We start from the raw sequence: 250,701 nt of genomic DNA, 5'->3' as shown, positions 1-250,701 counted from the left end.
TGAAATGTCTTCTGTCTCAATTTCTTCCTCTCTTTTCTTCCAACTCTGCCCACTTTTTGTCCTCATGATCTTTTCTCCACTATTATAACAATTAGCTTGATAAAACCAGTCATCTTCAGCTTATGCATCTGTGGGTTGGCTGCAGGTCAGAAATCTGGGCTGGGCTTGACTTATCTTAACACTATTCACTCATTCATCTGTGTAACAAGTTAGAGCCCAGCTCCAGGCTGTGTTTGGATGGAGAAACTTAGCTGAGGCTCTCATCCTGGGATGAGTGACCTAGCTCCACCATGTCTATATAATGTTAATAACAAAAGCACAAGAGTAGAAGAAACACACAAGGCCTCTTGAGGCTCAGGCCAAGAACAAGCACACCCTTACTTCCTATTTATTGTATTGGCCAAATCAAGTCATATGGTGGATTCTAGAGCCAAAGTGAGAGACTATTTGTAAAGTTACGTGGTAAAGGGCAGGGATATAGGGGGAGGTAGAAAATTGGAACCAATAATGCAACTGGTCTGTATTACATGCAAGAAGAAAGTGCCCAAATTATAAATATACAGCTTGGTTGATTTGCACAAACTGAACACCCTCTTGCAAGCTGCACCTAGGTCAAGATACAGATTATCAGCCTATCAGGATCTGTGCTCCTGCCTCCTTACATCCTCCTTCCAGGAAAAAAAAAGCAAAAAAAAAAAAAAACACCACTACCCTGACTTCTAACACCATAAGTTAATTTTTTCTGCTTTTGAATTTCAGGTAAGTGGAATCATACAGTACTTACTCTTTTTAATCAATGTGGTAACATATGCAGACACAGAAATGACTATCATGAAGGAAAAGGTTTATATCGACAGATCCCTACAAACAGAAGACACAGCACACCACTCAAGACCACATGGAGAAGCACCAGTGTTAGGAGGCAGCCGGAGTGAGGGGTCAAGGTGGGCAAGAGCCTTTACTGTAGTTTCTGCAGGAAAGAGTGGGCATGACAAGGTAATCAGGCTTAGGATTAGCTCGTTTGAATACTTTTAGCAGGCTCTGGGGTAGAGCGGCTGTCTTTACTTTTCTGTTACCTGGACCTGGCTGATTAGGGCAGGAGAATAGTGGCCCAGGGTGTAGAGTCCTGATAAAGGAAGTGGTTGGGGAACGTATGAGCCCTGAATTAGTTGGTTTGCATAAGAAAGATGTGTTAGAGTCATTTATAATCTCCAGGAAACAGCTAGCTGGGAGATCCCAGAAGGCCATGGTTTAGTAGTAGAAATGATCTACAGAGTATTAGAATTAGGTAGAATAAAAGCTATCTTCTTAACAAAACATAAAATCAATCCCCCAAAGGATCAAGATGACTCACAAGTAACCTAACACAGTCCAACACTGTTTAAAGGAAGTCAATTAAATCCAGACAAGTAAGAATATAGCCTTCACAATATCCAGCATTCCTAAAATTACTAGGCATGTTACATCAACTTTTGACAACAACTACTAGAGTTGAGCCAAACTTCAAAAGTTAAGGACATGGTCCTCCATAACACTGTCCTTACTTCAGACATCAGCTGCAAGTTCAAGGTTACGTAAGCTACCTATACTTCTAAACAGCTGGCTACCATATTTAGGAATCCCCACTAACCCTTCAAGCTTGATAATTCACTAAAAAAAAATTAAAGAACTCTGGAAAGCACTATACTTACAACTACAGTTTTATTATAGCAAAAATATCCAAACAGAACTAGCCAAAAGAAGAGATGTATAGTACTATGGGAGGTGGAGCAAGATGGTGGAATAGAAGGCTCCACTGATTGTTCCCCCAACAAGGACACCAATTTAACAACTATCTATGCAAGCAAAGCTCCTTCACAAGAACCAAAACTCAGGTGAGCACTTGCAGTACCTGCTTTTAACTTTGTGTTGCTGAAAAAGGCACTGAAAAGATTGCAGAAGGAGTCTTGAACCACTGAAGCCACCTCTCCATCACACCCTGGCAGCTGTGGTGTGGTGCAAAGAGCATTTTCGTGCACTGGGTGAGGGAGAACACATCAATTGTGAGGCATTAAACTCAGCGTTGTCCTGTTACAGCAAAAAGGAAAGCCAAAGTTCAGCTGATGCCCACACATAAAGGGAGCATTCAAACCATTCCCAGCCAAAGGGGAATCACTAATTCCAGCAGTCAGAATTTCAGTTCCCACAAACCTCACCACTGAGGGCTGAAGTGCTCTGGATCTCTGACTAAACCTGAAAGGCAGTTTAGGCCAAAAGAACTGCAATTCTTAGACAAGTCCTAGTACTGAACTAGGGCCAGAGACAGTGGACTGAGGGGTGCAAAATATACTGAGACATCAGCTGGGGCAGCCAAGGGAGTGCTGGCATCACCCCTCCCCAATCCCAGGCTGCACAACTCACAACTCTAAAAGAGACCCCTTCCTGCTGCTTGAGAAGAGGAGAGGAAAGAGTTGAGGAGGACTCTGCCTTGCATCTTGGATACCAGCTCAGCCACAACAGATATGGCACCAGTCAGAATAATGAGGTCCCTGTTCCAGGCCCTAGCTTCCAGGTGACATTCCTAGAAACACCCTGGGCCAGAAGGGAACCCACTGCTTTGAAGGGAAAGACCCAGTCATGGCAGCATTCATCACCTGCTAGCTGAAAAGCCCTTTGGCTCTGAATAACCAGCAGTGATACCCAGATACTACATCAAGGGCCTTGGGTGAGCCTCTGAGACTAGCTGGTTTCAGGTACTGGCTCAGCCACAGGGAGGTAAAGCACCAAGCAAGCTCTTGGGGGCCCTTGATTCCAAGAGTTGACTCTTCAACAGCATTTCTAGACCTTTCCTGGGCCACAGGGAAGCCCATTGCCCCAAAGAGTGAGTCCCAGGCCAGGCAGCAGTCACCACAAGCTGACTTAATAGCCTTTCTGCCTTAAATGAATACCTGTGATAATCCAGCAGTACTTCTTGTGGGCTGTGGAGTGAGGCTCCTCTGCCTTTGGACAGGGGAGGAAAGAGTGGGAAAGACTGTGTTTTGTGGTTTGAGTGCCAGCTCAGTGTTTTTGTTTATTCATTTTATTATTATTTATTATTCTTATTATTTCAATAGGTTTTTGGGGAACAGGTGGTGTTTGGTTACACGGATAAGTTCTTCAGTGGTGATTTCTGAGATTTTGGTGCCCATCACCCAAGCGGTGTACACCGTACCCAATGTGTAGTCTTTTATCCCTTACTCCCCTCCCACACTTTCCCCCGAGTCCCCCCAGCTCCATTTTAATGCAATAGAATGCCAGGTAGACTTCAAAGGTTTTTTACTCTAGTCCCTGACTCCTAGACAACATCTCTGGACCCACCTGGGGCTTGGGGGAACTTGCCACCCTGAAGGGAAGGGCACAGACCTGCATGGCTTTTCGACCTGTTTATTGTAGAGCCCCAAGGCCTTGAGCAAACATAGGCAGTGGCCAGGGAGTGGTTACAGCAGGGAAGACCCAGTGTTGTGCTGGCTTCAAGTCTGGCTGAGCACAGTCATAGTGGTGGTGTCCTCAGGGGTGCTGGTTTCACTCCACTCCTAGCTTCAGGTGTCTCAGAACTGACAGAGGGACTCTGTTTGGGAGAAAGTAAGGAAAGAAAATAAGAGTATCTGCCTGGTAATCCAGAGAATTATCCTGGATCTTGTCCAAGACCATCAAAGCAGTACATCTATGAAACTGCAAGAACCATAGCATTACTGGGATTGTGGTACCCTCTAAAGCAGATACAGCATAGATCAAAATACTCCGGTCTTTTCAAATATCTGAAAATTCATCCCAAGGAGGACAGGAACAAAAAAACACAGACAGTGAAGACTACAATAAATCCTAACACCAAAGAACATTTACAAGTATCAAGATAATCCAGGAAAACATGACTTCACCAAATGAACTAAGTAAGGCACCATGGACCAATCCTGGAGAAACAAGACATAGGACCATTCAGACAGAGAATTCAAAACGGCTGCTTTGAGAAATCTCAAAGAAATTAAAGATAACACATAGGAGAAATTCAGAATTCTATCAGATAAATTTAACAAAGAGATTAAAATACTTTAAAAGAATCAAACAGAAACTCCATCAAAAAGTGGATGAAGGATATGAAAAGATACTTCTCAAAAGAAGACATTTATGCGGCCAACAAACATATGAAAAAAAGCTCATCATCACTGATCATTAGAGAAATGCAAATCAAAACCACAATAAGATACCATCTCATTGGTATCTCATCACCGTTAGAATGCTGATCATTAAAAAGTCAGGAAACAACAGATGCTGGCAAAGCTGTGGAGAAATAGGAATGCTTTTACATTGTTGGTGGGAGTGTAAATTAGTTCAACCATTGTGGAAGACAGTGTGGTGATTCCTCAAGGATCTAGAACCAGAAATACCATTTGATCCAGCAATCCCATTACTGAGTATGTACCCAAAGGATCATAATTCATTCTACTATAAAGACACATGCACACATGTTTATGGCAGCACTATTTACAATAGCAAAGTCATGGAACCCGAATGCCCATCAATGATAGACTGGATAAGGAAAATGTGGCACATATACACAATGGAATACTATGCAGCCATAAAAAAATGAGTTCATGTCCTTTGCAGGGACATGGATGAAGCTGTAAGCCATCATTCTCAGCAAACAAACACAGGAACAGAAAATCAAACACCCCATGTTCTCACTCATAAGTGGCAGTTGAACAATGAGAACACATGGATACAGGGAGGGGAACATTATACACCAGGACCTGTCAAGGGGTTGGGGGCAAGGGGAGGGAGAGCATTAGGACAAATACCAAATGCATGTGGGGCTTAAAACCTAGATGACGGGTTGAAGGTGCAGCAAACTACCATGGCACATGTATACCTATGTAACAAACCTGTATGTTCTGCACATGTATCCCAGAACTTAAAGTAGAATTTTTAAAAATTTTAAAAAGAATCAAACAGAAATTCTGGAGCTAAAAATGCAATTGGCATATTGAAGAATGCATCAGAATCTTTTCATAGCAGAATTGATCAAGCAGAAGAATTAGTGAGCTTGAAGACAAGCTATTTGAAAATATACAGTCAGAGGAGACAAAAGAAAAAAGAATCAAAAAGAATGAAGCATGCCTACAGGATCTAGAAAATAGCTTCAAAAGGGCAAATCTAAGAGTTATTGGTCTAAAGAGGACATAGAGAAAGAGAGAGGGGTGGAAAGTTTATTCAAAGGGATAATAACAGAAAACTTCTCAAACCTAGAGAAACATATCAATATTCAAGTACAAGAAGGTTATAGAACATTAAGCAGATTCAACCCAAAAGAGACTACCTCAAGGCATTTAATAATTAAACTCCCAAAGATCAAGGATAAAGAAAGAATCCTAAAACAAACAAGAGAAAAGAAACAAATAACGTACAATGGGGCTCCAATACATCTGGCAGCAGTTCTCACAGTAGAAACCTTACCTTACAGGCAAGGAGAGAATGGCATGATATATTTAAAATGCTGAAGGAAAAATCTTTTACCTTAGAATAATATATCTAGTGAAAATATTATGCAAACATGGAAGAGAGAAATAAAGACTTTCCAAAATAAAAGCTGAGGAATTTCATCAACACCAGACCTGTCCTACAAGAAATGCTAAAGGGAATACTTCAATCAAAAAGAAAAGGACATTAATGAGCAGTAAGTAATCACTTATTAAGTAATAATAAGTAATATGAAGATACAAAACAAACTCGTAATAGTAAGTACACAGAAAAACACTAAATATTATAACACTAACTGTAGTGTGTACACTATTCTTGTCCTAAATAGAAAGACAAAACAACAAACCAATAAAAAATCATAACTATATCACAAAATTGGAAAATGGTGGATAGCAGACAGAACTAACATGAAGCTCCTGCTTGGAATGGACAGAACAGTATGTGGAGACTCACACTGTGAGCTTTTACTGCAAGAACTACCATGGGAACATACCAGGAAAACTGAAAGAATTCACAGACCCTTTGAAAGAAGCAGTTTTACTGTTGCAAACTCTATGAGACAGCCAAAAAACTGTGAGTTCCCAAAGTGTGAGCAGGGAAAAGTTTGCCTCTGAACACATCCCCACTGGGGAACCTGAAAATCCAGATCACAGGAGAAGGATTTAACCTTACCCAGAGCTGAAACAGATTTAGGATGCCAAGCAAAACATAAAAGTAGAAGAAGCAATGGGAAGAGCCCTGTAGACACTTCCACTGAACTGCCCATGTCAAGAGAGCTTGTACAGTGCATGGATAGCTGCCAGCCCCCGGGCCCTCATCCACCACCTCATCCAGTGGAGCTCATTCCCAGCTGTTGGGATAACGAATTTACATGAGCTGATAATGTAGACATGAATTCAGTCAGTGGCCAGGAGCGCAGAAGTTAATAAATACCTCTCTAGTGAGGGCAGGAAGGTGTGCTCTCCCAGGTCCTCCTTCTCCCCTCTGCCCGGATGCCCCCGGGAACTCCACAGACACCTTGGCACCTGCCCTGGTCTCAGCCAGAGAACACCTCCATTGGGGAAAGACTCTCATCTGCCTCTCTAGGGAGGGCTGGAGGCCTTGTGCCGAGGCCTGGGGGAGCCCAGGGAAACCATTCCTGGCCTCATCTCACAGAGATTCTTCAGGAAGGGAGGGCAGCCAGTAGAACTGGGGAGGCGCCACAGGGTGAAGGAAGTTCCTAGCTGATCTTTGTTATAATTTTGGCTGAGTACGAATTTTCCTGTGCAGAATCGGGGTGGGGGGCAAATGGGAAGTGCACATACAATTGCAGAAGCTGCAGCTGAAGGGAAGGGCAGGCAGGGAAGGGAGGCCTGAGAGCCCTGCTTGCTTTCTCAGTGGGAAGGATTGTAGCCTGGGGAAAGATCTCAGCCCTGCTCAAAGACTGCCTGGATATAAACTCAGTGCTGTTGGAGGGGCATGGCGGGAGTAAGAGTGGCCTTGCTGGCTGCATGAGAGCTGAGTGAGGCCCATCACTGCCTGTTTTCCCCTGCTTCCCTGGTGACACATATAATGTAGTAGAGGCACCCATAATCCCCCTAGGAACATAACACCATTGGCTTAAGAACCACCTCTCTGTCCTCCACAGTGGCTGCAGCAAGCGCTGCCCAAGGAGCATCAGACCTGCCCAATCCTGCGCCCCCACCCCACGCCCCCTGCACTCAATGGTTTTTCTCTACCCACCCTGGCAGCTGAAAACAAAAGACATAAACTCTTGGGAGCTCTATGGCCCTGCTCATCACCTGAGAAACCCGAGTACTAATCCTGGCCAACACAGGGCAAGATTATATCCTCCATGAGCATGGAATGTTCTTCCATTTGTTTGTATCCTCTTTTATTTCACTGAGCAGTGGTTTGCAGTTCTCCTTGAAGAGGTCCTTCACGTCCCTTGTAAGTGGGATTCCTAGGTATTTTATTCTCTTTGAAGTAATTGTGAATGGGAGTTCACTCATGATGGGTAGGAAGAATCAATATCATGAAAATGGCCATAGTGCCCAAGGTAATTTATAGATTCAATGCCATCCCCATCAAGCTACCAATGACTTTCTTCACAGAACTGGAAAAAACTACTTTAAAGTTCATATGGAACCAAAAAAGAGCCCACATTGCCAAGTCAATCCTAAGCCAAAAGAACAAAGCTGGAGGCATCACGCTACCTGACTTCAAACTATACTACAAGGCTACAGTAACCAAAACAGCATGGTACTGGTACCAAAACATACTTATAGACCAATGGAACAGAACAGAGCCGTCAGAAATAATGCCGCATATATATAACCATCTGATCTTTGACATACCTGACAAAAACAGGAAATGGGGAAAGGATTCCCTATTTAATAAATGGTGCTGGTGCTGGCAAAACTGGCTAGCCATATGTTGAAAGCTGAAACTGGATCCCTTCCTTACACTTTATACAAAAATCAATTCAAGATGGATTAAAGACTTAAATGTTAGACCTAAAACCATAAAAACCCTGGAAGAAAACCTAGGCAATACCATTCAGGACATAGGCATGGGCAAGGACTTCATGTCTAAAACACCAAAAGCAATGGCAACAAAAGCCAAAATTGACAAATGGGATCTAATTAAACTAAAGGGCTTCTGCACAGCAAAAGAAACTACCATCAGAGTGAACAGGCAACATACAGAATGGGAGAACATTTTTGCAATCTATTCATCTGACAAAGGGCTAATATCCAGAATCTACAATGGACTCCAACAAATTTACAAGAGAAAAACAAATAACCCCATCAAAAAGTGGGCAAAGGACATGAACAGACATTTCTCAAAAGAAGACATTTATGCAGCCAAAAGACACATGAAAAAATGCTCATCATCACTGGCCATCAGAGAAATGCAAATCAAAACCACAATAAGATACCATCTCACGCCAGTTAAAATGGCGATCATTAAAAAGTCAGGAAAAAACAGGTGCTGGAGAGGATGTGGAGAAATAGGAACACTTTTACACTGTTGGTGGGACTGTAAACTAGTTCAACCATTGTGGAAGTCAGTGTGGTGATTCCTCAGGGATCTTGAACTAGAAATACCATTTGACCCAGCAATCCCATTACTGGGTATACACCCAAAGGATTACAAATCATGCTGCTATAAAGACACATGCACACGTATGTTTATTGCATCACTATTCACAATAGCGAAGACTTGGAACCAAGCCAAATGTGCAACAATGATAGACTGGATCAAGAAAATGCGGCACATATACACCATGGAATACTACGCAGCCATAAAAAATGATGAGTTCATGTCCTTTGTAGGGACATGGATGAAGCTGGAAACCATCTTTCTCAGCAAACTATCGCAAGGACAAAAAACCAAACACCACATGTTCTCACTCATAGGTGGGAATTGAACAATGAGAACACATGGGCACAGGAAGGGGAACATCACACACTGCAGCCTGTTGTGGGGTGGGGGGAGGGGGTAGGGATAGCATTAGGAGATATACCTAATGTTAAATGACGAGTTAATGGGTGCAGCACACCAACATGGCACATGTGTACATATGTAACAAACCTGCACATTGTGCACACGTACCCTAAAACTTAAAGTATAATTTTAAAAAAAAACAAAAATAAAAACAGCCCAAAAAAAAAAAAAGAATATAAAAACACAGGAGTTTCAGCAATTAAAAAAAAAAAAAGATTATATCCCCCTTCTACTACCGCAGCTGGTGGTCTTTTGAAAGTGCCACCTCCTGGCTGGAGGCCATCCAACTCAAGCCATTACAGCAACCCATAACAGAACAAACCTGATCCTAGGAAGGAGAAAACAACAGCTAATTCCACCACCTACAACACCCTGGCTAACCGGAAGTCCTGAGTCTGTCCATGTGACAACTTCACTGCTAGCATAACCAGCATTTGAGAAAACGAGTGCACTAAACAAAACTAATACCAAGGACTCCCACAGAGTCCACTTCACTCCCCTGACACCTCCACCAGAGCAGACACTGGCATTCACAGCTGAGAGACCTGAAGCTGGATCACATCACAGGACTCTTTGTAGACATTCTTCAGCACCAGCCCAGAGCCCAGTAGTCCCACTGGGTGGCTAGACCCAGAAAGGCAATAGCAATCACTCCAGTCCAGCTCTAAAGAGGCCCCATCCCTGGGGGATAGGGTAGAGCACCACATCAAGGGATCATCTGTGGGACAAAATAATCTGAACAGCAGGCCTTGACTTCCAGATCTTCCCACTGACATAGTCTACTTAAATCAGAAGGAACCAGAGATGACAAAACAAGATTCCATAACACCCCCAAAAGATCACACTAGCTGTCCAGCAATGGACCCAAACCAAGAATAAATCTTTGAATTACCAGATAAAGAATTTAGAATGTTAATCATCAAGCTACTCTAGGAGGCACCAGAGAAAAGTGAAAACCAATTTAATGCAGCCATAAAAAATGATGAGTTCATGTCCTTTGTAGGGACATGGATGAAATTGGAAACCATCATTCTCAGTAAACTATCGCAAGGACAAAAAACCAAACACTGCATGTTCTCACTCATAGATGGGAATTGAACAATGAGAACACATGGACACAGGAAGGGGAACATCACACTCTGGGGACTGTTGTGGGGTCAGGGGAGAGGGGAGGGATAGCATTGGGAGATATACCTAATGCTAAATGACGAGTTAATGGGTGCAGCACACCAGCATGGCACATGTATACATATGTAACTAACCTGCACATTGTGCACATGTACCCCAAAACTTAAAGTATAATAATAAAAAAAAGAAATTTTCAAAAAAATACAAAATATGGATGAAAAATTCTTCAGAGAAATATATATCATAAAGAAAAGACAATCACAACTTCTTGAAATAAAAGACACACTTAAAGACAGGCAAAATACACTGGAAAGGTTCAACAATAGACTCAAACAAGTGGAAAAAAGAACTTCAGAGCTCGAAGACAAGGCTTTTGAATTAACCCAATCTGACAAAAACAAAGAAAGAAAGAACTGAAACAATTAACAAAACCTCCAAGAAATTTTAGATTTGTTAAACAACCAAACATAAGAATAATTGGTGTTCTTTGTTCTCGAGGAAGAAGAGAAATCTAAAAGTTTGGAAAATTTATTTGAGGGAGCAATTGAGGAAAACTTCCCTAATCTTCCTAGAGATCTAGACATCCAAATACAAGAAGTTCAAAGAACACCCAGGAAATTCATCGCAAAAAGATAATCACCAAGGAACATAGCCACCAGGTTATCTAAAGTCAAGATGAAGGAAAGAATCTTAACTGTGAGGCAAAATCATCAAGTAGTCTATAAAGAAAAACCTGTCAGATTAACAGCAGATTGATAAGCAGAAACTCTGCAAGCCAGAAGGGATTGGGGTCCTATCTTTAGCCTCCTTAAACAAAATAACTATCAGCCAAGAATTTTGAATCCAGTGAAACTAATCTTCACAAATGAAGGAGAGATAAAGTCTTTTCCAAACAAATGCTGAGAGAATTTGCCACTACCAAGCCAGCACAGCACTAAAGGAAATGCTAAAAGAAATTCTAAATATTGAAACAAAAACTCAAAATACACAAAAATAGAACCTCCTTAAAGCATAAATCTCACAGGGCCTATAAAATCATGACACAATGAAAAATAAAAAAGATATTCAGGCAACAACTAGCATGATGAACACAACAGTACCTCATATATCAAAACTAACGTTGAAGGCAAAGTGGTCTAAATGTTCCACTTAAAAAGTACAGAATGACAGAATGCATAAAATTCCACCAACCAAGTATCTGCTGTCTTTAAGAGACTCACCATACACATAAAGACTCACATAAACTTAAAGTAAAAGTGAGGGAAAAGACATTCCATGCAAATGGAAACCAAAAGCGAGCAGGATTAGCTATTCTTATATCAGACAAAACAGACTTTAAAACAATAACAGTTTAAAAAGACAAAGAAGGATGTTATATAATGACAAAAAGATTACTCCAACAGGAAAATATAACAATTCTAATTATATATGCACCTAACACTGGAGTTCCCAAATTTATAAAACAATTACTACCAGACCTAAGAAATGAAATAGATAGCAACAGAGTAATAGTGGGGAACTTCAATAGAATACTCCACTGACAGCATTAGACAAGTCATCAAGACAGAAAGTCAACAAAAAAACAGTGGACTTAAACTATACCCTATAACAAATGGACTTAACAGGTATTTACAAACATTCTACCCAACCAATGCAGAATATACATTCTTTTCATCAGAACATGGAATATTCTCCAAGATAGATCATATGAGAGGCCACAAAACAAGTCTCAATAAATTTAAGACAATTGAAATTATAGCAAGTACTCTGTCATACCGCAGTAGAATAAAATTGGAAATTAACTCCAAAAAGGAATGCTCAAAACTATACAAATACATGGAAATTCAATAATCTGCTCCTGAACAATTTTTGAGTCAATAATGAAATCAAAACGGAAATTTTTTAAATTCCTTGATCTGAAAGATAATAGTGACACAACCTATCGAAACCTCTGGGATACAGCAAAAGCAGTACTAAGAGGAAAGTTCATAGCATTAAATGCTTACATCAAAAAGTCTGAAAGACCACAAATAGACAACCTAAGCTCACACCTCAAAAAGCTACAGAAAATAGAAAAAACAAAACCCAAACCCAGCAGAAGAAAATAAAAATATCAGTGCAAAACTAAATAAAACTGAAACAAAAAATCAATACAAAAGAGAAATGAAACAAAAAGTTGATTCTTTGAAAAGATAAACAAAATTGATAGACCATTAGTGAAATTAACCGAGAAAAGAAGAGAGAAGATCCAAGCAAGCTCAATTAGAAATGAAATGGCAGATATCACAATGGACACCACAGAAATACAAAAGATCATTCAAGGCTACTATGAACACTTTTATGTGCATAAACTAAAAAACCTAAGGGGATGGATAAATTTCTGGCAATATACAACCCTCCCAGATTAAACCAGAAAGAAATAGAAACTCTGAACAGACAAATAACAAGTACTGAGATTGAAACAGTGAGAAAAAATTGCCAAGGAACAAAAAAATCCAGGACCAGATGGATTCACATGTGAATTCTGTCAGCATTCAAAGAAGAACTGGTGCCAATCTTACTGAAACTATTCCAAAAGGAAGAGAAAGAGAGAGTCCTCCCTACATCATTTTATGAAACCAGTATTACCCTATCACCAAGACCAGGAAAGGACATAACAAATAAAGAAAACTACAAACTAATATTCCTGGTGAGCATAGATGCAAAAATCTTCAACAAAATACTAGCCAACAGAATCCAACAGCATATCAAAAAGATGATCCACCATAATCAAGTGGGTTTCATAGCTGGGACGCAGGGTTGGCTTAATATATGCAAGTCAATAAATGTGATGCACCACATAAACAAATTTATAAACAAAAATCATATTATCATCTCAAGAGAGGCAGAAAAAGCATTTGACAAAACCCAGCATCCCTTTATCATTAAAACCCTCAGCAAAATCAGCATAGAAGAGAGATACCTTAAGGTAATAAAAGCCATACATGAAAACCCAGAGCCAACAATATACTGATTGAGGAAGAGTTGAAAGCATTCTCCTGCAAGGTGTGGTGCTCACGCCTGTAATCTCAGCAGTTTGGGAGGCCAAGGAGTTTGAGACCAGCGTGACCAATAGAGTGAAACCCCGTCTCTACTAAATTTACAAAAATTAGCTGAGCATGGTGGTGGGCAGCTGTAGTCCCAGCCACTTGAGAGGCTGAGACAGGAGAATCACTTGAACCCTGGAGGTGGATGTTGCAGTGAGCCAAGATCATGCCACTGCACTCCAGCCTGGGTGACAGAGCAAGACTCCACCAAAAAAAAAAAAAAAAAAAAAAAAAAAAAGCATTCCCCCTGCAGACTGGAAAAGGACAAAGATGCCCACTTTTACCACTTCTATTTAACATAGTACTGGAAGTCTTAGCCAGAGCAATCAAACAAGAGAAAGAAATAAAGGGTAACCAAACTGGCAAAGAGGAAGTCAAACTGTCACTGTTTGCTGATGATATAATCACATACCTAGAAAACCCTAAAGACTCATCCAAAAAGCTCCTAGAACTGGTAAATGAACTCAGCAAAGTTTCAGGATACAAAATTAATGTCCACAAATCAGTAGCTCTGCTATACATCATCAGAGACCAAGCTGAGAATCAAATTAAGAACATAACCCCTTTCAGAATAGCTGCAAAAAATAAAATAAAATACATAGAAATATACTGAACCAAGGACGTGAAAGACCTCTACAAGGAAAGCTATGAAATACTGCTGAAAGGAATCATAGGTGACACAAATGAATGGAAACATAGCTCAAGCTCATGGATGGGTAGAATCAATATTGTGAAAGTGACCACCCTGCCAAAAGCAATCTACAAATTCAATGAAATTCCCATCAAAATACCACCATCATTTTTCACAGAATTTTTAAAAAATACTAAAATTAATATGGAACCAAAAAAGGGCCCACTCAACCAAAGCAAGACTAAACCAAAAGAACAAGTCTGGAGGCATCACATTACACAACTTCAAACTATACTACAGTCATGGTACTGATTTAAAAACAGACACATAGACCAATGGAACAAAATAGATAACTCAGAAATAAAGCCAAATACTTATAGCCAACTGATCTTTGACAAAGCAAACAGAAACAAAGTGGAGAAAGAACACCCTACTCAACAAATGGTGCTGGGATAATTGGCAAACCACATGCAGAAGAATGAAACTAGATCTGCATCTCTCACCTAATGCAAATTCAACTGAAGATGGATCAAAAACTTAATTCAAAGATCAGAAACCATAAAAATTCTAGAAGATAAAATAAAAAAAAAACTCCTCTAGACATTGCCTTAGTCAAAGAGTTCATGAGTAAAAATCCAAAAACAAAGATAAATATATGGGACTTAAACTAAAAAGCTTCTGCATAGCAAAAGAAACAATCAGCAGAGTAAACAGGCAATGCAAAGAGTGGGAGAAAATCTTCACAATCTATACATCCAACAAAGGACTGATATCCAGAAACTACAAGGAAATCAAACAAATCAACAAGAAAAAAACAATCTCATCAAAAAGTGGGCTAAGGACATGATTAGACAATTTTCAAAAGAAAATATACAAATGGCCAAGAAACATATTAAAAAATGCTCAACATCACTAATGATCAGGGAAATGCAAATCAAAACCACAATGCAATACCACCTTACTCCAGCAAGATTGGCCATAATTTAAAAATCAAAAAATAATAGATGTTGGTGTGGATGTGGTGTAAAGGGAACACTTGTACACTGCTGGTGGGAATGTAAACTAGTATAACCACTGTGGAAAGCAGTATGGAGATTCCTTAAAGAACTAAAAGTAGAACTACCATTTGACCCAGCACTCCCACTACTGGGTGTCTACCCAGAGGAAAAGAAATTATTATGGCAAAAAGATACTTGCACACACATTTATAGCAGCACAATTCATAATTGCAAAAATATGAAACCAACCTAAATGCCCATCAAGCAATGAATGGATAAAGAAAATGTGGTATATATACCATGGAATACTACTCCTCAATAAAAATGAATAAAATAATGGCATTCACAGCAACCTGGATGTAGTTGGATACCATTATTTAAATGAAGTAACTCAGGAATGAAAAACCAAGCATTGTATGTTCTCACTTATAAGTAGGAGCTAAGCTATAAGAATGCAAAGGCATAAGAATGATATAATGGGCTCTGGGGACTCAGTAGGAAAGGTGCAAGGGGGGTGAGAAATAAAAGACTACACAATGGGTGCAGTGTACCCTGCTTGGATGATGAGTGCATCAAAATCTCAGAAATCACCATTAAAGAACTTATCCATGTAATGAAACACCACCTGTTTTCCCAAAACTATAGAAATAATAATAATAACTACAACAACTTTTCAAGACATAGTACAATAAGATAAAAACAAAAAAAAAGAAGGGGGAAAAATAACACAAGAGTTTCTATTAGTTTTATTTTTTTGCTTTCTTGTTTGTTTTTTAATGCAAATAATGTTGTTATCCGCTTAATATAATGGGTTATCTGGTAGTATTTGCAAGCCTCATGGTAACCTCACACCAAAAAACTTACAATAGATAAAAAAAAAATAAAAAACAAGAAACTAAATCATATCACCAGAGAAAATGATCCTTACTAAAGGAAGACAGGAAGGAAAGAAAGAAGGAAGAGAACACAAAACAAACAGGAAACAAATAAAAATATGGCAGATGTAAGTCCTTACTTATCAAGAATAACATTGAATATAAATTGAGTAAATTCTGCAATCAAAAGACATAAAGTAGCTGAATGGATGAAAAAACAAGATCCACTGATATGCTGCATACAAGAAACACACTTCACCTATACAGACACAAATACATTGAAAATAAATGAATGGAAAAAGATATTCCATGCCAATGGAAACCAAAAAAGAGCAGAAGTGCTATACTTATATCAGACAAAGATTTCAAGGCAAAAATTATAAGAGACAAAGATGGTCATTATATAATGATAAAGGGGTCAATTCAACAAGAGGATGTAACAATTGTAAATATACATGCACCCAACACTGGAACATCCAGATACATAAAGAAAATACTAGAGCAAAAGTGAGAGAGGTCCCAGAACAATAATAGCTGGAGACTTTAGCACCCCACTTTCAGCATTGAACATATCTCCCAGACAGAAAATCAACCAAGAAATGTCAGACTTAATCTACACTACAGACCAAAAGAATCTAATACATGTTTATGGAACATATTATCCAATGGCTACAGAATATACTTTATTTTCCTCAGCACATGGATTATTCTCAAAATGGGCCATATGTTAGGTCACAAAACAAGCTTTAAAACCTTCAAAAAATGAAATAATATCAAGCATTTTCTCTGACCACAATGTAATAAAACTAGAAATCAGTAATAAGAGGAATTTTGGAAACTATACAAATACGTGGAAATTAAACAACATGCTTCTGAATGAACAGTGGGCCAATGAAAAATTAAGAAGGAAGTTGAAACATTTCTTTAAGCAAATGATAATGAAAATATAAAATACTGAAACCTATGGGATACAGCAAAAGCAGTGTATTAAGAGGAAAGTTTATAGCTATAAGTGCCTACATCAAAACAGAGGAAAAACTTCAAATGAACAAACTAGAAAAGCAAGATCAAACCAAACCCAAAATTAGTATGAGAAAATAAATAATAAATATCAGAGCTGAAATAAATGAAATGAAGAAAACAATGTAAAAGATTTTTTTCTTTTTTAATTTTAAGTTCTGAGGTACATGAGCAGGTTTGTTACGTAGGTAAACTCTTATCCTGGGGGTTTGTTGTACGGATATTTAATCACCCGGGTATTAAGCCTACTACCCATTAGTTATTTTTCCTGATCCTCTCCTTCTTCCCACCCTACACCTCAGGTAGGCCCCAGTGTCTATTGTTCCCCTCTATGTGTTCATGTGTTCTCATCACTTAGCTCCCACTGATAAGTGAGAACATACAGTATTTGGTTTTCTGTTCCTGCATTAGTTTGCTAAGTATAGTGGCCTCCAGCTCCACCCATGTTCTTGCACAGGATATGATCTTTTTCCTTTTTATGGCTACACAGTATCACATGGTATATATGTGCCACATTTTTTTATCCAGTCTGCCATTTGTGGGCATTTAAGTTAATTCCATGTTTTTTCTATTGTAAATACTGCTGCAATAAACACATGAGTGACACGTCTTTATGATAGAATGATTTACATTCCTTTAGTAATACACCTAGTAGTAATGAAATTGTCAGGTCAAATGGTATTTTGGTTTCACCTCTTTGAGGAATCACTACACACTGCTTTCCACAAGCATTGAACTAATTTACATTCCCATCATCATTGTAAAAGTGTTCTGTTTTCTCTGCAACATAACCAGCATCTGTTATTTTTTGACTTTTTAGTCATAGCAATTCTGACTGGTGTGAGATGGTATCTCGTTTTGATTTGTATTTCCCTAATGATTGTGGATGTTGAGCTTTTTTTCATATGCTTGTTGGCCACATGTACCACCAAACTTTTAAAGAACAACTAATACCAGTCCTACTCAAATAGTTCTGAAAAATAGAGACTAGAATACTTCCAAATGCATTCTATGAGGCCAGTGTTACCCTGATAGCAAAACCAGACAAATATGAATCAAAAAAAGAAATCTACAAGCCAATATCTCTAATGAATATTGATGCAAAAATTCTCAACAAAACACTAACAAGCCAAATTCAACAATACTTTAAAAAGAGCATTCATTATGACCAAGTGGGATTTCTTCCAGGGATGCAAGGATGGCTAAACATATGCAGTGTGATACATTATATCTACAGAATGAAGGACAAAAATGATATGATCATTTCAATTCATGCTAAAAAGGCATTTGATAAAACTCAATATCACAACTAAAAGAACTAGAGAACCAAGGGGAAGCAAACCCCAAAGCTAGCAGAAGATAAGAAATAACCAAGATCAGACCTGAACTGAAGGAGACAGAGACATGAAAAATCCTTCAAAAAATCAACCAATCTAGAAGCTGGCTTTTTGAAAACATAATAAAATAAATAGGTCACTAGCTAACCTAATAAAGAAAAGAGAGAAGATTCAAAGGAACACAATCAAAAATGATGAGGGGGATATCTCCTACCCCACAGAAATAAAAACAACCATCAGAGAATACTATAAACATCTCTATGCAATAAACTAGAAAATCTAGAAGAAAAGGAAAAAGTCATGGACACATACACCCTCCCAAGACTGAACCAGAAGAAATTGAATCCCTGAATAGACCAAAAATGAGTTCTGAAACTGAAGCAGTAGTAAATAGCCTACCAACTAAAAAATGCCCAGGCCAGACAGATTCACAGCTTAATTCTACCAGAGGTACAAGGAAGACCTGGTACCATTTCTACTGAAATTGTTCCAAAAAATTGAAAAAGAGGGACTCCTCCCTGACCCATTCTATGAGGCCAACATCATTCTGATACCAAAACCTGGCAGAGATACAACAAAAAAACTTCAGGCCAATATCCCTGCTGAGCACTGATGCAAAACTCCTCAATAAAATACTGGTAAACTGAATCCAGCAGCACATCCAAAAGCTTATCCACCATAGTCAAGTAGGCTTCATCCCCAGTTGCAAGGTGAGTTCAACATATGCAAATCAATCAATGTGATTCATCACATAAACAGAATGAAAGACAAAAAACACAATTATTTCAATTGATGCAGAAAGGGCCTTCAATAAAATTCAACATCCTTCATGTTAAAAAACTCTCAGTAAACTAGGTATTGAAGGAACATACCTCAAAATAATAGGAGCCATATATGACAAATCCACAGCCAATATCATACAGAATCAGCAAAAGCTGGAAGCATTCCCCTTGAAAAGCAACACAAGAAAAGGATGTCCTCTCTCACCACTCCTATTCAACATAGTATTGGAAGTTCTGGCCAGGGCAATCGGGCAAGAAAAAGAAATAAAGTGTATTCAAATAGGAAGAGAGGAACTCACTCACTTAAACTTTGTTTGCAGATGACATGATTCTATATTTAGAAAACCCCATTGTCTCAGCCCAAAAGCTTCTTAAGCTGATAGCAACTTCAGCAAAGTTTCAGGACACAAAAATCAATGTGCAAAAATCACTAGCATTCCTATACACCAACAACAGGCAAGCAGAGAGTCAAATCATGAATGAACTCCCGTTCACAATTGCCACAAAAAGAATAAAATGCCTAGAAATACTGCTAACAAAGGAAGTGAAGGATCAAGGAGAATTACCAACCACTGCTCAAAGAAATAAGAGAGGACACAAACAAATGGAAAAGCATTCCACGCTCATGGATAGGAAGAATCAATATTGCGAAAATGGTCATACTGCCCAAAGTAATTTATACATTCAATGCTATTCCCATTAAACTACTATTGCCATTCTTCACAGAATTAGAAAAAACTATTTAAAAATTCATATGGAACCAAAAAAGAGCCTGAATAGCCAAGATAATTCTAAGCAAAAAGAACAAAGCTGGCGATATCATGCTACCCAACTTCAAACTATACTACAAGGCTACAGTAACCCAAACAACACAGTACTGGTGGAAGAACAGATACATGGAACAACCGAACAGAATAGAGAACCCAGAAATAAGACCTCACACCTACAATCATCTGAACTTTGACAAACCTGACCAAAAAAAGAAAAACAGCAATGGGAATAGGATTTCCCATTTAGTAAATGGTGCTGGAAGAACTGGCTAGCCATATGCAAAGAATTGATACTGGACCCCTTCCTTACATCTGATACAAAAATTAACTCAAGATGGATTAAAGACTTAAATGTAAAACACCAAAGTATAAAAACCCTAGAAAAAAACCTAGGAAATACCATTCAGGACATAGGTATGGGCAAACATTTCATGGTGAAGATGTCAAAACTAATTGCAACAAAAGCAAACATTGACAAATGTTATCTAATTAAACTAAAGAGTTTTTGCACAGCAAAAGAAACTATCATCAAAGTAAACAGACAACCTAGAGAATGGGAGAAAATTTTTTCAATCTATCCATCTGACAAAGGTCTAATATTCAGCATCTACAATGAACTTAAGCAAATTTACAAAAAATTAAAAGTGGGCAAAGGACATGAACAGACATTTCTCAAAAGAAGACATACATGCTGTCAACACACATGTGGGAAAAAAAGCTTAATATCACTGATCATTAGAGAAATGCAAATAAAAACCACAGTGAGGTACCATCTCATGCCAGTCAGAATGGCTGTTATTAAGAAGTCAAAAAACAACAGAGGCTCAGGAGAAAAAGAAATGCTTTTACACTGTTGGTGGGAATGTAAATTAGTTCAACCATTGTGGAAGACAGTGTAGTAATTCCTCAAAGACCTAGAGGCAAAAATACCATTTGACCCAGTAATTCCATTACTGTATATATATCCAAAAGAATATAAATCATTCTTTTACAAAGATACATGCATGTGTATGTACATTGCAGCACTATTCACAATAGCAAAGACATGGAATCAACCTAAATACTCATCATTTATAGATTGGATAAAGAAAATGTGGTACATATACACCATGGAATACTATGCAGCCATAAAAAGGAATGAGACCATGTCGCATGCAAGGACATGAATGGAGCTGGAAACCATTATCCTCAGCAAACTAACACAGGAACAGAAAAACAAATACCACATGCTCTCACTTACATGTGGGAACTGAATGATAAGAACACATGGACACACTGGAGGAAACAACATACACTGAGGCCTGTCAAAGGGTGTGCGGTGGAAAGAGAGAGCATCAGGAAGAATAGCTAATGGATTCTGGGCTTAATACCTAGGTGATGGGATGATCTGTGCAGCAAACCACCATGACACACATTTATCTATGTAAAAAACCTGCACATCCTATACATATATCCCTGAACTTAAAATAAAATTGGAAATTTTTAAAAAGTCAATGTTTCTTCATAATAAAATTGCTCAAAAACTGGGTATAGAAGGAACATACCTCAACATAACAAAAGCTATATATGACAGACTCACAGCTAGTATCACACTGAATGGGGAAAAACTGAAGTCTTTCCTCTAAGATCTGGAACATGACTAGGGTGCCCACTTTCACCACTGTTCTTCAACATAGTAATGGAATTTCTAGCTAGAACAAATGGATGGACAAGAGAAAGAAATACAGGGCCTCCAAATTGAAAAGGAAGAAGTCATATTATTTTTGCTTGCAGATGATATGTTCTCATATTTAGAAAAATTAAAAACTCCACACAAAAAATATTAGATCTGATAAACAAATTCAGTTAAGTTGCAGAATACAAAATCAACATACAAAATTCAGTAACATTTCTATATCCCAACAGTGAACAATCTGGAAAAGAAACAAAAAATGTAATCCCATTTATGACAGCCATGCATAAAATTAAACATTTAGGAACTAACTTAACCAAAGAAGTGAAAGATCTCTACAATAACCACAAAACATTGATGAAAGAAGTTGAAGAACGCTCCAAAAAATGGAAAGATATTCCATGTTCAGGGATTAGAAGAATTGATATTGTTAAAATGCCCATACTACCCAAAGCAACCTACAGATTCAATGCAATTCGTGTCAAAATACCAATGACATTCTTCACAGAAATAAAAAAAAAAATCCTAAAGTGTATATGGATTCACAGAAGACCCAGAATAGCCAAAGCTATCCTAAGCAAAAAGAACAAAACTGAGGAATCACATTATCTGACTAAAAATTATACTACAGAGGTATAGTAACCAAAACAGCATGGTACTGCCATAAAAAGACACAGAGAACAATGGAATGGAATAGAGAACCTAGAAACAAATCCCACACACCTACAGTGAACTGATTTTCAACACAAGTGCCAAGAACATACTCTAGGGAAAATACAGTCTTTCAATAAATGGTGTTGGGAGAACTGAATATCAATAGGCAGAAGAATAAAACTAGATCCCTATCTCTCACCTTGTACAAAAATCAAATAAAAACAAAGACTTAATTCTAAGACCTCAAACAATAAAACTACTACAAGAAGACATTGGGGAAACTCTCTAGGACATTGGTCTAGGGAAAGATTTCTTGGGTACTACACACAAGCACAGGAAACCAAAGTAAAAATGGACAAATGGGATCACAAATTAAAAATCATCTTCACAGTAAAGGAAACAAACAGCAGAGTGAAGAGACAACCCACAGAATGGAAGAAAATATTTGCAAAGTGTTCATCTGACAAGGTATTCACTACCAGAATATATAAGGAGCTCAAACAACTCTGTAGGAAAAAAAACCTAATAACTCAATTAAAAATGGGCAAAACATCTGAATAGACACTTCTCAAAATAAAACATACAAATGGCAAACTGGCCTATGAAAAGGTGCTCAACGTCATTAATCATTAGGGTAATACAAATGAAAACTACAATGAGATATCATCTCATCACAGTTAAAATGGCTTATATCCAAAAGACAGGCAATAACAAATGCTGGTAAGGATATGGAGAAAAGGGAATATTTGTACACTGTTTGTGGAATTGAAAATTAATATAACCACTATGGCGAGTAGTTTGGAGGATCAAAAAAAAAAAAACTAAAAATTGAGCTACTATATGATCCAGCAATCCCACTGCTGGGTACATACCCAAAAGAAAGGAAATCTTTATATCAAAGAGATATCTGCACTCTCATGTTTGTTGTAGCACTGTTCATAATATCCAAGAATTGGAAGCAACCGAAATGTCCATTAATAGATGAATTAATAAAGAAAATGTGGGACATATACACAATGAAGTACTATTCAGCCATTAAAAAGTGAGATCTTGTCATTTGCAACAAGATGGATGGAACTGGAGGTTATTATGTTAAGTAAAATAAGTCAGACACAGAAAGACATACATCACATGTTCTCACTTATTTCTGAGATCTAAAAATCAAAACAATTGAACTCATGGAGATAAACAGTAGAAGGATGGTTACCAGAGGCTGGGAAGGGTAGTGGGTGGTGGAAAGGAGATAGGTTAATGGGTACAAAATGTAGAAAGAATGAGTAAGACCTACTAATTGATAGCACAACAGGATGGCTATAGTCAATAACAATTTAATTGTACACTTTGAAATAACTAAAAGCATAATTGGATTGTTTGTAACACAAGGCATAAATGCTTGAGGGTATGGACACCCCATTTGCCATGATATGATTATTATGCATTGCATGCCTATATCAAAACATTGTACCACTTAAATATATACACCTATCATGTACCCACAAAAATTAAAAATAGAAAGGAAGAGAGGTAGAGAGTGAAGTCTGGGGGAGTCTCAAACATGAAACTTCCTTGTTCTTTCCCCATGCAGTCAGTATGCACTACCTTCCCAGCATCTGAGTGTGACAATATGCAGTATATTGGCAACCAGGAAAGCTCACTCGAGCTTCAGTGTCTAGCATTTTTAGTAAGGTTTTATTATGTAGGGATGACAGACTGAATCATTACCCATGTGATTGAACTCAGTTTCTAGCCACTTTCCCTTTGCAAAAGTCAGGCTGATACTATGTTGCTCAAAGCCCCACCCCTCTAATCATCTCCATTCTGAGTCACATCATTGGCATAAACAATCAGCCCATATTAGCTTGCTAAGGCTGCTGTAACAAACTGTCACAAATTGGGTCAATTAAACAATAGAAATTTATTTTCTAACAGTTCTGGAGGCTAGAGGTCTGAGATCAATGTGTCAAAAGCAATGGTTCCTCTGAGGGTTGTGACGGATAATCTTTCACATGCTTTCAATTCATGAATATCTCAACAGAGAAATGAGAAATCACAGCAGAGATGGAAAAATAATTTTTAAGATGGAAATTCTAGAACCAAAATAATTTTTTGAAATAAAAAATTATGAATTAGACATAACAGTTGAATAAGGAAGAAGAGAAGTGATAATTTAAAGATATGTCATTAGAAAAAGTTGGAAAAAAACAGCATCAGTTATCTTATAGATGAAATCCAACAGTCAAATGTATATGTAACTGTAATTACTAAAAGGAGAAGAAACACCAATTAAAAAGTATGCAAGGAAATAATGACTGAAATATTTCCAAATTTGATAAAAGGCAAAAGTTTACAGATTCAAGGTTCTCAATAAGCAACAAAGAGAAAAACACAAAGAAGCCCACACTGAAGCACGTTATATTTAAATATAGAAGGGTGAAGACAAAGAGGAAACCTTAAAGTCAGTAATAGAAAAACAGCATATTGTCTACAGAAGCAGCATTCTGATCAACAGCTGATTTCTCATCATAAAACCTATAGATGAGAAGGAAGTGGAACAACATTCTTAAAATACTGAAAAAAAAAAAGCTCAGCATTTTACCTATATCCAGCAAAAATATCATTCAGTAATGAAGGCAAAATAAGGACTTTTTCAGATAAACAAAATATAAGAGGATTCATAGTTACACTCAGTAAATGTTAAAGTTCTTCTGGCTAAAAGGAAAAGAATCCTGATGAAAGTGTGTCCTCAGCAAAAATTGCAGAGCATCAGAAATTGACATCTGCATAAATGCAAAAACAAACAAAATACATTTTTTTATTTTCGTCTTAAAATTATGTAATCCATATGTTAGGAACTGAATGTTTGTATCCTCCAAAATTCATACACTGAAATTCTCACCCCACCCCAGTGTGATAGTATTAGGAAGTGGAGATTTGGGGAGGTAATTATTAGCTCATGAGGGTGGAGCCCTCATGAATAGCATTAGTGCCCTTGTAAGAAGACAATGATCTCTCTTTCTCAGCTATGTAACGGTACAATGAGAAGACAGCCATCTACAGAAAGATACGCCCTCACCAGACACTGAACCTGTTGGCACCTTGACCTTTGGATTCCCAGACTCCAAAATTGCAAGTAATATATGTTTGCTGTTTAAGCTGACCAGCCTATAGTATTCCATTATAGCAGCCCAAACTGACTAAGACATCATATAACTGTTTATAATTTTATTATAACATTGTCTTATAAAATTTATAACATATGTTGGTGTACCACATATGCAATTATATCATAAGAGATAGATGAATTTACTAAGTGGTAAGATTTCTATTTTTTATGTGCAGTAGTGCATTGTAATTATATACTGTGAAAGTTATGAATGTATATTGAAATCTCTAAAGCACCCCTATAAAATGAAATTATAAACAATAACTAAAATTCAACAGGAAAATTAAGATAAAATCTAAAAAATAATAGAATAATACAAAACGGGGGCAGGAAAGGAAAACCAAAACACAGAAGTAAATGGTTGGAACTGTTGGAAAGAAAGACATAACCTATGTATTTTCAGATGGCATGATTATGATCTTGTTTATAAGATACTGAAAATAAAAATTAGAAATAATATATAAATTCAATAAGGTTACAAAATACAGGATTAATATATAAAATCAGTTGTATTCCTATACATTAGAAAAGAAAACCTGAAATGAAATTACAAAAACCATCCATTTACAATAGCACCAAACAGAACAAAATACTTAGATATAAATTTAACAAAAGGAGTGCAAGACTTATACACTAAAAACTACAAAACATTGTTGAAAGAAATTAAAGAAAACTTAAATAAGTGAAAAGATATCCCATGTCCACGGATTGGAAGACTTACTATTGTTAGAAATCATACTGCCCGCTATGGACTAAATTATGTTCTACCAAAATTTATATGTGGAAGTTTTAACCTGCAATGTGACTATATGTGGAAATACAGTCTTTAGGAGGTAATTAAGGTTAAGTAAGATCATAAGAGTAGAGCCCAAATCCAATAGGACTGTGGCCTTAGTTTTCTAAGAGAGAGAGAGGGAGATCTTTTTCTCTACCACATAAGAACACAATAAGAAGATCACCATCTGCAACCCAAGAGGAAAGCCCTCACCAGACATTGAGTCCACTGACACCTTCATCTTGGATTTCCACTCTCTAGAATGTGAAAAATAAATTCCTGTTTTTTAAGCCACACAGTCTATGATATTTGGTTACAGCAGCCTGAGCAAACTAAGATACTTTCAAACTGATCTACAGATTCAATTCAATCCCTGTCAGAATCACAGCTGACTTTTTTCAGAAACAGGAAAGTTGATATAGCATAGACAAAATAATCTTTAAAAAGAAAAAAAAACTGAAGGACTCACATTACCCAATTATAAAACTTAGTACAAAATAACAATAATAAAGATAGTGTGGTACTAACATAAAAATAGATACATTTATCAATGGAATAGAATTAGGAGTCCAAAAGTCAATGTATACATCTATGGTCAACTGATTTTCAACAAGGTTGTCAAGATCATTCGATGGGGAAAGAATAGTCTTTTTAACAAATGATGTTGGTACAACTAGATAGCTAGATGCAGAAAGTAAAATAAAATAGGACCTTTATTTCACCCCACATGCAAAAATTAACTCAAAGTGGATCAAACACATTGTGTAAAAGTCAAAACTATAAAACTCTTAGAAGAATACATAGGTGTAAATCTTTATGATTTTAAATTAGGCAGTGGTTTCTTAGGTAGGACCAAAGCCTTCATTCAGAAAAAAACTTTCATTCTGAAAACACTACCATCAGGAAAGTGAAAAGATGGCCCACAAAATGGGAGAAATATTTACAAGTTATATCATTGATAAGGACCTAGTATCTAGGATATGTATTTTTTAATTCAAGTTCAATAATGAAGAGATAAATAGCCCAATTTTAAAGATGGCAAAAAAAGAAATGGATGAATTCCTAGAAACCTGCAACCTGCCAAGACTGAATCAGGAAGAAATAGAAATCTAAACGGACCAATAACAAATAAAGAGACTAAATCAATAATAAAAATGTTCCCATCAAAGAAAAACACAGGACCCCAAAGCCTTCACTGTTAATTTCTGCTAAACATTTCAAGAAGAACTAATACCAATGTTTCTCAAATGCTTCCTAAAAATTGAAGAGGAGGGAATATTTTCAAATTTATTTTATGTGGTCAGCATTATCCTGATACCAAAGCCAGATAAGGATACTACAAGAAAGAAAACTACAGGCCAATATACTGATGAACACAGATTCAAAAATTCTCAACAACCAAAAAAAAGCTAGCAAACTAAATTCATCAGGACATTACAAACATCATTTACCATTATCAAGCATAATTTATCCCAGGGATGCAGAGATGCTTCAACATATATAAATCAATAAATGTGATATGATATTAACAAAGTAGAAAAAGAATTTGATAAAAATTCAACAACTGTTTACATTTTTAAAACTCTCAAAAAATAGGTAGAGAAGAATGTACCTCAACATAATACAAGTCATGTATGACAAGCCCACAGCTATCATACTCAATGCTGAAAGGTTAAAAGCTTTTCTTCTAAGATCAAGAACAATACAAAGATGCCCACGCTTGCCACTGCTAATTAACATAGTACTGGAAGTCCTAGCCAAAACAATTAGAAAAGAAAAAGAAATAAAAAGCATTCACACAGAAAAAGAAAAGGTAAAATTATCTTTTTTTGCTGATGACATGACCTTTTATGAAGAAAACTCTAAAGATTCCCCCAAAAACCTATAAGAACTGATAAACAAATTCAATAAAGTTTCAGATTACAAAATCAACATACAAAAGTCAGTAGTTGCCATGCATGGTGGCTCATGCCTGTAATCCCAGCACTTTGGGAGGCCAAGGAGGGTGAATCACCTGAGGTCAGGAGTTTGAGACCAGCCTGACCAACATGGTGAAACCCCATCTCTACTAAATAATACAAAAATTAGCCAGGCCTGGTGGCAAGCACCTGTAATCCCAGCTACTCAGGAGGTTGAGGCAGGAGAATCACTTGAACCCAGGAGGCAGAGTTTGCAGTGAGCCAAGATTGCACCATTGCACTCTAGCCTAGGTGACAGAGCAAGACTCCATCTAAAAAAAATAATAATAATTTAAAAAAAATAAAGTCAGTAGTCAGAATCAACTTCTAGACATACACCTTCAGATGATTTTAGCCCCCAGCCTTTAAGACACCCAGATGACATCAAAGGGAACACAAGCAAGCTATCCATAGTGAGTCCTACCAAAATTATAGATTCATGAGTAAAATAAATGTTGTCATTATTTTAAGCCAAAAAATTTGGGATAGTTTGTTATGCAACTGTAGTAACTGCAGCACTGTCAAAATAAAAAACAATTCTGAAACTCAAGACACCATTATGAAATTGAATTGATAATCCACAGATTAGAAACAAATACTTACAATACAAATATCTTACAAAGGATATGTATCCATCATACATAAAGAATGCTTACAAATTAAAATTTTGAAAACCATTAGCCCTATAAAAATAGGCAAAAGACTTAAAAAGATAACTCACAAAATAAGAGATACAAAACACCAATTAAGTATGAAAAGTGCTCAACATAATCCTGAAAGTGCAAATTAAAAACATAATTTCACACCTACTAGCAGGATTAAAATGATAATGCCAAATGAAGATAATATGCAGTAAAACCCTCATATATTGCTGGCTGGGTGGAAGTACAAAATGGTACAACCACTTTGGAGAACTGTTTGGCTATTTTTTACACAGTTAAATAGACATCTACCCTAAGACCCAGAAATTTCACTACTTATTTACACAAGAAAAATGAAAGCATGTTTCCAAAAAAAGATTTGTAAGTGAATGTTCATAACATTTTTATTCATAATAGTAAAAAACTGGAAACTACTCAACTATCTGAATATAGGAGAATAGAAAAACAAGTTGGGGCATACCCGTACAATGAAATACAACTTAACAGTATATATTAAGGATAAACTGGCTGAGTGTGGTGGCTCATTCCTGTAATCCCAGCACTTTGGGAGGCCAAGGCAGGTGGATCACTTGAGGCCAGAAGTTTTAGACCAGCCGGGCCAATATGGTGAAACTCTGACTCTACTAAAAATAAAAAATAAAATAGCCAGGTATGGTGGAACCTGCCTGCAGTCCCAGTTACATGGGAGGCTGAGGCATGAGAATCACTTGGACCTAGGAGGCAGAGTCTGCAGTGAGTTGAGATCATGCCACTGCATTCCAGCCTGGGTGACAGAGCAAGACTGCATCTCAAAATTAAAAAAAAAAAAAGAGAAAGAAAAAAGAATAAACTATTGAGTCATGCAACAACAACAACAAAAATGTCAGTAGTGTTTCTATACACTAACAGTGAACTATCCAAAGAATTTTTTAAATCTCAATTACAATAGCATCAAAAAATAAATAACATACTTAGGACTAAATTTAGCCATAGAGCTGAAAGATTTGTATACTTAAAATGATAAAACATTGATGAAAGAAATTGAAGATAGAAGTAAAAAGAAATATAGTCCATGTTCATGGATTGGAAGAATTAATATTGTTAAAATGTCTACACTAACCAAAGTAATCTGCATATTTAATGCAATTTGTATTGGAATTCCATGTCATTTTTCACAGAAATGGAAAAAACAATCCTAAAATTTATACGGAGTTACAAAAGACTGTAAACGCCCAAAGCAATCTTGAGCAAAAAGAACAATGCTGGAAGGATCACACTGACAGATTTCAAAATATATTACAAACCTACTGTAATCAAAACAGCATGCTATTGGAATTTTAAAAAGGCATTTTGACCGAGGGAACAGGATAGAAAGCCCAGATATAAACTTAAATATTTGCAGTTAATTGATTTTCAACAAAGGTGCCAAGAACACACCATAGGGAAAGAACAGTCTCTTCAATAAATGGTGTAGAGAAACTGGATATCCACATGCAGAAGAATGAAATTGGACCCTTATTTCATACCATATACAAAAATTAACTTAAAATGAATAAGAGACTGAAACATAAGGCTTAAAACTGTAAAGCTACTGAAAGAAAACAGAAGGGTAAAACTTCATGACATTGAGCTGGTTAATGACTTCTTGGATAGGACTCCAAAAGTACATGAAACAGAAGCAAAAATATACAAACGGGATTGTATCAAACTAAAAAGCTTCTGCACAACAAAGGAAACAACAGAATAAAGAGACAACCCACAGATTGGGAGAAAATATTTACAAACCATACATTTGATAAAGAACCAATATAAAAAAACACACAAGAATCTCAAACAACTCAATAGATAAAAAAGCAAAACCCAACTAAAAAATGAGCAAAGAGTCTGAACAGACATTGCTCAAAAGAAGAGATATGAATAGCCGACAGATATATGAAAAATGCTCAATATCATTAGTCATCAGGGAAATGCAAATTAAAACCACAATGAGATATCACCTCACATCTTTTAGAATGGTTATTACTCAAAAAGACAAATGATAACAAATGTTGAAAAGAATGTGGAGAAAATAAAACCCTTGTGCACTGTTGGTGAGAATGTAAATTATTATAGGCATTTTGGAACGTAGTATGGAAGTTCTTCAAAAAACTAAAAATGGAATATGCATATGATCCAGCAATTCCATTTCTGGGTATGTACCTGAATTAGTCTGTTCTCACTCTGCTAATAGAGACATACCCAAGACTGGGTAATCTATAAAGAAAAAGAGGCTTAATGGACTCACAGTTCCACATGGCTGGGGAGTCCTCACAATCACAGTGGAGGGCAAAGGGGAAGCAAGACACGTCTTGCATGGTGGCAGGCAGGAGGGAGCATGTGCAGGGGAACTCTCATTTATAAAACCATCAGATCTCATGACACTTATTCACTACCACAAGAAAAGTATAGGGGAAACCACTCCCATGATTCACTAATCTTCACCTGGCCCCACCCTTGACATGTGGGGATGATTACAATTCAAGATAAGATTTGGGTGGGAACACAGCAAACCATATTATTCTGCACCTGTCCCCTCTCAAATCTCATGTCCTCAGGTTTTGAAACTAATAATGCCTTCCCAACAGTTCCTCAAAGTAATAATTCATTTCAGCATTAACTCAAAAGTCCACAGTCCAAAGTCTTATCTGAGACATGGCAAGTCCCTTCAGCCTATGAGCCTGCAAAATCAAAAGCAAGTTAGTTACTTCCTAGATACAGTAGGGACATAAGCATTGGATAAATACACTCATTCCAAATGGAAGAAATTATCCAAAACACAGGGACTGCAGGTCCCACATGAGTCCAAAGTCCAGTGGGGCAATCAAATCTTAAAGCTGCAAAATTATCTCCTTTGCCTCCATATCTCACATCTAGGTCATGCTGATGCAAGTGGTGGGCTCCTGTGGCCTTGGGCAGCTCTGCCCCTGTGGCTTTGCAGGGTACAGCTCCTCTCCTGGCTGCTTTCACGGGCTGGCATTGAGTGTCTGTGGTTTTTCCAGGTACACAGGCAATCTGTCAGTGGATCTACCATTCTGGGGTCCGTAGGACAGTGGCCTCTTCTCACAGCTCCACTAGGCAGTGCCCCAGTCAGGACTCTTGTGTGGGGGCTTCAACCCCATGTTTCCCTTCCACACTGCCCTAGCAGAGATTCTCCATGAGAGCTCTGTCACTGCAGAAAACTTCTGCCTGGATATCCAGGCATTTCCATACATCCTCTGAAATCTAGGCGGAAGTTCCAAAACTTTAATTCTTGACTTCTGTGCACCTGCACACCTAGTACCACGTAAGCCAATGATATGGTTTGGCAGTGTCCTCATCCCAATCTTATCTTTAATTGTAGCTCCCATAATTCCCATGTGTTGTGAGAGGGACCCAGTGGGAGAAAATTGAATCATGGGGGCAGTTTCCCTCATACTGTTTGCATAGTAGTGAATAAGTCTCATAAGGTCTGATGGTTTTATAAAGGGAAACCCCCTTCACTTGGTTCCCATTCTCTCTTGCCTGCCACCATGTAAGACATGCCTTTCATCTTCTGCCATGATTGTAAGGCCTCCCCAGCCACGTGGAACTGTGAGTCTATTAAATTTCTTTTTAAAAAATAATAATAAATTACCCAGTCTCAGGTATGTCTTTATCAGTAGCATGAGAAAAGACTAATACATTAAATTGGTAATGGTAGAGTGGGGTGCTGCTGTTAAGATACCCAAAAATGTGGAAGTGACTTTAGAACTGGGTAACAGAGGTTGGAGCAGGTTGGAGGGCTAAGAAGAAGACAGGAAGGTGTGGGAAAGTTTGAAACTTCCTAGAGACTTGTTGAATGGCTTTGACCAAAATGCTGATAGTGATATAGATAATAAGGCCCAGGCTGAGGCAGTCTCAGATGGAGATGAGGAGCTAGTTGGGAACTGGAGTAAAGGTGACTCTTGCTATGTTTTAGCAAAGAGACTGGTGGCATTTTCCCCCTGCCCTGGAGATCTGTGGAACTTTGAACTTGAGGGAGATTATTTAGGGTATCTGGCAGGAGAAATTTCTGAGCAGCAAAGCATTCAAGACATGACTTGGTGCTGTTAAAAGCATTCAGTTTTAAAACGGGAAACAGCATAAAATTTTGGAAAATTTCCAGCCTGGCAATGTGATAGAAAAGAAAAACCCCATTTTCTGAGGAGAAATTCAAGCCAGCTGCAGAAATTTGCATAAGTAATGAGGAGCCAAATGTTAATCCCCAAGACAATGGGGAAAATGTCTCCAAGGCATGTCAAAGGTCTTCATGGCAGCTTGTCCAATCAGAGGCCCAAAGGCCTAGGAGGAAAAAATGGTTTCATGGGCCAGACCCAGGGCCACCCTGCTGTGTGCAGCCTAGGGACTTGGTGTCCTGCATCCCAACTGCTCTAGCCATGGCTAATAGGGGTCAAGATACAGCTCAGGCCATGGTTTCAGAAGGTTCAAGTACCAAGCCTTGGCAGCTTCCATGTGTTGTTGAGCCTGCCAGTGCACAGAAATCAATAATTTAGGTTTGGGAACATGCACCTAAATCTCAGAGGATGCATGGAAATGCCTGGATGTCCAGGCAGAAGTTTGCTACAGGGGTGAGCACAGAAGTCAAGAATTTAGGTTTGGGAACCTGCACCTAGATCTCAGAGGATGCAGGGAAATGCCTGGATGTCCAGGCAGAAGTTTGCTATAGGGGTGGGACCCTCATGGAGAACCTCCACTAGGGCAGTGTGGAAAGGGAATGTAGGGTTGAAGCCCATACACAGAGTCCCAACTGGGGCACTGCCTAGTGGTGCTGTGAGAAGAGGGCCACCATCCTCCAGATCCCAAATGGTAGATCTACTGACAGCTTGCAGCGTGCACCTGGAAAAGCAATAGACACTCAATGCCAGCCCATGAAAGCAGCCAGGAGGAGAGGTGTACCCTGCAAAGCCACAGGCACAGAGCTACCCAAGGCCATAGGTGCCCACCTCTTACATCAGCATGACCTGGATATGAGACATGGAGCCAAAGAAGATCATTTCAGAGCTTTAAGATATGACTGCCCCACTGAATTTTAGACTTCCATGGGGCCTGTAGCCCCCTTTGTTTTGCCCAATTTCTCCCATTTGGAATGGCTGTATTTACCCAATGCCTGTACCCCCACTGTATCTAGGAAGTAACTAATTTCCTTTTGATTTTACAGGCTCATAGAGGTGAAAGGGACTTGCCTTGCTTCAGATGAGACTTTGGACTGTGGACTTTGAGTTAATGCTGAAATGAGTTAAGACTTTGGGGGGCTGTTGGGAAGGCATGATTGGTTTTGAAATGTGAGGACATGAGATTTAGGAGGTGCCAGATACAAAATAAATATGGTTTGGTTGTGTCCTCACCCAAATCTTATCTTTAACTGTAGCTCCCATAATTCCTATGTGTTGTGGGAGGAACCTGGTGGGAGATAATTGAATCATGCGAGCAGTTCCTTCATACTGTTCTTGTGGTAGTGAATAAGTCTTATGAGATCGGATGATGGTTTTATAAGGGGAAGCTCCTTTCCTTGGTTCTCATTCTGTCTTGCCTGCCACTATGTAAGGCATGCTTTTCACCTTCCACCATGATTATGAGGCTTCCCCAGCCACGAGGAACTGTAAGTCCATTAAACCTTTTTCTTTATAAATTACCCAGTCTCGGGTATGTCTTTATCAGCAGCATGAAAACAGACTAATACAGCCACCAAGGCTTGGGACTTGTAACATCTGAAAGCCTGAGCTGTACGTTGACCCCTTATAGCCATAGCTGGTGCAACTGGGACACAGGGCATCAGGTCCTGATGCAGCACACAGGAGGGGGCCCCTGGGTCCAGCCCTGGAAACCATTTTTTCCTCCTAGATCTCTGGGCTGGTGATGGGAGGAGCTGCCACAAAAGTCTCTGACATGCCCTGGAGATATTTTCCCCATTGTCTTGGAGATTAACATTTGGCTCCTCATTACTCATGCAAATTTCTGCAGCAGGCTTGAATTTCTCCCCAGAAAACAAGGCTTTCTTTTCTATTGCATCATCAGGCTGCAAATTTTCCAAACTTTCCTGCTCTGCTTCCTCTTGAATGCTTCACTGCTTAGAAATTTATTCCCTGGGATGCCCTAAATCATCTCTCTCAAGATCAAAGTTCCACAGATCTCTAGGACAGGGGCAAAAGGCCACCAGTCTCTTTGCTAAAACCTAACAAGCATCAACTTTATTCCAGTTCCCAAAACAAGCTCCTCATCTCCATCTGAGACCACCTTGGCCTGGGCCTTATTGTCCATATCACTATCAGCATTTTTGACAAAAACATTCAACAAGTCTCTAGGAAGTTCCAAACTTTCCCACATTTTCCTGTCTTCTTTTGAGCCCTCCAAACTATTTCAATCTCTGCCTGTCACCCAGTTTCAAAGTCACTTCCATACTTGTTGAGTATCTTAACAGCAGCACCCTACTCTACTGGTACCAATGTACTGTATTAGTCTGTTCTCATGGTACTGATAAAGACATACCTGAAACTGGGTATTCTATAAAGGAAAGAGGATTAATTGACTCACAGTTTTACATGACTGGGGAGGCCTCACAATCGTGACAGAAGGAGAATGAGGAACAGAGTAAGGTGTTACATGGCAGCAGGCAAGAGAGCTTGTGCAGAGGAACTCCCATTTATAAAACTATGAGATCTTGTGAGACTTATTCACTACCACAAGAACAGCATGGGGGAAACTGTCCCCATGATTCAATTATCTCCACCTGGCCTTGCCCTTGACACAAGAGGATTAATACAATTCAAGGTGAGATTTGGGTGGGAACACAGCCAAACCATATCAGTATCCAAAGGAAATAAAACTGATATGTTGAAGAGGTATCTGCACTCCCATTTTCAGCATTATTCATAATAGCCAATATATGGAATCAACTTAAGTTTCCACCAACACATGAACGGACAAAGAAAATATGTTATATATACACAATGGAATACTAAACAGCTTCTAAAAAGAAAGAAATTCTATCATTTACAACAACATGGATGGTACAAGAAGACATTATTTTAAGTAAAATAAGCCAGACACAGAAAGACATATACTACATGATCTTACACATATGTGGAATCTAAAAAAATCAATCTCATAAAAACAGAGAGTAGAAGGGTGGTTACCTGAGGCTAAGGGTAAGAGGGAGAAAGCAAGAAAGGGAAGATGTTGTTCAAAGGATACAAAGTTTTAGTTAGATTCGAAAAATAAGTTTCAGTAATATATTAAACTGCATAGTGACCACAGTTAGTAATAATGTGTGGTATATTTCAAAATTGCTTACCTAGATTTTTAATGTTCTCACCAAAAAAAGCAATAAATATGTGAGTTCCTGGATACATTAATTACCTTAATTGAACATTTCTGTAATGTACACATAGATCAAAACATCACACTGTACCTGATAAATCTACATAATTATTAGTGAATTAATAATTTTCCCTCCAAAATTTTAAGTGTGCAAAGAATCTGAATAAACATTTTTCCAAAGCATATATACAAATGGCCAATAAATACATGAAAAGATGCCCACCATCATTAGTCACTAAGGGAATGCAAATCGAAATCACATTTAGAAACCACTTAACACTTCTCAGGATGGCTATAATCAAAAAGACAGACAATAACAAATGTTAACAAGGATATAGGGAAATTAGAACTCTCATACATTGTTAGTGGGGATGTAAAATGGTGTAGCCACTTTGGGAAACAATTTGGCAGTTCCTCAAAAAGTTTAGAGTTACCACATGACCGAGTAATTCTATTTCTAAGTATGTACCACATTTTCTTTATCCAGTCTATCATTGATGGGCATTTAGGTTGATTCCATATCTTTGCTATTGTGAAGAGTGCTGTAATGAACATACACATGCATGTGTCTTTATAACAGAATGATTTATATTCCTTTAGGTATATATCCAGTAATGGGATTTCTGGATCAAATGGTGTTTGTGTCTTTAGGTCTTTGAAGAATTGCCACACTGTCTTCAACAATGACTGAACTAATTTACACTCCCACCAACAGTGTAAAATCACTTTCTTTTCTCCACAACCGCACCAGCATCTGTTTTTTTTTTGTGACTTTTTAGTAATAGCCATTCAGACTGGTGTGAGGTGATATCTCATTATGGTTTTGATTTACATTTCTCTAATGATCAGTGATGAACTTTTTTTCATATGATTGTTGGCCATATGTATGTCTTTTTTTGAAAAGTATCTGTCCATGTCCTTTGTCCACTTTTTTATGGGGTTGTTTGTTTGTTTCTTATAAATTTGTTTAAGTTCCTTATACATGCTGGATATTAGACCTTTGTCAGATGTATAGTTTGCAAAATATTTCTCCCGTTCTTCGGGTTATCTGTTTATTCTGTTGAGAGTTTCTTTTGCTGTGCAGAAGCTCTTTAGTTTAATTAGATCTCATTTGTCAATTTTTGCTCTTGTTACAATTGCTTTTGGCATCTTTGTCATGAAATCTTTGTCAGTGCCTATGTCCCGAATGGTATCGCTTATGTTGTCTTCCAGGTTTTTATAGTTTTGGGTTTTTCATTTAAGTCTTTAATCCATCTTGAGATGCAGAAAAGGCTTTTGATAAAATTCAACATCCCTTCATGTTAAAAACTCTCAGTAAACTATATATTGAAGGAACATACCTCAAAAGAATAAGAGCCATCTATTACAAACCCACAGAGAACATCACACTGAAATGAGCAAAAGCTGGAAGCATTTACCTTGAAAACTAGCACAAGACAAGGATGCCCTCGCTCACCATTCCTATTCAGCATAGTATTGGAATTTCTGGCCAGGGCAATGAGGCAAGAGAGAAATAAAGTGCATTCAAATAGGAAGAGAGGAAGCCAAACTATCTTTGTTTGCAGATGACATTATTCTATATGTAGAAAACCCCATCATCTCAGCACAAAAGCTTCTTAACCTGATAAGCAACTTCAGCAAAGTCTCAGGATACTAAATCAATGTACAAAAATCGCTAGTACTTCTTTTTTTTAATGTGACTTGCTTTATTGCGATATTTGCTTCATTGTGGTGGTCTGGAATTGAACCCACAATATCTCCAAGGTGCCTACATTAGTATACCTACATTAGTAATACCTACTTTAGTGTATACTTAGTATAATTGGCCTTTGTATTAATATGCAAATAGTATTGACACTTAAATGCTCCGAAAAGGTCTCTGTAGAGAACTCTTTGAGAACTGCCATCTAGAGGAAAGGATGGGCTGCGTATCCACCAGATAATTTTACATGCATATTTTATATATTTTATATATATTTATTTATTTCTATAAAACTGCATGTGAATCCACGATGGTCTCAAAATATAAAATTTAATTTAAAAGATCCATTATATTTGCTATCTGACCCTTAAAAATTATATATATATAAAATTATATTTTATGTAAATATAATTAATATATAAATTAAATATATAATATATATAATTTTTAAGGGTCAGATAGCAAATAATGGATTTTTAAAATTAAATTTTATATTTTGAGACCATCACAGATTCATATGCATTTTAAAAAAATAATAGGAAGAGATCCTGTGCATTCTTTGCCTGGTTTCCTTCAATAGTAACATCTTCCAAAACTACAGTACAATAGCACAACCAGATTATTGACATTGATACAATCAAGATACAGAATAATGTCATCACCACAAAGGTTCCTTATTTTGCCCTCTCATAGTCACACTCACTTTACTCCTTTCCATTGCTCCTCATCTCCCATCTCTGACACCTAGAAATTATTAATCTGTTTCTATTTGTAAATGTTGTCGTTTCAGTAAGATTATCTGAATGGAATCATATGGTATGTAACCATTTGGGATTTTCAATCAGCATAATTCCTTGAGGATTCATCCATGTAGTATAAATATTTTGTTCATATTTATTGCTGAGTAGTATTCTATTACATGAATATTGCGCAGTTTGTTTATTAATTCACCCTTTGAAAGGCATTTCAGTCAGGTTTTGGTTATTACAAGTAAGCTGCTATGAAGATTAATGTATAGCTTTTTGTGTGAATGTAAGTTGTCAGTTCTCTGGGATATATGCAGGTTTTTGTTTTGTTTTGTTTTGCTTTGTTTTGTTTAAAGACATGGTCTCACTCTGTCACCCAGACTAGAGTGCAGTGGCATGATCATAGCTCACTGTAACCTTGAATTCCTGGGCTCAAGCCATCTGCCTGCCTCAGCCTCTGATCTGGAGTAGCTAGAACTACAGGTATATACCACCACCCCTGGCTAATTTTTAAAAAATTATTTTTTGTAGAGATGAGATCTTGCTATGTTGGCCAAGCTGGTCTCAAACTCATGGCCTCAAGTAATTCTCCCACCCCCGCCTCCCAAAGACTTGGAAGTACAGGCATGAGCCACTCTGCCCTGCCAGGTTTGTAATTTTTTATTTTAATTTTTTTCTTGAACTTTTAAGTCAGGAGTACATGTACAGGACGTGCATGTTTGTTACCTAAGTAAGCAAGTGCCATGGTGGTTTGCTGCTCAGATTATCCCATCACCTAGGTATTACACCCAGCACCCATTAGCTATTCTTCCTGATGCTCTCCTTCCCTCCACTCCAACCTCTGACAGGCCCCAGTGTATGTTGTTTTCCCCCATGTGTCCATGTGTTCTCATCATTCAGCTCCCACTTATAAGTGAGAACATGCAGTATTTGGTATTCTGCTTCTGTGTTAGTTTGCTGAGGATAATGGCTTCCAGCTCCATCCATGTCCCTACACAGGACCTGATCTCATTCCTTTTTCTAGCCGCATAGTATTCCATATTGTATATATGTTCCACATTTTCTTTATTCAATCTATAATTGATGGGCATTTAGGTTGATTCCATGCCTTTTCTATTATAAATAGTGCTTCAAAAAGTTGTTGAGATACTTGAAGAACTGGTAGTCAGTTGGCAAGAGCTCAGGGGAATATGACGGAAGAGGTAAAAATTTGTAGCCCAATTCATTCAACTTTTGAAGCATTGTTTGTGCAATGTGCAGTCGGGCATCGTCGTGGAGAAGAATTGGGCCCTTCCTATTGACCAATACTGGCTGCAGGCATTGCAGTTTTTAGTGCATCTCATCGATTTGCTGAGCATACTTCTCAAATGTAATGGTTTTACTGGGATTCAGAAAGCTGTAGTAGATCAGACCAGCAGCAAACCACCATATAGTGACCATGAACTTTTTTTGGTATAAGTTTGGCTTTGGGAAGTGCTGTGGCACTTCTTCTCAGTCCAACCACTGAGCTGGTCATCACCGGTTGTTGAATAAAATCCACTTTTCATCACACATCACAAGTTGATTGAGAATGATTCCTTGTAGCATAGAATAAGAGAAGATGATGCTTCAAAATGATATTTTTTATTTTCACTCAGCTCCTGAGGCATCCACTTATCAAGCTTTTTCACCTGCTTCAAATGCCAAATGAGTTCTTCAGCAACTTCTCATGTAGTTGTAAGAGGATCAACTTCAATGATTGCTCTCAATTGGTCGTTGTCAACTTCTGATTGCCGGCCACTGTGCTTCTCATCTTCAAAGCTCTCGTCTCCTTTGCAAAAATTCTTGAACCACCACTTCACTGTACACTCATTAGTCATTCCTGGGCCGAAGGTGCTGTTGATGTTGCAAATTGTCTCTAATGCTTTACAACCCATTTTGAACTCGAATAAGAAAATCGCTAGAATTTTCTTTTTGTCTAACATTTCCATACTCTAAGATAAATATAAAATAAACAACAAGTAAGAAGTCATTTGCAAAAAAACATAAAGCAAGAAATGTGCATTAAAATGATATATAACATAACCACATTTACTTAGGAATGTATTCCAATATCAAATGCAAATTTCAACAATGCAAAAACCTCAATTAGGTTTCCACCATCTCAGCCTCAGCCCAGTTCTGTGCCCTTGCTGGAGAGGTGTTGCGGTCATTTGGAGGAGAAGAGGCACTCTGGCTTTTTGAGTTTTAGTGTTCTGGCATCGATTATTTCTCATCTTTGTGGGTTTATCTACCTTTGATTTTTGAGAGTGTTGACCTTTGAATCAGGATTTTCTGGAGTCTCAAATGTTGAATAGGAGTGGTGAGTGAGGGCCTCCTTGTCTTGCGCCACTTTTCAAGGGGAATGCTTTCAAGATTTGCCCATTCAGTATAATGTTGGCTGTGGGTTTGTCATATATGGCTTTTATTATTTAGAGGTATGTTCCTTCAATATCTAGTTTAGAAAGAGTTTTTAACATGAAGCAATGTTGAATTTTATTGAAGCCCTTTTCTGCATCAATTGAGATAATCATGTGGTTTTTGCCTTTAGTTCTGTTTACGTGATAAATAACATTGATTAATTTGCATATGTTGAACCAACCTTACATCCCAGGGATGAAGCCAACTTGAACGTGTTGGATAAGCTTCATGATGTGCTGCTAGATTTGGTTTGCCAGTATTTTATTGAGGATTTTTGCATCAACATTCATTAAGGATATTGGCCTGAAATTTTCTTTTTTTGTTGCTGTTTTTGTTTTTAATTTTTTATTTTAATTTTTGTGGGCACATAATAGGTGTACATATATTTATGGGGTACATGAGATGCTTTGATACAGGCATGGAATGCATAATCACATCACATAAAACAGGGGTATCCAACATGTCATTTATCCCTTGTGTTACAAACAATCCAATTATTCTCTTTTAGTTACTTTAAAATGTACAGTTAAATTATTGTTGACTACACTCACCCTATTGTGCTAGCAAATACTAGGTTTTACTCATCCTTTCTGTTTTTTTAACTTCTTTTTTTAATTAATTATTATTTTTTTAATTCTACTTTAAGTTCTAGGGTACATGTGCACAACATGCAGATTTGTTACATATGTATACATGTGCCATGCTGGTGTGCTGCACTCATTAACTCATTATTTACATTAGGTATTTCTCTTGATGCTATCCTTCCCCTCTCCCCCCACCCCAAACAGGCTCTGTGATGTTCCCCACCCTGTGTCTAAGTGTTCTCATTGTTCAATTCCCACCTATGAGTGAGAACATGCGGTGTTTGGTTTTCTGTCCTTGCGATAGTTTGCTGAGAATGATGGTTTCCAGCCTCATCCATGTCCCTACAAAGGACATGAGCTCATCCTTTTTCATGGCCACATAGTATTCCATGGTGTATAGGTGTCACATTTTCTTATACAGTCTATCATTGATGGACTTTTGGGCTGGTTCCAAGTCTTTGCTATTGTGAATAGTGCCACAATAAATATGCGTGTGCATGTGTGTCTTTACAGTAGCATGATTTATAATTCTTTGGGTATATATCCAGTAATGGAATTGTTGGGTCAATTGGTATTTCTAGTTCTAGATCCTTGAGGAATCTCCACACTGTCTTCTACAATGGTTGAACTAGTTTACACTCCCACCAACAGAGTAAAAGTGTTCCTATTTCGGCACATCCTCTCCAGCACTTGTTGTTTTCTGACTTTTTAATGATCGCCATTCTAACTGGTGTGAGATGGTATCTCACTGTGGTTTTGATTTGCATTTCTCTGATGACCAGTGATGATGAGCATTTTTTCATATGTCTGTTGGCTGTACAAATGTCTTCTTTTGAGAAGTGTCTGCTCATATCCTTTGCCCACTTTTTGATGGGATTGTTTGATTTTTTCTTGTAAATTTGTTTAAGTTCTTTGTAGATTCTGGATATTAACCCTTTGTCAGATAGGTATATTGCAAAAATTTTGTCCCATTCTGTAGGTTGCCTGTCCACTCTGATGGTAGTTTCTTTTGCTGTGCAGAAGTTCTTTAGTTTAATTAGATCCCATTTGTCTATTTTGGCTTTTGTTGCCATTGCTTTTGGTGTTTTAGTCACGAAGTACTAAATGGTATTGCCTGAATGGTATTGCCTAGGTTTTCTTCCAGGGTTTTTATGGTTTTAGGTCTAACATTTAAGTCTTTAATCCATCTTGAATTAATTTTTGTATAAAGTGTAAGGAAGGGACACAGTTTCAGCTTTCTACATATGGCTAGCCAGTTTTCCCAGTGACATTTATTAAACAGGGAATCCTTTCCCCATTTCTTGTTTTTGTTAGGTTTGTCAAAGATCAGATGGTTGTAGATGTGTGGTGTTATTTCTGAGGCCTCTGTTCTGTTCCATTGCTCTATATCTCTGTTTTGGTATCAGTACAATGCTGTTTTAGTTACTGTAGCCTTGCAGTATAATTTGAAATCAGGTAGTGTGATGCCTCCAGCTTTGTTATTTTTGCTTAGGATTGTCTTGGCTATGTAGGCTCTTTTCTGGTTCCATACGAACTTTAGTTTTTTCCAATTCTATGAAGAAAGTCATTGGTAGCTTGATGGGGATGGCATTGAATCTATACATTACCTTGGGCACTATGGCCATTTTCACCATATTGATTCTTCCTATCCATGAGCATGGAATGTTCTTCCATTTGTTTGTGTCCTCTTTTATTTCGTTGAGCAGTGGTTTGTAGTTCTCCTTGAAGAGGTTCTTCACATCCCTTGTAAGTTGGATTCCTAGGTATTTTATTCTCTTTGAAGCAGTTGTGAATGAGAGTTCACTCATGATTTGGCTCTTTGTCTGTTATTGGTGTATAAGAATGCTTGTGATTTTACACATTGATTTTGTATCCTGAGACTTTGTTGAAGTTGCTTATCAGCTTAAGGAGATTTTGGGCTGAGATGATGGGATTTTCTAAATATGCAATCATGTCATCTGCAAACAGGGACAACTTGACTTCCTGTCTTCCTAATTGGATACCCTTTATTTCTTTCTCCTACCTGATTGCCCTGGCCAGAACTTCCAATACTATGTTGAATGGGAGTGGTGAGAGAGGACGGCCCTGTCTTGTGCCGGTTTTCAAAGGAATGCTTCCAGTTTTTGCCCATTCAGTATGATATTGGCTGTGGGTTTGTCATAAATAGCTCTTATTATTTTGAGATACATCCCATGAGCACCTAGATTATTGAGAGTTTTTAGCATGAAGGCTGTTGAATTTTGTTGAAGGCCTTTTCTGCATCTATTGAGATAATCATGTGGTTTTTGCCTTTGGTTCTGTTTATATGATGGATTACATTTATTGATTTGAGTATGTTGAACCAGCCTTGCATCCCAGGGATGAAGCCAACTTGATCGTGGTGGGTAAGCTTTTTGATGTGCTGCTGGATTCAGTTTGCCAGTATTATATTGAGGATTTTTGCATCAATGTTCATCAGGGATATTGGTCTAAAATTCTATTTTTTTGTCGTGTTTCTGCTAGGCTTTGGTATCAGGATGATGCTTGCCTCATAAAATGAGTTAGGGAGGATTCCCTCTCTTTCTATTGATTGGAATAGTTTCAGAAGGAATGGTACCAGCTCCTCTTTGTACCTCTGGTAGAATTTGGCTGTGAATCTGTCTGGTCCTTGACTTTTTTTGGTTGGTAGGCTATTAATTGTTGCCTCAATTTCAGAACCTGTTATTGGTCTATTCAGGGATTCAACTTCTTCCTGGTTTAGTCTTGGGTGGGTGTATGTGTCCAGGAATGTATCCATTTCTTCTAGATTTTCTAGTTTATTTGCATATAAGTATTTATAGTATTATCTCATGGTAGTTTGTATTTCTTTGGGATCAGTGGTGATATCCTCTTTATGTACCCATTTCTTCTAGGTTTTCTAGCTTGTGTGCATAGTGCTGTTTATAATAGAGTCTGAGGGTGTTTTGTATTTCTGTAGGTTCAGTGGCAATGTCCCCTTTGTTGTTTCTGATTGCATTTAATTGCATCTTCTTTTCTTTATTATTCTAGCTAGTGGTCTATCTTATTAATTCTTTCATAGAACAGCTCCTGTATTCACTGTTCTTTTGTATGGGTGTGTGTGTGTGTGTGTGTGTGTGTGTGTGTGTGTGTGTGTGTCTTAATTTCCTTCAGTTCAGCTCTGATTTTGGTTATTTCTTGTCTTCTGCTAGCTTTCAGGTTAATTTCCCTTGTTTCTCTAGTTCCTCTAGTTGTGATGTTGGTTTGTTAAATCGAGATCTTTCTAAACTTTTGATGTGGATACTTAGTAGGTAAACTTCCCTCTTAACATGCTTTGGCTGTTTCCCAGAGCTTCTGGTATGTTTATCCTTTTTCTCTCATTCATTTCAAAGAATTTCTTGAATCCTTCCTTAATTTCATTATTTACCTAGAAGTCATTCAGAAGCATGTTGTTTGATTCCCACTTAATTGTATGGTTTTGAGTGATTTTCTTAGCATTGATTTTTATTTTTTTGGCACTGTAATCCAAAGAATATGGTAAGTATGATTTTTTCGTTGTTTTTTTAATTTGCAGAGGATGGTTTTATGCCAAATTATGTAGTCAATTTTATAGTGTGTGTCATGTGCAGATGAGAAGAATGTATATTCTGTTGTTTGGGAGTGGAGAGTTCTGTATATGTCTATTAGTTGCATTTGGTCAAGTGTTGAATTTGGGTCCAAACATCTTTGTTAGTTTTCTGCCTCAATGATTTATCTAATACTGTCAGTGGGGTGTTAAAATCTTTCACTATTATTGTGGGATGTCTAAATCTTTTTGAGGGTCTCTAAAAATTTGCTTTATGAATCTGGATGCTCCTGTGTGGGGTGCATATATAGTTAGGATAGGTAGGTCTTCTTGTTGAATCAAGCCCTTTACCATTACATAATGCTCTTGTCTTTTTTTTAATCTCTGCTATTTTAAAGTCTGTTTCTTCTGAAATTAGAACAGCAACCCCTGCTTTTCTCTGTTTTCCATTTGCTTGGTCGATTTTTCTTCATCCCTCTACTTTGAGCCTATGGGTGTTATTTCATGTACGATGGGCCTCTCGAAGACAGCGTACCACTGGGTTTTGCATCTTTATCCAACTTGCCAACTCTGTGTCTATTAATTGGGGCATTTGGCCTGTTTGCATTCAAGGTTAGTATTGATATGTGTGGATTCAATCCTGTCATCATATTGTTAGCTGGTTATTATGCAGACTTCTTTGTGTTGTTGCTTTATAGTGTCACTGGTCTATGTATTTAAGTGTGCTTATGTAGTGATTGGTAATGGTCTTTTCTTTGCATATTTAGCACTCCCTTCAGGACCTCTTATAAGGCAGGTGTGTTAAATTCCCTTTGTATTTGCTTATCTGAAAAGGATTTTATTACTCCTTTACTTATGAAGCTTAGTTTGGCTGGATATGACATTCTTGGTTGAAAATAGGCTCCCAATCTCTTCTGGCTTGTAGGGTTTCTGCTGACAGGTCTACTGTTAGTGTTATGGGGTTCCCTTTGTATGTGATCTTCCCCTTTTCTCTGGCTGCCTTTAACATTCTTTCTTTCATTTTGACCTTGGAGAATCCGATGACTGTGTGTCTTGGGGTTGGCCTTCTTATGTAGTATTTCACAGGTTTTCTCTGTATTTCCTTAATTTTAGTGTTATATTATGTTCTTAAATGTATGATTTTTTTCTCAGTTTCAAATCAAATTAAAAACTTATTGGTGAACCTTGTTTAAACTAGGGTGGTGCTTGGCCAGTACAGGAAAACACTGCCCCCAGTGCTGGTCTAGAAAACACTGAATAATCAGCACTAACCATCTACCCATGGAGAAGGTTTGTCCTAATTGAGCAAAACACTAGTCACTGGGTTCCACAGTTCTCTTCCATGACCCATGGCTTCTAATAGAGCTATAACACTCACTGTATGGCCCAAGATTTCATTCCTTGGAATCCATGAGGCCAAGAACCCCAGGTCAGAGAACAAGAGGCTTGCCGCCATCTTGGAAGCGGCCCACGACCATCTTGGGAGCTCTAAGAACAAGGACCACCCAGTAACATTTTGGCGACCATGAAGGGACCTCCAAAGCAGTGAGTAATATTGGACCACTTTTGCTTGCTATTCTGTCCTATCCTTCCTTAGAATTGGAGGAAAATACTGGGCACCCGTCAGCCAGTTAAAAATGATTAGCATGGCCACCAGACTTAAGACTCAGGTGTGAGGCTGTCTGGGAAACGGCTTTCTAGCAATCCCCAACCCTTCTGGGTTGGGAGTGTTGGTCTGCCTAGAACCAGCTTCCACTTTCAATTTTCCTGGGGAAGTCAAGGGCTGACTAGAGGCAGAAAGCTGTCATCCCAAACTCCCGGCTTTAGCTGGTTGAGATCATGGTGCAGCCAGAAGTCTCTACTCAACAGTTGCCCATGCGTGCACCCCTACCTTTCTGTCTGACCCTTACCTCTTGGGTTCCGACCATGACTTTCTTGAAAATGTAGCCCCAAAATTCTACTTACCTCTGAATCTACTTCCTCTGATCCCTGCCTCCTAGGTACCAATGGTTCAGACTTTCATTTCCTCTCCCAAGTATTAGAGCAAGTTGTATTTCCAAAGTGATCTAAGGAAGCTCTACACTGTGTCCTTAGGCATCTAGGCTATGAACCCAGAGAGTCCTGTCCCTGATGTCCCTCTCAATTTAGGCATACAGCCCTCAATATGGGCAGTTATGTGGGACCCATTCCCCACCACCCTTGCCAGGGCCCCAAGTTTGCAAATGGCTAGGAGGATTGCTCTCCCATTTGTAAGATGCTCTCCTCCCCCGATTTCTACCCAGCTTACCCCTCTGCAATACAATCTCCAAGCCTTGGCTCCTTGGCCAGGGCCTTAGAACTGATAACCCAGTACTTTAACAACTGGAACTGGGTCTATGAAAACGTAATAGATTAGGATGAAAGCAAATTGAGTAAGTCAAGGAGGGAAGATACAGAGAGAGAGAGAGAGAGAGAAAAGAGAGAAAAGAGAGGGAGAGAGAGAAAAAGAGAGATAGAAGTAGTAAAGAAAAAACAGTGTGCCTTATTCCTTTAAAAGCCAGGGTAAATTTAAAACCTATAACTGATCATTCAAAGTCTTCTCTATGACCCTATAACACTCCAATACTACCTTGTTGTCAGTGTAAACAAGGGCATAGCCTGAAAACACTGAGACCACTGACAACCAGTAGCCTTCCTATCAAAAATCCTTAACCCAGGAACCCACGGATGGCCCAAATGCATTCAATCTGTAGCGGCAACTGCTTCACTAACAGAAGAAAGTAGAAAAATAACTTTTAGAGGAAACCTCACTGTGAGCACATCTCAACAATTCAGAATTATTCTAAGTCAAAAAAGCAAAAAAGTAGCTTACTAACTCAAAAATCTTAAAATATGGGGCTATTCTGTTAGAAAAAGGTGATTTAACATTAACCACTGAAAATTCCCTTAACCCAGCAGATTTCCTAACAGGGGATTTAAATCTTAATTACCATACAAAGGTCCGACCAGACCTAGAAGGAACTCCCTTCAGAACAGAAGGATAGATGGCTCCTCTCAGGTGATTGAGTAAAAAACACAATGGGTGTTCAGTGATTGATAGGGAGACTCTTTTGGAAGCAGTTAGGATAATTGCCTAATAATTGGTCTGCTCAAACGTGCAAGCTGTTTACACTCAGCCAAGTCTTAAAGTACTTACAGAATCAAAAAGACTTTATCCCAATCCTGACTCAAAAGGTTACCTATACCTTCTCTGAAATGAATTTGCATAAGAACAGTTGTTTATGGGAGTGCATCTTGATGGGGCGTCTGGGCTGTTATGAAATACTCAGGAACCTAGCCCAGCTCTAGAACTCATCTCTGAGCACAAAGGCAATGTTGGGCAGGCTAGTAAAGGACCACTAGAATCCAGCAGCCCAGACCCCTTTCTTTGTGGTCAAGAAAGGTGGGAAAACAGGTGCAGGACTGCTACATCAGTGAGCATAACTAATCTGATAAGCAGAGGTCCATGGGTGTTTACGCACCCGGGAAAAGAATAAGCATTAGGACCTTAGAGGACACTCTACGACTAATGCTTATTGGAAAATGACTAGGGGTACTGGCATCCCCTATGTTTTTTTTCAGATGGGAAACGTTCCCCCACAAGGCAAAAACACCCCTAAGATGTATTCTGGAGAATTCGGCCCAGCCAGAGTGTATGTACCTTTTTCCCTGTCAGACTTGAAGCAAATTAAAATAGACCTAGGTAAATTCTCAGATAACCCTGATGGCTATATTGATGTTTCACAAGGGTTTAGACAGTCCTTTGATCTGACATGGAGAGATATAATGTTACTGCTAGATCAGACACTAACCCCAAATGAAAGAAGTGCTGCCATAACTGCAGCCAGAGAGTTTGGCGATCTCTGTTATCTCAGTCAGGTCAATGATAGGATGACAACAGAGGAAAGAGAACAACTCCCCACAGGCCAGCAGGCAGTTCCCAGTGTAGACCGTCATTGGGACACAGAATCAGAACAAGGAGATTGGTGCTGCAGACATTTACTGACTTGCGTGGTAGAAGGACTAAGGAAAACTAGGAAGAAGCCTATAAATTATTCAATGATGTCCACTATAACATAGGGAAAAGAAGAAAATCCTACTGCCTTTCTGGAGAGACTAAGGGAGGCATTGAGGAAATATACCTCTCTCTCACCTGACTCTATTGAAGGCCAATTAATCTTAAAGGATAAGTTTATCACTCAGTCAGCTGCAGACATTAAAAAAAAAAAAACTTCAAAAGTCCACCTTAGGTCCAGAGCAAAACTTAGAAACCCTATTGAACTTGGCAACCTTGGTTTTTTATAATAGAGATCAGGAGAAACAGGCAGAATGGGACAAACGAGATAAGAAAAAGGCCACTGCTTGAGTCATGGCCCTCAGGCAAGTGGACTTTGGTGGCTCTGGAACACGGAAAGCCTGGGCAAATTGAATGCCTAATAGGGATTGCTTCCAGTGCAGTCTACAAGGACACTTTAAAAAAGATTGTCCAAATAGAAATAAGCCTCCCCCTGTCCATGCCCCTTATGTCAAGGGAATCACTGGAAGGCCCACTGCCCCAGGGGATGAAGGTCCTCTGAGTCAGAAGCCACTAACCAGATGATCCAGCAGCAGGACTGAGGGTGCACGGGGCAAGTGCCAGCCCATGCCATCACCCTCACAGAGCCCTGGGTATGCTTGAGCATTGGGGGCCAGAAGGTTAACTGTCTCCTGGACACTGGCACAGCCTTCTCAGTCTTATTCTCCTGTCCTGGACAACTGTCCTCCAGGTCTGTCACTATCTGAGGGGTCCTAGGACAGGCAGTCACTAGATACTTCTCCCAGCCACAAAGTTGTGACTGAGGAACTTTACTCTTTTCACATGCCTTTCTAATTATACCTGAAAACCCCACTCCTCTGTTAGGCAGAGACATCCTAGGAAAAGCAGGGGCCATTATACACTAGATTAGGAGAAGGAAAAAGGGTAAATATATATACAGGCTCTAAGCATGCTTACCTAGTCCTCCATGCCCACACAGCAATATGGAGAGAAAAGGAATTCCTAACTTCCGAGGGAACACCTATCAAACATCAGGAAGCCATCAGGAGATTATTATTGGCTGTACATGCCACCTAAAGAGGTGGCAGTCTTACACTGCCGGGGTCAGGAGAAAGGAAAGGAAAGAATAGAAGGGAACAGCCAAGCAGATATTGAAGCCAAAAGAGCCACAAGGTGGGACCCTCCATTAGAAATGCTTATAGAAGGACCCCTAATATGGGGTAATCCCCTCCGAGAAACCAAGCCCCAGTACTCAACAGGATAAATAGAATGGGGAGCCTCATGAAGACACAGTTTCCTCCCCTCAGGATGGCTAGCCACTGAAGAAGGAAAAATACTTTTGCCTGCAGCTAACCAATGGAAATTACTTAAAACCCTTCACCAAACCTTTCACTTAGGCATTGATAGCACCCATCAGATGGACAAATTATTATTTACTGGACCAGGTCTTTTCAAAACTATCAAGCAGATAGTCAGGGCCTGTGAAGTGTGCCAAAGAAATAATCCCCTGCACTGCAGGCCATTTCAATCCCTGTATCTTTAACCTCCTTGTTAAGTTTGTCTCTTCCAGAATCAAAGCTGTGAACTATAAATCATTCTTCAAATGGAGCCACAGATGCAGTCCATGACTAAGATCTACCATGGTCCCCTGGACCGGCCTGCTATTCCATACTCCGATGTTGATGACATCGAAGGCACCCCTCCCGAGGAAATCTCAACTGCACAACCCCTACTATGCCCCAATTCAGCAGGAAGCAGTTAGAGCAGTCATCAGCCAACCTCCCAAACAGCACTTGGGTTTTCCTGTTGAGAGGGGGGACTGCAAGACAGGATTAGCTGGATTTCCTAGGTTGACTAAGAATCCCTAAGCCTAGCTGGGAAGGTAACCACATCCACCTTTAAACACAGGGCTTGCAACTTAGCTCACACCTGACCAATCAGGTAGTCAAGAGAGCTCACTAAAATGCTAATTAGGAACCTGCACATTGTGCACATGTACCCTAGAACTTAAAGTATAATAAAAAAATTTTTTTAAATGCTAATTAGGCAAAAACAGGATGTAAAGAAATAGCCAATCATCTATCGCTTGAGAGCACAGGGGGATATAATGCTTGAGAGCACAATGATTGGGATATAAACCCAGGCATTCAAGCCAGCAACAGCAACCCCCTTAGGGTCCCCTCCCATTTTATGGGAGCTCTGTTTTCATTCTATTAAATCTTGCAACTGCAAAAAAAATTTAATGGAAGTGCTAGGAATAAAACGCATGATAAAAGAGATGAACAATTGTTTTGACAGACTTTTTAACAGACTGGACAGTTTTAAGAAAAGAATCACTGAACTTGAAGACAGGTCAAAAGAAGTTACACTGAAACACAAAGAAAGAAAAAAGGTTTAAAAAAAGGTAGAGAGGCAAAATAGAGCATCTAAAGCTGTGGAATAATACCAAATGTGTTAATATATGTGTAACTGAAATCCTAGAGAGGGAAAACATAGAGGATGGGGGCGTATATCTGAAGAGACAGTGGTCAAGAATTTTGAAGAAATATTAAAAGACACTAAACCTCACCTCCAATAAGCTCAGAGAACCAGAATCAAAACAAATACCAATACTCAGAATAATATTTATTTTTTATTTTTTATTGAGGATATATATGTATACATACATATAATTTATTATCTTTACCATTTCTAAGGGTACAGTTTAGTGGTAATAAATATATTCATATTCTTTTATTTCCTTTTATCCTTGTCTACTCCCTTCCCTTCCCAGCCTCTGGTAACCATCAGTCTACTCTCTATCTTCATGAGTTCTACTTTTTTAGCTCCCACATATAAATGAGATCATGCGATATTTGTTTTTCTTTGTTTGGCTTATTTCACTTAACATAATGACCTCCCATTTCCATCCATGTTACTGCAGATGACAGGATTTCATTCTTTTTTATGGTTGAATAATATTCCATTGGGTATATGTAGCACATTTTCTTGATTCACTCATTCATTGATGGACACTGCTTGAATCTGTATTTTGGTTATTGTGAATAGTGCTTCAATAAAGATGGGAGTGCAGCTATCTCTTTGATACATTGATTTCCTATCTTTCAGATAAGACCCCAGTACTGGAATTGCTGGATTATATGATAGCTCTAATTTTAGTTTTTTAAGGAACTTCCAAACTGTTCTCCATAGTGTCTGTACTAATTTACATTCCCACCAACAATGTATGAGGGTTCCCCTTTCCCCTTTCTCCATATCCTTGCTAGCATGTGTTATTGTTATTGCCACTTTTTGATACAAGCCATTTTAACTGGGATGACTTAACATCACATTGTGGTTTTGATTTGATTTGCATTTCTCTGATGATAGGTGATGTTAAGCATTTTTTATATACCTGTTGGCCATTTGTATATCTTCTTTTGAGAAATGTCTATTCAGATCTTTTTCCCTTCTTTAATTGGATTACTAGATTTTTTTCCTACAGAGTTGTTTGAGTTCCTTATATATTCTTGTTATTAATCCCTTGGCAGATGGATAGTTGCAAATATTTTCTCTCATTTTGTGGATTGTTTCTTCACTTTGTTGATTGCTCCCTTTGCTTTTTAGAAGTATTTTAGCTTTATTTACTAAATAAATCCCAATTGTCTCTTTTTACTTCGGTTGCCTGTACTTTTGAGGTGTTATGCCAAAAAAATCTTTGCCCAGACCAACGTCCTAAAGCATTTCTCCATTATTTTCTTCTAGTAGTTTCATAGTTTCAGATCTTATATTTAAGTCTTTAATACATTTTGATTTAAATTTTGTGTATGCTGAAAGAGGTGTAGATTTTTTCTTTTTCATGTAATTTTCATAACACAATTTATTGAAAAGGATTTTCTTTTCCCATTGTATGTTCTTGGTACTCCTTTCAAAGAAGAGTTAATTGTAAATGAATGCATTTATATCTGGATACTATATTCTGTTCCATTGGTCTAGGAGTCTATTTTTATGCCAATTCTATGATGTTACTATATCTTTGTAGCAAAGTTTGAAGTCAAGTAGTGTAATGCTTCTAGCTTTGCTGTTTTTGCTCAGGACTGCTTTGCCTATTCAGGAACTTTTGTTATTCCATATAAATTTTAGGATTTTTTTTCTATTTCTGTGAAGAATGTCATTTTTTTATACAGATTGCATTGAATCTGTGTATTTCTTTGGGTAGTATTATCATTTTACACTATTATTTCTTTGAGCATTGAGTAGCTTTCCATTTTTGTGTCTTTTTCTATTTCTTTCATCAGAGTCTTATATAGATCTTTCACTTACTTGGCTAGACTGATTCCTAGGTATTTTGTATTTTTATAGCTGTTGTAAATGAGGTTGCATTCTTTATGTTTTTCAGATTATTCACAGTTGGCATATAAATGCACTGATTTCTGTACATTGATTTTGTATCCTGCAACTTTACTGAATTATGAACAACTATATGCCAACAAAACAAGGCTAATGTGACTCCTTTTAATAAAAGATGCCCTTTATTTCTTCCTCTTGTCTAATTGCTCTGGCAAGGACTTCCACTATTATGTTGAATAATAGCAGTGAAAGTGGACATCCTTGTCTTGTTCCAGTCTTTAGAGGAAAGGTCTTCACATTTTCCCCATGAGTATGATGTTAGCTGTGGGTTTGTCATATGTGGCCTTTTCTAAAAGTATGTCCCTCCTATACCCATGTTGATGAGGGTTTTTTATCATAAAGGGGTGCCGAATTTTATCAAATGCTTTTGCAGGTTCTATTGAAATAATCATATGGTTTTTGTTCTGGATTCTGTAATATGAAGTATTATATTTACTGATTTGCATATGTTGAACTAACCTTGTATCTCTGGAACAAATCCTATTTGATCACGGTAAATGATCTTTTTAATATGTTGTTGCATTAAGTTTGCTAGCATTTGGTTGAGGATTTTTGCATCTGTGTTCATCAGGGATATTGGCCTCTATTTTTCTTTTTTTATTGTATCTTTATCTGGTTTCAGTATCAGGATAACTCCAGCCTCAAATTTGAGTTTGCAAGTATTTCCTTCTTTTCCATTTTTTTGAAAAGTTTGAATAGAACTGGTATTAGTTCTTCTTTAAATGTTTGGTAAAATTAAGCAGTGAAGCCAACTGGTCCTGGGCTTTTCTTTGATGAGAGATTTTTTACTATGGCTTAGATCTCATTACTTGTAATTTGTTTATTGAGGTTTTCTATTTCATCATTCTTCAATCATGGTAAGTTGTATATGTCCAGGAATTTATCCATTTCCTCTAAGTTTTCCAACTTGTTGGTTTGTAGTGGCTCATAATAGTCTCTAATGACACTTTGTACTTCTGAGGTCTCATTTGTTACCAGGTAGGAGATCAGCAGGGTTTGTTTTCTGAGCACTGGTCATGACCCTGCTGAACAAAACAGGTTGTAGCAAAGAAGCCAGACAAAAACAGGTAGGACTAGGTATTACAATGTATTTTCATAAGACATTCCCACCAGCAACAGTTTATAAATGTCATGGCAACAACCTGGAAGTCAACTTATATGGTTCTAGGAACTCCCTGCCCTTTGTCCAGAAAGTTTGTAAATAACCCACCCCTTAATTAGTATATAATTAGTAGTAGGTGTAAATATAACTAGCCTTCAATCTGAGTGCTACTCTGCCTATGGGATATCCCTAATTTGTTTATGAAGCAGCCATTTTTCTATACACTGTTGCTCAAATAAACTTGCTTTGTTTCACCCTCAGCTCACTCTTGAATTCATTCCTGAGTAAAACCAAGAACCCTCCCAAGCTGAGCCCCAGTCTTGGGGTTTGACTGCATCAGTTATGTTTTCTTTATTATTTCTGATTTTATTCATTTAAATCTCCTCTCTTCTCTTTTTTCTTAGTCTAGCTAAGGGTTTGTTAATTTTATCTTTTAAAAATACAAATTTTTATTGCATTGATCTATAATTTTTGTCTCAATTTCATTTATATCTGCTCTGATCTTTACTATCTATTTCCTTCTACTAATTTGGGGTTTGGCTTATTCTTCCTTTTCTAGTTCACTGAGATGCATCATTAGGTTGTTTATTTGAAGTCTTTCTACTTTTTTGATGTAAGCATTTATTGCTATAAACTTCCCTGTTAGTACTGCTTTTTCTGTATCCCATAGATTTTGATATGTTGTATTTTCATTTTTATTTATTTCAAGAAATTTTTAAATTTTCTTCTCAATTTCTTTATTAATCCATTGCTCATTCAGGATCCGGTTGTTTGATATCCATTTGTTTGTGTATTTTCAGAGGTTCCCCTTGTTTTTTGATTTCCAGTTTTATTTCATTGTGGTCAGGAAGGTCACCTGATATGATTTCTGTTTTTAAATTTGTTTAGACTTGTCTTGTGGTCTAAGATACGGTCTATTCTGGAGAATGTTCCATGTGCTGATTAAAAGAATGTGTATTCTACAGCAGTTGGATGAAATGTTCTGTAAATATTAGTTAGGTTTACTAGATTTAGTATGTAGTTTAATGTTTCTTTGTTGATTTTCTGTCTGGATGATCTGTCCATTAGTAACAGTGGGGTGTTAAAGTCCCCTATCATTATTGTATTCCAGTCTATTTCTCCTTTTAGACCTATTAATGTTTACTTTATATACTAGGAACTCCTTTCTTGGGTGCATAGATATTTACAATTGTTATATCCTCTTGCTGTATTGACCGCTTTATCACTGGATAGTGACTTTTTTGTCCTTTTTTATAGTCTCTGATTTGTAGTCTATTTCATCTACATATAGCTATTTCTTCTCTTTTTTTTTCAAGTTGCATAGAATATTTTTTCCACCCTTTTACTTTCAGCCTATGTGTGTCTTTATAGGTGACTAGGGTTCTTGAAGACAGTATATAATTGGGTCTTGCTTTTTTGTCCATTCAGTCACTCAGTGCCTTTGAATTAGAGAATTGAGGCCATTTATATTAAGTGTTACTATTGATAAGTAAGGTCTTACTACTGCCATTTTGTTGCTTGTTTTCTGGTTGTTTTGGGACATCTCTCTTCCCCCCTTCTTTTCTTACTATCTTCCTTTGTGGTTAAGTGGGAATATCTTTTAGTTTGTTCCTTTTTATTTTTGTGAATCTATTATAGGTTGTTGCATTGCAGTTACCATGAGGCTATTTTTAAAAATCTTACAGCAAGTTATTTTAAAGAGATGACAACTTATCTTAGATCACAAACAAAAGAATAGAAACACAGGCAAAGACAAACACACAAAAAAATTCTATGCTTTAACTCCATCCCCGCCCAACTCCCATATTTTTACTTTTAGTTGTCTCAGTTTACATATTATTATATTACCTGTCTCTTAACAGGTTGCTGTAGCTATTATTGTTTTTGATAGATTAATCTTTTGAGCTTCATACTATAGTTATGAGGAATTGCATACCACAAAAACAGTGATGGAGTATTCTGAGTGTGTCCATGTACTTAATTTTACCAGTGGGCTTTATACCTTGAAAAGTTTCCTTTCACATGTTAGTGTTTTTATTTTCTTTCAGATTGAAGAACTCCCTTTAGTATTTTTTTATACGAAAGGATTAGTGGTGCTGAATTTTCTCAGCTTCTGTTTGTCTAGGAAAGAGTTTATCTCTCCTTCATATCTGAATTATAATTTTGCTGGATACCATTTCTCGCATGGCAGTTATTTTTTTTTTCTTTAAGCACCCTAAAATGTTGTTCCACTCCCTCCTGGCCTGTATGTTTCTATTTAAAAGCCTGTTGCAAGACAAATTGAACTCCTTTAGATGTTATTTGCATCTTTTCTTTTGCTGCTTTTAGAATCTTCTCTTTGTCCTTGACATTTGAGAATTTGATTCTTATATGTTTGGGGTAGCCTTACTTTGGGTTGAATCTGTTTAGTGTTCTAAGATCTTCCTATACATTGATATTTATATTTTTAATTTTGGAAAGTTTTCTATTATTTGTTTAAATAAGCTTTCTTCCCCTTGTTCTTGTTCAGATGCCTCTTGAACACCATTAATTCTTAGATTTGGTCTTTTAATGTAATTTTTAAATATCTTGCAGGCAGTCTTTGCTCCTTTTCATTCTTTCTTCTTTTTTCTTCTATGACTGTGTATTTTCTAATAGCAGGTCTTTGAGTTCATTCATTGTTTCTTTTGCTTAGTTCATTTTGCTATTTAGAGCCTCTAAAGAGTTCTTCAGTTCAGCATATGCATTTCTCAGTTCTCAGCTGTGTGTTTTTTTTTAATTTTAATCTCTTTGTTCAATTTTTCTGATATATTTTTGAATTGCTTTTCTGTGTTATCTTAAAGATCACCAAGTTTCTTTAAAATTGCTATTTTGAACTCTTGTTCAGAGAGCTGACAAATCACCTTCTTGTTAGGGTAAGTCACTGGATTTTTTCTTTGTCCTTTTGGGGAGTTTGTGGTTCCTTGTTTGTTATTGTTTCTTGTGAGTTTTTATTTATGTCTTTGCATTTTAGGATTAGTTATTAATCCCCAAATTCTCTGACTGGCTTGTTTTGGTTTTCATTTAGTATATTTGCTTAGTAAACCTTTACCACTATGTCTCTGCCTCCTTTTCAGCTCTAGATAGTCCCTTAAGCTCACATTTGCCACGGCTCTATTAAATAGTTGGAGCATTGCCTGTTCCAAATAGGGGAGATCCAAAGGGATTATCTGGCCGTGTGGAAAGGCTGGCCAGGGGTTCATGTTCAGGGACCTGTGAACCATACCTCCTGCAGCATAGTGCCACTGAACAGCCACTCTGATTTGGTGTCTCCTTTGGCCAAGTTACAAAGCAGAGTCCCCAGGGATGGGGATGGTAGTCCTACCTACCCGCTTTGTCCCTGCCTGTCCTCAGAGATATTTCTCTTTGGGGCACTCATGATGCTTCCTGTGGTTTAAGGCAAAAAAAAAAAGTCTCCTGCCAGGGAACCCAAAAAGGTGGAAAAGATAATTGGTTACCTCAATTTCACTTCTTCCAATGAAGAAACTGTGAGTTAGGTGGCAATTTTCTGTGTGTTGGTGCTGAGCAGAATGTGGGGAAGGGTAATGCAAATGTAAAAGTCTTATTATTCTCCTCCCATCTACTCATTTTTCCACTTCTCTATGGCCCTGGGAACTGTCTCATCCTCATATTTGAACTTTAGGTTGTTGTTGGTAAAAACCTCAGTGTTGTATATTTGTTTTTAGTTTTCTATGACAGGGAGCAAAGCCAACTTATCTCACATCACCATTTTGGAAGCAGAAGACCCTCTATATTTAAACTTCTGAAGACCAAAATTGCAGATGAAATATCAAAGATATACAGAGTAAAAAAATCATTTCATAAAGAGGAACAGACTTCTTGTCAGAAACTGTGAAAGCAAGATGATGGAGTGACATCTTTAAAGTATGTAAGGAAAATATTGTTAGCCATAATTCTATGTGCAGTAAAAGTATCTTTGAAAAATGAGTGTAAAATAATTTTTCACGCTTTCAAAAGCTGAGACAATTCATTTCTGGCAGGCTTACATTACAAGAAGTAGTAAAGGAAGTTCTTCAGGCATAAAGAATGTTATACAAGACATAAACTTGTGACCATCCTTTACAATATCTCTTATAAAAATCTTCAACAATATATTAACAAATCAAATACAGAAATATATTTAAAAGGTAATAGATTATGAACACGTGGTATTATTCCTAAGATAGAAGGTTGGCTCTACATTCGAAAATCAATTAATGTAATTCACAGATTAAGAGAGTGAAGAGAAAAGCTATATATAATCATTTCAATGAACACAGAAAAAGTTTGGACAGAATTCAAGATCCATTCCTGGGGGAAAAAAACAACACTCTTTGGATCACTCAACATTGTTAAAATATCACTTAACTTCCAATTAATCTACAGATTCATTGCAACCTCAATCAAAATCTCAACAGGATTTTCAGTAGAATTATTAAGCTTCTAAGCTTATATGGAAAAGCAAAGCAACTAGAATAGCCAAATAAGTTTGAAAAAAAAGAATAAAGTTGAAGGGCTTACACAAGCTGATTCCAAGACATACTAAAAAGATATCACAATAAAGGTGATATGGTATTGGTGAAAAGATAGAAACATAGAATATTGTAACAAAATATAGCCCAGAAATAGATCCACAAAAGTGATCAACTGAGACAGACAAAGGCTTAAAGGTAATTCAGTTGAGAAAGGAAAGTCTTCAATAAATAGTGTGGAAAAATTAGATGTCCTATACCAAACATATGGATTTTTTACCTATAATTCACAGCATACACAAAAATTAATTCAAAGTGGATCATAAAGCTAAATTTAAAACCTGAAACTGTAAAACTTCAAGAAGAAAACATAGGAGACAATTTTTTTGACCTTTCTGACCAAGTACTTTTTGACCAAGTCCTTGCATCTGAATCGATAGAGAACTCTTACAACTCAATATTAAAAAGACAAAAACCCCATTAAAATATAGGTGAAATACTTGAACAAACACTTCACAAAAGAAGATATAAAAATAGCTCATAATCAAAAAAGTTATCAATATCATTAGTCATCAGATAAGCTAAAATTAAAACCACTACATAATGCCATTACACATTTACTAGAATGTCTGAAAATAAAAAGAATAACACCAAAAAAGTTAACAAAAATGTTGACAGTTTTATAAAGTTACAATACACCTACTTTATGATCCAACAATTCAACACCAAGGTATTCATCCCCCCAAAAAAATGAAAAGTCCACAAACATACTCATACAAGAAAGTACATAGAAACTTTACTAATAATAACCTAAAACTATAAACAACCCAAATGTCCACTAAGAGGAGAATAGACTCCAAAAATTGTATTCTATATATTCCAACAACTTAGCCAAACTACTACTCAGACAAAAAGCGACTACTACTGATACTATTGACACATGCAAAATCATGGATTCATCTCAAAGACATTATGCTATGTATGCAAAAAAGTATATATTCAGTGCTTCCATTTATATAATGTTCCAAAGCAGGTAAAATTAATCTACGGTGGAAAAAAAAAGATCAGAAAAATAGTTATCTGGGCAGGAGGGACACTGCATGGGAAGGGACATGGAAATCTTTCTGGCATGATAAAAACATTCTGTATCTTGATACAGGTTTGAGTTACATAAGTGCAAGCATTCATAAAAATTCATCAAATAGTCCTCTTAAGATTTGCGCATTTCATTATATATGAAATTTACCTCAAGGAAATTGGCAAATTTTAATATAATTGTTATATTTGCTTTGCACAGAAGTATGGATTAGAGATTATCAAACTACTCCTTGTGTCTTCTTGGTTTGAGCAAATGTATAAATATATTCAAGACAATTCGAGCCAGTTTTCTCATTGTTAAAGAAATTACAAATATGGAAAAAGAAGAGATGAAAATGTAGTATGCGATGTTGCATTAGAACAGTCAGCATGAACATGAAGGATTTTTACATAGATAAATAGGCAAATAAATATAGATATGTGTGTACTTATTTATATATCTGTGTATTTTTTTTTAGCTTTGTCTCCAGAGGGGGCATAGGACCAATGACACATCAGGGCAATGTGCATACATAGTACTTAGATCTTTATTTCTAAATAGCATTTTCCACCAAAAGGAACTAATGCACTTGGAGAAAAGGCTAATTTCAGGACAGGGGCAGAAAAAATATATATAATGAACACAGAACATCTTCCTGTGGCAGAAGGTAAAGAAGTGCTCACAGAATTATGTAAAAAAGATACAAGAGTCTACCGCAGGTTAAATCTGGGGAAATTTGAGCCTCAAAATAAGTAATTGTGATAAGCAATTATAATCCACTGAGTAAAGTAAAATCCATGTGTCCATGCTGATATGAATACATATATCAACAGTCAATAAATGGGGAGAGGAACACTTCCTTACAATAGAATAGCAACTAATAATTATAGAAGGATAGAATTAGAAAATCATCAATAGTTGCTAAAAATTCATGTGTGAAAGCATTCTAAAGAGCTGAATATTCAAATAGCCTTAAAGAATCTTTCATAATTTATTAATCATAGGGGAAGATAGTAACTTCACAGTGGAGGAATGTTATGGGCACCATTACAACCAAGTGATCAAAATTAAATTGTCAAATGTTGGGATAAGCAGACTGATATTGCTGCAACATCACTTCCGTGCTAATCCTGCAAAAATAAAAATACCAAAGTAATATGTAATAATGAGAAAACATCAGGCAAACTCAAGTTGAGAGACTATAAAATAACTAACCTGCACTCTTCAAAAATGTCAAGGTCAGAAAAGACAAAGAAAGCCTGAGATATTGTTCCAGTTAAATGACCAGAGAGCCAGGACCAAAAAATGCGATGCACGATCCAGGACTGGATTTTGAGCCAGGACAGATGGAGGAAGAAGAGGAATACCTATAAAGCGTTGGTCCTCAACCTTTTTGGCACCAGGGACCTATTTCATGGAAGACAATTTTTTGGGAGTGGCTGGTGGTGGGGCTAGTTAAATTCTCATAAGGTGCACACAACCTGGATCCCTCGCATGTGCAGTTCACAATAGGGTTCTTGCTCCTGTGAGAATCTAATGCGGCAGCTGATCTGACAGGAGGCAGAGCTCAGGTGGTGATGCTCTCTGGCCTGCGGCTCACCTCCTGCTGTGTGGCCCGGTTCCTAACAGGCCAGGACCCGTACCAGTCCACAGCCTGTAGATTGAGAACCCTTGATATAAAGGACATATTGGAAACAATTGACACAATTCAAATACTGACTGCTGATTGCATCATCATAATCCATAAATGTTAAATTTCCTTATTTGTAATGATACTGATTATGAAAGAGAATGTATTTGTTCCTAGGAAATACACACTGAAGTATTAAAGGACAGAGAGGTGTGATGTTTTCATATTTCTCTAAAATGGCTCAGGAAAAATTAATATTCATAAATAATATGTCCAGATTCAAACCCAAAGGCAAGATTATTAATTTATCTCAAAACTGAGTTAATGTGTTTAGTTGTTAACAACTTATTCTTTTCTGAAGATACAAGTGGCATGCCTACTGACATCGCAATTTCGAGAAACAGATACAACTTGTTTTGTGTCAGCTATAACCCTAATTCTGGCATCACACTTGTTTCTCTAGTAACACATACCACAATATTTTGAGCCACGTGTTTCAAGCTTTGAAGACAAGCCTCTACTTTAAAAGGTTATCTGGTGGGAAGGTTAATGAGTATTAAAAAAAAGTTAGAAAAAATGAATAAGACCTACTGTTTGACAGCACAACAGGGTGACTATACTCAATAGTAAGTTAACTCTAAAATAACTTAAAGAGTGTTTGCAACTCGATGGATAAATGCTTGAGGGGATGGATAACCCATTCTCCATGATGTGCTTATTTCACATTGCATGCCTGTATCAAAACATCTTCTGTATCCCATAAATACATACACGTACTATGTACCCACAAAAACTAAAAATTCAAAAAATTTTAAAAACGAAATGGTCATCTACTTATTTTTCTGACAGATGTAAATTTGATTCTCGTTAGTTCAATTTGTGTTGAGCTAAAACTAGAAACTATCTTTTATTTGTAGAAATGAAAGAAAAATAAAAGTTTATATTCACTCTGGTTTTTAAAAAGTTAGAAATGTTCATTACAAATACCTCCCCAAAGTGTTCTAGGGAGGATTTAATGGGATACTCTAAAGCTTTCAACATAATTCTTGGATAATATGAGTTTCTCAATAAACATTAGTTTTTATTATCTTTATATCAGCAGCACCTACCTAGCACCTGAAATAAAATAGATATTGAATGAAAGAGTAAATGTGCAATTGATTGATGTGTTTAGGTGTGTGTGTACGTGTGTGTGGCTCACGTATATAATTCATGCACATATAAAGTATATTCACCTGACTACACACACACAGGTGCCCTTCTTTACCATGGGGTACCTTCCTGCATAATGGGACTCCATCTTGAGGCCGTGTCTATCCCGCCTACCTCATTAGTTTCCTTCCACTACACTGAAATCACTTGCAACTTTACCTCCTTCATCTTTCTTTTCTAGGAAAATTGTATTAATGATAATTAGAATGTATTTTAATACCATAAACATGACTTTTCAGTTGATCATAGTTCATCAATTAGCTATGATGCTCCAAACACAAACAAACAGGTGTGTGCGTGCACACACACACACACACACAGAAGTCAGGTGCCTTCTTGCATCTACATTCAAAAGCCTCAGAATTTTATTTACATTAAAAAATCGCCTTCAAGATGTGAAACTCATCATTAATTATTAATAGGTAAATGTTGAGCTTTACCTGTATGTCAGGCTCCAGGATCTCATGGTTGCATTAGGCTTCTTTTCTCCAGTTGCTTCCTAAGCATGGTTCCCACTCCCAACTCCCAAGGCTACCCAAGGCTGCTAGAGCTTTAGACATTGCATTCCTATTTCAGGAAAAATGAAGGAGGAACATTCAAAAAGAGCACAGCCCCTCTCTTTAACGACATGTCCCAGGAGATGCAAACACCCCTTTGGCCAGAACCTAGTCACTTGGCTGCATCTAGGTATGAGAATGGTTGAGGAATATAACCATTACATGGGCTTCCATGTGCCTAACAAGAAGTTAAGAGTTTTATTACTGAGGAAGAAGAAGAGAACAAATATGAGAGAAAACCAGCAGTCATAGCCAGCATACTGTAGAGGAAAAAGTACACAGTCTGAAAAAGAATATTAAAAAAAAATGAGGTTAGAATTCTGGCTTCTGTTAATACTTGTGCCAGGTCAAGCAAAGCTTAGCTTGTCCCCAAACATCTAACACTGGTTAAAACAAAACAAAACAAAGCAAAACAAAAAAACCAGCAATAGGCCAGGTGCAGTGGCTCAGGCCTATAATCCCAACACTTTGGGAGGTCAAGGCGGGCAGATCACTCAAGGTCAGGAGTTCGAGACTAGCCTGGCCAACGTGACAAAACCTTGTCTCTACTGAATACAAAAATTAGTGAGATGTCATGGTGGGCGCCTGTAATTCCAGCTACTTGGCAGGCTGAGGCAGGAGAATCTCTTGAATCTGAGAGGCGGAGGTTGCAGTGAGCCGAGATCACACCACTGCACTCCAGCCTGGGCGACAGAGTAACACCCTGTCTCAGAAAACAAAACAAAACAAAACAAAAACAGCTGTACCATAGACACAGAGGAATAGTGGAAGAGGAATATAGAACAGTGCTTTTCACACCTTAGCGTGTATTCAATCCAGGAATCTTCTTAAACTGTGTAATCCGATTCAGTGAGTCTGGGATGGGGGCTGAAATTCTGCATTTCTAACAAGCTCTCAGGTGATGCCCACACTGATAGCCCATGGAACACATGTGCAGTAATATTAATCAAATCTGAGAATCCATCTTTCCCTTTCTTAATAAAACATATCGTTGGCATTCCCCCGTTTTTCCTTCCATGGTTTTAACTATTAAGTTGCCTCAAGGGTTTAAGACATATGGTGGTTTGTCATTTGCTAACACAAAAATTAATTAGTTTTCCTAGATTATTTGATTTTATTCCTTTTTGGAAAGCTAGTTATAAATGTTATAATATTCAAAAGATTAAAAATGCGGTGAAAAATAACCCCCTCTCTCATCTCTGCTGGCCAACTAACTCCTCAGTTCTACTCCTAAGAGACAAACGCTGCTGCCAGTTTTGATGTGTCCTTCCAGAAGTGCTCTGTACATACAGAAGTAAATGTGTATGTTACACAAATGGCACTAAATTATATAAATTATCTTGAACATTTGCTTTTTATTTAACATTATATCTTGAAGATAATGCCTCTAAAATACATAAAGAATACTCTCATTTTTTAAAGAAACAAATGTATAACAGTTCACTCTCTGGATGTGTCTAATTTTTTTATGAGTATGAAAACTGTTTCTATCATTTTGCTAAATAACCTTGCATATGTATTACTTTGCACAAGTGTGAGTGCTTTTGTAGATGAGTTCCTAGAAGGAGAATTGTCGAGCCAAAGACTGTGTGCATGTTTTATTTTGCTAATACTACCAAGTTGCCCTCCTTTGAGGTTTTAATAAGTTACATCCCCCTCAGCGCAATATAAGGGTGATTCACTGTGAGGCTAGTGTTTGTGAAGTGTTGACTTGTCCATTAAATAAATTCAGCATGTACTGAAGACAACAGCATGGCAAAGGCATCAAAAAATGGAGGAAAAAAGGTTTTTAAAATGCCAAAATTTCAAAAGAATTAAAATACTCATTTTGGGAACAGCAGAAACTTTACTTACTTTGTGGTTTAGTGCTGTTTTCCATTTGGATTACATATATGAAGAGACACAATTTTTTCAGTGCTTAAACCACTTAAGGTCTAGTCCAGCCATGTGTGTGGGAGTGATTCCCTTAGTAATTGGGTGACCCTAGTCAGCCACCTAGCAACTGCATTTCAACCTGCCAATAACATCCAGTGTTGAAGCTTGAGCTAGACAGAGTTGGTGCCTGTTGCTCATTATGGACCAAATTTTATGCCAGGCCACATCAAAGGCAATGTGAGTCCATTAGTTTCAGCCAATATGTGGTTTCTTCTTAACACATGTGTTAGTCCGTGGACCAACAGTTAGAGCAAGAGCTGCTTCCTCTTAAAAGAAAAAGAATCTATTCAGTTCACATTCCTCAGAAGAAAGCAACCAAACTGCTGGATGCTTTATGGGCTCTCCAGTTTGAGCATCTATGAACTTGAACCCAAACATCATTACGAACACGGCTGTTCTTTCCTCGAGGCATATAATCTTTTCTGAGCTTCAATTCTATTTGAAGCTTCTAATTCACAGTTTGAAAATATGTTTTGTCCTCTGAGTAGCCTTTCTAAACAAGTATTGGCAGATTTGAATAGACGGTTCTACGTGCTTCTGTTGCCAGGCACCTGCATTCCTAGAAAGACTAGCTGAAAACTAAGTGCCCTTGGAAGCCTTATAAGATGTGCTTCTCTTTCCTGGGTTTCCCACTTCAGTCAGCTCCTGAAATTCATGCCCTCTAAATTATCAGATGCCTCAATTCCACAGAGGGACTATGTACTTACCTCTAGAACCCAACCATGTTTCTCCAATATGTTTTCTAGCACATCACATTTCTCATTTGGAGTGGATAACTGGTTAGCAGTGCTATGTTTCCCACATTTTAAACAGCCACTAGCTATTCCATTTCCTTTGGCCTGGATCTTAATACTTTAAGAAGAGAATGACTATTTTCTTTAGCTGCACTTCATGAGAGAGAAAAAGTGACAAGCAGTTAGCTCGACCTGAATACACACCTTATTGATTATATTCCTGTAGAGATAACCCATCCACTGGCTCCTGACACATTAGACAGGACTGGCAAGCAATTGACACCCAACACCCACTGCCTTGTATATTCAAATACAGCCTTCCATTTTCCCAAGGAGGAAACTTGAAAATTAAAAAATAAATTATTAGCCCAAATCAATGCTTTTAGAAATTTATGTCAAATAGTCAAATACCTATGTATCAATACTTCATATTATTTTTACTCCATATTTAAAATTATATATAAAATAATATAATAAACTACTGGGATAACTTTTTTATAATGAATACTATGCATTTCTTTAAATCAGTTTATCACACTCTTCTGATGCATTCTCACTTTCAATAAATCATTCAACACAATTTTCCCAGAGTGTATCACTGTAATTTCTAGATTTTTCAGTATAGCATTTTTTGAATCTGTATATGATACTGTCCCTGGAAGTTTTGTCCCAAGCCATAGGATATTCACATAATATATAACGGGTATTTTTCCCCATTCACCCTAGAGTTGCATATTTCTGATGTCCATAAGTAAACCTTTTACTGTATTATTATAACATCCAAAGTTACATTAATTTGTCTTTTGAAACAATGACAAAATGTATTTTGTCATTATTAATGATCAACATTTCTAATCAATTTTAGATTGATTAGATTGATTGATTAGATTAATTACAGGTAAAGCTCAACATTATCAGTACCCAAAACTAGCACTGGATGAAGGTTATTTCAGGCTCATGTGCTCCCCAGACATCATTGAACATTGTTATTCAGAATGAAACCATTGAGAGGGTCCCCTAAATAGGATAAACTATTTTCTGAGGTACAGCTATAAAGAGGGAAAACAAACCTGCAGACATAGAGCTCCCACAACATTGCTAGCACCTTTTGTATTTGTGCCCTCCTCTGCATTCTCACGCGTGAGATGGTGAGATAGGTTTATTTTTTGTATTTATAGATGGACACATATGGCACCTCAAGCAAAAGAAAAAGTGAGGGATGGGCAAAATCCAGGGTGGGGGAAGTAAACTGCAGGGATCCTGGGATGGGTCACTAAAGTGAAGAAAGAATAGTAAGGACCAAGAAAGAATAGCTCCAGGAACCTCGAGAACTGCATTGTGTCTGTGCTCTCAGAGCCTTCCCTCTTTCCTCTATTTAGCTTCATCCTTTCCTCCTCTAGATAGTTTCTCTATGGAACACATAGTCATGGTACAAATTCTCATTATTTTAGTTCCATAAGCTGACAAGTAGTAAACCATCACCCTCTCACTTCCACCATATAAAATTCCAGGAACTATTTCTAGTTTTTATATTCTAAGCCAAACACATGTTACATGCTCTAGTTTTGCCAGCACTAAAAATAATTTAAAATATAATTATTAAAATTTAGTAAGTATGCAGCTCCACTCCAAAACAAGATGGAAGCCTCAAAGAATCAGACATTGTGAGGAATCTTCAAGACACTGAGAAGAGACAGGATTGGAGAGAAGAGGGAAAACCACACACCATCTCACAGGTGAGAATCCAGAAGAGGGCACAACTACAAAAGGTGCTAGCAATGTCATGGGAGCTCTGTATCTGGAGGTGGCAGAAGCTGGGATCATGAGGGGCGACCAACATAATAATGAGATTTGTGGGCATACTTCAAAGGAAGCAACCAGACTGGTTGACTAACTATAGATCTCCACCTGCCTTCTGCAGGCCAATCACCTGCAACAGAAAATGTCTTCAGGTGGGATAAGTGTCTGGGTATCTGATCATTTCAGGGGAAAATTAACAGTTTCGCTCAGAAGACCAATAGATGGTGCTTCATGCCTAAGGGTATGTCCCACCCATCCCTGGCTCTCAGAGAAAACAGTTCAAAGCATAAAACTTAATAGTAGCTTCACCCAATTTTCTTTAGTGAGATGCACAACGACCATTATGGAACAGGAAATCTAATCTAAAAAAATTATCCCATAGACAAGAATTTTCAGATTTCTGAAGAGTGAGACATGAAAGACAGACAATAAATGCAATTTATTGTTGAGTAAAATGACTTAGTCAGACAACTAGAAGAAGAACAAAAGAGCAATCTGGATGCTGACATGTCCAAATGGGATAACAGTGGCAATGACATCATCATGCTGGCCAAGCAGACTTATGGTAATGTACATGCTAATGAGAGAGATGACTGACTTTACCCAATGTGAAGGACTGCTCAAAAATTCATCAAACAAGATCAGTGCAGCCAAGAAAATTGCTAAGACAAGATCTAGGATGGATCAGCTTAACTTTATCGTTACAAACTACTGCTCAGACTCAGCCTGCAAGCCGCACTTGCTAGCCCACCTGCAGCACATCACCCTCTACTGCCACCACCTCAACATCTGCAGCAAAATCACGGCCATGGTTCATAACCTCAGTGAGGAGCTTGTCATCTCCAGGATGGACAGCACAGTAACCCCAATCCAGCAGCCAAGGAATTGCTGAACATTGTGTTTGTACGATGAACATCGTGGTACAAACAGTGAAGGCATCCCATGTGATCTCCATCAAATGCCAGTAAGAGAAGTATATGAGTCCCATGCAGGCCTTCGGCAAGTTCAAAGCTATGGACAGCATCTAAAGTCTGCCCTAGCCAGCAGCCCCCACCCTTCTGAGTCACAGTTTTTCTTTTCTTTTCTGAGATAGCATCTTGCTCTGTTGCCCAGGCTGGAGTGCAGTGAGGACTGCAGCCTCCGCCTCCAGGACGCAGGCAATCCTCCCACCTTAGCCCCCCAGTAGCTGGGACTATAGGCCCATGCCACCACACCCAACTAATTTTTATTTTTTGTAGAGACGGGGTCTTGCCATGTTGTTCAGGCTGGTCTTAAACTTGTGGGCTCAAGCAATCCACCCGCCTTGGCCTCCCAAAGTGCTGTGATCACAGGCATGAGCCACCACACCCAGCCCTAGTCACTGTTTTTCATTCATCAAATACATTTGCTAAGGAGAATACTGATGTGAGATTCTATTGGGAAATAGGCAGATTTTTAACTTGGCCAACTGGTGAATTTTGCAAGGACATGTTTGCATTTGAGTTGGTCAAAATATGCATTCAGTATCTAGCAGCATATTTCCAGCTATATTTTTTCTAATCTAAAAAAAAAGAAACTTCTAAGGCAAAAAAAATTAAGGCCCAGCACTCCAAAATAAAGATATTATATCAGAAAGATGAGGAGGGATATTGTACCCATAAAACAAGAACAGATATGAAAAAGAATACATCCGAGGCCTTAGAAATGAAAACAAATTATTGAAATCAAAAAATTTAGTTATTAACTACCTAATTGGATACGGTTGAAATGCAAATTAGTGAGTTAGAAGATGAAGCTAAAAAAGCACACAGTGTAAAAGGATAAAGACCATGGAGAATACATCCAGAAGTGCCAAACTTAATCTACAGAAGAAAGTGAGAATAAAGTAGCTAAAGAACAAAAATGCAGATTTTGTCAGAATTAAAGAAAGCTATGTGTTTTTACCTGAAAAGGACACTGAACTGCTGTCCCATAATTTCAAACCCAGACTCTGTCCTTTGCTTGATGGCGCTGGTTCCCTGTTCCTCTCTGCCAATGTGTGAGACTCTGCACTATTGTGAGACTGGGAGCCTGAAGGAGGAACAAAGGATTTGCTCCTTCCTGTTTATTCCCTGATTCTATCAGTGTCACTACAGCAATGGTTCATCAACTAAGAGCACCAGTTGATTCCAGTTTACTTGTTTCTTCCAATTTGCATTTTTCCCACACTAACAAAATAGTCATTTCCTCACCCCCACGCCCAGTCCCCTAGAGCCGCCAACACCAACCAGCCAATACCTCTTCAGAAGTCCGTCCTAGTTCCAAGGGTTTCCTCTTGTAAGACCAGAGACACCAGCTCCAGTCAAGCAGCTATCAATCATTCAGAAGTCTGAGTCCCACCATCATGGAACTGTATTCCAAATTCTTGAGGTACAAGTACCAGCCAAAAAGTGTCCCTCCATCTCAGAGTTTGAGTCCCAAATCTACAAGGACTGCTCATTTACACCTTAAGGTTTTATGAATCCCAAATCCTTCTCTTTGTACCCTCAGCAAAAGGAGTAGTAGCTTCTTTCTGTCACTGTTGGCTCTGGGATACCTCACTCTCTCTTTTGTCTTTTCTTTACATAAGATTGTTTCTTATGAAATAATTGGTATAATTCTTGTCTCTGTATGCACCCTGAATGATACAACTCCCAAAATTTCTGGTATGAACATAGCTGCATAAGTCAAGGTGTCACCCTTTGTCCTCTTGCAAGGAGACATTGAGAATGAGTAGAATAAAATATCCTGCAAACTCCAATTTTTTTTTTCTTTTTGAGAAGGAGTTTTGCTCTTGTTGCCCAGGGAGGAGTGCAACAGTGCAATCTCAGCTCACTGCAACCTCCGCCTCTTGGGTTCAAGCGATTCTCCTGCCTCAACCTCCAGAGTAGCTGAGATTACAGGTGCCCGCCACCATGCCCAGCTAATTTTTGTATTTTTAGTAGAAACGGGTTTCACCATGTTCTCCAGGCTAGTCTCAAACTCCTGACCTCAGGTGATCCGCCCGCCTCGGCCTCCCAGAGTGCTGGGATTACAGGCGTGACCCACTGCACCCAGCCTACATTTTTAACACAACTAGGAGACAGATAACATTTTCAATCTCCAGAATATGTATAGGGGTTGCCAAAAGTAGCTGAAATCAGGTATAAACTAGTGTGAGAAAGAAAAAGAAGTACAGAAAGTTAAAAAAAAAAAAAAAAAAAAAAAAAAAAAAGCCCAGCAACAGCATAGTTCATAATGTGCCAGCAAAAACATACAGTTCCAGAGATATGGGACTCATCAGAAATGGAAAAGTTATACCTGCTGTTTGCAAAAATGGGGTCAGAAATTAGGATGAACAGGACTGAGATTGGGCTGAAACCACATAAGCAAAGTAGCAAGAGCCCAGCAGTTGCATATCTCAAAGCACTGGCAAGGATACACTACTTGCAGGTGAGAGGTTCACTCTGCTGTGTAAAACCTGCATCCTTTATTTACAACAATGGCAGCAGGAACTGGAGCAAACATAATAGTGGAAAAAGCACCCAGGGCTGAATTTAGTTCAGAGTTGTCAGAGTAGGAAGCTATCAGCCGGTGCGTGGGTGAGTGCTGGGGGATCCAAAGCAGAACACCAAAAGCATTTGCTGCATGAATTTTACGGGCTTGAGTAACATGTAATGCAGCAGAGTTAAGTAGCATTCCTTTGTCCCCATCTTTTTACAGCAGTAACATCTGGCAATCTTGGAATCTAAAATAAATAAATAAATAATAATAAATGTTAAAAACAACTTGATAAAAACAGTGTTGCATCCACTCAAGCCTTAAAAGCCTTTATACTGAAGCACCACCTGTTCTGAAGTAAGCCTTTACTAGACAGAACTAAAACACTCTGATCTGATGCCAGTATCAGGCACACCCACCATATCTGCTCTCAACAATGTACAGCAAACCACACTGATTAGAGACATGCTAAATCCTCTTCTCTGGTCACACATGAAGGCTCTTTCTTGCTACAGGGTAACCTTGTCTCCAAATGAGAATCTACTCTGAAGTTTTCCCAGTATTATATGTTGGAAGTTCCAGGTACTAATTATACCTTTCTTCTTCTCCAAGTTCTGAACCAAATTGATAAGCAGATATGAGTCAAATAGGAGGGGAAATATCAGTTATGTTCATAATAAAGTTGAAACAGAGAACAAAGCTTGCACTAGAAATTGAAATGTGCTTTTTTTAATTTTTTTATTTTTATTTTTATTTTAGATGGAGTTTCACCCTTGTCTCCCAGGCTGGAGTACAGTGGCATGATCTCGACTCACTGCAACCTCTGCCTCCTAGATTCAAGTGATTCTCCTGCCTCAGCCTCCTGATTAGCTGAGATTACGGGTGCCCACCACCATGACTGACTAATTTTTGTATTTTTAGAGAGACGGGGTTTCACCATGTTGGCCAGGCTGATCTCGAACTCCTGACCTCGTGTGATCCACCCGCCTCGGCCTCCCAAAGTGCTGGAACTACAGGCATGAGCCACTGCACCCAGTCTGAAATGTGCTTCCTAACTTACCTCCAACAGCTAAAGTATCTCACTGACTTCCAGGCAGAGGATGGGAAGTTGTGGGGCCTGAGCAAGCACATCATGGTTTCCACCAGCATTTTGCATAGAGGAGACAGCCTAGAAAGAATGTCAAATCTCACCAATCAAAACAGCTGGCTGTACAGGAGAGAAGGCAAAAAAAACAGACCACTCATGAGCACTGCCTCTTGCCCTGATCTCACCAGCAAGATAAATCGTCCCACTCGTGTTGAGGAAGTGGGAGGGAGTGGTGGGAAGAATGAGAAATATTGTTTCAATGCTGTTTTCTCCCTCAGGGTAGGCAGAACTCCCCTCCATGCTTTAGAAGAATAAATAAATAATAAGCATAAGCTCTTCTACGTTTCCTCAGTTCAGCTTCCCCCACTCCACTGGAAAGAACCTACTAGACAGAAAGAAACTAAAAATATAAAGATAAAGAAAACTAATAAGCAATTTTCAACAGGGGACTGTGGGACTTAAACAAAAATGCTGGCTGTGAGGGGACACATCTTAAACAGAAAACAGTCCACCCATCCTCTGACGCTGAGAGAGGAAGGTGAAAGTAGATGCACATATAGACAGATAGAGGTACAAAACTGGTAAGTCGGGGAAGTTAAAGCCTGATTATATCAGTTCTCTCTGTGAAGCAGAAGACAAATCATCTTGAAGGAGAGGGAATCAAGAAGGGTGAAGGTTTAGAAGAGCCACAACAGTGAATAGTAGTGAAAGTTATTTTTGGAGATCGTGAATCTGTTGGACACAAGCAATGCCATTCCTTCTAGCATAGTTTTGCATACTGGGGATGGAGCAGAGAAGATGAATGGTTTGATTCATTAATGCTTTCCTTCTTTACTTGGCTCTCAACACATCACATTCCCATGGTTTCCTTCTACCTTATTGGCCATTCTACTCAACCTCCTTTGATCATCCCTTTTCAGTTTCTTGACCTCTAGACTTTAAAAATGCCTCAGAATCCACTTGTTGGACATGTTTTCCCTCTATTTACTTTCAATATTCATGTTGAAACTGAATCCCCTTGTGGTGAAATTAAGAAGTGGGACCTTTGAGAATTGACTAAGTAACAAGGGCTCTGCCCTCATAAATGGATTAGTGCCTAATTAAAAAAATATGTTGGAGGAAAATAGCTGATGCCCCTTTTGCCCTTCCACCATTCTGCTATATGAGAACACACCATTCATCCCTCAGGAAGACACAGTAACAAGGCAACATCTTGGAAGCAGAGAGACTAAGGCCCCACCAGACACTGAACCTACAGTCACCTTGATCTGGGACTTCTCAGCCTCGAGAACTTTGAGAAACACATTTCTGTTGCTTATAAATTACCTAGACTCAGGTATTTTGGGACAATAGCATGAACAGACTAAGGTGGTCATATTGATAGTATGTACCCCCATACAATGTGTTGAAAATGACACTTAACCTATATTTTATTCCTTCTCTAAGAATCCATAGCCCCAGTATAATCATGGGGGAAAAAGAGATCCAAATTCAAAAACATTTCACAAAATATCTGAATAATACTTCTCAAAACCTTCAATGTCGTTGAAAACAAAGTAAATCTGAGAAACTATCACAAAAAAAAGTAAATACAAACCAGGAGGATCCTGATGAGACAGGACAACTAAATATGGTATAGTATCCTAGCTAGGATCCTGAAACACAACACAGACATTCATTTGAAAATAAGGAAATCTAAATGAAATGTGTGTTTTAGTTAATAACAACCTGTCAATATTGGTTCTTTTTTTTGTGTGCACACAAATGTGTGTCCCATGATAATATAAGGTGTTAATAATAGGGAAAACTGGGTGTGGGGTATGAGAAATCTTTCTAGACTATCTTCAGAATTTTTCCATACATCTAAAATTAAAAGTTTATATTTGAAAGGATTGTAATACATTACGGTACTGATATTTGAATTTAATGATTTATAATAGGTACTCTCTTTGTTTGTTTTATTTTGTTTTTGAGACAGTCTGTTTCCCAAGTGGAGTGCAGTGGCACAATCGTAGCTCACTACATCCTCTAACTTCTGCCTTCAAGCAATTCTCCTTCCTCAGGCTCCCAAAGCATTGTGAGTACAGGTGTGAGCTACCATGTTCAGCCAATAGATTCTCTTGAACTAGACCCTAGTATTTAATAAAGCAACTACCACAACCCGAATAATAAAAAACTAATCATATTATGACATGTCATGGTTTTGAAAAATTGGCTATTTAAGGAAAAAATTAGTGATAAATTCTTACTTTACCATTACAAATTGATTGAAGAGTTAAATGTAAAAAAAACTCAAGTAGAGAAATAAACTAGGCTTTCAGGAAAAATAAAGGATCAAATTCCAACACAGTTTCTACCAACAGCCTCTGCCACAACCACAATCCTGTGGGTGTGAAGAGTGTGTGGGGGTGGGAAGGAAATAAAAAGTCATTATGAAAAAGAAGAAAAGGAAGGAGAGAACTTAGAAGAAATACAAACAAAAATCATCTCTAGAAGAAAAATGTAGAACAGTAAATACAAAAAAATACCGAACACAGGCTGGAAACAAAACCCTGACTATGGAGAAAGTACTTGAAAGTTTGTAGGTCTAGAAGTACTAGCCTCAGAGAACCAGCTTCTGTAGAAGAATTTGGGAAGATAAAACCACACAACATAGAAATTAAACAACCTGTTACTGAATGACCTTTGGGTAAAGAATTAAGGCAGAAATCAAAAAATTCTTTGAAGCAAATGAAAACAAAGAAACAACATATGAGAATTTCTGGGACACAGCTAAAGCAGTGTTAAGAGGAAAGTTTATAGCACTAAACACTCACATCAAAAACTTAGAAAGATCTCAAATTAATAACCTAACATTATACCTAGAGGAATGAGAAAAACAAGAGCAAACCAACCCCAAAGCTGGCAGAAGAAAAGAAATAACTAAAATCAGAGCTGACCTGAAGGGAATTGAGACCAAAAAACCATACAAAACCAAAAATTAATTCTTTGAAAGAATAAAGAATATTGATCAACCACTAGCTAGAGTGATAAAGAAAAGGAGAAAGAAGATCCAAATAAACATAATCTTGAAATGGCAAAGGGGACATTACCACTGACCCCACAGAAATAAAAAAAAATCCTCAGAGACTATTACAAACATCTCTGTGCACACAAACTAAAAAACCTAGAAGAAATGGATACATTCCTGGAAATATACAATCTCCCAAGGTTGAACCAGGAAGAAACAAATCCTGAACAGAAAAAATAATTAGCTCTGAAATTGAATCAGTAACAAAAAGCCTACCAACCCAAAAAAAGTTCAGGCCAGATGAATACACAGCCAATTCCTATCAGATGTATAAAGAAGAGCTGGCACCATTCCAACTGAAACTATTCCAAAAAATTGAGGAGAGGCTCTTCCTTAACTCATCCTATGAGGCCAGCATCATTCTGCTACTGAAACCTGGCAGAGACACAAGAAAGAAAGAAAACTTCAGGCCAATATCCCAACACAGATGCAAAAATCTGCAACAAAATACTAGCAAATCAAATCCAGCAGCACATCAAAAAGTTAATCCACCACGATCAAGTAGGCTTTATTCCTGGGATTCAAGATTGGTTAACATATGCAAATCAATAAATGTGATTTATTACATAAACAGAACTAGATGCAGAAAACGCTTTTAATAAAATTCAACATCACTTCATGTTGAAAACACTGAACAAACTAGGCATTGAACGAACATACTTCAAAATAATAAGAGCCATCTATGTATGATAAACTCACAGCCAACATTATATTGAATAGGTAAAAACTGTAAGCATTCCCCTTGAAAACCAGAATAAGACAAGGATGCCCACTCTCAGAACTCCTATTTAACATAGTACTGGAAGTCCTAGCCAGAGCATTCAGGCAAGAGAAAGAAATAAAAGGCATCCAGATAGGAAGAGAGGAAGTCAAACTATTCCTATTTGCATGCAGTATGATTTCATACCTAGAAAACCTCATAGTCTCTGCCTAAAAGCTTCTTGATCTAATAAACAAGTTCATCAAAGTTTCAGAATACAAAATCAATGTACAAAAATCAATAGCATTTCTATACACCAAAAACATCCAAGCTGAGAGCCAGATCAAGACTGCAATCCCATTCACAATTACCACAAATGGAATAAAATACCTAGGAATACAGCTAACCAGGGAAGTGAAGGAAGTCTTCAAAGACAGCTACAAATCACTGCACAAGGAAATCAGAGATTACACAAACAAATGGAAAAACATTCCACATTCATGGACAGGAAGAATCAATATTGTTCAAATGGCCATACTACCCAAAGTAATTTGTAGATTCAATGCTATTTCCATCAAACTACCAATGATATTTTTCACAGAATTAGAAAAAAATGTTAAAAAGAAATAAAAAATGGTAATTCCTTTTCCCCATATAGTAGGGTGTTTAAAGTTTTCCCACTGATAGTCTTTTTATTTTTCAAATTCATTTTTCCCTGAACGTTTCATTTGTGTTAGTTTCTGCCTCTATTTTTTCTAGCTCATTAATCTTTTCTTCTCCAATGGTTTTTTGTTTTGTTTTCTTCTGCAGTGCTTTTTTTCATTTCAGACTATACACTATAGATTTCATCTATAGAATTTGATATTTTAAAAATCTACTTAATTAAAATACAATTATAATTTTTAAAAGTGGTCATAGAGAATGTTGTTGAAATGGAAGTCAGACAAAGGAAACACAAGAATTAAAACCACTGAGACAACATTTCTTACTCATCAGATTGGCAAAAGTTCAGGAGCTTGACAATATATCCTGCAGGCAATGATATAGAGGGGAAAAGAACTTTTATAGATAGCTGGTGGGAATGCACTCTATAACAACCCTAACTGGAAGAGAATATAGCAATCTCTGACAAAATTACCGATGCATTTACCTTTTGACTCAGCAACCCCACTTCTAAAGATACACCTCTAGTGATACAAAAACACATGTGCATGAGTCATACATACATGTTATTATACATTTGTCCAAACCCATAGAATGAACACCAAGAGTGAACCCTAAAGTAAACTTATGGACTTCGGGTGATTATGCTGTGTCAATGTAAGTTCATCAATTGTTAATAATTGTACCATTTTGGTGGGGGATGTTGATAACGGGGGACACTATGCACAGGTGGGGGCAGCAGGTGTATGGGAAATCTTAGTACCTTCCTCTTAATTTTGCTGTGAATCTAAAACTACTATAAAAATTAAGTAAAAAATATGCACATGCATGAGCTTTATTCACTATAGGATTATTTGTAATTGCAAAACATTGGAAGCTATCTAAATGTTCAAGCATAAAAGATTGATTAAATAAAATATGGTAACATAAACAAAATAGAGTCCCATGCTGCTGTTAAAAAAAAAAAGATAGGCCCTTACTGTAGGCATCCATGAGTAATTCAGACAGTTCAGTCAGCAGCCACAATTTGTTCTCATGGTTCATGGCCCCAAAAGAAGGGTTCCATTAATCCACCAGTGTGTTGCTTCTGTGTGGCATACCAAACACCAGGCCATTGGCAACAGCTCAAGTTAGTCAGATTTTAGTCTAGCCACCTGTTAACTAAACCCAGGTATTTAGAGAAACCTTGGTGATTCAAGGGCCCACTGAGCAATAGTTTTGCTTCAGGCAGTAAAATAGGAATGAAGTTTCTCCCAAAGGAATAAAAGGCACTTTTTCATGTAAAGCCAAGATACCACCGGAATCTGGCCAGCTACATTTTTGAACATACCATTTCCATTTGACAAGTAGAGCTCTTAGATTCCTACTCATTGAGTCTGAGTTAACACACCCAAAAATGTTTATATCAAGGCAGAGAGTCACAACACAATGCCTCCATGGTCAGGTGTTCAATTTCCACAAGAACTCAGTAGCAAGCTAATAGCTGCCTTTCAGTAAGCCTGCCAGACCTTGATCCTGGAGGGAAACATTACATTTCTTACACTGAGCAGTAAACAAACCTGTCCTGTGCTACACAAGGAGACACCCTGTCTTCCAAGGCTGTTTGATATACAACCATCTTTGAAAAGGTAGTCTGGAACAAAAGGGAAATTAGTCTCTCTGATCAGATGTGTAGAAACACAAGAGACTAATGAAGAATTGTGTCAAATATTAAGATGTCTTTTACCTTCTGTTTTCAGCAGTTGACTCTTACGTTATTTAGTTTTCCGTATATTTACCCTGTTCGGGATTCTCCAAGACTCTTGGATCATAGGTGGGTATCTTTTTACCCAATCTGGAAATTTTTCTACCAAGACTTCTTCAACTATTTCTTCCTCATTCTCCCTCACCTCTCCTTCTGAAACTTCAATATGTATTCAATAGTGTCCCATAGATCACTTGGACTCTGCTATTTTTCAACCATTTTTTTTCTCTATGTACTTCAGTTTGGATGATTTCTATTGACCTGTCTTCAAATTTATAATCCTTTCTTCTATATCGGCCAAACTTCTACTAATCTCATCCAATTTTTTACTTCAGATACTTTATTTTTCAGTTGTAGAATTTTCATTAGAATGTTTTTTACAGTGCCTGTATATTTTCAAAAATTCACCAACTTTTCACTCTTAACATTTTTCCCACAGATTCTTTTACATATGTTGGTAAAGCACTTCTCTGCTTTTTCAAACATCTGAGTAACCATAGTCAGCTCCTATAAACTGATTTTTCTCTTGACCTTGGATCATATTTTCCTGTTTCTTTAACATCTAATAGTTCTGTATTACCTATTGAACATTATGAATGACATGTTGTAGAGACACTAAATTTGATCCCTCTTCTTGATCACTCTGAACTTGTGAAGACTTGGTTTGCAGGTTGTTTTGTGTGTTTGTTTATGTTTTTGTTTTTGAGACAGAGTCTCACTCTGCCACCCAGTCTGGAGCATAGTGGTGAATTATAGCTCACTGCAGATTTGACCTCCCAGGCTCAAGCAATTCTCCCACCTCAGCTTCCTGACTAGCCGGGACTACAGGTGTGCACCACCACACCCAGCTAATTTTTAAATTTTTTGTAAGAAACAAGGTTTCATTATGTTGTCCAGGCTGATCTCAAGCTCCTGGGCTCAAGTGATACTCCAAAGTTCTTGGATTACAAGCATGAGGGATCGTGCCTGGTCTGTTTTGTTTTTAAGAGTAGCTCTATATTGGTATCACCCTTAGTCCTGGGGAAAATCATTTAGTCCTGTAATATGGTCTTTATTTCTAAGATGTGAGGCCTCAGTGGGAAGGCCGAGGTGTTCATCCAATCACTCTCATTTGACAGGAATTAAAATCAAAACTCCAAATCTACTGAAGTGGGCACCCACCAAAATCTCTATTCAGCTCTTTTAGCCTTCTAGCTCTTGTTTCTAAGTTTCTTGCAGTCTTACCTTGTATGTGTGCATTTCTGAGGCCAGTTGGTGATCTGATTGGAGTTTACGTATCACTCTGACAGCTCCATACCCCAGCTATTAATGTCATAGGGAGGAAAGTTGGTCTAATATAAGTTGGAAGCTGTACTGGATCTCACTAGGTTGTTTCACTGCAGACATAAGAACCAGAGATGTAAAGGGACTCAGAGTATGGAAAGGATTTGTGACAAAAACACTTAGATAAAAGAAGATACAAATTAATTAGTTTTAAAGTACTTCTTCCTATATAGCATGAGACAATTAACTCTTTAATAAGAAGGGTTGTTCAATAAGAAAGTATTGTTTACGAGTAATGCCAAGCTCATTTTCTTGCTTCTCCTCAAGTTCTAATTCAGAAGTATTCAGTAATTACAGTGTTTGTAACAGTTCTACATGGCAACTAGAAAGAAATATTAGACAATCACATTTTGTGTGTATATAAAGGTAGGTATATAATGATAACAATAGATTGGCAATTGATGAGCACTGAACGACAAATAGTTTTGTTTTTATAAAAATATTCAATGGTTGAATTATATTTTCAAATAATAAAATTAAAAATTTGATTAATTAAAGCTGATCTTAAATGTTGATATCCATTAATTATAATTTAATTTTTTATATAATAAATAATTTCTAATATTTTAGAAGAAATAAATTTAATATATAGTCTTAAATTTTTCCTTGTATAAACTTATACTTTATTATAAAATATATTCATGTTATATTCACTTAAAACATAGTTAAATTTTAAAAGTGGGCAAAGGATATGAACAGACACTTCTCAAAAGAAGACATTTAGGCAGCCAAAAGACACATGAAAAAATGCTCATCGTCACTGGCCATCAGAGAAATGCAAATCAAAACCACAATGAGATACCATCTCACACCAGCTAGAATGGCGATCACTAAAAAGTCAGGAAACAACAGGTGCTGGAGAGGATGTGGAGAAATAGGAACACTTTTACACTGTTGGTGGGACTGTAAACTAGTTCAACCATTGTGGAAGTCAGTGTGGCGATTCCTCAGGGATCTTGAACTAGAAATACCATTTGACCCAGCAATCCCATTACTGGGTATATACCCAAAGGATTATAAATCATGCTGCTCTAAAGACACATGCACATGTATGTTTACTGTGGCACTATTCACAATAGCAAAGACTTGGAACCAAGCCAAATGTCCAACAATGACAGACTGGATTAAGAAAATGTGGCACATATACACCATGGAATACTATGCAGCCATAAAAAATGATGAGTTCATGTCCTTTGTAGGGACATGGATGAAGCTGGAAACCATCATTCTCAGCAAACTATTGCAAGGATAAAAAACAAAACACCACATGTTATCACTCATAAATGGGAATTGAACAATGAGAGCACTTGGACACAGGAAGGGGAACATCACACACTGGGGCCTGTTGTGCGGTGGGGGAGGGGGGAGGGATAGCATTAGGAGATACACCTAATGTTAAATGATGAGTTGATGGGTGCAGCACACCAACATGGAACATGTATACATATGTAACTAACCTGCACGTTGTGCACATGTACCCCAAAACTTAAAGTATAATAATTAAAAACAATACCAAGGCAGTAAAATGTAAAGGAAAAAAATTTTAATCATTAATGTTAATAGAACAGGTAAAAATCTTGATTATAACAATATAATTAGTGATTTTGATGAAATGAAGGCAAGACAAATAAATATTGTAAAATTAGCTATAATAGGTAATGAATTGTGCATGTCCTTATTATCTATCCAAATATCATAGGCCTATCAACAAAATATCCAGACACACTTGATATAATTAAGTTAAATCCAGTGATGTTTTAATGAGCTCCAGTCAAATAAAAATCATAGCTTTACACATATTTTTCAATTTTGTCACCTTGGAAGTTTAATCAATTCACATAATTCATAGCAGTTATGTTCTATAAAGTCATTGTGAACATTGAGTTATTGAACGCTGATTGCTTACCCCAGGAGATATACAGCGTTAGGTTCCCAAAATCTTTGATCACAACATTTTTGTCAACTGATTAATATTTAACTTTGTTTTGCATTTTTGCCAGCTAATCAATACATAACCTCATTTTACATGTACTTCTGTTTAAAAACACCTTATTTACTGTTGATTCATTAACACTGAACTCATGGTCAACAGTACCATAACCCACGCCTGGATGAAGCTTATCTCACACTTGTATTTCTCCATAAGGCACATCACCACCTTCTTCCACTTAGGAATAGTAGACAGCATGTCAGCACTACACTTGGGGGCGTTTTTTAATAACAAAATCACCAACAAAAAAAAGACAAAACATGGCACTTCAGTTGAGAACACACACATTGGGCAACTCATATTTGTTGCTACTCTGTGCATGTGCATAAATGGCCATGAAAGTGCTCCAAGTATTGATTTTGGGGCCATGAATAAACTTTAACAAGTAGGCAAATTTGAAAAGACAGAATCCATGAATAATAAAAATCAGCTGTATATTGGTCAAGTTAAGATAGAATAGATTTGGCCAGGCATGGTGGCTCACATCTGTAATCCCAGCATTCCCAGGCTGAGGAGGAGGATCACTTCAATCCAAAAGCTCAGGACCAGCCTGGGCAGCACAGTAAGACCCCATCTCTACAAAGAATTAAAAAAAATAGCCAGGTGCGGTAGTACATGCTTGTAGTCCTAGCTACTCAGGAGTCTGAGGTGGGAGGATCACCTGAGCCTGGGAGGTCAGCCTGTAGTGAGCTGTAATTGTGCCACTACACTCCAGCCTGGGCAACAGAGTAAGATCCTCTCTAAAAAAATGAAAAAAAAAAGAAAGAAAGAAACAGATTTTACTTAATAGTTCATTGGTTTAATGTATACCTTTTAAATATTTAGATATATGTAATTAGGGCATTAATGTGATCCTTACTCAGCCCCACAAATGTTAGAGGCAGGCCTGCTTCTTACCCTTCAGGCCAACCCTGGACAGTATTGTGAAGCAGGCAGATGTTTGTGGCTAATGCCCTTAATCCATATATTTTTCGCATGTAATACCTTCGTTTAGCTCCAGTTCTATTATTCATGAGTCTTCAGTACCTCCCTGTGCTTGGAGACACATACACACATGCTCATAAAGATTTCATGAGTTTCTTCAGCAACCTTCTCTATCCAGAGTAGAATAAAACCCTAATGCACAATCAGTTTCATCCTTACATCACCCCATCCGATTTCCTACCTGCCCGTTTCCAATTTCCTCAAGGACCTCTGATATGCTAGATAAGAAAATGATGATCAAATAAGTTTTTTCATGATAGTGGGCTAAACAGCTCTAATAAACTACGCCAATGCACTACTGCTTCCAGGTAAAAATTAATTTTTCTTTTTTTCTGGAAGACCGCTGAAAAAAATCTCAGTAGGAATTTAAGTGACCTTTCTTAAAGATATTTGAGGGTTATATAGAGCTTTTAAATCATATCTCCAAGTTAGAATCTGTTCCATGGGGCAGTTTATGTGATCTTTTTTCATAGTAGTGGGCCAAAAATGCCATTAGGAAGAACAGGAAGACATCACCTTATGTGTCCTGAAGGAGAATGGACAGGCCATTAGTCAGGCGGAACATCAAAGGACATAAGCTATGGGGGTGGACACAAACCACAGCTCTGCCGGGCCAAGTTCACTGTGTTCTTGGAGAAGCAGGTCTGCACAATGAGGAAACTGGGTCAGAGCTAAGGGTAGATGAGGTCTAAGAAAGGAACAGTTCAAGGAAGGACTGGGGGATGAATGAATCTAGAAGCACGGAGCTTTAAACCCACCTTTTCTAAAAAACCCTCCTACTAATCAATCCCCAGCCTCTGAGAAACCAGTTTTTCCTTGGTCAAAACGAGAGGTTCACAAATTTAATTTAATTTTCTTAAAAATTAAGACCCAAGGATTGCCAACTGTTTACTTTGCTAATTGAATATTTTTTTTAAAAAGCTAATGTTTGCCATTATAATAATTTCACATGAGAAATAATATTTTTGACATTAAAAAGTAGATAAATACTATTACAGAATAAAAGAAAGTCTTTTCCATTCTAGAAAAAAACAGTTGATGACCAGACACTGACAGTTCACTGCATCTCAGTGAAAACATCACTGTGGACAGGCACAGTCCTGGGAGCCAGCATCTGGGATCTCTGTTCTTGAACAAAGGTCAAATTCTGGGCTCAGTGCCCCAGAGCCATGCTTAACGTCCAAGCTGAGCTAGCTTTATCATCAGGAGGGAGCTCCATGGCTTCTTCAGAGAAAAGCCTGTGGCCATTTGGGGGCCTCAACTGTGGGCCTCATTGTGCTTTTTCCAAGAGATCTCCTTTCCCTAAACCTGCTTCCTTTGGTGTTTATAAGAATCTGTGGTGCCAGAGTGAGTACAGACCCCAAAAGGAACCTGACACAGAAAGGCCTTGAAGTCAAGTGGCTCTTACCTGGAAAGTAGCTCATGCTCTCCTCCTGCGATGGTTAATACTGACTGTCAACTTGATCGGATTGAGGGATACAAAGTATTAATCCTGGGTGTGTCTGTGTGAGTGTCACCAAAAAGATTAACATTTGAGTCCGTGGGCTGGGGAAGGCAGATCTACACTTAATCTGGTGGGCACAATCTAATCAGCTTCTAGAGAATATAAAGCAGGCAAAAACATGTGAAAAGGCAAGATGGGCCTAGCCTCCCAGCCTACATCTTTCTCCCGTGCTAGATGCTTCCTGCCCTCGAACATCTTCAGTCTGGGGACTCGGACTGGCTCTCCTTGCTCTTCAGCTTACAAGACAGCCTATTGTGGGACCTTGTGATAGTGTGAGTTAATACTTAATAAACTCCCTTATAAGAGAACCCTGACTGATACACCTCCCATCCTTAAAGACAGATCCTGGCTGGGGGGAAAGTATGTTAAAAGCACAAAAACAGTGATTGTTTCATAATGCGACACTTTCCTTCAGCAAGATTTCTAAACGTAGCCAATAGACTAGCAAGGACAAGTTAGAGAAAACACTGTAGAGGCCACAGCCAAAGGTGTGTTTCCAAACAGCCCTTAGCAAAATATTAAGCCTAGAAGCCCCCATGTGTCATAGCCATGGCCCCAAATGTGCCTTCCATTCTGTGCACCTTTTATAGATGATTTTACTCCATCTGGGCTCCCAGAAAAAAAGATGACTCTGCCAAGGTCATGTGTGACATGAGAATTCTATTCAGAAGGGGCCTTCAGAGATAGAGGAGCTAGCGTCTAGCATGGAGAAATGGCTGACAGGTCTATTTCACCCTTAGCTGAGCTCCCTAAGTTACTTCTTAACCAGGAAAACCTTCTCACAGTCATAGCCCCAGTTAGGTTCCCTTTGTTAGAAACACGGTCCTAGAGCCCTTCTCATTTGTTTGATGCCTACCTGCGAGCTACAGTGGAATGCCCTGGAACTTAAAAGTGAGTTAACATCTAGACATTGACTGGCAAAACTCTTATGAAATGGATGGTCTCCTTACCTAAAGGGACATGATGATTGCTTGATCAAAGCAGGAAGAATGACCTATGAATCAAATCAAAGTATAAATAAATTTGAAAAAAAAAACCTGTTGTATAACCAATTGTATTAAAATGTGCAAGCAAGAGGACTCAAATAGCAGGCTTGAGTAGTATTAATTCCACCCAGTCCAAAGGACTTACAGTGAAGACACTGAACAGGATGGGTGGATGGGTCTGGTCACATTAAGGTAATCTTCCTTCTAAGTCTATCTGGTATCCTTTGCTCTGATTCAAAACTCACCAGGCAAAATGCTGGTGATGGTTTCGCTCTCTCTTCTTTAGGGAGAGAATCCTCTGAATAAAGATACAACTATCTGGGTCCCTAAACATGCATAGTCCCCCCTGAAAACCAATAAATTGGCCTTCCGTATTTCACAGCAATCTCTTGAGAATGTCACTTGGGTGGATTGGGCCTAGACAGTACGGTGCTCTCAGGAAACATGGGAAAAACCAAGTTTCTTGTCCTGTAGGACTATAATTTGAGGAACCTACTGAAAACCACCTAAAGACTCAACCAGCCTAGTTCTGTGCCTTTTTCTAGAGGCATCCTCTGACATCAGCACTCATTACTCACTTGCCATGTGTATATGCTGCCTTGTGTTACTATGCTGCCCTGCATTACTATTTCACCCTTAATTTTCCAACTAAAGCACAATTTAGTTCTTTTGTTTTTATTTCAATAGCTTTTGGAGTACAGGTGGTTTGGGGTTACATGAATAAATTAATTGCATAGTGGTGATGTCTGAGATTTTAGTGCAACCATCACCCAAGTAGTGTACATTGTATCCAATATGTAGGTTTTTATCCTTCACCCTGCTTCCACCCTCCCCATTCTGAGTCTCAAAAGTCCATTATGTCATTCTGTATGCCTTTGTGTAACCATAGTTTAGGTCTCATAAGTGAGAGCATATGGTATTTCATTTTCCATTCCTGAGTTACTTCACTTAGAATAATGGCCTCCAGCTCTACCCAAGTTGCTGCAAAATACATTATTTCATTTTTTATGGCTGAGTAGTATTCCATGATGTATACATACCACATTTTCTTTATCCACTCATTGGTCAATGGGCACATAGGTTCATTCCATATATTTGCAATTGTGAATTGTGCTCCAATAAATGTATGCATGCAGGCTCTTTTTTCTATAATGACTATTTTCCTGTGGGTAGATACCCAGTAATGGGTTTGCTGGATCAAATGTAGATCTACTTTTAATTCTCTAAGAAGTCTCTATACTGTTTTCCATAGAGATTGTACCAATTTACATTCCCACCAGCCGTATCTAATTGTTCCCTTTTTACCACAACCATACCAACATCTACTGTTTTTTGACTTTTTAATGATGGCCATTCTTGCAGGGGTAAGATAGTGTCTCATTGTGGTTTTAATTTGCATTTATCTGATGATTAGTGATGTTGAGCATTTTTTCATATGTTTGTTGGCCATTTGTATATATTCTTTGAAGAAATGTCTATTCATGTCATTTGTCCACTTTTTGATGGGATTATTTGTGAGGTTTTTTTTCTTGCTGATTTGTTTGAGTTCCTTGTAGATTCTGGATATTAGTCCTTTGTCAGATGCACAGTTTGCAAATATTTTCTCCTACTCTGTGAGTTGTCTGTTTATTCTGATGATTATTTCTTTTGCTGTACAGAAGCTTTTAGTTTAATTAGGTTCCATTTATTTATTTTTGCTTTAGTTGCATTTGTTCTGGGGGTCTTAGTCATAAATTCTTTGCCTAGGCCAATGTTCAGTAGAGGTTTTCCTAGGTTACCTTCTAGGATTTTTATGGTTTCAGGTCTTGGACTTAAGATCTGAAGGTCTCTGATCCATCTTGAGTTTATTTTTTAATAAGGTGAGAAATAGTGATCCAGTTTCATTATTCTACGTGTGGCTATCCAGTTTTCCCAGCACCATTTATTAAATAGAGTGTCCTTTCCTCAATTTATATTTCTGTATGCTTGGTCAAAGATCAGTTGGTTGTAAGTATTTGGCTTTATTTCTGGGTTCTCTGTTATTTTTCATTGGTCTACGTGTCTACTTTTATACCATGTTGTTTTGGTAACTATACCTTAGTAGTATAATTTGAAGTTTGGTAATGTGATGCCTCCAGATCTGTTCTTTTTGCTTAGGATTTCTTTGGCTATTTGGGCTCTTTCTGGGTTTCATATGAATTTTAGAATTGTTTTTTCTAATTTTATGAAAAATTATGTTGGTATTTTGATAGGAATTGCATTGAATCTGTAGATTGCTTTAGGTAATATGGTCATTTTCATAATATTGATTCTTCAAATCCATAATGTCAATGTGTTTCCATTGGTTTTTGCCATCCATTATTTTTTTAGCAGTGTTCTATAGTTCTCCTCATAGAGATCTTTCACCTCCTTGACTAAGTGTATTCCTAGGTCTTTTTCTTCAGCTGTTGTAAAAAAAATTGAGTTCTTGATTTGATCCTCAGCTTGGTTGTTGTTGGTATATAGCGGTGATACTACTTTGTGTACATTGATTTTGTAACCTGAGACTTTACTAAATTCATTTATCAAATCTAGGAGTCTTTTGAATAAGTCTTTGGGGTTTTCTAGGTATATAATCATATCATCAGCAAAGAGCAATAATTTGACTTCCTCTTTTCCATTTTGGATGCCCTTTATTTCCTTCTCTTCCTTGATTGTTCTTGCTAGTATTTCCAATACTATGTTGAACAGAAATGATGAAAGTGGGCATTCTTGTCTTATTCCAATTCTAAGTGTGGGGGAATGCTTTCAACTTTTCTCCATTCAGTATGATGTTGGATGTGGGTTTGTTGTATATGGCTTTTACTATTTTGAGGTAAGTCCCTTCTATGCCTAGTTTGTTGAGGGTTTTCACCATGAAAGAATGTGGATTTTATCAAATGCTTTTTCTGCATCTATTGAGATGATCATATGGTTTTGTTTTTGTTTTTTTTATTCTCTTTATGTGATGTATCATATTTATTGACTCATATATGTTAAAACATCCTTGCATCCCTGGGATGAAACCCACTTGATCATGGTGTATTATCTTTTTTATGTGCTATTGGATTTGGTTAGTATTTTGTTGAGGATTTTTGCATCTATGTTTATTAGGGATATTTGTCTATAGTTTTCTTTTTTTGTTATGTACTTTCCTTGTTTTTGGCATTAGGGTGATACTGGCTTCATAGAATGGTTTAGAGATGATTCATTCTTTCTCAATTTTTTGGAATAGTTTCAGTAGGATTCATACCAATTCTTCTCTGGATGTCCGGCAGAATTCAGTTGTGAATCCATTTTGTCCTGGGCTTTTGTTGTTGTTGTTGTTGTTGTTGTTGTTGTTGCTGCTGCTGTTGCTGCTGCTGCTGCCGCTGCTGCTGCTGTTGTTGGCAATTTTTCTTTTATTACTAGTTCAATCTCACTGCTCGTTATTGGTGTGTTCATGCTTTCTATTTCTTCCTAATTTAATGTAGGAGGGTTGCATGTTTCCAAGAATTTATTTCCTCTAGTTTCCTAGTTTGTGTGCATAGAAGTGTTCATAGTAGTCTTAAATGATTTTTTTGTATATCTGTGGTTTTCGTTGTAATGTCTCCAGTTTCACTTCTAATTGAGCTTATTTGAATCTTCTCCCTTCTTGGTTAACATAGCTAATGATGTATCAATTTTGTTTATCTTTTCAAAGAACCAACTTTTTGTTTCATTGATCTTTTGTATTTTTTGTTTCAAATTAATTTAGTTTTGTTCTGATCTTTGTTATTTCTTTTCTTCTGCCAGCTTTGGCTTTAGTTTGTTCTAGTTTCTCTAGTTCCTTGAGATGTGACATTATGTTGTCAGTTTGTGATCTTTCAGGCTTTCCAATGTAGGCATTTAGCCCTATAAACTTTCCTTTTTGCACTGTTTTTGCTGTATCCCAGAGGTTTTGATAACTTAGGTTGCTATTATCATTCATTTCAAGGAATATTTTAAATTTCCATCTTTGTTTCATTGTTAACCCCAAAATTATTCAGGAGCAGGTTATTTAATTTTTATGTATTTATATAGTTTTGAGTATTTCTTTTGGAGTTGATTTCTAGTTTTATTCCACTGTGGTCTGAGAAAATACTTAATATGATTCTGATTTTCTTAATTTATTGAGACTTGTTTTGTGGCCTATCACATGACCAATCTTGGAGAACATTCCATGTGGTGAAGAGAAGAATGTATATTCTTCAGTTGTTGGGTAAAATGTTCTGTAAATACCTGTTAGGTCCATTCGTTCTAGAGTGTAGTTTAATTCCATTGTTTCTTTGTTGCCTTTCTGTCTTGATGATCTGTTTAATGCTGTCAGTGGAGTGTTGAAGTCCCCCACTATTATTATGTTGCTGTTATCTCATTTCTTAGGTCTAGCGTAATTGTTTTACTAATCTGGGAGCTCCAATGTTAGGTGCATATAAATTTAGGATAGTAATATCTTCTTGTGGGATTGATCCTTTTAGCATTATTTAATGACCTTCTTTGTCTTTTTTTACCTTTGTTCCTTTAAAGTCTGTTTTATCTGATATAATAATAGCTACTCATGCTCACTTTTGGTTTCCATTTGCATGGAATATCTTTTCCCACCCATTTACCTTGAGTTTATATGAATTCTTATATGTTAGGTGAGTCTCTTGAAGGCAGCAGATATTAGGTTTGCGATTTTTTTTTTTAATCCATGCAACCAATCAGTATCTTTTAAGTGGAGTATTCAGGCCATTTACAATCAATATTAATATTGAGATGTGAGGTACTGTTCCAGTCATCATGTTAGTTGTTACCCACTTTGTTTTACTCATTGTGTTATTGTTTTATAGCTCCTGTGAGTTTTATGCTTTCAAGAGATTTTATTCTGGTGCATACTGAGCTTTTGTTTCAAGATTTGAAACTTCTTTTAGCATTTCTTGTAGGGCTTCTCTGATAGTGACAAATTTACTCAGCATTTGTTTGTCTGAAAATGACTTTCTCCTTCATTTATGAAAATTAGTTTTGCTGAATACAAAATTCTTGGCTGACAGTTGCTCTGTTTAAGAAAGCTAAAGATAAATTAAAATCCCTTCTGGCTTGTAAGTTTTTACTGAGAAGTAGAAACTTAGCTTTTGCTTTATTGGTTGTCTGATGCTTTGGTCTCACTACTCTTAGAATTCTTTCCTTCGTGTTGACTTTAGATAGCTTGGTGACTATATGGTGATGTCCTTTTTACAATGAATCTCCCAGGAGTTCTTTGAGCTGCTTGCATTTTCATATCTAAATCTCTAGCAAGGCCAGTGAGATTTTCCTCATTTATTCCCTCAAATAAGTTTTCCAAACCATTTGCTTTTTCTTCTCCCTCAAAAACACCAATTTTTCTTAGGTTTGGTCATTTTACATAATCCCATATTTTTTGGAGAATTTGTTTATTTCTTTTGATTCATTTTTTCTTTATTTTTGTCTGATTGGGTTAATTCTAAAGCCTTGCTTCAAGTTCTGAAATTCTTTCTTCTTCTTGTTCTAGTCTATTGTTAAAACTTTCCACTACATTTTGTAATTCCCTAAATGTGCTTTTCATTTCAAGAAGTTCTGACTGGCTTTTCTTTAAAATATCTCTTTAGAAAAATTTTATTCATGTCCTGAATTGTTTTTTTAATTTTTTATGTTGGTTTTCAGCTTTCTCTGGTATCTCTTTGAGTGGCTTAATAATCAACCTTTTGAATACTTTGTCTAGTATTTCAAAGTTGTCACCTTGGTTTGGATCCACTGCTGGAGAGCTAGTATGATCTTTTAGGGGTGTTATAGAACCCTGCTTTGTCATATTATCAGAATTACTTTTCTGGCTCCTTCTCATTTGGGTTTACTATTTCTTCTGATTATTCTTGAATTTACTTTTGGTTTGACTGTGTTTTTTAAAATTAAATTTTCCCTCTTAAGGATGCGACTTTAATGCATGTAGTTTATTGTAGCCTAATTCAGCTCTTGGTGCTTTCAAGGGTGAAGACGCTGTATGACTTCCTCGGCTATAAGGAATCTTCATATGATGGTTTTGTCAGATGCTTGTTATAGTAGCAATATCCTTGGTATGTGAGAAACTTCACAATCCCCTGTGGGATTGAAATGGCAGCGGTCTCTTGAAGCTTATCTCATTCTTCCATGGTGTGCACTTATTTATTTTTCCCCAGTATTTTATTTACTGGGTTGAACAGTTCATACTTCAGGCCAATAGGGGAGGTGTTCCTTGGTAGAAATCAGCTGTGGCTAAAGCAGGTGAATAAACGCAATACACAATGGTGGGCAGAGATCCCAGCCTCAACAGAGGGGCCAGGGAAGCTCTCAGTTAAATTCACTGAGATCTTATTGATGGGGAGGATGGAAGCCTCCTCAGCTTCCCTGCCAGGCCAGCAGGAAAGCAATCTACCTCCCAGGCACACTCTTGACCCAGAGTTCTGGCTATTCAGACCAGACAGGCACCTATTTTCATCTGCAGAAATGTTGATGTTCCAAGTAGAGAGGAATTGTGACCCTATCTCCCATGCAAGCCTGAACCTGAAGAGTGCTCCTCCTGTGTGAATGCAGTCACCTTAAAGTGTTCCAGAAAGGCTGTCTATATGTGCACCCATCCTGAGTGCCCATGGGAGAACCCTCAGCTATGTCTGCAGTGGTGGATGGGGGAAAAATAAGTCCCCTTCTCCAGGATTCTTCAGGAGTACCAGGACTGCCTGACTGTTGGAGTAGAGCTGCAGACTTTCCCCACTGAGCCCAGCACTACAACTGTGCCTCTGCTGAAAGGAACTTCCCACCAATGGAAAGATTTAGGACTCAAGGCCTTCCATCCAGATTCTTTTGTCCCACAGGGTGTTCCCTTGATGTGGCGCACTCCCCCTTCCCTTAGGAGTAGGAATCCCTGAGAACCAGATTACTGTGAATGCTGCTGCTCCTCTGGGTCTAGCTGTTTGGTGGGGCTGCCACACTCCAGGCTGGTGCTGGGGAATGTCTGCAAGGGATTCAGTAATGTGATCTGTCCTCAAGTCTCCCAGCAGTAGGTACCAGCACCAGCTCTCATGGGGGTGGCAGGGGAGTGATGTAGACTCTGTGAGGTTCCTTGGTTATAAATAGCCTTATATTGTTGGTTTTCTTAAATGCTGGTTGCATTAGCAATGTACTGGTCACATGGACAAACTTGGGACCTCCTGGTTAGCCAGAGTGGTAAAGACAATGGTGATAGCTGAGGTTAATTGTTAGCTGACCTCTGGCCAGGAGGTGGCCCTTGTAAAATAGCACCAGCTGTGGTAGTAGCAGTGGGATTTGTGCTTGCCTTATGTTACCCAGGAGTGGCACTCTGGTTTTTCAGGTGATAGGTGGGGCTATAAAGCCACCAAACAGTTCTGTCCTTTGTGTTAAGCTATCAGGGCGAGTGCAGAGGCAAAGCCAGATGGGGGCTGGGTCAGGCAGGTCTGCGCTCTGGCTGTCCACATTCAGGGCAAGCAGTGGTCCCTGTAGGGGCCAGGGGGTGGTTCTCTGGCCACTGGGGTAATGTTCCAGGGAGAAGCTTGGCTGCCTCAGCTGCACAGAAGAGTTCTCTCAGGAAACGGGGGTAGCAGGTGCCAGTAAGCCCTACCCTGCTCCCATGCACTTGGCAAGGCAGTTCTCATACCTGCAGTGTTCTGCTAGCAGCAACTAGGTAAGTTTCAGGCAGTCTACACTCAAAACTCAAAACTGCCCCAGGCCATATGCCTTCACAGGGGAGACAACAACCTTGGTTTTCAGGCCATTCCCCTCCCAGTTTGCTCACAAAGCCAGGGTATCCAGCTCCTGCAGACATGGCTGCAGCACACTTCCCACTCTCCCCCACATTCTGGCCTCTCTCCCCCACAATTCTGGCAAGAGGAGTTCATCATCACTCGAGATTATATTGCAAATTTCAGTTGGGAGTTTCTCTCAAACTACAACCACTGCCTGAGTTAGCTAGCAGACTTCCACAAAATCTCCTGTGAGGTAGAATCAGAAATGGCTTCCCTTAGTCTGCACTGGAGACTGGGAATGCACACAATGCTCTTCCTGCTGCTGCTCCTTATATATTTTTCACCACTCCCTAAATCAGTTCCAGCCCTCAGTAGGGTTAAGGCCCTCCCTCAGGACTTGGATTGTCAGATTCCCTGGTAGGGATCTGTATCTTGGAGGCAGGCTTTCACCCTCCAACACGCTGGGGACTTACAGATTTTTGCCTGGCTCAGAGTGTAGGCTGTAGTCTGCTACTTCTTTCAAAGGGTCTGTGGTTTCCTTCAGTTTTTTTGTTAAATTCCTGCATTGCTTCTTGGAAAAAAAGTTCATAGTGTGAATCTCTACACACTATTTTGTCTTTCCAAGTCAGAGAGGCATGCTAACACTGCCTCCAATCCACCATCTTCCAATCTAGTTTTTTTAAATCTTTATCAAAGTAGGTCACAAGATGCATGGGGGCAGAAATATCTAGAAAACTTCTTGTAGCGTCAAGAAAGGATCTGGGTGGAGGCAAAGAATTTGGGGACAATCTGGTAGAAAATAGCTTGAAATTGATAGGTTGAAAAAGCTTGAGCTCAGGTGAATTCTAGGCCCAGTTCTACCACTCTTAGGCAAACTCCTTACTTTCTCTGTGCCTATCTTCATCTGTAAAATAAGAGGGTGGGCTAGAATTCCTGTATTCTCAGTTATAACCTGTAGTGAATCTGTATAGAGTACAGTGAGGTTCAAAACTTAATATCATATACTACAAAGCTATAGCAACAAAAACAGCATGTTACTGGCATGAAAGCAGACACATAGACCAATGAAACAGTAAGAGAAGCCAGAAATATATCCACACGTTTACAGTCAACTGATTTTTAACAAAAGTGCCAAAGATATACAATGGGAAAATGACAGTCTCTTCAATAAATGGTGTTGGGAAATCTGGATATCCACATGCAGAAGAATGAAATTAGACCCTTATCTTTTACCATATGCAAAAATTAACCCAACATGGATTAAAGACTTAAATTTAAAATCCAAAACTATAAAACTGCTAGAAGGAAACATAGGAGAAAACCTTCACGGCATCTGTCGGAGCAATGATTTTTTTGGATATGACCTCAAAACCATAGGCACAAAAGCAAAAATAGACAAATGGGATTACATCAAACTAAAAAGCTTATGCATGGTGAAGGAAGTAATCTACAGAGTAGAGACAACCTATAGAATGGGAGAAAATATTTGAAAACTATACATATAACAAGGGCTTAATATCTAAAATATATAAGGAACTCAAACAACTCAATAGCAAGAAAACAAATAACCCAATCTTAAAAATGGTTAAAGGACCTTAATATACTCAAAAGAAGACATTAATCAAAAGAAGACATACAAATGGCCAATAGGTATATGAAAAAATGCTCAATATAACTAATTATCAAAGAACTGCAAAGCAAAACAATGAGATATCACCTCACACCTGTTAGAATGACTTATCAAAAAGACAAAATGTAAGTGTTGGTGAAGACATGGAGAAAAGGGAACCCTAACACACTGTTGGTGGGGGATGTAAATTACTACAACCATTACAGAAAACAGTATGGAGTTTTATCAAAAAACTAAAAATAGAACTACTATCTCATTTAGCTATCCCACTACAGGGAATAGATCCAAAAGAAATAAAATTCATATGTCAAAATGATATCTTTTTTATATATATACTTGAAGTTCTTAGGTACATTTGCACAATGTGCAGGTTTGCTATGTAGGTATACATGTGCCATGTTGGTTTGCCGCACCCATCAACTCATCATTTACATTAGGTATTTCTCCTAATGTTATCCCTCCCCCATCCCCCATCCCCCGACAGGCCCCAGTGTGTGATGTTCCCCACCCTGTGTCCATCTGTTCTCGTTGTTCAACTCCCACCTATCAGTGAGAACATGTGGTGTTTGGTTTTCTGTCCTTCGGATAGTTCGCTTAGAATGATGATTTTCAGCTTCATCCATGTCCCTGCAAAGGACATGAACTCATCTTTTCTACGGCTGCATAGTATTCCATGGTATATACGTGCCACATTTTCTTTATCCAGTCTATCATTGATGGACATTTGGGTTGGTTCCAAGTCTTTGCTATTGTGAATACTGTCGCAATAAACATACGTGTGCATGAGTGTTTATAGTAGCAAGATTTATAATCCTTTGGGTATATACCCAGTAACGGAATTACTGGGTCAAATGCTATTTCTAGTTCTAGATCCTTGATGAATCGCCACACTGTCTTCCACAATGGTTGAACTAATTTACACTCCCATCAAAAGTGTAAAAGCATTCCTATTTCTCCACATCTTCTCCAGCATCTGTTGTTTCCTGACTTTTTAATGATCGCCATTCTAACTGGTGTGAGATAGTATCATATTGTGGTTTTGATTTGCATTTCTCTGATGACCAATGATGATAAGCATTTTTTCATATGTCTGTTGGCTGCATAAATGTCTTCTTTTGAGAAGGGTCTGTTCATATCCTTTGCCCACTTTTTGATGGAGTTATTTTTTTCTTGTAAATCTGTTTAAGTTCTTTGTAGATTCTGGATATTATCCCTTTGTCAGATGGGTAGATTGCAAAAATTTTCTCCCATTCTGTTGGTTGCCTGTTCACTCTGAGAATAGTTTCTTTTGCTGTGCAGAAGCTCTTTGGTTTAATTAGATCCCATTTGTCAATTTTGGCTTTTGTTGCCATTGCTTTTGGTGTTTCAGTCATGAAGTCTTTGCCCATGCCTATGTCATGAAATGTATTGCCTAGGTTTTCTTCTAAGGTTTTTATGGTCTTAGATCTGACATTTAAGTCTTTAATCCACCTTGAGTTAATTTTTGTATACAGTGTGAGGAAGGGATCCAGTTTCAGCTTTCTACATATGGCTAGCCAGTTTTCCCAGCACCATTTATTAAATAAGGAATCCTTTCCCCATTTCTTGTTTTTGTCAGGTTTGTCAAAGATCAGATGGTTGTAGATGTGTGGTGTTATTTCGGAGGCCTCTGTTCTGTTCCATTGGTCTATATATCTGTTTTGGTACCAGTACCATGCTGTTTTGGTTACTGTAGCCTTGTAGTATAGTTTGAAGTCAGGTAGTGTGATGCCTCCAACTTTATTCTTTTTGCTTAGGATTGTCTTTGCTACACGGGCTCTTTTCTTGTTCCATATGAACTTTAAAGTAGTTTTTTCCAATTCTGTGAAGAAAGTCAGTGGTAGCTTCATGGGGATAGCATTGAATCTATAAATTACCTTGGGCAGTATGACCATTTTCATGATATTGATTCTTCCCATCCATGAGCATGGAATGTTCTTCCATCTGTTTGTGTCCTCTTTTATTTTGTTGAGCAGTGGCTTGTAGTTAGAGGTCCTTCACTTTCCTTGTAAGTTGGATTCCTAGGTATTTTATTCTGTTTGTAGTAATTGTGAATGCCAGTTCACTCATGATTTGGCTCTGTTTGTCTGTTATTGGTGTCTGGGAATGCTTGTGATTCTTTGCACATTGATTTTGTATCCTGAGACTTTGCTGAAGTGGCTTATCAGCTTAAGGAGATTTTGGGTTGAGAAGATGGGGTTTTCTAAAGATACAATCATGTTCCTTCTCTTGTCTGATTGCCTTAGCCAGAACTTCTAATACTATGTTGAACAGGAGTGGTGAGAGAGGGTATCCTTGCCTTGCGCTGGTTTTCAAAGGGAATGTTTCCAGTTTTTGCCCATTCAGTATGATATTGGCTGTGGGTTTGTCATAAATAGCTCTTATTATTTTGAGATATGTTCCATCAATACCTAGTTTATTGAGAGTTTTTAGCATGAAGCGCTGTTGAATTTTGTCAAAGGCCTTTTCTGCATCTACTGAGATAATTATGTGGTTTTGTTGTTGGTCTTGTTTATGTGATGGATTACGTTTATTGATTTGCGTATGTTGAACCAGCCTTGCATCCCAGGGATGAAGCCCACTTGATCATGATAGATAAGATTTTTGATGGGCTGCTGGATTTGGTTTGCCAGTATTTTATTGAGGATTTTCGCATCAAAGTTCATCAGGGATATTGGCCCAAAATTCTCTTTTTTGTTGTGCCTCTACCAGGCTTTGGTATCAGGATGATGCCAAATGAGTTAGGGAGGATTCCCTCTTTTTCTGTTGATTGGAATAGTTTCAGAAGGAATGGTACCAGCTCCTCCTTGTACCTCTGGTAGAATTCGGCTGTGAATCCATCTGGTCCTGGACTTTTTTTGGTCTGTAGGCTATTATTTATTGCCTCGATTTCAGTACCTGTTACTGGTCTATTCAGAGATTCAACTTCTTCCTGGTTTAGTCTTGGGAGGGAGTATGTGTCCAGGAATTTATCCATTTCTTCTAGATTTTCTAGTTTGTGTAGAGGTGTTTATAGTATCCTCTGATGGTAGTTTGTATTTCTGTGGGATCGGTGGTGATATCCCCTTTATCACTTTTTATTGTGTCTCTTTGATTCTTCTCTCTTTTCTTCTTTATTAGTCTTGCTGGTGGTCTGTTTTGTTGATCTTTTCCAAAAACCAGCTCCTGGATTCATTGATTTTTTGAAGGGTTTTTTTGTGTCTCTATCTCCTTCACTTCTGCTCTGATCTTAGTTATTTCTTGCCTTCTGCTAGCTTTTGAATTTGTTTGCTCTTGCTTCTCTAGTTCTTTTAATTGTGATGTTAGGCTGTCAATTTTAGATCTTTCCTGCTTTCTCTTGTCATTTAGTGCTATAAATTTCCCTCTACACACTGCTTTAAATGTGTCCCAGAGATTCTGGTTCATTGTGCCTTTGTTCTCATTGGTTTCAAAGAATATCTTTATCTCTGCCTTCATTTCTTTATTCACCCAGTAGTCACTCAGGAGCAGGTTGTTCAGTTTCCATGTAGTTGTGCAGTTTTGAGTGAGTTTCTTAATCCTGAGTTCTAATTTGATTGCACTGTGGTCTGAGAGACAGTTTGTTGTGATTTCTGTTCTTTTACATTTGCTGAGGAGTGCTTTACTACCAGTTATGTGGTCAATTTTAGAATAAATGTGATGTGGTGCTGAGAAGAATGTATATTCTGTTGATTTGGGGTTTAGAGTTCTGTAGATGTCTATTAGGTCTACCTGGTCTAGAGCTGAGTTCAAGTCCTGGATATCCTTGTTAACCTTCTGTCTCACTGATCTGTCTAATATTGACAGTGTGGTGTTAAAGTCTCCCATTATTATTGCATGGGAGACTAAGTCTCTTTGTAGGTCTCTAAGGACTTGCTTTATGAATCTGGGTGCTCCTGTATTAGGTGCATATATATTTGGGATACTTAGCTCTTCTTGATGAATTGATCCCTTTACCATTATGTAGTGGTCTTCTTTGTCTCTCTTGATCTTTTTTGGTTTAAAGTCTGTTTTATCAGAGACTAGGATTGCAACCTCTGTTTTTGTTTGTTTGTTTGTTTGTTTTGCTTTCCATTTGCTTGGTAGATCTTCCTCCATCCCTTTATTTTGAGCCTATTTGCGTCTTTGCATGTGAGATGGGTCTCCTGAATACAGCACACCAATGGGTCTTGACTCTATCCAATTTGCCAGTCTGTGTCTTTTAATTGGGGCATTTAGCCCATTTACATTTAAGGTTAATATTGTTATGTTTGAATTTGATCCTGTCATTATGATGCTAGCTGGTTATTTTGTCCATTAATTGATGCAGTTTCTTCATAGCATCGATGGTCTTTACAATTTGGCATGTTTTTGCAGTGGCTGGTACTGGTTGCTCTTTTCCATGTTTAGTGCTTCATTCAGGAGCTTTTGTAAAGCACGCCTGGTGGTGACAGAATCTCTCAGCATTTGCTTGTCTGTAGAGGATTTTATTTCTCCTTCACTTATGAAGCTTGGTTTAGCTGGATATGAGATTCTGGGTTGAAAATTTTTTTCTTTAAGAATGTTGAATATTGGCCCCCACTCTCTTCTGGCCTGTAGGGTTTCTGCTGAGAGATCTGCTGTTAGTCTGATGGGCTTCCCTTTGTGGGCAATCCGACCTTTCTCTCTGTCTGCCCTTAACATTTTTTCCTTCATTTCAACCTTGGTGATTCTGACAATTATGTGTCTTGGGGTTGCTCTTCTCAAAGAGTATCTTTGTGGTGTTCTATGTATTTCCTGAATTTGAATGTTGGCCTGCCTTGCTAGGTTAGGGAAGTTCTGGAAAATATCCTGAAGAGTGTTTTTTAACTTGGTTCCATTCTCCCCGTCACTTTCCAGTACACCAATCAAACGTATATTTGGTCTTTTCACATAGTCCCATATTTCTTGGAGGCTTTGTTCATTTATTTTCACTCTTTTTTCTCTAATCTTGTCTTCTCGCTTTTTTTCATTAATGTAATCTTCAATCACTGATATCCTTTCTTCCACCAAATCAGCTATTGAAGCTTGTGCATGCATCCCAAAGTTCTCATGCTGTGGTTTTCAGCTCCATCAGGTTATTTAAGGTCTTCTCTACACTGTTTATTCTAGTTAGCCATTTATCTAACCATTTTTCGATGTTTTTAGCTTCCTTGCGATGGGTTAGAATAGGCTCCTTTAGCTCGGAGAACTTTGTTATTACTGACTTTCTGATGTCTACTTCTGTCAACTCGTCAAAGTCATTCTCCATCCAGTTTTGTTCCCTTGCTGGCAAGGAGCGTGATTCTTTGGAGGAGAAGAGGTGCTCTGTTTTTTTGGAATTTTCAGCTTTTCTGCTCTGGTTTCTCCCCATCTTTGTGGTTTTATCTACCTTTGGTCTTTGATGTTGGTGACCTACAGATGGGGTTTTGATGTGGATGTCCTTTTTGTTGATGTTGATGCTATTCTTTTCTGTTTGTTAGTTTTCCTTCTAACTGTCAGACCCTTCAGCTGCAGTCTGCTGGAGTTTGCTGGAGGTCCACTCCAGACGCTGTTTGCTTGGGTATCACCAGTGGGGACTCCAGAACGGCAAATATTGCTGCTTGATCCTTCTCTGGAAGCTTCATCCCAGAGGGGCACCCGACTGTTTGAGGTGTCTGTTGGCCCCTACTGGGAGGTATTTCCCAGTCAGGCTACATGGGGGCCAGGGACCCACTTGAGGAAGCAGTCTGTTTGTTCTCGGAGCTCAAATGCCGTGCTGAGAGAACCATTGCTCTCTTCAGTGCTGTCAGACAGGGACGTTTAAGTCTGCAGAAGCTGTCTGCTTCCTTTTGTTCTACTATGTCCTGCCCCCAGAGGTGGAATCTAGAGAGGCAGTAGGCCTTGCTAAGCTGTGGTGGGTCCACCCAGTTCATGCTTCCCAGCCTCTTTGTTTACACTGTGAGCTACTCAAGCCTCAGCAATAGTGGATGCCCCACCCTCCCATCAAGCTGCAGAGTCACAGGTCGATCTGAGACTGCTGCACTAGCAGTAAGCAAGCCTCCATGGACATGAGAACTGCCAAGCCAGGCATGGGAGGGTATCTCCTGGTCTGCTGGTTGCTAAGACTGTGGGAAAAGTGCAGTATTTGGTCAGGAGTGTACCGTTTCACCAGGTACAGTCTGTCACGGCTTCTCTTGGCTATGAAAGGGAAATCCCCTGACCCTTGTGCTTCCCAGGTGAGGCAATGCCCCTCCCTACTTCATCTTGCCCTCTGTGGGCTGCAACCACTATCCAACCAGTCCCAATGAGATGAACCAGGTACCTCAGTTGGAAGTGCAGAAATCATCCATCTTCTGCATCAGTCTCACTGGGAGCTGCAGACCAGAGCTGTTCCTATTTGGCCATCTTGGAAGTGACCTGTCAAAATGATATCTAAATTCCCATGTTTATTGCAGCATTACTCACAATAGCCAAGATATGAAATCAACCTAAGTATTAATCAACAGATGAATGGATAAAGAAAATGTGATATATACACACAAAAGAATACTATTTAGCCAGAAAAGAAGGAAATTCTGGCATTTATGACAACATGAATGTACATGGAGGACATTATGTTAAGTGAAATAAGCCAGCACAGAGAGACAAATACTGCATTGTCTCACTCATATGTGGAACCTAAAAAAAGTTGATCTCGTAGAGGTAGAGAGTAGAATGGTGGGCTGGGGTGGTTGGAGGGGAGGGTGGGTTTGGGAGATGTTAGTTAAAGGATACATAATTACAGTTAGATAGGAGGAATAAGTTCAATAGACCTATTGTATAGTATGGTGACTATAGTTAATAACAATATATTGTATTCTTAAAAACACACAAAAAGTGAGTGTTTTCACCAGAAAAACGATAGCTATGTGAAGTAGTACATTTATTAATTAGATAGATTTAACCATTCCACAATGTATATATACTTCAAAACATCATGTTCTACATAACGGATACATACAATTTTATCTGTCAGTTAAAAAAATAAAAACTTACAAAAAATTTAATTAAAAAATAGAGTATCAACTATTTAAATACCAAAGTCTATGTTTCCCTCAAATCTAGGGTTTCAGGGAAAGATAGAGAGTGATTTAATTCTATGAATAGAACTTTTTGCTTTCTCCTTAGCCCCAAGTTTCTATCAAGTATCTCAGTCAGTTTCTGTAGTCAGAGACACAGGTAAGTGAGGATAAATGACTCTCAGACCTGGACGTAATAGAAAACTGATCTCAGTTGAACCTCCCTAATGGGGTGGGGGCAGGGGACAGAGTGGGTCCAAGTGGTGAAAGGTCATCTAAAATACTTCACTGCTTAAGGGACTTTGTCCAGGACAGTTTGACCTCCAGTGAGAGAGACCTCAGAGCATCAGGGCAGGACGAAGCTAAGGAAGAAGTCCTTAGGTACACAGTGACACCCAGTAATCAGTGTCCTGGACAATTGTCTTCCTGGCTTTCCAACTTTGTGGTTAAGGGCTTCAGATCATAGCCAATGATGAAACAATCCTATCACTTTAACCAGGAACCCAATTCCCTCTCCACAAGTCTGAAAGACAAACCAACACACTCAGGCAGCCAGACATTTTAGTCATCAGACATCTTTGGTTTCAAAACGGATTTTTTTTATTTTTGAAAGTTTCAAACATAAAGAAGAGTGGAGAAAACTACATCATGAACACTCATATACTCATCATTTTAAATTTAAAATTGTTAATATTTTGCCATATTAATTCCTTTCAGTTTTCTTCTGCTAAAGCATTTTAGAGTAAATAACAGATCTTACATGTTATCTTACAATATCATACCCCTATGTATTTTATTATGCATCTTGAAAAGGAAGTTTTTGTGCTGTTTATTTATTGCTAATAAAATTTATTTATTTCTAATAAAATTCATAATAGTCTCCTAATATCACTTAATACCTAGTCTATATTCAAATTTTCCAGTGATCTCCCCAAAATGAGCTCTATAATGTGTTTATTCAAACCAATGTCCAATGAAGTACCATACATTACATTTGATTAATGTGCCTCTTAAGTCTCTTTTAATTAAGAACAGACAACCCCTCCCTTTATTATCTTGCTGGAGAAACAATTAAACTGCCTTGTAGAACAGACACATTTGGGATTTATCAATTTCTTTATGGCTTTATTTCATTTTCTCCCTATATCCTCTGCATTTTCTGCAAGCTGAAGTTAGTTCTAAAGGTGTAATTAGATTCTGGGTAAACATCCTAGGCAAGAGTACCTCATAGATGATGCTGTATAAGTCACCATACATAACATCCAGAGACAGCACATGTCATCTGCATTTGCCACCATTAGGGATGTTGATTTGATGACTAAGAGGCTGATTATCAGATTCCTCCAATATAAAGTTACACTTTTCCCTTGGAATCAGCTCTAGGTCTGAGTGGGACTATTTTGTGACAATCCAGTTCTCTGCCGCTTTCTGTTTTTTAGCAGACAGTCTTCAGTAAGGAAGAGCTTTCCCTTAAAAACTGGGACTATGGGGTTGTCCTGATACACAGTCCCTACTGGAAAGACAGACTATGTGTTTGATTCTTTTTCTTTAGCTACCAATATCTAGAGTAAGAAGTTGCTCTAGCAGTGACCCCCATGTTAGTAAGCAAGGTTTTGCTTTGTTTTGGATTTTTCTCAGTAAAGTTAAAGACAGGTTGATTTTTACATGTTTTATGTGTTTCCATGATTTATAGTCCTTTTTCTTTTTGATCCTCAACTGTCCCAACTTTGGCTACTGGAAGCCTTTCCAGACTGGCTCCTGTGTCCTTTTGACATGACCTCATTAGTCTTTGAGTGCTTACTTGCTTTCTGCAAAACATGTCATTCCAGGCTTACCTTATTCATTCTCTGCCCTAGATCTGCAATCAGCCATCTCCTCAAAGTGTCCTGCAGCTGAGGTTGCCAGCCATTTCAGATACATAATTCATCTTGTCAACAGATAACACAAACTTATCATACTGATAAACACAGTACAATACAGTAAACATATTCTCTCTTTTTTATGATTTTCATAATAACGTTTTCTTTTTTCTAGCTTACTTTATTGTAAGGTTACAGAATGTAATACATATAACAGGAAAAGTATTTGTTAATTGACTTTTGATGTTATTGGTAAGGCTTCTGGTCAACACTAGATACTAGAAGTTAAGTTTTGGGAGAGTGAAAAGTTATACACAGATTTTCAACTATGTAGGGGTTGGTGCCCCTAACTCCCATGTTGTTCAAGGCCTAACTGTAATAGCAAATCAAAGCCAGTGGGGTGTGTGTGTGTGTATGTGTTGTGTGTGTGCATGTATTAGCAGTCCTTGCTTTGCACCATAGCACGGGACCCTAAAAGTGACTGTGCATGCTGAAACCCTGTAAAGTAATTTTAATTATCAGTGGAGAAATCACAATTGTTCTGTGACCTTTAAAATTTTTTTGTGAAGACATTAAAAACTATCTTACTGTTGGTTATGAATATATAGGAAAATGGTGAGGGAAAACAGTAAAACTAATATTTATTTAGTACACTGTAATTTAAAACCTTAGTAATATTGAGAATTGTCTTATTTCTTTGAAAAAACCACTTATCAAGCACAGTTGGAATAGTGCTTGTCTTCTTCACGTCACATAATTTAGGATATAGAGTGAGATTCTGTTTAATGCGTTGGTGAAGGTAATGAAGTGGCCTCATTGACTGGGGTGATACCTGAGGTTCATTGTCTCATGCCAAGAAAATCAAGGATGTGAACACACAAGGAGCGAGGTTAAAATCAGAAGTTTAATAGGCAAAAGAGAGGAGCTCTATGAAGCAGAGAGGGGTCCCAAAAAAATGGGTTGCTGGATCTGTGGCAAAATGCAGGGGGGTTTTATAGAAGCCTGGTGAGGAGGTGGTGCCTGATTTACATTGGGCAAAAAAGATTGGTTGGACTACATGTGCCATTTATGTAAGGTGTGAAAAACTGGTTAAGGCTAGGTGTGCTGTTTGCATAAGGCACGAAAAGCTGGCTGTCCCCACCCTATTCTTTTATTATGCAGTTGGATCCTATGCCTGCTGGTGCCATGTTGCCTGTTTCTTTATTGTACATGTGGTAACAAACAAAGGGAAGATGGAGCATCCATGTTGGATATGTCTGTCCTCCAGGCAGCCCTTTTCTATTGGCACAGCTTCCAGCATTCACCCATGCAAGCTTCCACCTTGCTTATCTATATTTGCAGCTCAATTTTTCAGACTGCTCTTTGTTAAAAAAGAAACAATTTGGGAGGATGCTTTTTGTTTAAAAGGAAGCCCTGCTGAGGACTCTTTTACCTTCACTATCTGCCTAAATAATTCCTTTCTATCTCCTCTATCATATTTCCCCTCTCAGGAGTGGTAACCCTAACTGCTGTTAGGGGGTGTTGGATGACGACTCTTTCTGGCTACTTCCTGCTGAAAAGGGGTGTTGTGTGGGGAAAAACAGCTAGGGCTCCTCCTGGGGTCAATCTAAGCATCCTCAGAAGAAAGGTGTGTCCATTCATGGTTCCATCTGCAGCACCATTTGGAGTTTAATAACTTCTAAGTGAGAAGAGATAAATTTTACAAGAAGATTTAGAATATAGGGCTCGAATATGAGTATTAAGATTACCATTATTAGTGGGGGTAGTATAGGCCATAACCATGACAATAGGGTTTGACAGCTGTTAGCCATTCCGATTGGTTGTAATACTAGTTTGCCTCCACCAGATGTCGCTGTACTTTACCAGAAGCGTTAATATAAAAGCAATGATTTTCTTAGGATAAGTGACACTGGATTGGGTGGCTACAGTAACTTTAGTGTTAATTTTGGCTAAATCTTTCCTGTAATTATTATATAATTACTTGTTACAAACATGATAATTAGGCAGAATATTACAGCAATTAAAATTTTGCAACCAGAATTCCACATTGCATGTGCCACAGTGTATAGTCCTACTGCAAATAGTAGAGTGAGTATAGCAGTTCCCACAAGAGTGGCATAATACATAATTTCCATCTAAAATTTTACTAAGATATAGAATTTCCCTTGGGGGGTTTACGAATTTACAAATTTAATCCCATGGATAATCAAAATCTTCCTGCAAGTATGCACCAAAAAGTTCTAATATCTGACAGTGAATTTTGAGAGGAAATGTAGAAATGACCAGAAGTATCTGATAAGTTAGGGGTGAGACTTAGTAGGATGAGTAACCCTTACTTATTTACTTATCTTTTCTGATTTTCAGCTTAAGATCTCCTATATCTTTGCATTGATATCAGGGACATTCCTCTAGGCTGTCAGCAGTTGCTCCCTCAGCCTTCCAGGCTTTGACTTGAATGTGATGTATCCAGGAGTCAATTTTTGTAACTTTTACCGCCAAGGGGGTTGAAAGAAGAAAAGTGTAGGGCTCTTCCCACCTTGGGCTTAGGGAAGGAGAGAGAGAAGGGAGAGCTTTCAGCAATACAAAATCTCCTGGGTTAAATAAAGGTGGCCTTGTTTCTTGGGGTTGGGCTTCTGCTAGTTGTGTTAACTCCTGTTGAAAGGGAGCCAGAGAGGTTACATGCTTAACCAATTCAGAGGTTTCCTGGTCTAATAATAAATCACTGGTAAGGAAAGGCCATCCATACAGCATCTCGAAAGGGCTTAGACCTAACTTTGAAGGGGTATTTCCTACCCACAATAAAGCCATGGGAAGACAAGTGACCCAAGGAAGGTGAGTTTATTGGGACAGTTTTCTGAGGTGTCTTTTGATAATATCATTTGTCTTCTCTACCTTTCCTGAGGACTGGGATCTCCAAGCACAATGGAGATGATACTGTATGCCTAGTGCCTTTGAGACCCCCTGTGTGATGGCTGCCCTAAATGAGGGGCCATTGCCACTTTGGAGGTATTTAGGTAGACCAAAGTGGGGAGTTATTTCATTAACTAACACTTTTATTACCTCAGACGACTTTTCTGTATAGCATGGAAATGCTTCTACCCAGTTAGTGAAAGTATCTACCCATACCAGGAGGTATTGAATGTCCTTCATCTTTGGCATGTGGGTAAAGTCTATCTGTCAGTCTTTCCCTGGATAGCTTCCCATCCTTTGGATTTAAGGAGGAAGGAGCTGCCTGTTGAGGTGATTATTTTTAAGACAGACTTCACAAGCATTAACATATTTGACTATTCTTAATAAGTTCTCCCCTATAAACAATCTCTGGGCACACTGATAAGTTTTATCCTTTCCCAAGTGAAAAGCTTGGTAGAGGGTCTTAAGGACTTTCTATTGACTACAGGCTGGCAAGTGGAGTTTGCCATCCTCTGACTGTAGCTACCCTGAGGGCTGGAAAGTGTACCCTCAAGAAATGGCCATTCTATTTCTGGAGGGGAGTACTGGGGCTTAATTTCTCTTACAGAGCCTTCCCAGATTAGAGAGGTTTTGAGTGTGTTAAGACCCTGAGGCTTAATTGCTGCTGACTTGGCTGCCTGATCAGCTAACTTTTTTCCTTCAGCTATTTCATCTGTTCCCCCTGATGTCCCTTACAATGCATCACTGCTGTCTCTTGTGGAAGGAAAACTGAGGATAATAACCTGTTAATTTCCTGATGGTATTTTATAGAGAGCCCATTAGCTGTAAAGAAGTGCCTTTCCTTCCAGATGGCAGCATGAGCATGAAGGACTAAGAAAGCATACTTGGAGTCAGTGCCAATGTTAGTTACTTTTCCCTTGCTTAATTTGAGTGCTCTTGTAAGAGCTATCAGTTCAGTTAGTTGAGTGCTTGTGCCTGGAGAGATGGGTGCAATTTCAATAACATCATTCAGAGTGACTACTACATATCCTGCCTAACGGACTCCTTGCTCCACACAGGAACTTCCATCCGTAAAGAGGGTCCAGTCTGGATTTTCTAGGGGAGTTTTAATTTGGTGGCTTCTGGTACGAGTAAGGTCACCATGGCAACTGCTCAGAGGCATGCTGGCCATTCTTTAGCCACCAAATCAAGTTCCTTACTCAGGTAGGCCACTGGCTGTTGAGCTGGTCCTTGGGCTTGAGTTAAAACTTCCAGGGTCATTTACTTCCTTTCTGATACATAAAGATTGAAGGCCCTCCCTACGGAAAGGCTGAAGGCTGATGCCTTAAGAAAGGCTTGTTTTAGATGATTAAAGGCCTTTTGAGATTCAGGTTCCCAAGTTAGGAAACGAGTTTTTGCCACTTGGGTCTCCTTTATGAGATGATATAAGGGGTGAGCTAGCTCACTGTACACAGGTATCCATAGTCTGCAAAATCCTATATGCCCAAACATCATTTTAGTTGCTTGAAGGTGTTAGGGAGGGGGAAGAAGGAAATGGGCTTAATCCTTTCTTCCCCTAATGTTCTGGTCCCTTCAGACAACACTAAACCCAGGTACTTTACTGAGGTTTGGCAAAGCTGGGTCTTGGACTTTGAAACCTTATATCTTCTGTCAGCTAAGAAATTAAGAAGAGCTTCTGTGTCTTCCTGAGAAGCTTCCTAAGTTGGGACACAGAGCAGAAGGTCATCTACATATTGCAAGATTCTGACCTCAGGATAGGAAAACTCAGAAAGGTCCTTTGATGGTGCCTTTTCAAACAAGTGAGGACTGTGTCAAAATCCCAGAGGCAGCACCATCCATGTTAACTGGGCAGTTTGGCCAGAGAGATCTTCAAAGGAAAACAGGTATTGAGAGTCAGGAGGTAATAGTCTACAGAAAAAGGTAACTTTTAGACCTAGGACTGTGAACTATTTAGTTCCCTCAGGTAATTGAGTCAGCAAGGTATAAGGATTAGGGGCCACTGGGTAAATTGGGACTATGGTCTCATTAATGAGGCAGAGGTACTGAACTAGTCTCCATTCTCCATTGGGGTTTTGCACTCCTAATACTGGAGTATTTGAAGGGGCTGTTACAGGGTTTGAAGAGGCCCTGCATTTTCAAGTTATTAATAATGGCTTCTAGCCCTTTTCTAGCCTCTGGCTTTAGAGGATATTTTCTCTGGTTAGGAAAAGAAGTGGGATCCTTAAGAAGGATCTGGACTGGCCTAGCAGTTATAGTTCAACCTATTCTTCCTTGAGTTGCCCACACTTCTGGATTAATATTAGCTTCCACCAGGGAGAGACAAAGAGTCTGTCCCAGGGCTATAAGGATGCCAACCCCATGCAAGCTAAAATGTCTCTACCTAATAAAGGAGTGAGACTTTCAGGTATAATTAAGAAGTCATGTGTAAATAGTAGCCCCCACAACCCCCCCGCAACTAAAACTAAGAGGTTGAGGAAAATTTTGGGTTAGAACCTTTCCTGAGATGCCCATCACAGTCATGCTATGGGAAGAGGGGAGGCCTGGATTAGACAGGAAAAGAGAGAGGCTGACTCCAATGTCCAGAAGGAGGTCTACTCTTCTTCCTTCAATTTCCAGAATCACCTGGGGCTCCTGTGCAATAATGGCAGTTTGAGCTGATGGTGCCGGGGTTTTGAGCCCCGGAACCTATCAGTCCTTTTGGACCATCTGTGAGACTGGTTCCTAACCCAGTGACTTCCATCTCCAAGGGCAGTCCAATCTCCAGTGGTCCCTGCCACAGGCTGAACAGGGTTGAGGTGGCTTCTTCTTGCTCCCTGGGCACTCCTTCTTAAAGTGCCCTGACTTGCCACACTGGTAGCAACTAGCAGATGCACCTCAGGGATCCTGGATCTTGCAAGCCTGCAAAGCAGCTACTAGAGCCTTTGTCCTTCTTTTGTGTTTCCTCTCTTTCTCCTTGGCCTCCTCCTTAACCCTGTTATAAAAGACCGAGGTGGCCATCCTCAGGAGGTTTTCCAAGGTGCTGTCTGGTCCTAAAGCCTGCTTCTGCAGTTTCCTTCTAATATTGGGAGATGCCTGTGTAATAAATTGTACTTTGGTGTTATCTGTCCCTCATCTGAATCAGGGGATAAGGATATGTGTTTTATTAGTGACTCTCTCAGCCTGCCCATAAAGGCCAAGTGATTCTCATCTGGCTTCCGGTCTATCATGGACAGTTTAGATTAATTAAGAGATCTGGCCCTAGTTCCTTGTAGGCCCTCCAATATGCACATTAAAAAGTGTTTTCTCTCCCATTCATCTGTGGAGTCACTGGGGTCTCAATCAGGGTTGTCAAGAGTTACTGCCTCTCTTCCTATTGGGAATAATGATTCTCCTATTTCTTCATTTTCCCTATTTTCTCTTTTCCTTTTTGTCCCACTATAGGAGACATATTGCTCATCTCTGAATTTCTCTGCTGCCTGCAGAGCTGCCTGTTTTTTAGCTGTGGTTAGGGTTTGGCAGCAGCATAACATCCCATCATGAGAGTCAAACATCTGAGTTAAATTTTGGAAAGCGTCTATATACCTATTGGGGTCATCAGAAAATCTGCATAAGTCTCCCTTTATTTGCCTAAGGTCCTGCAATGAGAAGGGAACTTGAACCCTAGTGGCAACACCTTCATTGGGCATTTCCTGTAGGAGTAAGAGTGAAGCTGGAGGAATGAAGAGTTTTGACGATGGTGGAGCTGGAGGAGCTGATGGTGTAATTGGAGGGGGCTCCAAATAAAGAGGACAAGAAGGTCTGGGACACCCAATAGCTGCCTCAGATAATTCCCCCAGAAGTTGCTTTTCTAGTTTTGGGGAATCACTCCCTTTGGGCCTGCATGATATGACTGCTAAGAGCTGAGTCAACTGCATAATGCCTTCAAAGGTCTAGCAAGAAGGACATGCCCTTGTGTAAAGCAAAGTTTCAGGGTTAAAGTAGTCTCACTGTTTCAGAAGGTACTCCAGAGGGGTGCAGACTAAAGATGGCTAGAAAGATACAGGAGACAAGGTGTCCCTCATTCCCGTCCTTCCTTTAGAATGGTCCAGGGTGGAAGGGAAGACAGTGGAGATGTCCCCCCAGCTGTTTTCCCTCCTTGGTTCTCTGAGCCCTGGCACACATTAAAAGTGCCACCTGTGGACGCAAGTGTGACCCTCAGCCATGGATCCAGAGGAACTAAGCTATGGAATTAGTCACGCTTACCCATGCAGCTCTAGTCCCTCTGTTGGTGATTTCCCTTTGACTTCCTACACTTGTGTGATCTGCATGGCTCCCCAGTAGATGGATCTCAGGAAAGACTACACAACAACCGGATTTGGGTAAGGCCCCTTAATGGAGGAAGTGTACTGGGTTAAGCTCTACATTCTGCTATTATGGGCTGGACTGGAGTATTTATTCTTATGCAGTGGTTCTGGTTAACTTCCATACATAAAAATCCTCTTACTATTGAAGTACCATTTTAATTGAAGGCAGAAGAGGTGCCTTAAAAGAATGTAGGGACTGAGTGGTGGTTTTCCTGCTGATGGGACAGTACTGGGGCTCAAATTTGGTTTTGGAGGACATTTTTCTCCTCATTGTTGAGTTTTCCCATTCACAGATGGGGTATAAAGCCTGTTCTCTAGTAGAGGGGTGCAAAAAGGGAGGAGAATTGGGAAACTGAGTGTTTTGGCAAAGGGATGACAATGTGCCTCATGGAGAGGATTCCTATTCCACTAGGTGGCATTGTAGGACTTGAAATACCACGTGTTTTCAGGAGAAAGGATAGAGAGAGACGTTCATGGGTGAAGGGGAGGAAACCCTCGGTTCCTAGAAAATCACAAAAGCAGCAATCCCTTGAGCTATATTCCCAGTTACTGCAGTATTTCCTGATCTTGCCTAACAGGATTATTTCCCTGAACCATAGAAATTCCCACAGCATTGCACACAGAGAGTGGATAGGAGACATGGCAGTCTGTGGATAGGAGACATCAAGATGCAGACACACAAGGAGTGAGGTTAAGAGCAGAAGTTTAATAGGCAGAAGTAAGAGAAAAGCTCTATGAAGCAGAGAGGAGTCCCAAAAAATGGGTCACCAGATTCGTGGCTAAATGCAGGGGGTTTTATAGATGTGTGGTGAGAAGGCAGTGTCTAATTTACATAGGGCACAAAAAATTGGTTGGATTAGGTGTGCCATTTGCATAAGGTGTGAAAAACTGGCTAGGGCTAGGTGTGCCATTTGCATAAGGCACAAAAAGCTGGCTTCCCCCACCCTAATCTTTTATTATGCAGATGGGTCTTCTGCCTGGCCAGCACCATGTTGCCTGTTTTTTTACTGTACGTGTGGTAACAAAAAAAAGGGGGAGATGGAACCTCCATGTTGGATATGTCTGGCCTCCAGGTAGCCCTTTTCTACTGGCACATATTCCAGCATAAACCTGTGCAAACTTCTAGCTTGCTTATCTATGTTTGCAGCTCAATTTTTGAGGCTGATCTTTGTTAGAAAAGAAATGATTTGGGAGGATGCTTTTTGTTAAAAAGAGAAGCCCTGCTGAGGACTCTTTTACCTTCACTACCTGCCCAAATAATTTCTTTCTATCTCCTGTATCAGTAAGACTTACATCTAGAGTCTTGCAAACAACAGCAGTGTCAACATCTCCACAATCATTTCTTCTACAATTCTATTTATGTTCAATTTAAATTCAATTTCCAGTGTTATCACCTCTTTTTTCTTTTCTGGACTTTCATCTTTGTTGGCCAATTCCATCTTTCAATTTCCCATTTTTTAAAATATCACATGGATACATTACTGAGAGTCAAGGAAGTGATAAAACTGTAGAGAGCTTTGCTGTCTGTGTCTGAACTACATAACAGAAGCTCAGTGAACAATTATAAGCTTACTTTGAAAAAAGTGATGTGATTAGTCACTGATCATGATGTGCATCTGTTATTTATGTAGTTATTTGTGGACTGAATTGCTAGCAGCAAAGTTTATACGTTATGCAATTACTCACAGCTAATATACCATGATAACAGAAATTTAGCTAGTGGAAATTCATGCATATTGGAACCATGCAAAGTGAGGAGTTCCTGTATATTATAATTGTACTGCTTCTATATTCCTGATAAAAAGATGAGGAAGATAAAAACTCCAAAATGGGTGCCATGCTATATTGACATTCACCCTCTCTGGTGATGCTTGGTTCTTTCAGAGAACACTTTGAAGCAGTATTCTTGGAGCCAAGGAACCAGGAGCTCAGGCCCAGGAGGAGGTTTTCAAATGCTGCGTGGCCAGTACAAACCCAAGGCTCATGTGATTAATGTGTAAATCCTCCCTCATAGACACTCATCATTGGCATCAAAGGTCACTTTTGGAGACTCATCATGACTAAGGACTTATCTCTCTCCATCATAGCTCTCCTGCATATTATGAAAAGCAGCTAACCTGAGAGACACAGGGAGAGAGGTTTACCTTTGTATATTTGATTACTGTTAAGCCCTGGAACCAGACTTGAGATGCCCCAATGCCTTCTTCCACAGTGCCAACATGCACAACTAAGACAGTCAAGTTTCCTTAGATTCTGCAGGCCAAATTAGTCTTCTTAACCACATTCTCCAGGTTGCCAACAAAGGCACCATTAAGCCACTGGAAGTCTGGTAACATAGTGACACAAAGGAACCCAGTTTTTAATACAACATGTTCCATTCATCATCGAATGGATTGGTTGTGACTTCTGGTTTTCATTGATATCTTATTAAAACATATTTTTCCCTTCACTTAGCTGATGTTTTAAGGGGTTGCTTTTGGAAGTCTAATTTGTACTATTCCAGGGTTAAAATGTCCCACTGGAAAAACCATCTTTAGTTTAATTATGAAGATTAACAGGAAAGTATTTCTAATCCCTAATGTTTGCTTCTGAGCCAACTTTTCATAAACACACCTATATCTCATATCAATAAATTAATAAGGCAATCCCATCCACTTATCACTACCATCACCAAATCTGCCTTCACTTACCACTTACAGGGATAACTACGGATCCCTCTTTCATTATCCCAAAGCTAGTGGAAAGCCCACCGGACTAATATGACTGTCCTCTGAGCAGAGGGGTCCCTCACAGAGCACAGTGGGGTCTGAGACAAGCGCTAGGCTCTTCCAGATACTACTAGGAAAAGAAAGCACAAGTAGGTTCCAACCACTTTAAAGGTGTTTTGTTGCAAGTGTGGTTTTGTTTATTTTTTTCATCTAACCATGTGGAAATCTCTTGATCCTGCCCTTCAAACCTAGATTGACAATTTCACATGACTTAGAGCAATAGATTAGATATAGGAAAGGGTGGTATGTAACACAACTAGATGGTCTCAGATTAAACCCTCCAATTGGGGCATCCCCCAAGAAGAAGCATGTGTGAGACTGACTGAAATGGAACCCATCCCATTTCAACACATGCCCAACCTGGTCTGATGCTTTACACCCAGAGACAAGAATCTGAAAGCCCTGAGGTCACTTCATCTGCTATTTGGGAGACTTTCTGTCTGTATAAGTAAGAGAGGCAATGTAAGAAAGACTGAACAGCAGCAAGACAGAGAAATAGAAAGTCTCAGGCTCTACTCCTCCCCACAGAAAGTTCAACTAGCAACTATCCAGACAAGGCAGCTTTTTAAAAACTCCAACACTTGGAAACAAGACTAAGACAACCATGTTGTCTGCAGAACTGGATGAAAACCAAATTTGAAGAGAAAGAATAGTCTCATTTCAACTGCACTGCCCCTCATCCTCACCCAAGTCAGCACAATGCCAGGTGGAGTGGATTCCCTGGACCCACAGCTTATACAGGAGGAAAACAGAACCAGAGGCAATCGTTCAGTTTCTCTCTAGCATTCTGAGATACTTCCAGGAGTCCCACTCTGGTCTCACCTCATGGAAAACACTAGGGGTAACAGCATGACTAGACTTCCTAGGGTCAGGTAGAAATAAAGAAAGAGACATAGATCACAGTGACCTCTGTATAGATTTTAATGTTATTTCTATATTTCTGCCAACTGTGGTGCTCAATTTTTTTTTTTTTTTTTTTTTTTTTTTTTTGAGACAGAGTCTCACTCTGTCACCCAGGCTGGAGTGCAGTGGCACGATCTTGGCTCACTGCAAGCTCCACCTCCCAGGTTCACGCCATTCTCCTGCCTCAGCCTCCCGAGTAGCTGGGACTACAGGCACCCGCCACCACACCCGGCTAATTTTTTGTATTTTTAGTAGAGACGGGGTTTCACCGTGTTAGCCAGGATGGTCTTGATCTCCTGACCTCATGATCCACCAGCCTCGGCCTCCCAAAGTGCTGGGATTACAGGCGTGAGCCACCGTGCCCGGCCTGTGATGCTCAATTGAAGATACCAGCCAACTTCATAGCTCACCCACAAAGCTGAGCTGGTCATTTTCAGAAGCATGGTGGGAAGTTCAACCTAGCTTGAGTTCATAGATGACTAGTCTCAATGCTCAGTTTCCAAACCCACCCCAACAATTCTGCCCAGGCAGGGAGATGCTCACCTTCATCCATTTCAAAGAAATATAGGAGTTAGATCTGTTTGACCCAGTAAGTCAAGCAACAGCTTCATTCAGTCAAAAAGCTAAGCTGGGCTGGGCTGGGCTGGGCCGGGCCAGGCCAGGCTAGGCTAGGCTAGGCTAGGCTAGGCTAGGCTGAAGCCTGCCAGGCAGGAAGACTCAGCTCTGTGCTTTTTGGAGAAGCATAGAGAATAGACCTGCTTGACCTGAGAGGTCAAATAGCAGGTCATCTCAGCCAAAAGTCCACCCCACAGCTCCAAACTAACAGGGAGGCAATCCACAATTATGCATTTATAGGAGCATAGACTCTGGTTCAACTTATCCCTAGCAGCAATTACACATAACCTCAGAGCCCTGCCTGCAGCACTGTCCAAATACAGATCCCAAATAGTGGAATCACTCAGCCAGGGAATACATCCTGTAGCTGGCCTGACCAGAGGCCATCACAGTACCCAGTCAGCAGCTCCACTTGATTTCAGAACCCAGCCAGTGATCTTCCAGACAGCAGAGCCCAGGCAGAAGCCCCACCCAACATCAGAGCAAAAGCAGTGACTCAGCCAATTAAAGAACTCACAAACAGTTTTGACTTCTAGAGGTCATTACCAGCTAGTCCTCCCAGAATCACAAGCTAAACAGTGAAGGCCCATCCCTGCCGAAGAACACCTGTAAAGGCTAAAAAGGGGGCTGTCTGCTCAAATAAGCAGAGGACACAAGGATTAAAATTAATCAGGGAATCATGGCACTTTCATGATTAAACTAATAAGCCTCTGATAATGGACCCTAAAGAAATAGAGATCTATGAAATTACTGACAAAAAATTCAGAACAATTTTCTCAAATAATTTAGTGAACTACAAGAATATACAGATAGAAAATTAAATGAAATTTGGAAAACAATACACAAAGTGAGATAAAGAAATAGAAACAATAGAAAAGCACAAAATAGAAATTCTAGATATGAAAATATAATGACTGAACTAAAAACTTCAATAGAAAGAGTCAACTGCAGACTCAATCCAGCAGAAGAAAGAATCAGTGTGCTCAAAGACAGAATATTTGACATTATCCAGGCAGAGAAGCAAAAAAAGTAAATGAATGAAGAAAGTACATGAATTTTGAAACACCACTGAGAGATTCAGTGTTCATGTAACAGGAGTTCCAAATGTCAAAGAAAGAAAAAAGGGCCCAGAAAGCATATTTAAAGAAATAATGACTGAAATTTTCCCTAATCTGGGGATAGATGGCAACATCCAGGTACACCAAGTGCAGAGGTCTCCAATCAAATTCAAATCAAAGAGGAGTTCACCAAGACACACAATAATCAAATTATCAGAAACCATAGATAAAGAAAAAATTCTGAGAGCAGCAACAGATAAGAAATATATCACATCTAAAGAAGTGCCAATACAACTAGTAGTTTCCTCAGCAGAAATCCTGCAGATCAAGAGAGAGTGGGATGATACACTCAAACTGCTGAGGGGAAAATCTGCCAAACCAGAATAACTGACAGAGCAAAGCTTTTTTTTTTCCCAAATGAGGAAGAAATAAAATCTTCCCAAGCAAAATCTAAGAGAGTTTATCACCATTAGACCTACCTTGCAGAGAATGCTGAGGGGAGTTCTTTAAGCTGAAAAAAAAGACCTCTAATTGATAACATAAAACACACAAAAGCACAAAATTCAATGATATAAGTAAAACAGAGCCCTATTTAGAACACTCTAGGATTGTAATAATGGTGATGAAAACAATTTTATTCCTAGTATAAGGGCTAAAAGAGAAAACAATTAATAATAACTATAGCTAAAATAAATTGTCAAGGAATCACATTACAAAATGATGTTAAGTTCTGATACCAAAAACATAAATCGGGGGCTAAAACTGTAGATTTGTTATATACAATTACAGTTAAGCTATGATTGGCTTGAAACAGATTATAAGATGTTCTATATAACTTTCATAGTAACCAAAAGACAGAAACATTTAGAAGCACAAAACAAACATACAAAAAGATTGAAAGCATACCACTACAGAAAATCATCAAATCACAAAGGAAGACAGCAAAAGAGAAAGAATAAAATAAAGTATCTACAAAACAACCAGAAAACAATTAACAAAATTGCAGCAGTAAGTCCTTACCTATCAATAATTACCTTGGATATAAATGAATTAAATTCTCCAACAAAAAGATATAGAGTGACTGAATGAATATAAAGAAAAAAGCAAAAGACCCAATTATACACTGCCTATAAGAAACTTATCTCACTTTTAAAGACACCTACAGACTGAAAGTGAAGAGATGAAAAAAGATAGTCCATGCAAATGAAAACCAAAAGAGAGCAAGGGTAGCCCTACTTACGTCTGACAAATATGTTTTAAGTCAAAAGCTGTAAAAAGACACAAAGAAGGCCATTATATAATGACAAAGAGGTCAATTTTTCAAGAGGATGTGACAATTATAAATATATATGCACCCATCATCAGAACTCCTAAATACATAACACAAATATTAAAGGATCTTAAGGGAGAGATAGATTGTAATACAATAATATTTGGGTACTTCAATAACCTACTTTCAACAATGACTAGATTATTCAGACAAAAAATTAAAAAGGAGACTGGGCACGGTGGCTCATGCCTGTAATCCCAGCACTTTAGGAGGCCAAGGCTGGTGGATCACCTGAGGTCAGGAGTGGCCAGGAGTTCGAGATCAGCCTGACCAACATGGTGAAACCTCACCTCCACTAAAACTATAAAATTAGCCGGGCATGGTGGCGCATGCCAGTAATCCCAGCTACTTGGGAGGCTGAGGCAAGAGAATTGCTTGAACCCATGAGGCAGAGGTTGCAGTGAGCTGGGATCATGCCACTGCACTCCAGCCTGGGCAACATGAGTGAAACTCCCTCTCAAAAAAAAAAATTAGTAAGGAAACATCAGACTTGAACTGCACTTTAGACCACATGGGCCTAACAGACATATACAGAACATTACAGCCACAGAATACACATTCTTCTCAAGTGCACATTCTGTAAGATATAGCACATGTTACAGCACAAAACATGCCTTCGAAAATTTAAGAAGATTGAAACAATATCAAGTATATTTTCCAACCACGATAAGTGTAACTAGAAATCAACAACAGGAGGAATTTTAGAAAGTTTGCAAATACATGGAAATTAAACAACATACTCCTGAATAGCCCATGGATCAATGAAGAAATTAAAATGAAAATCTAAAAATATCTGAGACAAATGAAAATAAAAATACAACATACCAAAATTTATGGAATACAACAAAAGCTGTTCTAATAGGAGAGTTTATAGCAATAAATACCTACATCAAGAAGAAGAAAAAATCTCAAATAAACAACATTACTCCTCAAGGAACTAGAAAAATAAGAACAAACTAAGCACAAAGCTGGCAGAAGAAAGAAAATAATGCAGATTCGAGCAGAAATACATAAGATAGGAATACAGGAAAAAATCAACAAACTGAGAGTTGGATTTTGAAAAGATAAAATCAACAAATCTATAAGTAGACTATGAAAAACAAAGAGTCAAATATATAAAATCAGAAATGAAAGAGATGACATTATAACTGATATCACAGAAATGCAAAGAATCATAAGAGACTATGTAAATAATTCTATGCCAACAAATTGGATAATCTACAGAAATGGATAAATTCCTAGACACATACAAGCTACCAAGACTGAATCATGAAGAAATAGAAAATGCAACAAGCCCAGTGAGTATGAATATTGAATCACTAATAAAAAGTCTCCCATTAAAGAAAAGTCAAGGACCTGATGGCTTCACTGCTGAACTCTGCTAGACATTTCAAGACTTAATACCAATTCTTCTCAAAATCTTACAAAAAAATCAAAGAAGAAGAAATACTTCCAATCTCTTTTTATGAAGCCAGCATTACCTTGATACCAAAGCCAGACAAGGATACTACAAGAATAGAAAATTATGGGTGAATATCCCTGATGAACACAGATGCAAAAATTCCCAACAAAATACTAGGAAAAAGAATTCAATGACACACTAAAAGCATCATCTACCATTATCAAGTGGAATTTACCTCTGGGATGCAAGGATGGTTCAACATATGCAAATCAATAAATATGATACATCACATTAACAGAATGAAGGACAAAAACCATATGATCATATCATTAGATACAGAAAAAGCATTTGACAAATTTTGGCATCCTTTCATGATAAACTCTCATCCACGGTAGGTGTAGAAGGAATATACCTCAACACATTAAAGGCCATATATGGCAAGCCCACAGCAAACATTATACTCAATAATGACAACTTGAAAGTCTTTCCTCTAAGATCTGGAGCAAGGATGCTGAAATGGTTTGGATCTCTGTCCTCACCCAAATCTCATGTTGAATTGTAATCCCCAGTATTGGAGGTGGGGCCTGGTAGGAGGTGATTGGATCATGGAGGCAAATTTCTCATGAATGGTTTAGCTCTATCCCCTTGGTGCTGTTCTCATGATACAGAGTAAGTTTTTGACGTATCTGATTGCTTAAAAGTGTGTAGCACCTCCCTAATCTCTCTTGCTCCTGCTCCAGCCATGTGACATGCCAGCACCCCCTTTGCCTTCTGCCATGATTGTAAGTATCCTGAGGCCTCCCCAGAAGCTGACCAGATGCCAGCAACTTGTTTCTTGTATAACCTGCAAAACTGCAAGCCAATTAAACCTCTTTTCTTTATCAAGTACCCAGTCTCAAGTATTTCTTTATAGCAATGCAAGAACAGGCTGATACAAGATGCCCATTCTCACCACTTCTATTCAATATAGTATTGAAAGTCCTTGCCAGAGCAAAGAGGCAAAAGAAAGAAAGAAAAGGCATCCAAATAGGAAAGGAGGATATGAAATTGTCAGTGTTTGCTAAGTAAGAGTGGCAGGTCTTTTCTCCCTTAGTTCTTCCTTTATTGTGCCCCTTCCGGCAATCAACTGTTTAGTCCACACACTTCTTTGTACCTTGGTTACAAAATTACTGCATGTAAAACTACTTTACATGAGTTCAGAGTCCAGGGCACAACCTCATATGGTATTTTCCTTTTCCAGGTCACTCTTCAGTCCAAAGCCAAAAGCACTTTCATTAGTTCTCTCAGTCACTTGGAAGGTCAAACTCTGTCTGTCTGGGTCCCAGTGAGTCTCTCTGAAAGCCACTAGAATCTAAACTCAGAGTTTCACTGCTTTTCACTCTAAGAATTAGCAGTTCTCCCACTACTCAGCCTCCAGCTTTGGTTGCCCCAAACTTCTACTTCCCTGAAAAAAACACTTCTGGTGCCATTTCTTCTCACCCTAGCCCGCTCCCAAACTTCTCCTAAAGTTTCTTCACAGCCTATAGCAACATTCTCTCTGAGGACTCCCTTCAGGTTTCTGATGTCTTCATGGGAGGCAGAGCTGAGGGAGGTCCTCCCTGTTCCCTCCACCATGGGGCTTCATTCTATTGTCTTTAAGTCCTCCTCAACCAACCAGTTCCACAACAAGTGTGGGTCCTGAAGGCTGCTTCAAGCACAGAAATGCACAGTTATCCTTCAGCTCCAATGAAAATCAAGTCCCAGCCCCTGAAGTCAACAGAGGACAAGAGTTGCTCTTCCAGACTTACAGATAGATCTTGACCAAGAAAGAAACAGGATTTCTTTCTTCCCAAGCACCAAAACATGTGGTCTAAAATGACCAGGAGGTAAGAAGGTTCTCCCCAAGCAGAGCCTGAGAAAGGAGAGAAGTTGAGAGCTGTGAGGAAAGTAACCATAAGATTCTTCAGTTAGAAGACTCAGAAATTAGGTAGTTGAAGATCACTGAAGTGTTTTATTATGCTGGGCCCCATGCTTGGAGATTCACTGTGTGTTCCTTAATGGCTGAGGTACTGTGCTAGGCACTGAGAGAAGACAAGATGAGAAAGACAAGATTCCCTTCCCTTAAGGAACGTCTTATCCTGCAGCTAAGACCAAAATGGAAGTCAGTACAAAACAAGGAAGCATTTAAGGCGGAGCATAAGAGATGCCAAGCACTGTTTCTGACTGGGAGAGAAGCTATCTCCTTGTGAGGGAAAAAAAATGTTTACAAAGTAGGCAGAATTTGAACTATGGCTTTAGAGAAGGAATGAGAATTAATTAGAGAGAAAATCAGGGAGATTATCCCTGGCAGAAGAGAGTTCACAACAGAAAGTGTAGAAAGAAGAAAGGTCAGCATGTATTCCCAGAACACTGCAGTTGTGGAGTGGGGGCGATGAGGGAGAGGTTTGCGCAGGTTCATGCCTCCTCTGATGTCCTGAGGCTGCTGGGCATCAGGTCAAAGAACACGGCCTGCTCAATAGTGAGCTCCCTGCTGCCAACTGCGTTGTTTGTCACATGTGGTTTACCTCACCACATTCCCTACCCCTGCCTGGCAATCTTCCTATTTTGCTTTATCAGTGGGTAAAAGGTATGTTTTCACAGGTAACTATTAAAACTATTTCAATAGAAACTTTTAAAAAAACTCATCTAAGAGATTTGACTCATAAACATTTGCTTTAATGTAGTTTTCTTATTCTCATATATTGGGAAATGGTAAACAAAATGTGGCTAGCATAAAAGCCTGAGATCTTGGCAGAGAGACACGAGCTTGAGCTTGGTCTGTGAAGCTATCCAAGAAGTGCATAACAGGTCCAAAGTACAAGCCTCTGCAGGGGCCCTTCCACCGACATGAGCTCTTGGCTTGGAAGAAAGAGCACCAGAACAAGACCTAGGGGTCCCAGGATCCCATCCCAGACCCACCACAACTCTCTATGTAACTTTTTGCAAGTCACTTTGTGCCTCTGTGCCTCCATTTACTTCTCCCCAAAATGAAGTGTCTCAATGACATCAAAGGCAATGTATTTAGGTAGAAAGGCAAAGTGCTTTAATGTCAAACAAAAAGCATTCAAATAAATCTTTAGCTCTGACCCTTGTGAAGGCATGATTTGGGACAAGACACTTAGCGTGTGATATCCTCACTTTCCTCCCGTGTAAAAGAAACAAATATTACCTGCCTGAGGTTGCTACAAGAAATAAATGAGATATTGCATGTAAAAATGCCCAGCACAGTATCTAGAAAGTAGTTGGTGCCTGCGGCCATCTTCCCTGGCCTTTGAAAGAGTCCTTTGAGTTACAACATTCTATGTTTCCATCAAAGTAATGTTTCCACATTAGCACAGGGTCTGAGATCATAGCAGGGGTGGAAATCACGAGACACAAATCCAAGCAAACCTTTTCATCAGAGGGCCAACAGAGGATTCAGTTAACCAGTCAAATCTTCTGATTTAGGATGCACTTTCTTCTGTACCAGTGTTTCCTAAACATGCTTGTTAATAACAATCTAGGTCATCTTCTGGAGATTCCAAAGCAGCACGTCTGGAGAGAGACCTGGGAATCTGAAAATTTAACTGGCACTAGGGAGAATGTTTCAAAGTGGCAAACCTGAGAAACAGCATTTGATGTGGTTCCTCTTGAACTCTCAGCCTCCTAATTCCCTGCTGTCTGGCCTACTGTGGCTGTTGGCTTCACTGCCTGCCACTGGCACCCATGTGCTTCCTAGAATTTGTCCAGTTTCTACATCAGTTCTGCCACTTGCTAGCCAGCTCAGTGCATTTGGGAATTGACATTGCAGCATCTGCATTATGAAAAGCTTGGCTACTCCTCCTTCCCTCTGTAGAGATTTTTTAACTGTTTGTGCCTTTGTTAAGCCTGAGCCCAGGAAGAGGTTTAGTACGTCAGTTTTCCCCTTTGTAGCAATTTGGGTTGAAGATAGATTTGGAAAGGAAATTGGAATTAAAGGCTAAAGAAAGCAGTCAGCTCTCAAATGTCCACATTTTCCATTAGTGCCATTACCAGGAACTTCCAGCATCTGTCAGGGTCCTTCAAGCTTCTTCAGCTCACGGTGCTGCTAAAGAGCTGATCTATCCAATTGCTGCACTTTGAGAAATGTTCATATATGTCTGTCATGCCCATGAAAATGCAGACCTCAGGCAATCGCTAGATTGTCACAAAGTAAGATGTACCCCAGATTTTGCCTGTCCAGTGTTCTTCCCAAGTGTCCTCCACAAAGACAGCATACAGCATTGCTCCAGCCTTTTGTATGGCTCACAGAACAGGCAGGTACCTAGGGAGTTGCCCACCCTTCTCCACTCATGAAGGAACCTATTTTCCTGAGCCCCCCACCACCCCCTTTCCACCTGACCTCACTCTCAAATTCTTTCTACCCAAGACTCTTATTCTAACCTTGTTCCCAATCAGTAGGACTTCAAGGAGTCCTGCCTAGCGCAGAAGGACCCATGATGCACCACTGAGCCAATGTGGTCAGCATCCTGTCCGGTTTTTCCCAGCTATGGTCGAGCTCCTCTGGGATCAGGTGTTGGCCCTGTTCCTGTCTTCAGGGATTAGTCTTGGGTTTCGCATCATACCTGAGGATGAGGGTACAGTTTGTCAGACCCCTCACCTCAGCGATCTCCCAGGTTGCACTATTCCTCTGCCTGTCTACCCATATATTCCACCTTCCTCTCACCAGGTCTTCCTGCCCCAGCCTCCTAGACATGGAGCTCCACCTTCCTGGGCTTCTTCTCACACCTGCAGCTGGCTCCAATTCCAGGACTGGCTTCTAGTCTCCAGATCTCTGATCAGAGGCTGACAGATAGTTTTGAGTCCCAGATACATAAGGAGGTATAATAAAATCCCCAGGAGAGTGTATCTCCACTTAGACTCATGGGGATGTGTGTGCCCCTCTATGAAGAATCTCAGAAACCCAAATTTCAGAAGGAATATTTTGATCCTACTTATGTTACTTCTACAGGCCTGTGTGCTAAAAAGGAAAGGCTGCATTAGTTCATCAACTCAGGCTCACCAAGAAGCAGACATCAAGATGGGATTAGAGGCCGGACAAGGTGGCTCACACCTGTAATCCCAGCACTTTGGGAGGCTGAGGTGGGTGGATCACCTGAGGTCAGGAGTCTAAAACCAGCCTAGTCAACATGGTGAAACCCCGTCTCTACTAAAAACACAAAAATTAGCCAGGCATGGTGGCACACGCCTATAATCCCAGCTACTCAGGAAGCTGGAGCAGGAGAATCGCTGGAACCCAGGAGGTGGAGGTTGCAGTGAGCAGAGATTGCATCACTGCACTCCAGCCTGGATGACAGAGTGAGACTCCGACTCAAAAAAAAAAAATGAAAGACAGTTGTTAGAAGATGATGCACAAAAAGGTGAAGAGAGCCTCAGACAATGATGCAGTACTGACACCATGGAAGGAGAGAGGACAGGAAGGAAGGCTGGCTAGGAAGAGTTTCATACTACAGACCAGTTCCAAGAAAGGCTCAGCCAAGTCCGTGGGGAACCCTTGAACCAGAGGTGGGAGGAGAGCCCATCTCGCCAGAATGGTCCTGCCTTAGTAAAATAAAAATGAAACAAAAGGGAACTTGGCAGGCATCTTAGAAAAAGCTTTGGAGACTCATCAATTTCATAGCCAGTATTTAGAGAAGGGATCATCAAGGACTAGAGAAGGAGGTGGTTGTGTAAGAGAAGAAGAAAGCAGCCTGGACTCAGATCTGAGTCTCAGGAAGAAGGACCAGGAGCATCTAGGAAGGCAGCTGCTATCCACGAAGCAGACCAGGGCCTAAAAGGGCATTGAAGTTTCCCAGGATGCAGTGAGCACAACACCAAGCTAGAGACCTGCTAAAAGTCACATAAGTGTCATTAGCCTTTGACCTGGCCTGTAGGCTGGATCGAGAGGGCCTAGACCCCTGACCCAAGCCTTATTGAGCCTCATCTATGGCAACCAAGAACAAAGTACAAAGGCCAACACAAAGGCCACATAACTTAACTCTGAAGCAAAAGCCTTTTCTGGTTTTTCCCGATCTCCCTGAACCCACCCCACTCAAGAGCAGGAATTTCCTAATGAAGATTTTCAGATTGATAATCTTCAAGAAGTTCATTGAAGACTCGCGTCTCTGTCTGTTCTTGACTGAGTCAAGCTTTGAGAAGGAGGGTGACTTGGAAGCCCAAGCTTGAAAGTCTCATTCTGCCAGGAAGGGGCAGAAAGCACTGATGGACTCATTGGACTTCAGCAGCTGGGGGAGAAGCACATCCTTGTCCGTGTCCTCCTCAGACACCACCTGGGCCATGATCTGTGTGGCAGTCCAATCCTGAGTCTGCAGTCCCTGCTGAGCACTATTCTGGGTGCTGGGCTGTCCCCAGGCCATTGTGGACCCAGTGGGATAGAGAACTGCCTATGCTCTTAGGTGAGCTGCTACTGTGGCTTTTTGCCCAGGGGCACAGCTTCCTGCTGTCCACTGCTACCCCTAGCAGGCGGCTTGTCTTCACCCCTGAAACTAAGCTGCATTCTCCAGGGAGTCTGTGCTGCAGAGGAGAAATCAGCTGAGGGGTAGTTGTGCGGGGAGGAAGGAAACACAGTGGAGGCTGGGGCAGGGCTGGGGCACACTGGGGTATAGGACCGAGGGGACAGGGTGGAGTGCACCGAGGTATGGGACTGGGGAGGAGTGAGTCCACTATGTATGGAGTTGGGGGCAAATGTGGAGGGGTGATCTGTTCCTGACATTTTTAATGATGTATTTTGTAACATTTGATACATATGGAAGTATAGATGTGATTGTATGTGTGTTTATATAATGTGTATGCATATAAAACAAATACTCATGAGCTCACCATCCAAACTAAGAATTGCAACATAAGCCTCTAAAACATTTTCCCCTCTATTATAAAACAGTTTTTAAAATTGTTTCTGTTAAATATTAAGTAAACACAAAAGAATAATTATAAAGGAAAATAACACAAGTAACATCTGTGTGCCCTGTTTGCCTCTCCCTAATTCTGTTCATGACTATTTGCTACCACCTGGGAATGTGATTCTCAGAACATGTCCTAGGTGAAAGTGTTCTAGATTTAGAACATTTAGAACATACTTCATACTTTGTACTTCATAGCATAACACCTACTTAAAGTTGAAAGTATTTATTTAATTTGGCCTTCTTTTTCTCAATTAAAAGAAGTTATTACTTTGGGCAAAGAAGAGGTGGAAGATAAAGCGATATTTAAAACAACTATTTTGTGGAAGTCAGGGACCATCTTCTATTTTTCCATGTGTCTCTAGAGCAGCATGGTGTCTAATGAGCAATGGACTCTCCGTGGGAATAAGCATGTTGAAGTTGTTATATATATATAAGTTAACTGAATCTATAAATCAATTTGGGGAAAACAGACATGTTTGCAATGTGGTGTCTCTTTACCCATGAACATGATATATCTCTCAATTTACTAAGATCTCTTTTAAAATATTTGCACTAAATGTTATGAATTCAATGTTAGCATTGTTCATAATAGCAAATAAATTGAAAATAACCCAAATACCAATTGATAGGACAATTAATAAAGTTTGATATATTTACACAATGAAACTCTATACATTGGCAAAAATAAATGAACTAAAGCCACAGACATCAACAGGGGTGATACTGAAAAACAATTTTCAGAAAAATACATTCCATATAAAAAGTTTTATAAGCACAGAAAAGGAACCCGCATGATACATGGTTTAGAAATACAAAACTGTGTAGCAAAACCTTAAGGAAAGCCAACTGGGCCTTGAATGGTGGACTAGGTTATTCAGACCAACCCTTCCACTGAAGACAGATAAAAAGAAGTGGTGAAATGTTTTTGAATTTTCTTTAAGCATCAGAGAACCAACAAGATGTTAGAAAACTTACCGGACCAAGATCTAGGAAGAAGACAGGAATCCAGGAAGGTGAGCCCCACAGTTGGCACTGCTTTTGTCCTGTGGACATTTATTGATCTGGAAGTGATAACCGGAAGACAGAGTTATGCTTTGGAGAAGGCTTAAAGGACAAAGTGCAAAGATCACAATCCAAGGCAATAGAGAGTCAGGATCTTAGAAAACAACCTCCCATTTTGCACCCTGAACTTTTGCATCTTAGAAAAGAGAATAAAATCAAAAGAAACAAGTCCTTCCATGGACTGTATACCACCTTCAAGCTATCTGGGTAACACAGAAAATATCAAGCCCTGAACTAGGATTAAGATGAATTCATATTGCTAGCTCTCCCACATACTGTCATAATCTAACTAAATATTTTTAAAAATACTCCTTAGAGAAAGACAAGCTCTTCCTGGGTCTCAAATTATTTCTAAAAATCATAGTTTGATTACAGGATAATTCACACAATTAAAGATAATCAGACACACAAAAAGAAAAGATGCCATGAGATGGAACCAGCAAAACTAATAGGCAATATAGGGGAGGAGGCAGACAACTATGGCCAAATAGAACCCTCTAGAGATCCCCCTGCAGGAAAAACAAGTTAAACAACTATCCACATATGAAAAACCACCTTTATGAGAATCAAAAATCAGGTGAGCAATTACAGTGCCTAGTTTTAAATTTATATCAAGGAAAGAGGCACTGAAGAGGGTAAGAAAGAGAGTTTTCAATCACCTACACCACACGACCCCCATCACTGGCCACATGGCACAGAGAGAGAATCTGTGTGCTTGGGGGAGGGAGAGCAAAGTGATTGTGGGACTTTGCATTGGAACCCAGTGCTGCCCTGTCACAGCAGAAAGCAACATGGGACAGAATTCAGCCAGTGCACATAGAGTGAACATTTAGACCAGCCCTAGCCAGAGGCAAGGTTTTTATTTTTTATTTTTTATTTTTTATTATACTTTAAGTTCTAGGGTACATGTGCACAACGTGCAGGTTTGTTACATATGTATACATGTGCCATGTTGGTGTGCTGCACCCATTAACTCGTCATTTACATTAGGTATATTTCCTAATGCTATCCCTCCCCCCACCCCACAACAGGCCCCCTGGTGTGTGATGTTCCCCTTCCTGTGTCCAAGTGTTCTCATTGTTCAATTCCTACCTATGAGTGGGAACATGTGGTGTTTGGATTTTTGTCCTCAGAGGCAAGTTGTTAATTGTAGCAGTCAAAGCCTGAGTTCTGGCAAGCCCCACCAACATGGGCTAAAGTGCTCTGGGGTCCTGAAATAAACTTAAAAGGTAATCTGGGCCACAAGAACTGCAATTCCTGGGAAAGTCCTGGTGTTGTGCTGGGTTTGGAGCCAGTGGGCTTAGGGTGCATGTGACTTAGTGAGACACCAGCTAGGGTAGCCAAGGGAGTGCTTGTATCACCCTTCCCCCAACTCTAGGCAGCACAGTTCACAGATCCAGGAGAGACACTATTCTTCTGTTTGAGGAAAGGAGAGGAGACAGTTAAAAAGACTGTCTTCTAACTTGGATACCAGCTTGGTCATAGTAGAATAGGGCACCAGACAGAGTCCTGAGGCCCCTATTTCAGGCCCTAGCTCTGGGATGGCATTTCTGGACACATCCTAGGCCAGAATGGAACTCACTACCTTGAAGGGAATGTCCTAGTTCTGGCAAGATTAATCACCTGCTGACTAAAGAGCCCTTGGGCCCTGAATAATCAGTAGTGGTAGCCAGGCAGGACTCATCATTGGCCTCAGGTAAGACTCAGAGCCATGCTGGCTTCAGGTGTGACCCAGCATATTCCCAGCTGTGGTGGCTACAGGAAAAGACTTCTTTTGCTTGAGGAAAAAAGAGGGAAGGGTAAAGGGGACTTTACCTTGGAGCTTGGATACCAGCTTAGCCACACTGGGATAGAGTGACAAGTAGACTCCTGCTTTCCCTGATTCCAGGTCTTGGCTCCTGGCTGGCATTTCTGGACCTTCCCTGGGCCAGAGTGAAGCCCACTGCCCTAAAGGGAGAGACTCATGCCTGGCAGCATTCACCATAAGCTGACCATAAGAGCTCTTAGGCCTTGATAGAACATTGGCAGTAGCAAGCCAGTACTCACCACAGGCCTGGGGTGGTGGTAGCCACAGGGAGAGACTCCTCTCTTTAAGTAATGGAGAGGGAAGACTAAAAAGGACTTTGTCTCATGGCTTGGGTGCCAGCTCAGCCATAGTAGAATAGAAAACCGGGTAGATTTGTAAGGTTCCTGACACCAGACCCTGGCTCCCAGGTGGCAGATCTGGACCCTCCCAGGACCAGGGAGAACTCATTGCCCTAAGCAGAAGGACATAAGCCTGGCAGTATTTACCACCTGATGCTTGTAGAGCTTTTGGGCCTTGAGTGAACAAGGCAGTGGTCACCATAGGCCTGGGGTGAGACCCAGTTCTCTGCTAGCTTTGGGTCTGATCCAGTGCACTACCAGAGGTGCTGGCCACAGGGGGTGCTTGTGTCAGCAAACCCCCAGCTTCAGGCAACTCAGCACAGAGAGACAGACTCTTTTTGTTTGGGGGTGAGTAAGGGAAAAGAACAAGAGTCGCTGACTGATAATCCAGAGAATTCTCATGGATCTTACCCAAGACCACTAAGGTGGTACCTATACAAGTCTGCAACAGCCACAGTGTTACTGGGATTGGGGTCCTCCCTAAGGCAGATATGGCTGCAATGACCAAAGACTTACATCGCAACACTCAAGTCTCTCTGAATACTTAGAAAGCCTTCCCAAGAAGGATGGGCACAGACAAGCCCAGACTGCCAGGACTACAATAAATACCTAATTCTTCAATTCCCAGACATCCACGAACATCCACAAGCATCAAGACTATCCACAGAAAATATTACCCACCACAGGAACTAAAAAAAGTAACACAGGCCAATCCCAGAGGGGCAGAAATATGTGACTTTTCAGACAGAGAATTCAAAATAGCTGTTTTGAGGAAGCTCAGTGAAATCCAAGATAACACAGAGAAGGAATTAAGAATTCTGTCAGATAAATTTAATGGAAAGATTGAAATGACTACAAAGAATCAAGCAAAAATTCTGGAGCTGAAAACTGCAAATGGGCATACTGAAGAATGCACAAGAGTCTCTTAACAACAGAACTAATCAAGTAGAAGAAAGAATTCATAAGCTTGAAACAGGCTATATGAAAATACATATTCAGAGGAGACAAAAGAAAAAGAATTTTTAAGAAATTATCTACAAGATCTAGAAAACAGCTTCAAAGGAGAAAATCTAAAGTTATTGGCCTTAAAGAGGAGTTAGACAGAGAGATTGAGGTAGAAAGTTTATTCAAAAGAATAATATCAGAGAACTTCCCAAACCTAGAGAAAGATATCAACATTCAAGTACAAGAAGGTTATACAACACCAATCAGATTTAGCCCCAAAAAAGACTGACTCAAGACATTTAATAGTCAAACTCCCAAAGGTCAAGGATAAAGGAAGGATCCTAAAAGCAGCAAGAGAACAGAAAAAAAATAACAGAAAAAGGAGCTCCAATATTTCTGGCAGCAGGCTTTTAAGTGGAAACCTTACAGGCCAGATGAGAGTCGCATGATATATGTAAAAAAACACTTTTACCCTAGAATAGTACATCTAGCAAAAATATCCTTCAGACATGAAGGGGAAATAAAGACTTTCCCAGACAAACAAAAATTGAAAGATTTTTGTCAGCACTAGTCCTTCCTACAAGAAAAGATAAAGGGAATTCTTCAATCTGAAAAAAAAGGATGTTAATGAGCAATAAGAAATCATCTGATGGTACAAAGCTACTGGTAACAGTAAGTAAATAGATATAGACTATTATAACATAGTAATTGTGTTGTGTAAACTACTTATATCTTGAGTAGGAAGATTAAAAATGAACCTATCAAAAATAATAACTACAAATTGTCAAGATATAGATAGTAAAATAAGATGTAAATAAACAAAAAGTTGAAAAGCAGGGGAGATGATGTTAAAGTATAAAGGTTTTGTTACTTTTCGCTTTGTTTGTTTTTGTAATCAGAGTTAAGTTGTCATCAGTTTAAAATAATAGGTTATAAGATGTTATTTGCAAACCTCATGATAACTTTAAATCAAAAAACCTACAACAGATACACAAAACACATATAAAGCAAGAAATTAAAGATACCACCAAAGAAAATCACTTTCACAAAAACGAACAGGAAGGAAGGAAGGAAGGAAACAGAAAACAAATAACAAAAATGAATGTAGTAAGTTTATACTTATCAATAATAACATTGAATGTAAATGGACTAAACTCTCTACTCAAAAGCATAGAGTGGCTAAACAGATTTTAAAAACAAGACCAAATGACCTGTTGCCTACAAGAAACATGCTTCACCTACAAAGACACACATGGGCTGAAAATAAGGGATGGAAAAAGATATTCCATGCACATGAAAACCAAAAAAAAAAAAAGCAGTAGTAGCTGTATCAGATAAAATAAATTTCAAGACAAAACTAGAATAAGAGACAAAGAGGGCATTATGTAATGATAAAGGGGTCAATTCAATAAGAGGATACAAAAGTTGTAAACATAAATGCATCCAGCACTGGAGTGCTCAGATATATAAAAGCAAATATTATTAGAGCTAAAAAGAGAGATCAACCCCAATACAATACATGGAGACTTCAATACCCAACTTTCAGTATTAGACTGACCATCCAGACAGAAAATCAACCAAGGAATATTGGACCTAATCTGCACTATAAATAAGAGACAAAGAGGGCATGATGTAATGATAAAGGGGTCAATTCAATAAGAGGATACAAAAGTTGTAAACATATAGGCATCCGGCACTGGAGTGCTCAGATATATAAAAGCAAATATTATTAGAGCTAAAAAGAGAGATCAACCCCAATACAACACATGGAGACTTCAATACCCCACTTTCAATATTAGACTGATCATCCAGATAGAAAATCAGCCTAGGAATATTGGACCTAATCTGCACTATAAACCAAATAAACCTAATAGATATTTACAGAATATTTTAACCAATGGCTGCAGAATGCACATTCTTCTCCTTAGCACATGGATCAATCTCAAGGATAGACTATATGTTAGGCCACAAAACAAATCTTAAAACGTTCAGAAAATTGAAATTATATCAAGTATTTTCTCTGACTACAATGGAATGAAACCAGATATCAATAACAAGAGATACTTTGAGAACTATACAAATACCTGGAGATTAAACAATATGCTCCTGAATGACCAGTGAGTCAGTGAAGAAATTATGAAGAAAATTTAAAAATTTCTTAAAACAAACAAAAATAGAAACACAACATACTAAAATCTATGGGATACAGCAAAAGCAGTACCAAGAACAAAGTTCATAGCAATAACCACTTACATCAATAAAAGCAGAAAAACTTTTAATAAACAACCAAATGATGCATCTTTAAAAACTAGAAAAACAAAAGCAAACTAAATCTAAAATTAGTAGGAGAAAAGAAATAATAAAGATCAGAGCAGAAATAAACATAATTGAAACAAAAAAATACAAAAGATTAACGAAATGAAATGTTGGTTTTTTTGAAAACATAAACAAAATTGACAAACCTTTAGTGAGACTAAGCAAAAAAGAGAGAAGACCCAAATAAATAAAATTGGACATGAAAAAGGAGACATTGCAACTGATACCACAAAAATTCAAAGTATCATTAGTGGCTACTATGAGCAACTATATGCCAATAAATTGGAAAATGTAGAAGAAATTTATAAATTCCTAGACCCATACAACCTACCAAGTTTGAACCATGAAAAAATTCAAAACCTGAATAGACCAATAACAAGTAACAAGATCAAAACCATAATAAAAAGTCTCCCAGTAAAGAAAAGCCTGGGACCTGATGGCATCACTACTGAAATCTACCAAATATTTAAAGAACTACTACCAAACTTAATCAAACTATTCCAAAAACAGAGAAAGGAATATTTCCAAACTAATTCTATGATGCCAGTATTACCCTGATACTAAACCAGACAAAGACACATTAGAAAAAAAAAAAACAAAAACTACAGGCCAATATCTCTGCTAAATATTTATGCAAAAATTCTCAACAGAAGACTAGCAAACCAAATTCAGTAACACATTAAACCCAGCACTTTGGGAGGCCGAGACGGGTGAATCACGAGGTCAGGAGATTGAGACCATCTTGGCTAACACAGTGAAACCCCGTCTCTACTAAAAATACAAAAAAATTAGCCAGGCGTGGTGTGGCAGGTGCCTGTAGTCCCAGCTATTCAGGAGGCTGAGGCAGGAGAAGAGCGTGAACTCGGGAGGCGGAGCTTGCAGTGAGCCGAGATTGCACCACTGCACTCCAGCCTGGGCAACAGAGCGAGACTCTGTCTCAAAAAAAATAATAATAATAGAAATAAAAATAACACATTAAAAGGACCATTCGTCACGACCTAGAAGGATTCATCCCAGGGATACAATGACGGTTCAACACATATGCAAATCAATCAATGTGATATATCAACAGAATAAAGGACAGAAACTTTATGATCATTTCAATTGATGCTGAAAAAAGTATTGGATAAAATTCAACATTCCTTTAAGATAAAAACCCTGAAAAAACTGAGTACAGCAGAAACATACCTCAACACAATAAAAGCCATAGACAATTGACCCACAGCTAGTATCATGCTGAATAGGGAAAAACTGAAAATCTTTCCACTAAGATATGAAACAAGACAAGGATGCCCACTTTCACCAGCATTATTCAACATAGTATGGGAAGTCATAGCTAGAGAAATCAGACAAGAGAAAGAATCAAAAGGCATCCAAGTTGAAAGGGAAGTCAAATTTTTCTTGTTTGCAGGTGACATAATCTTATATTTGGAAAAACCTGAAGACTCCACCAAAAAAACCTTAGAACTGATAAGTTCAGTAAAGTTGCAAGACACAAAATCAGCATCCAAAAATCAGTAGCATTTCTGGCCGGGCACAGCGCCTCACGCCAGTAATCTTGGCACTTTGAGAGGCCAAGGTGGGCAGATAGCTTGAGTCCAGACATTAGAGACCAGCCTGAGCAACATGATGAAACCCTGTCTCTACAAAAAATACAAAAATTAGCCATTAGCCAGGCATGGTGGCACATGCCTGTAGTCCCAGCTACCCGGGAGGCTGAGGTGGGAGGATCGCTTGACCCCAAGGGGGTGAAGTTGCAGTGAGCTGAGATCACACCACTGCACTTCAGCCTGGGTGACACAGCAGGACCGTGTCTCAAAAAAACAAAACAAAACAAAACAAAAAGTATTTCTATAGGCCAACAGTGAACAATCTGAAAAAAAACACGGGAAGTGGTCAAGATGGCCAACTAGAAGAAGCTAGGGTGAGTGGCTCTCACAGAGAAGAATGAAAGGGGTGCATAAATTCAGCACCTTCAACTGAAACATCCAGGTACTCACACTGAGACTAATCAAGGAAACAACTCGACCCACAGAGAACAGAAAAAAGCAAGGCAGTATGATGGCAAACCCAGGAGCCTGGGGAACCTCTCCGACCCAGGACGCAGTGAGTGAATGTGCGACCCCAGGAAACCATGCTTTTCCCACAAAGCTTTACAACTCTTGGGTCAGGAGAACCCCTCACAAACCGACTCCACCAGGGCCTACAGTCTGACACAGAGAGATATTTGGAGTCTTGGCAGAGCAGTCACTCAGGCAAGCACGGAGACCCAGGAGCTTTAGATACTTCAGCTCTGGGCTTCCCAGCAAAAGTAACTGAAACTCTGGCAAAGCAGGAGATTACACCCCCCTACATATCCCAGGGAAAGAGACTGAATCCAGGGCACCAAGGGGCAACAGTCTGCAGGCCCCACTCCCATGGCACCTGACAGGATAAGATCCACTGGCTTGAAATTCCAGCCAGCCACTGGCAGCAGTGTTGCACCTACCTGGGATAGAGTTCCCAGTGGGAGGGGCAGGTGGCCATCTTTGCTGTTTAGGCAACTTGGCCCTTCCACCCTTTGGACCCTTCTATCCTGTGGGCTTTGGAGAATCCAAACTAACCGGGAGTAAAAGGGGTCCCCCAGCACAGCACAGCTGCTCTACCAAAATGTGAGCAGACTGCTCCTTTAGGCAAGTCCCCAATCCATTCCTCCTCACTGGGCAGGACCTCCCAACCCTCACTGGAGGCCCTCCCAGGGTCTACCTGGTCCCAACCAGGGTCTATAGCCACTTCATACAGGTGCCTTTAGACCAGCAATAGGTCTATACCTTCCTGGGACAGAGCTCCCAGAGAAAGAGGCAGGCTACCATCTTTGCTGTTTCACAGCCTTCACTGGTGATACCTCCAGGTACTGGAAAATCCAAGGTGACTAGAAACTGGAGTATACCCCCAGAAACTGGAGCAGACCCCGGACAGCAGCCCTACAGAAAAGTGGCAGATTGTTAAAAGAAAAAAAAAAATCCAAAGGTCAGCAACCTCAAGGAGTTACAGTAGATAAGCCCACAAAGATGAGGAAAAAAACGTCAGTTCAAGAACACTAAAAACTAAAAAAATAGAGTACCTCTTTCCTCCAAATAACCTGCACCACCTCTCCAGCAATGGTTCAGAACTAGGCTGAGGCTGAGATGACTGAAATGACAGGAGTAGAATTTAGAATATGGATAGGAATGAGCTTCACTAAGCTAAAGGAGGACATTGCAACCCAATGCAAGAAAGCTAAAAATTATGATAAAACATTGCAGGAGCTGACAGACCAAATAGCCAGTATAGAGAAGGACATAACTGACCCAATAGAGATGAAAAACACACTACACGAATTCCATAATGCAATAATAAGTATTAATAGCAGAATAGACCAGGCAGAGGGAAGAATTTCAGAACTTGAAGACTGGATTTCTGAAATAAGAAGGCAGACAAAATTAGAGAAAAAAGAATGAAAAGGAACAAACAAAACCATCAAGAAATATGAAATTATATAAAGAGACTGAATCTAAAACCAATTGGTGTACCTGAAAGAGATGGAGAGAATGGAACCAATTTGGAAAACATATTTTATGATATCATCCATTAAAACTTCCCCAACCTACAAGAGAGGCCAATATTCAAATTCAGGAAATCCAGAGAACACCAGTAATATACTTCATGATAAGATCATCCCCAAGACACATAATCAACAGATTCTCCAAGGTTGAAATGAAAGAAAAAAATGTTAAAAACAGTTAGAAAGAAAAGAAAACCCATCAGAAAACAGTGAACCTCTCAGCTGAAACCCTACAGCCAGAAGAAACTGAGTGCCAATATTCAACATTCCTAAAGAAAATAAACACAAACCAAGAATTTCATATCCAGTCAAACTAAGCTTCATAAGTGAAGAAGAAATAAGATTCTTTTCAGAGAAGCAAGTGCTGAGAGAATTTGTTACCACCAGACCTGCCTTACAAGAGCTCCTGAAGGAAGCACTATGGGAAGGAAAGACTGTTACCAGCCACTACAAAAACACATTGAAGTACACAGACCAGTGACACTATAAAGCAACCACATAAACAAGCCAGCATAATAACCAGCTAGCATCATGATGACAGGATCAAATCCACACATATCAATACTAACCTTAAATGTAAATGAGCTAAATGCCCAATTAAATAATACAGAGTGGCAAGCTGGATAAAAAACCAAAATCCATTGGTATGCTATCTTCAAGAGACCTGTCTCACATGCAATGACACATATAGGCTCAAAATAAAGGGATAAAGAAAAATCTACCAAGCAAACAGAAAACAGAAAAAGGCAGGGGTTGCAATCCTAGTTTCTGACAAGAGAGACTTTAAACCAACAAAGATCAAAAAAGACAAAGAAGGGCATTAAATAAAGGTAAAGTGTTCAATTCAACAAGAAGATCTAATTATCCTAAATATATATACACTCAATGCAGGATCACCCAGATTCATAAAGCAAGTTCTTAGAGACTTTCAAAGAGACCTAGACTTCCACATAATAACGGTGGGGGACTTTAACACCACACTGACAATATTAGACAGATCACTGAGACAGAAAATTAACAAAGATATTCAGGACCTGAACTCAGCACTGAATCAAATAGATAGATAACTACAGAACTCTCCACCTCAAAACGACAGGATATACATTCTTCTCATCATCACATGGCACTTACTCTAAATTGATCACATAATCTGAAGTAAAACTCTCCTCAGCAAATGCAAAAGAACTGAAATTATAACAGTCTCTTGGACAGTGAAATAAAAATAGAAATCAAGACTAAGAAATTCACTCAAAACCATACAATTATATGGAAATTGAATAACCTGCTTTTGAATGACTCTTCAGTAAATAATGAAACTAAGGCAGAAATCCAGAAGTTCTTTGAAACTAATGAACAAAAATACAACATACCAGAATCTCTGGGACACAGCTTAGGCAGTGTTAAGAAGGAAATTTATAACACTAAATGCCCACATCAGAAAGTGAGAAAGATCTCAAGTTAACAACCTAACATCACAACTAAAAGAACTAGAGAACCAAGAGCAAACAAACTCCAAAGATAGAAGAAGACAAGAAATAACCAAGACCAGAACTGAACTGAAGGAGATAGAGACACAAAAATATATTCAAAAAATCAATGAATTCAGAAGGTAGTTTTTTGAAAAAAATAATAAAATAGAGCACTAGCTAGACTAATAAAAAAGAAAATAAAGAAGATTCAAATGAACATAATCAGAAACAATAAGGGGGATATTACCAGTGAACCCACATAAATGCAAACAACCATCAGAAAATATTATAAATACTTCCATGCATACAAACTAGAAAATTTAGAAGAAATGGATAAATTCCTGGATATATATACCCTCCCAGGACTGAATCAGAAAGAAATTGAATCCCTGAACAGACTAATAATGAGCTCTGAAATTAAGGTGGTAATAAACAGTTTACCAACGAAAAAAAAAGCCCCAGGACCAGACCAATTCACAGCTGAATTCTACCAGATGTACAGAGAAGAACTGGTACCATTCCTACTGAAACTATTTCAAAAGATTGAAGACAAGGGACTCCTCCTTAACTCATTCTATGAGGCCAGCATCATCCTGATACCAAAACCTGGCAGAGATACAACAACAACAACAACAAAAAACTTCAGGCCAGTATCCTTGATGAACATTGATGCAAAAATCATCAGCAAAATATTGGCACACTGAATCAAGCAACACATCCAAAAACAAATCCACAGCAATCAAGTAGGCTTCATCCTTAGGTTGCAAGGTTGGTTCGACATGCAAATCAATAAATATGATTCATCACATAAACTGAGCTAAAGACGAAAACCATATAATTATCACAACAGAGGCAGGGAGACTTTTGATAAAATTCAACATTGATTCATGTTAAAAACTCTCAATAAAGTAGGTATTGAAGGAACATACCTCAAAATAATAAGAATAATCTATGACAAACCCACAGCCAACACTATACTGAATGGGCAATAGCTGGAAGCATTCCCCTTGAAAGGCAGCACAAGACAAGGATGCCCTCTCTCACCACTCCTATTCAACATAGTATTGGAAATCCTGGCCAGAGAAATAAGGCAAGAGAAAGAAATAAAGGGCATTCAAATAGGAAGAGAGGAAGTCAAATTATCTTTGTTTGCAGATGACATAATCTTATATCTAGGAAACCCCATCGTCTCAGCCCAAAAGCTTCTTAAGCTGATAAACAACTTATGCAAAGTTTCAGGATACAAAATCAATGTGCAGAAATCACAAGCATTCCTATACACCAACACTCAAGCCAAGAGCCAAATCACAAATAAACTCTCATTCACAATTGTCACAAAAAGAATAAAATACCTAGGAATATAGCTAACTAGGGAGATGAAAGATCTCTACAAAGAGAACTACAAACCACTGTTCAAAGAAATCAGCAATGACACAAACAAATGGAAAAACATTCCATGCTCATGGATAGGAAGAATCAATATCATGAAAATGGCCATACTGCCCAAAGCAATTTATAGATTCAATGCTATTCCCATCAAGTTACCATTGGCTTTCTTCACAGAATTAGAAAAACTACTTTAAATTTCATATGGAACCAAAAAAGAGCTCGTATAGCCAAGACAATCCTAAGCAAAAAGAACAAAGCTGGAGGCATCACATTACCTGACTTAAAATTATACTACAAGGCTACAGTGACCAAAACAACAAGGTACTGGTACCAAAACAGATACATAGACCAATAGAACAGAACAGAGTCCTCAGAAATAACACCACACATCTACAACCATCTGCTCTTCGACAAGCCTGACAAAAACAAGCAATGGAAAAAAGATTCTCTATTTAATAAATGGTGCTGGGAAAATTCGCTAGCCATATGCAGAAAACAAAAACTGGACCCCTTCCTTACACCTTATACAAAAATTAACTCAAGATGGATTAAAGACTTAAATGTAAAACCTAAAATAATAAACACCCTAGAAGAAAACCTAGGCAATACCATTCAGGACATAGGCATAGGCAAAGACTTTATGGCTAAAATACAAAAAGCAACTGCAACAAAAGCCAAAATTGACAAATGGGATCTAATTAAACCAAAAAGCTTCTCCACAACAAAAGAAACTATCATCAGAGTAAACAGGCAACCTACAGAATGGGAGAAAAGTTTTGCAATCTATCCATCTGACAAAGGGCTAATATCCAGAATCTACAAGGAACTCAAACAAATTTACAAGAAAAAACAACCCCATCAAAAAGTGGGCAAAGGATATGAAAAGACACTTCTCAAAAGAAGACATTTATGTGGCCAACAAACATATGAAAAAAAGTTTATCATAACTGGTCATTAGAGAAATGCAAATCAAAACCACAGTGACATACCATCTCACACCAGTTACAATGGCAATTATTAAAAAGTCAGGAAACAACAGATGCTGGAGAGGATGTGGAGAAATAGGAACGCTTTTACACTGTTGGTGGGAATGTAAATTAGTTCGACCATTGTGGAAAACTGTGTGGCGATTCCTCAAGGATCTAGAACTAGAAATACCATTTGACCCAGCAATCCCATTATTGGGTATATACCCAAAGGATTATAAATCATTCTACTATAAAGACACATGCACAAGTATGTTTATTGTGGCACTATTTACAATAGCAAAGACTTGGAACCAACCCAAATGCCCATCAGTGATAGACTGGAGAAAGAAAATGTGGCATATGTACACCATGGAATACTATGCAGCCATAAAAAAAGAGTTCATGTCCTTTGCAGGGACATGACTGAAGCTGGAAGCCATCATTCTCAGCAAACTAACACAGGAACAGAAAACCAAATACCACATGTTCTCACTCATAAGTGGGATTTGAACAATGAGAACACAGGGAGGGGAACATCACACACTGGGGCCTGTCGGGGGTTGGGGAACAAGGGGAGGGAGAGCATTAGGGCAAATACCTAATCCATGTGGGGCTTAAAACCTAGATGGTGGGTTAAAAGGTGCAGCAAACCACCATGGCATATGTATATCTATGTAACAAACCTGCACGTTCTGCATATGTATCCCAGAACTTAAATTAAAAAAAAAAAAAAAAAAACCTCTGAATGCTTGGGGAGACTGATCTGACTTATAATAAAATTCGTTTCCCATTAAAAAAACAAAAAATTTAAAAAAATCATTACAAAGTATTTAAAATTTTAAAAGGAAAGTGGATAAAGATTCAGCTCATTTTGTGTCATTTCATTTGCAATTAGATCCTATATTTTCTTTTTCTGTAGATGCTTGAGTTTGGCAAGTTATGAGTGGATTAACATATTTTATGATAGCATGGGACTGCCACCGTTATGTCCTCTGTTAGTTTCAGAGTCAGAGCCTATTGTGTACAGCCAAAGGCTTAGGCCGATTCCAAATAGAATAAAAAGCAGCCACTTTCAGAGCACATTGAAGACATCTAACATTTGAGAAAGTTCATTGGCATTGTCAACTACCCTCTCATTAAATTCTATCCTAGGCAAAGCAGGACAACCAGGAAATAATACCAAAAAATCACATTTCCTTCATGCCTCTGAGAATTTCATTTACTTAGTTATGATTAACCCTTGGCCTGTCCTTTCACTGAAGATGAACACAGACATCACCTATTGAAGCAAGGGAAAATCGATGTCCTAAATACTACTCATTCTACTACTCCTGGTAGTATATCCTAATACAAACACAACTCAAATGAGACCTTCACATGACGTATATCCTGATCCTGAGTAAAAGAAATGTTCTAATTTATCATGATCACTTGTTGATATTAGAGCATGTCTTCAAATAATACAGTTACAATGTTTAAGTTTCTTAGAGGTCAGATGTCTTACCTATTTTATATCCCCAAGGGTGGGCAATTTGCAAATATCAACTGATTTCTTGACTTCTTGACTCTTGTGCCTATCTCAAAGAGGCTAAAGGTAAAGGGTAAAGAAGGTATTGGAAAAGATGTTGGAGGAAGGAAAAAGTGAGAGAAGTTAGGTAAAATTAAAGAAGCAATGTTAACGGCTCACTCCACAGAACTCAGGGCTGCTAAGTGCCTAACAATATAAAAGAAAAAATCGACTTTAGGGCACTACAAAAAAAAAAAGAAAAGAAAGAAAAGAAAAAGAATGTTAATGATAAAGAATATTAATGATAAACAAACTTTAAGTTTCCAGAGTTAGAAGAAAAAGAAAGTAGGAGATTGTTGGCTGGGGAGGTGGCTCACACCTGTAATCCCAGCACCTTAGGAGGGCCGAGGTGGGCGGATCACGAGGTCAGGAGATCCAGACCATCCTAGCTAACATGGTTTCACCTCGTCTCTACTAAAATACAAAAAAAAAAAAGTTACGCGGGTGTGGTGGTGGGCACCTATAGTCCCAGCTACTCAGGAGGCTGAGGCAGGAGAATGGTATGAACCCGGGAGGCAGAGCTTGCAGTGAGCCGAGGTCGCGCCACTGCACTCCAGCCTGGGTGACAGAGCGAGACTCCATCTCAAAAAAAAAAAAAGAAAGAAAGTAGGAGATTGTTTAAATGAATAATGATAAATTCATATGATGAAATACTATACAGACATTAAAAATGAATAGGAAAATATTTAGTGAAATGGAAAAATATTCACAATATATTAACTGAGAAAAAAACCTAAGCTACTTATGAACGAATGATATACTGTACTGCCTTTGATTTGCTTCAAAAATAATTCATGATGGGGGAAGTGAATTAGGGTTTAGATAAAAGAATATGGACCATGAGTCAACAATTATAGAAGTGAAGTAATTGAGTAATGGAAGATCATTATACTATCAGTCTGCTTTTATATATGTGCAAAATTCTCCACAATAATGAAATCATGTCATTTGCAGCAATATGGATGCAGCTGGAGACCATTATCCTAAGTGAATTAATGTAGGAACACGAAACCAAATGCCACGTGTTTTCGACTTTTAAGTGGAAGCTAAATACTGGGTACTCATGGACATAAAGATGGCAACAATTTACGGTGAGAAATACTATGGGGGTAGGGGGAGCAATGGTTGAAAAACTAACAACTGTGTACTGTGCTCACTACCTGGGTGACAGGATCAGTCGCACCCCAAACCTCAGTATCATGCAATATACCCATGTAAAAAAACAGCACATGTACCCCCCGGAATCTAAAATAAAAGTTGAAATTATTTTTTTAATTCTCCACAATAATGTTTTTTAACACTATGTACTATATGAATAAATTTAAATATGGAAATACAAAATACAAAAAAGATAAATGATATATCTCAAAAAGTTAAGGGTGGTTATATCTGATCACTTTTATTATCATTCATTTATTCCTATTTTAAAAGGATTTGTACTAAATGCAAATTAGTTTTGCAATAAAAACTAAAAATCTAACATAAAAGTCACCTATTTCTGTCTTCAGCCTCTGCTACTTGTCCACATTTCCTTTAAAATTCAGTATCATTCCATTTTCACCACTTTGTTTTCTAATAGCATTCCATTTTTCATAAGCAGAAAGTATGTATGAAGCATAAAGATTATTTTTGTTTGAAGGTTGAAAAAAATTATTCAGAAACTCAATTTGGGGGCCTGCTTTTTTATGTTTTAGTTCAGTGCTTCTCAATCCTGGCTATATATTAGAATCACTTGGGGGCTTTTTAAACAGACATCATTGCCCAGCCTCTATTCCCAAATATTCTGATTTAATTGGCCTGAGACAGGGCTTGGGCACTGGGCAATTTTTTTTTTCAGCTCCCAGTTGATGCTAATGTCCAAGCATGGCTCAGAGCTGCTGTCTTTGCATCTACTTTACACAATGATTCTCAAGTGTGGTCACACATTAGAGTCACTATGGAAGCTGTAAAAAATAAATAAATAAATACTTAGGCCTAGAGCCCACTCTCAAGATTCTGATTTACTTGGTCTCAGCTGTGGCCTGGGCTTTGGAATTTTTACCCCACCCATACTTTTCTACTGACTACAAATATCTTGCATTTATTCACTGATGTTTGAGATTTATTTCTCTGCTAATCATTTGCTTCTGTTAAAAACACCCCACTAAGAAAACACCCATGAAAGATCTGCAATCCTTGACAGTTCAATGAGAACAAATATGTGTTTAGTCTGTCTTTCTGATCAACATTTTGAAAAGTTTTTCATGTGGGAAAAGAGAAAAGAGTGGTAAGACAAAGGGTATATGAGGGCATGACACCAAATATATATAATTAGAAAGATGGAGAAGGCACAAGAAAGAGACACTAGGGCAAAAGACTAATTTTCCCTGTTTTAAAAGTGGAAGATGATACAAAAAGACTTATGGTATGATTCCACTTATATGAGGTACTTATAGTAGTCAAAACCATAGAGACAAAAAGTAGAATGGTGATTGCCAGGGGTTAAGGGGAGAATGGAATGGGGAGTTAGTGTTTAATGGAAATGCTTTCAGTTTTGCAAGATGAAAAGAGTTCTGGTGATAGATGGTGGTGACGACTGCATAACAATATGGATGTATTTACCACCACACGTATACAAGCTTTAAAATGGTGTAGTCAATTATATGTTCTCAGAACCACATTTAAAACATCTCTGTGGCCCCTAATATGAAGAAATTGGTCACCACATTAATCAATATTTTCAACTTTGCAAAGCACACCAAGAGACATTTTTCTGGTAATCTATTAAAGCTTAACACTGATTTTCAATGAACACCATTAAAATCCAGAGCTCATCAGGGTTTCAATGATTTTCTAGTACAACATGTAGTAAGCATTTAATGTTTCATTTGCTAATGCCACTTTTCTTTCCATAGACTCAAATTTTTCAGTAGCTCACATTTTTTAAAGGAGCTTCATTCAATTTTTTGTTACCACTTTCTCTCACCTCCACTGTTTTCCTAGTTTTCTGAACTTAAATCTATAAAACACAATGTAAGTTTTGTATTTAAAACTCTAAAATGCATTCAATAAAATGGAAAATTTCTTCAAGCAATAAGGAAAACAATTACAGGTGACTGAGAAAATTTCCTTATATCACACATAGTTTTCGGTGATCTATTCTAAAATTTAATCTTCAACTAACTTAGTTTTTAATTGACTTTCTCCTCAACACTCTTGTCAATGTTTCCCAAACTTATCTAATGACACAGATCACTGGGGGTGCTTTTTTAAAATGTGAACTCCCAAAACCCTCCCTGGGGATTCTGATTTAGTAAGTCAAGGGTGGAACCCAGGAATCTGTAACTGCCTATGTATGGCAGGTGATTCTACATTAAGCTAAGTTTCCTGCACATAAAACAGAGGAAAACAGCAGATACAGCTTTTTCCAATTCTCCCACTCCTGGGATTTGCCATCATTTCCTACGTAACCATAACCATACTAGGATTTCTCTCTCACCCCCTCTCTTTTTTTCCCCCAGACTTTGGTACTTGTTCTCAGTCTTGCTATTCAAAACGTAGTCCTTGAGGAGGCAGGGCAAGATAGTCAAATAGAACCCTCCAGCAATTGCCCATCCCCTCCCGAGGAACAACAGACTGAGCAACTATCCTTGCAAGAAAGCACCTTCATATGAACCCAAAGTTCAGATGAGTGATACTATGATCTGGTTTTAACATAATAACAAAGATAGTGTATCTGGTTTTAACATAGTAACAAAGAAAGAGGCATTGAAGAGGGTAGGAAGGACAGTCTTGCAGTGCCTACCCCACCCCTCCCCCAACCCCAGGCAACACAGCACAAAGGGAGAACCTGAGCACCTGGGGAAGGGAGAGCAAATTATGTGTGGGATTCTTCACTGGAATTCAGTGCCACCCTATCACAGTGGAATACAATACCAGGCAGAGTTCTGCCAGTGCCCACAGAGGGAGCATTTAGACAAGCCCTGGGCCAGAGGGGAATTTCCCACCCCAGCAGAAGGAACTCTAATCCTGGCCAGCTTCAGCACCAGCTGACTAAAGTGGCCTGGGGACCCAAACAAATTTGAATGGCAGTCAGGCCACAGCGATTAAGATCATAGTCCTTGGGCAAGCCCTGGTGCTGCACTGGTCACAGAGGCAGTGGACTTGGGGTGCAACCCCATGCAACACCATCTGCAGTGACCACAGGAGTGCCTGCATCACTTCTCCCTAACTCCAGGCAGTGCAGTGCAGTGCAGTGCAGGGAGAAATTCCTTCCGCTTGGGAGAAGGAGAGGAAATAGTACAGAGGACTTCGTTTTGCAACCTGAGGATCAGCTCAGCCTAGTAAAATAAAGCACCAGGCAGATTCCTAAAGCTCCCAGTTCCAAGCCTTTGTTCCTGGGTGGTGTTTCTAGACCAATCTGCTGACCTGGTGGGATGGACCCAGTCCCAGCAGGATTCACCAACTATGCCCTTTTACCTAAAGTGCCCTTCTTTGGTCTTGAATAAACAGCAGCAGCAGGCAGGCAGGAAGTAGTGGCTGTGGGTCTTGGGCAAGTCGCAGTACTGTGTTCATCTGGAAGGTCATAAGTTTCAGGTGTGACCCAATCGGTGCCAGCTGTGGTGGCCATGGGAGTGCCCACGTCACCCCTCCCCAACTCCAGTTCAGTGCAGAGACTGACTGTATTAGTCCATTTCCACACTGCTAATAAAGACATACCCAAGGACGGGGCTATTTACAAAAGAAAGAGGTTTAATGGACTCACAGTTCCACTTGGCTGGGGAGACCTCACAACCGTGGCAGAAGGCTAAAGGCACTTCTCACGTGGCGGCAGACAAGAGAAGAGAATGAGAGCCAAGGAAAAGGGGTTTCCCCTTATAAAACCATCAGATCACATGAGATTTATTCACTACCATGAGATCAGTATGGGGGAAACTGCCACCATGATTCAATTATCTCCCACTGGGTCCCTCCCACAACATGAGAGAATTATGGGAGCTACAATTCAAGATGAGATTTCGGTGGGAACACAGGGCCAAACCATATCACCAACTCCTTCTCCTTGAAGGAAAGTGAAGGAAAAGAGCAACAGACTTCACCTGGAACCTGGGGAAGTCTCCCTTATCTTCCCCAAATCCACCAAGTACACCAAGGCTGTGTATCTAGGAGTCTGCAAAAATCACAGTGTTCCTCAGTTTAGGGTGCCCTCTAGTGCTAAAACAGCTTCAATGACCACAGGCTTTGGTAACAACACTCAATCCCCATTGAATTCTGGGAAAGCCCTCTCAAGGACAGGTACAAACAAGGCCAGACTGCAAAGACTGGGATAAATACCTAACTTCAATGCTCAGACATCAACAAACATCAAGAAAATCTAGGGAAACGTGACCTTATCAAACAGACTAAATAAGGCACCAGTGACCAATCCTGGAGTGACAAAGATACCTTTCAGTCAGGGAATTCAAAAGAGCTATCTTGAGGAAGTTCAACGAACTTTAAGGTAACACAAAGGAGGTATTCATCAGAATTCTAACAGATAAATTTGTCATAGAGATTGAAATAATTTTTAAAAATCAAACAGAAATTCTGGAGCCAAAAAATTCACCTGACCAACTGAAAAATGCATCAGAGTCTCAACAGAAGAATTGATCAAGCAGAAGAAAGGATCAGTGAGCTCAAAGACAGACTATATGAAAATACAGTCATAGGAGAAAAAAAGAATTTAAAAAATTAAGTAAGCCTACAAAATCTAGAAAATAGCCTCAAAAGGGCAAATCAAAAGTTTTTGGTCTAGAGAAAGAGATCTGAGTAGAAAGTTTATTTAAAGAAACAATAAGATATGAATATCCAGATACAAGAAGGTCAAAGAACACCAAGAAAATTCAACCCACTTAGGACTACATCAAGATATACCATAATCAAACTCTCAAAGATCAAGGACAAAGGGGGGATCCTAAAAGCAGCAAGAGAAAAGCAAATAACATATGAAGGAGCTCCAATATGTCTGGCAGCAGACTTCTCAGAGGAAACCTTACAGGCCAGAAGGGAATGGAATAACATGCTCAAAGTGATGAAGAAAAAAAATTCCTTGACCTAGAATATTATATCTAGCAAAGTTATCTTTTAAACATGAAGGGGAAATAATAACTTTCCCAGACAAATAGAAGCTGAGGGATTTAAACCAACTTTAGACCTGTTTTACAAGAAATGCTAAAGGGAGTTCTTCAATCTGAAAGAAAAGAATGCTAACAAGCAGCAATAAATCATCTGAAGGTATAAAACTCACCGTAAAAGTAAGTACAAAGACAAATAGAGAATACTCCAACACTGTAATTGCAGTGTATAAACCACTCATATCTTTAGTATGAAGACTAAAAGACAAACCTATCAAAAACAATAACTACAACAATTTGTTAAGAAATAGACAATATAAAAAATATAAACTGAGACTACAAAAAGTCAAAACACAGGAGGGATACAGATTAAATGTAGAGTTTTTTATTTACTCTTTGATTGCTCTTTTTTCTTTTAATTATGATCAGAGTTAAAGCTATCATCAGTTTACAATAATTGATTAAAAGGTGTTATTTGCAAGCCTCATGGTAATCACAAAGCAAAAACCTATAATAGAAACATAAAAATAAAAAGCCAGAAATTAAAACATACTACCAGAGAAAAATTACTCATACACCAAGGAAGACAAGAAGAAGGGAAGAAATGACTAACACTACAACCAAGAAACAAGTAACAAAACAGCAGTAGTATGTCTTTACCTAACAATAATATTGAACGTAAATGGACCAAATTATCCAATCAAGACATAGAGTGGCTGAATGAATTTAACAAAAAAAACAAGACCTGACACAGTGGTGCACACCTGTAGTCCCAGCACTTTGGGAGGCCAAGGTGAAAGAACCACTTGAGACCAGGAGTTTGAAACCTGGGCAACATAGTAAGACACTGCCTCTACAAAAAAAAAAAAAAATATATATATATATATATATATATATATATATAAAATATGCAAGATCCAAATATATATATTATATATATATTTATAGATACAAGATCCAACTATATGCTGCCTACAAGGAACCAACTTCACCTATGAAGACACAAACAGACTGAAAATGAAGGGATGGAAAAAAATATTCCATGCAAAAAGAAACCCAAAACAAGCAGGAGTAGCTATATTTATATCAGATAAAACTAGATTTTAGGACAAAAGCTATAAAAAGAAAGTCATTATATAATAACAAAAGGGGCCAATTCAGCAAGAAAATATAACAATTGTAAATATTTATGCACACAACACTGAAGCACCCATAGGTCTAAAGCAAATTTTACTAGAGCTAAAGAGATAGGTCCAAATACAATAAGAGCTGGGGACTTCAACATCCCACTTTCAGTGTTGGACAGATCATCTGGACAGAAAATGAGCAAAGAAACATCAGATCTAATCTGCACTACAGACTAAATGGACCTAATAGGCATTTATATTATAGAACATTTTTTTCCAACAGCTGCACAACACACATTCTTCTCCTCGGCACATGGAACATTCTCAATGCTAGATCACAAAACAAGTCTCAAAAAATTTCTTCAAAAATTGTAATCATTTCAAGTATCTTCTCTGACCACAATGGAATAAAATTAGAACTCAATAATGCGAGGAATTTTGGAAATAATACAAATACAGGAAAATTAAACAATATGCTTCTGAATGATCATTGGGTCAATGGAGAAATTAAGAAGAAAATTTAAAAATTTCTTGAAACAAAATGAAAATGGAAACACAATATACCAAAACCTATGGGATACAGCAAAAGCAATACTAAAAGGGAAGATATAGCAATTAAAGCCAATATCAAAAAAAGTAAAGACTTAAACAACCCAACAATCCATCTTAAAGATCTAAAAAACCAAAAGCAAACCAAACCAAAGATTAGTAGAAGAAAGGAAATAATAAAGATCAGAACCGAAATAAATGCAATTAAGACTTAAAAAAATACAAAGAATCAATGAATCATAACACTGGCTTTTTAAAACATAAACAAAATTGAAAAACAACTAGCCAGACTAAGAAAGAAGACTCAAATAAATAAAATCAGAGACAAAAAAGGAGAAATTACAACTGATACCACAGAAATTTAAAGGTTCTTTAGAGACTATTATGAGAAACCATATGCCAATAAATTAGAAACTTAAAAGAAATGAATAAATTCCTAGACACATACAACATACCAAGACTGAACCATGAAGAAATGCAAATCTGAATAAACGAGTAACAAGGGGGAAGCAGTAATAAAAAGTTTCCCAGCAAAAAAAAGCTTAAAATCTGGTGCCTTTACTGCTGAATTCCACCAAACATTTACAGAAGAAATAATACCAAAAGTATTATACCACAGCATACAGAATAAGACAAAATACTTGCAAACTATTCAACTGACAAGGGATTATTAACCAGAATATATAAGGAGCTCAAACAACTCCACAGGAAAAAAAAATCTAATAATTCAGTTTTTAAATGGGCAAAAGATCTGATAGGCATTTCTCAAAAGACACATACAAAAGGCAAACAGATGTACGAAAAAATGTTCAACATCATTAATCATCAGAGAAATACAAATCAAAACCACAATGAGATATCATCTCACCCCAGTTAAAATGGCTTTTGTCAAAAAGATCAAAAAATAACCAACCCAAATGTCCAACAATGACAGACTGGATTAAGAAAATGTGGCACATATACACCACGGCTGCATATACTATGCAGCCATAAAAAAGGATGAGTTCGTGTCCTTTGTAGGGACATGGATGAAGCTGAAAACCATCATTCTCAGCAAACTATTGCAAGGACAAAAAACCAAACACCACATGTTCTCACTCATAGGTGGGAACTGAACAATGAGAACACTTGGACACAGGAAGGGGAACATCACACACCAGGGGGCCTGTTGTGGGGTGGGGGGAGGGGGGAGGGATAGCATTAGGAGATATACCTAATGTAAATGATGAGTTAATGGGTGCAGCACACCAACATGGCACATGTATACATATGTAACAAGCCTGCACATTGTGCACATGTACCCTAAAACTTAAAGTATAATAAAAAAGTAAATAAAAAGATCAAAGAATAATAAGAATAATGAATCCTGGCAAGGATGTAGGAAAAGGAGAATGCTCCTGCATTGTTGATGGGAATTTAAGTTACTAGAACCACTGTGGAGAACAGTATTGAGGTTCCTCAAAAAACTAAAAATAGAACTACCACATGATGCAGTAATCCCACTGCTGAGTATATATCTAAAAGAAAGGAAATCAGCATATTGAAGAGATATCTGTACTCCCATGTTTATTGCAGCACTCCTCACACTAGCCAAGATATGGAATCAACCTAATGTCCATCAACAGATGAATGGATAAAGAAGATGTGGTACATATACCCAGTGGAATATTATCAGCCATAAAAAAGAATACAATCCTGTCATCTGCAGCAAGATGGATGCAACTTGGAGGACATTATGTTAAGTGAAATAAGCCAGGCACATAAATATTGCATGTTCTTGCTCATATTTGGCAGCTATAAAAATTGATATCATGGAGATAGAGAGTAGAATGATGGCTACCAGAGGCTGAGAAGGGCAGTGTGGGGAGGAATAGGTAGGGATACGTTAATGGGTGCAAAAATATAGTTAGTTAGAAGGAATAAGATCTAATGCTCAGTAGCACAATAGCATGACTATAGTTAACAATAATTTACTGTATATTTAAGAATTACTAAAAAAGTGGAATTGGAATGTTCCCAACACAAAAAAAATGATAAATGTTTAAGGTGATGGATATCTCAATTACCTTGATTTGTTCATTACATATTGTATGCTTAAATCAAAATATCACATGTACCCCCATAAATATGTAAAACTATTATATATCCATAAAAATGTTCAAATAAAACAAAATGGGGACAATATTTTAAGCCATGTCGTCCTCAGACCAGCAGCATCAGCATCACGTGGGAGCTTGCTAGAAATGCAGAATCTCAAGTCTCACCTCAGACCTTCAGAATCCTCACTTTAACAAAATCCCCAGGTAATGTGTGTGTACATTAAAGACAGAAAAGCATTGAGAGAGAAGTGTTTCCTAAACTTTTTGGTAAACATCAAAATAACATGGTTCCCTCTTAAACACGCAACTGCCAGGCTCCACTCAGACCAGGTAGTGATTCTGATGCACATAAAAATTTAAGAAAACACTCCCCAAATGACTTCTGCTCGCAGTTATAACTTTGGCTGAGACCAGACTATAGTTTCTTTTCTTTGCTAAGGAAAATGGGATAATTTAAATATCCTCCTGAGTGGTAAAGTAATTGAACATAGTTTCTTCATCTTAAAGTAACAGAAACCTGGCTACAACTTGGCTTGGCTGGCACAACATCCTGGTTGTCAAGGGCTCTTTCACCTGTGTCTTAATTGCACCTGAGGCCAAACTTTTGAGATACCCAAGCCCATGAGACTCTGGCCGGGCACCACTTTGAGGTCTGGTGAGATACACATGCCTTCTCACTCTCTTCTTTGGGTCCCTCAGTATGCCTCCAGGACCAAGGAGGTGCACCATTTAGATTCTCCATCCATCTCTTCCTCTCATGAGAGCTCCTGGCCCCCGCTTCCTCAAGGTATACATTTCCCTCCCTGATCCAAGCACCCTTTCCTGACTTTCTGCTCTATTTGCTGACCAGATGCTTCCTCGGATTTCCTGAAAGTCCCTCCACCTGTAAGTTCTGTGTTTTTCCCCAAACACATTTCTCTCCTGCTCTCCCTCATTTCATCTCTCCTTCTTTTCCTTTCTCTCAGTGGTCATATGGCCTTTAGGTAGCCAACACTTATACAGCATTTACTATATGTCAAGCATTCTCGTTTGCACTTCACACATATTAACTCATCAGCCTTCACAACAATTCTACAAAGTAGGGATAATTATTATTATCTAATAGATAAAGACACAGCAATTCATTAATATGTCTACATTAAGGTTCCACAGCTGGTGAATGGAACAGCCAGATGGAAATCCACCTCATTGACTCCTGGGTCCTCCCTTCAGCCCCTTCATTATAGTGCCTCCTAAGGCCCACTTCTTCCCCAGGATCTCTCTGCTTCACATCACTGACTAACCTCCAGAGCCCAAAAGGTAGCAGATTCCCTCCTTTTCCTGTCTTGAGAAATATCTGTTAGGTTTCTCCTTTTTGGTCAGAGCAAAACGGTGAATAGATCATGCCCTCATGTAAGTAACCTCATCAAGCCTCTCTCTTCTCTACTGTTCTTGACTTCCTTTCAGGAGGAATGGTTCTACTCAGTATTATTTGTTTAACTATAACATTGTGATATTATAATATCACAATATTAAAGCATGTACACTTAGAGTAATGGTGATTATATAGTAAAAGTAGAGCTGTTCTCTCATACATGACCTAAAAATTGAGGAGCTCACCTCAGGAAGAAATGGGCAGGACAGACTTTTCAGAGGAAATGTCTGAAGGTAGCCCTTCTGAGCAGAACACAGGCCTGCCAAAATGGGTTAAAGAAGTTGAAACTCAAGGCCCCTACTTTGGACAGAGAGCACTGCACCAAGATAACTGCATTGTATTCACTTGTGGGCATTGACAAGAGGAGAGAGGCTAATGAAACTTCATCCTCAGGGGAAAAATATGGAGGAGAAAGTTTATCTCAGTAACCATCTCAGGAAGAGAATTGAGCTGTGAACCAGAGGCGATGACAAAATAAAGTAAGTTTCCTTAAGCTGCAAGATTTTTGATGCTTGCATAACGAATGGGACTAAAACTCTTCAAGTGGAAAGGGCCATGTATCTGCCTTCAGGACAATGAGAAACCCACTCTTCACAAGTCAAGAAGCAAACAAAGCCCGCCCCCGCTCAGCTAGAGAAGCTATAAGAGAAAAGGTAGCTAAGCATTGCGCCTGCTACAGGAGAGGACAGAAGCCCCAAAAAGTTGGTCTCAGGCTGCTAAGTGGCCCTGGGACCTCACAAGACAAAGGCTTTTTGTGGATTTTCTGATACCTTCTCTGAAAAGGGAATATTTGAACTGGCTGGTCTTTGAAGATTGCATAAGCATATGTTTGTCCTTTACTAGGTGGGAAAGCCAAAGCAACCACACTGGCTAGGCCAAGATGTAGGCATGAGGAAGTATATAGATCTGCCGACCTGGAGCCAGGTTCGTGCACCGGAGCAGGAAGTAAGGTCGAAAGGACAGGTTGGAGCAGAGTGGAGGCAAAGTGTTTCCTCATGAGTTAAGGACAGGACATGGATTGTTCTGGGGAAGCTATGTCAACCAAACCTACCATGTCCAGACAGTTCTTATGTAGAAGGGATAAAGAAATTCTCCACTGAAAATGTGTTTCCCCTTCATCCCTTAGCAAAGTTCATCGGCAAGAAGAAAAAACACAATTTGGTCTTGATCAAAATAAAGAAAAGAAGGATTAATCCACAGGGCTTACCATAATGACTAAGAGCATGTTTTCTGTAAACTATCTGAGTTCAAATGCTGACTCCACTAATTGCTATGTGACCCGGAACAAGTTATTTACTTTCCCTGTGCCTCATGTTCAGCTTCTGTAAAAATTCTGGAGATAATGATAGTTCTTAACCGGGGGAATATTGTCAAGATTAAATGAAAAAATATAGATAAAGCTCTTAGAATTGACTGTCAATATTGGGTAACAGGTAGAAGCCCCTGCAGAAATGGTCTAGACTTTCATTTGTAAGAATATCCAGAGAAGCTTTTCTAAGTAACATGTCAGGGTAATCTGGATTCCATATGAGGAATCTGCATTTTCAGTGCCATTCCAGGTAACACTGATGCAGATACTCTGAGTGTCCTGGAAGGAACTGTGCCCTGAGGGCTGTATGTAGTAGTAGCAACTCCCCAGCACAGTTAAAAACCCAGGAGCAATTTGTAAGGGCAAACCCCAGGAGGAAGAGAGCCAGAGACAGAGGTGGGCACTGCTCTTTTACACCTGAGCATTCCCTTTTACACTTGTTCTGCATCTGTCCAGTCCCTTTGAGCACCTACCATGACCTTGCACAGAGCAATGGGAAGTTTAATAAGGACACCTCACAACAATTAATACTAAATGTTTTCCATTCTGGAAGAGGCTTTCTTCTAAGGGACACACACACACACACACACACACACACACATCACATTCCACTTTAAAACTTTGCTGTTTCTCCACTCTGAATGATCTGCTTTTATAAGAGGACTCAATGCTTTCTGCTGGCCCAAAGGGACAAAGTTTGGAATTGACACTCCATTCACAAGCTTGGGAAACTTTTCTGTAACACATTGGGAAGATGAAATGGCAGAATTTTCTCGGCCTTTTCAAGCAGCCAGACAACCCTCCAGATGTGCCCTCCAGCTCCTCCAGATGCCAGGAGCAACTCAGGATTCCAAACAATATCAGGCCAGGACCCAAAAATGCTCTTTGAGGTCTTGGATCCCTCTGAGCACTACCCTAGATTTAAGAGAATTTAAACTTGTATCTAACAGATTCCCTCGAAGTCTTGCCCTGCAATATCCTAAGTAAACACTTACCTTTCCCAGTCACTTAGCAAAGGTATGGCACTTGAGAATTGCCAAGTGCATGAAGAACATATAGCTTTGATGTTCTCTGGGGTTAATTCTGGGCTCTATCCTGGCATTAGCTCCCTAACAACCACATGCACAAAAATAGTGTGCTGGGGAGGTGGGGCTGGGGTTGGTGCACTTGCCCTTCACACTAGGAGGCTCCACAGCTAGAAGGTCTCCTTCCACCCAATCCTTCTGTGTTTCCTATCATAGGATTTGAAATTATTGCAAAAGTGTCCTACTGAGTTTTGCTTTGTTTATCCTGTTGACTGAAACTTTACATAAACCTCTTTCCTCATACCATTTGCTTACCTTCTTTTAGCCTACATTCCTGCTTTGTCTTCTTTGGAGTATAATCAAAGAATCATGGGCTTTGGAGTCTGACAGACTGGTTTGAGCTTGGCCTTTCCACTTGACAGCTATGTGAATTTAGGCAAGTTACTTAACCTCTGTTTGCCTAGGTTTCCTTATCTATAAAAATGGGACTGATATGGAAGACACTTTGGAGGTTCTTCAGAAGAACAGAGGCAAAAGTTGCAGAAATGGAAAGCAAAATGTATGTGAATGGGTTATTAGGTAAAATAGAAAGAGAAGCCAGGTAACTCCACCCCCATTTGTAGACTATGGGATAATGGGAAAAAATGGAAGAAACAGCACTTTGTATAACTTCTTAGCTCATAGCATATACCACTTCTTATAGGACAGCACCCCACTCACAAAGTGTCATCTTCCAGTGGGCACACAACTGAATAAACAATAGATCTTTCTTTCCTTACTGTCAGAGCCACCCATGTGTCAATGTACCATCTTTAAGCCAGTTTTTTCCTCTCTCATTAGTCTTTTGAAGGGAACTCCCCAAGGAGTCTGACCCACCTGCTTACAAAATTTATTTGTGTCTTTAGGACTTAATCTACCAACACTTTTCTTTTCACCTGCACTTTATCCCTTGCTACTAACAATGATAATCTGAGTGATTGTGATGCAATCGTATGACTCTGGAAATGAGCATATCTCAGTTCTACTCACATGAATAATTAACCCAAACTAGAATCCAATTTTCAGGCTCTGTTTTCTTATGGTTAATTCTAGTACCAGATACTGCATCAGTCAGGTCCTGAACCAGGAATGAATGATGCCATCAAAATAAGATCATGTGAGGAGGGTTTAATGAAGAAATTATTAACAAATGTATGTGCAGAGTATGGGAAAATCACAAAAGGATAGTGTAATACCCTGGGGCTTTTACCTTCCCTAAGTTTGAAGTAGCAAAAGAAGAGAACCAGGTAGTGTAATCCAAAAAGAGAAACTTACATGAAGAGGGCTTCCTTCAGAGAAGTTCAAGATTAAAGGACTTTTGGCTAAGGGACACAGCAAACCCAAGGTAACCTTGCATGAAACGAACTTCCCTCCTCTTTTTTCAGTCTCCCACCAGGCTCCTAACTGATTCAACCCAACCAGAAGCTGGAAATCAGGGGACATAATAGTTATTGTCTACTGATATTGTGTATGGTCATCTCCCGAGGGAAATAACAAGGTAGAGAATGTATCTGGAAAGATAAACAAAAGTTATTGGACACCGTACAATTTCCACTTGATGGTGGAAGGCTGCTGTTTATGTCCAACATTATAACTACTTTATATTGGACAGTTCAAGTCACATAATCACTTGTTATCCCATGATCAAAATTTGATCTCTACCCGGGCCAATTAGCAACCAATAAGCTGTTTCTCAAATGCAGGAGAAGGGCATGACTTTGCTCCAAAATTCTAGATGTTCTTCAAAGTGACTCTCTTACTAAGTCTTGCGAGAGCCTCCACATAACATTCTTTTTTATTATTATTATACTTTAAGTTCTAGGGTACATGTGCACAACATGCAGGTTTGTTACATATGTATACATGTGCCACGTTGGTGTGCTGCACCCATTAACTCGTCATTTACATTAGGTATATCTCCTAATGCTATCCCTCCCCCCTCCCCCCACCCCACAACAGGCCCGGTGTGTGATGTCCCCCTTCTTGTGTCCAAGTGTCCTCATTGTTTAATTCCCATCTACAAGTGAGAACATGTGGTGTTTGGTTTTTTGTCCTTGCGATAGTTTGCTCAGAATGGTGGTTTCCAGCTTCATCCATGTCCATACAAAGGACATGAACTCATCCTTTCTTATGGCTGCATAGTATTCCATGATGTATATGTGCCACATTTTCTTAATCCAGTCTATCATTGATGGATATTTGCATTGGTTCCAAGTCTTTGCTATTGTGAATAGTGCCGCAATAAACATACGTGTGCATGTGTCTTTATAGCAGGATGATTTATAATCCTTTGGGTATATACTCAGTAATGGGATGGTTGGGTCAAATGGTATTTCTAGTTCTAGATCCTTGAGGAATCACCACACTGTCTTCCACAATGGTTGAACTAGTTTACAGTCCCACCAACAATGTAAAAGTGTTCCTATTTCTCCACATCCTCTCCAGCACCTGTTGTTTCCTGACTTTTTAATGATAGCCATTCTAACTGGTATGAGATGGTATCTCATTGTGGTTTTGATTTGCATTTCTCTGATGGCCAGTGATGATGAGCATTTTTTCATGTGTCTGTTGGCTGCATAAATGTCTTCTTGTGAGAAGTGTCTGTTCATATCCTTCACCCACTTTTTGAAGGGGTTGTTTGATTTTTTTCTTGTAAATTTGTTTAAGTTCTTTGTAGATTCTGGATATTAGCCCTTTGTCAGACGGGTAGACTGCAAAAATTTTCTCCCATTCTGCAGGTTGCCTGTTCACTCTGATGGTAGTTTCTTTTGCTGTGTAGAAGCTCTTTAGTTTAATTAGATCCCATTTGTCAATTTTGGCTTTTGTTGCCATTGCTTTTGATGTTTTAGACATGAAGTCCTTGCCCATGCCTATGTCCTGAATGGTAATGCCTAGGTTTTCTTCTAGGGTTTTTATGGTTTTAGGTCTGACATTTAAGTCTTTAGTCCATCTTGAATTAATTTTTGTATAAAGTGTAAGGAAGGGATCCAGTTTCAGCTTCCTACATATGGCTAGCCAGTTTTCCCAGCACCATTTATTAAATAGGGAATCCTTTCCCCATTTCTTCTTTTGTCAGGTTTGTCAAAGATCAGATGGTTGTAGATATGTGGTATTATTTCTGAGGCCTCTGTTCTGTTCCATTGGTCTATATCTCTGTTTTGGTGCCAGTACCATGCTGTTTTGGTTACTGTAGCCTTGTAGTATACTTTGAAGTCAGGTAGCGTGATGACTCCAGCTTTGTTCTTTTGGCTTAGGATTGTCTTGGTAATGCGTCCTCTTTTTTGGTTCCATATGCACTTTAGTTTTTTCCAATTCTGTGAAGAAAGTCATTGGTAGCTTGATGGGGATGGCATTGAATCTATAAATTACCTTGGGCACTATGGCCATTTTCACGATATTGATTCTTCCTATCCATGAGCATGGAATGTTCTTCCATTTGTTTGTGTCCTCTTTTATTTCATTGAGCAGTGGTTTGTAGTTCTCCTTGAAGAGGTCCTTCACATCCCTTGTAAGTTGGATTCCTAGGTATTTTATTCTCTTGGAAGCAATTGTGAATGGGAGTTCACTCATGATTTGGCTCTCTGTTCGTCTGTTATTGGTGTATAGGAATGCTCATGATTTTTGCACATTGATTTTGTATCCTGAGACTTTGCTGAAGTTGCTTATCAGCTTAAGGAGATTTTGGGCTGAGATGATGGGGTTTTCTAAATATACAATCATGTCATCTGCAAACAGGGACAATTTGACTTCCCCTTTCCCTAATTGAATACCGTTTATTTCTTTCTCCTGCCTGATTGCCCTGGCCAGAACTTCCAACACTATGTTGAATAGGAGTGGTGAGAGAGGGCATCCCTGTCTTGTGCCAGCTTTCAAAGGGAATGCTTCCAGTTTTTGCCCATTCAGTATGATATTGGCTGTGGGTTTGTCATAAATAGCTCTTATTATTTTGAGATACGTCCCATCAATACCTAGTTTATTGAGAGTTTTTAGCATGAAGGGCTATTGAATTTTGTCAAAGGCCTTTTCTGTATCTATTGAGATAATCATGTGGTTTTGGTCTTTGGTTCTGTTTATATGCTGGATTATGTTTATTGATTTGCATATGTTGAACCAGCCTTGCATCCCAGGGACAAAGCACACTTGATCATGGTGGATAAGCTTTTTGATGTGCTGCTGGATTCAGTTCGCCAGCATTTTATGGAAGATTTTTGCATAGATGTTCATCAGGGATATTGGTCTAAAATTCCCTTTTTTGTTGTGTCTCTGCCAGGCTTTGGTATCAGGATGATGCTGGCCTCATAAAATGAGTTAGGGAGGATTCCCTCTTTTTCTATTGATTAGAATAGTTTCAGAAGGAATGGTACCAGCTCCTCTTTGTACCTCTGGTAGAATTTGGCTGTGAATCCGTCTGGTCCTGGACTTTTTTTGGTTGGTAGGCTCTTAATTATTGCCTCAATTTCAGAGCCTGTTATTGGTCTATTCAGAGATTCAACTTCTTCCTGGTTTAGTCCTGGGAGGTTGTATGTGTCGAGGAATTTACACATTTCTTCTAGATTTTCTAGTTCATTTGAGTAGAGGTGTTTATAGTATTCTCTGATGGTAGTTTGTATTTCTGTGGGATCGGTGGTGATATCCCCTTTATCATTTTTTATTGCATCTATTTGATTCTTCTCTCTTTTCTTCTTTATTAGTCTTGCTAGCAGTCTATCAATTTTGTTGATCTTTTCCAAAAACCAGCTCCTGGATTCATTGATTTTTTGAAGGGATTTTTGTGTCTCTATCTCCTTCAGTTCTGCTCTGCTCTTAGTTATTTCTTGCCTTCTGCTAGCTTTTGAATGTGTTTGCTCTAGCTTCTCTAGTTCTTTTAATTGTGATGTTAGGGTGTCGATTTTAGATCTTTCCTGCTTTCTCTTGTGGGCATTTAGTGCTACAAATTTCCCTCTACACACTGCTTTAAATGTGTCCCAGAGATTCTGGTATGTTGTGTCTTTGTTCTCATTGGTTTCAAAGAACATCTTTATTTCTGCCTTCATTTTGTTATATACCCAGTAGTCATTCAGGAGCAGGTTGCTCAGTTTCCATGTAGTTGAGCAGTTTTGAATGAGTTTCTTAATCTTGAGTTCTAGTTTGATTGCACTGTCGTCTGAGAGACAATTTGTTATAATTTCTGTTCTTTTACATTTGCTGAGGAGTGCTTTACTTCCAACTATGAGGTCAATTTTGGAATAAGTGCGATGTGGTGCTGAGAAGAATGTATATTCTTTTGATTTGGGATGTAGAGTTCTGCAGATGTCTATTAGGTCTGCTTGGTGCAGAGCTGAGTTCAATTCCTGGATATCCTTGTTAATTTTCTGTCTCGTTGATATAATGTTGACAGTGGGGTGTTAAAGTCTCCCATTATTAATGTGTGGGAGTCTAAGTCTCTTTGTAGGTCTCTGAGGACTTGCTTTATTAATCTGGGTGCTCCTTTATTGGGTGCATATATATTTAGGATAGTTAGCTCTTCTTGTTGAATTGATCCCTTTACCATTATGTAATGGCCTTCTTTGTCTCTTTTGATCTTTGTTGGTTTAAAGTCTTTTTATCAGAGACTAGGATTGCAACCCTGCCTTTTTTGTTTTCTATTTTCTTGGTAGATCTTCCTCCATCCCTTTATTTTGAGCCTATGTGTGTCTCTGCACACCATACAACATTCTTACCAGATGCTTTGGGCATAATGGGACCAAACACGTCATAAAACTCAAGTATCATATCAGCTTATCTTTATTTATTACTTAATAAGTTAGAGCAGCAAATTCAGATAAGAGACATGTTGCCACCAGAATCCAAATATCCCATTAAATACTATGCCTTTTTATTAGTAATAACACTCACTATGCAGTAATTTGTCTTTCACTTGAAGGAGCTAATCTCCATATGCCCCAGACTACAGAATTCCTAGAAACTTCACTAAGGTTGTAAGTTTCTCTCCCAACCTCTGTAATGCATATATCTAGCAAAGGCACCTAGAATATTTGCCAGTTCCTTTTAACTAGGTCCATCAACACTATGTTATCAATGAAGTGGATAGCATGATATTCTACAGGAAGGTGAGATAATCAATGTCTCTGTGTTCTCAATTTTTACAGCTGACATGGCACTGGGTAAAACAGTAAGGGTATACTATTATCCCAATCACATAGAAAGAAAAAGTTATTGTTTCTGGTGGTCTTTTCTGTTCATTCAGAAAATAAAGCATATCCTAGACTAATAGCTCCATACTCGGTACCAGAGACTGAAGCTAACACTATTCCCTACCATGTCGCCCAGGCTTCTACTTGGCCTTTCCTATAATAATAAATCCCTTTTTGCAAGTCAAGGGCCCAATGTTGTGATTCTTCCAGTAGCCAAGAGTGTCCATTCCAACCATGTATTCAGGAATTGAGAAAATAATTGCTGAGTGGGCTCATGGATCCATGTGGCCCGCTATGGTAGGCAGAATTTCTAAAATGGTCTCCCAAAGATGTCCCATCCTGATTCCTGGAACCTGTGAATACGATTAGTTCTCATTCGCATTACTGTGTTATATTATATAGCAGAATTGACTTTAAGACAAGAAGGTTGTCTAGCTGAGCCTGATCTAATAATATTAGCCCTTGAAAGCAGAGAGCCTTCTATAGCTGGTGGTATAAAGGAATGTCAGAGAGAGTCAATGCATAAGAAGAACTCTGTGTGCCATTCCATTCCTGTCTTTGAATATGAAGGGAGTCACACAGGAAGGAATGTGGGAAGCCTTTAGGATCAGAGGAGGACCCTCTGGCCAATAGCCAGCAAGAAAATTAGGGCCTCAGTCCTACAACCACAAGGAACTGAATTCTGCCCAAAACCTAAATGAGTTTAGAAGAGGATTCCTCCCTAGGGCCTCCAGATAAGAGTCCAGCCCAGTAGACACCCTGACTTTGGCCTTGGAAGACCATGGCCATGGAACCATGGCCTTGGTTCCATAAGCAGGGAACCCAGCCAATCTTGCACAGCCTTCTGCTTTACAGAATGGTGAGCTTAAAGAAAAGGGTATTGTTTTAATCCACTGAGTTTGTGATAATCTGTAACACAGCAATAGAAAACTAGTACACCCAGTGTGAGATGAACTCAGGCGAAAATTATCTCTGTCATCTGACATCTATAAGTACCTACTCTGACAGACTACAGTACAATTTGGGTTATCAGTAATTAGTGTCAGCTCACTGTATAAAACCCTTGTAAAGTCTAGGTATTTTGAAGTTTCCAGTTCACAGAGGCCTTAGGAAAGACTGGGGGAGAGATTTACAGTACATATTCATGGACATGCTGCAGGATGCTCCCTCAAAATGATGTGTCCTTCCCTTCATCCAAGGGGTTCCTCTTTGATTGCTGGTTTAGATCTTGGAATTAGGGGATATGTTGTGGCTACTCAAGCCATAATCTCTGTTCACCAGACCTACAGAACTTTTCTTTGACTACCCATATTACATAAAACTTTAGTAGATCATTGTATGTTTCCTATTGCTATTATAACAAATTACCACAAAATCAGTGGCTTAAAGCAACACAAATTTATTATATTACATTTCTGGAGGTCAGAAGCCTGAAAATAGGTCCTACAGGGCTAAAAATCAAGGTTTTGGCAGGCTATGTTCCTTTTGCTGAATGATATAAATTGGCAAACCTTGTAATTCTCCTCCAAAGTCAGCCTTTTTACTTGCCTCCTGAGGCCTTTGGGAATCTAACTCTGGTTATGGGTCTAGAGACAATAAAAGGTGGAGAGATGAGTTTTGAGATGCACTTGCATTCCCTTGCAATCCCTTTGAAATGACCATGGTTGAGATCATTACAGATACTTCCAACAAGGGAGCTTATTAAAAAAATTCAGATCATTGGAATCTATCTAGATGTCTCTATTCCAGTTCAGAATTTTATTCTTTCCAATCAATGCCCCAACTTTTACAAAAGAATCTAGTGAGCCATGAATCCAAATTTCCTCTAATTCTGCAACCCACAACATCAAAGTTTGGGTCTGATCTTTATCAAAAAAATGAGACCCAAAATTTGATGCTGTGGATTGTAGAATTAAACGTAAGTTTCTTTCATGACAATCATAAAAGCTTTCCAGTTTTGTGTTGTTTTGTTTTGTTTGTTTGTTTGAGACGGAGTCTTGCTCTGTCACCCAGGCTGGAGTGCAGTGGCATGATCTCGGCTCACTGCAAGCTCCGCCTCCTGGGTTCACGCCATTCTCCTCCCTCAGCCTCCTGAGTAGCTGGGACTATAGGAGCCCGCCACCACACCCAGCTAATTGTTTTTGTTTTGTTTTGTTTTGTTTTGTTTTTTGAGACGGAGTCTCGCTCTGTCGCCCAGGCTGGAGTGCAGTAGCGTGATCTCGGCTCACTGCAAGCTCCACCTTCCGGGTTCACATCATTCTCCTGCCTCAGCCTCCTGAGTAGCTGGGACTACAGGCGCCCGCCACCACGCCTGGCTAATTTTTTTGTATTTTTAGTAGATACGGGGTTTCACCGTGTTAGCCAGGATGCTCTCCATCTCCTGACCTCATGATCTGCCCACCTCAGCCTCCCAATCTGACTGTTTTGAGCCAAAAAATTTACGTCTTGAGTTTTTCATTTTCTTTTTGAATCCTCTCCAATGAAGTCAGAAGCAGCTGTCCCACCCTAGTGTCCATGTGGTCTGCATATGAATTATCCATATACTCTATATGGATAGAGTAGATTTTTGAAAGTCTCTACCTCTGATATTTTTTCCTTCTTGCTTGAAATACCTTGAGGGGCTTTTCTGACTGATAAAGTATTTCAGTACTCTCTATGGATATAATGAATATGCAGATATTCTATATGGATATAATGGATTAAGCAGCCACTTAATCCCCCAAAGCCTTGCCTTCAACAGGAACTTTATTATAAGCAACTACATGCAATAATTTAAGTAGCTATTTTCCCACTATATGCCATGACATACCAATATCTGTTTTTCTCTAATAGGTGAGATTATTGTTGCTTCAAATCTAACCAGATCTGACTCCATATTTGATAACCTGTTTCTTAGTGCCATATACTTTATCAGTCAGAAAAGCTCCTCTAGATATTTCAAACAAGAAAGAATAAATCTCAGAGTTAGAGGCTTTCAAAAATGTAGAAATGACCAGGGGACTGAAAGTACAGAAATTCTGAGAGGCTATCACCAGCAATCTGAGCTGCCAAGAGCACTAAATGGGTGATTTGTAGGAGGCCAGTGAGAACATATCTCCTGTTTACCAAAGCACATCCTCTGCTTACCACAGTCCTAGCAGCAATAATGGCTTTTGCTTTTCCTCTGACTTCCAAATCACATGTGAATGTCATTCATTGAAAGAATATAATGAGGTATCCTACTGTAAGGGATTCTGAAAAATGTAGTTCAATTTCCTAAGATACAGGGAAGAGCACAGAAAATAAAAAATTGTGCTGAAATTTTAATAGGTAATTTTGCGCATAATGTTAAAAAGTAAGTTATTTAAGGAAATGATGGTGGCTTTAAAGGATAGGATGGGGTGGGGTGGTGTGTGTGTGTGTGTGTGTGTGTGTGTGTGTGTGTGTGTCTGATGTCCTTACCTAGCAGAATAAAAAGTTGACATCTGTGGTGGATATCACTGCCGCATAATTCTTTTTCTTTCAGGCCCACTGGAGAATTGCCTTTTCTTGAGTTCCTTGAGGTTAGGTGTGGCTTACTTTCACCAAAAAAATTGGAGTAGAAGTCATATGTTTTACTTCCACGTGTAAGCTTTTAATTGCTCATACTCAATGCCCCACCCCATTGTTTCATTGTTGGAATAATAAATCAAATGTTGGCATGAAGGTGAAATGCTGAACCATCATTGGAAAATATAAGCTCCAGAGAGTTCCCCTGACACAGAATGGCCTTTGCTTGAGCAAGAAATAAATATTTATTGATTTAAGCCACAGATTTTTGTGGTTTTTTATTGCAATGAGACATATCTCAACCCAGTTAAAATGGCTTTTGTCCAAAAGTCAGGCAATAACAAATGCTGGTGAGGATAAGGAGAAACGGGAACCCTCATAAACTGTTGGTGGGAATGTAAATTAGTATAGCTACTACAGAGAACAGTTTGGAGGTTCCTCAAAAAACTAAAAATAGGGGGGTGGTTCCAAGATGGCCAAATAGGAACAGCTCCAGTCTACAGCTCTCAGGGTGAGCGACCCAGAAGACGGATGATTTCTGCATTTCCAACTGTGGTACCTGGTTCATCTCACTGGGGATTGTTGGACAGTGGGTGCAGGATAGTCGATGCAGCGCACCGAGCATGAGCCGAAGCAGGGCAAGGCTTCGCCTCACCCAGGAAGCACAAGGGGTCAGGGAATTCCCTTTCCTAGCCAAGGGAGGCTGTGACAGATGGCACCTGGAAAATTGGGTCGCTCCCACCCTAATACTGAGCTTTTCTGATGGTCTCAGCAAACGGCACACCAGGAGATTATATCCCGTGCCTGACTCGGATTGTCCTACGCCCACGGAGCCTCACTCATTGCTAGCACAGCAGGCTGAGATCAAACTGCAAGGCGGCAGCAAGGCTGGGGGAGGGGCGCCCGCCATTGCCGAGGCCTGAGTAGGTAAACAAAGCAGCTGGGAAACTCGAACTTGGTGGAGCCCACCGCACCTCAGGGAGGCCTGCCTGCCTTTGCAGACTCCACCTTTGGGGGCAGGGCATAGCCAAACAAAAGGCAGCAGAAACCTCTGCAGACTTAAATGTCCCTGTCTGACAGCTTGGAAGACAGTAGTGGTTCTCCCAGCACACAGCTTGAGATTTGAGAATGGACAGACTGCCTCCTCAAGTGGGGTCCTGACCCCCGAGTAGCCTAACTGGGAGGCACCCCCAAGTAGGGGTAGACTGACACCTCACACGGCTGGGAACCCCTCTGAGACAAAACTTCCAGAGGAACAATCAGGCAGCAACGTTTGCTGTTCACCAATGTTCGCTGTTCTGCAGCCTCCGCTGGTGATACCCAGGCAAACAGGGTCTGGAGTGGACCTCCAGCAAACTCCAACAGACCTGCAGCTGAGGGTCCTGATTGTTAGAAGGAAAACTAACGAACAAAAAGGACATCCACATCAAAACCCCATCTGTACATCACCATCATCAAAAACCAAAGGTAGATACAACCACAAACATGGGGAAAAAACAGAGCAGAAAAACTGAAAATTCTAAAAATCAGAGTGCCTCTCCTCCTCCAAAGTAACGCAGCTCCTCACCAGCAATGGAACAAAGCTGGACAGAGAATGACTTTGACGAGTTGACAGAAGAAGGCTTCAGATGATCAAACTTCTCTGACCTAAAGGAGGAAGTTCGAACCCATGGCAAAGAAGTTAAAAACCTTGAAAAAAGATTAGACAAATGGCTAACTAGAATAACCAATGCAGAGAAGTCCTTAAAGGACCTGATGGAGGTGAAAACCATGGCACGAGAACTACGTGACGAGTGCACAAGCTTCAGTAGCGGATATGATCAACTGGAAGAAAGGGTATCAGTGATGGAAGATCAAATGAATGAAATGGAAATGAGAAGAGAAGTTTAGAGAAAAAAGAATAAAAAGAAAAAAACAAAGCCTCCAAGAAATATGGGACTATGAGAAAAGACCAACTCTACGTCGGATTGGTGTACCTGAAAGTGACAGGGAGAATGGAACCAAGTTGGAAAACACTCTGCAGGATATTATCCAGGAGAACTTCCCCAATCTAGCAAGGCAGGCCAACATTCAAATTCAGGAAATACAGACAAAGCCACAAAGATACTCCTCGAGAAGAGCAACTCCAAGACACATTTGTCAGATTCGCCAAAGTTGAAATGAAGGCAGAAATAAAGACGTTCTTTGAAACCAATGAGAACAAAGATACAACATACCAGAATCTCTGGGACACATTAAAGCAGTGTGTAGAGGGAAATTTATAGCACTAAATGCCCACAAGAGAAAGCAGGAAACATCTAAAATTGACACCCTAACATCACAATTAAAAGAACTGGAGAAGCTAGAGCAAACACATTCAAAAGCTAGCAGAAGGTGAGAAATAACTAAGATCAGAGCAGAACTGAAGGAAATAGAGACACAAAAAACCCTTCAAAAAATCAATGAATCCAGGAGCTGGTTTTTGGAAAAGATCAACAAAATTGATAGACTTCTAGCAAGACTAATAAAGAAGAAAAGAGAGAAGAATCAAATAGATGCAATAAAAAATGATAAAGGGGATATCACCACCGATCCCACAGAAATACAAACTACCATCAGAGAATACTATAAACACCTCTACTCAAATGAACTAGAAAATCTAGAAGAAATGTGTAAATTCCTCGACACATACAACCTCCCAGGACTAAACCAGGAAGAAGTTGAATCTCTGAATAGACCAATAACAGGCTCTGAAATTGAGGCAATAATTAATAGCTTACCAACCAAAAAAAGTCCAGGACCAGATGGATTCACAGCCGAATTCTACCAGAGGTACAAAGAGGAGCTGGTACCATTCCTTCGGAAACTATTCCAATCAACAGAAAAAGAGGGAATCCTCCCTAACTCATTTTATGAGGCCAGCATCATTCTGATACCAAAGCCTGGCAGAGACACAACAAAAAAAGAGAATTTTAGGCCAATATCCCTGATAAACATCGATGCAAGAATCCTCAATAAAATACTGGCAAACCAAATCTAGCAACCATCAAAAAGCTTATCCACCATGATCAAGTGGGCTTCATCCCTGGGATGCAAGGCTGGTTCAACGTATGCAAATCAATAAACGTAATCCATCATACAAACAGAACCAAAGACAAAAACCACATGATTATCTCAATAGATGAAGAAAAGGCCTTTGACAAAATTCAACAACCCTTCATGCTAAAAACTCTCAATAAATTAGGTATTGATGGGACATATCTCAAAATAATAAGAGCTATTTATGACAAACCCACAGCCAATATCATACTGAATGGGCAAAAACTGGAAGCATTCCCTTTGAAAGCTGGCACAAGACAGGGATGCCCTCTCTCACCACTCCTATTCAACATATTGTTAGAAGTTTTGGCCAGGGAAATCAGGCAAGAGAAAGAAATAAAGGGAATTCAAGTAGGAAAAGAGGAAGTCAAATTGTCCCTGTTTGCAGATGACATGATTGTATATTTAGAAAACCCCATCATCTCAGCCCAAAATCTCCTTAAGCTGATAAGCAACTTCAGCAAAGTCTCAGGATACAAAATCAATGTGCAAAAATCACAAGCATTCTTATACACCAGTAACAGACAAACAGAGAGCCAAATCATGAGTGAACTCCCATTCACAATTGCTTCCAAGAGAATAAAATACCTAGGAATCCAACTTACAAGGGGTGTGAAGAACGTCTTCAAGGAGAACTACAAACCACTGCTCAACAAAATAAAAGAGGATACAAACAAATGGAAGAACATTCCATGCTCATGGATTGGAAGAATCAATATCATGAAAATGGCCATAGTGCCCAAGGTAATTTATACATTCAATGCCAACCCCATCAAGCTACCAATGACTTTCTTCACAGAATTGGAAAAAACTACTTTAAAGTTCATATGGAACCAAAAAAGAGCCCACATTGCCAAGTCAATCCTAAGCCAAAAGAACAAAGCTGGAGGCATCATGCTACCTGACTTCAAAGTATACTACAAGGCTACGGTAACCAAAACAGCATGGTACTGGTACCAAAACAGACATATAGACCAATGGAACAGAACAGAGCCCTCAGAAATAATGCCACACATCTACAGCTATCTGATCTTTGACAAACCTGACAAAACAAGAAATGGGGAAAGAATTCCCTATTTAATAAGATGGTGCTGGTGCTGGCAAAACTGGCTAGCCATATGTAGAAAGCTGAAACTGGATCCCTTCCTCACACCTTATACAAAAATTAATTCAAGATGGATTAAAGACTTAAGTGTTAGACCTAAAACCATAAAAACCCTAGAAGACAACCTAGGGAATACCATTCAGGACATAGGCATGGGCAAGGACTTCATGTCTAAAACACCAAAAGCAATGGCAACAAAAGCCAAAATTGACAAATGGGATCTAATTAAACCAAAGAGCTTCTGCACAGCAAAAGAAACTACCATCAGAGTGAACAGGCAACCTACAGAATGGGAGAACATTTCTGCAATCTACTCATCTGACAAAGGGCTAATATCCAGAATCTACTAAGAACTCAAACAAATTTACAAGAAAAAAACAAACAACCCCATCAAAAAGTGGGCGAAGGATATGAACAGACACTTCTCACAAGAAGACATTTATGCAGCCAACAGACACATGAAAAAAATGCTCACCATCACTGGCCATCAGAGAAATGCAAATCAAAACCACAATGAGATACCATCTCATACCAGTTTGAATGGGGATCATGAAAAAGTCAGGAAACAACAGGTGCTGGAGAGAATGTGGAGAAATAGGAACACTTTTACACTGTTGGTAGGACTGTAAACTAGTTCAACCATTGTGGAAGACAGTGTGGTGATTTCTCAGGGATCTAGAACTAGAAATACCATTTGACCCAGCAATCCCATTACTAGGTATACACCCAAAGGATTATAAATCATGCTGTTATAAAGACACATGCACATGTATGTTTACTGCAGCACTATTCACAATAGCAAAGACTTGGAACCAACCCAAATGTCCATCAATGATAGACTGGATTAAGAAAATGTGGCACATATACAACATGGAATACTATGCAGCCATAAAAAAGGATGAGTTCATGTCCTTTGTAGGGACATGGATGAAGCTGAAAACCATCATTCTCAGCAAACTATCGCAAGGACAAAAAACCAAACACCGCATATTCTCACTCATAGGCGGGAACTGAACAATGAGAACACTTGGACACAGGAAGGGGAACATCACACACTGGGGCCTGTTGTGGGGTGGGGGGAGATGGGAGGGATAGCATTAGGAGATATACCTAATGTAAATGACGAGTTAATGGGTGCAGCACACCAACATGGCACATGTATACGTATGTAACAAACCTGCACGTTGTGCACATATACCCTAAAACTTAAAGTATAATAAAAAAAAAGAAATTACTTAGTGGGTACACCGTACACTATTCACTCAAATCCCAGACTTCACCACTATGCAGTATATCCATGTAACAAAACTGTACCTGTACCTCTTAAAATAAAGAAAAAAAACTAAAAATAAAGCTACCATACAATTGAGAAATTTCACTGCTGTGTATATACCCAAAAGAAAGGAAATCAGTATATTGAAATATCTGCACCCCCATGTTTGTTACAGCACTGTTTACAATATCCAAGATTTAGAAGCAACCTAAGTGTCCATCAAGAGATGAGTGGATACAGAAAATGTGGTACTTGTACACAGTGAAGTACTATTCAGCCATTAAAAATGAATGAGACCTTGTCATTTGCAACAACCTAAATGGAACTGGAGGCCATTATGTTAAGTGAAAAAAGCCATGCACAGAAAGACAAACATTGCATGTTCTCACTAATTTGTGGGATCTAAAAATTAAAACAATTGAATTCATGCAACTAGAGAATAGAAGGATAGTTACCAGAATTAGGAGGTTAGCGAATGAGTGAGGGGGAGGTGGAAATAGTTAATGGGTATAAAAAAAAAATAGGGTTGATCTGGCAAGGTGGCCAAATAGGAACAGCTCTGGTCTGCAGCTCCCAGAAAGACAAATGCAGAAGGCAGGCAATTTCTGCATTTCCAACAGAGGTTCCCAGTTCATCTCACTGGGTCCAGTTAGGCAGTGGGTGCAGCCCATGGAGGGTGAGCAGAAACAGGGTGGGGTGTTGACTCACCCAGGAAGTACAAGGAGCCGAGGGACCTCCTTCCCCCAGCCAAAGGAAGCCATGAGGGACTGTGCTACCCGGCCTTAATACTACACTTTTCCCACAGTTTTTGCATTCGGCAGATCAGGAAATTCCCTTGTGTGCCTACATCACCAGGGCACCAAGTTTCAAGCACAAAACTAGGCGGCTGTTTGGGATGACACTGGGCTAGTGGCAGGAGCCCTTTTTCATACCCCAGTGGTGCCTGGAACTCCAGCAAGACAGAACTGTTCACTCCCCTGGAAAGGGGCTCAAGCCAGGAAGCCAAGTTGTCTCACTCAGTGGGTACCACACCTATGGAGCATAGCAAGCTAAGAACCACTAGCTTGAAATTCTCACTGCCAGCACGGCTGTCTGAAGTTGACCTGGGACTATCGAGCTTGGTTGGGCGAAGGGCATCCACCATTACTGAGGCTTTAGTAGGCAGTTCTCCCCTGACAGTGCTAAGGAGGCCAGGAGGGTTGGACTGGGCGGAATTCACCACAATGCAGCAAAGCAGCTGTGGCACAACTGCCTCTCTAGATTGCTCCTCACTGGATGGGGCATCTCTGAAAAAAAAGGCAGCAGCCCAGTCAGGGACTTACAGATAAAACTCCCACCTCCCTGGGACAGAGCACCTGGGGGAAGGGATGGCTGAGGTCACAGCTCCAGCAGACTTAAACTTTCCTGCCTGCCGGCTCTGAAGAGAGCAGCTGATCCTGAAAAGGAGGATTCTCCAAGCACAGTGAGCAAGCTCTGCTAAGGGACAGACTGCCTCCTCAAGTAGGTTGCTGACCCCTGTGCCTCCTGACTGGGAGAGACCTCCCAACAGGGGTCGATTGACACCTCATACAGGACAGCTCCAGCTGGCATCAGGCCGGTGCCCCTCTGGGATAAAGCTTCCAGAGGAAGGACCAGACAGCAATCTTTGCTCTTCTGCAACCTCCACTGGTGATACCCAAGCAAACAGGGTCTAGAGTGGACCTCGAGCAAACTGCAGCAGGCCTACAGAAGAGGGGACTGACTGTTAGAAGAAAAAGAGAAAAAACTAACAGAAAGCAACAACATCAACATCAACAAAAAAAGACCCCCATACAAAAACCCCACCCAAAGGTAATCGGCCTCAAAGATCAAAGGTAGATAAATCCATGACGACGAGGAAAAACCAGCACAAAAATGCTGAAAATTCCAAAAACCGGAGTGCTTCTTCTCCTCCAAATGATCACAATGCCTCTCCAGCAAGGGCACAAAACTGGACAGAGAATGAGATTTACAAATTGACAGAAGTAGACTTCAGAAGGTGGTTAATAACAAACTCCTTTGAGCTAAAGGAACATGTTCTAACCCAACGCAAACTAAGAACCTTGATAAAAGGTTACAGGACCTGCTAACTAGAATAACCAATTTACAGACGAAAATAAATGACCTGATTAAGCTGAAAAACATAGCATAAGAACTCCATGAAGCATACACAAGTATCAATAGCCAAATTGATCAAGCAGACTAAAGGATATCAGAGATTGAAGATCAACTTACTGAAATAAGGCATGAAGACAAGGTTAGAAAAAAAAGAATGAAAAGGAATGAACAAAGCCTCCAAGAAACACAGGACTATGTGAAAAGATCAAACCTACGTTTGATTGGTGTTCCTGAAAGTGATGGGGAGAATGGAATCCATTTGGAAAACACACTTCAGGATATTATCCAGGAGAATTTCCCCAACGTAGCAAGACAGGCCAACATTCCAATTCAGGAAATACAGAAAACCCCACTAAGATACTCCTCGAGAAGAGCAACCCCAAGACACATAATTGTCAGATTCTCCAAGGTTGAAATGAAGGAAAAAATGTTAAGAGCAGCCAGAGAGAAATGTCAGGTTACCCACAAAGGGAAGCCCATCAGACTAACAGCAGATCTCTCTGCAGAAACCCTACCAGCCAGAAGAGAGTGGGGGCCAATATTCAACATTCTTAAAGAAAAGAATTTTCAACCCAGAATTTCATATCCAGCCAAAATAAGCTTCATAAGCAAAGGAGAAATAAAATCCTTTACAGACAAGCAAATGTTGAGGGATTTTGTCACCACTAGGCCTGCCTTACAAGAGCTCCTGAAGGAAGTACTAAATATGGAAAGGAAAATCTGGTACCAGCCACTGCAAAAACAAACCAAAATATAAAGAACAATGACACTATGAAGAAGCTGCATCAACTAATGTGCAAAATAACCATGTAGCATCATGATGACAGGATCAAATTCACACACCTAACAATATTAACCTCAAATGTAAATGGGCTAAATGCCCCAATTAAAAGATACAGACTGGCAAATTGGATAGAGTCAAGACCCATCAGTGTGCTGTATTCAGGAGACCCATCTCACGGGCAAAGACACAGGCTCAAAATAAAGGGATAGAAGAATATTTACCAAGTAAATGGAAAGCAAAAAAAAAAAAGCAGGAATTGCAATCCTAGTCTCTGATAAAACAGACTTTAAACCAACAAAGATCAAAGAAGACAAAGAAGGGTATTACATAATGGTAAAGGGATCGATGCAACAAGAAGAGCTAACTATCCTAAATATATATGCACCCAATACAGGAGCACCCACATTCCTAAAATTTGTTTGCTATTGCTTCTCTAGTTCTTTTAATTGCAATGTTCAGGTGTTGATTTCAGATCTTTTCAGTTTTCTGATGTGGACATTTAGTGCTACAAATTTCCCTCTTAACACTGCTTTAGCTGTGTCCCAGAGATTCTGGTATGTTGCCTCTTTGTTCTCATTGATTTCAAAATACTTATTTCGGCCTTAATTTCGTTTTTTACCCAGTATTCCTTCAGGAGCAGGTTGCTCAATTTCCATGTAGTTGTGCAGTTTTGAGTGAGTTTCTTAATTCTGAGTTCTAATTTGATTGCACTGTGGTCTCAGAGACTGTTTGTTATGATTTCCATTCTTTTGCATTTGCTGAGGAGTGTTTTCCTTCCATGTATGTGGTCGATTTTAGGATAAATGCTATGTGGTGCTGAGAAGAATATAAATTCTGTTGATTTGGGGTGGAGAGTTCTGTAGATGTCTATTAGGTCTGCTTGGTCCAGAGCTGAGTTCAAGTCCTGAATATCCTTGTTAATTTTCTGTCTCATTGATCTGTCTTATATTGACAGTGGGGTGTTAAAGTCTCCCACTATTATTGTGTGGGAGTCTAAGTCTCTTTGTAGGTCTCTAAGAACTTGTTTTAGGAATCTGGGTGCTCCTGTATTGGGTGCATATATATTTAGGATAGTTAGCTCTTCTTGTTGCATCGATCCCTTTACCATTATGTAATACCCTTCTTTGTCTTCTTTGATCTTTGTTGGTTTAAAGTCTGTTTTATCAGAGACTAGGATTACAATTCCTGCTTTTTTTTTTTTTTTTTTTTTTTTTTTGCTTTCCATTTACTTGGTAAATATTCTTCTATCCCTTTATTTTGAGCCTGTGTCTTTGCATGTGAGATGGGTCTCCTGAATACAGCACACCGATGGGTCTTGACTCTATCCAATTTGCCAGTCTGTGTCTTTTAAAAATTTAATGACTGCCCTGCTGGGCTTTGGACTATATGGGGCCTGTAGCCCCTTTGTTTTGGCCAATTTATCCCTTTTGGAATAGGAGTATTTACCCAATGCCTGTACCTCTTTTGTATCTTGGAAATAACTAACTTGTTTTTTATTTTACAGGCTCATAGGCAGAAGAGGCTAACCTTGTCTCAGATGAAACTTTGGACTTTTGAGTTAATGCTAGAATGAGTTAAGACTTTGGAGGACTGTTGGAAAAGCAGGATTGTATTTTGCAATGTGAGAGGACATGAGATTTGGGAGAGGCCAGGGGTGGAATGATATAGTTTGCATCTGTGCCCTGACCCAAATCTCATGTTGAATTGTAATTCCCAGTATTGGAGGTGGGGCCTTGTGGGAGGTGATGAATCACGGATGCTATTCTCATGATAGTGAGGGACTTCTCACAAGATCTAGTTGTTTAAAAGTGTGTGATACCTCCCCCATCTCTCTCTTTCTCCTGTTCCAGTCATGTAAGACATGCCTGCTTTCCCTTTGCCTTCCACCATGATTGGAGCTTTCCTGAGGTCCCCCAGAAGCTGTCATATATTCTGTACAGCCTGTAGAACCATGAGCCAATTTAACCTTTTTTCTTTTTAAATTACCCAGTATCAGGTATTTCTTTATAGCAGTGCAAGAATGGACTAATGTAAGATCCCTGATGGGAGATGATGAATAGGGCATTACAAGGAAGAAAGAAGAAATCATCAAAAGTATGGCAATCAAAAGGAACATGATATATTGAGGAAAATAATAACCAAACCAGTTTGGAAGGAGCAGAAGTTTTTTTCAGGGAAGTAGTAGGAGATAAGGTTGGACGGTTGATTGAGACAGAAATCTGGGAGCCCTTAAAGATCAAGCAGAGACTTATTTGTGGGATATAAAAATCAAAACAATTGAAATCTTAGAGACAGAGAGTAGAAGGGTGGTTACCAGAAGCTGGGAAGGGTAGTGGGAGCCTGGGGGAGAGGTGGGCGTGGTTAATGGGTACAAAAAAACAGAAAAAATGAACAATACCTACTATTAGATAGCACAACAGGGTGACTATAGTCAATAATAACTTAATTGTATTTTAAAATAACAAAAAGAATATAATTGGATTGTTTGTAACACAAAAGATAAATGCTTGAGGGGATGCATACCCCATTCTCCACGTTGTGATTATTATGCATTGCATGCCTGGATCAAAATATCTCATGTACCACATAAATATATACAAATACCCACAAAAATTAGAATTTTAAAAAAAAGACCAATCAGAGAATTCAGACTCTATCCTGAGACATTGGGATAGCCTTAAATGTGTTTTAATACTCGGATGATGAACAAGATGGTGACTTGAAAGATAAACCAAACACCAGGAAAGTGAGGAGACTGCACTAGAACCAGATAGACCACTTAGAAAGTAAGAAGTGATTAATCCTGAACCAGGGAGACTAAAACAGGAATCAATAAGAGGAAACAGAAAGATTTATCATTAAAACTTTGGAACAGTGAGGGGACAGAGGGAACATCAAGAATGACAGATTTCCAGCTTACATGATTCAGAGAATAAAGTTCTGAGAAAAAAAAAAGAAAGAAAGCCAGGAAAAAAAATAAAATGTTAGACCTGGAAAATTCCTTTAAAATTATCATGTCCACATGCTGTCTTTTATAGATAATGACTGCAGGCAAAAGCTAGTGCTGAAGAAAACAGAGGGGCTTTGCTTTTAGTGAGTTTTTGGAACATGATTCTCATCACTTCAGAGGCCAGGAATGGAAACACCCACTTATGGGAAACAGCACCAGCCTTAGGCAGAGTCACATCCGGCCCCTGCATGAGGCTCATCCCACCTCTCTTGCTCCCTCTGTGCTGCCCAGAATCTGCCCTAAGCATTGGGTCATCTCCCGTCTGAATCCTGAGGGCTTTCTCATTTCCCTGCCTGGCGTCACCCTTTACCTAAGTCTGTGCCTTTTACTTTGGCCCCAGATTCATCATCCTTGCTTATACCTGCCCTGGGAACATTTGTGCTAGTTCCATAGTACCCCTTTCTCCATTCTTCTTTATTCACTCCTCCACATTCATTCATCCAACATTTTTATAAGTTCTGGAGATAGAATGGTAAGCAATACATTTTCAGTGCTTTCGAAGGCTTACATTCTAAAATGAAATCAAGTTCTCCCCGACTCCCCTAAAAGAGGAAACAAATAATTACAACAAAATAATTTAAAATCATGGTAAGCACTAGGAAGAATAAAAAATCTGTGATGAAGATAAGCAAAAGAATATAGAATTGTGAATACAAAATTAGGTAGAAAACTAAGTTTATTAAGAACGAGGAAAGGGGCCAGGTGTGATTTACACCTGTGGTCCCAGCACTTTGGGAGGCCAAGGCAGGAGGATTGCTCAAAGCCAGGAGTTCAAGATCAGCCTGGGCAGCAAAGTGATACCTTGCCTCTTAAAATAAATAAATAAATTATTAATAATAGGAAGAAAAGAAATCACACAAATCACAAATTTTTAAAAGTGTATAGAAACTACAGTTTTAAAAAATCTTTCTAGTGATTTGAACCTTTTATGATTATGAAGTGATGCACTTTAGTGCTAATAATACTTTCTATCTTAAAGTCTACTTGTGTGATAATAATATAACTACATGAACTTTTTTTAAGTTACGATAAAACTAACCATGATGTATCTTTTTCCATTATTTTACTTTCAACCTTTTTGAAACTTTGTTTTTAATCTTTCTCTTATAAACAGCCTATACTGGTTTTTTCTTAAATTCAATTTTAAAAAACCTTGTTTCTTAACGGGAGCATTTGATCCATTTACATTTAGTGAAATTACTGATATTTTTGAGTTTAGATCTGTCATCTCATTATGTGTTTTATTAAGCCACCTCTTCTATGTTCCTTTTCCTCTCCTTTCATGCGTTCTTTTGGGTTGGTTACTTTTTATTATTCTACGTTTTTTTATCTACTAGTTTGGAAGTTCCACACACTTTTCCACTCTCTTAATGATTATCCTAATGAATCATGAGGGCTTTTTTTGTTTTGTTTTATCTGGCTTATTTCTTTATTTATCCTAATTGCCTGAGTAGAACCTCCAGGACAATGTTAAACAGAAGTGACAAGAGCACATATCCTTTTCTAGTTCCTGATATGAGGAGGAAAACATTCAGTGTCATGCTATAGCACCTAGCTCCCAGCTGAGATTTTTAAGCTCAGATTTTATCTCTATGAATGTAGTAAGCATAGTGGTTCTACAATCCATATTGAATCATTTCGGTTTTTTTTTTTTTTGAGACAGAGTCTCACTCTATTGCCCAGGCTGGAGTGCGTGGCATGATCTCAGCTCACTGCAACCTCCGCCTCCTGGGTTCAAGCGATTCTCCTGCCTCAGCCTCCCAAGTAGCTGAGATTACACACATGCACCACCATGCCCAGCTAATTTTGTATTTTTAGTAGAGACAGGGTTTCACCATGTTGCCCAGGCTAGTCTTGAACTCCTGACCTCAAATGATCCACCTGCCTCAGCCTCCCAAACTGCTGGGATTACAGGCATGAGCCACCACGCCCAGCTTCATTTCAGTATCTGATGTCTCTTCTGAACTACTTTTTCTGCTGGTTCTTGCTTATGTTGTTTTATCTCTTGGTGTATCTCATTGTTTTTCATAGTTTTCAGGCCACTTTTAACTTATTAATAGAAACAATTTGAAGCCTTAGATGGTGTTATTTTCCTTCAGAGAGACTTTTTACCTTCTGTCAGGTACCTGGTGGGAACCAAGGTTTTCTGAGTCACCAAGGTGACCTACCAAAATATAGTTCATATCCTTATTCCCAGGGCACATCTGTCTTAGTCCATTTGGGCTGCTGTAACAAATTACCCATAGACTAGGCGGCTTAAACAACAAATATTTATTTCTCACAGCTCTTGAGGCTAAAACAATCAAGGTCAAGTTGCTAGTAGATCCAGTGTCTGGTGAGGCACTCTTCCTGGTTTGCTGACAGCCATCTTCCTACTATGTCCTCACATGGTAGAGAGCAGGTAGAGAGCAAACTTCTTATAGAGATCTGCTTATTTAAAAGTGTGTAGCACTTCCCCTCATGCTCTCTTGCTCCTGCTCCCACCATGTAAGACGACTGCTCCCCCTTTGCCTTTTGCCATAATTGTAAGTTTCCTGAGGTCTCCCCAGAAGCCAAGCAGATGCCAGCATCATGCTTCCTGTACAGCCTGCAGAACCATGAGCGAATTAAGCCTCTTTTCTTTATAAATTACCCAGTCTCAGGTATTTCTTTATAGCAGTGCAAGAATGAGCTAATACATCCACCTTCTAATACCATCAAATGTGGTGGATTTGGAGTCAAGATTTCAACATATAAATTGGGAGAAGGACACAAATGTTTAGTCCATAGCAATATCCCTTTGAGATCTGAGTCGTGAGCAAGGAGTGTTTCAACAATTTTCCCACCATTAGAGGGCACAGGACTCTTATCCCTGTCCCTGCCAAGGTAGTGTGTGACTCTACCTTTCATCCTTTTCCCTGGAATAGGAACGTGTATCCAGCGTAAAAACATTTTTGAATGGTGAAGCCCTTCAGGGTCTTAACCTCCTGACTCCAACTTTTATCTCCTTCCTACACTAACCTGCCAAAAGTGTAACCTAGTCCCAATCTTTGAACACCACCCGGGCAGAAGCCACTGAGGCTGCCTATCTTTCTCAAGCTGATCACAATTTCATAATTCTTCACTATTGTTTTTCCTTATTGTTCCTTTTAAGACTATTTTTTCTACCCAGTTTTTTAGTTGTCTTTAGAGGGAGGGTTATTACCAAAGCCAGAAAATTCTATTTTCATTTTAGTAACATTACCCTCCGAATAGTAGATGAGAGGATATTTTTCTTTTTAGATGTGTAATAATCCATCTGATTAACAAAGAAAGAATGAAAAATCTTGTTTTCATTAAAAAAATCTTGTTTTCATATAAAAAAATTGTTTTATAACAGCCTATGAAGTAATGCATGTAGGCATCTAATTAATATCTGCTATATCACTAAGTGAGGGATATCCAGACATCAGCATAGGAGAATACAACGCCACCTATGAAGTAGTCACCCCCTCAGAAAAAATCAAACCTGAATCGAGTCTCTCTAAATCTAGCCTCTAAAGCCATCAACAAATCTATAAGAAATACTGAGGACAAAGGGATGTGTTAAAATATACTATAGAGATGTGATAAGCAAACTCCAGGGTGTGAGACATTCAGGAGAAACAATTCAGTTCCTTAACAAATAAATAGTAATGGAAAAAAACAAGGTTGGGGGGACTTATATATTAAAATAGATTTATGAAACATAATGAATCACAATGCATTGATCTTATACAAATCTTGATATTTTAAAAACTGTCAAAACTATGCTATTTATAATGTAATTGAGAACTTGAACACTGACTCAAAAATATTTGATATTTTAAAGCATTACATTTTTAAATATGATAACACTATTGTGGTTATGTTTAGCAAAAAAGGAGTATGTATATTTGTGTCTGTACATATATGTGTATATATGTACATATAGTATATAATTGCATATTATATAATCTACTACACATACACACATATATTAAGTATAATAGTTCTGGATAAAAAATTTGCTTAAAACTAATACAGGGAGGTAAGAAGTGAAGGAGAGTGTGGATGCAGACAAAAACTAAAAGACTATTATATAGAGAATGGGAGATTGGGTTGGTGGGGGAAAAGAATACAAACAAGATCATTTTGGAGCCTATTATAATGTCCAGATGATAGATGATGCTGGCACGGACTAAGGTAATGAAGCAAAATAGAAGAATTTGAGATATATTTTGACTTTGAGATTTCTGTAAGAGATTCATGAATATGTAAAGTAGATAATAGCCAAGGAGAGATAACCTAACTTGGGATGAAATTATATCAATGAAAGGATGATTTTTAAATCTAGGGGAATTAATGAGCCCACTTAGGTCAAGTGTATTAAGGCAAACATTCATCGAACCCTAATATATCAGTTAGTAGATTTACAGCCTGGATTGGGGAGACAAGTCAATGGCAAATCCTGTGATAAAATATGGGCAAAGTGGAGTGTCAGGTGCAATGGAAGCAAGATCCCTCTCCACCCTGCTCCCCAACCAGTCACGGGGGATGAACTGTGAATAAGAGTTAACAAACTTAAATGACATCTGAAATACTGTCACCAACCGAATTGTTCAACTTGCACCAAAGGAAATCATTGTTTTTATTGATAACATCATTCTTTCAGCTTTATCTTTTCAAAGACTGAATTTTAACGGTTTCAGGCTCTGGGTAAAATGTCATGCCCATATCTTGGATGCCTTCAGGAACAGATGGGGCCTGACATGTTCAAAGCAGTCATAAGCAAACTAAAATCCAATTTTCCTTGGTAGGAGGGCACTGGAACAGCCAAGTAGTCTGGAGGGAGAGGCTGGGCTGGGAGTATGTTCTTGCTGATTCACAAGGCCAATTTATACAACCCCACATGCCCTTCAAGTTTTCTCCTGCCCTGAAAGTACAGGCTGCAAATGAGCACTAGTTTATGGGCACAGCTGATTCCAATCTCTCACTTGTCATGAACTAATGTTTTATGATATGTTGAGGTGACCCCTGGCTAGAAAGACTCTGTATAAATGCTTTTCATTGTTTTCTTGTTTGTGATGTATTGAGCCAGAGGATGTGCGTAACCTGATCAACCTAGTAAAAATTTTAATCTCTTCTATTTTTATGGCCTTCCAGGAAAAATTCCATTTAGGGGAAAAGTAATGACTTTCAGAACTAATTCTCAAACATCCCAACAACATGTTACCAACAATGGGCCCACTCCTATCAGGGGTCTTCACTCCTCTAAAAGTTTTCCTAATAGTTTTTGTTTGGAGATTGGTGTGTTCAAGCACTTGAGAGGCAGGGTCTTTGTCAGTAGAGGGGGTGGTGGGGTCACTGAGCGTGTACGTGGGAGGGACAGGGGAAGTCTTAGGAGTTACAGGCTTCAATTTGCTGTTAGGATGCCATCTTCGAGGGCCTTTGGCCCACCAAGACTAGAGGTTTTGCTTGCTATCAAATCTCTCAAAATGGTAATCACAGCTAAATGAACAATCTCATTTAATTCTCACAATAAGCCTGTCAAAAATGTATACCACATATACACCCTGCATTTTACAGATAGAGGAACTAAGGCTGAAAAAAGTTGTGACTTGCCTGGGACCACACAGCTTGGTGGGAAGCAGCTTTGACTTCGTTGCTTCTGATCTCTGTGTCTACTTTAGCAGAGGTTTGCTCCCCCCACCTCTATTCAAAGACCCTAGGAGCCAAAGGAGAAGAGATTTGAGAGCAACATTCATGACAGTTGCAACATCCTCCATGCATAACATCCTCAGTCTGGTGATTCTTACCTTGTTTCCACCTCATTCCCATAACAGTTGATGTACACCTGGTATTACTTCACCAGCACGGGACATACAAGTGGGAGTTAACCATCTGTAACTCAACTTCCTTCCCTCTCACTTAAAGAGAAACACATCAGAATCCAGGTAAGAGTGATATTAAATTTTCTCCAATTTATTTTTATGTAAGTCACTCACAAATATTCCATTATTAGTAACAACAAATTATTAGTAGCACAAATTATTGCAATGTAATTTCAAACTGTCACCAGAAGAGATACCTGTTGCTTACCCCTGTGATGACCACTTATTCTTTCTCAAACCTACTACTGTTCTCTATCCATAACCACCCACTCTCACCTTTATCTACTGAGCTCTCAGCATCTCATAAAAAGCATGGGATTCAGAGTTCAGACATAGGTTTGCATCCTGGCTCTGACACTTACTAACTGTGTGACACTGACAAGCAATTAAGTTTCTCTAAGACTCAGTTTTCTCTTGTATAAAATGGAGATAAAATAGTATCTGCCTTATGCTATTGTGAAAATTTAGTGGCAATAGATAGATAGTAATTGGATATGTAAGTTATTACAATGTCTGGCACACATTAACCACTGACTAAATGTTAACTACCTTTTATTACTTTATCCCATATCTATCCAGTTCACATCCTCCACTCCTTTTCTGTCAAGTTTTCATGGGCCTGTGTTTACTTTGAAGAGGAGCTTATGTTCTGAACTCGCTAGTAAAGAAAACAACAAGATATTACAAAGAGAATTGGAAGGAAGCCTCAAATTAATCAACATTTATATAATTTCTCCTGTACCCCAGCCATCCTAAATAGTCAGTTTACCTTATCGAGTGATGCGTTAGTAACAGGGTGAATTGTGAGTTCAGCCATCAGCATTCATTGGCTGCACTGTTGAAGCAGCAGCTCCCCACTGATTTCAGAGACTACTTATCCACTTGGCCATCCACAGTGTTAAGTTTCCTAGACGTTAGGGAAAGACCTGCCCCAAAGCAAAGGCCAGGCCACACTCTGTTTCCTCTCCACTCACCAGCATCCACACTTCAGCTCTGCAGCCAAACATTTAATGAAATACTGCCCAAGTAAAGAGAAGCTTCCCCAACTACTGAGATTGCATTAAGAACGCTAATTGAGGCAAGATCGTAAGTCTGCCTTCACACCATCCCAAGAGGGAAAAGAGATCTGACCCCATGGAGGAGGCTATGCATACATGTGTGTGAATCTCAACACCATAAGGGCAGGCATGTTAACAAGAGATAAATCAGTGGTGGAGGAGGCAAAGGCCCAATGAAAAGTGACATCACATGTTAGCAAGTCATCAAAGGGTTAATGAGATTCTGCCAGAGATGTTAGCTATTCCCTTACCTGTCAGATCCATTTTTAAAATCTTGAATCTGACACTGATCTTCACTGCTCACCCAAAATCTAAATGGTACCATGCTATTTAGGAGAGAGTCCCTGCCCCATGTTCTTCACATCAGAAATGAAGATGCAGGCCAGGTGGCTCAATCCTGTAATCCCAGCACTTTAGAAGGCCGAGGTGGGCAGATCACTTGAGGTCAGGAGTTCGAGACCAGCCTGGCTAACATGGTGAAACCCCATCTCTACTAAAAATACAAAAATTAGCTGGGCATGATGGCGCATGCCTGTAATTCCAGCTACTCGAGAGGCTGAGGCAGGAGAATCACTTGAACCCGGGAAGCAGAGGTTGCAGTGAGCCAAGATCACGTCATTGCACTCCAGGCTGGGTGACAAAATGAGACTCCATCTCAAAAAAAAAAAAAAAAAAAAAGAAGATGCACTACTCAACCTCAGCTAGACCCCCTGACAGCTCTCCTCCACTTTACTCTTTTCCTCGGTTGACTCTCCAGCCTAGTTCTACAATCATTACTCCAAACTTTTTCCACTCTCTAAATCCTGAAACAGGAACCCGCACCATACTCCCTTTCACCCCCACCTCTACCTCCACCTCCACCTCCACAGACGGCCTTGCCTCTTGTTAGGAGGTTTTGTGAAGACTGAAGCTTATACAATTTAGGGAGAAGGATTATTAAAATAAAATAATATAAAATTATGAATACAAAATGTTGTATTCATAAAAAGTAACAATGCAAAAAAACTTTTAAGTTAACAAATACCATAACGTCATTATATTATAAATGTTTTTAGTAATTAACTGCCTGACATACCTCTACAATATTTTTTCTTATCATTTTTTGCCTATGACAATGGCTTTATAATATCATAGACAATGGCTTTATAATATCATTTGACAATGGCTTTTTATATGACAGTGGCTTTATATCATTATATGACAATGGCTTTATATATCATATTTTAATTACTGAAAATAAGAAACTGCTTGTGATATCTTACTGGCTCCTTCATTAATAAATGGGTTAAGTAAAATCTCAGACACTTGTTCATTTTACGTGTGTATTGGAGTCATTATTTTACCTTTTTTAAAAATTATCTTTTTGGAGATCTTCTACCAAAATGCCCAAGGAATTCACCTGAGAGAGGCAAGTAAACCACATTGCCAGGAAAGTGTACCCAGTAAGTGGCTTGAGACCAGGCACATATTTTCTTAGCTCCTGGAGATAAACGCCAAGTGACAAAAGAAGTTTAACTTTGCTAACTCTCCATTTATCTGGTTTATCTTCCTTTCTACTGTCTGTGTGTTTATGTATGTCTGTTTCATTTATGGTTAATAAATTATTTCCCATTGGTGTCAGAAAAGATTAGGAAATTGATTTTAATGTATGACCATTTGGTGGTCTCCAAAACTAGGTTAATAGATTATAGATATCTGTTTTCTTTTTTTTTTTTTTTAGAGGGTCTCACTATGTTGCCCAGGCTGACCTCAAACTCCTGGGCTCTAGCAACCATCAAGCCTGGGACTATAGGTGCCTGCCACTGTACCTGGCCTTATCTATTTTTCCCTTGAGTGAAGTGAACATGTATAATTTGATTCGTCTGTTTTGTTTATCTATTGGTCTTTTTTGAGCCAAACCAATCAAGAATTTCAAGCTCACCAGGAAGGGGAACAGCTTTTTGATGTCTACTTCAGGGTGTTTTGGTATTTCTGTATCAACTCTTGACCTGTGGCTAACATAGAACTGAAGCTTTAAGCTCACTATGTATATGTATATCTGTGTGTCATAACTCTCAAAAGATTGTACCTTTCTTTGTAACTGGATGTTTTCCTATCTCCCAGGGGTATCAAAAAATTACATTATGAAGTCTCTTAAACTAAAGGGGTGTTTTTTGGATTGATTTACGTAAGAGACAGATAAGTGCTTATATAGATGGGATATTCCCAAGACTCAGAAAATCAGAAAAGTGCACTTCATCCCAGCACTTTGGGAGGCCAAGGCAGACAGATCACATGAGGTCAGGAGTTCAAGACCACCCTGGCCAATATGGTGAAACCTCGTCTCTACTAAAAATTTAAAATTTAGCCAGGCATAGTGGTACACGCCTATAATCCCAGCTACTCGGTGGCTGAGGCATGGGAATTGCTTGAACCCAGGAGGCGGACGTTGCAGTGAGCCAAGATTACACCACTGCACTGCAGCCTGGGCAACAGAGCAAAACCCTGTCTCAAAAAAAAAAAAAAAAAAGAAAGAAAGAAAGAAAAAGAAAAACGAACTTCAAATGCTTTAAATGTGCTAAACTTAAATAAATTACCCTCACAAAAACTCAAAAATATATTAAAAACCCAGAAATATATTAAGAAACTCAGAAATATATTAAGAATATATTCAGAAACTCAGAAACTTAGTGCCTTACAAAACTTTCTTAGGAAAACTAGCTATTCCCTGGCTTACAGGGTACCCTGGCCTTACAGCTGTGAAGAAGGTCTCTTCCTGGCTGACCAGAAGATTTAGGGTATTGGGGGTACCTCAAGAAGAGAGAAATTCCCACACATTTGTAGATATTACAGGTGATATCTGGTAGGGTTTGTTGGGTTTGCTTTCCTAGCTTCAATATCACAAACAAAAGAGGTTTTTAAAAGCCCAATGTGAGGGCCGGGCATGGTGGCTCACCCCTGTAATCCCAGCATTTTGCGAGGCCTAGGTGGGCAGATCACCTGAGGTCAGGAGTTCAAAACCAGCCTGGCCAACATGGCGAAACCCCATCTCTACTAAAATACAAAAATTAGCTGGGCATGGTGGTGGATGCCTGTAATCCCAGCTACTTGGGGGGTTGAGGCAGGAGAATCGCTTGAACCCGGGAGGCAGATGTTGCAGTGAGTCGAGATCGTGCCACTGCATTCCAGCCTGGGCGAGACGCCGTTTCAAAGAAAAAGGAAAAGAAAAGCCCAATGTAATATTCCTTTTAAGAACTTCCAAAAAGAATTTAATTTTATCATGCTTCAATACTGTATGGCTCTTGATTTGGTAAAGCAAATTTAAAGAGACCTAAGCAGTAAATTAACATTCTTCTGTCATGCATAATTAATAATCAAGTCAAATCTAATGTCAGTCTTAGTTCAATCACAAAATAATCTTTTCTCTCTTTTTTTATAATTATTATGATCACAAGGCAGGGGTCGGGGGATACTGTCAGAAAAAATCATGAATGCTTGGAAATGGACAAAAAAAGATAGTGGATGTTTGTCTAGCTCACTTATCCAGGTTATCTCAGCCTTTCCATGTCTTTGAGCTGTTTTACTCCATAAATTATAGATAACCAAGAGCAAGGCAAATGATATTTTCCACAGTCATGCAAATTCTGTCCAGTGAAGGGACAATTGATTCTCTGTACTGATGACTACCCCTCTTATAGAAAAAGATAGTTTTTGAATTTTAGAATTTTTTCTGGTTATTCTTTCATGTCTTTTTTCCCATCTAATCATTAGAATCTCTTTGCTAGTGTTAAGAATTCTTTTAGCATTTGCTTTGAAGTTACATTAAATTTATAGATTATATACAAAATTTATATCTTTGTGAAATTGAGTCTTTATGCCTAAGAACAAAGTATGCCTTTCCATTTGTCCAAGTCTTCTTTTGTTTCCCTCCACAGCTTTTAAAATTTTTCTTTTTATGAGGCTTCTACATTTCTTGTTAAATTTATTTCTGAGTATTTTATCGTATTTGCTGCTACTGTAAATTGGACCTTTTCTTCCAGCACCAGAGGCATAACTCATTATTGGTTTAAGTCAAGCAGGATGGTCCCGTTTCTCTTCCCAGTCTATACTCTTCTGACCAACTGAAACAGAAGAAGAAGATATAAGGAGGAAGGTTTTCCTCACTGATCTGAAAAAGAGCACACGGGAAGAAGCAGGCCCTCTTATGAAGGAAAAAAAACACTCATTTTTTAAACTGAGGTTTTTTTCCAGTAATTTGCAGCTGAAAATATCTGATAAAATAATTATAATTGTACAAAATATATCTTATATTTTATCTCTTTATTTAACCTTCACTCATTATCTCTTTAGACAGAATCTACAAATTCCACATAATTATCAATGATGACTTTAGTACATTTCTGTTCAGGAGTGGCATTCAGACACACACACACTTCTGTGGAAATAAATAAAGATCAACCAAATGAAAACAGGCAAGATCTATTTATTCAGGGCTTGTTAGAGCAAGGGAGTCTGCCACCATCACTTGCACTCTGGCAAGGACTCAGACGCTCCCCTGATTAAAGGCTATCCATGTGAGGAAGCTGTAGGTGGGCTAACTAGAAGCAGAGCCTGGCCCAGGGTGATCTCATCTTAAGATCCTTATCTTAGTTACATTTGCAAAGGCCCTTACTCCAAATAAGGTCATATTCTGAGATTCTAGATGGATCTTTTAGGGAGACACTATTCAACCCATGACAGTGTACAACTCTGAATATACTAAAACCATTAAATTGTATTATGTATATAGGCGAATTTTATGATACCCGAGTTGTATCTCAACAAAGACATTTAAAGAAAGGCATAGATAATATTTTTGAAATGTTTTGAAAACTTAGTAAAATAATAACCATATAAAATCACATCAAGTACTAAAATATTTACTACTAAAACAAACCACTAAGCCAAGAAAGATTTACAGAGCATGTTAAAGGAGAAATTGTCCCATCTCTTTCAAAGAAGGTAGGATAATTCTTATTCCAATATCGAATAAGGATAATACAGAAAGAAAACAATACACTAATTTTAAGCAAAACATATATGCAAAGAAGGCCATTTGATCATCTCAACATATTTTTTTAAGTTATTTAACAAAATTCTACATTTATAATTGATTTTTCAGTGTTAAATTGATTAAAGATATTCACCAGAAACTAGGTGACACAGTAAAAACATTTATTTTAATGTCATGACCAAGAGAAGAATGATCACTACTACTACTACTACTTCCACTAGAGGTATTAGGCAATGTTATAAGACAAGGGTAGGTCCCTGTGCAGACCTGTTTTTCAGATTATTGTACACATACTGGAAATGGCTGCCTCAATTGCCCATAAATGTTCTTCCTAGCATAGTGTCTAAATACCTAGATATACTGTACCCCAGTTACTAAAAGAAAAAATATTTTTGCCTCAGATAAGGCCAGGAGTCAAATCCTGATGCAATCACTTGTGATCCTAGGAGCAAACTACATTACCCACTGACTCCTAGAAAGGAATAGCACACTTGGGATTTCTGGAAAACCTTTGGGAGCATGTTTCCAATGGTATTATAGAGTCAGAGAGCATGGAGAGTTGAGTATTTTTGTCAATGGGACTATATAAGAGACACTTGGTTTATAATGATATTTGCCATATTGATTTATAATTATTTGCTTTCATTTAAGCATCTTCCACTGTATTAGTAACTTCCTACATTTGCAGCTGGGTCTTTCTCATTTTTTCATCTTCTGCACCTAGTACCTGAATTCCTCAATATTCAAAGTCCTTATTCTTTTTCTTCCCCAAAAAAGTTGTAATTACACATTTCTTCCAATGATGTCTCTTGTTTACTCACAAACTCTGCCAGTTTCTTAGTATATGTAGTATCCTGAGGCTTATACTTCAAGACTGGGCAGCTACAAACTCCTGAGAAACTCACTACCAGTATAAGATATTAAGAAGGAACATATTATACTATAATCAGTAAAGCAAGTATTAAAATAGCAAAATTAACAGTTGTAGCTAAAATTTCAAAAAAGATATCAAATGAAATTGTAGAAAATAATTAATATAAAAGAAGGCAGGAAAAGAGGGAAAGAAAAATAAAGAATAGATGGAACAAATAGAAAAATAGCAAAATTACAAACAAATTCAACCATACCAATATGCACATTAAATGTAAACATTCTAAACACCCCAATTAAAAGGCAGAGCTTGTCAGATTGGATTAAAAAACAAGACCCAACTATTTCTGCCTACAAGTAATGCAACTGAAATATAAAGAGACTAACAGCTTAAAAGTAAAAAGATGGTGTGTCAAAAAATAAGATATAAATGATTATATATATAATATATACATTTGTATGTATACATATATACATAGAGAGATTGATATTAAGGAATTGGCTCACATGATTGTGGGGGATGGCAAGTTCAAAATCCATAGAGCAGGCCAGCAGGCTGAAAATTCAGGAAAGATTTCTATGATACAGTCTTGAGGCAGAATTCCTTCTTCTTTAGGAAACTTCAGTTTTTGCTTTTAACATCTTCAGCTGATTGGATGAAGCTCACCTATATTATGGAGGGTAATCTGCTTTACTTAAAGTCAACTGATGTATATGTTAATCATATCTAAAAGTACCTTCACAGCACCATCTAGACTAGTGTTTGATCAAATAATTGGGCACCATAGCCTAGCCAAATTGACACATAAAATTAGCCATCACAAATGGAAACAGAACACTAGACCAGAAAAAATAATTAGGAGGGCTATACTAGTATCAGACACAATAGATTTCAGAGCAAAAATATTGTCAGAAATAAAAAAGGACATTTCATAATGATAAAAGTGTCAATTTATCAAGAAGGCATAGCAATCTAAATGTTTGCATACTTAATAGCAGAGCTTCAAAATACATTAAGCAAAAAATGATAAAGCTGCAAAGAGAAATATACAAATACACTATTATGGTCAGATATTTCAATACCCATCTCTCAATAATTGATAAAGCAAGTAAAAGGAAAATCAGTAAAGATATAGTAGATTTGTATAACACTATCAACCAAATTGAACTTATTGACATTCATAGAACACCCCAACCAACAGCAGCAAAATACATATTATCTTTAATTATACACATAAACCAAGAAAGGCCATGAAACAAGACTCAAATTTAAATGCATTCAAGTCATACAGAATACGTTCTGTGACAACAAAGAATTAAATGAGAAATCAATAACTGAAAGTTATCTGGGCCAGGCATAGTGGCTCACGCCTGTAATCCCAGCACTTTGAGAATCTGAGGTGGGAGGATCACTTGAGGTCAGGAGTTTGAGACCATCCTGGGCAACACAGCAAGACTTTGTCAGTACAAATAATTTTTTAAAATTAGCCAGGCATTGTGGCACGCACCTGTGGTCCCAGCTGCTTGTGGGGCTGAGGCAGGAGGATCACTTGAGCCCGGGTAGTTGAGGCTGCAGTGAGCTGTGATCGCACCACTGCACTCTAGCCTGGGTGACAGAGTGAGGCCCCATCTAAAAAAAACAAAAAAAAAAAAACAAAAAAAAAAGTTATCTGGAAAATTCTTAAATATTTGAACACTAAAGACACACTTCTAAATAATCCATTAGTCAAAGCAAAAAATCAAAGAGGAAAACCAAAGATATTTTGAACCAAATTTGAAAACTAAAATTCAACATATTAGAATTTGTGAGATGCTGCTAACACAGTACTTAGGGAAATTTTTATAGTATTAAATGTCTGGAATGGAAAAAAAGTGAAGTTCTCAAATCAATGACCTCAGCTTCCACCAATGAAACTAGAGAAAGAAGAGCAAATTAAACTGAAAATCATCAGAAGAAATGAAATAATAAAGATTAAAGCAGAAATCAAAGGAATAGATAGAACCAATAGAGAAAATTAATGAAACCAAAAGTTGGCTCTTTGACAGGTTCAATAAAATTAATAAACCTCTAGTTATACTAACCAGGAAAAAAGAGAGAACACGCCAATTGCTAATTATAAAAATGAAAGATGTGGCATCATCGCGAATGCTCTAGAATTAAAAGGATAACAACGGAATACAAAGTGAACAACTTTGTGTCCAAAAACAAGACAACATAGGTCAAATGGACAAATTCCTTGTTTGTCAATTTATCACAGTTCACTCAAGAAGAACTTTGGTAGATTTGATAAATTACCTGATATCTATCAAAGAAATGTAATTGGTATTTAAATAACTTCCCACCACAAAAAATCTCTAGACCCAGATATCTTCACTAGTAAAGTTAAGGTAGAAATAATACCAATTCTACACAAACTCTTCCAATAAATTGTAAATGAAGAAATACTTCTCTAACCTCATTCTATGAGGCCAGCATTACCCTAATACTAAAACCAGACATTACAAGAAAACTGTAGATCAACCTCTTTTAAACATATATGCAAACATTCTAAGCAAAATTTTAAAACTCCAATATATAATATATAAAAGGGGTAATGTACTATGACCAAGTGGGGTTTCTCCCAGGAAAGCAATTGATTCAAAAATCAATCAACATAATTCACTATATTAGTGTTGTGGTTAATACTGAGTGTCAATTTGATTGAATTGAAGGATGCAAAGTATTGTTCCTGGGTGTGTCTGTGAGGGTGTTGCCAAAGGAAATTAACATTTGAATCAGTGGACTGGGAGAGGCAGACCCAACCTCATTCTAGGTGGGCACCATTTAATCAGCTGCCAGTGCGGCTAAAATAAAGCAGGCAGGAGAAGATGGAAGAACAGACTAGCTGAGTCTTCTGGCTCTCATCTTTCTCACATGCAGGATGCTTCCTGCCCTCAAACATTGGACTCCAAGTTCTTCGGCTTTTGGACTCTTGGACTTACACCAGTGGTTTGCCAGGGGCTCTTGGGCCTTCAGCCACAGAATGAAGACTGTACTGCTGGCTTCCCTACTTTTGAGATTTTGGGATTCGTACTGGCTTCCTTGCTCCTCAGCTTGCAGATGGCCTATTGTGGAACTTCACCTTGTGATTGCTTGAGTCAGTACTCCTTGATAAACTTCCCTTTACATACACATCTATCCTATTAATTCTGTCCCTCTAGAAAACCCTGACTGATACAATTAGCTACCTAAAATAGAAAAATCACATGATCATCTTCGACAGAAAAAGCTATTGACAAAAACCAAATTTCATTTCTGATAAAAACTCTCAGCAACATAGGATAAGAAGAAAGTGTCCTCAATTGATAAAGGGTACTACCAAAAAACTTAGTTAATGTCATACTTAATGGTGAAAGATTGAGTGCTTTCCCTCTAAGATCAGGAACAAGATAAGGACATCTGTTCTCACCACTCTTATTCAACATAATACTGAAGTTTCTAGGCACTGCAAGCAGATAAGATAAACAAAATTAAAGGCATACAGGTTGGAAAGAAAGAGGTAAAACTGTCTATTTGTAGATGATGTGATCGTCTATGTAAAAAACCCAATATATTTTTTAAAAGCTAATACAATGGATGAATTTAGCAAGCTTGAGTTTTACAACTACAAACAAGTTGTAGTATTCAACAGCAATAGGCAAAAATCAATTGTTTCTATATAATAGCAAAAAGCCATTGGAAACTGAACCTTAAAAAACAATACCATCAAAAAATATGAAATACATAGGAATAAATCTGACCAAAGATGGGAAAGACTAGTGCACTAAAAACTAAATAACATTGCTGGGAGATATTAACGAAGACCCAAATAAACAGAGAAATACACTCATATCTGCGTCAGACAGTTCAATATTGTTAAGATAACAATTCTCATAAATTCCCAGCAGGCATTTTTGTAGAAATTGACAAGGTGATTCTAAAATTCGTATTGGAAATACAAAGGTCCTAGAATAGCCAAAACAACTGAAAAAGAAGAACAAATTTGGGAACTAACACTACCTGATTTCAAGACTCAATGAAAAGCTACAATAAGTAAGGTAGTATGGTAGTGGCATAAAGATAGACAAGTAGATGAATGTAACAGTATATAAAGTCCAGAAATAGACCTTTTAACAAAGCAAACTCAACATATATGGGAGGAAAGAACAGACTATTCTTATAATTATCTACATAATCTAATCTTCTTCTCCCTCTCATTAACTCTCTAATGCCACATGAGCCCCCTTGCTGTTCCTCAAACATTTGAGACATGATCTTGCCTCAGGACCTTTGTAGAAGCTGTTTCTTGGGCTTTGAATAACCAATAACCTTCTCAATAAGGCCTAATCTAAGCAACCCCAATCTTACCAACTCCAGCATTCCAATTTCCCTTTTCCCACTGTACTTTTTTCTCTTGACCTTAGCACTTACCACTTTCTAATATACTATATAATTAACCTATTTGTTAAGTTTAATTATTTTCCCTTCTCCTGTTGGAATATTTGCTCTATGGGAATAGGAATCTTTGTTTTGTGACTACTTTACCACTAGTACCTAGACAAGTGCTTGGCACATAGTAGGCACTCAATAAAAATCTCTTGAATGAACTGTTCTCTTCTTACTTTGCAACTATTTTTTAATCCCCTTTCTCAGTCTCACAATATGTTCAATCAATATTTTTTAGGGGTCTGAAATGCCAGGCACAATTCTAAATACATTGGAACATAAAGCTGATCAAAACATGGCAATGGCACTCTGGATACTACAATGTAGTGAAAGACATGAAATCTGCAACAAATTATCACAACTGATGCAAAAATATTGATTCATTCATTCACTTATATTATGAGCAAGATATTGGTTTATTAACCACCAATTAAAAATTGTATTTATTAACTGTTTAAGAATCATCATTTTAAAACATCTCCCCAACACTTTCAATTTTGGCTGACAGTTAAGGATCTTAGAAGTCGTAACTCAACCCTAACAAGTAAAACTAGAACAAACTGAAAAATCAACAATTCTTCACAGATCCATCAGAAAAGTGAGGCCACAGGGCAAACCACTGCTCCAAAAATTGGAGAGACAGACAAGTGGATACAGAGAATCACAACTTACCAGAGCAGAAATCTAAAGCGGAAACCTCCAAGGGAACCAGTGCCAGGGTAGGAAAACCTGAACTGTAATTGCCTAATTGCTTGTTATTCAGCGTGAATTAATTGCAGGAGGCTCTGAGAGTTCAAAACTCCAGGGGGGGATTCAGGGGGCAAGATAGCCAACTAGACAGTCAGGAGGAACATCTCCCATGGAGGGTCCAGGGCATCAGGAAGACTGGTGCACTCCTAGCAGATCTTCAGAGGGAAGGCATTGAGAGAGGACGAAGAGGAGACAGATGCTGGGCTGAAAGGGGAAGCTGGGAACCGTGCTTGGGGCTACCATGCACTGGACTCATTCCTGGCCCCCAGTGACTCCAGGGGAAGGGGTGAGTTGAACAGGCAAAGGGCAACCCACTGTCACCATGGGCTCTGGAATCCTGGCAGGGGGAGACCCCTTGATCACCACAGACACTTGAATTGGCAGGGAGAGCTGCCCAGAGAAGTGGTAGGGGCAGAACTCCAGATAAAGTGGAACCCAGAGGGTTTGGAGCACAAGTGTCTACAGTGGAGCATTGCCAGGGTTGCCCATCCCCCTAGGCTTGACTCGCTCCCATAGGAGACTTTAGCCCTAGGGGAACTGTTGGACCTGAACCCTGCTGGGTGGTCTTGCCCATGAGACAGGGCCAGTCCAACCTGAGCACCCCTCATCTGCTGGCCTCTCCTGAAGCCCCAATCTGGCTGTACCTGCTTGCCATGCAGCCCCCAGGTACCTCCTGGGGTTCACATCATAGCTCCTGAGGATGGTGTAGTGCCCCTGACCAGCAGAGCTGGCCCCAGTGAACATGCAACAGTTGGTGACCTCCTGTGTGCTGCTTGCCTGCACACACTGGCCCACGGCCACACCCCTGCATCGCTTTGCCAGCATGTGTGTGCAGAGGCAGGCCCGGCCTTTCCTCCCCAACCAGCATGCATGTGCACGTGCACCCTTCCATGCCACTGCTGCCACTGTGAGTGCACACCATCCCAGTCCCCACCAGCACCCCTGCCACACCACCACTGTCATCAGAGAGTTGGCAGGCATAGAGCCCGCCAGCCCCACCTCCACCAGCACCCCACCCCTGCTTTAAAACTGCCATGGTGCAAAACTAGGCACAGAGAAAAACTGATCCACCCCCACCCTAAGCAGCCACCACTGCCCACAGGAGAACACACAGAGGAGTCACACAGTCCTGTGCCAGCTAGCACCCCACCCCCATGCTAACACTATCACATGCACGAACAAACACACACATTTTGCTGGTGGCCCCACCCTTGCCCCAGCAATCCCCACAAGCCACCATGCTGTCAACGTCAGTGGCTGCTGCAAATGCCTGCATGGAGGCTGACAACCTAGCACACACTAGCACCCTGCTGCAGCCAAGGAGTATACACCCCACCACGCTGCAGCTGCAGCTGCTACTGGCACATGTGAACTAGGAAGGATCCTGATGCCACTGCCCTATGAAGTACATTGGCTGACAACACCCACCAAAGTGTTGTGACCAGCAGTCTGGAAGCACCCTTGGCCCTTCTAGAGCAGCAAGTTCCAAACCTCAAGGAGTCAGAGAACAAAGTGAGAGCTCCATATCAGTCCCCCAGAGTTAGAGCATGTGGGCCAGGAGTCCTATCCTGAGCCTTGACTCCATAAAATCTTCTAAAAATGAAGTCAGATAACTGAATGTACCTTATACCACAATCAAACCCCCAAGGTCATCAAATAGGATAAAAGAAAAAAAAAGACTTAGAAGAAACTATTTTAAAATTCATATAGAACCAAAAAAGAGCTCATATAGCCAAGACAATCCTAAGCAAAACGAACAAAGGTGGAGGTATCACACTACTGGACTTCAAACTATACTACAAGGCTACAGTAACCAAAACATGATAGTACTGGTACAAAAACAGACACATAGACCAATGGAACGGAATAGAGAACTCAGAAATATAACTGTACATCTACAACCATCTGATCTTCAACAAACCTGACAAAAACAAGCAATGGGGAAAGGAAATATGGAATTATGTAAAGAGACTGAATCAGTGACTCACTGGTCTCCCTGAAAGAGATGGGGAGAATTTCAGGATATCATGCATCAGAACTTCCCTAACCTAGCTAGAGAGGCCAATATTCAAATTCAGGAAATGCAGAGAACCCACACAAAATATTTCACAAGAAGATCATCCCCAAGGCATAATCATCAGATTCTCCAAGGTCGAAATAAAAGAAAAAATGTTAAAGGCAACTAGAGAGAAAAGCATGGTCATCTACAAAGGGAAGCCCATCAGACTAACAGCAGACTTCTCAGCAGAAACCCTACAAGCCAGAAGACTTTCTTAAAGTCAACATTCTTAAAGAAAAGAAATTCCAGCCAGGCACAGTGGCTCACGCCTATAATCTCAGAACTTTGGGAGGCCAAGGTGGGTGGGTCATTTGAGGTCAGGAGTTCAAGACCAGCCTGGCCAACATGGTGAAACCCCGCCTCTACTAAAATTACAAAAATTAGCCACGCATGGTGGTGGGCACCTGTAGTTCCAGCTACTAGGGAGGCTGAGGCAGGAGAATGGCTTGAACCCAGGGGGCAGAGGTTGCAGTGAGCTGAGATCGTGCCACTGCACTCTAGCCTGGGCAACAGGGCAAGATTCCATTTCAAAAAAAAAAAGAAAAAAGAAAAGAAAAGAAATTCCAACCAATAATTTTACATCTGGCCAAACTAAGCTTCGTAAGTGAAGGAGAAATAAGATCTTTCTCAAATAAGCTAATGCTGAGGGAATTCGTTACCACCAGACCTGCCTTACAAGAGCTCCTGAAAGAAGCACTGTGGAAAGGAAAGACCATTACCAGCCACTACAATAACACACTGAAGTATACAGATCGGTGAGACTATAAAGCAACCATACAAACTAGCCAGCATAATAACCAGCTAACAACACAATGACAGGATCAAATCCACACATATCAATACCAACCTTGAATATAAATGGGCTAAATGCCCCATTTAAAAGGCAAAAAGTGGCAAGCTGGATAAAGAAGAAAGACTTAATGGCATGTTGTCTTTAAGGGACCTATCTCACAAGCAATGACACTCACAGGCTCAAAACAGAGAGATGGAGAACAATCTACCAAGCAAATGGAAAACAGAAAAAAGCAAGGGTTGCAATTCTAAATTCAGACAAAGTAGAGTTTAAACGAAAAAGATCAAAAAAAGGGAAAGAAGGGCATTATATAATGGCAAAGGGTTCAATTCAACAAAAAGACCTAACTATCTTAAATATATATGTACCTAACACAGGAGCACCCAGACTCATAAAGCAAGTTCTTAGAGACCTTCAAAGAGGACTTTGACTCCCACACAATAATAGTCGGAAGCCTCAAAACTCCACTGACATTATTAGACAGATTATTAAGGCAGAAAATTAACAAAGATATTCAGGACCTGAACTTAATACTGTACCAATGGACCTGATAGACATCTACAGAAACTCTCCACCCAAAAACAACAAAATATAAGTTCTTCCTATTGTGACATGGCACATAACCTAAAATTGACCACACAATCAAACATAAAACACTACTCAGCAAATACAAAGGAATCAAAATCATACCAACCACTCTTTCAGACCACAGTGCAATAAAATTGGAAATCAGGATTGAGAAAATTGCTCAAAACCATACAATTACATGGAAATTAAACAACCTGCTCCTGAATGACTATTGGGTAACTAATGAAATTAAGGCAGAAATCAAGACATGTTTTGAAACTAATGAGAACAAAGATACAACATAACAGAATCTTTGGAACACAGCTAAAGCAGTGTTAAGAGGGAAATTTGTAGCACTAAATGCCCACATCACAAAGTTAGAAAGATCTCAGGTTAACAACCTAACATCACAACTAAGAGAACGAGAGAAGCAAGAGCAAACCAACATCAAACCTAGCAGAAGAAAATAAACAATCAAAATCAGAGCTGAACTGAAGGAGATTGAGATGTGAAAGACCATTCAAAAGATCAATGAATCCACGAGTTGGTTTTTAGAAAAAAATTAATAAGATAGATAAACTGCTAACTAAACGAATAAGAAGAAATGATAAAGGATCCAAATAAATGCAATTAGAAACAACAAAGTGAACAATACCACTCCACAAAAATACAAATAGCCAGCAAAGAACAGCATAAAAACCTCTACGCACACGAACTAGAAAATCTAGAAGTGATGGATAAATTACTGGATACATACAGCCTCCCAAGACTGAACTTGGAAGAAGCTGATTGCCTGAACAGCCCAAAAACAAGCTTCAAAATTGAATCAGTAATAAATAGCTTACTAACCAAAAAAAGCCAACGACCTGACAGATTTACAGCCAAATTCTACCGTATGTACAAAGAAGAGCTGGTACAATTCCTACTGAAACTATTCCAAAAAATTAATGAGGAGGAACCTCTCCCTAATTCATTCTTTGAGGCCAGCATCATCCAGGTACCAGAACCTGGCAGAGACACAAAAACAACAAAAACTTCAGCCCAATATCCTTGATGAACATTGATGCAAAATTCTCAACAAAATACTAACAAACAGAATCCAGCAACACATCAAAAAACTAATCCACCATGATCATCAAAAAACTTTATCCCTGGGATGCAGGGTTGGTTCAACATACACAAATCAATAAATATGATTCATCACATAAACAGAACTAAAGACAAAAACCACATTATTATCTCACTAGATGCACAGAAGGGTTTTGATAAAATTTAACATTGCTTCATGTTAAAAACTCTCAAAAAACTAGGTATTGAAGAAACATACCTCAACATAGTAAGAGTCATTTATGACAAACACCCACAGCCAACATCATACAAAATGGGCAAAAGCTGGTAGCATTCCCCTTGAAAATCAGCACAGGACAAGGATGACCTGTCTCACCACTCCTATTCAACATAGTATTGGAAGTCCTGGCCAGATAAATAAGGCAAGAGAAAGAAATAAAGGCATCCAAATAGAAAGAGAAGAAGCCATACTATCCTTGTTTGAAGATTACAGGATTCTATATCTAGAAAACTCCATAGTCTCTGCCCAAAAGCTCCTTGAGCTGATAAGCAACTTCAGCAAAGCTTTGGGACACAAAATCAATGTACAAAAATCACTAGCATTCTTATACACCAACAATAGTCAAGCCTAGAGTCAATCCCAGGAACACAATCCCATTCACAATTGCCACACACACAAAAATAAAATACCTAGGAATACAGCTAACCAGTGAGAGATTGCTACAATAAGAATTACAAAACCCTGCTCAAAGAAATCAGAGATGACACAAACAAATGGAAGACATTCCATGCACATGGATAGGAAGAATAAATATTGTTAAAATGGTCATACTACCCAAAGTGATTTACACATTCAATGCTATTCCAATTACCAATGACATTCTTCACAGAACTAGAAAAAAAAATTTTAAATTCATATGGAACCAAAACAGAGCCCGAATAGGCAAAGCAATCCTAAGCAAAAAGAACAAAGCAGGAGGCATCACACTACCTGACTTCAAACTATACTACATGGGTAAAGTAAACAAAATAGATGGTACTGGTACAAAAACATACACATAGACCAATGGAAGAGAATAAAGAGCCTGGAAATAAGGGCACACACCTACAATCCTCTGATACTTGTTGCGGGAAGTCAGGAACCCTGAACAGAGGGACCGGCTGGAACCACAGCAGAAGAATATAAATTGTGAAGATTTCATGGACATTTATCAGTTCCCAAAATTAATACTTTTATAATTTCTTATGCCTGTCTTTACTGCAATCTCTGAACATAAATTGTGAAGATTTCATGGACATTTATCACTTCTCCAATCAATACTCTTATAATTTCTTATGCATGTCTTTAATTTCTTAATCACATTATCTTTGTAAGCTGAGAATGTACATCACCTCAGGACCTGTGATGATTGTGTTAACTGTACAAATTGATTGTAAAATACGTGTGTTTGAACAATATGAAATCAGTGCACCCTGAAAAAGAATAGAATAACAGCGATTTTCAGAGAACAAGGAAAGATAACATAAGGTCTGACTGCCTGTGTGGTCAGGCAGAATACAGCCATATTTTTCTTCTCGCAGAAAACCTATAGATGGATGTGCAAGTAGGAGAAATGTCGCTGAATTCTTTTCCCAGCAAGGAATAGCCCTGGGGAAGGAATGCATTCCTGGGTGTAGGTCTATAGACAGCCGCTCTGGGAGTGTCTGTCTTATGCGGTTGAGATAAGGACTGAAATATGCCCTGGTCTCCTGCAGTGCCCTCAGGCTTACCAGGATTGGGAAATTCCAGCCTGGTAAATTCTAGTCAGACCAGTTCTCTGCTCTCAAACCCTGTTTCCTGTTAAGATGTTTATCAAGACAATGCATGCACAGTGGGACACAGACCCTCATCAGTAATTCTAATTTTGCCTTTGCCTTGTGATCTTTTATTACCCTTTGAAGCATGTGATCTTTGTTACTTACTCCCTGTTCATACACCCCCTCCCCTTTTAGAATCCCTAATAAAAACTTGCTGGTTTTGCAGCTCAGGTGGGCATCACAGAACCAGCCAATATGTGATGTCACCCCCGGCAGCCCAGCTGTAAAATTCTACTCTTTGTACTCTTTCTCTTTATTTCTCAGACTGGCTGACACTTAGGGAAAATAGAAAAGAACCTATGTTGAAATATTGGGGGCTGGTTCCCCCAATAGATATTTGATAAAGTTGACAAAAACAAGCAACAGGGAAAGGACTCCCTATTCGATAAATGGTGCTGGAATAACTGGCTAGTCAAATGCAGAAGATTGAAACTGGACCCCTTCCTTACACCATATACAAAAATCAACACAAGATGGGTTGAAGATTTAAATGTAAAACCCAAAACTATAAAAACCCTAGAAGATAACCTAGGATATACCATTCTGGACATAGGAACTGGCAAAGATTTCATGACAAAGACACCAAAAGCAATCGCAACAAAAGCAAAAATTGACAAATGGGATCTAATTAAACTTAAGACCTTCTGCACAGCAAAAGAAACTATCAAGAGAGTAAACAGACAACCTACAGAATAGGAGAAAATATTTGCAAACTATGCATATGACAAAGGGCTCATATTCAGCACATATAAGAAACTTAAACAAATTTACAAGGAAAAAGACAACCCCATTAAAAGGTGGGCAAAGAGGCTGGGAGTGGTAGCTCAGGCCTGTAATCCTAGCACTTTGGAAGACCAAGGCAGGCAGATCACTTGAGCTCAGGGCATTCGAGACCAGCCTGGGCAACATGGCAAAACCCCATCTCTTTTAAAAACACAAAAATTAACCAGGCATGGTGGTACGTGACTGTAGTCCCAGCTACTCAAAAGGCTGAGGCAGGAGGATCACCTGAGCTCAGCAAGCAGATATTGCAGTGAGCTGAGATCACACTACAGCACTCCAGCCTGGGCAACAGAGCCAGACCCTGTCTTTAAAAAAATAAAAATAAAAAAATTGGGCAAAGGATGTGAACAGAAACTTTTCAAAAGAAGACATATATGCAGCCCATAAGCATATGGAAAAAAAGCTCAATATCACTGATCACTAGAAAAATGCAAATCAAAACCACAGCAAGATACCTCCTCACACCAGTCAGAATGGCTATTAATAAAAAGTCAAAGAATAGCAGATGTTGGCAAGGTTGCAGAGAAAAGGGGAACACTTATACACTGTTGATAGGCATGTAAATTGGTTCAACCATTGTGGAAAGCAATGTGGCAATTTCTCAAACAGCTGAAAACAGAACTACCATTCAACCAAGCAATCCCATTACAGGATATGTTCCCAAAGGAATATAAATCACTTTATCCTAAAGGCACATGCATGCATATGTTCACTGCAGCACTATTATTCACTTTGTTATTATTCACAATAACAAAGACATACAATCAACCTAAATTCCCATCAATGGTACACTGGATAAAGAAAATATGGTACATATGCACCATGGAATTCTATGCAGCCATAAAAAAGAATATCATGTTCTTTGCAGGAACATGAATGGAGCTGGAGGCATTATCCTTAGGAGATTAATGCAGGAACAGAAAACCAAATACTGCATGTTCTCACTTGGAAGTGGGAGCTAAATGATGAGAACACATGGACACAAAGAGCAGAACAACAAATACTGGGGCCTACCAGAGGGTGGAGAGTGGTAGGAGGGAGAGGAGCAGAAAACTATTGAGTACTAGGCTTACTACCTGGGTGATAAAATAATCTGTACATCAAACCCCCATGACATGAGTTTACCTATACAACAAACTTTCACATGCACCCCTGAACCTAAAATAAAAGTTGTTTTAAAACTCCAGAAGGACCCAGTCATAGGGGGCTATGGTATAACCAAAAAAAAAATTGGTCTTTGTCACCAGTTTCTGGCACAGAGGTCCCAAAACCCTTGAAATTTCCTGAGTAATAAGGGTTATAGGAGCATCTTTTGTTTTAATGACACAACTCTTGGTAGCCTATACATAGCTTCAGGATGGGGGCTGATCACCAGAAAGATTAAGCCTTGCCCAGCCTCCAGGAAGGAGAGAGGAAGTGGAGATTGAGTTAATCAGCAATGGCCAAGTAATGTAGTTTTCTGAGTTCTGTGAGCCATTCTAGCAAATCATTAACATTGAGGAGGGAAGTGTGGAAATGCCCAATTTATAGCCAGTAACTCAGAAATACAGGTGACTCAATGCTTGTGACTGACATCTGAAGCAAAGGAAATATTGTGGCACCAACTGCTTAAACCAGGAGAGTCTGATGCTAAATCTGGGAAGTCAGTGTCAGAACTGAATTGAATCGTCAGACATCTAGTTGGTGTTGGAGAATCAGAGAACTGAAGAAGTATTGTTGGATAAGACAATATATATTTGGTGTCTTCACAAAATAAACCCACACACACACACACAATTGTGAGTTTAATGTAGAAGAGTTCCACAAGGTCTTCACAGTGAATATCAGTATAAATGCTTTTTTTTAAGAGGTGAAATCATTTGCTGGGTTGTTTATTTTTTGGTACAACCAGGAAATAGTGTGGGATATTGAATTATGAGTGTTTTTGACTGTCTTGGGTATCAGCTTAACATTCCATAGATGGGGGTTAGTTTTTATATCCTACAATACAAAGCATATTAAATGGCAACATAGAGTCACAGTCCTGCATTTAATGTCTTGAACATTTTAAATTGCTTCTGCTCCTATGTTGTGTTTTAGCAGCACTGTTTCCTAAAGAAAACCACTTAGGCTAGGCTAAACTGTAATGTTTGGTAGGTGAAGTGTATTAAATGTATTTTTTACTCACAATATTTACAACCTATGATGGGTTTATCAGGACATAACCCTGTCATAAGTCAAGGAACATATAAGTATGTATGTATAAGTGAATGAATGACAGCAATGATACAAGGGATAGGAGGAAAGAATCAGAAATATTTTATTGCTATAAGGTACTTGCACTATGCATGAAGCAGTATCATGTTATTTAAAAGCAGATTTGGATTAATTGTAAATGTATATTGCAAACTCTAGGGCAACCACTTTTAAAAGTTTAAAAAGAACTATAATTGACATGCTAAAAAAAGGAGAAAAAATGAACTTTATAAAATGCTCAATTAAAACCACAAAGGCAAAAAAAAAGTGTGGAAGACAATACAGGAACAGAGAACACATGTGACAATTAGAAAACAGTCACAAATATGGTAGATATTAATCCAACTATATCAATAATCACCTTAAACATCAATGGTCTGTTTACACCAATTTTTAAAAAGAGATTGTTAAAGTGGATCAAAAAACAGGACCCAGCTATATGTTGCCTACATGAAACTCTCTTTAAATATAAAGATACATACAGATTAAAAGTAAAGTAATAGAGAAAGAAATACCATGCTAACACTAATCAAAATAAAGTGGCAACAGCTATATTAATTTCAGACAGAGCAAACTTCAGAGCAAGGAAAGTTATCAGGGATTAAAAGGGACATTACATAATGAGAAGGGGGTCAATTCTCCAAGAAGGCTTAACAATCCTTAATTTGTTCACAAATTAGAACATCAACATATGTGGAGGAAAAAACTGATAGAACTGCTAGGAAAAATAGGTGAATCCACATTAAAGTTGAAGACTTTAACACCCCTCTATCAGAATGGGCAGATGCAGCAGGCAGAAAATCATTAAGTGTGTAGTTGAACTCAACAGCCCTATCAATCAACTGGATATACTTAACTTCTATAGACTAGTTCATCCAACAACAGTGGATTACACATTCTTGTCAAGCTCACATGGGACATTCACCAAGATAGATCCCATTCTGAGCCACAAAAAATATTTTAACAAATTTAAAAGAATAGAAATCATACAATGTCTTCTCTTAGACCATGATGGAATAATCTAGAAATCAATAACAAAAAGATAGCTGGAGAATCCCAAGTTACTTGAAGACTAAACAACACAATTCCAACTAATACACGGGTGACAGAAGATATCTCAAGAGAATTTTTAAAATATTTTAAATAAAGATACAACATATCAAAATTAGTGAGGTGCAGTGAAAACAGTGCTTAGAGGGAAATGTATAGCATTGAATGCATACATTAGAAAAGAAGAAAGACCTAAAATCCACAATCTAAGCTTCCAAGTTAGGAAACAAGAAAAAGAAGAGAAAATTAAATCCAAAGTAGAGGAAGGAAGGAAGGAAGGAAGAAAGGAAGGAAGGAAGGAAGGAAGGAAGGAAGGAAGGAAGGAAGGAAGGAAGGAAGAGAGGGAGAGAGGGAGAGACGGAGGGAGGGAGGGAGGGAGGGAGGGAGGATGTTTTACCTTTTCATAGTAGTCTCCTTTCTTTGAACTTGCCATCTAAAACAGCCTTTCATTCTCAGCTAACATCTTCCTCTCAATTGAAACATTTCCCTTCTAAGTTGACCTTTGAAATAGATCTGATGTATTATGTTTCTTAAACTGAACCAATGTGTAGAAATAAGGGGGTTGATGGGAATAAGGGATGAAAGAGAAGCAGAATCACGTGATTAGATTTTAAAAATACATATGTTCCCATACCACCTAAGGCATATAATACTGCAGGATGGGTATGTATATTGTATTAGTCAGGACAGGTTGAGCTATGCTGTTAAAATAAATAAACCTCAAATCTCAGTGTCTTAACACAATAAAGCCTTACTTCTTTCTCATATCATAGGCGTGGACTGTTCGCCAAGTCGTCCTCAAAGTACAGGCCTCTTTGCAGTCTCTGGCTCTACCACCTTCAACTCATAGTTTCAAGGAAGCCCTCAGCATCCATTTGGCATGAGAGGGCGAGAGGGTGAGAGGGAGAGTGCATAGAAGGCACTCCCTCTTAACTATCTGAAACCAGAAGTGACAAATCATTCCAAATCATATTCTATTGAAAAGAACTATTCTTATGGCCCCACATAGATACAAGAAAGCTGAGAAACATTGTTTCACTGTGGGTCCAAGAAGAGGAAATATATATGGTGAAAACCTAGTCCATTTCTGCCATGGTCTGCCCTTGTGGTAACCAGAAGCTGTTTCACACTTCCATTCTTATATAGAACATTCTCACTCTCTCGTCAAGAGAAACATTCTAAAGTGACATCCAGTCATTGCATCCAGCTCAAGATCCAGCATCCAGTGATACGCTAGCTTTTCCATCAAATCTGGGGAAGATCCTCATGATCTCACAAATTAAAATCTAAAAACACAAATTATCTTCTCTCTCACCACACCCAATTTATAATGGTGGTGCAGGGACAGGATAACTGCAATAAAATCACCCATCGTGTACCTTCTGGTATGATGTTAAGAGAAGGGCTCTTCACCTCTGTGTTATTCTTCCTGAAACTCTATAATTCCAAGATAATCATGAGAAAACATCAGACAACTCCAAATTGAGGAACATTCTACTAAAATCTAACCATTAATCTTCAATAGTCAAAGTCATAAAAAACAAGGAAAGACCAAGAAATTGACACAGATTGAAATACACTAAGGAGACATGTTGACTAAATTGCAACATGCCATCCTGCATTAGATCCTGAAACCAAAAAAAAAAAGACATTAGTGAAAACCTAATGAGATCTGAATAAAGTCTATAGTTAATAGTGTTGTACCAATATTAATTTCTTAGTCTTGATAAATACACCATGGTTATGTAAAATGTTAATTACTAAGAAAAGCTATATAAAAGAAATACATCTTGTCTGTGCCATCTTTACAACTCTTCTATAAATCTAAAATTATCTTAAAAGAAAAACTTTTTTAAAATTCCATTTGATGAAATTTCATCAAACTAAAAACCTTCTATGCAACAAAGGAAACAATCAATAGAGTAAAGAGATACTGTATAGAATGGGAAAAAAAATTTGCAAATCATACATCTAATAAGGGGGTTACTATACAAAACCTATAAGGAACTCAAAGAGCACAACAGCAAGATAATAAATCAATTTTAAAATGGACAAAGGATACAAATACACATTTCCCAAAAGAAGACATACAAATGGCCAAAAAGTATTTGAAAAAATGCTCAATATCATTAATCATCACAGAAATGCAAATTAAACCACAATGGGATATTACCTCACACCTGTTAACATGGTTGTTACCAAAAAGACAAAAAGATAACAAATGTTGACAAAAATATAAAGAAAAATGAATGCTTGCACACTATTTCTGGGAATGTAAATTAGTGCAGCCATTATGGAAAACAGCATAGAGATCACTCTAAAAATTAAAAATAGAATTACCACATGATCCAGCAGCCCACTATTGGGCATATAGCCAAAGGATATGAAATCATGAAAGATGTCTAAACTCCCATATTCTTTGCAGCATTACTCACAATAGCCAAATATAAAATCAACCTAAGTGTTCATCAATGGATGAATGGATAAAGAAAATGTGATATATATACACAACGGAATAGTACTCAGCCTTAAAGAAAATCCAGTCATTTGTGACAATGTGAATGAACCTAACATAATGAAGACACTTCATTATGTTTATTTCACTTAAGTGAAATTATTTCACTTAATTTAAGTGAAATAAACACGGTACAGAAAAACAAATACTACACAATCTCACTTATATGTAAAATTGTTAAGAAGTCATCCACCAAAAAACTATTAGAACAGATAAACAAATTCAGTAAAGTTGCAGGATACAAAATCAACATACGGAAATCGTTAGCATTTCTATACGCCAACAGCAAACAGTCTGAAAAGGAAATCAAGAAAATAACCCCATTTACTATAGCTACAAATAAAATTAAATACTTGGGAATTAACTTAACCAAAGAAGTGAAAGATCTCTACAACGAAACCTATAAAACATTGATGAAAAAAAATTGAAGAGGACACAAAAAAAATGGAAGGATATTCCATGTTAATGGATTGGAAGAATCAATATCATTAAAATGTCCATACATACTACCCAAAGTAATCAACAGATTCAATACAATTCCTAACAAAATACCAATGGCATTCTTCAAAGAAATAAAAAAAAATCCTAGAATTTATATGAAACCACAAAAGACACAGAAGAGCCAAAGTCACCCTGAGCAAAACTAACAAAACTGGAGGAATCACATTACCTTACTTCACACTAGACTACAGAGCTATAGTAACCAAAACAGTAATGGTACTGGCATAAAAACAGATACACAGACCAATAGAACACAATAGAGAACCCAGAAACAAATTCATACATCTACAGTGAACTCATTTTCAACAAAGGTGTCAAGAACATACACTGGGAAAAGGACAGTCTCTTCAATAAATGTTGCCGGGAAAACTGGATATCCATATGCAGCAGAATGAAACTAGACTCCTACCACTTGCTATTAAAAAAATAAAATAAAATCAGCTGGGCATGGTGGCTCAAGCCTGTAATCCTAGCACTTTGCAAGGCCAAGGTGGGTGGATCACTTGAGATCAGGTGTTCAAGACCAGCCTGGCCAACATGGCAAAACCCTGTCCACACTAAAAATACAAAAACTAGCTGGGCATGGTGGCAGGCACCTATAATCCCAGCTATTTGAGAGGCTGAGGCACCTGAATCATTTGAACCTAGGAAGTGGAGGTTGCAGTAAGCCAAGAATGCACCACTGCACTCCAGCCTGGGTGACAGAACAAGACTGTCTCAAAACAAGCAAACAAAAAAATCAAATCAAAATGGATGAAAGACTTCAATCTAAGACTTCAATCTGTGAAACCTCTATAAGAAAACATTAGAGAAACTCTCCAGGACATCGTAGTGGGCAAATAATTTCTTGAGTAATATCCTACAAGCACAGGCAATCAAAGCAAAAATGGACAAATGGGGTTATATCAAGTTAAAAAGCCTCTGCACAGAAAAGAAAATAATCAGTAGAGTGAAGAAACAATGCACAGGCGGAGAAAATATTTGCAAACTAACCATCCGACAAGGGATTAATAACCAGAATATATAAGGAGCTCAAACAACTCTATAAGAAAAAATCTAATAATCCAATTTAAAATGGGCAAAATATTTGAAGAAACATTTCTCAGAAGAATACATATAAATGGCAAACAAGTATATGAAAAGGTGCTCAGCATAACTGATCATCAGAGAAATTCAGATCAAAACTGCAATGGGCCAGCACAGTGGTTCACGTCTGTAATCCCAGACAAGACTGGGAGGCCAAGACAGGTGGATTGCTTGAGCCCAGGAGTTTGTGAAAAACCTGGACAACATGGCAAGACCCCGTCTCTATTTTTTTAAAAAATTGCAATGAGATATCATCTCACCTCAGTTAAAATGGTTTTCATCCAAGTCAGGCAATAACAAATGCTAGCAAGAATGTGAAGAAAAGGGGATCCTTGTACATTGTTGATGGGAAAGTAAATTAGTACAACCACAATGGAGAACAGTTTGGAGGTTCCTCAAAAAGCTAAAAATAGAACTACCATATGATCCAGCAATTCCACTGTTAGGTATATACTCAAAAGAAAGGAAATCAGTATATCAAAGAGATATCTGCACTCCCATGTTTATTGTAGCACGATTCACAACAGTCAAGATTTGGAGAGATTCAGAGAAGGACTGTGTGGTAGATAGAGCTCCCTCTCCCCTCTCCCCTCTCCCCTCTCCCCTCCCCCCACCCCCGTCTCCCCTCTCCCCTCTCCCCTCTCCCCTCTTTCCACGGTCTCCCTCTGATGCCGAGCCGAAGCTGGACGGTACTGCTGCCATCTCAGCTCACTGCAACCTCCCTGCCCGATTCTCCTGCCTCAGGCTGCCGAGTGCCTGCGATTGCAGGCGTGCGCCGCCACGCCTGACTGGTTTTCGAATTTTTTTGGTGGAGACGGGGTTTCGATGTGTCAGCTGGGCTGGTCTCCAGCTCCTAACTGCGAGTGATCCGCCAGCCTCGGCCTCCCGAGGTGCCGGGATTGCAGACGGAGTCTCGTTAACTCAGTGCTCAATGGCGCCCAGGCTGGAGTGCAGTGGCGTGATCTCGGCTCGCTACAACCACCTCCCAGCCGCCTGCCTTGGCCTCCCTAAGTGCCGAGATTGCAGCCTCTGCCTGGCAGCCACCCCGTCTGGGAAGTGAGGAGCGTCTCCACCTGACTGCCCATCGTCTGGGATGTGAGGAGCCCCTCTGCCTGGCTGCCCAGTCTGGAAAGTGAGGAGCGTCTCTGCCCGGCCGCCATCCCATCTAGGAAGTGAGGAGCGCCTCTTCCCGGCCGCCATCACATCTGGGAAGTGAGGAGCGTCTCTGCCCGGCCACCCATCGTCTGAGATGTGGGGAGCACCTCTGCCCTGCCGCCCCGTCCGGGATGTGAGGAGTGTCTCTGCCCGGCCGCCCTGTCTGAGAAGTGAGGAGACCCTCTGCCTGGCAACCGCCCCGTCTGAGAAGTGAGGAGCCCCTCTGCCCGGCAGCCACCCCGTCTGAGAAGTGAGGAGCGTCCTCCCTCCTCATCTGGGAGGGAGGTGGGGGGGTCAGCCCCCCGCCTGGCCAGCCGCCCCGTCCGGGAGGTGAGGGGCGCCTCTGCCCGGCCGCCCCTACCGGGAAGTGAGGAGCCCCTCTGCCCGGCCAGCCGCCTCGTCCAGGAGGGAGGTGGGGGGGTCAGCCCCCCGCCTGGCCAGCCGCCCCGTCCGGGAGGCGAGGGGTGCCTCTGCCCGGCCGCCCCTACTGGGAAGTGAGGAGCCCCTCTGCCCGGCCAGCCGCCCCGTCCGGGAGGGAGGTGGGGGGGTCAGCCCCCCTCCCGGCCAGCCGCCCCATCCGGGAGGGAGGTGGGGGGGTCAGCCCCCCGCCCAGCCAGCCGCCCCGTCCGGGAGGGAGGTGGGGGGATCAGCCCCCCGCCTGGCCAGCCGCCCCGTCCGGGAGGGAGGTGGGGGGATCAGCCCCCTGCCCGGCCAGCCGCCCTGTCCAGGAGGTGGGGGGGCGCCTCTGCCCGGCCGCCCCTACTGGGAAGTGAGGAGCCCCTCTGCCCGGCCAGCCGCTCTGTCTGGGAGGGAGGTGGGGGGGTCAGCCCCCGGCCCGGCCAGCCGCCCCATCCGGGAGGGAGGTGGGGGGGTTAGCCCCCCGCCTGGCCAGCCGCCCCATCCGGGAGGTGAGGGGCGCCTCTGCCCGGCCGCCCCTTCTGGGAAGTGAGGAGCCCCTCTGCCCGGCCAGCCGCCCCATCCGGGAGGGAGGTGGGGGGGTCAGCCCCCCGCCCAGCCAGCCGCCCCGTCCGGGAGGGAGGTGGGGGGGTCAGCCCCCCGCCCGGCCAGCCGCCCCGTCCGGGAGGGAGGTGGGGGGTCAGCCCCCCGCCCGGCCAGCCGCCCCGTCCGGGAGGGAGGTGGGGGGGTCAGCCCCCCGCCCGGCCAGCCGCCCCGTCTGGGAGGGAGGTGGGGGGGTCAGCCCCCCGCCCGGCCAGCCGCCCCGTCTGGGAGGTGGGGGGGTCAGCCCCCCGCCCGGCCAGCCGCCCCGTCCGGGAGGGAGGTGGGGGGTCAGCCCCCCGCCCGGCCAGCCGCCCCGTCCGGGAGGGAGGTGGGGGGGTCAGCCCCCCGCCCGGCCAGCCGCCCCGTCCGGGAGGGAGGTGGGGGGATCAGCCCCCCGCCCGGCCAGCCGCCCTGTCCGGGAGGTGAGGGGCGCCTCTGCCCGGCCGCCCCTACAGGGAAGTGAGGAGCCCCTCTGCCCGGCCAGCCGCCCCCTCCGGGAGGGAGGTGGGGGGTCAGCCCCCCGCCGGGCCAGCCGCCCCGTCGGGGAAGTGAGGGGCGCCTCTGCCCGGCCGCCCCTACTGGGAAGTGAGGAGCCCCTCTGCCCGGCCAGCCGCCCTGTCCGGGAGGGAGGTGGGGGGTCAGCCCCCCGCCCGGCCAGCCGCCCCGTCCGGGAGGGAGGTGGGGGGGGTCAGCCCCCCGCCCGGCCAGCCGCCCCATCCGGGAGGTGAGGGGCGCTTCTGCCCGGCCGCCCCTACTGGGAAGTGAGGAGCTCCTCTGCCCGGCCACCACCCCATCTGGGAGGTGTACTCAACAGCTCATTGAGAACGGGCCATGAAGACAATGGCGGTTTTGTGGAATAGAAAGGGGGGAAAGGTGGGGAAAAGATTGAGAAATCGGATGGTTGCTGTGTCTGTGTAGAAAGAGGTAGACATGGGAGACTTTTCATTTTGTTCTGTACTAAGAAAAATTCTTCTGCCTTGGGATCCTGTTCATCTGTGACCTTACCCCCAACCCTGTGCTCTCTCAAACATGTGCTGTATCCACTCAGGGTTGAATGGATTAAGGGCGGTGCAAGATGTGCTTTGTTAAACAGATGCTTGAAGGCAGCATGTTCGTTAAGAGTCATCACCACTCCTTAATCTCAAGTACCCAGGGACACAAACACTGCGGAAGGCCGCAGGGTCCTCTGCCTAGGAAAACCAGAGAACTTTGTTCACTTGTTTATCTGCTGACCTTCCCTCCACTATTGTCCTGTGACCCTGCCAAATCCCCCTCTGCGAGAAACACCCAAGAATGATCAATAAAAAAGAAAAAAAAAAAAAAAAAAGATTTGGAAACAACCTGTGTCCATCAATAGGTGAATGGAAAAAGAAAATGTGTTGCATATACACAATGGAGTACTATTCCGCCATAAAAAAGAATGAGATCCTGTCATTTGTGAATAGAGCTGTGGAGGTCATTATATTAAGTGAAATAAGCCATGCACAGAAAGACAAACTTTGTTTTCACTCATTTGTGGGAGCTAAAAATCAAAACAATTGAACTCATGGAGATTGAGAATAGAATGAAGGTTACCAGAGACTGGAAAAGGTAGTGGGGGAGGTTGGGGGATGGGGGGATGTTTAACAGGTACAAACAAAAATAGAAAGAATGAATAAGATCTAGTATTTGAAAGCACAACAAGGTTGCTATAGTCAATAATTTAATTGTACATTTAAAAATCACTAAAAGAGTATAATTGAGGCCAGTCATGGTGGCTCATGCCTGTAATCCCAGCACTTTGGGAGCCAACATGGTGAAAACCTGTCTCTACTAAAAAATAAAAAATTAGCTGGGCACGGTGTTGCACACCTGTAGTCTCAGCTACTTGGGAGGCTGAGGTGGAAGAATTGCCTGAACCCGGGAAGTGGAGGTTGCAGTGAGCCGAGATCATTCCATTGCACTCCACCCTGGGTGACAGAGTGAGACCCTGTCTCAAACAAGAAGAAAAAAAAGAGTATAATTGAATTATTTGTAACACAAAGAATAAATGCTGGAGGTGATAGATATCCCATTTACCCTAATAATTATTACACATTGTTTGCCTGCATCCAAATAGCTCACATATGCCATAAATATATACTATGTACCCATAAACATTAAATACTAAAAACAAAATTTTCAAGTGTTCCTTTGAAAATGAGGAGAACAACATTATAAGGTTACTTTTAAAACTGTATAAAAATAAATACCTACATACATACATTTTTAAAAAGTCAAACTCAGAAGCAGAAAGTCAATGGGGATTACTAGAGACTGAGAAGAAAGGGATTGGGGAGGTATCAGGATGAAAAAGTTCAAGAGCTCTATTACACAACATGGGGAACTACAGTTAATAGCAATGTGTTAGGCACTTGAAAATTGATGAGAGTAGATGTTCAGTGTTCTCATTACCAAAAAATAAAAGTATGTGAGGTAATGAATATGCTAATTAGCTTGATTTTGCCATTCCACAGTGTATAAAATTTTTGCCAATTTTTAAAACTCCATTTGAAAAAGGAAAGAATGAAAGATACACAACAATCACTAGTTCATAGCAGTTGTGGAATCATCTGGGTAGACACCTATCTCTGCCCTGTGGAAGAAATTCCATTAAGCCCCTGTTTTTTGCTCCCTGGGAAGAATCTCCTCATTTTCTCTGGTCCCTGGATCAGCACTGTGAGAGATTCTCTCTTTTCTATTCTCCTGGCTTGTTGTTGTTATTGTTGTTGCTATTGTTGTTTGAGACAGGGTCTCTCGCTGTGTCACCCAGGCTGGAGTGCAGTGGCATGAACACGGCTCCCTGCAGCCTCAACCTCCTGGGCTCAAGCAATCCTCCCACCTCAGACTCCTGATAGCTGGGACCACAGGTGTGCACCACTACGCCCAGCTAACCTATTCTCCTTGTTTCAAGCATCTGAAGGTGTATGTCCTGTCCTTCTTGGGGACTGGACAAATTTTATAGCCTACTTCTCCCGCATGTGGACCTTTAGGAGCCTAAGGGTTCGTTTAAGTCTGAAACACTCCAAGTTTGGATTATGTGGCAATATAATTTTCTCAAAGAATGATATGTTTGCAATAAACCCATGCCTTACGTTAATAAGAACCCAAAGTTCTTTCTCAAGCCTGCCTTTCTTTTTACTCCTTCACTCATCATATCTCTTTCTCTGAAATAAATAAAAACAGGTTACCTTGAAGATATCAACCTTGAATGGAATAGCTATGTTCTTAACCTAATCTTTGCCTGTCGTTCAAGGACTTTGCCTCTGTCTTACTACCTACATTTGGGAGCCTAGAAGCCGTTGGATTTTTCCAACCTTTCAATGCCCCAAATTTTTACAGTCTCTTTATTTCTTTTATTTCTGGTTACACCAGCCAATTATCTCCTAACCTCATCTCTTTCTTGTAATACTTTCCCAAAATGCAGCAAATAGAAACCAACATGCAATAACATTTTGGCTCTTTATAATCATTTCCCCCAGAGCTGCTGGCTCAGTAGGGCCATGGCCTACCTCCCAAGATATTACAGGAAGCAGTTTTACCAAATACTTTACCAGTCTATACCATAGATCTGCCATCTCTGCAGCCCCGAATATCAGTTTACTCACTCTCCAGTATTCAACTATTAAGCCAATAACACATATTTTAGGGTTACAGCAGCAATCCCCTTTAAATTCCTTATATAGACTAGGCTACGCTCTAGTGAAAATTAAAACTCCCAAATTTCAGTATCTTAAAAGTGTATTTATTGTTCATGCCACAACCCAGTGAGGGGTAAGCAGCTCTCCTCTAAGTGATGGTTCAGTCTTCTTCCATGCTGGGCATCCCCCATTTTCAACAATGTGCCATCCAGTTGACAACAAGGGGAGAAAAAAATGAGAAGCACATTCATAACTGTCTCAACTGGAAATGTCATCTCATTTCTGCTCACATTCTATTGGCAAGAATTAGTCATACTGCCACACATTGACTCAAAGGCCCTGGAAAATGTACTTTACCTGTGGATCTAGGAAGAGGAAATGAATTTGGAAAGATTGATTCGGTCAGCCATACATAAAACCCCACTGTAACATAGTAAGTTGGGCACAAAATATTCAATAATATAAAATTTAGTATTACCTTGATCCAAGATTAAATAAATTAACACAGTGAGTCTATCCAGCAATCCAATTCCAGGGCTCCAGTGGCACAATCTGAATCTGTCTAGGTCCCCGTTGCAGTTTGGCACTCCAGGTGGTGGTTTTCTTCTCCAAGTTAAATATGATGGGGATTTTGAGAACAAGGTGGGGTGGAGGACAGAAGTCAATTTTGTTATATCCAAATTCATGTTATCATAGACTATACCGTCATGAACTTTTGCTATATTTTGAAAATGTGACCCACTTGATTCTAATGTAACATCACTTTCATTATTGAGAGTCATGACTGAGGAGATTACATTTTCAAAGGTACAGACCTATTTTGGTATATATTCCAGTTACTATCACTACATAACAAACCACCACAAAATTTCATAGCTTTAAAAATGTAGCATTTATTTTGCTCAGAAATCTAAAATTTGGAAAAAGCAATGCCCCATGAGCACAGTGTTCAGTTGGACCCACAGCATGTAAGAGCTTGTGGAGACTCATACGAAGTACAAGGTAAGTGTGTTACATCTATGACCGAGTAACAGGAGTGTTGAAACCCCCAAACTTTACATTCAAACCAAATCCTGCAATAAATGCAGAAAGAAGACAAAGACATTCTAAGAAACACAAACAATCAAGAAATCCTACCATTTCCTTTCTTATTCATATTACTTTCCTATATTAGCTAACCACTTATGCTGGAAACGAATAACATAGAAAGAAAGGGAAAGATAGGAAAGGCCATAATTTCTTTTCCTTTCTGTAACTTCCTTACTTATCAATAAATAACAAGTAGAAACTATGGGTAGAACGTGCACCTATTAAGAAATGAAATAAGGCCAGGTGCGGTGGTCATGCCTGTAATCCCAGTACTTAGGGAGGCCAAGGTGGGCGGATCACGAGGTCAGGAGTTTGAAACCAGCCTGACCAACATGGTGAAACTCCATCTCTACTAAAAATACAAAAATTAGCCAGGCACAGTGGTGCGCACCTGTTACCCCAGCTACTCAGGAGCCTGAGGCAGGAGAATCGCTTGAACCCAGGAGGCAAAGGTTGCAGTGAGCCGCAGCCTGGGCGACAGAGCAAGACTCTGTCTCAAAAAAAGAAGCAAGATGGCCGAATAGGAACAGCTCCAGTCTACAACTCCCAGCACGAGTGACGCAGAAGACGGGTGATTTCTGCATTTCCAACTGAGGGACCGGGTTCATCACACTGGGGCTTGTTGGACAGTGGGTGCAGGACAGTGGGTGCAGCCCACCAAGTGTAAGCCGAAGCAGGGCGAGGCATCGCCTCACCCAGGAAGTGCAAAGGGTCAGAGAATTCCCTTTCCTAGCGAAGGGAAGCTGTGACAGATGGCACCTGGAAAATCGAATCATTCCCACCCTAATACTGCACTTTTCCAACAGTCTTAGGAAATGGCACACCAAGAGATTATATCCCATGCCTGGCTCAGAGGGTCCCACGCCCACAGAGCCTCCCTCTTTGCTAGCACAGCAGTCTGAGATTGAACTACAAGGCGGCAGCCAGGCTGGGGGAGGGGCACCTGCCATTGCTGAGGCTTGAGTAGGTAAACAAAGCAGCTGGGAAGCTCGAGCTAGGTGGAGCCCACTGCAGCTCAAGGAGGCCTGCCTGCCTCTGTAGACTCCACCTCTCGGGGCAGGGCATAGCCAAACAAAAGGCAGCAGAAACCTCTGCAGACTTAAATATCCCTGTCTGACAGCTTTGAAGAGAGTAGTCATTCTCGCAGCACGGAGTTTGAGATCTGAGAATGGACAGACTGCCTCCTCAAGTGAGTCCCTGACCCCTGAGTAGCCTAACTGGGAGGCACCCCCCAGTAGGGGCAGACTGACACCTCACACAGCCAGGTGCCCCTCTGAGATGAAGCTTCTAGAGGAACGATCAGGCAGCAACATTTGCTGTTCAGCAATATTCACTGTTCTGCAGCCTCTGCTGCTGATACCCAGGCAAACAGGTCTGGAGTGGACCTCCAGCAAACTCCAACAGACCTGCAGCTGAGGGTCCTGACTGTTAGAAGGAAAACTAACAAACAGAAAGGACATCCACACCAAAACCCCATCTGTACGTCACCATTATCAAATACCAAAGCTAGATAAAACCAAAAAGATGGGGAAAAAACCGAGCAAAAAAGCTGAAAATTATAAAAATCAGAGCACCTCTCCCCCTCCAAAGGAACACAGCTCCTCGCCAGCAATGGAACAAAGCTGGACAGAGAATGGCTTTGACAAGTTGAGAGAAGAAGGCTTCAGATGATCAAACTTCTCCGAGCTAAAGGAGGAAGTATGAACCCAACGCAAAGAAGCTAACAACCTTGAAAAAAGATTAGATGAACGGCTAACTAGAATAACCAGTATAGAGAAGTCCTTAAATGACCTGATGGAGCTGAAAACCATGGCATGAGAACTACGTGATGAATGCACAAGCTTCGGTAGCCAATTCGATCAAGTGGAAGAAAGGGTATCAGTGACTGAAGATCAAATGAATGAAATGAGCAAGAAGAGAAGTTTACAGAAAAAAGAGTAAAAAGAAATGAACAAAGCCTCCAAGAAATATGGGACTATGTGAAAAGACCAAATCTACGTCTGATTGGTGTACCTGAAAGTGACAGGGAGAATGGAACCAAGTTGGAAAACACTCTGCAGGATATTATCCAGGAGAACTTCCCCAACCTAGCAAGGCAGGCCAACATTCCAATTCAGAAAATACAGAGAACACCACAAAGATACTCCTTGAGAAGAGCAACTCCAAGACACATAATTGTCAGATTCACCAAAGTTGAAATGAAGGAAAAAATGTTAAGGGCAGCCAGAGAGAAAGGTCGGGTTACCCACAAAGGGAAGCCCATCAGACTAACAGCTGATCTCTCGGCAGAAACTCTACAAGCCAGAAGAGAGTGGGGGCCAATATTCAACATTCTTAAAGAAAAGAATTTTCAACCCAGAATTTCATATCCAGCCAAACTAAGCTTCATAAGTGAAGGAGAAATAAAATCCTTTACAGACAAACAAATGCTGACAGATTTTGTCACCACCAGGCCTGCCCTACAACAGCTCCTGAAGGAAGCACTAAACATGGAAAGGAACAGCCAGTACCACCCATTGCAAAAACATGCCAATTGTAAAGACCATCGATGCTAGGAAGAAACTGCATCAACTAACGAGCAAAATAACCAGCTAACATCATAATGACAGGATCAAATTCACATATAACAATATTAACCTTAAATGTAAATGGGCTAAATGCTCCAATCAAAAGACACAGACTGGCAAATTGGATAAAGAGTCAAGACCCATTGGTGTGCTTTATTCAGGAGACCCATCTCATGTGCAGAGACACACATAGGCTCAAAATAAAGGGATGGAGGAAGATCTACCAAGAAAATGGAGAACAAAAAAAGGCAGAGGTTGCAATCCTAGTCTCTGATAAAACAGACTTTAAACCAACAAAGATCAAAAGAGACAAAGAAGGCCATTACATAATGGTAAAGGGATCAATTCAACAAGAAGAGCTAACTATCCTAAATCTATATGCACCCAATACAGGAGCACCAAGATTCATAAAGCAAGTCCTGAGTGACCTACAAAGAGACTTAGACTCCCACACATTAATAATGGGAGACTTTAAAACCCCACTGTCAACATCAGACAGATCAACGAGACAGAAAGTTAACAAGGATATCCAGGAATTGAACTCAGCTCTGCACCAGGCGGACCTAATAGACATCTACAGAACTCTCCATCCCAAATCGAAAGAATATACATTCTTCTCAGCACCACATCGCACTTATTCCAAAATTGACCATATAGTTGGAAGTAAAGCACTCCTCAGCAAATGTAAAAGAACAGAAATTATAACAAACTGTCTCTCAGGCCACAGTGCAATCAAACTAGAACTCAGGATTAAGAAACTCACTCAAAACCACTCAACTACATGGAAACTGAGCAACCTGCTCCTGAATGACTACTGGGTATATAACGAAATGAAGGCAGACATAAAGATGTTCTTTAAAACCAATGAGAACAAAGACACAACATACCAGAATCTCTGGGACACATTTAAAGCAGTGTGTAGAGGGAAATTTAGAGCACTAAATGCCCACAAGAGAAAGCAGGAAATATTTAAATTGACACCCTAACATCACAATTAAAAGAACTAGAGAAGCAAGAGCAAACACATTCAAAAGCTAGCAGAAGGTGAGAAATAACTAAGAGCAGAGCAGAACTGAAGGAGATAGAGACACAAAAATCCCTTCAAAAAATCAATGAATCCAGGAGCTGGTTTTTGGAAAAGATCAACAAAATTGATAGACCGCTAGCAAGACTAATAAAGAAGAAAAGAGAGAAGAACCAAATAGACGCAATAAGAAATGATAAAGGGGACATCACCACCGATCCCACAGAAATACAAACTACCATAAGAGAATACTATAAACACCTCTACATAAATAAACTAGAAAATCTAGAAGAAATGGATAATTTCTTGGACACATACACCCTCCCAAGACTAAACCAGGAAGAAGTTGAATCCCTGAATAGACCAATAACAGGCTCTGAAATTGAGGCAATAATTAATAGCTTACCAACCAAAAAAAGTCCAGGACCAGATGGATTCACAGCCGAATTCTACCAGAGGTAAAAGGAGGAGCTGCTACCATTCCTTCTGAAACTATTCCAATCAATAGAAAAAAGAGGGAATCCTCCCTAACTCATTTTATGAGGCCAGCATCAAAAAAGCCTGACAGAGACACAACAACAAAAAAAGAGAATTTTAGATGAATATCCCTTATGAATATCGATGCAAAAATCATCAATAAAATACTGGCAAACCGAATCCAGCAGCACATCAAAAAGCTTATCCACCATGATCAAGTGGGCTTCATCCTTGGGATGCAAGGCTGGTTCAACATACTCAAATCAATAAACATAATCCAGCATATAAACAGAACCAAAGACAAAAACCACATGATTATCTCAATAAATGCAGAGAAGGCCTTCAACAAAATTCAACAGCCCTTCATGCTAAAAACTCTCAATAAATTCGGTATTGATGGGACATATCTCAAAATAATAAGAGCTATTTATGACAAACCCACAGCCAATATCATACTGAATGGGCAAAAACTGGAAGCATTCCCTTTGAAAACTGGCACAAGACAGGGATGCCCTCTCTCACCACTCCTATTCAACATAGAGTTGGAAGTTCTGCCCAGGGCAATCAGGCAAGAGAAAGAAATAAACGGTATTCAGTTAAGAAAAGAGGAAGTCAAATTGTCCCTATTTGCAGATTACATGATTGTATATTTAGAAAACCCCATCGTCTCAACCCAAAATCTCCTTAAGCTGATAAGCAACTTCAGCAAAGTCTCAGGATACAAAATCAATGTGCAAAAATCACAAGCATTCTTATACACCAATAACAGACAAACAGAGAGCCAAATCATGAGTGAACTCCCATTCACAATTGCTTCCAAGAGAATAAAATACCTAGGAATCCAACTTACAAAGGATGTGAAGGACCTCTTCAAGGAGAATTACAAACCACTGCTCAACGAAACAAAAGAGGATACAAACAAATGGAAGAACATTCCATGCTCATGGATAGGAAGAATCAATATGGTGAAAATGGCCATACTGCCCAAGGTAATTTATAGATTCAATGCTATCCCTATCAAGCTACCAATGACTTTCTTCACAGAATTGGAAAAAACCACTTTAAAGTTCATATGGAACCAGAAAAGAGCCCGCATTACCAAGACAAGCCTAAGCAAAAGGAACTAAGCTGGAGGTATCACACTACCTGACTTCAAACTACACTACAAGGCTATAGTAACCAAAACAGCATGGTACTGGTAGCAAAACAGAGATATAGACCAATGGAGCAGAACAGAGCCCTCAGAAATAATACCACACATCTACAACCATCTGATCTTTGACAAACCTGACAAAAACAATAAATGGGGAAAGGATTCCCTATTTAATAAATGGTGTTGGGAAAACTGGCTAGCCATATGTAGAAAGCTGAAATTGGATCCCTTCCTTACACTTTATACAAAAATTAATTCAAGATGGACTAAAGACTTAAATGTCAGACCTAAAACCATAAAAACCCTAGAAGAAAACCTAGGGAATACCATTCAGGACATAGGCATGGGCAAGGACTTTGTGTCTAAAACACCAAAAGCAATGGCAACAGAAGCCAAAATTGACAAATGGGATATAATTAAACTAAAGAGCTTCTACACAGCAAAAGAAATTACTATTGGAGTGAACAGGCAACCTATGGAATGGAAGAAAATCTGACAAAGGGTTAATATCCAGAATCTACTAAGAACTCAAATTTACAAGAAAAAAACAACCCCATCAAAAAGTAGGCAAAGGATATGAACAGACACTTCTCAAAAGAAGACATTTATGCAGCCAAAAGACACATGAAAAAATGTTCACCATCACTGGCCATCAGAGGAATGCAAATCAAAACCACAATGAGATACCATCTCACACCAGTTAGAATGGCAATCATTAAAAAGTCAGGAAACAACAGGTGCTGGAGAGGATGTGGAGAAATAGGAACACTTTTACACTGTTGGTGGGACTGTAAACTAGTTCAACCATTGTGGAAGACAGTGTGGCGATTCCTCAAGGATCTAGAACTAGAAATACCATTTGACCCAGCAATCCCATTACTGGGTATATACCCAAAGGATTATAAATCATGCTGTTATAAAGACACATGCACACGTATGTTCACTGCAGCACTATTCACAATAGCAAAGACTTGGAACCAACCCAAATGTCCATCAATGATAGACTGGATTAAGAAAATGTGGCACATATACAACATGGAATACTATGCAGCCATAAAAAAGGATGAGTTCATGTCCTTTGTAGGCACATGGATGAAGCTGGAAACCATCATTCTCAGCAAACTATCGCAAGGACAAAAAACCAAACACCGCATGTTCTCACTCATAGGTGGGAAATGAACAATGAGAACACTTGGACACAGGAATGGGAACATCACACACTGGGGCCTGTCATGGGGTAGGCGGAGCGGGGAGGGATAGCATTAGGAGATATACCTAGTGTAAATGACGAGTTAATGGGTGCACCACACCAACATGGCACATGTATACATAAGTAACGAACCTGCACGTTGTGCACATGTACCCTAGAACTTAAAGTATAATTAAAAAAAAAAAAAAAGAAAGAAAGAAAAGAAATGAAATAAGGCCGGGCACGGTGGCTCATGCCTGTAATCCCAGCTCTTTGGGAGGCCAAGGAGGGCAGATCACTTAAGGTCAGGAGTTTGAGACCAGCCTGGACAACATGGTGAAACTCCATCTCCATAAAAATACAAAAATTAGCCAGGTGTGGTTGCGTGCACCTGTAATCTTAGCTGCTCAGGAGGCTGAGGCTGGAGAATCACTTGAACCCAGGAGGTGGAGGCTACAGTGAGCCAAGGCGAGATTGTGCCACTGCACTCCAGCCTGGGCAACAGAGCCAGATTCCATCTCAAAAATAAAATTTAAAAAAAAGGAAATGAAATAAGACAATTGAGTTTGTTTTGTGCATCATTTCCACTGTTCTAGTAAGAATAAAATGTGTATCCCTGTAGGAGCCACAGAAATAGGAACTATAGTTTTGGTGATTCCACATATTAGTTAAATGCTCTTATGTTTGCATGTAAAACAGGCATTATACAATATCAAAATGAATAATAAAATATATGCTAATAATTTAAATTTTCAATTTTTCTTTACCTATAAAGATATTAAATAGCAAATTAAAACCATCATAAGAGGTCAACAAAAAGACTGAAAGAAAGTAAAAAGACAGTTATATTTTTGTCCTTTAGTGATACTTTTTCCTACTTTTTGAATAACAATTCTGCATTTTCATTTTGAACTGTGTCCCACAACTTCCATAGCTTGCCCTTACTGGTAATTGCCTATCTAACAACTGTCTCTCACTTTCTTCTTCCTAAGAGAACCTCATTTTTATTCACTTTCCTTTTCCAAGGGACCATCTGCTTCAGGTGTGGTGATCTTTAGCCTCAGTTCCAGCCCCAGGCGATGTTTTCTCACTGGTGAAACCCAATTATCTGGTCCCTTCCCTACTGCTACCTAACCAGCATGACTTATCTCCCTTTCCCATTGCACTTTTATCCCAATAATATTTATCACCACTTTATTCATTTGGTTCTTTTTTATCTCTTCCCATAGAATATAAGCTGTATGATTTTTACCTGTTTTGCCATCTGAGGTTTCCTAGCTCTAGTGACACATAATAGACATTCAATAAATATATGAAGAGTGAACAAATGAATTAATTCTTCTTGCCAATGCTTGGATTAGGACAAAAAGACATGAAGTGTGACATGGCTTCTGTGAAAGGTTTTAGTTACTGGTTTAAAAAAATGCAAGAAAAGTGACATTCACTCTGTTTCCACTGGATATTGTCATATCTCACTGAGGCCTGGATCTTCAGTAGCTTCTTACAACCACAAAGGGAGCAAACAGAAAAAAAGAGAGAGAGAGAGAGATCAAGTCAACATGCTGAAAATAGCAGAATGGAAGATTAAAACAAAACTGGCCCTTGATAACATCTTTGAGTCACTGAATTAACTGACCCCGGAGCCACTCTATCTTGAGACTTCTTGTTATGTGAGGTAATACATTTCTTTCCTGTTTCCAACTACCTTGAATACTTACAGTTGAAAACATTCTGATACAACTATCCCTCTCCCTGTTGCATTTGAAAAGATTCTTCAGGCCAGGCGCGTTGCGTCAGGCCTGTAATCCCAGCACTTTGGGAGGCAGAAGCAGGCGGATCACCGGAGGTGGAGACCAGCCTGGCCAATATGGCGAAACCCCGTCTCTACTAAAAATAGAAAAAAAAAAGTATCCAGGCATGGTGGTGGGCGCCTATAATCCCAGCTACTTGGGAGGCTGAGGCAGGAGAATTGGTTGAACCTGGGAGGCGGAGGTGGCAGTTAGCCAAGATGGCGCCACTGTACTCCAACCTGGGCGGCAGAGTGAGACTCCATCTCAATTAAAAAAAAAAAAAAAAAAAAAAGGCCAGATGCAGTGGCTCACACCTGTAATCCCAGCACTTTGGGAGGCCGAGGCGGGTGGATCACCTGAGGTCAGGAGTTTGAGACCAGCCTGGCCAACATGGTGAAACCCTGTCTCTACTAAAAATACAAAAATTAGCTGGGCACAGTGGCGCATGCCTGTAGCCTCAGCTGAGGCGGGAGAATCGCTTGAACCTGGGAGGCAAAGGTTGCGGTAAGCCAAGATCATGCTGACAGCGTGCTGGCAGTCCTCACAGCCCTCGCTCGCTCTGGGCGCCTCCTCTGCCTGGGCTCCCACTTTGGCGGCATTTGAGGAGCCCTTCAGCCCACCGCTGCACTGTGGGAGCCCCTTTCTGTGCTGGCCAAGGCCGGAGCCGGTTCCCTCAGCTTGCAGGGAGGTGTGGAGGGAGAGGCGCGAGCGGGAAGTGGGGCTGCCTGCAGCGCTTGCGGGCCAGCTGGAGTTCCGGGTGGGCGTGGGCTTGGCGGGCCCCGCGCTCGGAGCAGCCTGCCGGCCCTGCCGGCCCTGCCGGCCTTAGCACCCGGGCCAGCGGCTGCGGAGGGTGTACTGGGTCCCCCAGCTGTGCCAGCCCACCGGCGCTGCGCTCGATTTCTCGCCAGGCCTTAGCTGCCTTCCCGCGGCGCAGGGCTCGGGACCTGCTCCATGGCGCCCCCTGCTCCACGGCGCCCCCTGCTCCACGGTGCCCAGTCCCATCGACCACCCAAGGGCTGAGGAGTGCGGGCGCACAGCGCCAGACTGGCAGGCAGCTCCACCTGCAGCCCCGGGCGGGATCCACTGGGTGAAGCCAGCTGGGCTCCTGAGTCTGGTGGGGACGTGGAGAACATTTATGTCTAGCTCAGGGATTGTAAATGCACCAATGGGCACTCTGTATCTAGCTCAAGGTTTGTAAACACACCAATCAGCACCCTGTGTCTAGCTCAGGGTTTGTGAATGCACCAACCCACACTCTGTATCTAGCTACTCTGGTGGGGCCTTGGAGAACCTTTGTGTTGACACTCTGTATCTAGCTAATCTAGTGGGGAGGTGGAGAACCTTTCTGTCTAGCTCAGGGATTGTAAAGGCACCAATCAGTGCCCTGTCAAAACAGACCACTGGGCTCTACCAATCAGCAGGAGGTGGGTGGGGCCAGATAAGAGAATAAAAGCAGGCTGCCCCAGCCAGAAGTGGCAACCAGCTCGGGTCTGCTTCCACGTTGTGGAAGCTTTGTTCTTTCACTCTTTGCAATAAATCTTGCTACTGCTCACTCTTTGGGTCCACACTGCTTTTATGAGCTGTAACACTCACTGCGAAGGTCTGCAGCTTCACTCCTGAAGTCAGCGAGACCACGAGCCCACCGGGAGGAAGGAACAACTCCAGACGCACCGCCTTAAGAGCTGTAACACTCACTGCCAAGGTCTGCAGTTTCACTCCTGAGCCAGCGAGACCACGAACCCACGAGAAGGAAGAAACTCCGAACACACCTGAACATCAGAAGGAACAAACTCCAGACGCGCCACCTTAAGAGCTGTAACACTCACTGCGAGGTTCCGCAGCTTCATTCTTGAAGTCAGTGAGACCAAGAACCCATCAATTCTGGACACGATGCCTGGGAGACAGAGCACTGTCTCAAAAAAAAAAAAAAAAAAAAAAAAAAGACAAACCAAGTCAGTTGTGGACTGCCACAACTGGTAGCTCCTTTAACCCTAATGGTAGCTCCTTTAACCCATCAAAGAACGAGGCTTCTTCTACCTGTCTTTGTTCAGCCACCCCTGGCTTGTTGTTCTTTGCAACATGCCCACAAGATTACTGCTGTATTTACAAACATCACATCCACAATGCAATCAAGAGGGAGTAGGAAGAGTGAAGGGCAAACTTATATGTTAGTTGAGCCTATCCCTTGTTTTTAGGAAAATAACAGATTTCCTAGGTCTTGCACTCAGCAAACTTCTGTCTATATTTTTTCATTGCCAGACCTGGGACACATGGCCATCACTAGCTTCAAGGATGTCTACAGAGGTCAGCATTTTAAGCTACTATTGCCATCCCAGACACGGAATGGTTTCTCCCTCAGAGCCTCCAGAAGGAACCAAACTTGTTGGCACCTGGGTTTCAGACTTCTAGACTATGAAAAAGTAGATTTCTATTGTTTTAAGCCACTCATTTTGTAGTACTTGTCATGGCAGCCCTAGGATACAACCCAGAAGAAAAAGAGAGTGGGAGAAAGTACCAGGGCCATCTAGCTGGGGCTTGCTAGAGATGACAGCTAGGCCTTTCGGCAAGGTTGAATTATCTCGAAGGGAAAAATAGAAACTTTTTTTAAAGAAATGGGTTATTGATACACTGACCTTTGAGATCTTCCACACTGGCTTTGTTTTCTGTGTGAGCAAAGACTCAAAAGCACAAAAGAGGTTGGCATAGTGGAAGGGAGAGGAATGTGTGTGTGTGTGTGTGTGTGTGTGTGTGCATGTGCCTGTGTGTATGCATGTGCCTGTGTGTGCATGTGCCTGTGTGTGTGTGCGTGTGTGTGCATGTGCATGTGTGTGCATGTGCCTGTGTGTGTGTGCGTGTGTGTGCATGTGCATGTGTGTGCATGTGCCTATGTGTGCGCGTGTGTGTGCATGTGCCTGTGTGTGCATGTGCCTGTGTGTGTGTGTGCGTGTGTATGTGCCTGTGTGTGCATGTGCCTGTGTGTGTGCATGTATGTGTGCATGTGCCTGTGTGTGTGCACGTGCCTGTGTGTGTGCACGCACATGTGTGTGCATGTGCCTGTGTGTGTGCACGCGTGTGTGTGTATGTTTGGGACAGGTTTTTAGTAGGGTTGGTGCTACAGCATACACTTTTGAAGAGCAGGGAGGAACAGAAGAAATGAGACCAGAAAAGCAGGTCAAGGTGGGATCGGGGTTGCACCAGCCTGAGAGTGAGGAGTCAGCAGAGCCAGCAGAGAGGCAGTCAGGGAGTGGAGATGCAGGGGGCAGCCATGACCCCTGTTGCTTGACTGAAAAAGCACTATTTGTTTAAGTCTGAAAAATTTCAAAGTAGAATACAAAGTAGTTCGGAGCTCTTTTTAAAAATTCAATGTAATATTTAAATACATAACACTTTCATCTCAAAAAATAATAAATAATAAATTCTCCTTCTTCCACCCCATTTCCCATCTATCCACTTGTACCATACAGTCCTCACCGTTGCAGGTAAGCCACTATTATTAATTTCCTGTGTATCCTTCTGCATAAAAGAGCAAATGCAAATATACAATCTTATTTTTCTCCCATTTTATACAAATAGAAAAATGTTATTTATGCACTCTTTGCTCAATTAACAATGTAACTTAGTGACATTTCCATATCCATGTAGAGTCTTGACATTCTTTTTTGTAGCTGCCAAAATACATTCCATTTGATAATATATTTCCAATCCTTTGTTCCTATGCCATTTCACATGGGTACAAGTAAACTTGTATTAAGTGTTTATTAGAAGTGAAATTTTCAGGAGCTCTTTATATATTTAGGAAAATTAATCCTTTCTGATACGACTTGCAACAATTTTTCCCAAGTATCATTTGTCTCTAAGCCTTACTTGTGGTGGAATTTGCTTGCATTTTCAAAAATAATTGAATTTATCAATCTTTTATGGCTTCTAGGTTTCTAGTCATAATAAAAAGTCATTCTCCACTCCAAAGTTACAAAGGACTTTCCTCAACTTTTTATTTTAGCATTTACTGGCTTTATTTTTTTTTAGCATCTAAATCTTTTGCCTGTGGATATCCAGTTTCCCCAACACCATTAGTTGAAGAACTATTATTTCCCCCAACTGAATTGTCTTGGCCTCTTTTTCAAAGGTCAATTGAGCATAAAAGTTAGGGTCAATTCTACCCAGCCATCCCATTACTGGGCATCTACCCAAAGGATTATAAATCATGCTGTTATAAAGACACATGCACACGTATGTTCACTGCAGCACTATTCACAATAGCAAAGACTTAGAACCAACCCAAATGTCCATCAATGATAGACAGGATTAAGAAAATGTGGCACATATACACCATGGAATACTATGCAGCCATAAAAAAGGATGAGTTCATGTCCTTTATGGGGACATAGATGAAGCTAGAAACCATCATTCTCAGCAAACTATCGCAAGGACAAAAAACCAAACACCACATGTTCTCACTCATAGGTGGGAATTGAACAATGAGAACACTTGGACACAGGGTGGGGAACATCACACACTGGGGCCTGCCAGGGGGTGGGTGGAGGGGGGAGGGATAGCATTAGGAGATATACCTAATGTAAATGACGAGTTAATGGGTGCAGCACACCAACATGGCAGATGTATACATATGTAACAAACCTGCACGTTGTGCACATGTACCCTAGAACTTAAAATAATAATAATAATAAAAATACGTGTTAACTTCACACCACAAAGCCTGATATATATAGGGGTGGGATAGGGCATATTATTGTCTTTAAGTTTTCTAGTGTCAAATAAAAAAAAATGCCATTACTAATAAAATTCTCAGTGTCACATTCATTGCTAACAAAATTCTCAGTGTCACATAAGTTAAAAAAAAGTTATGGTCAATTCTAAATTCTATTTCATTGATCTTAATGTCTATTTTTATAGCAGTACTGTCTTAATTACTACAGCTTTGTAGTAAGTTTTGAAATTGCAAGTGTGAGTACTCCAATTGTATCATTCTTCTCAAGATTGTTTTGGCTATTCTACGTTCCTTGCATTTCCACATGAATTTAAAGATCAGCTTGTCAATTTCTGGGATTTTGATAGAGGTTGCATTGAATCCATAGATCAACTTAGGGAGTACTGATATTTTAATATATTGTCTTCCAATACATGAACATAGAATGTCTTTCCATTTATTCAGATCTTTCATTTCTTTCAACAAAGTTTTGTAGTTTTTAGTAAACAAGTCTTAGAATTCTTGTTAAAATTATTCCTAAGTATTTTATCCTTTTTGATGCTATATAAAAGAAATTGTTCTTGAATTTCATTTTCAGATTGTTTGTTGCTAATGTATTGAAATGCAATTGATTTATTATATTGATCTTGCATCCTGCAATGTTGCTGAAATTATTTATTGGTCCTAATAGGTCTTTAGTGGATTATTTTAGATTTTCTATAGACATGATCATGACATTTGCAATGTCATTACTTTTGTAAAGTAAAACTAGAGATAGTTTTACTTCTTCCTTTCCAGTCCAAATGTCTTTTATTTCTTTTCCTTTTTTTTTTTTTTTTTTTTTTTTTGCCTAATTAACCTTGGCTAGAACCTCTACTACAAAGTTAAATAGAAGTCATGAGAGTGGACATCTTTGTTTTGTTCCTGATCTTAGAGGGAAAGTAAGCACTCTCACTATTAAATGTAGCATTAACTGTAGGTCTTTCATAGATGCCCTTTGACAAGTTGGAAGAATTTCCCTTCTATCTGTAGTATTTTTATCTTGAGAGGTACTGGATTTTATTGAATGCTCTCTCTGCATCTATTGAAATGATCATGTGATTTTGTCCTTTTTTTCTATTAATGTGATATATGACATTAATTGATTTTCAAACATTAAGCCAATCTTGCTTTCGTGGGATAAATCCCTGTTGATTATGGTGTAGAATTCTCTTTTGTTTGCTAGTATTTTGTTGAGGATTATGTTTGCATCTACATTCCCAATGGATACTGACCTGTAGTTTTCTTCTCTTGTGATATCTTTGGCTTGGGTATCAGGATAATACTGGCCTCAGAGGATGGGCAAGGAAGTGTTTTTTTTTTTCATTTACTTTCAGGAACAGTTTGTGAATTGACTTCTAACAGGTCTGATATTAAGATTAGAATCCTCATTTGGCTTATGTTTGAATTGCCTGGTATGCTTTTGCACATTCTTTTATTTCTAACCATTTTGAAACCATTTATTTTAAAAGTGTTTGTTGGCGGGGCATGGTGGCTTATGCCCATAATCCCAGTACATTGAGAGGCCAAGGTAGGCAGATTACTTGAGGCCAGGAGTTTGAGACCAGCCTGGCCAACAAGGCAAAACCCCATCTCTACTAATAATACAAAAATTAGGTTGGGCGTGGTGGCTCACGCCTGTAATCCCAACATTTTGGGAGGCCCAGGCAGCCAGATCACTAGAGCCCAGAAGTTCAAGACCAGCCTGGCCAACATGGCAAAACCCCATCTCTACTAAAAATACAAAAGTTATTGTATTTTTTTTTTTTTTGTGTATTGTACTGGGCCTGGTGGCACATGCCTGTAGTCCCAGCAACTTGGGAGGCTGAGGCAGGAGAATCATCTGATCCCAGGAGGTGAGGTTGCAGTGAGCCGAGACTGCGCCACTGTACTCCAGCCTGGACGACAGAGCGAGACTGTCTCAAAAAATAATAAATAAATAAATAAATAAATAAATAAATGTGTTTCTTATAAGAATACAATTAGGTTTTGTTTTGTGATCCCAAATAATAATTTTTTGTTAATGGTTAAGTAAAGGTTTAAAGCTATTTTGAGCAACTTGCACATCAACTCGATTTTGAACATTCACATTTGGCTTAGATTTTCCATATAACATTGGATGTAACATAAAACACTGATTTCAGGAAAGAGGACAAAGATGAGCTCTTAGTGAACCATACATGCCTTTCTGCCATGAACCTGATTATGCCACACAAATATGGAAATGGCCCTAGTGAAAACGGGCCGAGAAAACTTGCATAAAGAGTTGAACAAACTGCTGAGCTAAGTAGGAACAAAATAGGTGAAAGGGAAGAGTAGGCACATTTATATTTGTGGCAATCCTCCTATATGTCAGATGCTTCACCTCATGGACTCATTTAATGCTGCCAATAATCTTCCTAGGCAGTCATCACTGTCCCTGTTTTACAGATGAGAAAATTAAGGTTTAGATAATTTTCTGATACTCAAAGTGTGGTCCTAGACCCCCCGCCAGCATCAGCATTATCTGAGAACTTGTTAGAAATACAGAATCTCAGGCCTCACCCTGGACCTCCTGAATTAGAATCTGCATTCAACAAGATCCCCATGTTATTTGTATGTACAATAAATTTTAAGAATTACGAATGCATTTCCAAAGGCCACAAATATAAATAGAACCTGACTCCAAAGCCTATGTTGTTTGTTCTGCAGCTGCTACAGAATCAAGTTACTTGACAGTCACAGATTAAACCCACAGCTAAAGTTAGCCAACTAGAGGAGTTTGTGTTGTCATATTGGGCCTCAGTGTTCTCATCTGTTCAATGTTTTAAACATCTAAAAGAATAAATAAATTCGAAGACAATAAAAGTATGCCATGTTGAATACTGCTTGAAATTAAAAAGCCACCTTAAGCCCCAAATGTTTTGTTAGATAAGATTTGTATTTGTTGCAGTGAGTTCTAAGATTATTTCTGGGTGAGGCTAACAGTTTATACTCACTGTCTGTCCATGCACACTTCTACATCCATTCAGACTAGCAAGAGAATACTGTTGCACCAATTGCTAAACTTAAATGTGAATAACAGAGGAGAGTCTCTCGTATAATATTACAGTAACTCTTCTAGTCCTGGGACCAGACCTTTACATTTGAATGAAAGTTCAAACAGATTCAATTAACACTGAGTTCAAATTCTGAATGAAAGTTCAATTCTTAAAAAATCTGGCTGGGTGCAGTGGCTCACACCTGTAATCCTAGCACTTTGGGAGGCTGAGACGGGCAGATTGCCTGAGCTCAGGAGTTCAAGACCAACCTGGCCAACATGGTGAAACCCCATCTCTACTAAAATGCAAAAAAAAGTAAAAAACAGCCAGGCATGGTGGCAGGCGCCTGTAATCCCAGCTACCCAGGAGCCTGAGGCATGAGAATTGCTTGAACCCAGGAGGCAGAGGTTGCAGTGAGCCGAGATCATGCCACTGCACTCCAGCCTGGGCAACAAAGTAAAACTCTGTTTCCAAAAAAAAAAAAAAAAATCCAATTGTCCTTCTTTTTACCCCATCTTCCAGACTATTCCCCATTAATTTTTATTTTTCAATTTTAGAAGAAATATCATTTATGTTTGTTTTGGTTTTGGTTTCAAAAAAGTTGATGCACTTTTGATCTAGCCCTGGTGCTCAGAGATGAGCCAGCTTGTTCTGCTCTGTAGGCTTAAAAGAGCTCTTTAAATAGCAAAACAATAAAATAATTCAGTTATCATCACTTTTCCCAAAAAGACCTTCTAACTTCAGAAAACTGGATCATCTGTCTCATAGAACACTGAATACTGTACTCTTCTTGCTTCCTTCAAAATCTTAGAACCAAAGACCTCGTCAGAATACCGTTCATAGATAATTAATGCAGATCCATTTGTTTAATTGCAAGACTTAGCCTTGATTTTTGGTTATTTAATTCTCTCAGTAAAATGTAGCTGTTTTTAAAGCACCAGTTTTATGAGCACATGCTGTACTCATTGATGCTATGGAGTCCTTTGCCTCTTTTCCCAGCTGGCAAAGTTTTTATAATGACATCTTAGGGATGAGACCATTAGAGAAAGAGAACCCATCTCGGGATTTACTGGGCAAATTAATCCTTTAAATTAGTACTTGCCCCAGGCCAGGATACCTCTCCTGTGGGGCTGTGGCATTAAGGGGGAAGAAGGTAAATACAATTGAGAGAGAAAATATTTAATAGCTTTCAAGTAAAACATATCTGGGCTTCAATAGTACTATCACTATGTTGCTTTGCACAAGTCCTAATAGCTATTAAAGTCTCAATTTTCTCATCTGTAAAATGAGATCTTGCAGGGCCATTGTAAGAATTAAGTGGGTTAATGGATATAAAGCATTTGGCCTACAGCAAGCTTGTAACATAATTTAAATCCCCCTGGAAAAAGAAAACCTGAAGTTTAAAGACAGAATCAGAACTGAAAGCAAGAACAGAAGCACTTCCTCTTAGAATCAGACATCCGGACCACACTCCTTGCCCTGACAGAGCATAGGACATCTAGAAGGTTAGAGGAGAAGTCTGACTGTCATGGGGAGGAAGTTTGCCTAAACCAAGGCTGGTGCCCTCTCTAAAGCAGTTCAAAAGAATTTGAAAACACCAGCTCTGAGCACCCCACATAGCTTGTCAACTCACCCCATGTTATCTCAGTCATGATGACTCAACACTAGAGCCTGGCTTGGCCAGAGCACTGAGGCTACAGCCTTCTGTAAACAAGACCAAGGACACAGGACAGCAAGAAAGAAGACAGACAGGTCACTCTCCTGGCTACTTCTATCCAAACCTGTATATCAAAAGAAGAGAACTGCTCTCATTCACACTGCAGGAGAGGGTACAGGAGCAGAAGGAGCAAAGGGGAGATGGGACTTGGCTTAAGCACTGAAACAAATTGTGTGTCTGCACCCTAAACTGTCAACCCTGGCTATTCTTCAAGGTAAAGGAGAGGGCCCTAAATAATCATTTATGAATCATGTGGTCCAGGCACTATCCCAGAGATCACTTCTCTCACTCCTCACCACATCTCTATTGGTAAAATATTATACTCCCTCTTTTAGTGAGGAGCAGAGGCTCTGAGAGACTATCAAGCTGTCCAAAGTTAAACAACTGAATCAGAACAGAAATTAGAACACAGGTCTTTCTGACATCTTACAAAACCAGTTAACATAGAATTCTGTATTTGGTATATAGAGTGTTTTCATTTTTGTGAGTTTGGGTTTTTGTTTGGTCAGTTATATTCGGGGAGTTCTTATTCTCCCCTAAATACTATTAAGTCATAGATATAAAATCCAACCCACTTCTTTTTAAAGACTTTGGATAAAACGCTGAGATGGGAGAGATCCCTTGACCCCTTCCTGGGACTTGCGACACTGGTGTGGCTCATTTACTCAGCTACCGCCCTCGAACCCCTTGTGGAAAGGGGAGCACACAGGTGAGCAGGTGCAGGAGCCAGGGCAAGTGCCTTTGGCCACCAGCCAGCCCACAGCAGCATCTAGGAGTTGCCCGCGACCTCTGGATCCCCAGAAAGCATGTGTTACAAACAATGCTCTTTTAGCTTTCCCATCCACGGATGGCTTAAGTGCTAAACAGCTCAGTGAAAAGTCAGTGTGACAGCCTTTTTGGGTTCCCACACCCAATGCATCTCGAATTCTTGTCTGGCATCCAGGAAGAATCAGGTCATACGAACGGATCAAAGGATGGTGTATGCAGAAGATTTTATTGAGCAATGGAAGTGGCTCTCAGCAGGATGGGGAACTAGAAAGTGGACGGAGTAGGAAGATAGTCTTCACCTTCCCCTTGCGGGAGGGGGAGCACACAGGTGAGCAGGCGCAGGAGCCAGGGTGCCTCCCAACCATCCCCAACTGAACTCCTCTCAATGTTCAGATGCTTCTTTTCTCTCCTCCTCTGCCATGCCACTCTGCTCCTCTGCCAGTGGAGCTTGGGCCTTTTATGAGTACAGAATGGGGGGCTTGGTGGGCCAGGGTCGTTTTGGAAAAGGCAACATTTGGGCAGGAAAACAGGAATGCATGTTTTCATTTAGGGCCATGGGTCCAGGCCTGAGGATGAAGCCCTCTCCAGGGACCCCACCTTCTTCTACCCAGTATTTCCCTGCCTCCTGTCCATATCAATACTTTAATTAGCCTTAATGTTAAATCTTTCCTGAAGTCTTCAGATTTCAATAATCATTTCTTTATTACCATAAGTAATGTAAATAATTCAAGAAAGTGGAAATTCTAACCCTATTGGGCTTTTCCCACAAGTGCCTGGTGCTTATCTGAAATAATGAACTAATTTCTCCTTGCTGCATCCATATATGAATCCAAAAACTGAGCAGTCCTTAGAAATGATCATTAGGCCTTCTCAGGTAGGCAGCAGGAAAAGCTGAAAGAATCTCAAAGGATCTGCAGCCAGGACATCCATTTAAAGAAGTAATATATGCTTCTATATAATTTATTATTTCTAACCTTGTTCCATTATTTTTCACCACAAAAATTATTTCCAATTTTTCACCCACTTTATGCCAAACAGCAGGGGATGAATTACTACACCTCTTTAAAGGTTCTCAGAATTTCATGCAGTCTGAGTTACGAAAACAGAAAATGCAGGTTTCAAGCCAATAGTGTTTGCTTTGTTGAGTGAACTGAATTATTACATGTAAAAGGAATCCTATTTGCTAAGGATATTACTTTAATGGAGGTTTAGTTTTGAGCTTTTTATTTATTTTATTTTATTTATTTATTTTTTTTTAGACAGAGTCTCACTCTGTCACCCAGGCTGGAGTGCAGTGGCGCAATCTCGGCTCACTGCAACCTCTGCCTCCTGGGTTCAGGCAATTCTCCTGCCTCAGCCTCCTGGGTAGCTTGGGACTACAGGCACACACCACCACGCCCAGCTAATTTCTGTATTTTTAGTAGAGACAAGGTTTCACCATGTTGGCCAGGATGGTCTCGATCTCTTGACCTCGTGATCCACATGCCTTGGCCTCCAAAAGTGCTGGTATTACAGGCATGAGCCACCGTGCTCAGCCATGGTTTTAATTTTTTTTAACAACATATTGCTCCACCAGAAACAAGCACATTAACTAGCTTAGTTCCTGTGGTTGGTTGGTTTATTCTTATTTCACTGGAGATGTTCTCTTTTTTTTTTTTTCAATTAAAAAAAACTTTGTGCTTCAAAATTTAAACCCGAGACACACTTATCTCACAGGAAGTTTATTCTAAGAAATGTTTTTCTAGGACAAGTATCTGTTTTCCCTTAGTGCCCCCCAACACAGCATATACATGTTAATTACTTAATTTCAGTTTATAATAATTGAAGTTCCATTAATTTGTGAGATTATACCCAGATCACACACACACTCTAAAAATATTCCTAGTTGTATTCTAGTTTTACTAACTGCCAAAGGTTTTTTGCAATAATCTCAGTCACCCACTGGAGATGTTCTTAAGCCCTGAGAAGACAGATCATCATTCACAGAAATAGACAGCACTGAGCAAAAACACATTGCTGTCCATCCATCCTCATCTTTCAGTAATCAACAAGTGCTTTCAAAATACTATGAGTTAGATAGATCAACATGTTAATTAATCTTCTTAGAATTTGAAATTCATCATCTAGATATTTTCCTATTGTTTGTTGTATTATTCCTGGCAACGGTAACCAACTTTATTTTAATTGGTAGCCAATCATTATAAAATTTTTGATGACTGACTCTATATTTTTGCCAAACAGAGTTGCCCAATGTTTTCCCCCATTAAAACAAACATATAAGTAGTTGAAAGAAAAAGCAAACAAACAATTTACAAGTCAGAAAGCCCTAGAACTGAGGTGGTATGCTGATATGCTCGCAACAAAATGCTTGATCTAATACTTAGGACATAAGCTAGATGCAAGCAACTCAGCACTCAACATAAAAGTTTTGCTAAGATTAATTTGGTTTTAGAAAAGCAAAGCTGACCTAGGCATATTGACTTGAATCCATGGTAGGATTCTGCTAAATACCTCTAGAAGTGTCTGTGATTTGCTATCTGTGTGTAAAAACATATAAACAATCAGGCCAGGCATGGTGGCTTCTGTCTGTAATCCCAGCAGTTTGGGAGGCCGAGGTGGGCGGATCACCTGAGGTTGGGAGTTCGAGACCATGCTGACCAATATGGAGAAATCCCATCTGTACTAAAAATACAAAATTAGCAGGGCGTGGTAGTTCATGCCTGTAATTTCAGCTACTTGGGAGGCTGAGGCAGGAGAATCGCTTGGACCCAGGAGGTGGAGGTTGCATTGAGCCAAGATCACACCATTGCACTCCAGCCTGGGCATCAAGAGCGAAACTCCATCTAAAAAAGAATATATATATATATTTATTATATATTTATATATATTATATTTTATAAACAAAGCTTCTTTTAAAACTCTGAATTATTTTTCTTTGTACTTTGATATCTTTGCAAATGAATAAGCCTATTAGCAGAGGGAATTATTTCCATGGAGAGGCTTAAACACATATGTACGGTTATATGTTATAACATCTCAGTTAACTACAATGGTGGGTGGGAATGGAGTTCTCTAAATAATTGGATTTTATAGTTAAGTTCATTAAAGAAGCTAAATGAAACCCTATAACATGTGACACTAATAATCACCCACTGTTTTTAAAACTTTCTTCTTCTTTGGATTCCGTGACATTCCCTTCTACTAATTATTTTCCTATGTGCTGACCATTCTTCTGATTATTTCTCATTTCTCTTACTCTTCAACATCCCCCAAATGTTTCCACATTTCTTTCCTCAATAACCGTTCTTTATACCTATTTAATGCAATCAGCCTTTCACACGCCTTCCATTATCAACTCTATGTAAATAGTATCACCAGAACAAATTGCTGTGGTAGAGAGATGAAGGAAGGAAAAAAGCAAAGAGAATGAGCAAGACAGAGAGAGAGGGAAAGGGAGGGACAGCTTACTCCTAAAATATTTTCCCCCAGCTTCTCCCCCAAGTTCCAGACCCACTTTTCCAATCTCAAGGTGAACATTTCCAGTTGAATAACATCTTACTCAAAAGATGTTGAAACCACATCTTTAAAATAATGTTTTATTGAGCTATGTTTGATATAAAATTAACTGCATATATTTAAATGTAGTTTGATACATTCTGACATATGTATACACCCATGAAATTATCATAATGAAAATAGTAAACATATGCTCACTGCCCAAAATTTCCTCATGCCTTTTCATAATCCCTTCCTTTCTCACTCTTCACCACAGACCCTCCTTTAGTTGACCCTCCCATACCCAAAGAAATTGATTTAATTTTTGTCAATATAGATTTGTTTGCATTTTATAGTTTCACATGAATGAAATCATACAGTATATACTCTTTTTAGATTAGCTTCTTTAACTCATAAAGCATAATTAGATTTGTCCTTGTTGTTGAATGTATCCACGGTGCATTCTTCTTTGTTGTTTAGTATTGCATTGTATACCATGCATTATATGCCGTGCGTGGTACACCACAATTTGTTTATCCACTCACCTGTTGATAGAAATTTGGGTTGCTTATAGTTTGGGACTATTGCAAATGAAGCTATATGAATGTTAGTGTACAAATCTATATGTGAACATATATTTCTTTTTCTATTGGGTAAATAAATATATTGGAGGACTATTAGATTGTAGGTCTTATTCATTCTTTTTATTTTTTTCATACCCATTAACCATCCCCACCTCCCTCCTTGCCCACTTGCTTCCCTCCTAGCCTCTGGTAACTATCCTTCTATTCTCTATCTCCACGAGTTCAATAGTTTCAATTTTTAAGTCCCACAAATAAGTGAGAACATGTGATATTTGTCTTTCTGTGTTTGGTTTATTTCACTTAACATAATGACCTCAAGTTCCATCCATGTTGTTGCCGATGAGAAACTTATTTTTTATTGCTGAATAATACTCCATTGGGCATAAGTACCACATTTTCTTTACTGAAATTCATCTCTTGATGGACACTTAGGTTACTTCCAAATCTTGGCTATTGTGAACGGTGCTGCAACAAACATGGGAGTGCAGGTATCTCTTTGATAGACTGACTCCCATTCTTTTGGGTATAGAACCAGCAGTGGAATTGTTGGATCACATGGTAGCTCTATTTCTGGTTATTTGTGGAACCTCCAAACTGATCTACGTATTGGTTATACTAATTTACATTTCCACCAACAGTGTATGAGGGCTCCCTTTTCTCTACATCCTTGCCAGCATTTGTTATTGCCTGACTATTGGGGAAAAGTCGTATTAACTGGGGCAAGATGATATCTCATGGCAGTTTTGATTCGCAAATCTCTGGTGATCAATGACATTGAGCACCTTTTCACATGCCTCTTGCCATTTGTATGTCTTCTTTTGAGATGGGTCTATTTAAATATATTGTCCTTTTTTTAAATCAAATTATTAGATTTTTTGTACAATTGTTTGAGCTCCTTATATATTCTGGTTACTAATCCTTTGTCAGATGCATGGTTTGCAGATATTTTCTCCCATTCTGTGGGTTGTCTCTTCACTTTGTTGATTGTCTCCTTTGCTGTGCAGAAGCTTTTTAACTTGATGTGATCCCATTTCTTCATTTTTGCTTTGGTTGCCTGTATTTGTGGGGTACTACTCAAGCAATTTTTGCCGAGACCAATGTCCTGGAGAGTTTCCCCAATGTTTTCTTGTAGTAGTTTCATACTTTAAAGACTTAGATTTTTGTCTGTAATCCATTTTGATTGGATTTTTTATAAGGCAAGAGATAGGAGTCAAGTTTTATTCTTTTGCATATTGATGTCCAGTTTTCCCAGCACCATTTATTGAAGAGACTGTCTGTATTAGCCCATTCTTGCATTGCTATAAAGACACATCTGAGGCCGGGTGCAGTGGCTCATGCTGTAATCCCAGCATTTCGGGAGGCTGAGGTGGGTGGATCATGAGGTCAGGAGATCAAGACCATCCTGGCCAACATGGTGAAACCCCGTCTCTACTAAAAATACAAAAATTAGCTGGGCATGGTGGTGTGCACCTGTAGTCCCAGCTACTCGGGAGGCTGATGCAGGAGAATCACTTGAACCCAGGAAGCAGAGGTTGCAGTGAGCCAAGATCACACTACTGCACTCCAGCCTGGTGACAGAGCGAGACTCAGTCTCAAAAAAAAAAAAAAAAAAGAAAGAAAGAAAGGCCAGGCGCGATGGCTCATGCCTGTAATCCCAGCACTTTGGGAGGCCAAGGCAGGCACATCAAGAGGTCAGGAGATGAGACCATCCTGGCTAACACGGTAAAACCCCGTCTCTACTAAAAATACAAAAAATTTGCCGGGTGTGGTGGCATGTGCCTGTAGTCCCAGCAGAAGAATGGCATGAACCTGGGAGGCAGAGCTTGCAGTAAGCCAAGAGCATGCCACTGCACTCCAGCCTGGGTGACAGAGTGAGACTCCATCTCAAAAAAAAAAAAAAAAAAAAAGACACACCTGAGACTGGGCAATTTATAAAGAAAAACTCTGGTCATGATCAGCAGGCTGTACAGGAAGCAAGCATGATGCTGGAATCTGCTTGGCTATGGGGAAGACCTCAGGAATCTTACAATCATGGCAGAAGATGAATAGGGAGCAGGCACATCACATGGCCAGAGCAGGAGCAAGATACATACGGCAAGGTGCCACACACTTTTAAACAGCCAGATTTCACATAAAGTCACTCACTATCACCAGAATGGCACCTGGAGGATGGTGCTAAACCATTTATGAGAAATCAGCCCCCATGATCCAATTACTTTCACTAGGCCCCACCTCCAATACGGTGGATTACAATTCACCAAGAAATTTGGACAAGGACACAGATCTAGACTGTATCATTCCACCCTTGACCCCTCTCAAATCTCATCTCTTTCTCACATTTCAAAACACAATCATGCCTTCCCAACAGTCCTCCCAAAGTCTTAGCTCATTCCAGCATTAACTCTGAATTTCAAGTCCAAAGTCTCATCTTATATTCATCTCCTTCCACCTATGAGCCTGTAAAATCAAATCCCAAGGTACAATGGGAGTATAGGCATTATGTAAACATTCCTGCTCCAAAAGGGAGAAATCAACCAAAAGAAAGAGACTACGTCTGTCTCACACAAGTTCAAAACCCAGCAGGACAGTCACTGAATCTTAACGCTCCCAAATAATCTCCTTTGACTCCATGTCCCACATCCAGGTCACAGTGGTTCAGGGAGTGGGTTCACAAGGCCTTAGGCAGCTCTGCCCCTGTGGCTTTGGAGGGTTCAACCCCCACAGCTACTCTCATGAGCTGGCATTAAGTGTCTGTGGGCTTTTCCAGGCACACTGTCAGGGGATCTACCACTATGAGGTCTGTGGGACAGCAGCCCTCTTCTCATTGCTCCACTAAGCAGTGCCCCAGTGGGGACTCTGTGAGGGGTCTCCAACCCCACAATTCCCCTCCACACTGCCCTAGTAGAGGTTCTCCATGAGGGCTCCATCCCTGCGGTAGGCTTCTGCCTAGACACACAGGCTTTTCCATACATCCTCTGAAATCTAGGTGGAGGCTCCTAAGCCTCAACTGTTGCACTCTGTGCACCTGCAGGCTTAACACTACATGAAAGCCACCAAGGCTTATGGCTTGTATCCTCTGAAGCAGCAGCTCAAGCTGTACCTGAGCCCCTTTGAGCCATGGATGGAGCAGAAGTGGCTGGGATGTGGTGGAGCAGTGTCCTGAGGCTGCACAGAGTACTGGGGCTTCGGGCCTGGCCCACAAAACCATTCTTTACTCCTAGGCCTCAGGGCCTGTGATGGGAGGGGCTGCCTCAAAGGTCTCTGAAATGCTTTTGAGGCCTTTTCCCCATTGTCTTGGCTATCAGTACTTGACTTCTCTTCAGTTATGCAAATCTTTCTAGCAAGTGGTTGCTCCACAGCCTACCTTGCAACTTCTGCCTGTTACCCAGTTCTAAGTCTGCTTCCACATTTTCAGGTGTCTTTATAGCAATGACCCACTCCTAGGTACAAATTTTCTGTATTAGTCAATTTTCACATTGCCATAAAGAAATACCTGAGACTGAGTAATGTATAAAGCAAAAAGGTTTTATTAGCTTATGGTTCTGCATGCTGTACAGGAAGCTTGATGCTGGCATCTGCTCAACTTCTAGGAGGGTCTTATGAAACTTACAATCTGTGGCAGAAGGTAGGGAACAGCATGCACATGACATGGGCAGAGCTGGAGCAAGAGAAGGAGAGCAAGGTGCCATACACTTTCAAAGAGCCAGATCTCATGAGAACTCACTATTGTGAGGAAAGCACCAACAGGATGGTGCTAAATCATTCATGAGAAATCCAACCCATGATCCAATCAATCCCACCAGGTCCTACCTCCAATACTACGGACTACAATTCAACATGAAATTTGGGCTGGGACACATATCCAAACTATATCACTGTCTTTTCCCTCATCTATGTTCTTGACAACTGTGTCGAAAATGAGTTCATTGTAGGTATATGAATTAGTTTCTGGGTTGTCTATGCTGTTCCATTGGTCTATGTGTCTATTTTTATGCCAGTACCATGTTGTTTTGGTGACTATAGTTTTAGAATATAATTTGAAGTCAGGTAATGTGATTCCTCCAGTTTCATTCATTTTGCTCAGGATAGTTTTGGCTATTCTAGGACTTCTGCAATTCCATGTAAAGGTTAGGATTGTTTATTCTATTTCTGTGAAGAATGTCACTGGGCTTTGGATAGGGAGTGCATTGAGTCTGCAGACTGCTTTGGCTAGTATGGACATTTTAACAATATTGATTCTTCCAATCCATGAACATGGAATATCTTTCCATTTATCTGTGTCCTCTTCAATTTATTTCATCAGTGTTATATAGTTTTTGTTTTTGTTTTTTGAGATGGAGTCTCACTCTGTCACCCAGGCTGGAGTGCAGTGGCGTAATCTTGGCTCACTGCAACCTCCACCTCCCAGGTTCAAGCAATTCTCCTGCCTCAACCTCCCCAGTAGCTGGGACTACAGGCAGGCACCACCGCGTCTGGCTGATTTTTGTATTTTTAGTAGAGACAGGGTTTCACCATGTTAGCCAGGGTGGTCTCAAACTCCTGACTTCAGGTGATTCACCTGCCTCAACCTCCCAAAGTGCTGTGATTACAGGAATGAGCCACCATGCCTGGCCAGTGTTATATAGTTTTAACTGTAGAGATCTTTCACTTATTTGGTTAAGTTCATTCCTAAGTATTTAACTTTATTCATAGCTATTGTAAATGGGATTAATTTCTTGATTTCTTTTTCAGATTGTTTGCTATTGGCATATAGAAGTGCTACTGAATTTTGTATAAATTTATGCTGTATGTTAATTTTGTATCCTGCAACTTACTGAATTTGTTTATCAGTTCTAATAGGGTTTTTTGGTGGAGTATTTAAGTTTTTCCAAATATAAGATTATATCATCTGCAAACAAGGATAATTTGGCTTCTTCCATTCCAATTTGGACACCCTTTATTTCTTTCTCTTGTCTAATTGCTCTGGCTAAGATTTCCAGTACTATGTTGAAGAATAGTGATGAAAGTGGGCAAACTTGTCATGTTCCACATCTAAGAGGAAAGGCTTTCAGTGTTTCCCCATTCAGTATGATGCTGGCCATGGGTCTTTTTTATTTATTGAGGTATATTCCTTCTATACCCAGTTTTTTGAGAGTTTTTATCATGAAGGGATGTTGGACTGTAATGCTTTTTCAGCATCAATTGAAATGATCATATGGTTTTTGTCCTTCATTCTGTGGATATGATGTATCACACTGATTGATTTGCATGTGTTGAACCATCCTTTCATCCCTGGGATAAATACCACTTGGTCATAATGATTTATCTTTTTGATGTATTGTTGAATTCAGTTTGCCAGTATTTTGTTGAGGATTTTTGCATCAGTATTCATCAGAAAACTTGGCCTGTAGTTTTCCTTTTTTGATGTGTCTTTGTCTGGTTTTGGTAGCAGGATAATACTGGCCTCATAGAATGAGTTTGAGAGTAATCCCTTTTTTCTGTCTTTTGGAACAGTTTGAGTAGAATTGGTATTAGTTCTTCTTTAAATGTTTGGTAGAATTCAGTGTTAAAGCCATTGGGCCCACACTTTTCTTTACTAGGAGACTTTTTTTTTTCTTCAAATTTTATTTTAAGGGTACATGTGCAGGTTTGTTACACAGATAAATGTGTGCCATGGTGGTTTGCTGCACAGATCATTCCATCACCTAGGTAGTAAGCCCAGCGGCCATTAGCTATTCTTCCTGATTCTCCCTCCCCTCAATACCCACCCTCCAACCAACAGGCCCCAGTGTGTGTTGTTTTCCCTTATGTGTCCATGTGGTCTCATTGTTCAGCTCCCACTTATAACTGAGAACGTGTGATGTTTGGTTTTTTGTTCCTGCGTTAGTTTGATGAGGATAATGTCTTTCAACTCCATACATGTTCTGCAAATAACATAATCTTATTCCTTTTTATGGCTGTATAGTATTGCCTGGTGTATCCCTGCCTCATAGAATGAGTTTGGAAGTATTCCCTCCTCCTCTATTTTTCAAAATAATTTGAGTAGGATTGATATTAGTTCTTTTTCAAATGTTTGCTAAAATTCAGCAGTGAAGCCATTGGATTCCAGGCTTTTCTTTGCTGGGAGACTTTTTATTACAGCTTTAATCTTGTTACTTGTTATTGGTCTGTTCAGATTTTAGATTTCTTCATGGTTCAGTTTTGGTAGGTTGTCTGTGTCGAGGAATTTATCCATTTCCTCTAGACTTTCCAATATATGGGCATGTAGTTGCTCATATTAGCCACTAATAATCCTTTGAATTTCTGTGGTATCAGTTGTAATGTCTCCTTTTTCATCTCTGTTTTTATGTATTTGAGTCCTCTCCATTTTTCCCTTACTCTGGCTAAATGTTTGTCAATTTTATCTTTTGAAAAAAACCAACTTTTTGTTTCATTGGTCTTTTGTATTGTTTTCCTCATTTCAAATTCATTTATTTCTGCTTCAACTTTTTTTATTTTTTTTTTTAACCTCTGAACTTTTTATTGGCTTCGGGCTCCCCAAAGGATACCCTGCTTCTGCTGGCTTAATGCCTCAGAATTTTGGTGTCATTGGTCTCAGACACCACTTTGCCATCCACTATCTGGCGGGTCTATCTGGCGGGTGGTGGTCTTTTGGATGGTTTGCATGGAGTTGCTGCAGTCCAGGGTATCACCAAGATTGAAGTCCTTGCCATCTTCCAGCAGGCGGCGGTAGGTGGCGATCTCAGCCTCCAGCTTGACCCTGATGTTCAGCAGGGCCTGGTACTCCTGGGCCTGGCACTGTCCCTCTGCCCAGGTTTGTGCCAGCTCTGACTCCAGGTGCAGCAGGATCCCATTGAGCTGCTCCATCTGCAGGGCATAGCGGGCCACTACCTCCCTCAGGCTGTTCTCCAAACTGGCCTTCAGATTTCTCATGGAGTCCAGGTTGATCTCCAAGAACTGGACTGCATGTCTCAGCTCTGTGAGCGTCGTCTTAGCAGCTCCAACCTCAGTGGACTGTGTGGTGACCACTGTGGTGCTCTCCTCAATCTGCTAAGACCACTTATTGTCCAGCTCCTCTCTGTTCTTCTGAGCCAGCTCGTCGTATTGGGCCCAGATGTCTGCCATGATCTTGGTGAAGTCCTGAGATGTGGGGACATCTACCACCACAGTCAACCCAGAGCTGGCAATCTGGGCTTGTAGGCCTTTTACTTCCTCTTCATGGTTCTTCTTCATAAGAGCAGCTCCTCCTTGAAAGCCTGGATCTCTGTCTCCAGCTGCAGCTGAGTGACATTGGTGTCATCAATGACCTCGCAGAGCCCATGGATGTCGTTCTCTACCGACTGGCACATGGCCAGCTCTGTCTCACAGTTGACTCTAAAATCATCAGCAGCAAGACAGGCATTGTCAATCTGCAGAACGATGTGGGCATTATCCACAGTATTTGCGAAGATCTGGGCCCTCAGGTCCTCCATAGTCTTGAAGTAATGGCTCCAGTCTCTGACCGGGGATCCCTTCTTCTCCAGGTGCTCCCGGATTTTGCTCTCCAGCCTCCAGTTCTCATTCTCCAGCCTCCTCACTCTGTCCAGGTAGGAGGGCAGGCAGTCGTTCAGGCTTTGTATGGTCTCCTTCTCGTTCTGGATGCCTCCCATTCCTGCCAGACCCCCGGCCATCCCCGTGCCCAGGCCCCCGGAACATCATGCCGTCCCGGAAGCTGGTGGAGCGGGACATAGAGATCCGGGAACGAGAGCCCCCGGCACATGCATAGACTCTGGCCGAGCTGCTGACCTGCCAGGTGCCGTAGCTGGGCGCCTGGACAGAGTCTAGGGACCGGTAGTTGGTGGAGAAGGTGGAGCGAGTGATGAAGCTCATGCTGTCTGGGGAAGAGAGTGAGAGGACAGGACTCAGGCTTCGCCAACGACCTGCTTCAACTTTTGTTATTTGTTTTCTTCTACTAATTTTGATTTGGTTTGCTCTTGCTTTTCTATTCCTTAAAATGAATCATTAGATTATTTATCTGAAGTTTTTCTTCTTTTTTGATGTGGTCACTTATAGCTATAAATTTCCGTCTTCGTACTGCTTTCACTGTATCCCAAAGGTTTTGGTATGCTTCCATTATCATTTATTCCAAGAAATTTTTCAATTTCCTTCTTAATTTCTTCATTGACCCACTGGTCATTCAGGAGCATATTGCTGAATTTCCATGTGTTTGTATAGTTTTTTTTTTTTTTCAAATTTTAACATATTTTATTGATTTAGGGGCCCAACAAGGCAGCCTTTGGTCTTAAGAAAGGCACCTCATTGAAAATAATACATCACAGTGCTGTTGAGTGATCCCAGTCACAAGATTTGAGAACGGAAAGGACAATCTTTGGATGAGATAGCTTAGGACACTTGCTCATTTATTTAAAAGAGTCCCTTCACACACTGCAGATAAAAGAAGGCAAGAGCATAGGATTGTGGCATGTGCTGGATAGCTGTGAGAGGTTACTCATGAGAGTAGGTAGCCTAGTAAATTAGTGGTAAGTCAGGAGAAGGGAATCAGCCTCCCTTTCCATTTCATTCCCTTCCCCCTCCCCTTGATTTCAGTTTGCTTGATTTGTTGAGCCACCATCCCTATGAATACACCTTACATCTCTTTCAAATGTGGAGATGGTTTACAGTATGTGGAACCAGGGTAAGTAATCAAAGCCTCCCTGTTCCAAGCTATAGACAGACAGGACAACAATTCGATTTCCTGTACTCTTGGTCTGGAACCCATGGGGTTCTGAGTTAAAAGCTGAGGTCTCAGAGCACTGGCTTTAAAAAATATTTTCACCAGTCCAGAGTAAATGAAAACCCAATTCCTTAGAAATAACATTGTATCTCTCTATTTCTACCCCCACCCTCCAAGCATGGTGTTTTTAAAAAAATTAATTTTTCCCTTACTTTAAAAACTCCCACCTATGTATAAAAGAAACTGCCACACTACAATAACACTGCTGTTGTTCCAAGTATTCCTCTGAGCCCCTCACCAGCCCTCCCTCACCATCCTCACCCTGATCACCCTTCCCTTCTGCCCAGCACCTAAGAGCAGGCATCACGCCGTGGGGTGATGGGCAGTGGTGCAGTCTCGCCTGGCCTTCTGATACTAGGATGTGGCTTTGGAGAAGGCTGCTAGGGTGCTTGCGAACACGACATCAGGGGTCTGGGATGCATCAATGGCAGAGTGGATCTCCCGTTTCCTGAAGTACTCTATGAGTGGGGTGGTTGGAGTGTCGTAGGCTTGCAGGCGGATTTTCAAGGCGTTTTCATTATCATCTGATCGACGAATCAAGGGTTCCCCGGTGATGTCATCTTTCATGAGCTCTTTTGGAGGGTTGAACTCCTCATAGTAGGAACGGCCACTCTTGGGGTGAATCAGCCTTCCTGTGATTCTTCGGATCAGCAGAGAGTCTGGGATGCTGAATTCAATCACAGAATCAAGCTTCTTTTTCCTCTTCTCCATGAGGTCATCGAGCATTTCTGCCTGCCTCACAGTCCGAGGGAAGCCATCCAGAAGAAAAACATTTTTGCACAAGGGGGGTCTCCAAATTCTTCTCAATAAGCTCCACTACCATTTCATCACTCACCAGTTTCCCAGCATCCATAGTTGCCTTCAGCTTTTTTTCTAGCTCTGAGCCAGAAGCCACCATGGCCCTCAGCCTGTCCCCAGTAGCCGAATGGCAGACACAGAAGTTTTCAGCCAATATGGGTGCCTGGGTGCCTTTACCGTCCCCAGGAGGCCCCAGCAGCACGGCCTGGATGCCTTTAGGATACTCGGGTTCTGCCGCTGGCACGCTGGGAGCCATGTCCGCCGAAGTCCTTGTATAGTTTTACAAAGTTCCTCTCGTTATTCTTAGTTTTATTTCATTGTGGTCAGAGAAGATTCTTGATATTATTTCAATTTTTTTTAATGTTTTGTTTTGTAACCTAACATATCGCCTGTCCTTCAGAATGATTTATGTGCTGAGGAGAAGAATGTGTATTCTGCAGCCATTGGATGAAATGTTCCGTAAATATCTATTAGATCCATTTGTTCCATAGTGTAGATTAAGTCCAAAGTTTCTCTGTTAATTTTCTATCTGGGAGATCTGTCCAATGCTGAAATTGAGGTGTTGAAGTCTCTGGATATTATTGTATTGAGATCTCCCTCTTTAGCTCTATTAATTAATATTTGCTTTATATATTTGGGTGCTCTAGTATTGAATGCATATAGATTAATAATCATTATACCCTCTTGCTGAACTAACCCCTTTATCATTATATAATGACCTTCTTTGTCTCTTCTTATAGTTTTTTTTTATTATACTTTAAGTTTGAGGGTACATGTGCACAGCGTGCAGGTTTGCTACATATGTATACATGTGCCATGTTGGTGTGCTGCACCCATTAACTCGTCATTTAACATTAGATATATCTCCTAATGCTATCCCTCCCCACTCCCCCCACCTCACAACAGACCTCGGTGTGTGATGTTTCCCTTCCTGTGTCCATGTGTTCTCATTGTTCAATTCCCACCTATGAGTGAGAACATGTGGTGTTTGGTTTTTTGTCCTTGCGATAGTTTGCTGAGAATGATGGTTTCCAGCTTCATCCATATCCCTACAAAGGACATGAACTCATCATTTTTTATGGCTGCATAGTATTCCATGGTGTATATGTGCCACATTTTCTTAATCCAGTCTGTCATTGTTGGACATGTGGGTTGGTTCCAAGTCTTTGCTATTGTGAATAGTGCTGCAATAAACATACGTGTGCATGTGTCTTTATAGCAGCATGATTTATAATCCTTTGGGTATATACCCAGTAATGGGATGGCCGGGTCAAATGGTATTTCTAGTTCTAGATCCCTGAGGAATCACCACACTGACTTCCACAATGGTTGAACTAGTTTACAGACCTACCAACAGTGTAAAAGTGTTCCTATTTCTCCACATCCTCTCCAGCACCTGTTGTTTCCTAACTTTTTAATGATGGCCATTCTAACTGGTGTGAGATGGTATCTCATTGTGGTTTTGATTTGCATTTCTCTGATGGCCAGTAATCATGAGCATTTTTTCAAGTGTCTTTTGGCTGCATAAATGTCGTCTTTTGAGAAGTGTCTGTTCATATCCTTTGCCCACTTTTTGATGGGGTTGTTTTTTTCTTGTAAATTTGTTTGAGTTCATTGTAAATTCTGGATATTAACCCTTTGTCAGATGAGTAGATTGCAAAAATTTTCTCCCATTCTGTAGGTTGCCTGTCCACTCTGATGGTAGTTTCTTTTGCTGTGCAGAAGCTCTTTAGTTTAATTAGATCCCATTTGTCAATTTTGGCTTTTGTTGCCATTGCTTTTGGTCAAATTGTCTCTATTTGCAGATGACATGATTGTATATCTAGAAAACCCCATCGTCTCAGCCAAAAATCTCCTTAAGCTGATAGGCAACTTCAGCAAAGTCTCAGGATACAAAATCAATGTGCAAAAATCACAAGCATTCTTATACACCAGTAACAGACAAACAGAGAGCCAAATCATGAGTGAACTCCCATTCACAATTGCTTCCAAGAGAATAAAATACCTAGGAATCCAACTTACAAAGGATGTGAAGGACTTCTTCAAGGAGAACTACAAACCACTGCTCAATGAAATAAAAGAGGATACAAACAAATGGAAGAACATTCCATGCTCATGGGTAGGAAGAATAAATATGGTGAAATGGCCATACTGCCCAAGGTAATTTATACATTCAATGCCATCCCCATCAAGCTACCAATGACTTTCTTCACAGAATTGGAAAAAACTACTTTAAAGTTCATATGGAACCCAAAAAGAGCCTGCATTGCCAAGTGAATCCTAAGCCAAAAGAACAAAGCTGGAGGCATCATGCTACCTGACTTCAAGCTATACTACAAGGCTACAGTAACTAAAACAGCATGGTACTGGTACCAAAACAGAGATATAGACCAATGGAACAGAACAGAGCCCTCAGAAATAATGCCGCATATCTACAACTATCTGATCTTTGACAAATCTGACAAAAACAAGCAATGGGGAAAGGATTCCCTATTTAATAAATGGTGTTGGGAAAACTGGCTAGCCATATGTAGAAAGCTGAAACTGGATCCCTTCCTTACACCTTATACAAAAATTAATTCAAGATGGACTAAAGACTTAAATGTTAGACCTAAAACCATAAAAACCCTAGAAGAAAGCCTAGGCAATACCATTCAGGACATAGGCATGGGCAAGGACTTCATGTCTTCTTATCATTTTTGTCTTGAAATCCATTTTGTCTGATATAAATATAGCTACTCCTGGTCTTTTTTGGCTTTGATTTGCATAGAATATCTTTTCCCATCCCTGATTTTCAGTCTATGTGTATCTTTATAGGTGAAGTGTGTTTCTTATAGGCAACAGATCATTCGTTCTTATTTTCTCATCCATTCAGCCACTCTATGTCTTTTGAATGGAGAGTTTAGTTCATTTACAATGTTATTATAGATGAGTAAGGACTTACTCTGGCCATTTTGTTGTTTTCTGTTTGTTTTGTGGTCTTCTCTTCCCTTTTTCCTTCCTTCTTGTCCTTTTTTAGTGAAGGTGATTTTCTCTGGTGCTATGATTTAATTTCTTGCTTTTTATTTTTTGTGTATCCATTGTGTGTTGATTTGAGGTTACCATGAGGCTTGCAAA

At 39.6% G+C, this 250,701-nt stretch overlaps 1 long non-coding RNA gene and 2 pseudogenes across 1 annotated transcript; all 3 read right to left on the bottom strand.

Annotated features, from left to right (window-relative positions):
- Nucleotides 1-68,259: 68,259 nt before the first annotated feature.
- On the bottom strand, nucleotides 68,260-223,881 carry LOC104004929 (uncharacterized). The gene is made up of 11 exons (XR_010149586.1): nucleotides 223,632-223,881; nucleotides 214,893-215,017; nucleotides 190,381-190,502; nucleotides 189,380-189,539; nucleotides 182,462-182,570; nucleotides 181,838-181,948; nucleotides 181,644-181,746; nucleotides 126,833-126,918; nucleotides 79,805-79,956; nucleotides 72,377-72,523; nucleotides 68,260-71,563 (listed from the first exon to the last, which is right to left on the bottom strand). It is a non-coding gene; the product is annotated as an uncharacterized LOC104004929 (long non-coding RNA).
- Nucleotides 223,882-244,036: 20,155 nt separating this feature from the next.
- Nucleotides 244,037-246,855, bottom strand: LOC107973421 (keratin, type I cytoskeletal 18-like; annotated as a pseudogene).
- Nucleotides 246,856-247,059: 204 nt separating this feature from the next.
- On the bottom strand, nucleotides 247,060-247,869 carry LOC107973422 (adenylate kinase 2, mitochondrial-like; annotated as a pseudogene).
- Between the last annotated feature and the right edge of the window lie 2,832 nt (nucleotides 247,870-250,701).

The sequence above is a fragment of the Pan troglodytes genome, chromosome 12 (genome assembly GCF_028858775.2).
Source record: "Pan troglodytes isolate AG18354 chromosome 12, NHGRI_mPanTro3-v2.0_pri, whole genome shotgun sequence".
Classification (NCBI taxonomy): Eukaryota; Metazoa; Chordata; class Mammalia; order Primates; family Hominidae; genus Pan; species Pan troglodytes.
The sequence above is the reverse complement of the archived record's forward strand: the minus strand, read 5'-3'. Positions and strand labels throughout refer to the sequence as shown.